This window comes from Vidua chalybeata, chromosome 25, assembly GCF_026979565.1.
Source record: "Vidua chalybeata isolate OUT-0048 chromosome 25, bVidCha1 merged haplotype, whole genome shotgun sequence".
NCBI lineage: Eukaryota > Metazoa > Chordata > Aves > Passeriformes > Viduidae > Vidua > Vidua chalybeata.
In genome coordinates, this window is record NC_071554.1 from 6772520 (window position 1) to 7039380 (window position 266861).

At 49.9% G+C, this 266861-nt stretch overlaps 10 protein-coding genes and 5 non-coding genes across 55 annotated transcripts; 11 read left to right on the forward strand and 4 right to left on the reverse strand.

Annotated features, from left to right (window-relative positions):
- Window positions 1-20069: 20069 nt before the first annotated feature.
- TMEM200B (transmembrane protein 200B) lies at window positions 20070-28981 on the forward strand. Its single transcript, XM_053964878.1, has 2 exons — window positions 20070-20189; window positions 27217-28981. Exon 2 carries the CDS (start codon window positions 27240-27242, stop codon window positions 28530-28532), a length of 1293 nt encoding a protein of 430 aa, XP_053820853.1. The 5' UTR covers window positions 20070-20189; window positions 27217-27239; the 3' UTR covers window positions 28533-28981.
- A 5705-nt stretch (window positions 28982-34686) lies between these two features.
- On the reverse strand, window positions 34687-129646 carry EPB41 (erythrocyte membrane protein band 4.1). Of its 33 annotated transcripts, XM_053964408.1 has the most exons (24): window positions 84552-85011; window positions 81694-81924; window positions 79230-79334; window positions 76176-76218; window positions 74152-74227; window positions 73471-73689; window positions 71215-71302; window positions 70527-70679; window positions 69641-69738; window positions 69134-69306; window positions 67491-67607; window positions 66110-66238; window positions 64779-64889; window positions 63087-63292; window positions 61260-61316; window positions 61107-61151; window positions 60290-60352; window positions 57175-57354; window positions 43690-44151; window positions 42361-42489; window positions 41166-41267; window positions 40629-40709; window positions 39044-39151; window positions 34687-38152 (listed from the first exon to the last, which is right to left on the reverse strand). In XM_053964408.1, the coding sequence occupies exons 1-23, from the start codon at window positions 85002-85004 to the stop codon at window positions 39053-39055; spliced, it is 3420 nt and encodes a 1139-aa protein (XP_053820383.1). In that variant the 5' UTR covers window positions 85005-85011; the 3' UTR covers window positions 34687-38152; window positions 39044-39052. The 33 variants fall into 33 exon arrangements, with proteins under 33 accessions (XP_053820383.1, XP_053820365.1, XP_053820375.1 ...); XM_053964390.1 differs by lacking the exon at window positions 43690-44151; XM_053964383.1 differs by lacking the exons at window positions 34687-38152; window positions 39044-39151; window positions 40629-40709; window positions 41166-41267; window positions 42361-42489 and adding exons at window positions 113494-113714; window positions 120316-120403; window positions 120486-120595 and having other exon boundaries at window positions 42497-44151.
- Window positions 129647-130693: 1047 nt separating this feature from the next.
- On the reverse strand, window positions 130694-143768 carry LOC128799751 (CCN family member 2-like). Of its 2 annotated transcripts, XM_053964414.1 has the most exons (5): window positions 143510-143768; window positions 138133-138346; window positions 134050-134301; window positions 132876-133084; window positions 130694-132667 (listed from the first exon to the last, which is right to left on the reverse strand). In XM_053964414.1, exons 1-5 carry the CDS (start codon window positions 143570-143572, stop codon window positions 132356-132358), a joined length of 1050 nt encoding a protein of 349 aa, XP_053820389.1. In that variant the 5' UTR covers window positions 143573-143768; the 3' UTR covers window positions 130694-132355. The 2 variants fall into 2 exon arrangements, with proteins under 2 accessions (XP_053820389.1, XP_053820388.1); XM_053964413.1 differs by lacking the exon at window positions 143510-143768 and having other exon boundaries at window positions 138133-138855.
- An 8560-nt stretch (window positions 143769-152328) lies between these two features.
- TRNAU1AP (tRNA selenocysteine 1 associated protein 1) lies at window positions 152329-168642 on the forward strand. Of its 3 annotated transcripts, none has more exons than XM_053964688.1 (10): window positions 152352-152442; window positions 155183-155265; window positions 155373-155470; window positions 156203-156302; window positions 158819-158871; window positions 159482-159613; window positions 162432-162551; window positions 164005-164167; window positions 165033-165066; window positions 167255-168642. In XM_053964688.1, the coding sequence occupies exons 3-10, from the start codon at window positions 155385-155387 to the stop codon at window positions 167389-167391; spliced, it is 825 nt and encodes a 274-aa protein (XP_053820663.1). In that variant the 5' UTR covers window positions 152352-152442; window positions 155183-155265; window positions 155373-155384; the 3' UTR covers window positions 167392-168642. The 3 variants fall into 3 exon arrangements, with proteins under 3 accessions (XP_053820661.1, XP_053820663.1, XP_053820662.1); XM_053964687.1 differs by having other exon boundaries at window positions 155183-155259; XM_053964686.1 differs by lacking the exon at window positions 155183-155265 and having other exon boundaries at window positions 152329-152442.
- Window positions 168643-173063: 4421 nt separating this feature from the next.
- On the forward strand, window positions 173064-173206 carry LOC128800001 (small nucleolar RNA SNORA16B/SNORA16A family). The gene has a single exon (XR_008434901.1). It is a non-coding gene; the product is annotated as a small nucleolar RNA SNORA16B/SNORA16A family (small nucleolar RNA).
- A 592-nt stretch (window positions 173207-173798) lies between these two features.
- LOC128800002 (small nucleolar RNA SNORA44) lies at window positions 173799-173929 on the forward strand. Its single transcript, XR_008434902.1, has one exon. It is a non-coding gene; the product is annotated as a small nucleolar RNA SNORA44 (small nucleolar RNA).
- A 168-nt stretch (window positions 173930-174097) lies between these two features.
- On the forward strand, window positions 174098-178112 carry LOC128799690 (ras-related protein Rab-42-like). Its single transcript, XM_053964273.1, has 5 exons — window positions 174098-174225; window positions 174457-174558; window positions 175186-175389; window positions 176802-177007; window positions 177698-178112. Exons 3-5 carry the CDS (start codon window positions 175309-175311, stop codon window positions 178110-178112), a joined length of 702 nt encoding a protein of 233 aa, XP_053820248.1. The 5' UTR covers window positions 174098-174225; window positions 174457-174558; window positions 175186-175308.
- LOC128799991 (small nucleolar RNA SNORA61) lies at window positions 174130-174246 on the forward strand. The gene has a single exon (XR_008434892.1). It is a non-coding gene; the product is annotated as a small nucleolar RNA SNORA61 (small nucleolar RNA).
- Window positions 174987-175057, forward strand: LOC128799998 (small nucleolar RNA SNORD99). Its single transcript, XR_008434898.1, has one exon. It is a non-coding gene; the product is annotated as a small nucleolar RNA SNORD99 (small nucleolar RNA).
- Window positions 178113-178563: 451 nt separating the features above from the next.
- On the forward strand, window positions 178564-180342 carry LOC128799860 (ras-related protein Rab-39B-like). The gene is made up of 2 exons (XM_053964680.1): window positions 178564-178793; window positions 179612-180342. The coding sequence occupies exons 1-2, from the start codon at window positions 178579-178581 to the stop codon at window positions 180042-180044; spliced, it is 648 nt and encodes a 215-aa protein (XP_053820655.1). The 5' UTR covers window positions 178564-178578; the 3' UTR covers window positions 180045-180342.
- Window positions 180343-181497: 1155 nt separating this feature from the next.
- TAF12 (TATA-box binding protein associated factor 12) lies at window positions 181498-188111 on the reverse strand. The gene is made up of 6 exons (XM_053964368.1): window positions 188043-188111; window positions 185032-185283; window positions 183778-183855; window positions 182903-183017; window positions 182636-182724; window positions 181498-181960 (listed from the first exon to the last, which is right to left on the reverse strand). Exons 2-6 carry the CDS (start codon window positions 185197-185199, stop codon window positions 181925-181927), a joined length of 486 nt encoding a protein of 161 aa, XP_053820343.1. The 5' UTR covers window positions 185200-185283; window positions 188043-188111; the 3' UTR covers window positions 181498-181924.
- Window positions 188112-188489: 378 nt separating this feature from the next.
- Window positions 188490-188619, forward strand: LOC128799995 (U11 spliceosomal RNA). The gene has a single exon (XR_008434896.1). It is a non-coding gene; the product is annotated as a U11 spliceosomal RNA (small nuclear RNA).
- Window positions 188620-188856: 237 nt separating this feature from the next.
- LOC128799738 (discoidin, CUB and LCCL domain-containing protein 1-like) lies at window positions 188857-199348 on the reverse strand. Its single transcript, XM_053964364.1, is given in 17 exon segments — window positions 188857-189369; window positions 189819-189935; window positions 190102-190139; window positions 190332-190422; window positions 190617-190709; window positions 190826-190994; window positions 191078-191199; window positions 191900-192094; window positions 192213-192250; window positions 192396-192529; window positions 192692-192764; window positions 192950-193001; window positions 193443-193580; window positions 195778-195999; window positions 198954-199106; window positions 199109-199256; window positions 199258-199348. Coding segments are annotated over 17 exon segments (2214 nt in total). The 5' UTR covers window positions 199300-199348; the 3' UTR covers window positions 188857-188980.
- On the forward strand, window positions 199078-210109 carry GMEB1 (glucocorticoid modulatory element binding protein 1). 3 transcript variants are annotated; one of them, XM_053964367.1, is made up of 10 exons: window positions 199078-199140; window positions 200775-200935; window positions 201852-201934; window positions 202886-203010; window positions 203817-203920; window positions 204325-204479; window positions 205599-205727; window positions 206429-206566; window positions 207629-207751; window positions 208809-210109. In XM_053964367.1, exons 2-10 carry the CDS (start codon window positions 200808-200810, stop codon window positions 209513-209515), a joined length of 1692 nt encoding a protein of 563 aa, XP_053820342.1. In that variant the 5' UTR covers window positions 199078-199140; window positions 200775-200807; the 3' UTR covers window positions 209516-210109. The 3 variants fall into 3 exon arrangements, with proteins under 3 accessions (XP_053820342.1, XP_053820341.1, XP_053820340.1); XM_053964366.1 differs by lacking the exon at window positions 199078-199140 and adding an exon at window positions 199317-199385; XM_053964365.1 differs by lacking the exon at window positions 199078-199140 and adding an exon at window positions 199749-200024.
- A 1820-nt stretch (window positions 210110-211929) lies between these two features.
- Window positions 211930-233566, forward strand: YTHDF2 (YTH N6-methyladenosine RNA binding protein F2). 4 transcript variants are annotated; one of them, XM_053964520.1, is made up of 6 exons: window positions 211930-212192; window positions 212561-212585; window positions 212895-212974; window positions 216890-218455; window positions 224675-224739; window positions 225206-225681. In XM_053964520.1, the coding sequence occupies exons 1-6, from the start codon at window positions 212166-212168 to the stop codon at window positions 225528-225530; spliced, it is 2088 nt and encodes a 695-aa protein (XP_053820495.1). In that variant the 5' UTR covers window positions 211930-212165; the 3' UTR covers window positions 225531-225681. The 4 variants fall into 4 exon arrangements, with proteins under 4 accessions (XP_053820495.1, XP_053820496.1, XP_053820497.1 ...); XM_053964522.1 differs by having other exon boundaries at window positions 211938-212192; window positions 224675-224750; window positions 225206-225325; XM_053964521.1 differs by lacking the exon at window positions 225206-225681 and having other exon boundaries at window positions 211933-212192; window positions 224675-225131.
- The last annotated feature ends 33295 nt before the right edge of the window (window positions 233567-266861 follow it).

The window sequence follows — 266861 nt, forward strand, 5'->3', positions numbered from 1 at the left end:
ACTCTCCTCTGCTGCTGCCAGGTTTTAATCATAGAATCCTGGGATGATTTGGGATGGAAGGGACCTTAAAGACCATCCAGAGATGGAGTAGCTACAGCTGCTCTGGGCAATCTGTGCCAGGGCCTCCCCACCCTCCCAGGGAACAATTGTTCTCAATATCCCATCTATCCCTGCCCTCTGGCAGTGGGAAGCCCTTCCTTGTGTCCTGTCCCTCCAGTCCGTTGTCCAAAGTCCCTCTCTGGCTCTCCCAGAGACCCTGTAGGCACTGGAAGGCTTGTGGTTTCCTCTTGAATTCCTTAATCCCTCGTGGTTTCCTATCACAAACAATCCCAGAACTTAATATTCTTAAAAAACAGCTCCCAAAGTTGGGTTTTTAACTAAAACTAGCAAGAACTTGTCAGTATGAATCCATGTTAAAACTCTGTATTTTGGGGTCTGTTTTCCCTTTCCTTAATGCCTCCTGAGCTTCTTCACTGTGTGTCCATAACCATGATAATTACCTTACCTGTTTCTGCTCTAATCATAATTAGCTGGTACATTGCATGCCATTCTCTGATGTGCCCCAAAATGAGGCATGGAACCTTTCCTCCTGCTGCTCCCCAGGGCTGTCTGGAGCTGCACCTGCAGCAGGTCACGGGTCCAAGGGCAGAGGGGCCAGGGCCACATTGGCAGAGGAGGTTTGCAAACCTTCTGAAACTAAAAGTATTGGAGAGTTGGCTCCCAGCCATGATTTCTAAACTGTCCCGTCCTCGGGGTAAACATTTGCTCTCATTGGTTTTTCCCTTCCAACGTTTTTGCTTCTATTTAAACCGTGGTTTGTTTGCTTTTGTTACCGTGATCGGATTCCCGGTCTGGGGAGCTGGGCCGCTTGGAGCAGGCTCGGGAACATCAAATGCTGCTCTGTACTCTTGTTAGTTCCCTCAGGGCTGTGCTGGGTTTTGTGGCTGTGTCCTTTGCACTTTGGAGATCTGAGTTTCTCCTCAGCGGCGATTTTTTTTTCCCCCACAACTTTGATGGAGAAGTTTGAGCAGAGCAAGGAGCATCAATCACACAAATGGCTGATTGCATTTGCAGATTATTCTGCTCAGGCAAACATGGGATTTTTTTGTCCAAGTCATATTTCTCCTTTGGCAGGGAAAAACTGTGGCTGATCTTTTTGCCTACTCAAATTACTCTTTCAGCCCTGACCATGCTCTGTGGGACTGGTTTGTCCCTTGTGCCAAGACCCATCACATGATGCTCAGTGGGGTTTGCAAACGCCCTGGAGGGACTGGAGGGGTCTCTCATTTTATCAGGTAAACTGCTGTTAGCTGTGGGTGTCCAAGGAGGGGGGTACAGACCCCAACTCTCACCTTCTCACACTGTCTGGATCCTGCACCACCCTGGTTTCCACAACAAAGCTCACCTGATAACCTAAAATTCTCAAATCCTACAACTTTCTGTAAAGGAGTTGGAAGTGTAAAGACAAACCACTGCAACTCCCCTGACAGGCCAACCCAGTGGGAAGAAGGATGTGGGGATGGATGGAGAGGGAACCTGCTGTCTCCATCCTGCACTCTGCAGCTGACGGTCAAATTCCAGCTTCAGGAGAAAAAGAGAGCAGTGGCATTAGAGAAAAATGGAGTGTTGGAGTGTTCAAGAGAGCTGTTGTGCTCTGCCCAGCCAGCTGCAGAAGTGCCAGACCTTTCCCAAATACCACTCCATTATTTATTGACTTTGCCTGTCACTTCCCCTAATATTTTCTTCTCCTTGCCACCATGTACAGCCTCAGCTTATTAATTGCCCCATGACACTTTCTCCTCTCTACATTATTCACCATCCAGACACTTCTAATATAAGCAAGATATTTTTTGGAGTCAGATACATTTGCTGCTGGAACACTTCCAGCTGCTTCTTCAAGAAATGTGCTGAAGGCCTTTGCAGAAGGGTATCAGTGCCTGAGCCCCCAGAGATGCTGGTTTTCCCCCAGGAAATCGCTTCCCACCCACTCCATCCTGGACCAGGGCACTGGTGACTTCAATTGTTTCTTCTCAAAAAAAGGGTTATGGCTTCACCATCATTCAACCTGGTGCCCTCACATGTCATCAGCAGTGGGTCTTTTTGGGCCATAGAGTGGCCCAAATGCTGGTCAAAGGAGCTTTTTAAACCAGAGTATTGCCCATGTCCCTTTCAGCACTTGAGTCAACTCAAATTCCCCGGGTGTTCAGAAATGCTTCCAAAAGGTTGCTCCAAACTGAGGTGGTTTCCATGGTTGGGGTCGTGGCTGTTCTGGAATCCAGCAGCTCTGTGGGTCACAGTTGCCAAAACAACTCCACTTTGTGCACCCTCCTAAAACTCCAGAGGGGATTTTCCACTCGTGGCTCAGGTGCCCAGAGCCCGTGGCTCCAGGGTTTGTTATCCCTGGCAGGACCGGAGCAGGGGAGGCTGTGCTATGTCTCTGCTGCTCAAAGTGGGACCACACAACTATTCAGTGAGTCTCCAGATGGTTTTCACAATGTCTTGAACTCATCTCTCTCATGGGTGGCATTGAAAAATTCCAGAGAAGAGGCTCAGATATAAATTTCCCCATTCCCAAGCATGTCTGTGCTGCTGGTTGATGGCTGGGGAAGGTAATGCTCTTCATTTCAGAAGAAACACAACAGTTGAAATGTTGATTTTTGTTTTCTTCCCCACAAATAGGTATTTTCCTCCCCCTTGTGCTTTGCCAGAACACCACATGCTGAAAGAATTAACCTGATTAAGTCTTCAGAGCTCAGTAGCACCATCTCCCTTTTTCTCCTTGTTTTTTTTTTTTCCCTCTCTCTGGCTGTGCCTGTGGGATTTCCCTGCCCTGTGATGCTTCTTCCTCACCAATCAATTCTTCATGCAATCAGTTAATTCTGCCACTATCCCACCATCAGTCCCTTTCCTTTTCATGAATGCAGCACACACGTGACCCCACGAGCATCCCCTTCTCTTTACCACCATCCCTCCTTCCCAACACCATCCACTCCCCAAATGTCCCTAACCCTGTGTCATCCCAGAGCTGGTGGGATGAGCACCAGACCGTGGGGTGTCCCTTGGGCCTGGCGGGGTAAAGGCAGATCCATGCATTTCCCTCCAGCTCCTCCAAATCCTGTCACAAAACAGCAGGAAGATGCTCCTGGGCAGCAGCAGCGCAGCCCCAGCAGCATCTCAGCCTCCCCTGCTCCCACCAAGCCAGGTGCAGACCCTTGCCATGGTAGAAAGCCCAGGGTAAGCCAGAGCAGCAGCACTGGATCCACCCAGCCCAGCTGGAGGCAGGAGCCCCGTCTGTGCACCCACCACCACAGCCAGGCCAGGGTGACCCAAAGCGAGTGGGAATGCCATGGAGCCCCGAGGGGAGAGGCTCCAGCGATGACGTGGGATCCTGTTGGGATCCCTGTGCCCCCATGGTGCTCCCCAGCTGGAGATCAGGCTGGGCCAGAAGCAGAAAGGAGCCTTGGAGCTGTGATGGGTGCGGGCGGGAGCGATGCCGGCGGCTGCAGCATGAGCTGCACTGCTCATCTTGCTGCAGCAACAAGTCTCCAGCAAAGGCAGCTCTGGGAACGCTTTCACTAGGGATGGGAGCCCCCATCCCACTCTCCATAAATCAGACAGCAGCGTTTCTGTGTCTTCCTTGCTTTGCTGCTTTCCCTCTTTCCCAGGATTTTGCAAAACTCTGGGCTGAGCAACCTATTTGGAAGGAAACTGCCCTAAACAAGCCCTTAAACGGGCAGTTGATAAAGGAACCGTTTACATTTCAAATGAATAAAACGTTTTTGGGGTTTGGATCAAAACCAAGTTGAGTTCAGTGTTACCAGTTTCAGTGAGTCATTTCTTTTTATACCCAGGCAGTTTCTCTTATAAAATGTGCATGAGCACTCACTGTAAGCAGGGCAAGAAGCAGACTGTGGGGTTTTTTACTATTGCACGATGTTTTCCCAGGACAGAGCCACCAAAGCTTTTCTCTTGCCTTCAAGCTGGTGCTTGTTTATGTCTGTTTACAGGCAAATTCCATTAAGAACCAGGAGTGATGCTGTGGATGGCTCTATTATATGTTAGCACTGTATTTCCAGCTGGATGTTGCAAGTAACGGTATCCATTACAAATGGAAAACCTTTATAAACTTGAATTGGAGCTTCTGATCGTGGAGCCAAGGAACTTTCTTGCAGGCAGAATAAAAATACAGGATTTGCCCCTGTAAACTGCAAAGGGAAGGACTGGACATGAGCACAGACAAAATAGCCCCTGTGCACTTGGAAGCACTAAGAGCTTGTGGTGATAACCAGGAGGAGAATAACATATTCATGTCCCACCAAAATCAATATCCAGCCCAGCTGGAGACTTGCCATGGCTCAACCATGAGCTTTGGCTCTCACCCACACTCGAGAGGTGCTTAATAGCACCAAAGACACCAGGGGTTCACAGTCTTCGTGGTGAGGTGACGGAGGTCAGTGCTGCAGCCCAGGTCCTCCTCAGGAGCATTCTGTCAGCCACGTGAGATGGATGTGATCTTCCTGCGTGAGCTTTGCCAGTGGGAAGAGCTGGTAATATATGTTTAAGTCCTGTTTATATATGTTAAAATATATGTTTAAGACTGTTAGAAAGCAGGTAACTCATCTTTGAAGAGGAATATGAGGTATTAAAGTGAATTCTCCAAGTGCTGTTTGATCTTATATCCTAGAAAGCATCCAAAAGAGGCTACAAGGCTGCTGAAGGATCAGGAGGGACCACAAGAGGAGCAGCTGAGGGCACTCGGTGTGTTCAGCTGGAGCAGAGGACACTGAGGTCAAAGCTCAGTGGGGTCTGCAGCTCCTCCCAAGGGGCAGCTCTGATCTCTGCTCCCTGTGGTAGAGGAGGTTTAGGCTGGAGCTCAGGGAAAGGTTCTTCCCCCAGAGGGTGCTGGCACTGCCCAGGCTCCCCAGGGAATGGGCACGGCCCCGAGGCTGCCAGAGCTCCAGGGGTGCCCAGGGTGGGGTTGCTGGGGGGTCTGGGCAGGGACAGGGTTGGACTGGATGATCCTTGTGGGTCCCTTCCAGCTCAGGACATTCTGGGATTCCATGACCTTCCAGGGTGCTCAGCCAGAGCAGTAGCATCTGCATGCCTTTAAGAAGATGTGTCTGGTCAAGATCATCCACAACATCTCCTGAAACAAGATTTAAAATAGGAGACCTCCCCTTCAAAGAGTCAGCTTTGTTTAGCAGTAAAATTGATTAATTGGAAGGGATAAAGAAAGCAAAGTCTTCTGTTGATCCCATGGGGTCAGGCTCGCTCTGTCAGAGACGCCCTGCGAGCACCGGGCGCTTTCACCTTCCCTTGCCCTGCTCCCCTGTGCTGCTCTTTGCTTTGGACCCTGAGGGACCATCCCGTTGCCTGAGAGAGAGGAGCATCACCCCGACGGTGCAGGGACTGCAGCAGCCACCACAGGGAGTGTCAGCTGCTCAGCACGAGGGCAAACGAGGACAGGAGCTCCAGCCTGCGCCTGCTCCTGCTGCGCGTGAGCGCTGCCGCCTCTCGTCCCTTCTCCCTGGCACGCGAAGGAGAGCTGGGAATGAGACAGGACAGCTTTGATGGCATCTGGGGTGGTCCAGAGACCTGCTGGGCACCGTCAAAAGTCTGCTTTCGTTTCAAGTGGTATCAGCCTTCACAAAGCTGAAAATGTTGTCTGAGGTACCTCAGCTCCGGTGCTGGGCACAGGAGGAATCATCATCTGATGAAATGAAGGAATCCCCTTCTCCTTACACAGCTCTTTTGGGATTAGATGTGTGGAAATGCTGACTTTCTCCTTTAACCCTCAGAAGAGCCCAGGGGACGGCTGATTTTCAGCTGGCTGAGATCAGGCATGGTGAATTCCCTCAGTCAGGATGTATGGAATGCTTTCCTGAGTATTTATTGTGTGTTTTATTATAATAACATGGCAAGATTTTTATTCCTCTCTCTTTCCTCATGCCTGCCTCCCAGGCTCTGAGCATGATTAACCTAGAAAAGCTCCTTGCAATGTTCAGCAAATGCTGGATAACTTTAGGAAAGCAGCAACTGGGAGGCATCCCCAGCTGAAGGGGTGTAGAGGTGAGGTGTGGTGGGGCTCTGTTCTCACAGGACAAGAGGGTCCCATAATCCACTGCTGCTCAGGCAGCTCAGTTAAATCCATAGATGGAAAAATTCAGTAGCTGTATGTGAGATCCTGAAATAGTCCCAAAAGAGTGAAAAAACCACACCCTGATATTCCTACGGGAGCTCAAATTCATCAAGACTCATAAAATCACCACTTGAGCTGTGGCAGAGTGTTAACTGTTTTCTTGCCTATTACAGCCATGTGTGTAATTGCTCCAGTCCCCACTAATAGGGTTAGCAAAGTGTTCTCCCAAATGGCACCTCCTTTTTTTCCCTGGATTTCATCCAGACACAGTCACTTGGAGACTGGATCCTACTCTTCTACTTAACATAGTGTCAAAAATCATTGCTCGTCAGATGATTCCTTTCCCCTGGGCCACTAATGCCAAAAGAGTTTGCACCGTTGTCTTGGGAGAACTCCAGGATTTGTGAGCTGATCTGTTTCCCTTTTCTCCAGAAAAACACCCCAAATTTCATATCATCTCTAAGAAGATTAAGCAGCATTTTGACAGCTGAGCTCCCTCTTGGTTCAGGATTCCCAGGAATTGCTTCCCTCTGGATGAGATCCAAGGCCAGGGCTGTTCTTCAGTTGCTGTTTAATTAGTTTCTAAGTTCTTCTAGTGCCAGAGTAGATCTACATAAATTAAGTACAATAATCTCTATAAGCACTTCTGTAAGGAATAGAGCTTTGGAAGGCCACATGGCACAGATTCCACCCCCTCCCTTTAGAGGATGTCTCCTCCCCTCCCTGTTTCTTCCCCTTTTCTACCCTGTTTTTAGCTCCAACTCCTTTTTTCTCGCTCTGTCTGGGTCAAGATCTCCAGCCAAACACCCCATGGCACGCGGGCTGGGAACAGATGGGGTAGGTGTCTTGGGCCCTTGTGGGCGGCTCAGAGCTCTCAGGGTCGCTCTGCCACCACCCATCTGTGCTGAGTTCAACCACGAGCCTCTGTGGAAAGGAAAAATGCTGCTTTTGTTCCCTCTGCAGCCCCCGGAGAGGCTCTAGTGCTTGAACTTGACTCCTTGACAGTCTTCAGCTGCTAATCACACCCAAAAGTGCCTGCAAACATAACCAGTGGTAAACGCACAGATCTAATCACGCCAGGGAAGGGGAGAGGTGCCATTTAGCAGCTCTAGAAAAGAATCAGTTTTCTTCAGACTAACGGTCCTTGGGGAACGATAGCACATGCAATATTCAGTGGGACATGGAAAGCAACACAGAAGGAGCCAGAAATACCTCTAGGAAAAACCTGATGGAGATGATGAAGCTGAAGAGGATCAGAGGGCTGGAAAGCCTCCACCAGAGCCACTGTGTCTTGAGACCTTCACTAACTCTCTCCAGCTCGCACTCAGAGTGGGAGAAACCCAGAGCCTTTCCCCACCACATGACGGTGTTTTGCACATCAGGAGGCTTCCCAAATCCTGGAATTTCTGCGGAGAGCAGGGGAGGATGGAGGGGAGTGGACACATGGGGCAGGTTGTGCGTGTTGCCTCTCTGCTCTCTGGAGGAGCCTAGCACAGCCCTAATCTCATTACAGCATTTTCCATAATACTACAACATGGACATAATTATTACATGATTTTCCCAGTCTGTAATTGAAAACTTACTGGGAGAAATAGTGTCAGGTTCCCTAAACAAAAGTTATCCCTTTTTGTCCCAAAAAAACTCCAGTTTGTTGTTACTTCCACTCATTCCCTCATGCGTCCTTTTGCTGGTGTCTGGTCTCTTGCTCAGTTCTTAGGTTGCCATAAAGTGTCTTCGTTTCTGCATTCAGCATGGCTTAATCCTCTCCAGAGGGATTATGAAGAGCTTTTTTCATGGTTGCTGCTGCCTCTGCAGCGGGGGCAGAGGCCGTGACCGTGCTGGGACTGGCGCTGGGGCCATTATGGATGCAGAGCATGGATTGGGATGGGCTGCAGGAGGCTTTGTGTTTCCGAGGTAAAACTTCTGAGTGGTAACTGGTGTAACTTCCCCTGCTGAATTCCATCCAGCACCCAGCCTCCTCAGCTCTGCTCCACACCATCAGCCAGTCCTTTCCAGAAACCTCTTGGACAGGAGGGGTGAAAACTCACCCGGTGCCAAGGAACTCTGGCCAAGGGCTTTGAAGGTTGCTGTGGTTCAGGGGTGAGAAGCAGTCTTGTTCTGGAAAGGGGTGGGCTGTTTAATTGCAAACAGCATTACTGGCTTCGCTCATAAATGCCTGTGTGCTCAGCCACCCCCTCCAAAGCTGTCCTGAGCGAGCAGGAGCTCACAGCGCTTGCTGCCAGGGTCTAGAGTGGCAGCTTTTGGATGTTTCTCCCCAAGAGCCGAAGCCCAGGATGGGGTGCAGGGAAAGGCTGAGCTGTCCTGTGTCTGTGGCGGGCTCCTTTCAGCAAGTTGGGCCCAAAGCCCACACAGGCAGCGCTGCGGGGAAGCGCTGTTGGCCTCGCTCGGCGTCTCGTTAGAATGTGGGGTTGATTAAGCACCAGGATGAGTCGGGGGCTTCGGGGAGGGGGGGGGGCTGTGTGTGTGTCTCCCTGTGTCTCTGTGTGCCTCTGTGTGTGTCTCTGTGTCTCTGTGTGTCTCTGTGTGTCTCTGTGTCTCCCTGTGTCTCCCCGTGTCTCCCTGTGTCTCTGTGTCTGTGTGTGTGTCTGTGTCTCTGTCTCTGTGTGTCTCTGTGTGTCTCTGTGTGTCTCTGTGTGTCTCTGTGTCTCCCTGTGTCTCCCTGTGTCTCTGTTTCTGTGTGTGTGTCTGTGTCTCTGTCTGTGTCTCTGTGTGCCTCTGTGTCTCTGTGTCTCCCTGTGTCTCTGTGTGTGTGTCTGTGTCTCTGTCTCCCTGTGTCTCTGTGTCTCTGTGTGTGTGTGTCTGTGTGTCTGTGTCTCTGTGTGTCTCTGTGTGTGTCTGTGTCTGTCTCTGTGTCTCTGTGTGTGTCTGTGTCTCTGTGTCTCTGTGTCTCCCTGTGTCTCTCTGTGTCTCTCTGTCTGTGTCTCTGTGTGTGTCTGTGTCTCTGTGTCTCTGTGTGTGTCTGTGTCTCTGTGTGTCTCTGTGTGTGTCTGTGTCTCTGTGTCTCCCTGTGTCTCTGTGTGTGTGTCTGTGTCTCTGTCTCCCTGTGTCTCTGTGTCTCCCTGTGTCTCTGTGTCTCTGTGTCTGTGAGTCTGTGTCTCTGTCTCTGTCTCTGTGTCTGTGTGTGTGTCTGTGTCTCTGTCTCCCTGTGTCTCTGTGTCTCCCTGTGTCTCCCTGTGTCTCTGTGTCTGTGTGTGAGTCTGTGTCTGTGTCTCTGTCTCTGTGTCTGTGTGTGTGTCTGTGTCTCTGTCTGTGTCTCTGTGTGTGTCTGTGTCTCTGTCTGTGTCTCTGTGTGTGTCTGTGTCTCTGTGTCTCTGTCTCTGTGTCTCTGTGTGTGTCTGTGTCTCTGTCTGTGTCTCTGTGTGTGTCTGTGTCTCTGTGTGTCTCTGTGTCTCTGTGTGTGTCTGTGTCTCTGTCTCCCTGTGTCTCTGTGTCTGTGTGTGTGTCTGAGTCTCTGTGTCTCTGTGTGTGTCTGTGTCTCTGTCTCCCTGTGTCTCTGTGTCTCCCTGTGTCTCCCTGTGTCTCTGTGTCTGTGAGTCTGTGTCTGTGTCTCTGTCTCTGTGTCTCTGTGTGTGTGTTCATGGTGCAAACCTCTCTGCTTGCCAGCAGTAATAGCTGCCATATGGAGCCCGGCACAGAGGATGCTCGGCCGGCAGCGGGCACAGCCTGGTTCTCAGGATCAGTTCAAGCTGCAGAATGTTCTTTGTGAGCCCATTTCCCTGCAGAGCAGCCGTCTGGGGCATGCTCACACACTGGAGGTGTTGCCAGTGTCGGGAAATGAAACCTCCTGACACTGCTGGGTTTGTGCCCCATCCCCAGTGCCCAGAGTGGTGCTGGGGACGCCAGGATGCCTCTTGTACATCTTGTGGGGTATTTACAGCACAAGTCTGATGAAGAATGGTTGAGGGAGCTGGGAAAGGGGCTCGGCCTGGAGGGTCAGGGAGGACCTTGTGGCCCTGCACAGCTCCTGCCAGGAGGGGACAGCCGGGGGGGTCGGGCTCTGCTCCAGGGAACAGGGACAGGAGGAGAGGGAACGGCCTCAGGCTGGGCCAGGGCAGGCTCAGGGTGGATATTACAAAATATTTCTTCACTGAAAGTGTGATCCAGCCCTGGCGCAGGCTGCCCAGGGCAGTGGTGGATTCCCCATCCCTGGAAGGATTTAAGAAATGTGCAGATGTCTCACTTGGGGACATGGTCAATGGTAGCCTTGGCAGTGCTGGGGAACAGTTGGACTCAATGATCTCAGAGGGTTTTTCCAACCTGAACAATTCTGTGATTCCCCTGATTTAAGCCATCTCCCCAGATCACAGAATCCCAGAATGATTTGTCTTGGAAGAGACCATAAAGCTCATCCCATTCCACCCCTGTGCTATGGGCAGGGAGTTCCACTAGACCAAGCCTCATTCAACCTGGCCTTGAACCCTTCCAGGGATGGGGCAACCACAACTTCTCTGGGCAACCCGTGCAAGGGTTCACTACCCTCAGAGGGAAGGATTCCTTCCCAATGTTCCACCTATCCCTGCCTCTGGCAGTGGGAAGTCATTCTCCCTTGTCTTGTGCCTCCAAGCCCTTGTCCAAAATCTCTCTTCAGCTCTCCTGGAACCCCTTTAGGCCCTGGAAGGGACTCTCAAGTCTTCCTGGACCCTTCCCTTCTCCAGGCTGGACACCCTCAGCTCTCCCAGCCTGGCTGGGGATCCTGCCCAGCACCACAGGGAGATCCCAGCTCCCCTTCTTGCCCTGTTTCCAAAGCCTCTGCACACCCACACAAGGAAAGACCTCACAGTGTCAGGTCCAGAACTGTTCTGCCCTGTCCCCAGAGCCTCTGCCTCAGGCAGTTTCTCCTGACTAAGCTCAAGCTGGCAGTTCCATTTATCTGGCTGCATTAAGTGCCTGGCAGGTTGCATTATTCTTTAAGTACGTGAGGCTTTTCCAAACCTCATCTTCTCCCAGTAGTTCCCGCAGGCTGGCACTGAGGAAATCTTGCAGCATCCCAGCCCATGGTTCCCAGTTACCTTCCCCATCCAAAGGTCACTGGTGTGGGGGGCTGGAACTCCTACATCCTGCTTTTTTTCTGATAAATAAGGAAAAATGGGGTTACAGCTTAACCATTTGGGCTTTTTTTTTTTTTTTAATTTCCAGTCAGCTGTGGATCTGACTATTTTCATTCAGAAAATAATGTACTGATATATATATATATATATAATATATCCATATATATAAAACAAATACCTGTAGTTATTTCAACTGAGATCAAAGTACAGTCCCTCATTTCATCTGGGGGATGGAGGGGTGCAATTAAAAATTATCTATTCTGCCAATAATAATTAAATAAGTGGTTTTATTAACCAGGGCAACACCCTTTTTTATTAGCATCAGTGGGACCCGAGGATAACAAGCAAGATGTTGCAGTATCCTGCATTAATGGTTCAATATCCTGCTCTGGGACTTCTGGGATAAAAAACTGAGATGCCCCAAGGATGTATTACCAGCTGGGGGGAAGGAATGGAAACTGGAATTTTTATATCTCAGAACCCACAGGGCATTAGCAAAAGGAGGTGTGACCTGCACCGTGTGCCCTCTGGGAGCCACAGCCAAATCCAGTCTGCTGTCAGCTCCTGGTGCTTGGAAATGGAGATCCCTGGCCCCCAGCCATTGTTCTCCATCCCCTCTGGCTCTGTCCCCAGTCCATTCCACTCCTGGTCCCAGTGCTCAGCGTCCAGCCCCACTCACAGCCCGAGTGGGACCCTCCCCAGCACCAGCCCAGGGCAGGGGAGATGCCTCCAAATTTTCTGCATGGCAGGAGAGGACATCAAAGGCACCAAAGTGCTGCCTCATCTGTGCCCTGCCTTGGCCTCTCTCCCCTTCTCCCAGTTTGCATCATGGAAAATGATGTCCACGGGGTGCAGCCAAGGCTGCTGGCTCAGCTCCACATGCCCAGGGCCAGCTGAGACACAAACACGGCTCCTATTCTGTCCTGGGAGGGGGCATTTGTCCCCTCCCTCCTCGGTCCTGCATCTCTTCCCCTCTTCTGGAATAGTTACAGCTGCTCAGAAAACACCAGGGAAAGCCAGCAAAAGAAACTGCTGTGTTTCCCTTCTTCCTTCTTATCCACCAGCCAGAACCAATTAAACTCACAGGAGCTCAGCTCTTCCCTCATTCCTTTTTAATTTCAGACCCTCTGGTAAGAGGAGACATGATAAAATGTAAGATTAAATGTCTAATGCCTTGGATTTGGGATTACTGGGGCCAGACTGGATGGCTGGAGGTAGAAGGATTTGTCTGGTTACAGGGAGGAATCGGGCTGGTGGTGCTTCTCCTCATCTTGTCTCTCATCTGTGGCATCGAAAGGGCGGGGAAGTGTGAAACCCCTGCACAGATCCAGCCCAGAGCTGTTCCAAAGGGAAAGGCTTCACTCTATGATGATCAGTTGTGGCTTTGGGAGGGGATTTCTGTTCAGTGCTGGGGGTGAGGTCCAAAATCCCCCACGGCAGCAGGGTGGGGATCTGTGGGGCCAAGTCTCTTGGGTTGGTAGGTAACAGCATCTGATAACCCCTGTCATAAACCAAACATCACCCTTCCTCCCATCTGCTCTTCGCTCCATATGGGAGAGTTTCAGGCTTTGATGGTTGGGAAGATGCTGCTGATTTATTCATGGCCACTTCCCACCCATTAGCGTTAATAGCTCTTCTTACTCTGTCTGTGGAGCCTCTCAGTGACCTGGGAAGGTCAAGCACAGTGAGATGCTGTAGCCCAAATAATTTCCTGGAAATCACTGGTGTGGTGCGTTTCCATCCTCAACATCTGAGCTTTCCAGCAGGGAAGGAAAAGGATACCTGCAAATGTCCCCTCTTTTCTTTTCCCCTTTTTTCCCCTCCCTGCTTCTTCTTCCTCTTGATCTTCTCACTTTAGAGAAGAAATTGCAAAGGTGAAATTGTGGAAGCTCTCCACAGCCTTCCTCCCAGCTACTCCTGGCTGCACCATATGACAGACAGGCTCTGCTCCAGCTTGCTTTGGGTAGGAGAGTGCCCTTTGGGTGGAAATGTGTCCTTTGGATGAATCCCAGCCCTATATAAGCCCCACGGCTTTTGATGAGGTCGCCACATCTCAACCATTGAGCAGCCAAGGGGTTTCCAGGACCTTCCCAGGGGAGAGAAAATAATTTGTCCAAGACAAACCCAGTGTCTGAGCTGACCAGAGAGAAATGAGTTCCCTGAAAGTTGCTGTTTAATGCCTGGGTGTTCCTGCCTTTTGGGTCCCACAGCTCCAAACCCATCAGGTTAATTTGGCCAGCATCACCTTGAACACAACCAGGGCACAGCTCCAGCCCAGCTTCTAGGCTAGTGTCCCTGGGAAGTAAGGGAGGAAGGATTTGCAAGGGTCATGCTGAGGTTCTGGTGTTCTATGGCTGAGATCCCCTAAAGCCTCGGGGGCTGCCCTGCTGTGAGGTGTGGGGGAGCATTCTACATCCTCCCATGCTCCAGAATGTGGGAGAAGCTCTTGTGTGCAGTGGTTCCATGTCTGTGAGGTGATGTGCGTGAGGGGATCCAAATCTGCCAAGGAAAGGGCTGCAGAGGACAATGCATCCTGGGATGAAACAGAATATTCCAAACAAGAAAGCTTTGTGGCTGAGATTGGGCTCACCTCCCTTTCCAGAGGATCTCGCCCAAGTCCTCTCCCCTCCTGAGGTCTCAGCTTCCTGATGTTATTTGAAACAGAGACATGGATAAATGCAATAATGTTCCAGAATTGCTGAGATGCAGCTGATGGGCTGAGGAGCAGATAAATGTGTTAGTGCTGAGGCACTGCACAGGCTCCTCCTGCTCCTGCCTGACCTCAGCAGCCAACTTTAAAGCACAAGAAAGGCTGTGTATATTGCACAGAGTGATTTTTTTTTTATTCTGGTTTGGGTTGTTTGTATTTTTTTTTTAATTTACTAATCCTTTAGCAGCTTGGTAGCAGAACCAGAGCCTTCTCTAGGGCTGCTGGAAGACCTGGTGCTCAGGCACAGCAAGAGACACCATTTCAGTGAGGATGTTTGCTGTATTTTGGGAACTCTGGGCTCCGGTATCTGAATTGCCAATAACGGCCATTTGATGTTCTGAGCCAAGGCGTGTCCTCAGCCTGTGAATCAAGGCAGACAAAGGGACATTTTTGTCTTATGGGTGCCCAAGCACCCAAGTCGTGCAGTTTTCCTTGTGCGATGGACCGGGGGTGCTCAGCTCTTGCATCACCAAAGCAGATATTGAAGCGTTTTGGGAAGGGGCTTTTGGTACAGGATGGCTCCATGTCCCACTGTGGGAACAAGGAGCAGAGACGCTGCCAGACCCTGTGGTTTCACATTTCCTTCAGGGCACAGCACCTTCCCCCTGCATGCTGCTAATGAAGGCCTGGTGCTAACGAGCGTGTGATTTAATGAGGGAAGGAAAAAGGAACGGGAGGGTTTTCAGATGTGGATCTTGGCATGGGTCAGGATGGATGGAGGACGATTCTTCCCTGGTGTGCTCCATCCCTTCAGAGCAGCAATGCCCTGAGGGCTTCTGCAGTGCAGGCGTCATCCCGCCATCCCATCGACCACGTTTGTTAGCTGACGATGAAGCTCTTTCCCCTCAACTGCAGTTTGCCCCTTCTGAACTTGTTCCTGAGCTCCTGCAGTGACAAGTTCAGCAATTTGATTAAATAGGGTCTAAAGTGCATTTTTCTCAGTGACTGTTCAAATTTGGCCCTGATGGGTTCATTAGATTCCCATGGGATTTCTCCTGTAGGATGAGACATCAGGATGATCCCCCAACCTCTGCCCCAAGCCACCAGGGTTTCACACAGCTGCTGACAGTGAGAGCCCAGCCTGTCTCAAATCTTTCCCTGCCTGCTCTGGCAAAGCAAGAAAGGGTTGAAAATCCAAATTTCCTCCCTCCACCAAGAGGCATGTGGAGCTGGAAATATTATGGCTCATTTTGAAATGAAAAGGCAATCTCAGAATATTGCATTTCTGTAAAATATCTCATCCCAGCTTTAGCTGAAGTACTTCAGCTTTTATTTCTGTTACTTCAACATTAGCAAGCACTAATGCTTAGTAATTTAGGATATAACTGAAATGACAAACCAAAACACTTTGATGCAAGAAACTCTCTGAAAGCTGGTGAAGAGATAGAAGGATGAGCCTTTTGGAGCATTTTGGAATAATCTTTAGAGACAGTCCACCCTTCCCATCAGGATGTGGATCTTGATCCTTTATGTGACGAAGAAAAGCAAGTGATGACCAGATGCAGCTCCTCCAGAGCAAAAGCCCCTCTCCTGAGTGCTTCTGGCTGCTTAAAATTCATTCTGGCTGCACTAACCCCAGCCTGAGCCACCCTCTGAGTGCTGGGTATGTGTACACGAGATCGAGCACCTTCCCTGCAGCTCTCTGCTCTCAGTGTGTGTTAGAGACATAGGGTGACATTAAACCCACTTCAGTGCAGATCTCCTACCCAGCCTGTGCTAACACTGCACCATCCAAGCTGGAAATGCAATGGCCCAGTAGTTTCTGGCAAGTGCTGCCCCCAGGTCTGCAGCCTCTCTCTTCCTGCTCCTCCTCCTCCTTTTCCTCCTCCTCCTCTTGCTCTTCCTCTCCCCAGGTGGCTGCTGGAGCATCAGGAATGTAAATGCAGCAGGCAATGACATTTTCCCAAATATTTTCAGTCAAGCATGTATGTATTTCTGTGGACTTTCAGTTGCATAAAACTTTGGCTTGAAGTGGTCGACTTGATGTTCCTTTCAACTGGAAAACATTTGGGTTTGGCTGTTTGGAAAGAGGAATTTGTTACACGGAGCTCTGCACCCATGAGCCCAGTCAGGCAAGGAAGGATTGCTTTACATGGCAGTGGAGGACAGATCTGTAAATCAGATCCCATCTTATGTCCACTGGCTAGAAAATTAAACACAGCACCACAGGATGCGTCCAATGTTTGTGTCCAAAGTTTGCGAAACACTTTCATAAATCCCTGGGAAGAGAAGAGGCATTTAACTTACAGCTTTGGAGATGTAGTAAATCTCACTTATTTTGTACATTCTATTAACTTGCATTAATATGTGAAAATATGCAGCTTTTCTTCTACATGGAGATGGATGACATTTCCAGAACTCAACTCTTTAGGTTTTTCCAAGTTCTTATTGAAAAGCTGGAGATAAGTACTTTTCCAGATAATGACTTCACATTTACAGAGCATGATTAATTACAAGTCTGTTTGTATTTACAGTTGTTTCACTTAGCCCAGTAGTGGGGCCACCTCCGAAGCAGCCTATGGAGCATTTAGCCCACGGCACCAGGAATCTGGTTTTTGTATGATGCCTGGATGGCATTTTGTATGATGCTTTTAGCCCATGGCACCAGGAATCTGGTGCTGTGGCTATTTCCAGGCATCATACAAAAACCATCTCTCTGAAAGTGACTTTGGGGAGGTGCTGGCTCACCCTTCTGCTCCTAATGCCCTGCCCAAATCTCCTTCTCTGCCTGCCCCGGCTCCAGTGGATGTGGGGGACTGTTTTTCCCCCTCAGCCCTGTGGCAGCCTTGGGAATTCTGGGGAAGCTGCTGCAGCACCTTCTGATGGATGGAAGTTGGATGGAAGCTGGATAGAAGCTGGATGGAAGCTCTGGTGCCCTACAACCATCAGCTGCCAGCAGCCCAGGAGGGATGGTGGTCTGACTCCTCAGGCAGAAATCACTTCCAGGCCCCATCCACCTCTCCCAGCACGAGGAGGCCGTGACCATGGGCCAAGGAGCCCACAGGCAGCATACTCTGCTCCATGCCTTGGTTCCCCTGTCACTAGGTAAGGGGGTAATGTCTGCTTCATGCTTTGTCCTTCACAGCTGACCTGGCCAGCCCCATCCCAGCCCCACTGCTCTGACTCTCCTTCTCCAAGGCAGTGTCATGGAGAGTAGCCCTGGCACTCAGGATACACATCCCTCAGCCAGAGGGGATCTCACTACTGAGCACTTTCTGCTGCCCAAAATACCTCTCCAGGCCATGACCCCACTTCAGCAGGCAGCATTCTCTGCCCGTCACCTCCAGCACAGGTCGACAGCTGCCTCTGCCAGGTCAGAGCCGAGCCAGCATGGAGGCTCCTCTTTCCCTCTCTGGTAATGGGGGAGGCTCCTCAGCCCCGCGAGCCGGTGCCAAATCCCGCTCCAACAGCTGTATGTTCTCCAGCATGACTCATCCCCACCCCGAGCTTTCAGCCTCTCCATAACAACATTCCTTCTCTCTGCTCTCAGATCCTGGCTGTGATCACTCCCTGCCTGGTCCTCCTTCCTCCATCCACATGGTCCCTCCTGCCCAGATTCAGTCCCCAGCCGAAGCAGCAGAGAGCAGAGAAGGCTTTGCCAGGATTACCAGATCTTCAAACAAGGATTCAGGTTCCCTCCCTCCCCTAAAATCAAGAGGAGGTGGCCAGTTATAATGAGATCTAATTTTTCTCTCTTTAAAGAGAGACAGTGATGTTGGTTCTTTTTCATATTGTTTCTTGTTGTTCTTCCCCATCCCAGATGTGTCTGTAAGAGCCACCACTGCCACCCTCTCCCAGGGCATAGGGAAAAGCTCTGAGCTTTTGGCCCTGCACATCTCCTGCCCTGCCATGGGCTCTTCTCCAAAAGCTCCTCCCTGAGCCCCCTCTTCTCTCCCTGCTGGCACTTTTGTCCCCAGTGGGTTCTTTTCTTCTCTTCACCCCTCTGCTCCTCTGGAGAGAGGTGGTCCCACTATCTGCAAGGACACAGGAGGAACCCACATCCCCATCCCAGCAGCTTCCATCTCAGGAAGGGTGGAAAATCCAGGCTGAGCTCTTCTTGTCCTGCACAGTCCAACTTTAACCCCAGGGAACCACAGGCAGCTCCCCTCTCCCCCAGTCCTGCCTCCAGCATCTCTCCCCACATTAACAGTTGACCCCTGGGGGAGACCAGCCCACTCAGTGCATCACTGGTGACCTGTGACTGGAAAACTACTGTGGAGACAGAGCCTGTGCAGGGAGGGGCTCTACTGGAGCATGGTGGCCTCTGCCAGCCCCATGCTGCCAGCCCCCTGCCCTGCCCATGCTGCCAAACCGCCAAGCCCTGCTCCAAAAGCTGCCAGCACTGAGCTCCCACCACTTCCCGCTCTGGCTCTTTGGCCAGCACTGCCTGGCACAGGTACAGCCTCTGAATAGAAATCAAATTTTGCTCAAAAGCACTAATTTCTTCTGGATCATGGGGTACCCAGATGGGTTCCAGTGGTGGCAAAGGGACACTTTGAATGTGTTGCTTGAACAGCATGAAAAGCTATAGTCAAATCCTATTCTTCCCTGGGCAGTGGTGTTCCTTGTCTGGAAGGCTTGGATGAGTGAGGCATTGCTACACTCCGGCAACGCAGCTGGCACCTTGGACCCACAGCCATAATCCCTTCCCTGAAGAAACTCCAAAGATTCACAGAAGTTGTTTTAATTGAGCTCGGCAAGGAGGCGAAGAATCAACCCTGTGCAGCAGTCCCCCAGAACTGGGGACTAACTTCCCTCATCATCAGCCCTCTGGATGATGCTCCCTGCCAGAGACAGGTGAGGAACCTGGTGTCCTGCACCTCATTTTTAAGCTTTATCCCTAAAAACCTTTCCTAGGAAGTGCTCCCTGCCACAGAGACATTCAGCTGGATCCTGTATCTGCTTCTGGACTGTGGGGCGTCAGTGGCAAAGTTACACAGGGCATTGCTGAGTTGTTTTGTGGCTTCCTAGGGAGAGCAGGGATCTGGGGAATATGACCTTGGCACACTTTTAATTAAAGGCTGAGAAAGAGCCTCTGCCTGCAGAACATCTGAGGCTCTGGGGGAGATGGAGTCCCCACAGCACTTGCTGGAGTGTGGGGGTGTGGTGCTGGGGTGGAAATACGCTGGTGAAGGCTTGGATTGCCAGTTTTGGTGTGTCAGGATGTGCCCTGTGGGATTCTGTTCATTGCCCTGTGGGGATGTGGGCACGGGGAGGAGGAAATGGGGATGAGCATGTGGGGATGGAGATGAGGATGAGGATGCTGGAATGGTGGTGCTGTGCCATAATCCCTGGGGATGACAGAGAGATGTACTGTGTCTTTGGCAAGTTCAGAGGAGGGGGAACAATGCCCTGCACTCTGAGCAGCTCCTTGCAGAGGGTCCTTACACTGTGCCTGCCTGGAGGAGAAAGTGCCTCTGGAACCTGTGTTAGCACCGTCTGGGGGGGCTGCAGCAAACGCCTCCAGCTGCCAGGATTGACGTGGGATAATGCTTCATCCCAGCTGCCGAATTCCCTGTGCTGAAAGGGAGGGGGTCCACTGCAGCCCCAGCCCCAGCACAGGCTGGCCTTCTCAGAGAACTGAGATCTTCTGGTGCACTGCAGGCTGGGGCCCTGGGGGCCTTTGCTGGTGGGGTGGAGAAGGGTCTCTGAGCTCTGAGTATTTCATAGGATCACAGAATCATGGGATAGTCTGTCTGGGAAGGGTCCTTAAAGACCATCCAGTTTCATCCCTTCCCCTGGCGTGGGCAGGGACACCTTCCACTGGAGCATCCCCCGGCGAGGCAGGGCCCGTCCCGCGGGAGGGCCCGGGGTCGCGGCTGGCCGAGGGGAGCCGGGAGCGGGGCGGAGGAAGGATCCCAGCCCGGCCCCTTCCATCCCCCGCCGCTGCCGGCCCCGCTCGGAGCCAGGAAAATCCCAAATCCCATCGATCCCGCACCGCGATCGCAACTTTCCCACGGCCGGGAAGCGGCCGCCGGCCCCGCCGGAGCCCGCCCCGGGAGGGGCACCGGGGGGTCCCGTCCCGGCCGCGTCCCCCCCGCCCGACCCCGCCGCGCTCCGCCCCCCGCGGGGCCGGGGCGGGACCCGGGGCCGGGCGGAACCCGCCGCCCCCCCTGCCCGCGCCCAGACGTCCCGGCGGCGGCGAGCGGGGAGCCGGGAGCCGGGATCCCACCGCCCCATGGCCCCGGCCGCGGCGGCGGAGCCCAGCGCCCGCCGCCCCCGGGGCACCGGCCCTGGCCCCGGCGGGAGGCGCACGGCTCGGCGGCCGCCGGTGAGTGCGGGCACGGGGGGACGGCGGGGGGGACACGGGCACGGACACGCGGCACCGGCCGTGCGCATCCACATCCACATCCACATCCACATCCACATCCACATCCACATCCACCTCGGGCACACGGAACCCGGGCGGGATGCGCGGGACGCTGAGCACCCCCGGACGCCCGTGGGCAGGCACCGGGCACCCACAGGCAGGCACTGAGCACCCCCGGACACCCGTGGGCAGACACCGGGCACCCACAGGCAGGCACTGAGCACCCCCGGACACCCGTGGGCAGGCACCGGGCACCCACAGGCTCTGCGCACTGGGGGGCACCAGGCACCCACGGACACGATGTACCCACAGGTACACATCTGCTCCCACAGACACCGAGCGCGCACAGGGACACCCAGACACGCACACGGACACGCACCACACACGCACAGCCAGCTGTGCACAGATGTGCACGCACACTCTTGTGCAAGCACACACAGAGGCACACACATCTTCACACAGCCAAAACCCGGGAGCTGAGCAGATCTGCCCAATCCCAGCACTTTTTGCAATTCCCGAGGCTCCTGGCAGAGGATTGGGGTGAGGAGTAGCCCCGCAGCTGATCCCCACGCAGGGTTTGAAGTAGACACTCGAGAGAGAAGTGGGTGGAAATTATCCCAGTAGGTCCTGGAGTTTGGGATCGAGAGGGCCTGTGTGCACAAGGGGCTGAGCTTTATAGCATGGAGGGGTCAGAGACCGCAGCCAGACCCACTCTGTCTCACCTCTAGGTGGGTTTGGATCCTTGCTCATGAAATCAGCGAGATGTGTCTTTTGCAGGGTAAAGAGCAGGGGAGATGGGGGTTAAAAAGCTGGGAGTTAAGAGTGATACCAGCTGGGAAAACAGCTGGGAACTTCATTGCTCGCAGGCCGAGTGGGATGTGGGCCTGTGGAGCGGGAGATGGGATCTGTGTGTCTGTACCCCCTGGATAACTTGGGGAGCAGGGAGGTAGCCTCTGGACTCCATCCTTCCATCCCATCCCCTCCCTCCATGCTGGCAGGGATTTTTTCAAAGAAGCAGCAGAAGGCAGAATTTCTGCCAAATTCAGAAAGAGTTTGGTCCTAATTCCCTGGAAATCTCAGCCTATGGATTTTTCTTTTACTCTCCTTCCTTTTCTCTTGGCTGTGAGGATTTGCAAGGTGCTTGGCCACAGCCTGCATCCTTGGGTGCCCTGCCACCCCATACCACTTCCCAGAGGCAAGAATTCTCCCAGGAAATCCCCCTGAGCCCCTCACTCTTCCCCCTCCTCCAAGTGAGCAAAGAGCTCTCTCCATTTAAATTTAGTCTGCATTATCTTGAATTTGGATTTATTAATTATTTGCATCTGGTCCCTATCAAAAAAGTTGAGCAATGCAGATGTCCTGATTTCAGCACTGACTTGAGGGAGAAACACCAAATTTGTGGATTTTCATTGTCTCCTTAAACAATGGCCTGTCAGAAGCAGCCAGGAATTACAATCACGCTCCCATCGCAGGGGTCTGACATGTCAGAGTTAAGCAACATCCAAGTTGCGTGAGCTCCTCGCCATGGATGACTGCGGCTCATTTCCCAGCCGTGGAGATTAGTCTAATTAGCAGAGCAAATCTGGGTAAGGCAAGCTCTGATAATTAGTAATCAGTGGGATGTTTCCACACACTTTCTTTTGCCTGAGGGTTAGAGAGGCGTTCAGAGCATGGCCCCATTTTTTAGGAGCAGGGAGGAGTTTGGGGAAGTCAAGGTGAATGGAGCTGGAGCTACTGGTGGTACTGATGCCTCTCACTCCTCACGTCCCATTTGCCCATCAGGACCCTTCTGCCCGGGGTCAAGCACAGGGCGGAAAGCAAAAGGAGAGACCCGTGTGTCCCCAGATCACCCCAGCGCCATCTTCCCCTGGATCATACTGCAGGTGACAGTAGTGGCCTTGGTGGCTCCTGACCGCTGTCTGGGACGTGTGACCTGATGATGGGAGGCAGGCACGCTGCTTCTCCACAGCCCGGCCAGGTGTGGGGGTGATGCCCCTGTTGATAGTTGCTTGGTGCAGGTGGTTTTGTGTTAAACCCTCCTGATCCCATCCTTCCCCTGGGAAAACCAAGGTCTTCGTGTTGCGGAGAGGGGAATCGGGGGCACTTCTGACCTTTGGGTTGTCAATCCCAGGGTCTTCAGTGCTGCAGCAAAGGTGAAAATCTGTCACAACCCCAGTGAGACTCCCTGTCCGGGACCAGAAGGTGACTCCTGCTGGGAAGGGGATAATCCTTCCCATGCTGTGGTAATTAGCATTACTGAGTTTATGTGGAAGTTTCAATGAGGGAACTTAATTAATTGCGGTTGATTAATGTGTGTCCCCAGCTGGAGCCATGGATTTTGTCACCGCATTGGGAACGCTTGTGTCAGGTTCACACAGGGAGGTTTTATTCCTTGGGAATGAGCCCAGGGGAGGCTGGACTGGGAGCTGCCAGTGGATGCTGGGATGGTGACAGTTTGCTCCTGCTGGGAAACCCCCAGAAATGTCTGGCAGATTTTTCTCCTGTTCCCTCTCTCTGGAGCCCTTTATGTGTAGCCAAGGAGGGGAACTTGAGGTGAACTCAGAGAATTAGGGAAGGAGGAGGCACTGCACAGGTGGGATATGAGGGCTCAGACCACCCCGAGTAGCCAGCATGAGGGGTGCAGCATGCACTGGGATCACTGCTGCTCCCCTGCGGGCCTTGGCTTCAGTCTCCAGCAGCCAGGATGGGAGTGGGACAGGGAGGGAGCTGGTGCCTGGGTACTGCTCCTGTGGTCGCCTCCTGCCCCGTGCCGGGGGCGGCGTTGGAGGTTGGGCTGAAAAGGAGTTATTTTTAAGCAGCACATCTCAGTGCAGACTGTCATTCCCATTCTCCATACCTTCCCTGTGGGTGGGAGAACCGGGGGGGCTCCGGCAGCTCGACACAGCCTCATACCCAGAAGGTCTTGGCTGCCTGGATCCCCTTTCCTTGTGGAGAGGGATTTGGGGGGGAGCTCAGCCACCACGGGCTTGGGTGTCATAGGCTCCCCAGGGCTTGGATGAGGCAGAGGGGGCTGGGCTGTGCTCCCTGGTTTGGGGTCTCACCCATCACTGTGGCCTTTAGACACACTGCAGGCTTTGCTGGCTGATTCAGCAGCAAATTGCAAAATCAGTTTATTCCCAAAATGAGGAGAGCATCTTTAAAGTCACAGTACTTTAGGAAAAGAAAAAGAAAACAGAGGTGGTTTCTGTTTGTTGGGCATTTCTTGGGTGTTCATTACAGCCAGGGGTGCTCCTGTGCCAGCTCCCGGGGTGATGCCCTGCACAGGACCTACAGGATCCTGCATCCAGGGTGGGATCCTGGGTGCAGAATGGGATCATGCCCCGTGGTTGGGGAGCACAGCCTGGGATGAGGCATGGCAGCAATGGGAACACTCTCCCTAGGGAGATGCTGGATTCCCTTCTGTGTGGTGGATGCTGTCCTGCAGTGAAGCCCTTTCCAGGTGTGAGCCAAGGAAAAGAAAAAAGCTCCTGGAAGGATAACTGGCAAGAGGGATAAACCTCGAGGGGAAGGCCCTCAGAGCTGCCTGCACTTGGCCCTTCTCCATATGGCATTTCTGCATCTCCAGCCCATCACTGAGCTGGGTGGCACCTCCTGTGGCACAGGACTGGAGTGGCACTTCCAGACACCATTACAGCCTCTCTTCCCTCAGCCAGAGGGAGATTTGGAGGCCATTTCTGCTTCTTGATAGCCTTTGATGTTGGAAATTCAAGCTGGCAGTGTGGTCGTGGTAGGGGCAGAGCATCCCAGGGACACCCAGGGGCTGTGAGGATCTGCCTGCAGGAGGGACCCTTCCCAAATTCTGCTTTACCACCACCCAGCTCTGCTGCTGTCAGATGCATTGGGATTTAGTGTCAAATTTTAGGAGAATCAATCTGCGAAGGCGGCCAGAGAGGATTGAGGTGGGAGGGTGGAGCCAGCAATGTGCCTTCGTGATGGGAGGGATTAGAGAAATATTTGGGTTTATTTTAATGTCAGGCTTATTGCGAGGATTGGGAGCTTAACCTGGCAGCAGAGCAGCGCTGATCCCGCTCCAGTACGACATTTACAGTTCCATGCTGTCATTCCTTCCCGCCGGGAATGGAAACCTCAGAGCTGGTCCTGGTGAGCCACAAATGCCTCCGGGCTGGACGGAGGTGGCCAGGAATGCCGAGCCACTGCCTGTCCCCAGCATGGGACCGGGCTGTCCCCGAGCCCCGTTCCTGTGCTCTGAGCTGTGTCTGACGCCGCTGCTCTAACGTGGGATTCATCCATTCTCGGGAGCATCAGCGGCTGCAGGGTGCAGGAGGGAATGGTGGTGCTGGGTCTTGTATTTTTTTAATTTATTTTTTCTAAAAGGGTTATATAACCTTGGGGATTCTATTAATAAAAATAATGGTTTTGAACTCTGGGAACAGCCAGCCAGCAATGAGCAAGGAAATGCTCCAAGTTCAGAACACGGCAGCGGGCACATTAGGGACAGGCACTCTGGGCAGGAATAGTGGCCAAGGCTACAGAGGGTATTCCCCACCTGCAGCCAGATGGGTGGCATCTGCCTGTCCCTCCTGCCAGCACCTCTGTCCCTGTGCCCAGGGAAAAGGAGAGGAGGTGGGAAGGGGATTGTTCCAGCCCCAGTGTGGTCTGGACCCTGTGGATGTGGGGTGGGTGGGCACCTCTCATCCTCCTGTACCCATTCCCAAGCAGCCTGAGATGAATCCCAGACTGTATCCAGAGCAAAAGTGTGGCAAGAGCAGCCTGGTGCAGCCCAGGTGAACATCACCTAGACCCAAAGCATGGTCCTGGGTGGGATCCAAAGGATGCCTGGTCCTCACAGGCAGGATTTGGGAGGTGCTCACGGTCCTCACAGGCATGACCCCAGTGAAGCTTGTTCTCCCCATGAGATGCTCTTTGTCCCCACAGGTGGGACACCAGGGATGCTCCTGGTCCCTGTGGACATTGGTCTTGATTCCACAGCGGGGGTTAGAGAGGAACTGGGGTTAAGGAGGCATGGCTGAGGCTCCAGAATAAAACAGGAGGTGCGTGGTGTGTGTCCAGTGTGAGCTTGGGGTCGTGAGCTGTGGGGGTCATGTTCCCCCCAGTCAGTGTCCAAGAGCTTTCTCTTGCAATGTAGAGGGTCGTTCTCTTCTGAATCCCTAAGTAGCCAGCAAGGCATTTAAAGGGTTTGCTATAAAAATTAAGAGAGTTTGAAGCAAAGATGGCAATTAGAGAAAATTGAGACATAACTTTAATCAGGGCATTTGGAGGCAAAAAGCCCACAGTCTTTGGGATGTGTTCAAGTGTTCAGTAGTTTCCCTTTAATACCAAAATATTTAAAGCCTCATTTTTCAGGATGAACATTACCTTGGGTTTATTGTGTTTCTCCCTTTGCCATGTGGGATTATCAACTTATTTTTCAGAAAGCCTTAACACTCCACTCAGCAGTGGCCTGGGGTTTGGTCTAGTTTGTTTGGGACTTTATTTCTTTTCCCCTTTAAATCTCCCTTACTCGAGTTGTCACAGCTTGACAGCCTTGTGCCAGGAACAAGCTGTCATCCTGGATCTCGTATCTTTAATTCCTTCCCTCTGATGCTAATAACACCTTTAAGATGATTAACCGGGGGGAAAAAAAGTAATATTTTTCTGCTGTTTGGATGCTGGTCACTGGATCTCAGCACTTCATTCATCTTGGGGAGTGAAATTGTAGTGATCACCCCTCTCCTCCTGCAGGGCTCTCCCTGCATTTTGTTTCTGGATTTGATTTGCTGAATATCCATGATTGTGTTGTCCAAATGCTTTTCTTGGCAGTTTAAGATGCTGTGGGGTAACAAGCTCCCTCCCACAGCATCCCTTGGCTGGGGGCCAGCCTGCAGCTCTCCCTGCTCACATCCCCTTTGGGAAGGGCCTGGGCAGCATTTCCATGCTGGCAGTGCTGGGAGACACAGGAGAGTGCACGGACACCCCATCCTGCCCCAGCCCCGCTGCCAGCCATGGCTGGGCACGCAGCACCACTCTGTGAGGACATGGATTCCTGTCAGCATGAGCTTATTTATGTTTTTAAAGATGATTTTGGTCTGGGACTTGTTCAAGGCCTGTTTTAGCTTCCCAGGGTTCCACTTATCCCAGGCACAATGGTGCCTGCCCAGCTGATGCTTCCTGCCAGTCTGGTCACCCGCTGTGTTGGGCAGCAGCTTCCACACCTTTTTGCTCATCTAGGAAATAAAGTTCTGGATAAAATGACACACCATGCACTGTAAATCCCTAGATGTGGAGTTTTATGTCGGTGTGTGTGAGGGTAGGATCCTGGGGATGCACTGAGCAGGTCAGAAGAAATAAGAGACAGCAGAAAATTGGGGAAAACACCTCTTTTAGCTTAAATTCTCCATGGATTGGTGGGTCCTGCCGTCTAGAGAGTGCCTTGATGTTGGTTTAGGTTTTTAGGTCCTGCTTGGATCATCACTCACAGGGCTCTAGGTGGTGTGGCTATGTCAGACCTTTCATTTGAGTTTCCAGGTGCCTCAGTTTCCCCAGCAGATGAATAAATAGCCCCTTCCCTCACTGCTGTTGTGGTAGACTGGGGGTGGCACCTTCTGCAGGTGTTGCAGGACTGAGGCGACCCAGGACAGGTCCCTTAGGCTGCGATGCCAGCGATGGCTCTGTGCTGGGTGTGGCACAGCAGGGTCCCAGCTGTCCTCGCTTCCTGCGCAGCTCAGGGGTTTTAGAGGGGTGAGTTTGGGAGCTTTGGGAGCGTGGTTGGAAGGGGTGCCTCAGCCCTTCACTCCTGAGTGGGGAGAGAGAAGTGACTTGAGGAAAGAGGGGAGCAGTTGGGCAGAGCGAAGCTGCTTGTCCCTGCCTGGTGTAGCCTGTGGGCTCGGTGTCCTTGTGCCCCGGCATCCCCGTGCTCTCAGTGTCCCTGTGGAGCCCACGCTCCAGCATCCTGGGCACAAGGATCCCCAGTGATGCCTGCTCACCTTTTTCTCCTCCCATCGTGCAGGAATTGCGGCTGAGCCAGAGACGATGACTGCAGAGAGCACCGAATCCAACGTGCCTATGCGGGAACCCGAGCACGGAGGGCCCAAGGTGCCCGTGCCCCTCATCCCAGCGCGGCGCCAGGGCCGGCGCCTGCGGCGCAAGCCCCCGGCGGAGCCCTCGCCCAAAGGGCAGCTCCGCATGCGCTCGCCCGCGGGGGCCTTCGTTATGGTGGGCATCTCGGTGGTCCTGGTGGGCATGACCATTGCCGTGGTGGGCTACTGGCCTTACCGGGGATATGGGGGCACCGGGGCCAGCGCGGGGAACAGCAGTGCGGTGGGGGACACGAGGAGGGAGGTGGCGGCTGGGCGCCACATGCCCCACAGTGAGAAGCTGAAGCTGATCGGCCCTGTCATCATGGGCATTGGGCTCTTCATCTTCATCTGCGCCAACACGATGCTGTACGAGAACAGGGACATGGAGACCCGGCAGCTGATGCAGAAGGGGCTCTACAGCCTGGCAGTGGGCCTGCCCGAGGGGACCGGCCCCGAGGATGGGCACTGCCAGCATGGGGACAGCCAGCCCTTCCCCAAGGCCAATGCTGAGTGTTTGGAGGGCTGTTACCAGGTGGACCTGTCCTGTCAGCCCTGCCCCAGCCCTGGCAGCAAGTGGTCTGACTGCTACGGCCCCGGCCGGCTCCAGGCCATGGCCGAGTTCCTGCAGCACCCGGCGGCTTCCCCTGCGACCTCTCTCCGCAGCCTCCGCTCCACCGAGGTCAACCTGAGCCTCCCGTGCCACGCTGGAGCCGAGTCCCTCCTGTCCTCGGCTGTGGGGGCCTTGACGCTGCCCATAATCAAGCTCAACAACTGCTTGCTGGATGGGGCAGCACGGGGGGCCGATGGGAGGGCAGAGAGGGGCTCTGCTGAGCATCCCCCCAAAACACCACAGCTCTCCCGGGCTCCGCTTTCCATTGGTGACAGCACTGCACTCTGCAGCCAGGGTGGCCGTGGTGGTGGTGGCCACGTTGTCATCAGCGTGGATACCAGCTGTCCCGGTGCAGAGCCGCTGGTGGAGCTCAGCTCCGACGTGCACCTCCACACCCCGGGACACTCCAAATCCCTGGACCTTGGCCGGCCGGGGGTGCTGCTGGTGGCCCCCATCAAGGACCGTAAGAACCGGAGCTGGCCTCGGCTGGACCACGTCAGCCTTGTGGGCTACGCCAAACTGGAAAGTACTGGCGAGTCCTCAGACCAGCTGCTGGAGCCCAGCGAGCCCCCAAGCCGGGGCGAGCCCCTGCCCAGCTCCTGGGTGGTGGGGATGGAGCAGGGCACACGGGTCTGATGTTCCCAGCACCTTTGGGGACCGTAACATCCCAGTCCCTCATCCTGGCCCCCAGCACCCACCAGCAACCCCAAAACCCCACATCCAGGAGGGGTTTGGGGGCGGCATTTTTAAGCCAATGCCAAGAGGAAGGTCCTGACCCTCCGCTCCTGGGTGAGGACTCGCATAGGTGGGATGTCCTGCCGGCTGGATGCCCTTGGCCTTACAAGCCCTTCTCCTGGTGGCTTTTCCAGAGGAGTCCTCGCTTTGAGACCCCACACAAATGGTGGGATAGGGACATGGGGGCAGGTGAAGCCCCACCAGGCCCCACAGCACTTTATCTCAGCAGGGTTGGGGTGGGGAGATGCTTTGGGGGGTGATGTCCTCTTATCCAGCCTCAACCCACCAGAAAATTTGCTTAGCCAGAGCACGTCAGCCCAACGGGGCTATTAAATATTATCTGGATGCCATGTGGTGCTGCCTTGCCTCCTCCTCTGGCCTGGGATGCTTGGGAGGGGCAGTGCCTGCAGCAGTCTGTCCAGAGGGGCTGTGAGGCCTTGTGCCCCCACCCAGACTCCACTGAAGAAGGAATGCTCCATAACCAGCTGCTCAGCATTCATAGGATGAGGTGATAAGTACAAGGTTTGGGGTTTTTATGGAGAGAAGGGATGTAGAAGGTGCCCAGGGAGTTGCAGGCAGCGAGCCAGGTGCTGCTGCCCACCTGGGGTGCAGCAATTCTGCGAGCCTCTCAGTGGATCTGGGTTTGTTTGTGCTGGTTTTTGGTGGGATGGAGGATGCAGGTGGTGGGAGGAAGGATGTGAAGGGGCAGAGAGGTAGGGGAGTGTCAGTGCTGTTTTTGCCAGGTGCTGTTTGGTGCTGTTCTGTTACTTTGTGCCTGTTGGATGCAGAACAGGAGCTGTATGGGATGAGGCCAGAGAGGCAGCCTCAGCACTGGGATAGATTTCTGGAGAAAAGGGAGCTGGGGGTTCATCCCATCCCTTCTTACTCCCTCCAGCTCTCCCTTGGGCAGGAGGAGACCCGGGGTGCCAGGGCATGTGGAAGGATGGATTGGAGCGATGGGACAAGGACAGCTCTGCTCTCCAGCAACTCGGGAGGCTTTAAAATGGCTGTGGCAGCCTAGATGAGATCTTTGCCTTTTGCCTTTCCAAAACTGGGGCCTGTTGGGTGGCTGAAATCTCTTATCTGTATGAAGTGTTTGCGGGAGGGGTTATTCCTGTCTCTGCTTCTCCTTCTCTGGTCTGAAGTTAACACAGGGTGTCAGACCTTGCAAACTTTGGGAACCACATCCTTCTCCAGATCAAATTGTCTTTTCTTCCCCAGCCCCACCTTCTCCCAAAAAACTTCTCCCAAAGCACTCCCCACAGTGCTTTGATGGGGGGTGTTCTGCTTTACAGGGAAAAGCTGTCTGTTTCCAGTGCCAACCCTCCCAGAGAGCTTGGATGCAGCTTCCTCCGTGCAGGGACCGGAGATGGGACAGACAGCTGCGGTTTGGGCCCAGTTGCATCCCAAAGGATTCTCTGGGAGTGATACCAGCCCAAGCTCAGCTATTTATTTGGCTGCTTAATCTCAACATTATTCAGGCACTGATTCAATGCAATAAACAACAAGAAAAAGTCACCATTGGGGTCTGCCCTGGAGCAGCATCCCAGGGGAAGTGCCAGAAGGTTTTTGTCCAAAAATAACTTTTTACTTGGGCTTAACCATCTGCAGCCAGAGCTAATGCTGGGCCCTGAGCCATGCTTTGGGAACTGGCAGCAAGAAACTGAAGCCCAAAATGCCACAAGGAGCTGCACGAGAAGCTGCTGGGGGTGTTTTTTTTTAAATTTTTCCCCTTCAGTTTCTGGCTGAGGCTCAGTCTAACTGTGGGAAATGGCTGGATCACAGGGCAACCTGCCTGGACCATGTGCCTGCACCAGCATCATCCTCCTGCCCCATCCTCCTCCTGCCCTATCCTCCTTCCCAGCTCAGCAGCATCATCCAGGAGAGGCATTTCTGAGTCACACAGGGATCATTTCAAAACGCAAAGCAGCTTGATTAATTAATCTGGCAGGGTGAGAAGCCCTGTGCCTTCTCCAGGGAAGAGCAGCATCTGTGCATCCCTCATCTTCAGCTCCGTCTGTGGACACTGTTCCCAGAGTATTTGTGGGATATTAGCAGTGCTGGTTTCAGGGGATGGATGCCATGTATGCTGTCCTCACGGTGTTCTGGGAATGAACTGGGCAGGGTGAGGCGGGTTAGAAACAGAAATTAAAAGATCCTGTTGACTGCTTGGCTGCAGAGCTGTGAAGTGGAACAATCCTGGAAGCCCTGGAGATGTCACACTGCACAGCCTGTGAAGGGCAGTGCTTGGTAGTACCTTCTGTCCTACTCAGGAACAGGCTGGACACACTATGGACTAAATATCCAGCTGTCGTCACCCCCATGGTATCCCACCCCAGGAGGTGGCCACTGCAGGAGGAGATTCCTATCAACAGAAGGGGTATTTCATCATAAGCATCAGCAAAGAAAATCGGGGGTTTGTCCCCAACACCAACATGTCCAGGCTGAGGAGGGCTGAGCCCGGGGGTCCCTTGGACCAGAGGATGGAGGCCGGAGAGACCAAAGGCAATTGCAGTTATCCCCCACCAGCAAGAGACCTCTCAGCCGGTGCATGGCTACAGGACAGCTTAGTTTGGGCCAAGAATGGATAAAATTGGCAAAATGGATTGAGGGAACCACTACCACAGGCTGTGTGTGGGAGATATGCCCTGGGGAGGTGCAGACCCTGCCAGTGGTTGTGAGAGGGTCTCTCATGCCCAGGGACAGCCCAGTAGTGCCAGTGGGTCTCCAGATTTGCTGCTGGGACACCTCTGTCCCCAGAGAGCACAACACCCACAGCTGGGGACAATCACTCCCTGATATTGCTCAGCCGTTGGCTGGTTTGCAGCTCTTTCTCCTCTTCTTCCTCCACCTCCTCCTCCTCTCCCCACAGTGGGGAAGGTCACAGCCATGAATCTGCTTGGCTGGAGTGCCCTTCCTTAAGATTTAAGGTCTGTGGGAAGGCGAGGGCTCTGCTCCCAGTGTGCACTTGCAGTACAGCCAGGAGCGAGTGATCCCGGCTATAAATCTCCTGCCGAGGTGTCGGGAAGATGACGCGTAGGGGACAGTGTGACCTGTGCTGGGTGAGTGTGGCTTTTTTCCTCCATGGCTAAAGAGGACCGGTGGGATGGGTGCAGGTGTGCTCCCCAGGTCTGTAACACCCTGGCCCTTTTGGCAGGGGGCTCATTTCTGTTGCTTTATTTTAAAAAAGGGCAAGAGTGTGATACAAAATGCCTCTCTGAATGAATGAGCCAGCACTGAGCCAAAGGCACCCATCCTAGTGCTTCCCGGTACCCAGGGGAGCTGGAACGGGGCTGGAGCTGGGGTGGGGTTGGGAGTAGTTGCTTAATTTTTTTTTTTTTTTTTTCTGTGGGTTTGGGAGCATCCTGTATAGGTTTGCTGCCACCCAAGGCTCTGCACGTTAATCCTACTGTAGAAATGTGCTGAGCAATGTGGGATGATTGCCCTGGGGCTGGTCCTGAGTCAAAAGCCAGAGTTTCCTCAGTGTTGTCAGCGTCCACAGGATGTGTCCTGACAGCTGAGCACTGGCATGGGGCTGGAGCCCAAATCTCTGGGGCTTTGGCTTGGAGCCCATCAGGGACCACTGCCCATGCTGGGGGCAAAAAACAAAAGATACCCATGAATCTGCAGGAGTCTGCACTGGTGCTTCCCTGGGTGGTTGGGGACGGAGCAGGGGTGAATCTAAGGCCATTGACCCAGCTGCTGCAGGACCTGAGGTGATTCCCCACCTGGTTTTGGCTATTCTTTTGTGCCTCAGTTTCCCCAGTGATGGAACTCAGAGCTGAGCTCAGTGTGTCCAACCTGGCCCATTGCCAACATAATTCCTCCCCTTTCAATCCTGTTTATCTCAGACCCTTGTCTCTCCCAGCTGGAAGGGATGGAGTCACCCCGCTGCTGCCTGGCTCCCGCAGCAATTCCCCCTGGAGCCCTGAGGGCAGCCCTGATACTCCAGGAACACGACTGGCTGCTGAGCCCCAAAACCAGGAGGAACAGCCTAAAAATAGCCTGGGCTGGAATAAGCTGTGACTTAGTGGGAACTTCTCCTGATGTGACAGCTGCTTCTCCAGGTTGAGTTCTGAGATGGAGACATGAGGAAGGACCAGGGATGGGTGATGAAGGAAAGCAGCTTTTGTGGTTTCTTGCCACAGGATGGGACCTCCAAGACAGTCATTGCCTTTGGTGTGGAATCTGGGGCCTGGGGTGGGAGTAGGGCCACCCAGGAGCGCAGACTTGGCCCGCTGGGAGCTGCTGCTTCCTGCGCAGCTGGGACAAGGGCTTGGGGTATTGATTTATTTGCATCTGGATTGCCATGGTATTTGTTTGCCTATTTTCCCAAGCTGGTAGCCAGGCAAAACGCCACAAGCAACATTACCACACCCCCTCCTGCTCTTGCTGTGAGGTGGATAAAGGCACCCTGAGCTTGGGACACTCACCCAGAGGGGCTTTGGGGAGCTTTAAGGAAAAGCCTTTCCAGTCTCCTGGGACGGCCCCAGACTGCTGAGCATTGAGGTGGGTGTTTGCTGTCTCTGTGCTTGTACCCTGGGAAAATAAGATGAGGACACTTTTTCCCTGGGCATTGTGGGTGGGGTTCCAGCGTCCCCTGTGCTGGAGTGTCCCTTCACTAGCAATGGCAACACTCCTGCCCAGCAAAGCACCATGGTTTGGGTGGATGGGCAATGTGGGACCATATCCCTGGTGCCACTGACGTCCCTGCAGTGTCCAGGACAGAGATGTGGAACCACATCCTTTGGGAACCATCAGCCCCATGTCCCCTCCTGCGGGAGTCTCAAGGCTGATGATGGTGGTTCTGCCAGGACACACTGGGACCCACAGGAGCTTGACAGAGCTTGGAGCTGCTCCCCAGGTGATGCTCAATAGGACCAAAAGTGGGAGCAGGTGATGATGTCTTGGCTGTTGAGCAGGGGACTGACATCCCAAAGTGCAGCTAAGCAAAGGGACTAAGCCATTTCTTGGCTGGCTGTCCGCAGACGTGATGTTTTTGGGGCTGTGCTTTGTAGCCAGCCATGCCCCCTCACACCAGTGCGGTCTGAAGGTGCTGGGACCTCCCCAAGCCCCAGCTCCCTGGAACAGGGCTGTTTTCAGCATGACCCTGCCAGGCTGGGGGCAGAAGCCTGGGAGGTAACAGGACCTGGCTCTGCTGCAGAGCTGAGTGAGTCATGCTGCTGTGACACTTACGGGAAAGCAGCTCCAGTGGTGGCAGGTTCCCAACTCTCCAGGGTCAGGTTCTGAGGCTCCTTGGTAATTTTGGCTTTACAGGACACTGAGATTTAGTACTTGGAAGCAAACTGTCCAGGGTCAGGGTGGAAGCAGTGATGGCTGTCTGGAGCAATGGGAATTCACATGCCACGTGCCACCCTTCTCTTTCTGCCTGTTAGGGAAACCGAGGCACAGGGAGGTACCACACCAGCCCCTGGGCTGCCCCTGCCCCCAGAGAAGCTCTTCCCAGCCGATTTCCAGTTAGCTGCCCTAACTGGGCTAGCTGCCCTAGCAGTTAGCTGCCCTAACTGGGCCATCTGGTTCTTGTTCTCTGTCAGGCCTACAGCCAAGATGCCCTGTCAGCTTTTTATGCCTTATTCCTGTCCCTCCTAAAGCTGCTGCAGCCAGAAAAAAAATTAGAAATTAGGACCAAAATATCGATGGATTTCACTCCAGTTGAGTCACACTTACTTAGAGTTGGGCAGCAGCTGCTGAGCACACGCCTCACCTGGGCTCACCACAAATTCTACAACTCAAAGGAAGGTTTTATATCAACTGATGCTTCTTTGGGGCAAACTGGAACTCTGGGAATTGCTTCTGGCCCTTCTGGGGGCTTTGGTCCCTCATGTGACCACAATGGGAACTGTTTAAAGGGTCTGAAGGCACCAAGAGTGCAGGGAAATGTTGGCCCAGGGCTGGGAGAGCTTTGGCACCATTGTAGCTACATTTAGGGGCTTTGGTTTAGGCTAGTAAAACCAAGTCACCACAAAGCCAGGCTAAGGAGAGAGACCTGGAGGAAGGTGAGAAGGAGGAAGAGAATTCAGTGCCAGGGAGAGAGTTTTGTTTGAAGATTTATTGAAAAATGCAATACAAGAAGCAATACTGAACACTTAGGTCTGCCTAAACACTATGGGAACTTTCCCTTTGATTCACTATGAAAATCCAAAATAACAGCTCCCATTACTAGTTGATCTAGAAAGTTTTGCCAACTTTAAAAGTTCCTATTTTTATAAAGAGTGTAAATGCCTAACCTAGACAATTCACAATTGCCTTAAAAAATTTACAAAGCTCCTTCATCTTCTCAACTAAATAATTTATTTTTTTGTTTTTACAAGTTTCATCTCTAAGGCTGGGATGCTACCACCTCTTAAGGTAATTGTACAATTAGGAAAATCAGCAAACCACAGTTTATTAAAACCAGAAATCAGTCAGTCCTTTGCTAACACATCTCTGTTGGTCAGGGATTGCTACTGGGCAACCGGACCTGCCATTCCAGTTTAATGGAGAAGAACAAGAGCTCCTTGCCTTCCTTTCTATAAAAACATTCATTCATATATAAATAGCTTCCATATAATGCATATTATACAATCAAGACAGTCTCTGGGTGAATTTGTGGAGTGGGAAGAGCTGGGAACATTCATATAAATAGACCTTACTTAGCTGGTTTGTCCCTAGAGCTGACACAGCACGCTCAGAGCCAAGGATTTTAAATCCCACCAGAGGTGGAAGGGGAGTGGGCAGCTCCACCACGGCCTTGGCTGAGGGTGAGAGAAGCTTCTTCTGCTTTTAACTTTTATCTTCTTCCCAGGCTCCTGTCCAGCTCCTGGGCTCGGGCACCATGTTGGCAGGAGTGGGGCTGGAAACCCCTGAGGTCAGACAGCAGGCAGTGGCAAAGGGCACATGAGGCCATGACTTGTTTGAATTACTCCAGGAGAAGCATGAACTCAGCGGGGGCAAGTGTGAAAATGGACAACCTGGAAACAGCCACCCAAAATCAAAGGAAAAAAATAAAAATAGGGTTGTTCTAGTCTACAGGCCCTTTAACAAGGGACATCTGCAGCGACAGTGACCATATCCTTTTGGAAAGGAACAACCTCTCCTGCCAGCAGGTTTCTCACCCCAGAAATCCCCTGCGGTGTTTTGTCCCACTCACCGTGCTCAGGGCATGGGATGCCCCAAGGGAACACCCAGGGACCACAGTCCACTAAATTCTCCTGACAGCCAAGTGCCTTTGAGTGCTGTGCAGAAACTTAATTTATCACACTGGCTCTGCCTGGTAAAGCCCAGAAATCCCCTCAGCCACTGCTTCATGTGCCCCTTCACTCCTCAGGTGTCTGTTGCAAGAGAGAAGGAAGGACAGAGTGGCAAAGAACTCAATTCCCAGAAAAAGGTCAGTGACAGAGAATGCTCAGCATGGTGAGTGTTTAAGGCAAGCATTACCCAACTAAGCTGAGGACAGCAGAGACACAGACCTCTTCCAGAGCCTGCGTGGCAGAATAAGGAAGGAATGGGCTTTTCAGACATGGATAGGAAGACTTCATCTCTGCACTGTAGCCCAGGACTCCCTAAATCCCCAGAGCACGATGCCCTGAGGGAGGCAGAACATCTCAGGCACCAGAGCAGCCCAGAGGCAGCTGCTGGCACGGGAAGGCTGGAGGCTGAGCAGGACCCAGGGCCAGCAAGGTTCAAACAGAGCCAAAATCCAGCAGCTCCAGCAGTGTCTCCAACCAATACTGGCAACTTAATTAAAATTGCACCTGAAGCTGAGAAGCTGCACCAGCCCCAGTGTAGTTCCAGGGCTGGTTGCAGCTAAACAGTGAAGTCATTGCAGCCTGAGCTAAATCCAGTGACTTCTGAAATACATGATTTAAATTTAAAACTGGAGAGCTTTTATCTTTATTGCCATTTTTTTCCCATCCTCACCTGAGGAGCAGAGCACTCCCTGCCCTCAGCTACCACTGTGACACACTGTATATATATATATATTTATACATGAAAAAAAAAAATCACAACCTCAAGTGGACTATAGTGTTCACAAGTGTCTGGGCAGACTCTTTACAGAGCTTGGTTGATTTTTTGCTTCTTGAATTTAAATGGTAGAAGGACAAACCAGGCAAGAACATTCCCATGAAGCTTAGAGAGCAGCAGTGGGAGCACATCCAGCCCCTGAAATCATGTTTTTCCATCACCCCCTCTGTGCTGGAGATGGCCCTGGGGGGTCTGTAAGCTCAGCCTCAAGATTTAGACGATCACCCTGATATTTCATTCCAGCAAGGGGGTCATGAAGCCAAATCCAGCCCCACAGGCCAGCGTGGAAGAGAGAATGTCAACACCTCCCATGTGGTTTGGTTCTATCACAACCAGCAACACCTGACACCTCCTAAAATTCCTTGTTCGGCCTCTCCAAATACAGCTTGCAGGCCTAGGAAGGATTGTCTAAAGGAGTTTAAATTAAATGATAGTAGGATACACACTATGGGAAATGAGTAACGTGTTCAGCTTTAAATAGCACTGTGAGGGGAGGAAAAAAACCCAACCCATGACTTACAAAAAAACCAAAAACCCCTCCCTAGTTTAAAAATCATGAACACATACAAGTAAAAAACTATGACATCGAAAAGCTCAGTTCCTGTGAATGCTGCACAAGCCTACCTTAATAGCATCCCGAGTCCAAACACCTTAAACACACACTTCTAAGGGCTTTTTAATTTAATGGCACCTAGAAAACACAAACGGGGGGGGGAGCACACGGCAGAGACACACGGGAAGAAGGCGAGATGCTATCACAGTCCTCTTAAAGCTCTAAAATTCACAGTATAAGATACTTGAAGCAACTTCCAGTATTCCTTAAATCTAGTCAACTATTCAGATGTGTGCATAGGCTACACCACAAAACCCTACTGTGATCACACGTCAGGGCTGGAACCCAGTCGGGAGGGAGCTCGGAGCAGCCCAGGGGTCGCAGCGGGGCTGGAGCTCTCCAGAGCTACAAAAATAAGCTAGAGGCAATGGGAAATGCTGCATGAAGTCTGACTCTTTAAACTGACTCTCCTGGAAGAAGGACCCATGGCTTTGTGAAGGCGCACACAGATCCCACACTGGGAATATGCATGGAACAGCTCCGTTATCCCTGACGAGGCAGAGGGAATACAAGTTAAAACAGGGAGCCCTGGAGCCCTGTGAGGTGGGATTCTGTGTCTGAAGAGGCTTTGTGTGAGAGGGAATGCAAAACTGAAAACCTGTAAAAAATATTAGAAATATTTTAGAAGTTAGAAATATGGCATATCTCTGTCGCAATAGATATAAAAAAAGAAACCAACAAAACAAAACAAAACCCTATATCCAATAGGATCTAGTGGACTCTGGAAAAATCCCAAGTAAAATGTCAAAGCGCAACTCTTAATAAATGATATTCATGTCTCTGAGTGTCAAGTCTGAAATCCGAGGTCTTTGTGCTCCAGGTAGTTTCTTGGTAGTTTTGCTGGGTTTCTTTTTCCTGGTGGTGTAGCGGGCAGGAACATTTCCTAGCAAGAGAGGAAGATGATAAGTTGCACCTACCAACAGCAGCATCCTGGAGGAGACAGGAATCTGCCTCCCTGAAGTGGATGGGAACTGAATTCAGGTGAGTTACCACCAGTAGCAGGTGGGAGGTGCCTAAAGGGGACCTAGGAGAGTGACTTTGCACAGGGGTCTGGAGCAACAGGACAAGAATGTCAGAGGGCAGGGCTGGATGGGATATTGGGAAGGAATTTTTCCCTGGGAGGGTGGTAAGACCCTGGCACAGGGTGCCCAGAGAAGCTGTGGCTGCCCCTGGATCCCTGGAAGTGTCCAAGGCCAGGCTGGACAGGGTTTGGAGCATCCTGGGATAGTAGAAGATGTCCCTGCCCATGTCAGGGGTGGGACTGGATGAACTTCATGGTCCCATCCAACCCAAACCATTCCAGGATTTTGTGATCAGTGGTATGGGGCAGAATGGCCTTTAAAGCACTGAGGCACAGCCAGAGCTCCAGGATTCCTTTAGCAGCTCCTTCCCAAACTTAAAAAAATGCAGGAAACAGGATTTCCAGGCAAGCTTGGGGTCCAGCTCGGGGGTTACTGGGCACTAATGTGGGCAGGGGTCTATGCAGCACCTACAGCTGCTCCATGTGCTCCCAGCACATCATGGATATTTAGGAAGGCAAAGTAGCTTCATGGCAGGAGCTGTGTAGCTTTTAAACCATTTGGGCTCATTTCCACAGGATTAGTCTGTCTGTGACTGCCTCATCAGCCTCCACGGATCTAAGAGGAACAGCCTGAGCAGGACTCGGCAGAGAACAATGATCATTTTACTTCACCTCTGACCCTATTTACCCAAATCTCCTGTGCACTGAGATCAGTCACCCCCTGCCCCCATCCGAGGTGGTCTCTTTACTCACACAGCCCAACTACTCCTCTGCAATCTCGGTCTCCTGGTGCACAACCACTTTGGTCACCGACATGTCTGGGTGCTGCTCCTTGGCAGCCTTGATCGCCTGTGCCAGGACCTGAGGGACAGCATGGGAGAGCACAGGTTAGAGCATGTCAGAGTGTCAGAGCATGGCATCCACCATCCCCAGGGGCACAAGAACCTTCTTCTAACTCCAGGGTGTAAAAAGGAAAAACAGATGCACTTGATAGAATTTCAGGAAAATTACAGTCACAAGTTGGGAGGGACCCACAGGGATCACCCAGTCCAGTCCAGGCCCTGCCCAGACCCCAAACAACCCCACCCTGGGCATCCCTGGCAGCGCTGTCCAAAGGCTCCTGGAGCTCTGGCAGCCTCGGGGCCGTGCCCATTCCCTGGGGAGCCTGGGCAGTGCCAGCACCCTCTGGGGGAAGAACCTTTCCCTGAGCTCCAGCCTAAACCTCCTCTACCATAGGGAGCAGAGATCAGAGCTGCCCCTCGGGAGGAGCTGCAGACCCCACTGAGCTTTGCCCTCAGTGTCCTCTGCTCCAGCTGAACACACAGAGTGCCCTCAGCCACCCCCTCTACGGCCCCTCCTGATCCTTCCCCATCTTCAGAGCTTCCTTTGGAATCTCTCTAATTGTTTTAGGTCTTAAATTGTGGTGGCCAACACTGCCCCAAGGACATCAGCCACGCACTTTGGTGACTTTTAGTGCTATTACATTATCTCTGAAAGGGAAAGCACTATTTGAAGAATACCCCCACTTCTCCACTGCCCCATGGCAGAAGATGGATGAGAGCAATTAAGCATAACCTGCTTATTCTTCCAGCAAGTGTGATAGGCACATCTCAGACATTTTCTGTTGGAGTTAATAAACTAGATCTTGTCATAAGAATATTTTCCACCCCCATGATACTTGTGACTAAATTTAAATTCAAAGTATAATTCCCTGATGACAAAATCATCACTTCCAACACATGCAAGAGGCCAATGAGGCTGAGTCATCAGAAAGGTTTCATATAAAGCCAAAGAGATGTAACGCAGGTGCTGAGTGCTCTGAAACTACTTCTGGCACTACAGTATAGCAATAGTGCTTCAAAGTTATGGGAAAAGGAATGCAGATCAGCCAGATGTCAAAGAAAACTTTTATTTCACATTTTTATGGATTTTTAAAAAAAGCCTACAACTGTCTGAAACAATTCTGCAATCAAAACTTTGCTGCTCATCATAGAATTCAGCTTTCCTGGCTCAGCTGCTTAATGTCAAAAAGGAATTTATTACTGATAGAATCATGGAATGGCTTGGTTGGAAATGGACCTAAATCCTCATCCCATTCCACCCCCTGCTATGGGCAGGGACACCTTCCACTAGACCAGGTTGCTTTAAGCCCTGTCCAACGTGGCCTTGAACATTTACAGGGATGAAGCAGCCACAATTTTTAAAAATATGAACTTTTATCTCTACCCCAGTAAAGTTTCCCTGGTTCATTTTTTGTTGACACTGTCTTTGGACGGGCAGCCTGACTGATTTTTGCCAGCTCTGGGAAACTCTTTTGGATCATTATCCATACTCCTACCTGGTCATGGTCTACATCTGCATCTCCTGTGATGACAATCCTCTTCTCAATCCGTGTCTCTGAGATGCCACCTTTCACAGTCTAGAACAGAAGGAAAAGCTGCTGTTAGTGTAAAAGTACAGAGGCGTTTGAGCTCACGGGGGCTGCCTGTCTAAAGATGGTATCCAAAAATAGCATCACCAAATAGTGCTGTTGTACCCAGCATTAGAGTCACAGGGGAAACTGCTGCTGCTCAAGGAAAAACTGTCAAAGAGTTATTTTTTATAGCTGAGCCAGGGAAGAGCTTCTCCTCACAGTACAGCTCTTCCTGCTGCCCCACAGGACAGTCAGAGTCTATGTCCAGACTGTGCTGCAATTAATGCACAATCCACAGATTTAACACAGGCGAAAATGAACCCTTTGTGCTTTGCTCCAGGTACTAATCATGTGTTTGAAAGGACCTTCCAAAAACTTTTTTTTTTCCTCTCTTTCATCCCTGCCCATCTCTCCATCAGGCTGTTGGTTGAATTGGTGTTTTGTGGTGCTCCCTGGTGTTACCTTGGTGATCTGGGTGGTGGTGGTGCTGCTGGTGGTTTCTGAAGTGATGGTCTGGGCAGTCAGCAGGATGCCAGGGTCTAAATCCCCGTTGCCACCATCTGTCTGTGGGACACAAGAACAGGCCATCAGTCCCTGAGCAGTGGGGACAGAAGCAAAGGCTCCACATGACCAGAGCCAGACAAAGGACAATCTGAGGACAGCAGCTCCATCGTGGACAAGACACAAGTCAACCTGTGCCTAAGTGCACAAGAGCTGGGCAGGTCTCTGAAAGCTCAAAGTCCCTATGCTTTAAGGCTGAAAAAGCACAGATCCTTCAGGGAGGACCTGTGACACCCCTCAGACCGGGGGCACTGGGATGTACCCAAATCTGAGCATGCTGCTGGCCCTGCAGTGCTGGTCATACAATCCATGCCTGAACCATGACAGGAGACCAACACAGACACCGATCCCAAATTCCACCTGCCTGCATCTGTGGAGATCAACAAAGCCAAGAGCACAATCTTATTCAGAAGGTAATTGTCACCCTTCCTCCTTCCTGACAACACCTTGTACATCCCTCACTTCATGCTCTGCAGAAGCAAAGAACGTCCACACATTTGCTGAAACAGGAATAACTTTTAGAGCTAGTTCTTGGATTTCAAGACTCAATCACTCAAGGTCTGCCAAAAATCCCAAACTAAGTCACCCTGGCCATGCTGTCCATGTCCCCACTGGACAGCGTCCTTGCTCAGCACTGGGACAATATCTGGAATTACCACAAGGTGGGACCATTTTCCACAGTCTGCAAGAGATCTTATGGCACATCACATCCTGTGCACACATGGCTGACAGATCCCAGCCCTGGAGATCACTTTTCCTTTCCATTTTCCAGTTAGAGCAAAACAGAAAAAAAGGCCAGCTCAGGTTAACTTTGTACAGAGAGAGCCACATCCTGACGCCACCACTAGCTGAAGATAAATTCTGTTTGCAAGCACATCTTGAAAAAATAATTACTCTTCAGGGATCGCAAAACCACTGCTCCTCTAAAAATATTTGATGCACCTGGAAATAGTGTCCACAGCATCAGTTAACGCCTGTGCTGCACCCAGACATGCAGAGACAGACAGATGCTGCTGTCTCATCCTGAGGATTCGGAAACAAAACGTTTACTTGGGTTTAATTAAGCCCCTAGGAAATTTATCAGAACACACCTTACCTGTGCAGCTTCATAGGTGATGGTCTTTGTCTCTGTGTGGACAATAGGGACTTCCTTTGTGGGAATTTCACTTTTGATGGCGCTGGACACATCAGAGATGGTGACCGTCTGTGTCTTCACTAGCGGGGGCTGTGAGACAGGGTTAAAAACATCTTGTAAACAGCCAGTTCCCATCTCCACATCCTGACTGGGCTGCTGGCAAGTGTTCTGACACTGATCTGATAAAAGTACTGTGGGAACCAAGGTCAGCCTGGAAATCTTTGGGTTTAAGTCTCTGGAACAACACACTGCTCTGAGGGCAGCAATGAGGCGTGAGGATTAGACAGGCAGCAAAATCCTCCAGCCCTTCCCCACACTGTGGACTCTGGTCAGCCCAAACCAGGCATTAAGGGTTTAACGGATGTGTCACAACACCACAGACGCTGTCTCCACTGATTCTTAACTTTCTAATTGCCAGAAGCTCATTGCCAGTTGCCAGGAGAAGATGACCCTCACCTGCTGATGCCAGCGTCAGGATTAACACCAACCCTGGGCACACAAAGACTTTATCACAGTTGAGCAGCTTTATCCTGACCTCAAGAGTAATACTGTGTTATGAAAAATCCTCATCAAATCTTTAACTTTTATTAAATCAATGTCAGATAAAACAGGAAGAAAAATAAGGGTGGAGAGAAATCAGTTGTTCCAACACCTGATGATTATCCAGAGGAAGACAGAGTGAGTTCAGAGCCAGTGCTTTCCCAGAGAGCTCAGTTTCTGCCACCATCCCCAACCCTGCCAGATGCCACTGCGATCATCAGGGAGAAACAGGCATCTATTGAACCAAAAGCAACATCAACACTGGAGCAGGCAAAAATCCCTCCCACAGTGGGGAGCACAAAGGGACACACTGGACAGCACCTCAAATTTGCTCTGCTGTGCTGAGAGTCAGCTGCCAGTCCAGCTGGAGCCAGCACTCCTTAAGGAGCTAAAATTACATTATTTTTGAGCCTAAATATTGCCTTTTCATGGGAATGACACAAGATGCTTCAATCCAAGAAGAGCAAAGGGCATTGCACTGTGGCAACTGTATTTCATGCAAAGATAAATTGAGAGGGACTCGTATTTAATGCAAAGACAAATTGACAGTGGCTCATATTTAATTCAAAGATAAATTGAGAGGGGCTTATTGCACTGACTGTGGGAGATTCACCAGCTCATTAGCTCCAAGCACGAGTTCAAGCCAAGCAAACCCAACTCCTATGCGTGTCTGGCGCCTGCTTGCTGCAGTGTTTGGGTTCCCACTCCAAAGGAAACCGGGGTGTGGGGTGCAGGAGCTGGGCTCACTACCTGGAAGCAGCGAATGAGCTCCAGCAGCCTGTTAGGAGCATCTGGGTTGGGACATTCGCCATGTGGCTTTCTAAATGCAAAGCTGTCTTCACCATCCTCTGCCACCTCCTCCTCTCCTCCCCAGGGCTGCAGGGGAAGTGTGGCAGGGCTGGGTGGGGGCTCCAGCTCAGAGAGCTCCGAGTCCTTCTCCACATCCACACAAACCCCCTTTCCACATGTCAGGTCCTCCTCGCTGGCGGATCGGCTGGGAACCGCCTCCTCCTGCTCCTTCTCCTCCTCCTCCTCGCTGCTTAGGGAGGAAGCACCAAAGTGCCAGCTGGCAGAAGGCTGTGAGGCGGGTGGCACTGGAGTCTCACTAAAAACTACTGACTGCCTTGAGCCCTCCCACGCAAAGCCAGTGTTAAAACTGCTCCACTCTGCCACTGCAGCCACATCCTCTTGGGAGAGAAAGTCACTCATTTTCTAAAAAGAAATGGATAGACAAAAAAGGCCAGAGAGAGAGAGAGAGAGAAAGAGAGCAGGGAGTTAAGGAGAGCAGGAGGTCAGATGGTATCAAGGCAAAACATCAGGTTCTTATCATATATCACATCTCCAGTAACACATGCAACAGTGGGGCTGGACACTGGAAAACCTCTGTGCTGTACCCAGTGCATTTACTGATACATTAATAATCCACTCTCCTAAATTCTAAGGAAGTAATACGAAAACAACTCTCTGCACCTAGAGGAAGAGCCACCACTAAGTGCTTTTTGCTCAGTTTGGAATAATTTCAGTGTATCAATCAGTGACTTGCGCACATACAAAACTTCCACGGGCAACAAAACCCACCAAAACCATCCCAATTCTGCTTTTAACTCCTTGAAACTGTTGCCTCACTTTCTAACAAGATTCCCTGGGCAACCAAAAAACTGTAATTTGTGTTTAAAATGTGAGGCCTGAAGCCTGTGAGTTATTTGGTATGATTAATTTTTTATACCCCAGAGGCTTTCACTTCAACTGACCTCCTCTCACGGCACAGCTCAATGGTAGGATAAAAGCAGGAGCCGCTTTATGTAGGAACAAATAGATGTTTTTTAAAGTATAATTTCAAGAAATTACTCTTCCCCCATTTCTCATGGTATTTTTCAGTTCTCTGCTTCTTTATGTTGCAGACAGGTTGGCTGTAAGCTTTCCATTTATTAGAATTTCCAGCCTCTTGTACTTGTCTTAGGTTGTTGGGATATTGCTTAGCAAAATGCATTTAATAGAAATGGAGGGAGAACAATCAGCACTGAGATGGGCAGGTCAGACTGTGTTCACAGGGAAAGGCTATTTCTGATCCAAACCCACTTCCACATGTTTCTCCAAACATGGAGAAACTTGGAGACCTCAAGGCAGCGTGCAGCTTCCTCCTGAGAGGCAGCTCCCATCTCTGCTCTGGGACAGGGACAGCAGCCAGGGCACGGCTGGAGCTGGGCCAGGGCAGCTCAGGCTGCAGCTCAGGGAAAGGTTCTTCCCCCAGAGGGTGCTGGCACTGCCCAGGGTGGGGTTGTTGGGGTGTCTAGGCAGGGCCAGGGGCTGGACTGGGTGATCCCTGCAGGTCCCTTCCCACTCAGGATATTCTATAATACCATATCCAGATCCCACCCTCATTTCCTAATGCAGCACTCTACATTGTAATAAAACAGAACATGAATGTGGTTGTCAGCTGTGTACAGCCATGTCTTGTTGGTTTAAAACTTGAATTTATATACTGCCAATATGCTGACCTTCCCTTAATTATAGATGCTAAACCTTGCAAATTATTCATGGGACCTTGAGAAGACACAACTCATCTTCTGGGGTTTAATGGAACATGCCTTAGGAGTGAGATTTCCTTATGTAAGAGTTGGAGCACTACTCAGCCAACAGAAGAGTCACAGAGAAAACAAAGAAGATTAAGCAGCTACACAAACACTGATGTATTTAAAAGGCAAAAATCTGTATATAGTCAAAACAACCTCCCAGTTCCCTTTCACAGACAGATAAAATAATTTGCATTTTGGAAGCATCTTGTATGACAGATGCAAAAAGGAAGGGAGAGCTGGAATGAAGCCTGTGCCACATGTATTCTCATCACCAGTAGAGCCAAGTGCAGCAGCAAACATGCAAGCTGGAAAGACAGAATAAAATCCTGATAAGATCAACTGATCAGAAACACTTTTTGCCTTGCCTTCCTATTCCACTTATTATTATTAAGAAGATAAAATAATGGGAAGGTATTTGTTTCTAAATAAAGTAATGTATGTAAAATTCCCCCATAGAAATTTCAGCATCAGTTACAAATTCTGATCTTATCAAGATTTGTTTTAAATTGCAAATGCCAAAGCATACCTATGTTTAGGGCTCAGATTTGCAGAGTTCAAAGCTCACCTTGAGACCCAGGCAACCTGAGAGGTGCCTGGACTGCCAACTACTCATTTCCAGGGACATAGCCCCAAACCAGTGAGGCCTAAATCAAGCACAAAGCAGTCAAACACACAGTAAATTAAATACAGGAGAGGATGCAATGCCCCAGAAGAAACAAACTGACCCAGACATGAATGCAACTAAAGCGTCACCCTTCAAAATACAAATCTTTGTGCCTCTGAAGATACAGCTGAAGCATTGCAATGAAGTGACACACAATAATTCAGACTGGGGATAAATTAATAACAGGCTTAATTTCATGTTTGACACCAGTGGCCAAGAGGATTTATTTTTCTCAAAAAGTGGTTTTGTACAAATTGGTTTGCTTGCATTTTTTCAAGACTCTGCTGTTTTGGATCAGGATCTATTTGTATGATTCAGCTGCCCTGTGTTGTCAGAGTGGATGTTTTTTTTCATGCTGCTGCCTCTCTCTGTTGAATATTCCATTATTCCCATCCCAAATCAGACTACTATCCTGCAGAAAACTTAAGGAGTGCTAAACTTATGTCAACTGCCAGTTACCATTAAATAAAAATTGCTAAAACCATGAAGCTGTAGTGCACAGTAACTGCCTACAACCACCACATGAAATGCTAGGAATCCCAGCTGGTTAATACTTCCCAGTCTTGTTCTTTTCCAGCATGGCAACGGAATTGTTGACGCTGTTATTAGGTTATCCCCAAACAAGGATCCACAGAAGCTCACAGGCTCAGAGTGACTGTCTAGGGATGCAAAAGGAGATTATGTTGCTTTGCAGCAAACCACACTCACCAGAGAGCGCTCCCAGATCAACTGATGCTCAATCTCACAGCTGGCAAAGCACTTGGGTAAAAAGTATTATAAAGCAGAAAACAAGAGATCCTTATTTTACAGTACCCGCCACTGCCTTACCAAACTGCTTTGCCTTAAGGTAAAAGTTAAAAATGTTCAGAAGCTGTTCAAAACACCCTGGCAATGAAATTTGTGTTTTTCAGTGGATTTTCTCACTGCCATTGATCTGATCACAACATCCTGACCAGCCTACTCAGATGATAGACAGATAAAAGAGATTTTGACCAGAAGTAAAAGTAATGCTAGAAAACACACAGTGTGCCCAAACCTTCAAAAGACTAAATTCTGTCATGAACAAGAATCCAATATATTACACAACACACAGCAATCACCTCCAATCACTACATCGATGTCTTGGCAACACGAAACAATCTCAAGATCAAGACTTAAATTATCAAAATGAGGTTGTTGGGCAATATGATTCCTCTGCCCACCCCCACTGGTCTCCTTTCCCATCTCTTTTGCGGGACAGGTACTCTCGCATGAAGGGCTCTTTATTCCAAAACCCCTCTGCAGAGAACAAAGTAGTGACATTGCAAGAGCTGCCTCAGTGCAGCAGCAGCAGGTGAAAAGAGGGGATAAAGTCAGTGTTTATAAATGTCATCAATTTTGTGCTGCTCATTCCACTTCCCTCACTCCATAAATGAAGTGTCTTAGGTTGCAAGATGTGGATGGGGATGTGTATTCTATTGCCATCTGTTAGAGGTGGGGCAGTTATCTTCTGTTCATTGGGCAGTTTTCTTTATCTCTTCATAGGACCAATCCTCTCTCCGGAGAAACATCTTCTGTCCATGGCCACTGAGTGTCCCTGCATGGCTGAGAAAATTCCAGCATCCCATGGGCAGAGGCTGCGCCCAGGGGGAGCAGCCAAGCATTCCTACCTGGATACAATCTGCCCTTGGAACAGCACAGCAGCCTTTGTCCACTGCATTCCCAGAGGAGCAGCTTTCTTCCCCACTGCATTCCCAGAGGGAGCCCAGGCCCATCTCCAGCAGCCCTGGAGCTCCAGAGGAAAACTCCAGCCTTGTGCAGGATCCTGCTCCAGCAGAAGCACAGCTGGCACTGCAGGAGGGCTGAGCCCCCATGGAATGGCACTGCTGCCAGCACCCTGCCCCACAGCCTGCCAGGGCCTGCTCTGACCCTGGCAGTGTTGTTTTGTATTACTGCATTTTTACCTTTATTTTTTAATATATATTTTTTCCTAATAAAGAACTGTTATTCCTACTCCCATATCTTTGCCTGAGAGCCCCTTAATTTCAAAATTGTAATAATTCGGAGGGAAGGGGTTTACATTTTTCATTTCAAGGGATGCTTCTGCCTTTCTTAACAGACACCTGTCTTTTCAAACCAAGACATGAAGTCACACAAAGCTCAGCCTTGGTGCCACACTCACCTCGGGAACTAGCATTATGAGCAGCCAGATCTGCCTTCCTGTAATCTCAAAAAACTTGGGACTTAAAATTGACTCTTGACACAACCTCAAAACAACCTGAGCTTCAACCAGAAAAAAACCACCAGAAGCTCATGTTGTATCACTGAGCTGAGGAGCAGTGGTTCATTAGGAATGTGGTTTCTTCACCTACAAAACCCAAAAGGAGCATTTTTGTCCCCATATTAACACACCAGAGGCTCTTGTAGCTGAGCTCTGCAGGACCTGGCTCACTTATGCTCTCAAAACAACTTTCTGCAATTGATTTTTCCTACCACACAGTCTCCAAAGTGAGGTGGGAGAAGGTGCTAGAGTGACATTAAGCACTTGGTAGAGGACTCCTGCAAACAAAGCCTGTCTTAAACCAAGCTGGATTTAATCCTCAATTGAATTATTCTGGTCAGTTTGATATCTTAGAGCTGCAACCTTGTATACTCCCTCTCCCCAGGAGCACCCAATCCACACCCAAGAGTGTCCAACAGACCCTACACTTCGAATGCCATCCAGCAATGACTCAAGAGTCTGATGGCTCCTGCTTTGAGAAAGGAATACTGAAGGTTAGTCCAAGAAGTCATTAACACAGATCATATATAGCTTTTTTTTGTTAATAAGCAGTGGAAAGAAAGATCTGATTTGCAATAACATTTATTAATGGATAAATGTACATATTTACAAAGAAAATCTGAGAAAAAATACAAAACCAAAAAAGTGTTCCAAAAGAGAGCATTTTAGGTAAAAAAGAAAGTGTTTCTAGTCCTCACAGGACTAGTCTAACAGGACTGTCTACCAATGCTAAAAGATCCCAAAGGGGCTCAAACCAAGGCCCATCCTTCCCTCCAGCCCCACAAACCACAAAAGATGCAGAGACACAAGAGGAATCACCTCTGTCAGGTTCTCCAGTGTCACCGATTAATAAGTACAGACCAAGGAGTTTCTGCATGAATCCATAACCCTTTCTCGGGCTGAATTTATCCAGAAAGCTTCCTCCCTCATCCTGTAGGTCAGAACAGGCACCATCAACTCATGACAAGGAAAAAAGAAAACCCAGTAAACCAGTGAAACAATTCGCAGAGTGACAAATTACTAACACTGATGTGAAGTGAAAGACTTTGCCCATAATCATTAGGATCTGGACTTGATGATCCTTGAGGGTCCCTTCCAACTCAGGGTATTTCATGATTCTATGATAACCTTCCCAGGGGCCGGTGGTACAGCCAAGCCTCATTCCTCCAAACACAAACTACTTCCCTTGGTGCTGAGGAAATCCACCTCTACTGATTATTTCAGGACAGGAGGGAGATATGGAATACCTACTCTTTAGAGTCATCACTAGTTACTGGACAAACACAAGAGAGGGCAGCCAGTCTTGGCTGAACACTGCCCTGACTGAGCTGCCCATAGAGAGTCCTCAGCTCACCTTCCATCACTGCTCGAGTGAGGCAGAAGGTGGGAAGAGATGCAGCCAACACCCTCATTTATCTGCTCCCTTTTAGCAGTCGAAAAAGAAAAAGGGATGTTGTTTTACAGCAATGAAGACCTCAAGTATCATCACACACAGAGCCCCACACCCAGCACAGCCTCGGAACTGAATCAGAGTTCCAAGCTATTGCCTCTGGCACATCTGCTGCTTCAAAATACGGGCTTCCACTTTTTCCTAAAGCAAGAAAGCACAAGAAACTCCTGTGTGTTTTAGGTGGTGTCCAAAAGAGCTGGAATCTGGGTAAGGAGATTCAGGAAGTGAGTGTGGAGCCAACCCTCGATATCGTGACAGGAAGCACTGAACCCTCTACAGCTCCCAGCGGGATCCTACACACAGCATCAAAGTGACCACACCACAAAGCACTGGGCAAAACTGCAGGCAGACTCATCCTGCCTATGTCACCAGCGTGCCAGTCACCAGAATGCCCTTTTCTGCAGCAGGAAAACCAGGATTTCTCATGCCAACCTGGATGAGGTTACATGCTGCAGACATTTCCAGCTTCTCTGCAGGAGGGATAACTCAGCTTTCCATCGCTCATAGCCTGGCACTGCACCAGCCAGGCTGAACAAGGTGTGTGAATCTCTGTGTCAATGGGTGCCAGTGTCAGGGCAGGCAGAGAGGAGCTGCTGGTGTTCCCAGCAAGTTCATTCCTGAGGAAAATAGGAGTGAAGTTCATGTATTGGTTCCTTTATAGATCCCCTGAGATCTCAGCCTTTTAACAGCAGTAGAGCCAATCAGCTCTCCCTGTGCACAGGGATGACAGCAGGACTCACAAAATCCTCCTCTTGGTGCGGCATCCTGTGCTGACATCACAGGAAAAAGGGGAAACCAGAGCACCAAGGTGTAAAAGATATGGAATGTGCACAAACGGGATACAGAATGTGCAGGAATCCTTACGTGGATTGCCATGGACTGTCACTCCCTTTGCATCACAAGCAAACAGGGAAAAAAGCAGAGGAGTTACTAGGAAAGGGGCTCTAGCCCAGCGGGCACATCCCTGGGACTTTGGGCAGATGAGGCTTCTGTTCCTGCTAAATTACAGGTTTTCTCTGTCAGGAGGGATCATATCTACCTGGAGGAATATGGATAACTGGCACCTAAACTGCCAGAGACACAGAAAGCATTTGTTCAATTTCTTTATACTCTGCAGTGATAACTGGTATATAAATCCCAAAAATGTTCCTGAGCGTTCTCAGAGTGTAAAGTTTCCAAGGTTTTTTGCTGATGACAACCAGCCTTATCTCAAGATTAAAAAAGAGAGAAAGAGACCACTTGAATTAAAGAGTTACAGAATTGAGGAGAGGTGACAGAGCCCATCTCTTATCCCGCTGGGATGAGACACCCCGAGCACTCCGGCCTAAGGTTGCTCTGGTCAAAAAGTTTTAGAATTCAGGTCCTTTGAAAATGGATGACAGAGCTATAGAAACCATGGCTTTGCCAAAGCCACCAGTGTGGCTTCCAGGCTCTTGTCACTGGATCAGAAATGCAGTAAACTCAGCAGTGCTCACTGCAGCATCCCAAGCAGTGATCCTGAGCAGTGGCTTTGGAAAGGAAGCACCTGTGTGTTCAAATTCCACGAAATATGAACAGAAAATGGACAGAGAGATCCAAACAACTCCTGTTTCTTCCCTCTTCACGCCAGGTTGGGGAGAACAAACAATCCCTGTTCTTCATCACAACTGTTACTATTTTGGAAAGGAGATGCAGGCAGGGAATGCCAGCCACAAGTATCCCCTGACTTCTTCCACCCTGCATTTTCTGCACAGAATATGGCATCCCAGCATCCTCCCTCACCTCTCCTCTCCAGGGCCCACCTCCATCTTCCTAAACTCCACGCCAGATGTGCTGGAGTCCAAGTGCATTCCAAGGGATGCTCCACTGCCAACACCCTCCTTCAAACCAGACTACACCTGGACAACAACCCTCAGACTTCTACACTTCCGAGTGCCAAAGGAGGAAGACTGTGTATTAAAGGCAGTGTATTAAAAAGGGAAGAATATTTTTCAATGAAAAATCAGCATCCTCACAAAACAAAGTCCTAAAGGCACAAACTGGTGAACTAATCGGAGCAGGTTACAAGAGGAATTGGAAAGATTCCTGTGGGATTAAAACAAAGGGTTTCACTAGCAATCTAAGTTTCTGAGACAGCATTTAGAACCTCAACCTGTACCTCAAGAGCGAGAGGTGGCTCGAGTGGCCCATGATAACCCATGGACCCTCAGACCAGACAGCATATGACATGTTTGCCTTATTCCTTCAAGTTTATCTGCTAGCTTCCTAAATAATACTGTTCACACAGATACAGATCTAGAAAGGCTTATAAATACTGGTATTTATATATATTCACACATTTTAGTCCATGTAATAAAGGTCTGCTCCTTTCTCTTCCATGCTGCTGGAGCAGCTGCCACCACTGGTGACACTGGGGGGTGTTCTCAGAGTGACTGTGTCCAGCCCAGTCCTCCAGTGGACACAGGAGAACATGGATTAGTGCTGAAAGGAGAAATGGGGGGCTCAGCTCAGCCCCATCATTACTATTTACAGAAAAGAAACCCCTTAGACACAAAGTCTCACATTCCCTCCGTTCACAAACCAGCTCTGCTCAGTCCAGCTGGGCTGGAGCCTGCACAGCTCAGCCAGGATAACTTGGATAAATGGGAGCATCATCCAGACACTTACATTGTAGGCAGTGAAAAACAACTGGCATGCAACAGTTTGGTTAAAGAAGTCAAAAACGATTGAAGGCTTTAACATTAGAATTGTGTCCTGATGTGGCTAAGCCAACATGCCAACAGAGGGAATGCTCAAACAACAGGTAACTCCATCTCTGTGACCAAAGCAAACATGCCTCAGTTAGTTTCACACAAATTAAATAAAATACATCCCAAGTGCACCAAGACCTTCAGATTTTAAAAAAAAATATTAATCTATGTTTACAATAAATATTTCCTTGGAATGGGTTTTCTCCTGTAACACTATGTATTTTCTTGGATGTGAGAACAGGGGTGGAGAGGGAAGCTGGGATACTTTGTCACAGGCTTCCCCCACTAGAAAATGAAAAGCAGACCCTGTCCCTAAGTTATTGCCAAGAGGAGCAGTGAGCACTTTTTATTTAAATGCCAATCTGAGTTTCTTAGAAATTTCGTGTTTATGGATTAGATTCCAATGTTCTTCCTAGAGAGTCAACCTCTTGTTGTCCACAGAGGCTGTGGATTCCCATGCCTGGAATTGTTCAAGGCCAGGTTGAATGGGACTTGGAACAACCTGGTCCAGGGGAAGGTTCCCTGCCCATAGCAGAGGGGGAACAAGATGATCTTTATGGGCCCTTCCAACCCCAAACCATTCCAGGATTCTGTGATTCAGCAGATTCCTGTAAAGCACGTTTGAGATCAGTGTCAAATGTTCTTCAGGTTGTGAATATCTTACATTTAAAACAACAAGCTTAAAAGCAATTCTCCAGCAATTCCTTATGGGAAGTCTTCAGGGGCTTGGGAAACCACTCTCTTCTCAGGATTTCCTCTCCTCATCTGCCCTCCCACAGCAGCTGGGAACACAATTCAAGGAATTTGCTTTTGCACCATAGGAAACTTCAGAATGGACCTGGCAATCCACAACCACTCCTGCCAGGTCCCATCACAGCCACACAAGGACATACAGCAGGATTAACACGACAGTCACAGGGTGTCCCCCGCAGGGACAGCGAACTACAGAGATCAAAGACCAGGACAAGAAGATGCAGCAGAGACTACAGCCCAGAAATTCAGGAGCTTTGGTCTTGAGGTTTCAACATGACCCTGTTGCCACTCAGAGAAAGAGCAGCCACCAAACAGTCAGTGCTATGACCAGGAGAAAGGACATCATAAAGGGAATACGAGGAGAAGGAAAAATGCTAGAGTACAGCTGACACTTTTTGAGTGATTTCTGCTCTTCAGGGATTGTAATAGAAACCTTTGGAAGAGTTGCTTCACTTGCTGGCCGGGGAAAGGCTGTCTCAGTAGGTATCTCCTGCTCTTTTAGTTTGTCTTCATTCTGTACTAACAGAGGCCGTTCCTGTGTCTGCTTTCGTGGTAGAAGATCAAGAAAGACAGAGAGAGATGAACAAAAATGACAGATGGAAAGTGCCCAAAATGACACTTGGAGATGTGCAAAGCATTATGGCAGCTCTTCTCAACATAAAATAAACTGCCCTGGGGAGCAGAGCTGCTGGTGGCCTGGGTCACACCAGCCCTGGAGCTACAGAACCATGTTCTCTCTGCAGAGCTCATCAACATCTGCATCAGGATCATGGGTGTTTGGTGACTGTCCTCCCAGAAAAGTGGATGCCCAAAATCCTCCAGAGTGTTTTGGAATTTGAATGGTGAGAAAAATGTTTGAAGCATTGAAAACAGGAATGGTGCAGTACAAAATGTAGTCTCTGACACCTTCCTAATCTACAGTGCCCTTAAAACCCAGCGTTTGGAAAACCCCATGGAACAGCCAGACTGCAGAGCAGATACAAAACACTTTTCCAAAGTTCTGATCAGAGTATCAAAATTTCAAAATTTCAATTGGTTTGAAAATTCTATTGAACAAGTGAAAAACTGTAAATCTTAGAAATCCCACGCATGGAACGGGCAGGGTGGCAGTAGGAGCAGCGCAAACTCCTGGAATTTTGCTCCGTGTTTTAGCATTTTTGTTTCTGGAGTCTAAAGAATGATAAAAACCCAGAATGAGTAAATCAGCACACAGGACCATGCAAGGGCTTCAGCACTTCTGCTGAAGAAAGGAAAGATTGTGGGAATGTTGCTGTTCAGTAACTCTACATCCCTTTAGTTTGCCAGCCCTGGTCAAACCCAAGTGTACTTAGGAGAGGAAAAACTTGGCTCTAAGCTCCCTCAGCTGAGCCAACCTCCGCTGGTCAGTGCGGTATTTTGGGACTGGTTCTTTGCACACCCCTAAGTGGTGAGAATTTGGGAGAAAGTAGCTGGGAGACTGGGCAGCGAAAAAAAATATAAAATGCAAGAGTAACATGATCATTAAAACAACAACAACAAAAAAAAAAAAAAAAAGAGAAGGAAAGAAAGACAACATAAAAAGAACAGGGAACAGTTAAATTTTCAGAATTGCTTTTGTCTCCGAATACACGGTTATATTGGTCATGCAGCTTTTTCAAACCAGCCATGCACCAAAATAAGCAAAAACTGAAAGCTGCAAAAGCTGCAGCAGTGCCAAAGTCCTCTGGGTGTGAGTTATGAAACTACTTCATGTAGCAAAAAAAAAAAAAAAAAAAACATTATCCAGCAGCTGCTGTTGAACTTTTGCTCAGTGCCATTGCAATAGCAAGTCTGGTTCAGAAGCACAGATCAGAGCAGCAGCTTTGCCTCAAGCCCACCAACCTGTCTCTCAGAAGATGGGACAGTGACTTTCTTGACCTGGACACACAAAGCGTGTTACGGTTCAGTTGTCTCGTAATAAAACATAGAGGAATAGCAGAGAAGTGGCCCCTGGCAAAAAACCCTTTGGCCACTAAGGCAGGGTGAAGGTACCATCATGAACAGGAGCGATGGCTTTGCACCATGATTTACAATCCTTAATTACCATCTGATTTATGACCCTTCAGTACATGCAGGTGAGGGAAAACTTTCTCCCCAGTCAGTGCCTGGACAAGATGCATTTCTGGAAGTTCAAAGCAGGATGTAGCAACCTCAGAGTGAGATCATTTCAAAGAGGACCAGATTAAGAAGAAACTTCCAGAAATGCAAATCTAGGGCTGACACCAATTCTGCAGTGCTGCAGATCCACTGCAGCCTTAGGTGGGACAAGCCCACACCATCCAGTTATGGTGACCAGCAGCCCTCCAAGGTCTCAGTGTGGTCACCTTGCAAGAAATTCTTCTTAAACACCAAGAATAACATTCTTGAACTGCAGTTGTAGAGCTTGAGAGCCTCTGCTCTGTCCCACCCACTGGGCACTGTGAGCAGAGCTCTGCTGCCCACACTCCTGAGGAATCTAGGCTGAGGCTCAGCCACAGAGGGTGAAGTCTGTCCATGTGTTCAACAGGGTAATCCCAATGATAGGCTGCCCGCAAAAGCAGTGGCTGCCCCTGGATCCCTGGAAGGTCAGGCTGGATGGGGCTTGGAGGAACCCAGGACAGGGGAAGGTGCCCCAGCCCATGGCAGGGGCGGGACTGGAAGGGCTTTAAGTTCCCTTCCAGTCTAAACCATCCTGAGATTCTGTAACAACCAACCCTGATTTAGTTCATTTTGGAGATTTCGTTTTTCCAGTAGGCAAAAAAAGCCCTTTAGCTGTCCTGGCTTTACTCCAAGCTTTGAGGAGCCTGTAGTCAACTTGGTGTTAAACCCCTTGTACATGTTACAATTACCCTCCATCCACTGAAAGATTATTTCCTGATTAATAAGTATCTGCCTTGTTTGAACATAAAATACTAGTTCATCTGCAGGGCTGTGGGAAGGAAGGGGAAAACTGGCCTTTCTACCAAGAGAGTCTTCAATTGCCACTACTTGCAGTCAGGATGCAATTTTTCTGTTGCAATAAAAAATTGCATTTACCACTTAAAAGACTGATTATCACAGGCACTAACTACAGTTTTACTCACAGACTCCAAATCTGAGCCAGTTAGCACCAGCATTACACAGAGGTGTCTGCTAGCCAAGAAGAAACCAGTTGGTGAATGTTTTTTCCTTGAAAAATTACCTTTTTAAGCAAATTAGCAGAGAAACTGTGAGTGTATGTGGTTACTAACACACAGTTCCTGGAAGGAGGGAGAGTCTCATCATGTTTGAACAGCCCTGCTGTGGCCACCCAAGTAGTCTTCTCAAAGCCTCCACAGTAGATCAGCACCTGGCATTCCTAATGCAAGTCTAAACCCAATAACATACCAGATTAACTGGAGAACAAAGTGATTTTGGAAAAATCATCCCATCCCAGTCCTTCTCCACTGGGTTATCTGTAATGTTATTTCTGAAGTAATAATTTCAGTATTTGGATATTGGGTTTGTCAGGGTTTTTTCTACATTTTGGGGAGATCCAGGAATGAGCCATTCCCCAGACCTGCCATGGGAAGTGCTCTCTAGCATCCGACACTGACAGCAACGCTAGGAAAAGTAGTATCAGTAGCAGTTAAGGAATTCTTACATCCTTCTTACCAAAAAATCACATTTTTATGATACTATGACTAAAGCTTCGATTCTCTCAGAGAACATTCTACATGTCACAAGTCAATACTAACTGTTAAAACTGAAAATAAGCAGAAGCTAAGGGGAGCTGAACCCCACACTGCAAGGCTGCCCCTTGCAACAGCCCGTGCCGAGGTACTCACTCCATCCGCTCCCGTGGGAATCTGCCCGTTGACGTTGAGGCTGCGGAAAGGGGAGTGGGTGGACAAACGTTTGTCCCACTCACTCGGCCGAGGCTCTGGGACGGATTCCATGAAGTTTTTCTTCAACTCACTGATGTTGGCATGGTGCTTCTTTATTTCTTCCTGGGTCTTATCTAGGTCCTATCAGCAAAAGGACAGGATAAGTGAAGGGACACGGAGAGACTCGGGACTGCCTAAGCTGTGTTTAGCAAAGCTGCACTTAGCAGAGCTACTGACAACTTCCCAACCTGTGCTCACACTGCAAACACACAAAGGGAGCATCCTCTCTCCTCCTCTTTGATTAATTGAGATAAACTACAACCCCAGAACAGGGTCTCCTCCAGCAGCAGGACATGCCATTGATTCATCTCAAGCCACACCAAACCAGATGACAGCTGAGCTGGAATAGAATGGATTTTCCCCCAACAGGATTTTTTATATTTGCCAGACTACGTTTCTTTGGCTTATTATATTTAACATCTTTAAATTTTGTGGGTTTGCTTTCTTTACCCTCTGCTAGCCTGAGTATTTCCAGGTATTAATACAATTGATGATAAAGAAAATGTTTTCTCAATTTTATTTACTTGCTTCATACCTTTTTTTGTTTCTCTTTTTTCCTAGCAGAAATTATCTTTGCTTCCAGAATATCCTCATTACCATTTTTTTCCCTCCCTCTCATCTCATCCCTCCAGGAGCTATCATAGGCAGTTTTAGACTTCAGAAACAAAGATGAGATTTTTTTTTTTGGAAGAAAATCAAACTGAAAATTTACTTTATGCTGGATCAATCAAGAAACTCCTGCTAAAATTTTTCATCTGGAAAAAGTCAGATTTTTACTGTGTGATGCCAGTTTACAGCATAAACACACATACTTCAAGGCATGTCAACCTGTTAAAAATAGTTCTTCCTTGTAAGCAAACCAGAGGCTGTAGAAAAGAAAGCTTTTTCAGAATGCAAACAACTTTTCAGGACAAGGCCAAAAAGCAGCAAGAAAGGGGAAAATCAAGGTCAGTAAAAGCATCACCAGGAAATTTCACTCTTTTTGTGCTTTTAGGTGTTACTCAGCCCATCAATTTTAGATGGGACAGCAAATGCATCCCTAAAGGAGGGCCCTCCCAAAAATCTCCATTCCTGCAGCTCACTGAGGACACACTGCCCTCCCTCCAGAGGGCTAAACCCTAAATGCCTCTTTAACAATATTTACTTTTTTTGGCACAGTTCTGGGGGGAAAAATAACAATTTTTGGCTTCTATCCTAGATGAAAGTATAAGGCAAGTGCCTGTTAGGTAGGAAAAAAAAGTAGAAATGAGTCTGCTGTGGACTCTGGGGTAAATCCCTGCCTGATCCAAGAAACTTATAGCTGCTCCTGGCTTAGAGAAGAGAGAAGGACCACCTTGGCTTTCCAGCACTGCCCAGAAGCAGGGCCTGGGAGGGTTGGCAGAGGAGCCAAAGCCACGAGGAGCTACATGGAGCCAGGGAAACACCTTGAGGAACCAGCTTGCTCAGTGTCACCCTTTTCCTCCTGTTTTGCCCTTTCTGCAGGAAGCCAGTGCACGTGGAGTGTTAAAAGGCTTTCAGCAAAATCACTAGGCAGTTTCAGGAGTGTGAGGTCTGCCAGGAAAATACCTGATCTGCCAAGTGCATGGATTAAAAAAATAAAGGGAATAAAGGGGGTGAGCTGCTGGGTCAGCCCTATTGTAGGGGAAGGCTGGAGTACCTGCAACAGAACTGTGGGAAGAGGAGTGGAAAGGGAAAGGGCTTGGAGGCAAGTATTGCACTGATGAGAAAAAAAAAGGTTAGAAGCAATGACAAAGCTCTGTTTGGGGTTGGGGAATTGGAGCTCTTTAAATTGGGTGAAAAAGCAACAGGCAAGGTCTTCAGAGTGCTCCGACGTGGCCAAACTCTGCTTGTCATGTGCAGTCCCTTCACTTGAGACTCAAAGCTCTATGTTGTAGTAAAAAAAAAAAAAAAAACAAAAAAAACACCACCAAAAAACAACAAACCCCAAGAAACCCACACAGAAGCTGCAAAACTTTGAACATTCTGATGAGAAGGCAGTTAGTACACTCCATTTTCAAGGGATACCACTAGGGGAAACCCTACGAGCTGCTGGTGCTGCAAGTCTGAGTAGGAACACGTAACACAGGACCAGAGTATCAGAAGCCACAAAACATCTCCCATAACAGAGTGTATTAAAGAAAATAAAATATATGATTGGCATGGTCTGTTCTGAGACTGAGTTTAGGTGAAAACAAGTGGAAAGGGCTCCCAAATCCAAAGAGAGGAGCTGTAATGTGGAAGGATAAGCCACCTGTGACCACTGAGCCTCTCTATCAGTTCCAGAGGGACATGGCACTGAGGCAGGATGGGGCCCAGGGGTGGTGAGGTGCTGCAAGGCCAAAAAGGGCTGGGAAGAGGATGGAAAAGCTGCAACCACCACTGCATCATTCAAAATGATCATTCCTGCCTGAAGCAACATGGACATTGTGATGGCCTGGACACCACAGAGGTGACAATTTCACATAATCCTGGAATGGTTTGGATTGGAAGGGAACTTGAAGTCTCCATTCTCCCCCTGCCCTGGAGAGGGACACCTTCCACTATCCCAGGATGCTCCAAACCCCATCCAACCTGGCCTTGGGACACTTCCAGGGATCCAGGGGCAGCCACAGCTGCTCTGGGCAATCTGCCCCAACTTCACCAGCAGCTTATCCTGAATTTTATATTCTTACAGACTGGCTTTTACCCCAGAAAAAGAATTTGTTTCAAGCTGTGAAAAAGCCCAGCACTACAATCCATGACCCTCTGAGCAGCCAGCAGTCCCAGAGCAGATCCGAGCACTGCCAATCATGTATTTTGGGGAGGTATGAGAGAATGAAAGTCAGAAGAGGAAGAAGGCCTGCACATCATCATGTTTACTGTCACCATGCAGAAGCATAATTAAAATATCAAATCAAATGGTCTTTCATGCAAGAGCATGCAAAAACAAGGGCAGCAGCAGAAGAGGAAGAAGTTCAGCGCAGATACAGAAGTTTTAGCAAATGCAACTCAAAAAAAGCTTCAAGTTCATACAAACCTCCAACATTAAATTGCTATGCCTGATATAAATGTTTTCACCATCTAGCCTCTTTGATCTCTTCTGTGAAAATGAAAGAAAAGGGGAAAACAAAACAAAACAAAAAAAAGCACAAAAAATTAAAACGTTGGTCTTGTGGGATTGATAAATCGGCAAATTAAAAAGTTAACTCAGCGTTGGGAGTGCAGCACTGTGGCAGCATGAGGTGGGAATTCCCGCTGGGAATGGGGGTCTGGCTCATGGCAGATGGGAGATGCAATGAGTCCTTTAAAGAGACAGCTCCCGGGGGGCCTTGGTTCTGGCCACAAAGAGACAATTCCTGGTTTTCTGTGGAAGCACAGTCACCACACCACATTCCTGAGAGATGCAGGCCCACCCCTGAGTTCGAGGCTGCACTGCCTGGGGGGACTTTTACAAGGTCCCAACGTGCACAGCAACTGCACCTGAGCCACTTTCCCATCTTGGATGTTTCCCTATTACTTAATCAATACCAAAGAAGCTTTCTCCTGATTTTTGTTTTGCATTTCTGACAATGCAGGCTACATTTAGTTTCTAGCTAAATTTGTTACAGAGAAGAAATTTCATAAATCAAAACACATGTGTTCCTTTTGAACATTCAACATGCATAATTTCAGCAATGAGGTTGTCTATGGGACAAAAGGCTATTAATTTTCAAATCAAGTATTTGATAGTTTAAAAGAAAACCAACACCCCAACCCAAAACCCATACAGAAATTGGAGCACTGTCTTTTTAAACAGGTTACAGATGCATGAATGATATGGCAAATTTGGCTGGTGAAAGGGTAAAATGGCTAACCTTCCTCATTCTTATCAGCTCTTCCTCTTTTTCTGCAGGCTGCTGCTGTTGGGCAGTGATAAAAAAAAAAAAAGAGTTGTTGGTTCATTTAACTACGTTGAACCTTGGAAAAAAAAAAGTGTGAGCAACCTAAACTGAATTATTAGCACAAACCTGGGGATGGGCACCATTCGTGGTGGGGACTGTGACCTCAATGTGTGTTTTCCTCACCTACATTTAAGAAATAAATTGGCAAAAACATTTCTTGTTAGTAGATTTGTTTTAAGAAACCATTTAGTTTCTGAACACAGCTGCATAAAGTTGGTTTTGAAGTGCTGGGGGAACATGCAAAAACCAACATGCAGCCCTGGGCAGGGGTTAATGACATGGCAGCTCCCCAGCACTTTGTTAGTCAATAGCATGTTAAATAATTCCTCCAGCTTGAGAATTATTTGTATTTGAAACCAGTGCTCTCCAGTGCTTCTGAAGAAGGGCATCCCACTTGCATTAGCTTGGTTAGGCAATGTTTTCAAATGGCATTTGCAGCTGGATCTCCCAGTGAAAATCCAAACAAAGCAACATGCTCAAATTAACACAGATCTTCTCAAAACCAGAAATTATTGGTTGCATCACAGGTATTATGCTGGAGGAGGCAGTAAGAAGAGGCATAGCTACAAAACCAAGCCTAACATCACAAAATAGGTTCTTTCCTGTCCATAAGTAGAAAGCCAAGATTGTCTTAACACTTTAAAGGAAGTATTTTAGGGAAACTAGACTGACAAGTACTCTGAAGGCAAAAGCATCAGTGGGTGTTAAAAGAAGCGATGCAGCTCCATTGGAGAAACAGTAAATTTAGTTCAAATACACATTTTCCTCCCACAACTATATTTAAAGGAGAAAAAATCTAATGTTTAAGCATTTACGAAAAAACCTGTAATAAGTAAGATGGGATAAGTAAAATTTCCTTGTTCTCAGTGTAACATGATGTGGGGAGCAGCTGAGCAGGAATAGGAGGGCAGGATCTCTGTGCTCTAATTCCCACCCCACAGTGCCAGCCTGAAGCTCTCTTCAGCAGTTTCATTTAAAAATCACTGTTCACGTGGGCCATGGAATTTTTTGAAGCAACTGCCCTTTCTTCGCCTCCATCTCCAAACCTTAATTAATAGGAATCTTCCCTGGAGATGCTCACACAAGACCCACTGTGTGATATGTTTAGTATTATGTGGTTCCAGCAATGCTGATAACAGCTAAATTTTGGAGTAATGTGAAAACTGTGTCTCAAGGCAAACACTTCTGTTGCACCACTGCAAGGTTTCAATACGTTGGTAATATCTGCTGAATATTAAGGACACTGTAATATCAGCAATAATTTTGCACATTATTTTGACTTATTAGAACAGCACACACGTATCAACCCCAGCAAAGAACTCAGACATTTGTAGAAAGATCAAATGACCATTAAAAGTATGGAATTTAAACAATAATCTCCCCAAGGTCTCACCAGTGCCATTTTCAAGTTTCAAGTTTTAAACTAACTAAAGTTTTAGTCCAGTTTGCAGGCACTGTATTACCAGCTCTCCCAGCAAAAGCCTATCACGGTGAAAAACATTCCGGCGCCGGGCTGCAGATCAGATCCATTATCACTGATTTCACTGGAATTCCCTCCTGCTGTCATACCAGGAATCAGGGGGCACAGTCTGGCCATGGGTGAGCTCTGAACTCTACTTCCATGATCACATGCAGCTCTTGACAGTGTTTTTAACCATCTATCAGCAGGCTGCACTTGCTTTGACTACAACCACCAATACTCAACTGCCCTGTAGCTCTTTCTTCCACCTGGAATGTCACAGCTGGGATTTCCCTGGCACCCAGACCCCTATGCCTGCTCCCACCTGACACTGAGGGATGAGGGATAAACCCCTCATCTCCCAGGACAGAGCTGCTGCTTTGGGGTGACTTTCTTGAGCGATGCTCTTCCCAAGAGACTCCGCTCTGACCTACCTTTGAGGCATCCACTGGCTCCTCAGGTTTCTCCAGTGGATATTCTTCACGTCTCCCATCAGATTTTCCTGTTTCCTTCCCTACTTTAGATGTGGCCATGTCCTTCACGTTGGACTTAGCTGAGGCTGGCTCTGCAGGGTGGCTCTGAGCGATGGCTGGGGCTGAAGTGGGCCGGGGACTCCGCTCTGGGGTTATCACAGCCACTGCTGAGGATGGGGGACAGACAGGGACACGGTTCAGAGCAGGTAACTTTTCAAAGGACTGCGCAAAGTCTTTCCAAATTACAGTGCTGTCATTTAAAAGAAAGGGAGAAGGAGGAGGAGGATAAAAAAAAGGGAAAATAAATAAAGATGTTGAGCAAAGCAGCTTGTGCATTTAATACAGGAGAGTTGAGATTATTTTCCTTATGGTTTAAAATAAAATCAAATAAAACCCCATACCAGATGGTTTACAAAAAGCAAGCTTGCACTCTGCAGAGAAGCCACACCAGAAAGGCAAATCTATTTTTGACATTGTGCCATGAATTTCTGGGTCCTTCACACACAACTGACATGGACTCCATTCCAATGCAACTAGAAAAGACACAGCATGAGGAGTTCTGTACCTATGGGCATCTCCTCACGCAGAAACAGGTGGCTTCTGGAAGAAAAACACAGGCTTTCACCCCCCTCAAAAAAATAATCAACAAGCATTGCTCTAGCAAACTTCTCAGCAACTTCCCGGTGGGTTTCAAGGCAGGCTGGGGCTGTGTGTCTGAGTTGGGTATCTTCAAGGCAGCACCATGGGAAGATACCCAGCACCTCCAGGCCAGTGACAGTGCAGAAATGAATAGCATGCTGCCAAAAATCATCTTTTCAGAGGATCACCGTTGTACGTGCAAACACTGGGTGAACACAAAATCAACTGCCCACTCCTCTCCTTCAATTCCTGATTTGCCAGGTAGTTGCCCGACCCCAAGGAAATAGTCAAGCCAAAGCTGTGTGACAAAGTAAGCCCAAATTAATTTCCTGTGTGCACCTAGGTATATAATAAGCTATTTGGTTCTCCTGATGTTGGTTTTTAGGGATGTTTCACTAAAAAGATACTGTCACATAAAGAATATCTTTGACATGGTCTCACATTCCCGAAATCACAGTTTGCAGCAGGACCATACTGTGTATCATATTCCAGCCAACATGAGGTCACTCATGTCCAGCCAGTCACTCACAGAAAATTTGCTGTTAAAATAAAAATTGTAATTTCAAGCAACTCCTTAGTAAGAATTCCTGTTGCACTGAAAAGGTAACAACATCTCATCTGTGTCTTAATAAAACAGAGAAAATAAAGTATCCATGAGGCCAAAATTGTACAAGGTGGAGGCAAAAAACCAATTTTTTTTTAACTTCTGAATTTGCAGAGATTGGAATGACACTTTCAAGACAAACTCCTGGACATCACATCCTGTTGTAAACAACCTTAAAACCCACCCCACCACTGCCAGCTCCATTCTCTCCCTGCTCCTCGGCACAGCAGTTCATTTCTGTGACCCAGACAGTGTGTTATCCTCTTCAAAGGACAATAAGTGCAGTGTCCCAGTGTATTCATGTCACAGAAGCAGTGACAGCTGCTGGGAAGGCTGTACAGAGGTGAGATGGCAGGGATGGCCAGGATGAGGAGGATGCTGGGAGTGCAAAGCTGTCACTGCAGTGGTACCTGACTCCTTCGGCAATGGCTCTAGTTCTCTCACCACCATCATTTTCTCTTCCTCCTCCTCCTCCTCCTCTTCAATTGGGCTTATCTCAATACTGCCAAGATCACGTTTGGCTAAAAAAGTTATGGATGTGTTAAAATGCCACCTTAAAGAGGAAGCAGCAAAGGAAATATTGCCACCAGTACATCTGCAGGGCCATCTCTCTTGCTGCTCTCCCAGAGTATCAAGACATGCAGGAAAAATGGTAACAGACACCAAGCTTCTCCTGTGCCATCCAACAATGAGTTCTGGGCTGCCAGAACTGTATTTTAGTTACATTTTCATGATAGCCTTTGGCTATTTTGACACATGATTTAAACACAGTAAAAAGCACTGAGATATAAAACATAGGTTGGAACTGGGTGATTTTTAAGGTCCCTTGCAACCCAAACCATTCCAGAATTCTGTGACTGATCACCATCACCATGGCTATCACCTCACCAACAGTCAGTCCCTACTGGGAGCAGAAAAGACAGGATGAGGGAAAGTGCAGGAGATGGATGAGAAGGGGCAGCTGCAGCAAGAGAGCCTTGGATATGCTCAGGTCTGACACCAGCTGATGTCCGATCTGCTGCCACACATCTCGTGGAATACAGAATCACAGAATCTGCTGAGGTGGAAGACACCCACAGGGATCATCAAGTCCAATTCCTGGTCCTGCACAGAACATCTCAACAATCCCACCCAGTGCCTGAAAGCATTGTCCAAATATTCCTGGAACTCTGGCAGCCTTGGGGCCATGACTGTTCTCCAGTGGTTTTCATAGCAACCAAGGAAACATGTGATGTTCCCAGTTACCTCCCTCTATGGCTTCAATCTCCTCTTCCTGCAACAAATAATCAACTCTCCTTTTAATTGTGATTAATATGGATCTGTCTGCAGCAGCGATGTTGCTTTGACATCCTTCCCCAACTAGGCAAGTAGCAGTTCCTTAGTGAAGCAATAAAGTGGAATATAGGTGACCTCCAGCAGTCCCAGATCTCATAACCTGATTCCCAGGCACTGTACGCTCCTGCAGCTCAGGGGAACAAACTTCACAAGAAGGGACAGTATGGGAGGAGCTTTAAGAGGCCACTGCACACTCATTTCCACACACAGCCAGGGCATGGCACCCCCTCACTGCACCCAGAGCACACCTGAAAAGCAGCACACGGCAAAGCCAGGAGTGATTTTAGTGCCAACAAACACCACCACAACCAGTGTAACCTCTGTCCTACAGCACTGCATCACTTCACCTCAGCAGCAACAGCACAGGAGCCTCTGCCACTGCCACCAAACACCACTGCAGCTGTACCTGATCGCGGCTGCACCAGCTCCACTGACTTTGGCTTGACAACAGGAACCTTAACGACCTCTACCTTTTCCTCCTCCTCTTCCTCCTCTGCAATGGGTTTCATTTCAAAAGTTTCAAGAGTGTGTTTGGCTAGAAAGAGGTTTGCAGGTGTTAATGGGGGTTGGGGACCCACACAAACACACGATGGTCACCACAGCAAGGAGTGAGGAGATCCTTGTCAGTAGCTGGGAACAGCAAGGAGGTTTGCAGGCAGCTCAATAGTCATTTTCCACCACGGAACTGTGTGTCAGTCCTTTTAGTGCTGTCAGACCCAACAGTGTATTGGATGAGAGGAGGAAAGAACACAAAAATAAGCTTTATGGGCTCCTTGCCCAGGAAAGGAGACGTGGGACACATGAACAGTTCTCGAGTGTGGAACTAGGAAGTGCTCTGCCTGCAAAGTCTGGAGGGAGGCAGGTGCTGGCTGGCAAAATCCAGGAAAAACACATCCAGTCAAAAAAGCTATCCAAAACCTAGCAGCTTTAATTAAATGTACTTGAGTAATCAACTTCAAATCTACTCTGGTGTCTGAAATTCCCCACCTTCTGCTTTTACAGCATCGGCTTTCCCCGCCAGGAGATGATGATTACTGAGGATTCAAGGAATGCCCATGGAGAGGAAGTTTGCCACATTTCATGAAAATTTGATCTATATACTAGAAAAGCAGTCATACAGTCAAAAGCAGTAATGCAGTCAAAAAATTCTGAGTGGTAGAATACCCAAAGCATTTGTATATGAATTATCTCCAGCCCAAACAAACCACAGGTGGTCACTATCCAAGTGATGAAGACTGTAAATATTTGCAACACTGCTGCTGTGATACACTTATGAGTTTTCAAATGTGCTGTTGTACCTACACACCTCTCAAGGACATTCATATTTATTAACACTACCTATTCTAAGAGAAATATAAGCCCCACAGAGCAAAATGGGTAGCATTTCTCAAACACCAAAAAAAAACAACCCAAAATAGCAAGGAGGCTCTGGGATGAAGAATTTCAGAAACTTCATGACAAGTTTCAAGATCAAAACTTGAAAACTTTAAAGTTTTCAAATCCATATATACAAAACTACCCACATTTAACAAGAGAGTTCTAAAGTGCCAGCACATCCTAATCTTTTCCCCACCTCCCCAAGGAATTGCAGTCTAATGAGGTGCAAGATGGAAATTTAAGGAGTCTTCTAGAGCTGGGCTGTGTCTCCTCTCACTGGGAAACTCTTCTTGCAAAAAAATGAAGAGAGAAAGCCATCAGATTTGGTGAAAATTGGAAATTGTGAGGAACGAGCGTGTACAGGATAGGAAAGGCACTGCAGAGAGTTTTAGCCACCACCACAGCTATACCTGGCTTCTCTCGGATCTGATCCGCAGGTTTTGGTTCAGGAACCTCAACCACCACCACCTCCTTCTGCTTCTCTTCTTCTATGGCTCTGAACTCAACCTTTTGAGTCGCACGTTTAGCTGAAGAAACGGGGCACATGTTAACAACCGCCCGTGTGGCAAAGGCACAGATGTCAAGGGGGCAGGAATGCCACATTCCCAGGCTGCTCTTCTCCCAGCTCTGACATCCAGGTGTAGCACTGCAGCTGCAATTTCTCTGCTCATCTGGAGTCATAATGGCATGGTCAATGGGCTGCTTTGCACCGTGCCTGAGGAATCTCGTGTGCCCAGACTCCAGGGAACCTGGAATTGGCTTTGCTGCCTTATGGAGCTTGAACCATCCCTTCCCTCCAGCTCCACGACATAAAAGCCAGGCTCAGGAGGTCATTGAGCCCAGAAGCAGGGACAACCTGGCTGCTGCTGGCCATGGGGTGCTGAGCAGCCCTGGTCCCCCCAGGCTGCAGCACAAACTGAGGGATCAAAGCAACACGGTCCCTGCTCCATCAGGCAGGTGTCTGTGGTGCACAGGGATGCCCCTCTTTCACGGGATCCTCACAGTGCACAGGGATGCTCCTCTTTCACGGGATCTTAATACCCTGTGATACAGATGACCAAACTTAGGCACTCCCTTTTCCATGCCTCACCTCCTCTGCTGCTATCAATTTCTTTTAAAAATCTCAAAGATGAGCCCATCTCAACTCCAACCTGAGCATCGCCTTTAGGAGACACTGAAAAAGTTTCTATCAAAAAATCTCCCCCTCACGTAAAACTACAGAATTTAAGAACTCATATTAAACAAAACGAACAGAATGGCTGCATTTCTGATTTTCTAAAGGAAAATGCTTTGAGATCAAATGAAGAAATATCTTTACAAGCAGAACTTAGCCATAAGCCTTCAGCACCTACCTCAATTCTTTTCATCAGTCAGTTCTGCTGGGACCAGCCTTGGTTTGCATTTTTGCATTGGGTCTGGCTGAGATGGAGTTCATTTGCCCATAACAGCCCTCACAGTGCTGTGATACTGAGATAAGGATAAAAACTGGGAGTGGTATTGGGCAAAAATACTGAACAATGTTAGAGAGCAGAATGATCATGGGGAATTCTTGTTGTAATTGTGGTGAAGGAAAAAGGGGTGGATTAGGTGCAAATTGTCCACTTTTATTCTGTGTTGGGGGAATTTCTGGTTTGGTTGGGTGGTTTTGTTGATGTGAATGAAGGTTGTGTGATGTATCAGAATTTTCTGAGTTGGAAGGGACCCACAAGGATCATCAAGTCCAACTCAGAATCAGAGAATCACAGAATACTCTGAGTTGGAAGGGATCCACGAGGATCATAGAGTCTAACTCTTAAGTGAATGGCCAATATGGGGAACAAACCCATTCCTGTGGTGTTACCAGCACCCTGCTCTAACCAACTGAGCACCAATTCAGTCTCACTACAGGCACATCATTCCCAAACACGTAAGGGGAGGAACAAGGTCTTGTACTACACTGACAAGTTACACCTGCATTTTTGTACATCAGGGAATCCAGGTGTTCCTTAAGGAGTACTTCAGCATCCTGGGGACTCCAGAAGGGAGAGAGAAGACGCAGCAGGGACTGACTCACCTCCATCGAGGCTCCTGGACACTCTCTTGCTGGCCGTGCGCTCGAACTGGGGCGCGGGTCGGTCGATCAGGGCGCTCGCCTGCCGCGTCTGCGCCTGCGTCCGGCCACTGTAGCGGAATTTGGAGCCCAGCGCCAGGAACCTGCTCTTCGGGATGGCCTCAGTGGAAGTCAGCCTGAAAGACACACACATTTAAAAATCACACCTCCAAAGCCAGGAAGGGGCATGTGAAGAAGAATTAAAATATAAATTAAAGGAGTCTCTTGCATCCACTTGGCCAAGGAAATGTACATACTAATGATGTCTCACATCTACATGACCCAAAGATCTCGGACTTATGGGTCTTACAAAGCAGAACTTGCTTAAAAATTTTCTGCAAAATAAACAGCTACTGTCCCTGAAACCATTTCTCTCCCATTTTTCCGAAAAGCTAAGGAACAATGTTCATTTTCAACACTTAATTCAAGCACTAAGTTACTCAGGGTGAGGCTACTGTTCAGAAAACCCACCTGAAGAAGGTGTGATGTTCAACACATACTTTCCAGAGCTTCTTTGCTGCCCGGTAACTTGGTAGCTTGAACCCAATTGTACTTTCATACTGCTCTTGCTGTGGAAAGCATAAGTTATTTAGGTATAGCAGGAAATAAATGTGGTAGGAGCCAAGTCCCCAGCCCACCACCCTGGTCTGCTGTGGCACAAACTGCTGAACTCACCCCACAATGTGCAGCAGGACCTCAGGTCAGAGGAAAGAGAGGGCTTGGCCACTAGCCTGGGCATCCCTCAGGATGCACAGGGATTTGCAGAGCAACATGCCGTAGGTTTATCCCCCCTGTCATCCTGCCCAGCTGTGGGCTGAGGTCAAACACTGACCCCCCTGCAAGGCTGGGTCATGGCAGTCAAAGCAGGAGAAGGAGGAAGAAGAGGAAAGAGGTGGATCCCCATTGTAGCCTCTCTCCCTGATGTAACCAGGCTGCCTCCAGGGATTTCCCCATTCATGGGAGGCAGCACCAATGCATCCATTCCCTGCTTCTTGCACTTAGGTGAAAAGCTAATTCTAATTTTTAATTATTTTCTTTGAATGCATGCAAGATAAAGAACCATTGTCTTGCCCCGTTTCCAAAAAACGAGTTAGTTCTGTCCCAGTTTCATCTGTCAACCTCCCACGCCTTTCCCTGGATGCTGGGAATACCCAGCGATGCCAGGAGGTGGTGCTGGATGACACGTTGTTACACTGTCACCAGCTGGCTTGGAGCTTCAGCTGGGACCAGACACCCCGATGTCAAACGTTTCTGCAGAGAAAAGCCTGACCCCGCCCCGCTCCATTCCAGGGACACACACACAGTGACCATCCCAAGGAAACAGAGGATGACAGGAGCCCACAGGAGCCAGTCCTACCTCCCCTGGCCGAATCTTTATGAAGAAGCTGCTGCGTTTGTAGGAAATCTTCAGAACTTTGGGCCATGGGAAGCGATTGATTCTCAGTTTATCCTTGTAAACAAGAAGGCCACTGGAACAGACTCCCAGAGTGATATCCACTCCTTCCAAGTCCTAGGAATGCAGATGAGGATTTAAGCAGTGTCAGGTTTATGAGCTTCATGTCAACAGCTGCCTTCCAAATTATCCCTCTGGTCTTCCCATAAATTCATCTCCTCACCACCCAGATTCCAGCTCCCAGCTCCATGGCCACTCTTCCTTTTCTTTCATGCTTTTCCTGACAACCTCCTCCCTCCTCCTGATCTCTCCTGTTCTGATGGTTGCCCAAAGGGCTCATCAAGAGCCCATCCTGCATTTCCTGGAGCACAGAGGCTCATGTGGCAGGGAATACATATTTATTCTAAGTTACTCGGAGCAAAGACCCGTCTATACAAGGAGCTGCGGAAAGTTTCCTGTGACATATAAATAATAAGCAACCACAAACTATCACTTCTCTTGCAGGAATGCCTGAGGCATTCCTGGTGTATGTCTGTATTTCCATACTTCTCTTTCCAAAGGAGCTTCCCAAAACAGGTAAACTTGCTCCTGCAAGGGAAGGATAATCAAATTACAAAATCCACAGGTAGGTGCACACATGCTGGGCTCTCACCTTGGCTTGGTGAAGGTCGACTCCATACATAGACAGCTTTTTTGCATTCTCCAGAAATTCCAGGTCTGCTTGGGCTGGAGTCATGGATCTGCAGAAAAAGAAAGGTATTGGTATTCTCAAAACTGTTGCTTTTAAGAGGAGACAGATCAGACTTCATGAAATCCATTAGATTTTCTTTTGCTTTCAACACAAACAAATCTGTGTCCAGATAATGAGTTATGAAATCACTCTCACTGCCCAAATCTGTGCTTTGAGACATCCCAATAACACGGCTGCACTTTATTCCTGTGAAGCTGTAAAGGCACTAGAGAAGGAAGGGGGGAAGAGCAGTGAGGGGACAAAACTTGATTCAGCAGAAGAAACCCAACTAAGCAAAAGATGATAGGTCCTATTCCCCGCAGACTGGCTGCCTCGAGACCTCCCCAAACCCAGCTATTGTTCTCCAACCAAACACACAGACAGCTGAAACCACTCAGCAGAGATTCCAACCAGGGGACCAGATGAATGAGGGTTTTCTGGGAACAGATGGTGCCCTGTCTGCAGGAGGGGCACAATTTAACAAAGACATCCTGATAATGGAGTCCATTATCAACGTTATTGAAGGGTCCCTGTTAGTACATTTCTGGTGTATGAGGTACATTAACAGCTCTGCTGGGAGAGGATTCAGCTGCATACATTTCATTTTCTAGCCTCCTTTGATGTCTTCCTTACTGAGCGCTCACATACATCTTGTGAGTGATGTAAATAGAGGTTTGAGCGGTGGGAGACAGGGCAAAGTCCACTATAAGAACAATCTTGTAGGAAAGCCCCAGGAGCAGTCACTATCTTGATATGTGCCTTGCTTTGCAAATAGAGTAGCAAGAGCCAGAGCACAGTTTAGCAGAGATTTCCCTGGAAATGCCCAAAGAACACATGGATGTTAAACCTGGGGACATAGTTTAGTGGTGGGCTTGGCAGTGCTGGGTAATGGCTGGACTCAATGGTCTTCAAGGTCTTTTATAACCTAAACAATTCCATGATTCTATGATTCCCACTGAAAACCCTCTGAAATTTAATGTTCACAAAATATAGACCAGAAATTAAATGGGGACGTGTTGCTTTCTCCTGCACATGCAGAAAGATTAAATATAACTGCATCTTATACATTAAAGTCTCCTTCTGATGAGGGCATGAATAATTCCGCTCTGTGATCCACCACTTCTAGCACAGCAAACGGCCTTTGACTCCAAGTCATGAAGCTTGTCAGAGGTCCAGTACTTATTTTCCCACATTTCCTCTCCTCTCAGTGTAAATGGAGGGGAATCAATTTAAAATATTGATTTGCAGGCTTGAGTGAGGTGTTGCGTGGTCACAGCCACAGCCCATATCCACCCTTCCCAATGTGCTCCAGTTTTTTGCCCCCATCTGCCTGTCAGAAAGTCTTGTCTTTGCTCCATGTTTTCCTTTCTAGGAAGATATGTCCAAAATAGAATGAGGACGAGGTTTACCCTTGAATCTGCTACCAGGGAGAGTCCCAGGAGTTGTTCAACCCTACCTGAACCAGACACACCTACCCAGGTCATGGCTGCACTAGGAAACACTTACTGCAGGTTTGTAATTCCTGGATCACCTGGAATCCTTCCACATTAGAAAATGAATGTTACTCACTAAATGTGGTAAAAGAATGCCCCAAATAGGCTGTAGGCTATAGTGTGTAAACAAAGAAACAAGATCAAACTACAATCCAAAATTACATAAATCCCAAAGAAATATATTTTAAAAAGGCAAAGGGCGAGGTTAAAACAAGTAAATTTTGCATTTGCACATGAACTAAACTCCACTTCCATGACTATTCTGTGGGGGAAAAAAAAACCACTTGTTACTAAATAATTGCAAGACTTCCCATTTGCTTTCTAGAAACATAATTTCTTCTTCATGCAGGAAAAAATAGTTCCTGCTTCTAGAAAGATTTTGTCCAAAGTATTAGATTTTTTGTTAAAAGTTAATGTTCACAGAGTCATCATAAAATCACAGAATGGTCTGGACTGGAGGAGCCCTCAAAGATCATCTCATTCCACCCCCTGCCATAAGCAGGGACATCTTCCACTATCCCAGGTTGCTCCAAGCCCCATCCAACATAGCCTTGAACACTTCCAGCAATGGGACATCCACATGTTTTCTGTATCTTACAGAGGTGGGGAAAACACCAGAAAATCCCATTATTTCCCTTATTCGTGCTGCTGTGCACAAACAAGTCTTCCAGCCACCATGCCTTACCTATATGTTTTATGAAGCTCCACAACTTTTTCTTCAAGCTCTTTTGTCTGGTTTGGGGCCAGTTTGAATTCACTGATGTAATCTGGGCCATGGAGATCAGGATCATAATCTCCCAACTCTGACTGGACCGTGTAGGAACCCAGCAGAGCCAAGGTGGCAAAGGAGCAGGGCAGCCGCCCTGTAAGGATGTCCTGTCTAAGCTGCAGGCACAGGTAATACCTGAGGGCAGAAAGGAAAATACTATTCACAGGGAACAGAGAGAAATTTATTAACTTGAGGATCACAGTCTCTTTTTTTATGCCACGGATGAACATATGACAATGCTTGTTTCCAATTTTTACTTATTCCCAAGGTAAACAGCATGGAGGAATGGGGGATTCAAGGTCACTTCCACTCTGCAAAGGGAGTAAAGGACACTATGACCAGAAAATCTTAGCTTTAGGTAAGAATTTTAGTTTTCTATATGAACACGCACATGGCAGAGTTAGAAATGACACTGCTTTACACATGGACTCCAGTGGAGTGTGGGAGAATCCTCACATCCACTAAAAGCAAACCAAACCCCCTCCAAATGGTGAAGGCATCTGATCTCCTTCCCAAAGGAGGGAAAATCACCCAAATATGAAACATTTCTATTCCATATCCAGGAGAACATGGCAGTAGGATTCCCGGATAACTCACCTGGTGATGTCCTCTGTTAGCTGGGCAGGATCTGGCGGATAAAACTTGACATTGAAGGTAAAATCCCAGGGGCCTCCTGCAATGACAAGAGAGAGCTTGAGAAAAATAAACACACTGCGACAACTTTGTGATGGTCAGTTGGTATAAAAAAGAGCTGAGAATAGCCAATCTGATCTTCAGAGTTTAGCAGATGCAAGACTGATTCGATACTGCTTGCTCTCACAGCTGGCTGCAGCTTAACACCTGTGTAAGTGTAAGATGTGATTTCATTTACAGCAGGTAAGAAAAGCAGGAGAAAAAAGCAAGGCCGGGAAAATCACCTGGATTAACCACAACTTGTGGCAAAAATTAAATTAATTGCTAAGAAGCTCAATGACTGACATGTTTTTCCATTGACTGAAAAGGGATTCATGAAGATAAGTCAGGCATAGGCTATAAATTAATGAATTGGTTGGTTGACCAATTGAATGGATTGGTTTACTGCTTAACCCAAATTTCAAAGTTCAAGGAAGGCGGTGGTAAGTCACTCCTCAGCCTAATGCACTGGGATCAGGTGCTCAGACACAGCTTAAACTTAGCCCAACACAAGCATCAACCTCTGGATGAAGACAGAAAGCACTAGGATAGGAAGAACTTTTCAGGTCCAGACCTAATTGCTTAAATACACCTTGTTGCAAACCTTGTATAGCACCAGTACAGGCATTAACTAAGTCAGAATTCACATAAACACACATAGAATTGGCATGATATGTGGTATGGACAGCCTAGATGACACAGCTAAAGAGGTAGCTCTCTCTTTTCCTTGAAAAGAATCCCATTTCCTGGTAGAAGCTAGTCCTGAGTGATTTCCATAGTTACATCTCCCCTTGCTGTGCCCTTTAACACTAGTTCAAAATAAGATTTATTTCAGAAAGAGAAGGTCTATCCCTGCACTTAACTCACTCGGAGATTTATCCCAATCTCACACAGGGAACAGGAGGAATGGAGCATTCCTGGATTTACTTCTTATGCAATGCCATAACTGGGATTAAACACAAGGCATGTTGTTTTCACCACACACAGTTCAAAACAAGTGATTCCAAGGTGACAATGAAGGGAGCAGAGGTTACCTAAACCACCACACACTGGTGTCCACACATTCGTATGTACATGCAAAATACCTTCACTTCAAGTAAAATCAAGTAATTTAACCCATCCCCAGGGGACCAGATTTCACAGCAGGCTGCTGCCATTCATTACATTCACTGGATGAATTTTATGGATGGAGCAGCTCCTGCCCTTCACATGCACCCTGCTACTGATTCCAAGAGAAGATGGTAAGACCAGGAGCTTTCCCTACTCCACAGCCTTGCTGGCCCCCCAAATCTGCATTTAATGACACACTTGGTCCTCAGCCTCCCACCAAAAGGATCCAAAACCAGTATTTGCCTTCCCAAAACTTCTAAAGCAGTCAGATTTGCTCCCAAGAGAAAACAAAAGCCTCTAAAACATATTTAATTTTGACACTGCCCTCATCTTGAACTAATTCGGTGCTAGCAGACCTTAAAACACAACTTGGGAGAACATCCGGTATTTGAGCTGGTATTTCTCAAGCCATTTATCATTCCAGTGCCCCTGTTTGGACCCCAAAACAGCCTCAGAGTCCATAAACCTTGTTCCACCATAAAATTCTGCCCGGGGTCTCCCAATCTCCTTTGGGATTTCAGTGGTTCCCACTGACACCCATTTTCCCATCCTCCAGCAAGGAGCACATCCCCATTTCAGCACTGCATTGACAGTGTGCCTTTCCTTCAGGCAAACACACCTCAAGCTGTTCTGCCAAGGAAATGACATTTTTTCCTAAATCTACATTAAGAAGATCTTAAGAAGGCCAGAAAGAATGCACAGACTGCTTGAACTTGTGCTGATCCCTGTCAGCCACTCTCACTTGACCTCTCTCCATCCCTGGGCTCCCTGGATAGCTCACCAAAGCCACACTGGGAGAAACCACACCCCCCTACAAATGATAAATTAAATCTACTTACCATGAACCTGTTTTTTTATTTCTTTGGCAGGATCCAGCCATGTCTGTAAGAGGATAAAAACATTCACAGTTTACCAGACATTCCAGAAACACCACAGAAAGCTGAAAATTGCTAAAAATACAGGAAGAAAAAAAAAAAAAAAAAAAAAAGGACAGTATTTGACACAAAGGCAACCATGGAAACTGATGAGATGGTGCATTCTTCACTACTTTCACTCCAGGCTGTGGTCTCCGTGGGTGTGTTTCCAACCATTCACCTGCCAGGGACTCATAAGGGAGGCAGAAGTAACAAGAGGGAAGAACACCAAAAAAGCAGATTATTTAGAGCTGCAAGAACAGAGTAACAGACATGGCCACAGCCACATCCAGCTACCAGGGGCACTTGTACAACACCTTTTTTATTCTCCAGAACCCTTAAAATAGGTAAATAGGACAGATACATTAATTTTAAGAGCCCTGTCTCCTTACTTACCCTATTCAGATCAAAGATCACCAAGACTTTCTATTATTAGCTATAGTTTTCAATGACCTAATTGCTGAAATACGAGTAAAAACACCCAGTTCCTGAGTAAGGCTGGAATTTTTTACAGGAGTGTGACATAAACTTCATGTCTTTTAACTATGACTCAAGTTTCTAGTATTATCTCTGATACAAATTTAGAAATATATCTTTTTCCCCCCTCCTCTGTAATTTGGGGTTTTGTGGGATGGTGGTGCAATTTAAACCTCAAAACACAATTCCTACTTTTTCCATGGTCTAAGCCTTTCCCTTTGCAGGAGTCAGGGCCTGTCCTGCTGCAGGTGCTGGCATTGGGCTAGCAACCCTCCTGGAGAGGTTACATTTAACCACCTCTTCATTTTCACCAGCTCGGAATAGGATTTGGACATCCAGGTCTCCTGAGGTGAAGGAATTAACTCACTGAATCCCCCAAGCTAATCCCTCCTGACCAGAAGGACACGTAACTTCATGGCAGGGAGACAGCAATACTTACATTTAATCTCCTCTTTTTATATGCCTACTCTGACATATAAAAGTGGGGATACAAAATCCATTTGAAAGGAAGATTTGCTGCCTTTTTAGGGCCACAGCTTGGAGCACAGCATCTCCATGGCTAAGCTGGTGCCACAACTGCTCGTTACTGGGGTGAGCCCAGGGTGCAGTCATGCATCCCACCCTGCCTGATCCAGCAGACAATGATGGGAACAGCAATTAACAGCACTTTTATCCCACTGGGTCATGAATCAGTGGGAAACAAGCCTCCCTTTCAGGGCAATGAGCTCCTTGCTGCTCCATGGTGCCCAGCTGCTCCAGCCACTGTCACAACCTCCTAATCCCACTGACACCCTCTGCTATGCCCATGTGGGTAATTACTGATCCTCAGAAAGTTTATTCCCTGAATATCAAGGTGGAAAATGTCACATACAACCCTTCCCTATCCAGGAATATACATGTGTATCTCCACCTGCTCTACACAACTGCAGGTGAGGTGCAATAGGTCATCCTTGGATCCTGTTAACACCATTTTACCTGTGAATCAGTAACTCTGGGGAGATGGTGCTGGAAATTACAGCAGGAGAGCTTCAGATTTCAAAGTTCAATGAAACATAACCAGAAAGATTAAAAAAAAAAATAATGGTGTTTTCACCCATCAGAGCAAACCAAACCAGCTTGCTCCACACTGGAGCTGAACAACACTGATGGAGAGTGGCCTCATCTGCCCCAGCTTCCAGCTCTGGGACACAGATCTGACAAAACAATCTGTTTTCAGTCCCTACAGTTAAAAAGCTGCACAACCGTTCAGCCCTTGTTGGTTTGGAGGAGAAGGTACATGCTTGTGCTTCCAGAAGAATGCCTAAAGCCTGGACATGAGAAGAGCAAGTCCGAGGGTCTGGGAGACCACAGAATCATTTAGGAAAAGCCCTCTAAGATCATCAAATCCAGTCATTACTCCAGCACTGCCAAGGTTAGCACTGTACAGTGTCTGCAAGTGCCACATCTATAAGCTTTTTGATCCAGGGACATTCCATCACTTCCTAGGGCGGCCTGTGCCAAGGGCTTGACAACCCCTTCCAGGAAGGAATTTTTCCTAATATCCAAATGCAGCAGTGAGCTGCCCACTGCACACACAGAAGAAGCTGCGCTGCTCCAGCTACACTCTTTTTGCTCTTAATTTGATCTAAAAGTACACCTACCCCTCCCTCTGCAAAACAAACTCTGATTAAAAAAAATCCTCTGATATAAAAAATATCCAGGTTATATACATGGAAACACATTTCTCATCCAAGAAAACTGGAAGACACCAGAGACTGTAAAACAAAGTAGGAGTTCTGCGTGTCTCAAATAGTGTTATTTTTGGTTGCTATTTTGCCTGTGTATAAAACAATATAAAGTATTCAATGACAGACATCTGTCAGTCAGTAACCTGGCCACAGGGGATTGTTGAAGGTGAAGCAGAGGAACAGTCAGAATATGGACCAACATAACTGGTCTAAAGGACACAGAATTGGGCCCTTCATTTCAATTACCTCACTTTTGGCTTTATAGACCAAAAACAGACCTTGAGTAATTTTTGAGTTAGAAGGTAACCAAGGTCTCAAAAGATAAGATTTGCTTGAGTCAAATCAAACAAAGACCTTAAATTGAAACTGTGAATAGAAGCTTTGGTATAGAGTCACATCTGTTTTTCTGCAGGGCAAAGGCTCAACTCCAAATCCTCTGGATGGCTCCAACCAAACCTTCCCAATGCTGACACCAGTGCCAGGGTAGCCTGACTCCTCAGCTTTTTAACTTAATGACATCATTTTGCAGTAAACTAAGAGAATGACTTTTCTCCAGGTAAAGACCCAAGTTCACTAGGATTCATTCCATGATTCACGAGACGAAAATCCACACTCCTGTAGTCATTTATTCACCATTTCTTCCTGTGTCATGACCTGCAATCCATATTAAGGGAGGACACCAAAAGAAGTTTGCAGAGGAGCTTCTGCTCCACTTTCTGCCTTGGGGAGATGATGCAGAAAGAGCTGAATCCCCTTGGGACCAGCAGCTGCTTACCCTGGAGGTTGGTGTGTCCCACGTGGCCAAACCAAAGTAGTCTTCTTCCAGCAGATTGAGGTGGTCACAGACTTTTTTAAGTAGATCCTGTCCCTTGGCATGTTTCTGCAAACAGACAAAGAAATCGTGTAGGACAGGGCTGGGTTTTGCCTGTCTTTGTTCACAGGAGAGGGGAAGAAGGGAATAGGATCAAACCACACCATGCACTATCAGTAAGTGGGAAAAGGGTCCTGAGTAGCTCCAAATCTTATCTCCTGACTGTTTCAGAGCAAGGACTCCTTACGGGAAAGGGCATAACAATTCCAGAGGCAACCAGACATAAAAATTCCATGGAGGCAACAAGAACCACAGTGGGTCTCTCTCCTCCCACCAGCTCCATGTCTGAAAATCCCCCAAAGACGGACTTTCCAACACAGCTTAATAGACACTAAGGATCTGTACAGGTTTTCCCTCCCAAGGTACATCTACAGTGCTGGTATCTCCCAGATTCAGGTGTGGATCGAGAGACGAAATTGCTGCTACAACCTATTCATTTCAGAGGCAACCTGACTTTTCTTAGGTTCAGAAAAAACCAAAGCCCATGATTTCCATGGCCTTTCCATCACCCTGCTCTGCTGATGAAAACCAGCTTCTCCCATCTGCCTCATGTGCCCAAAGCTGCTCAGCACACAGCTTCCTACCTCCAGAAATTCACTTTGAGCATTCCTATTTCCTCTTTTTCTCTTCCCCAAATCCTGCAGAAGTGAACTGGCCAAGGAACAAACATCCTTTTAGTCCAAAAGCATGAAGGAAAACATCCCTGAGGCATAAAACTATGGCAACCAGAAGCAGCTCATTCCATTGGCGGCTTTGCTAGAAGAAAGTGCAGTTCCAGTGACGCAAAATCAGCTTCACTAAAGCCCGCAGCTCTCCTGTCAGGCATCTCTGCATGGTAACTGCTCCAAGACCCCTGCCTTGTTTTATTCCTTGGCTTTACTTCAGCCTTTCAGCTGTCAGGTCCTTTGTGCACACATTGTGACTCTATAGGTAACATAATGTATGTGTTAGCCTGAGTGTCCTCAAGGAATTGGCACTGATACAGGAACGAGAAAGCTTCCAGGGCTGTCAGTCGGAAAGGATGCCTGAAAACACTAATTCTCCTTGAATAAAGGCATTTGTGCTGCTCTTTGCCTACACCTTTGCAATTCTTCCCAATTAAATCTTAATAAACTCTCAAACCACCAGAGCAGAATTACACTGGCATGATGTAAAAGCCAAGGGTGCTTCTCGAGTTAAGAGTTTCACTGACACAGTGGCCCCCCTAAACCCTCTGCAGTGTCCATCACAACAGTCTAGACCTAGAGAGAGACATTTCTCATGTCCTGCTCAAGTCAGGCTCTCCCTGAATCTCCATGGCTCTCCCTGACTCTCCATGGCTCTCCCTCCAACAGTATCCATGACAGTATCCAAAGGCTTCACTGCAGCAAACTAAGGCACAAAGCCATAGCAAGCTGTCACTGGGATTGGGGAAGAGGTTCCTTGGGGCTGCACACAGTCTCCCTGGCCAAGGGGAAGGTGATGGGGGCAGTGATGCTCTGAGCTGATCCCAGGCAGCAGCAGCACCATTACACAAACACTCAGCACTGACCTACTTACCCAGGATCACCCAAGGTGATTGTTCCCACAAGGAGCCCTGTGCCCACATATCCTCTCCTGCCCCATTTACCAGCAGGACTGAGGGAAAACAAGCTGGTGGAAGTATGTTCCAATAGTAAGTACGAGATTATTAGTATTCCAGACAAGTATTTTGATACCAAAATAGGGATTTCTGCTCGCTTTTTATTGCCCTGACAGCACCACAGCCCTGTGAGAGAATACACAAAATAAAGGAGGAAAAAAGCTCTCGAATAAAGAGGGTTGCAGTGCTCTAAGTCAACGTAATTTTAAATTGTTTACTGGAATTATATTCAACTGCAGGCTAAATACAGTGTGTTTTGCTTTACATCCAAGCACCAGGAGCTAAGTGAACCAGCAGCCTGAGAGGTAAAGGTACCCTGGGGGACTAGAAAAGCACAAATCAATTTTATACAACACATTTTATTCAAAGCCAAGTAGGCAAAAGTTATTTAGACAATTGCAACCTACCCCAAAAACTCTAGCCTGGGATACAAATAAGAGAGATCATCAACAACAAGTAATATAAAGTTTGGGTTTGTTTTTTTTTTTTAAACTTCCCCCACCTTTATAAAGTAAGGCACCCTGGAATTGTAGAACAATAAAATAAAGATTCCTAGTACCCAGGGGTTTTTACAACACAGTAAATAAGTTGTTATAGCTTACAGCAGGCTTGTTCTGCAGTAAAACCTGTCATGCAATTCCCTGGCAGCACATTAGGCCCCTATTAAATCGTGCTTGTGGTGATTTTTCAAGAGAAGCAGAAGGGAGAAGGAAGAGAGAAGCAGAACCAAACCCCCAAAGTACTTACATCCACAGAACACTCAAAAATGGTGTCATCCAGCAAGACAACTTTGCAGTACATGTTTCTGTGTCTTTTCACTGCTTTTTGGGCAGCTTTCAAATCCTTGTCTGCTTTCGTCTCCAGAGACTCTGGCTTCGGTTCTGGCTTGGCACCCTCCTCCTTTGCTTCCCCTTCTTCCCTGTCCTCGAGGTCTCTTCCCTCTGGCTCCTGGTCGTCCCTCCTCTCCTCCTGAGCAGGCTGAAACCCCCAATTTAGAGGTGTCAAACAAACAAAGCATCACATGGAACAAGCACTGCAGGGCTGGGATCTCACTCAGAATTCATTATCCCACTTTAACCTGTAACCCAGGATCTGGAGCAGCAACTGGGGTGACCAAGGGAATGGTATTAATTTTTAAAACTCTTCCAAGTATTTTCAAGTTTTCATTTTGTAAATGATGTAATAAAAAAGAAGTAAGGGTTGATTAGAGAAATCAGGGCAGATTACATCATGCATTCATGGTGTTAGTGACAGCATCTTCTGGACTTGGAAGGTTTTTTTCCCTCCCAGGCAGGACCCCCAGTGCTCCCGCTGCCACTCTGGCATAGCTGTTATTCCAGTGCACTGGCTTTGGCATGGCAAGGGAGAACTGTTTTAAATTGACAGAGGCTAGATGGGATATTGGGAAGAAATTCTTCCCGTGAGGGTGGTGAGGCCCTGGCACAAGTTGCCCAGAGAAGCTGTGACTGCCCTTGGATCTCTGGAAGTGTCCAAGGCCAGGCTGGATGGGGCTTGGAGCACCCTGGAATAGTGGAAGGTGTCCCTGCCCATGGCAGGGGGTGGGATGACACAGGCTTTAAGGTCCCTCCCAAATTGTGGGATTTTATGGTAGCAGTGGCACTAAAAGGAGGGTCAGGGCTGAGGCTTCATGGCCATTGGAGCTGACCAAGCAGCTCTCTGCCACCAAAAAGGGAAGGCAGCCTCCACACCACCGTCCCCTTTGCCTACAGAAGCAACTTTGCAATCAAGTTTAATCCACTAAATAGCAGAAAGAGATGCAGTTTGGGGACAGGAGGAGGAAGGAAGCTGTTTATTTTTTTTTTTCCTCTGCCACTTCAGCAGGTTAAACGAGTTCACGACAGGCAGTGATGATGCTGGAAGGGGCTGGATGCAGCAGGAGCAAAGAGCTGCAGCAGAGGAAGAGCAAAACCTTGTCTGTTCAGCCCATCACATCTCATGAAATCACACCCAAGCACAAGTGCACAGAGGTATTTAAAAACTAAATAATGTCCACAAGCTGCTGACTTCTGTTCCAGCAGAACTGGGACAATTGGGAGCAGGGAATCAGTCAAAGCTCCTAATGCCCATCGGTCAGCATTTATCAAACTGCAGCACCTCACAAATGCTTTCATAGCAGAAATATCTGCCGAGTGTCACAGTTCAGAAAGGCACTGACAGTGATCTAAAATAAGAACTAAAAAAGACACAAATGTGTCGTCTAAAATGAATGACCCATGAAGAAAGGCTGGGGTGCAAATTCACATGGGCTCAGGACCAGCAAATCAGAGACAAATAGAGAAAGACATCATGCATTAAAAAAATCAGAATGGTTTGGGTTGGAAGGGACCTTAAAGCCCATCTCACTAGACCATGTTGCTCCAACATCCATGCAGCCTGGCCTTAAACACTTCCAAGAACAAGTTCCTCTTGAAAATACAATTTCTGGGCTGAAACTGCCTGAAGATCTCCACCTCTTCCCCATCCTGCTAATCCCAACCCTCAGAGGTATAAAACAAGAGCAGAGATCATCCCGTGGTCTTCACAGGCTCAGAAATTTGGGAAAAGAAAGGAAAAGCTGTTATCTACTACCCTCTCTACAACTTTGTAATTTTAAGGAGGTGGATTTACAATTATTGCCTACTGGCAATGCTTGAATTTGTAAAGCATTGCTCCAAAACGGAGCATTTGTGGGTATCTGCAGTCACTGTGAACTTAAGGCAGTGGGTAAGAAATCCAGATTTCACCCTGTCTGGCTTCAGCAATACACAGCTTGGTTGGGATGTAAGAAATTCCCAGCTGAGGAGAAGGAATACTCACCTTTTTCCACTTCAGGTTCAAGTAATAGTAGAGCTGTAACTACCCAAGAAGGAAGAGAGGGCACCCAGCACCCCCAAATCAATAACCAGCCACAGCTCAGTGAATGTTCCCTGGGGTGTCTCTGCCTCAATTGCTACTTTAGATTTTTAAACTTTAAATTTTGCATGAAAAATTACCCTGGCTGGAAAGAGCAGACATCAGACACATCCCAGGAGCTGGGTTCAGTGCATGTGCCATGCAGAAATCGCTGTCTACATGATGCATAAGCAGAAAATATTTATATTTGGCAGGCTCAGCACTAGCCCAGACCGAGCAGATGACCAAGTCCTAAAATGCCGTGCTTGTGCTCCTTGAAGTTGAAAAAACCCATTCCCAAATCCAAATACTCTTGCAATGTCCACCTGGGGCCAGTGACTTGCCTTGATCCTGCTCACACCAAGGACATCCTGATGATCAACCCTGGTTTTGGACTCAATGAATGTGAACCCTCTGTGTTCTGAAGTGACATTCCAAGCCTCTGCAGAGCAATGATTCAGCACGGGGCACTTTAAATTATGCTGTGGAGTGTGACTCTAATTCCCGGAACAGGTACTTTGCAGGTCTGATGCAGGGATGCAAGAGTGGGAGGTACACAATGAAGCACAGGGAGCTAACAAGAACCTTTTTGGCATCTCATGACCTTTTCTGGTCAAGCTCACCAGCCTGGGATATGACATTGTTATAGTTCTGGCTACAAAGACACATTTTAACGTAGCAGGGAGCATGCCCCATGGAATGGCGTGCTTTACCTGGGTTTCTGCACTGCTCAAGGAATGGAGATCCAGCGATGGGTCAGTTTTAAGCTCGGGCTCAGGAGCTGCAATCGGGGCTTTCACCAGGATATCTTCATCAGGGCTGGCTCCTAATCCTGCATCTTTCTGGTCACCTCCCACCTCTTTAGGAGCATCAGTGTCTTTGTCCTCTCCAGATACCTGAGACTTGGGCCTCCTGAGGAAGGAGGAGAAGAGGCGGGAGAGACCTCGGCCCTCAGAGGTGCGACGTTCTTTTTTGCCCTGCTCCTCGTGTGTGGGGGTGTCTCCGTTGGAGGCCTTCTGCCTCTGGGGCTGCCTCTCCGGTGTTGGCTGAGCCCCTTCCTCTAGGGAAGCCTCTTGCTTCTTTGTTTCAGCAGCTCCTTCCTCCTCCTTGGCTTGCTGCTGTTCTGAGTTGTCAGCATTGGCTGCTGGGCTCTTTTCTGTTGTCATGATGATGCTGTATGAGAGGAGCAAAAGGGCTCAATCAAGAGGTTTCCAATACCCATGTCTGACTGAGCTATTCAAACCAACCACGAGCACAGACACGCCATGTTCACCAGCCACACCACCCTGTCACAGAACCAGAGTGGAAGGGACCCACAGGGATAACCAAGTCCAACTCTGAAGCAAATGGCCTGTAAGGGGATGAAACCCTGGCTGACTCCAGCTTACTAGATCAGCAAAATAAAAGTCATTCCTTTTGCTAAAGTTTGCTTTGTAGATAGTCTTTAAGGTCCCTTCCAACCTAAACCATTCTAGGACTCTATGATCTAAAACACGCCAAGCCACACTGCTGGCAACAGCACCCATTCAGTGTTGAGAAATTACACTGTTCTGTACCAGGCAAATCCAGTGGAGCCCAGCAGACTTTGGATTCATAGGATATTTGCACTGCACACTAGAAAAATGTCAAATGAAAAGGTTTCCAAACAACATCCATAATGGGGAGCAGATTTCCTCAGAGCTTGTGCTATTAAGCTGATGCAATGTTTATTTCAACTTTAGCCTGGGCTGTTGACACAAAAAGATGGAAATCACATGAGAAGAATATCTATTTAAGGTATAAAGAGGACCCAAAATAATCATGCTGTAGAGGGGATAGAAATAATCTTTGCGCACCATATCACATGTATCTGCAGCAATAAATTGCCACTGCTTACACTGAGCAAATAGCATATAATCCAATATGCCTCAACCCCCCAGCCTGAGCCTCAGTGTATAAACGTTTGCTCAAAATATACACTTAAAATTAAGAAACATTTCAAGATGTCATCATCCTACATATTATTGCATTAATCAACTTTAATTTAACTCATTCTGACTGCTAAAAGAACCAAAGTGCTTGAAGGAGAAAAGCTCTCCCAGCTCTTCAAAGGACTTTCCCCTTGCATTTAACGCAAATATTTCATATTATGTCTAACGCCATAGTAAAATCAGCACAGCACCACAGACCCTCCCTGAATTTGTTTCTCCAGTGACACAAATTTGCTGAGGTCACAGGATTTGGTTTGGGGTTTTTGTTGGGTTTTTTCACTTGGACTCAGCCCCAACAGCCAGTCTTGGGGACAAGCTGCAGGGCTCATTTTAGCATGGTCTCCTCCAGAAGCAGAAGACAGAATTACTCTCCACTCACCATCTCCCCTCTGTGAGCTGCTCTGGGTATTTCCAAACCCAATGGAGTGGCAGAGACCACTGAAACAGCAGCTTCCAACTTGCACTGAAGAAACAGGCACCCAAACAGAGAACCTGCATCATGAGCACCCAGTGGACCAGGGATTCTACAAGGCAGAGAGGGTACCCAAACCCAGATGTGCCCAGATGTGTTTGCAATCAGTTTGCAGATGGCAGCATATGTGTGACTTGTCCTTGCAGCTCTTACTTCTGCTCCCCTTCCTCCTGCAATCCTTTGCCACAGATGCTGCAGGCCCATTAGCAACCCATGGGTCCTACTGCAGAGAACCCCAGCCACCATGCAGCCAATTTCTGCTCTCGTCAGCTCTCCAAGAACGCCTGGAGATGCTACAAGGCAGTGAAGAGGCCAAGGACTCTGTTCAACCAAACACCCATCACCCCAAACCCACTATGCCAACAGCCAGGGCAAAGCTCCCAATGCCCCAGCACACACAGAATGAAAGGGATGTTCTGCAAGCCTGTCCCACCACAATCACACACCAGCAGCCAGCTCCCTCAGGCACCAGCTGTTGGAGCAGCCTGCTTTGTAGTTGCTTCCCACTGTGTTTGTTTTGAATAAATACATTTGTAGGAATCGTTATCAAAACGCATAATAACATTGGACGAGTTGCTCTTCAAACCAAAAAGGCAGAACCAAAGCTTTAGAGATGACGTTGGTGGGGAGGGCACAGCTGAGGAGCAGCTCTTATCGGCCGCAGGAAGCCCCAGGGACAGTCCACAAAGGAACATTTCCTCTGCATGTACTTTTCTCTCTTTAAACACCAACAACTTGGAACAAAATTTGTTGGCTTGTTTACATTTCAAAGCCGGAGTCATGGACCTTTCCCAGCGCAGGAAGGTGGGTCTGGCTGGCGATGAGCAAACATCTCCTTGTCTTTCCTCCCTCCCCCGAGAAATATGCTGCAGCTCAGCCAGATCCCCTCGGCAGTGCTGGGGATGCAGAGGAGACCTTCTTTTCTCAATAAACATTTCATAGCAGCCAGCACTAATAACTCACTGGGTACAGCAAACATCTTGCTGCGAGACCCAAGTGCACTGCTCCAATGCATGGACTCCTGGCTGGCTCCCTCCCTTGGAAGTTTTATGCTCAGAAATTATTTTCCCTACATTCATTATCAAAAGCAAAAAGATTTTTAAGTAACATAACTGAGAGGTTGTCCATGGCAAGGGGGTGGAACGAGATGGTGTTTAAACTTTCCAACCCAAGCCAGTCTGTGATTCTGTGATTATACACAGAAGAAAAGGGCCTCTCCTGCAAGGAGATGGGTGCCAAGTGGTGTTTTGTTTCCAACTCAGCCCACAGCAGAGCAGACACAAAGAGCGAGGCTCCCACTGCTCTTCAACCCATCCCTTGGAGAAGGCACTGCCCACAGCCAAACCGCAAGCAGGTTTTTATTTAAATTAAATTTTCTTCCCTTGCTATTCCATAACGCAATTCTGCTGAGCCTGCAGGTGCCTCCAGAGCTCCCTGGATGCTGGAGGAAGATGCTCTGCTATTGTATGAGCACCCAAGCAGTGCTGTTAACCTTCTGCTCTGAACGGCCACATTGTAAATACTTCATTTGGAGGGGATTTCTTTGGTACAGGCTGAAGGTTTGATGTCAGACAGCCTGTAAAAGGCAGGCTCTTCACAAGTCTGGAGTGGAGAAGGTGTTAAACACTATGGAACTACAACAAAACTCAGATACGATCCCAGAGAGAGATTTCGGAGTAACAATCTCATCAGAAAGGAGTACAGTATGTATTTGTATCTAAGGATTTTTAATCTGAAGAACACCCTCCAGATAAGGCAGTTTTGGCAACTGGAAGCAACCTGAAGAGAAAGGCGTTAAATACTTCCACAGCAGAAAACAGGCTGAGCACATCTGCACCATGGGGTGACCTCCCACCGGCAACATCCCGCCTCATCTGAACTGGAGCAGCCCCCGGGGGTGGACCTGGACCTCCTCAGGAATGTTGGTGCTTTGGTGATGAAGAGGGAGCTCCACAGATCTTCTCTCAAAAGGCATCAGCAACTCTGAACACCAAATGTCAAAGCAAAACAGTGCAGGGACACCTCCTGAACCTGCTGTACCTGCAAGGACTCTACAGCCCCCCAATACTCGAGTCCCCAACCTCAGTGCTTATCCTTCTTTCGGGCCAAGGGCACAGTTGTAGAGAACACACAATATCTCCCTGGGCTTGGTGTAATTCATACATACTCATCCCTCTTTCCTGCATCAAAATCCTCGAAACAAAACAGACTTAAAAGGTGCGCAAGTGCTCATTGCTCAGCCTGCTCCCAACATATATGTTTCAATGATAAAATCATGGAATGCTTTGGGTTGAAGAGACCTTAAACTCATCTCATTCCAACCCCTTGGCATTGGCAGGGACACCCTCCACTAGACCAGATCACTCCAAGCCCCATCCACCCTGCACTAATTATCTGGTGAGCAGATGATGGCCAAACTCAGTTTCATCCCCACATGGCTCCATGGGTTCTGCTCTTGCAGACATCAGAAGACAACCCCAATCTAAGCCAAACCATCCTCATTTTCCATGCTGCACACACACACAGAGACTTATCTAAAAGATTTTAGAGTAGCTCAACACACTGCAACAGTTCCCTGTTGAGAAAGCCTTCAATCCTCAAGAGAACACTAAATCCCTCCCCCTCATGGCACTTGTGCTCTGGAAGGTTCTCATTAAGAGGTGGCACCTGAGTTTCCTGGAAATGACAGTGCTGCTCATTTGGGCTGTTCCATGATGAGCTACAGAGGCTCAATGAAGGTAAGTTTAGATATATCTGTCACCCTCTCCTACCTCTCAGCCTACTTCAGTCTCTCTTATTTAGGCACCCAGTAAGTTTAGTGACAGTAAACCGAACCTACAAGGACGGAAGGAAGGACGGGAAGGAAGGACGGGAGGAAGGAAGGACGGGAGGAAGGACGGGAGGAAGGAAGGACGGGAGGAAGGACGGGAGGAAGGACGGGAGGAAGGACGGAAGGAAGGAAGGAAGGACGGAAGGAAGGACGGAAGGAAGGACGGAAGGAAGGAAGGAAGGAAGGAAGGAAGGAAGGAAGGAAGGAAGGAAGGAAGGAAGGAAGGAAGGAAGGAAGGAAGGAAGGAAGGAAGGAAGGAAGGAAGGGAAGGAAGGAAGGAAGGAAGGAAGGAAGGAGGAAGGAAGGAAGGAAGGGAAGGAAGGAAGGAAGGAAGGAGGAAGGAAGGAAGGAAGGAAGGAAGGAAGGGAAGGAAGGAAGGAAGGAAGGGAAGGAAGGAAGGAAGGAAGGAAGGAAGGGAAGGAAGGAAAGGAAGGAAGGAAGGAAGGAAGGAAGGAAGGAAGGAAGGAAGGAAGGAAGGGTTAATTAGAAAACAGGAAGAAAGTCTTGCCTGTGAGGGTGGTAAGGCCCTGGCCCAGTTGCCCAGAGAAGCTGTGGCTGCCCCTGGATCCCTGGAAATGTCCAAGGCCAGGCTGGATGGGGCTTGGAGTACCCTGGGATAGTGGAAGGTGTCCCTGCCCATGGCAGGGGGTGGGATGACATGAGCTTTAAGGTTCCTTCCAACTCAAACCAGCCTGCGATTCTGTGAAAAATCTAACTTATGCCTGTTTCCAAGCCTGCAAAAATGATTTATGGGTTATGTCATAACTTACTTAATTTCCAGTGGCTTAGTCTTTCAGAGAAAGAAGAAAAAGGACTGTCCATGTGGAAGGTTCAGTTCTTGGAAACACAAACTGTCTTGCAGAGATGCCTAACACCAGATAATGGGTGGGACAAACTGTCTTGACCTTCCTACGCAAAAATGTGTGGCTTCACTGAACACTGCTGCTCCAGCAAGAGCTGGAGATAATGATAAGACAGAAATTTCTGCTAAAAATAGTCAATAGCAACAGTGTGGTGGGTTTTTTTAAAATGCGTTCCTTCTCATTTCATAATGTGTGTGAAAAGCACATAATTCACCAGGGAAACAGAACGCTGCTTGAAATAGAGAGCACAGCCCGAAAATTCAGTTTTGTCAAGACCTGGTGCACGTGCAACAAACCTGTGGGCGGGAGAGGAGGAAACTGCAGCTGCCACCAGCACGACTCACTCCACGTGTGTGTTATGTGTCCTACATGTGATTTTTACTACAGTAAAGAAAACACTGGATAGAGCTTGAAGCAACTTCATCTAGTGGAAGGTGTCTCTGGCCATGGCAGAGGGGTGGAATGTGATGGACTTTAAGGTCTCTACCAAACCAAACCAGTCTGGGATTCTATGACCATAGCAGGGAGCTGTCTGCTTGGGGGTTTCAAACAAGGTAAGAAATTCAAATGCAATAAAATAAGCCTCTCAACAGAAATTCAAACAACTTTAAAATAATCTAAAGACTCAGAACCTTCCAGAATTAATTTAATACATTTCATAGAGGAATAATTAGTGCTGACATTTTATAACCCCTCTTTCTATTAACATGCCTCATTTTTCTGTGCTGGTACTTTGGATCATGAACATAAAGGATGTCATCACTCAGCCTGACCTGGAAGGTAACAGGAGACTTCAGGAGCCTCACTGAACGGGGCAAAAATAAACCACCCAACACAACACAGATGGCACATTACAGCTGCCCGGATTTAATTCTCACCAGACCAGCCCTGGTAATCTACTGCATGTCGGCAGCACCGTGCCCCTCTCCCATCTCCTGCTATCGTACAGCTTTCCTGTTTAAATGAGGGCAAAAATAGTAGCTCACCATCTGCTGAAAGCAAATCATTTATGTCAAATTGAAGACTGGGCTTATAAAATGACCTGACTAAATGGAGCAGTAAGTGCATTATAAACAACCAAAGGGAGCCGAGCGCTCCTCCTCCGTATCCTCAAAAATCCTCCTGGATGGTACAGAATTCCTTACATAGAAATTAACGGGCTTTGCTCATTTGTGAAGTGCTGAAATTTAAATGAAAACATGTACTTGTCACTGGGGCCTTGTCTACAACAATGGGTTTGGAAAGGCTGCCTGTGTGGGACCTGTCTGGAAAACTCACTTGAACTTGGAGCAGTTGGATCCAGAACAGAGACATGGAGAAGGCACGTGCACCAGACTGCCAGCAAAATCAAGCTGCTCATAGACTATCCCTCCTCCCATGGCAATGTAGTAGTTGGCTAAGAAGACTAAGAAAAGCATCAGTTTAATACAAGTGCTGTTTCCTATTCAGTAGCAAGCAGTAACTCTTGGGGCTCCCGTCCCCTCTGCAGCAGAGGCCAGAGCAGAAACAACATGGTTTCATCTCAAACACACAGTGCCTGATGGGGCTGCTTCTTCAGAAACAAGTCTCCAAACCCTCCTGGAGGACACAGGCGGCTCAGCCTGGCAGGCAGCAGTCACTCCAAAACCATCCTTTGCCGAAAGAGCCGTATCTGCCCAACCTGGCGGAGGGAGGGATCCATCCAAGCCCACCCTACGAGCAGCTCAGCCCCTGCGTAGTGCAGATAACATCCTGGGGCTGCTCCCTTCACCAGCCTCCCATGGAAACAGGGAGCACGGGCACTCGGCAGGCACCAGAAATCTGTGCAAAGAAAAGCAGTGGGAACGGTGCTTACAAAAGCACCATGAGCGAGCCATTCCGTCACAGGGAGGCAGTGGCAAGGACCTGCTCCATCCAAGCAGGTCACCCCATCACAGCCACTCCTGACTCCACACCAAAGGAATACCCGCAGTGGCGATGACAGCACAGCAGAGATGACAATGCCACCGCTGCGTGTGACGATGGCTCTCCCTGCAGCTGCATTCCATCTTGTTAAAGCAACAGTTCAACAGAAATAAGCAATAGCTCTCAATCAGCTGAACAGGAGGATTTTTTCCATGAATTATTCATAACATGGTTTTTTCCCTGACTGAACACAGATGTGTTTACTTACACTGTGCCTCATTTACACTCAAGGTTTAACAAAACAGGGCTCATATTCTTTCCTTACAGTTTACCAAGAACGTGAGTAAAGCGCTTTTTGCTTTTGTTGCTCTCCCTTTGGTTGCTTCCAAACCAAAGCTATAATTAGAAGCCCTGAGGGCCCCGCACGCTCCTTTGATAAAGAGCTGCCTGTTAGATAAATACAACCCCTATACACACACACACACACACACACACACACAGAGGCACCTACCAGGATGAACTGCTGCTGCACCAAGAGCCACAAGGATGTTTGATGCTAAAACCTCTTAACAGGCTCCATCACTGACTGTCCCAGTTCACACACCCCTGCGTGCCAGGGACATTGCACTTAAGCGCTTCATTTGTTACTTCACAACTGTAATGCAATTTGCATTCACCCAAGTGCCTCAAATATATCTGCCGCACCCTGGTACAACACCCCAAATTCATTAAAAATAACCATGATCACGCAGTTATTCGGATGCTATTAGCACACGTGAAATGCACAATATTTGAACTGAGGGAACCACTTACAGGAAGGGCTGGGAGAACAAGCACTGGGCTTGTTCTCTCTTACTCGTTACTCTTCCTGCCACAGGCAGAGACAACTTCCACTATCCCAGGGTGCTCCAAGCCCCATCCAGCCTGGCCTTGGACACTCCCAGGGATCCAGGGGCAGCCACAGCTTCTCTGGACAACCTGTGCCAGGGCCTCCTCACCCTCACAGGCAAAGAATTTTTCCTCACCATCCCACCTAATCCTGCCCTGAAGTCATTCCTCTATTCTCTCACTATCTGCCTGTGTAAAAAAGTCAATCTCCCTCCTTTTTATAAACTCCTTTAGGCACTGGAAGGGGCTCTAAGGTCTCCCTGGAGCTTTCTCTTCTCAAGGCTGAATACCCACAACTCCCTCAGCTTATTAAGGACACTTAAGTTAGTCACTACAGTACCCTAAGCTGATTTCAAGACCTTTTCTTCTGACAGCAACACTCCAAACATATTTAATGCAGCAGAAACATCATTCTCCCCCACAAGAGCCTGCAGTGAGGTAAACTCCATGGTACCTGGGTCTGCCCAGGGGCGTAGCTCTCCCAAGGGAGAGCAACAAAAGTGGTTTTGTGCTGTTTTAATCAGTTTTAAGAAGTTGTACCAGCTGCCAGGCTGAGTTTATCTACCTGGTTTGCTCTCACATGCTCACTGCTACCATCAAGCAGTGAAACGAGGTTGCAAGGTAACTAAAATTACCATTACAGTAATTATCAGCCTCAACATTGCACTTTTAAAGATTAATGACCCTTACCTAGGAGTGCAGGAAGGCGCTGGCCAGCTGCAGATTATTTACTAAATTCCTCAATTATTGGGTTTCTGGCCAAGCCCCAGCCACTTACATCTTCAGAGCAACACGGGATGAAGAAGCTGGAGATCTCCTCAGCATCCACCAGCATGGAACGAGCCAGATCCAGCACAGACATGGATGCCAGCTATGGAGACACAACTGGGACAGCAAAAGCTCCGAGGAGCCCAAGGGAATGAGTCAGCGAAGCAGGGGGGTTGTGAAGCCTTGTTTCGCTGGGTGGGTACAAACACCAAAGGTATCAGCACGCAGCAGCCTGTGCTGCTGCTGAGCTGGGGGAAGGCTTTGTTTCAGGAAGCCCCACTTTTCTGAAGTCTCCTCTTCTTTCAGGGCTCAGCATCGCATGCAACAGCACAGAGAAGGAGAAGAAATCCATTCTCACCACAAACCTCAAGCTGCAAACTCCCAACCTTCAACAACTTGGAAATCACAAGATCAGACAGCTTGGTTTTAGAGCCCACCCAAAGCTAACTGAGGTCCCCTATCCAAAGCAGCAGCAAAAGCCCCACTCCAAGCTGGCTGCAGCTCCCCAAGGCACATAGCAATGAGGAATGCAAACTGGGATGCTGCTGATCTTTCCTCAAGACTGAGAACAGCAAAGCATCTTCTCTGGGCACTACGCACAGGAGGGAGGTGAGGAGACACCTCCTCCAGAAAGCTGCCCTCTTCTTTTTTTTCCCTCTTTTTTAAAAAATATTGCAGGTGATGGTTAAATTCTGCACCACTCCCAGGAAAAAAAACCCATGGGGACGATCCTACTGCGCATCTGCAGGCTCCTCTCTATGCCCAAGAAGAGCAGGCAAACATCTACATCCTGGGTGTAACCATGTTCCCAACAGACCAGGCAACAGGCAGAAAACCAGTCACCCAGCTGCTCCCCCAAACACTCAGAGCCCGGAAACAGAAGCTGTTTGTAAAGCCTCAAGGGACTGACTCTGTTTGATTGGGACAAACTCCAGTGCCACCAGAGACCCAGAAGGATGTTGCCCCAATGAATGCAGCACCAGAAGAGCACTGCATGTCCCAGGAACATGCTCGAACACGTCACACCACCTCCACAGGGTGGTTTTCTTCCCAGCTTTCCTGCTCGTGATGCTCAGTGACCATAAAGTCACCCTTGACCCTGAGGTCGTTCCACAAGCCAGGTAGCAAAGGAGAAGATGGTTCCTGGAAAATCACTGCACATTTTGTAACAACTCCCACACAGAGGATGTTCTCCAGAATCCCCCTAGGGATCCTGCACCACAGGGCAGGTGATGCCCACCCTGAGTTAAAAAACCAATGGGATATCAGTGCTTGGATTAATGAGACATCCTCGTTGGCAGTCCTCATCCCATAACAAAGTCATTCTCCTCTTAGCAAGGCTAGGGAGAAGCCCTCAGTGAGCACACCTTCCTAATATTTCCATTGCACAATGTTCTTTGTCCTCTATTGGCACAATTTGGCTTGTTTCACGCATGCAGAAAGCACCTCACAATGCCAGGAGGTTCTGCCCTGTGTCCTCACACACATCCCGCTTCTGCTTCAACACAACAAGATCCCACAGCACCATCCAGAACAGCCAAATAGTTGGGGATGGGTACCAAGATGGTAGGAGACACCAGGACACCAAACTAACCTGGGGGGACACAACTGTCAGCTTCCCAAGGCTGCATCCCAGCATGGCTGGCAGGGATGAAAATCCTCCCATCCCCACCAGGAACAGGAACCAAACAGAAAGGGAGTGTGAAGCAACAATTAAATAGCATCATGTACAGTCAGCAGTCAGTTATGGCACGTAGCTGAGCAGCTAAGTCCTGTCACCTCCCAGAGCTGCTCCTTTCGTGAGCGCAGGGACTGCAGCAGAACCCCTCTCACCCCCTCAAGATTCGGCTTCCAGCCATTTCCACCAGTCTGTTTTCTTCCATCCAGCAGTGGAATCAGGCAGCTTTAGTTTTTAATTCTCTTAATTAGGGGTGTGCAGCAGTCTTCATTCCTTAATTACATTCATTGACATATCTGATGCAACAGATTTACAAACAACCATTTTCACTGAAGGTGGCTTTGAATCAAAATTGCCGTTGAATTCCCACACTGGCTGTGCAGTGTCACCAATGGGGAGAAGACATAACATGGCGTTCTGGATGCTTTAACAAGACACACAGCTTGGAAATGCCATTTTCATTAAACAATCACCTCTTTCTTTGGCAGAGCAGATAGACCACTGGCAGTCGGAATGGGAGCGCAGCTCTCAGAAGTTTACAGCAAAAAAGTGACCACTTCAAGCAATCCTCTCCAGTACTGACCCACGGGATGGAGGAACAGCATTTCAGTGCCTATCCTGATGATTTTGGTCCATTACCATTCAGTAGCTCAGTTAAAGGCAGACAATGGGGATGCTCCATTTCAGCTGCTCAGCTGTCAGGAATCCCTTTGATCCTCTGGGACAGCAAACACTCAGTGAGCACTTTATCACCCCCACTTCTGCTGCAGCATGAAAATAACGATGCTGACACCTTCTGCCTGCCCACAGAGCCATGGCAGCATTATCCCACAGGGAGCCTGTGCTCACTCCTGCTTTGAATTACTGCCCCAGATCCCATCCTGATGCACTAATGGCTCACCAGGGCACAGCAGCTGAGCTCCAGCCAGCAGCCTGGCCTATAAGCAGTAGGAAACAGTGAACAGGATATTAAACACCACCATGGGGGGAAGGGAGAGCACTGATTTAAAGAATGAGATGAATGATAAGATGGTATTGTGAGGGTTTTTTAACCACTAGAGACCCAAGTAAGGATCCATGCTGGTTCCGGCAGCACGCTCTGCTCAGCTCCAGCATCAGCCCAGGGTCGCTGCAATTATTTGCATGGAGGAAATGTAAACAAACATCGCTTTCTTCAGACTACAGAAAGGAAAAGGAAGTTGTGTTCACCCTCAATACAGCAGGGAGGGGTCAGAAATACACTTTGCACCCACATTCAGGGGCTGTTTGCTCATATTTTTGGTCGCCGCCCTCCTTTCTGTGCTGGATGGGTTGGTGTGGGAGGCTGTCGCAGGTTGTGATTTCACTGAACAAACACCAGCACAGCCACATTCCACCAGCTCTCAAGAGGAATTTTCTACCTCTTCAATGCCCACCTTTGCCTCCCAGCACACCATAGCAGGGTTAGTGTTGAGTATCACACTGGTGCTCCTGGATGGCCCTTCTGCTTCTGAACAAAACACCACAGCACTTTCCCCTCCAGCCACACTTAATCCTGCTGATCCAAACAACACTGCTCCATCCAGGAGCTCCATGGACAACATGTACTAAAAGGATCTCTCCTACTCTCCTGTCTGGCTGCACCAGACCTGCTCTTTCTTCCATCACGCCTGCTCTTTCTTCCACCACCCCCTGATTCCCTCCAACCTTCCCCCCACTTCCAGGAGCTGTCCAGGATCCCCTTCCCCACCAACTCACACTTTTCTCCCCAGTCCTCTCCCTTTTATCTTGTATTACACACCACACTGGGAGAAGCTTAACACCCCTAAGGGCATTAAAGGGAGTGTGGTTATGAAGTCAGGTGGGCATGTGCACTGGGGAAACTGGGGCAGCACTTGGAAGTTGTAAACCAGCTTTCTCCACTCCCACCAGTGCCAGTGCAACCTGCCATGGCACAGCCAGGACACTGCTGGCCACCAACCAGCTGAGAAGACAACAATAAACAGCTTCCAACTCTTTTAACATTGCAATATTTTAAAATAAATGAAGAGCCAATACAGACAAAATAATTCTTTAGTAGAGATAAAGCATATGCAGAAAACAGTAGCTGGTTTAAATTTCTCCCTAATAAAATAAATTGTACATGGGGCTGGTGGTGCTTTATGGATAAGATACAGCCCTATAAACACAATTCAGCATTTAAACTTATTTTATGAGTTAGGTCTCAAAATAATCCTTATTCTATTCAAAGTGTGTGCTTGTGCATATACACACAAGCCCCCAACAATATAATGGTGGTAGGAACAATCACGTGGTTTTTCTTTGAGAAGCTTTGCTTATTTTCCTCTTTTTTATATTTAAATCCTTGTTGTGCAATTGCTTCATGCACAACTGAAGTTGCACTGAGCCCTAGAGTGCTTCATCCAGCTGAAAGCTCCACAGGGTGCTCACAGGGACTCAGCGCAGCTCAGGTATTTATCAAGTATCAAAAGCAACAGCAAATTAAGAATAAACCATATTATTCTCAGTATTTCTGATCCAAAATCAATTGGTCTTGCCCAGTACTGAGGAATAAATGGAGAGCCTCAGCTAAAATTATGCTGCTAAAATGCTGCGAATCCCACAGTCACAATTCCAGACAAGTGAGCCACTCTTTTCACTGTGCTGCTGACAGCAGGAGCCACACAACAATATTGCCGAAATCCACATTCATGCAGCACAAGGGAATAAAATACCACACAGATCCTCTTTTCTGCAGGCTCTGGTGATACCATTGTTCAGGTTAAAACTGCCATGAGAAGACCCTTCAAACGAGGCCAGGGTAAAAGAGTGGAGAGAGCAAAAAGCATCGGTGAGCTCACCCAGGTGCCCCAGCCAAACTCCCTCTTTGGTCCTCCAATAAATCCTAAACCACCTCCTTTGCACTTCCTTCAGGTTTTCTTTCTATACATACAATCTGAAGATAAACAGTCACCTGTTCCTCTCTAAGATGAAAACAATGAACATACAAACGAGGTCTGAGCAGGTTGAGCTAGCTGGGAGGCACCTCCTCACCAGTGTAAGCTGTAAGCAGGGCAATACAGAAAATAAAAGTAGAGAAATGGGAGCTCTTGCAGTGGCAAGAAGTGTAGTTTAAGAGTAAACAGCATAAACAAGACAGAAACAAATACAATGGGCTGGTCTCTGGAGAGGACATCGGTGCACAGCCTGAGCTCACTCCAGCTCAGGCTCTTTCCAGCTAAACAAGCCGCAAAAACTCTTTAGAAGTGAACTAGAACTCAACAACATGAACATTTCATTCTCTTATTCCTAAGCATGGGAGATGTTTAAAAAGTATCTGCCTATCCAGGCTGTGTCCCCTGTTCAGCACCCAGGGAAGGAGAAGAGGACCTGCCCTGCAGGCTTTGGTTCGCTGCCTGGGCTTCGAAGTGCCTGCGTTGAGCACGGATCTCACTGGCGTCACCACCATGTGGACTTGCTGTTTCCCAGGCGTTTTACCTGCTGACATTACAGCTGCAAGCCTGTTTGTTTTATTAAACCATGCTCCTACTCTTAAGCTACCATCCAATTACTGCTCCCAATTACTCGGCGCTCAAGAGCCAACATTAATTACAGAGTACCCTGCGAACAAGGCTGCTGCCTGCTGAACTGCACAGAGCTGAAGCATCCAGGACCAGGATCTCTCCTCAGGGAGAAGAAACAGAGATCCCTCATCTCAGAGGTGGATTAACAGTCCTGAGCATGAAGGGCAGGTTTGGTGAAACAGACCATGAGCATCACAGCCTCAATGCCCAGATTTCAGCAGCCCTTTGGACCCCCCAAGTAGCCGCAGCAATAAATATCCATTTTTCCCTATGGGATTCAACAAAACAGAGCACCAGTTCAAGCTTGGGGTTGTTAACCCAGAAATCTCCGGGATAAAGGGCAGCAGCAGCAGCCAGTGCCGTGTAAATGCCCATGAGTTTTAAGTGCCTTGGCAAAGCACTCAAAACCAGGAGGATGAAGAACCCAAACTCTATGGGAGAAATGCCTGTGTACCGTGGCCCTTCAAGCACAGGTACTTTTATGCCAAGAACTGAGCTGTTCAGGCATTAGTAACAGACCTGTGAGGTTAAGACCCAAAACAACTCCCTGTGCAGAGCCCAGGGACACAGGAGTACAGCCTGAGCCTTCGGGAAGAGCACAGAATGCCTGTTTGCCTTCACACAGTGGCCTCTGCAGACAGCAGCATAACAAGCTATTTTGCAACTCACATTGCTCAAATTTAATAATCCCCCTAAATTCTGGCCTCTTTTTTTGCTTTCCACAAATAGATCTTTATTGCACAATGCACTGATGCGGTGCCATTTGCATGAAACAGCGATATGCCATAAGGAAACAGTACTTTGTCACTATTATCTACTTATTTTTAAGTTGAATATTAGATTTTTTTCTCAAAAATGTGTTTCCCTTTGCATGTTGCAGTGCACTTTCAAAGTGTTTCACCAATAGCACTGCAGAACTCAGTCTTGACAACAACAGGGAAGATCAGTGCTAGACATCTAAATACAAGAGAAAAAATAAAAAGGTGAATAACTGAATAACTCTTCTCTGAGCTTCACTTCTGCTCCCAGACCTTGCCAAGCACAGCTTTTGAGAAAAATCCATGTTGTAGCACTGGGGCAGGAAACACCAGGGTGGCTTGAACTGCTCACACCAGGGACATGCCTACCTGGGGACGCAGGGAACACACCCCACATCTGGGACAGCACTGGTCGAGTACTGTGGAGCAGCAGAACATTCTCCCATAACCCACTACATATTTCATATTAAGAGCAGTAATTAAATCAATTAGTGGTTACCCAGCGAACTGCTACTTTACAGAAGTTCATTTTAAGCAGCAAAACCAACTTCCAGCACAGCTTAAAATAAGATGGTGCCACACAAGCACACACATGTTCATGCCATTGGGAAATGGGGAATGGCTGCATAAGTTTCTGCTGCAGATGGTTTATACCAAACACTTCCCTAGTACCAGATGGGTGGATCTCAGATTCCAAATGAAACATACACATCCCCATTTACAGTGATTCAATACAAAAAAGCCAGTCCTCCAACTAAAATGCAAGTGGCCACATCCATTTTTCTCCACAGTAAGAGCAGATCATATATATGATCACTGCAAAAGTCAGAAGGGACTGTGCTGGATACCACACTGGCTAATTACTTGTGTGCCAAATTATCAACTTAAAATTCAAATAACTGCATAGCTCCAAGCTGAATTTTTTTTCCATTTTGCAACTTTTTTTCCAATTCACATTAAAAAAAAAATATAATTCACAGCTTGGAGCACCAAAGACACTTCTTTTTTTAAACACAGCAACAAATTTCAAGCCTATTTCTCAAGGCATATCAAAAGAGCTCATCACTGCCGATACCAAGAGGTCTGGATCTTTTCGTGTCTGGGATCAACTCCTAATTTTAAGTTTTCACAAAGCCTGTTTTCTTGGTTTTCAAGAAACTTGCCCCATCCTGAGCTCTAGTGACTCATCCCCAGACATCTCTGACTTGCAGCACCTAAACTGACTGCACCCATGAAACACCTTGTGACTAGGCAAAACCACAGTCCATGGGTGGGAAAGCAGGGCAAGGAGACTAACTCGGAAAAACAAAAAAAACCAGCACGCTCCCTGTTTCTTCTGGAGATGTGGAACTGACCAACTGCTAGGCCTGGCTGACATAGGGACGTTGAGATGATGCTCAATCTCATGAGGTGCAGCTGGCTGCGTGTCTGTCCTATTTCCCTAAATCCCAAATGCTCTTGCTCCAATAGCAAAGCTCTGACAATCCTTTACAACAGAGAGGCTTGTGCTTTTCTCTCTCCCCTTGCTTTTTGTTTTAAAGAAATGGCTCAAAATATTTTCTCAGGGAGTGTTTCTGCTGAAGGGAATTGGGGAAAAACATAAGCAGACACTTGAGGTAGACAGGAACCACCCACTCACAAACCTCCTGTTTCAGAGGTGCATTTTTATGCAGCTGCAGCTCCAGTTCTCTCCCCTCAAGTCTAGAAAATTTTTTAGAACAAGTGTTTTAGTGAAAAAACGAATGTTCTTCACCAATCCTACAGTTTTTCTAGTGGTGAAGCTGAAGTGCTATGAGAGTTACAATTAATCAAACCTCAGTTTCAGTATAACTCATCACTCCTTGGTTTTCTGCCAGAGTCAGAAGTTTCAGAAGGTTAACTAACCTGTTTCCAAAACAAGCAGAATCTATCAACAAATTTTCAGCTGATTTTGTAGTTAATACATCAAAAGGGCAGAGTTCTTTATTTCCTTACATTTCTGTTTTCAAAGGCCAGGCAGGAGGTGGTACCTCTGCACAGCAAAAGCAGGGCTGAGCGCTTTTTGCAGCTGCTCCTACCACAAGAGTGATTTACAACTGTTTGTGCTGAGAAATCATGAGAAATGGTTAACGTACAACCACTTCCCCAGCAGCATCAGCCCAGCAAACAGAGCCAGCCCTGTAACCAGGTTAGCACCTCACTGAGACACCAATGAGCTCCGTGCACACCTTCCAACCTCCTGAACCTGTGTGTGATGGAGCTGCCGGCACAGGGTGCTGTCACCTCTCCTCTACCTGTGCCTGCAGAGAACCTTATCATTGGCACGGATGCAGCTGTGCATCTACCTCAAAAAAAGAGGAGAAAAAAGTTTAATTCCACTGTATTTGCATATGCTGTGTATAATATAATGTATTTTATTGCCAGCCTTTGCTGTGATTAGCACTGTGCAGGTCAAACCCACCAGTGCAATAGTCAAGCAATGCTCATGCTGCAGAGTGCAGCTCAATTATAAAAAAAATAAACCTGCAAGAATAGCATCACAGTAAAATACCAAATTTCTCTGTAATTGCAAGCCTCCTTGCTTTATGAATTCATCTCTCATGTCCACTATCTACTCCCATTCCTGCCTCAGGAGGCACACAGGCAAGTAACGCTAATAGATTCAGTTTCCCCGAGCGCTCCCTCTCAATTCATCATGCAACAGAGACTCTTTTTTTAATAAACCACATCTTTGCAAAAGGAATATCCCCATACATCATCATCAGGATAGATGAAGAGAGTCAATCATCATTTTAAAATAAGCCAAGAGCAGCAGCTGCAAAACATGAAGCCACTAACACTGTTGGTGCCCCTGATGGTTTCCCCACAGGCATCTGATGGGTGGTTGCAGGTGGGAGAAATAGCACCTGAACCAAGAAGAGAAATGCTTTCTGCATTGGTGCCCCAAAACTGAGGAGATGGGGAGACACTAGCTAATCAAAGCATCTTGCTTCGGAACAAAACAAAATAAAAAAACTTGCTTCAGTCTGTAAACAAAGGAAAAAAGGTAATTTTTTGAGACAAACTTGCTTGGACAAGAAGACCAAGTCCAAGTCCCTTGGGTTCTCGTTATCAACGGAATGAAGTGTCCCAAACCTCACTGAAGAGATGGGCAGGGATGGGGCCCTGCACTGGGATGGGCACAACAGCTGCTCTGACCTCATCAACCAATCCCAGCTTTATTCCACCATTTCCTGGAGGAGCGAAGGAAAGAGCAGAGATGGGTGGGAGCAAACAAACTGATACTGCCACCCATAAACAAAGGAAGTGTTTTTTGAAGGCAGCATCTAGGTAGATCTGATGGAAGTAATAGAAGCAGGAGTTACAACAACAGAAGTCTGAAGAAACTATAGCACTCACTAGAAGCAGTATCAGAGGAATTCAGCATGTGGCCATTTTCCCCCACTATCACCAGCATACCCTTCCCATGTTGATGCAGTTGCTCCCACTGCAGATAAACTCCCTTCTTCAGGGCCATCCTGACAATATTAAATTTTTCAGAAAGCCCTGAAGAATGAAGCCAGCTCATGTGTGTGAGTCAGCAAACTCACATGTCTGCAAGACCCCTTTTTCATCGTGTTTAAACAACTGGGGGAGCCTGGCTGCACATGAAAATCCATGGAAAAGCAATATATATGCACCCTACATTCTTCCCCTTCCAAAATAGTTTCTCTTGCTAGTTGCTCCCCCTCTTTGAGAAAGTGTGGGGATCCTTAAACCCTTTTGACTAGAAACAGCTGAAAACTCGCATTTTCTCTGCAACTGAACTCTTCTCCAGGCCCCAAAAGCTTCCAGTTTTTCCTGTGAAAAGGAGAAAAAGTGATGAAAGTTATTCCCGCAGCTGGACCAGGCAGCCCACACTGAGTTTATCTTGTTGCTACTTCATGTGCATATTCACCAAGACTCTCATGAGCTTCTCACACACACACTCAACTTTCAAGTTGGCAGTTGGAGATAAAAAAGCAGCTATATCAGCATCAGCCACCAGCACCAATCCCAGGAGGAATGGAGGGACATGGGAGCAGTGCTGGTACTTCCCAGGAGGAGGGATGGAGGGACACCAGGGAAGTGCCTGATTGATACTCATCCCACCTGGTTTCTCCCTGTTCAAATTGTAATACGAGCTACCAAGGGTCATAAAAATGCTGTTTTCTTGCATGGAACGCGGCCCCTTCCTCCTCCAAGCCATAGGGGTCTGCCTTCTGTCTGTGTCAGGGTATGTTCACATGACAAATGGCCTTTTTACTGCCTCTGTACGCTTACATGCATTCATGCAGGAGAAAGAGGGATACTGGTTAGGTGACTGGTTAGGTGACTTCTTTTGACTCCAGACCAACAACTATCCCCACAATTTAAGTACATAATTTCCATCTTGCCTGTCAATTCACTGCCACCCAATAGTTGCAAAACAGGTATTTAGGGCAGAAAATTTTGGCTTAATGCTGGATTTCAAGATTTTTCAAACCAAATGAACAGCTGAGATTTCATGGTACATGAAAGACAGGAGGACTCCCTTGTAACAGGAGGATGACAGCTCACCACTGCTCTTCTCCAAAGGGCTGCATCCCTGGAGGGTCCCATTGGCTGTGTCTGACATGCGTGTCAAAATGACACTGCCAGGATATGTGTCTTTGCCAACAGGACTAATACACTATGCACACACAGAATCCAGTATTTAAAGGACAGACCAGCAGTTTTTGTTTGGGGATTTAAAAGAGTTTTTTGTCAGTCTGCAAAATGTTACCCTGAGCTGTCTCTGCACTGACTAAAATTTGCATTTTCCCATAAAGCCCCAGGGCATCCTCCTCTCCTCTGGCCCTCATGTTAAGAGGGGAAATAAGGAATATACATTTAGGTGGCATACCAGGAGAAGTTTCTTTTCCCAGAGGGTGGTCAAGCACTGACCAGACTCCCCAGGGAATGGTCAGAGCCCCAAAGCTGCCAGAGCTGCAGGAATGTTTGGACAATGGACAACCCTCTCAAGGATGCACAGGATAGGATTGTTAGGGTGTCCTATGCAGGGCCAGGAGTTGGACTTGATGATCCTTGTGGGTCCCTTCCAACTCAAGAGGGCCCTATAACCAATGTCATAGAATCTCCTATCCATTGGTTCAGGAACTGGAAGGCAGCATGCAAGGCAAGGCTTCAGGAGGAAAAATATGTGCTGGTTAGGGCAGCTGAAGCTGGACCTGAAAGATTTTTATCCTTCCACAAACCAGCCCCTGCCCAATGACAAAAGACTCCTAAAACTCCCCAGGAATGGTTACCAGCTGCATGTTTCTCATTTTCCAAGTGCCTGGCTCAAGGCATTGCAGGCAGCTCAGAGGCAGAAACCAGGGCTGGAACATAAAATGTTCCATCAAGCTCCATGTCAATGGGATAAAACCAAACCACCCTTCAAGCCATCCTGGAGCATCCAGACCATCTCATGAGTGAATTTCAAAGACCAGATCATGCTTTTGATTCATTTGTACACAGGCATTGCAGACGAATTTGGGTGGTAATTATTAATCCTGTCTTTGGATGCAGAGTTTGAATAACAGGGAATAAATACAGCCTGGAGCCCTGGACACAATGGGATGGGACTGTCCCCACTTACACCCTGCTTGCTCTCATATTCAGTGACACACAGGCCCTAGGGGTGAAAATTCCATATGGAATTATGCTCCAAAGCCACACCAACATGGGAAGGCAAGGAGATGCTCTGGCACCAGCAGCAGCACATGCCATCTTCCACCTCCAAGGCTTTGGCTCTGCAATTCTACTATAAAGCCATGTGAGCAGCTTAGTTATTTATTTAACTAAAAGCTTTTAATTATCTCTCTCACACACACACATTCCATGGGGTGGGGAAGGAGCAGAATAATCAGCCTACCTCCAGTGACCAGAAGGTTCGAAGGAATTGTGGTTTTCATAGAAATAGCTAACTAGGCCAATTCTTCTTCCACTGCTTGCAGAGCATACTCCCATACCCAGGCTCCAGCCATGGCATGTTTTGCTGTGGCTACATCTCAGGCTGAGCTGATCCTGTAAGGACCCAATTTTGACAGAGCAAAGGATCCTCCACAGGTCTGAGCTCCAGGTTTCCTACCGCAGCCACAGAGAGTTATTCCATCGTGTGACCCAGTCTGAAAGCCATGGCACTCACCCTCACCAGCTGATGGACTGGCCTGCTCCCCAGAAATACACATGTGGGAGGGAAGCACCCAACACTGTGGCTGTGGCCATGCAACCAGGCAGCCATGGAGCTCTCCCACTGCCTGCAAGACGAAACGCTCCCCTGAGCTTCTCATCTTCCTACATCTTTTAGGCTCTGCACTGAGATCAGGGAGATACAAAATTCTCAGTCCCCTCCAAAAGCACCAGAGTTCAAGCGCAGTAAGACTTTATAAATTATAAATTACAAACCACAGCTATCAACATTTGCTCTGAGCTCAGCAGCTAAAGCAAGCTGGCATGGGAATTTGTTTAAAAATCCCAGATCAGAAATGCAGCAGGGTCTGGAGGAGCATGCCCTGGAAGAGTACAATTGCTTGAACACATCCCTGAAGCCCATGCAATTTCCCTCTCTGTGGAGCTGCTTCATTTAAAAAAAGAAAAAAGAGAAAGATTTAGTCCATCTACACAATCTACATGGACAAATTAAAAGCACTGGCTTTTAATACACAATGTGAGCGGCATTACACAAGTAAAAATTCACATAAACAGAAAACAAGCGTAAACAACTGACTGAACGTAAGGAAACTAATAATATTAATCTGGATTAAGTACAAGCCATAAACATTCCTACCTAATCCATCCGATGGACAAAGATAAATCCCTGCTATGCCGCATCTACAGCTCTTTGCAACTTAAGAAACCACAATACTGATCAAAACAGTAGTAGATAAGACATACAAAGGGAAATCTTTACGCATCGTTGTCTGCTTAATCTACACAAGATTACAGCAAAAACCAAGCACCAAGAAAGAATAATCATTGCAAAAGATCCCCAAACCCAGACTGCAACTTCTACTACTGATGCAAAGCTTTATATTGAACTTCCCCGGAGAAATACACAACAGCAAGAAACACAGCTCCAAGCCTGAACAGCCTGAATGTCTGCTATTCCTTAACACTCTAGGAAAACTGCACAGAAGTTAGAGGGAAGCCGACAGATCTGCAGTGGAGCTTGAAAGTACAAAGTAAGGTTTATGAGGGGAAATTATTTGCATACATAGAGGCGCTGCAGTGACCCTCACACTGTCCTATTAAAGCCCTTAGATTCATCACAGCTTCCCAGCATCACACAGTAATGTAAAAGCAGCTCCAGCAAGTTCAGACACTGACCCAGTGCGGCACACAGTACAGCTCAGCTCTACCTCCCCACTGCAGCCTCACCCACACATGCCTCCATCCACAGAGGGGTGGAAAGCTCACACTAGAAGCAGGGATCCCTAGCCTGGATAGGTGGGGAGAGCCCAGAGCTTTCCCACCCGGCATGGACACAAGATCTCTGAGCATTACCAATTTCCAGGGCTTTTTCCAAGAAACGGGTGAAATATGGGAGTAAGGGGCTGAAGAAAAATCCACCTGCAGTGACACAGGTACTGTCACGGTTCCCCCAAATGAAGAGGCTCTCAGCATATACCCCTCATTTGGGAACACAAGGAAAGATGTTTGAGAAGAAACTACTAATCAGATGCTGTGGATACTCAGCCAACACTTCCACTGAACACCCAAGGATGAAGAGCCTGAGGTTCACCTGCTGACCCCAAAAATCCAGGATTCCTTTGAGATGCCAAGTAACTGCTGGTGAAAACCTAGTACAGAGTCACTGCCTTCCATCAGCAACCCTTCTGTATACACAACTTTATTCAAGCATGTTACATGCCACATTCACAACGTCATTATCATCGTCATCCACCTATCAATGTATCAAAGCACATGGAGCATCCCAACACCCCAGCAAGCTACCCCGGTAGAGCAACACTTTGATCTTTAATAAATGAATTTGTGGAGGTGGTTGCTCACTAGATAAGCCACATCCTTGCCAGCCTATGTCCCATTCATTCAAATATCTGCTCAACAAGCAGTAAATGGGGCAGTAGGAGAGACATTGTTTTACCACTTTCCAAAAATCAAAGGATGTCAGATGAAAAACACCGTGGATGCTCATGCAGAGCGTATAGCACTTGGCAGGGAGATAGACTTGGAGTCAGGAGCTGTAGGTTTGGAGTATCATTGCCTGAAGCATTTATGGGCTTTAGGAACATACAATGTTTGGAAACAGGCCAAGAGGAGTCCTTACCCCTCAGGATTGCTGCTTTCCCATTAAATGCTTTGCTTTTTATAAGATTATTTGTTTTAACTTGCAATTGTGAGATCAGGTGAAAACACAGGTAATTCCTGTTCTTGTCATCTAAATTGATATAGGAAATAATGAATGTGTTTATATTAGGAAAAAAAAATCATCCTTCTCTCTGTTTCATAAGGCTCTAATTCAGTTTTCAAGGTAAGGAGTGCGCACTATAATTATCCTGATATTTATCTTCCGCAGTAGATTATGTTTGTCCATGAGAACCCTATAAAATCCTCACCTTCTTTAAGGCCATGATAGCAGAGATATGCACTGCCTTTTAGATCCCACCCAATGCTCAAAATTGCCCTAGAAGTGCAACTGAAGATGCAAGATTATGTAAAATATAAACATCAAGAGTATCAGCATCACTGACATGCGACACACAACCCTTACCAACCACCACAATGCTGCAGGAAAACCTCCAATTCATTAAAAATATTGCTGGACCATCCATTAAAAAAGAAAAACAGCCTACTTTGGATCTCCACAAAGCAACCTTTGAAGCAAAGGGAGCAGATCCTGGGGCAGCAACACAAGAGTTAGCCAGCTGTGAAAGGAATTGCACTCCATGGCATCACAGCAGTAGCAGCAGCCAGGGCAGAGCCCCTCCGTATCCCTCCTGCAGACCCAGCATATTCTCTGCCCCTGACATCTTACAGAGATTATTTTTACATATCTCAACTGTAAATAAGAATCACTAATTCAAAGACCATCCCTCGAGATTTAGCAAACTAAGGCAAGCAAAATCCAGCATGTTTGAAAAGCCTTCAAATCCTAACTGGAAAGAGCAAGGAAAGGCAAAAACAGGGTTTGTGGTACTGTTCAAAAATTAGATTTTCAAGGAATAGTTTGGATTGGAAGGGACCTATTTTGCTTTGCTTGTCCAGTATCTTAATTAAATTAACACAAAAAATTACAACTGAACCAGCATAGCACGTACTCCAGAAATTGGACAATCTCTGAGAAATTTTCCCTTCATCATGCAATTCTTGAATTACCATTTACACAGCCACAGAGGGAAAAGCTGCCAGACCCTGCCCAAAACCAGCTTCCTCAAACCAGTGCAGCAAGGGTGAACAAGTTCCTTTTCCCCAAAAGACAGGGAAGTGAGAACTTGGGACACTTGCAGCTGCAGCACTCAGAGATGGTCAAGGTGGATTTTAACTCATTCCAGACCTTCTGGAGTAATTTTCATCACAAACAGCGCCTCACTGGAGATAGGAAATAAAAATACGCCTTGGTGGAAAATCCAGTAAGAGCAACACTTCCCAGTGGGCCAAGGTGTTTTCTTGAGCTAGAATTCACATGAAAGGAGGGTGCCTGGACAGGAAAGAGTCCTTGCCTGACTGATACCAGACCACAGAATTCACATTTGTCCCACGGGTGGGTGAAAAGGCATCGCCCTGTGGAGCCCTAAGCCCTTCCCCGCCATATCTCCTTCCTCCTCCCGCACAATGGACTCCGGGCACAGCTGGGGATCCCAGCTCGGCCAGGGCAGGCCGGGCAACCCCACCCCAGCAAAGGGGGACACTGGGTGCCAGCTCCCCTGAACTGTGAGTCCCTATCCTGCTATCCCCATTTCTTGCCTCCTGCAGAACCTGTCTCGGGCTGAGCCTCAGCCTTTTGACTCCCAGTACTCCATGTCACACACAGCCCCACGGAGCGGTGGCACACGAGCCGCGCACACACACGCACTGGATTCGGTCACTGCAAACCCACTGTATACACACAGATACCCTGTGCACGCACACAGGGCAAACGCAGACACGCACAGTACATACACACGCATGGAGCACACTCACCTGCTGCGCAGAGACACACGGTGCACACACATGCACAGCTCGCACATGCACTGCGTGTACACGCAGTGCTCACAGCAGTCACACCACACACCCCCGCTACAAACTACACACACAAAGTGCTCGTGCAGACCACGCGTGCCCACTCCACCACCCCACGCACCCTTTACACGCACAGGCACACCAACCGCACACACTCGCTGTGCAGATGCACCTTGCGCAGACGAGCACACGCACTCACACACGGTGCACAACCGCACACGCGCACATACACGTGCCCACCCGCACAGAGTCCGCGGGCGCGCACCGACCCGCCGTTTGCGGACGCGAACTGGGACCCGGACACGGACACGGACACGGACACGGACACGGACCCGCCGCGCAAAGGCCGCGCGCACGCTCCCGCGCGCACTTACCCGGCCGCCCCCGCGCGTGGCGCCCGCCGGCCTCACGCCGGGCCCCGCAGAGCCCCCGGTGCGGTGCGGCACCCCGGGGCCGCGCCGTGCCCGGCCAGGCGCTCCGTCCCCGCTCCTCCCCGCTCCGCGCCCGCCGCTCCGCGCCAGCTGCCGCCCGCCCGCGGCTCTGCCCCCCCCGCCCGCCTCCTCCCCCCACAACACTGTAGTAAGTTCTCATTGGCCGAGGGCGAGGGGCGGGACGCCAGCGCCGCCTCGCCATTGGCTACGGGGAAACCGCGGCCGGCGGCGCGGGCGGGGGAGCGTGCGCCCCCTCCTGGCTCCCCCCGTGCCGTTCCCTCACGTTCCCTCCCGCGGGCGGCCCGGAGGGAGCGCCCGGAGCGCCTTCCTGAGCCCGCCACAACAGCACCGCGGGAGGCTGAAGTGACGGGATTACCGCCCGTTCCTGCCACCACCACACCCTCCCCCGCTAAAGTGATGGTGGCGGGGGGGCGATAATTTGGCGCCGCACGGCCCCAGTAGGAAGGGGATGGGAAGGGTCCTGCCCGCCGGTACCGCGGGCGGCAGCGCCGCTCCCCCTCCCTCCGTGACCTAAATTTTAAATACCGTTCGCTGCCTCCCAGAGAAAGTCGTGGCGCAGCTCTGAAGGGAAACCCAGGGTGAAGAAGCAAGGAGGAGTGTATGAAGAAAGATAGGGGAGGCGTTGGGGTTTTTTTATGCTGTTATTATAGTCTTCATTTTTTTAAGCATAAGGCCATTCGTAATCGAACAGGTACTGCCTCAGTCTGTGGCAAGCCAAAAAAGCGACAATTGAGGTGTCTTGGTCAACAAGAAACGCCCCCAGGAGCCTAGCACAGCCCCACCGAGGCGCCCGCCCTGCCCCTGCTCTGGAATCCCGCACCTCCAGCACGGACTGCATTTTCCTCGCTTACAGCCAAATTAGAATCAGTTATTTTTATCAAGCAGAGCTGTCTAGCTCTCCCTGCTTTGTACATCAGAGCAAAACACGCTGCCCAGTGCCTCTTGAGCACTTCCAAAGGTTCCAGCAAAGCTGCTGCCAGCCTGCCCAGCTCAGGAACCAAATCCCCCTCATATATTTGCACAATTCCAAAATACGCCTGGCACTAAGGCGTCTCCGTTTGTCTCCCATAGAGAATTAAGGTCTCAGGCACATTATTCTGCTTGGATTAAGAGCAACCGCCCTGCCTCTTCATCAGCAGATAATACCCAGTGCTGGGTCCCAGGCTGGGATCGCTCCATCACTGGTACCGACCTAGCAAGGGCCACTCACACACTGAGGGCATTTGTGCTATATGAAGCTAAAAATACCCAGATTTTTAGAAAAAAAAAACAAAAAAAAAAAAAAAAAAAAAAAAAAAAAAAAAAAAACCATGCTTCTCACAGCTATTTACCCCTTCTCCTTTATGTGTCTATGACAGCGCTGCCAAGAAGAACAGAGCAGCTCCCCTGTGTCTCAGTGTTGAGACCACTTGCAAAAAGCTCCTTAATGAGAGGGAAGACAGATATTTTTTGCCTTAAATCTGGACAGCTTGGTGGTTTCCTTGGACTTAGATGAGCACATCTAATTAAAAAAAGATAGGCTGGGAAAGTTCTGGCAGCTCTAAATCACTGCTCCTACATTAGGGACAGGTAGTTCCTTTGAATCATGTCCTGAAGCTCTGACTTCAGTCCCCAGTGCAAAAAAATAGCACATTTTAACAGCCTGGGCAGGGCATGGAGGAGCATCAGATGTTCAGTGCTGACCCACTACAACTGCTGCCTTTGCTACTGCTCACCCATGGGTGAGCTTAAAACACTGCCAGAAGAGAAATACCAGTCCAAAGGGCTTTGAGGAGAAAACCATGGAGCAAAGAAACCACAAGTTTTGGTTGGCAACAGCTTCTTGCAACTAAGAAAAACAAGCAAACAAACCCACACTGCTTCATTGTATACTACACATGGCAGATTACATGGAGGAGAGACCAGGGCAACAAAAATTTCACATCAAAGTGGTGATTTAACACTACACAGCGCATCATCCACTGCGCTCCCATCACCAGATGATCCCCAACTCCATCTGCCAGCAGCTGAGAACAGAAGCAGCAGCTCCTGCATTTTGTATTCCCAGGTGAAGCATTTATCCACGGGGAGCATTTATCCACTTGTGCGTAAGGGCAACGGATGCTGTCACCTCTTCAGACCCCAAACAAATGGCTGAGAGCTTGATTGGCTAAAAAGCTAAAGGAAGAGAAACTAAAAAGTTGAATTATCAAGTACAAAAAGAGGCACTTGGTCTACGGCATGAGAGCCTGAAAAACATTCTTCTGGGGCAAGGGGATCTAAGCCTACATAAAGCAATATTTTATAGGGAGCAGAAAATATGTGAAAAAAAAAAAAAGGGAAAAAGAAACCCAAAACCACCACTCTTATGCACATGGAAATAAACCCATCACCACCACATTTCTGGAATTGACTGGCTTAGCTTCGAACTTTTTCCTTCCTACACAGCCCCAAACTGACCTCTGAAATCCCATAAGAAGTAATGGAAATTTCTTAAATTCTTCACTATAAGAACAGTTTGCCCTGTGCCAAGCCTGGATTGCAACTATTTAAAGAACTCTCCCAGTTACAGCTGGTTAAAGTCACTTTATGGGAGTCATTTAGAGACTGAGAATTATTTTATTAAGTCAGGATTTCTTGGTATTTGCCTGCTGGATATAGGAATAAAGACAGGAATTATATTCATTTTAGGCATGCGTTTGGGGTCGCTAAGGCAGAGGTTGTTCCTTGCAAGGTGAAAGGCCACTGGGAGCACTCAGATCCTGGTGGACTCAGTCAGTGCAAACCAACTGGGTCATGGAGGACAAAGCCAAACCCTGCCCTCTGCCTGGGTAACGTGCAGGCACTTTCAAGCAGCTCAGCAGGGCACACTGCAGTGTCCTAGGAGCATCCAGATAACAGATTAAATCTAGCTCAAGTTAAGTTCTTCATAGAACAGATCTTTGTAAGGTGATCCAGCACTCTGTAGGCCCCACAAGATACACTCCTGGTAGGATTTGTTGCAAAACAGGGCTCCCAGTTTACACCAGTGCTGGAAAACACTGACCAGAGCATTACTGGCACAACAATAAAAGGCACAGAGCTCTCCTCTTTGCCCTGAGGAGCTTCTCCAGTGAGGAATTCCCAGTCTAAACAAAGCAGTTGTGCATCACACTGGTGCTGTGCTCCCTTCCCCAAAGCAAGCAGGATTTAAAGTGAAGAGAAATACTTGGAATTACACCGAGGTCTAGGAAAAGAAAAAAATTAGGCTGGTCAGATGAATCCTCTATGTATCCTGCTCTAAATGAGCTGCATTACGCACACATACGTGAACACACAACAGGCACACTGTTTCCCTTTCTCACACTCACTTTGCAAACAAGTGACAGTCTCCTTGCAGCAGCAGCCATTTCACAAGAGCAAACAAGGTGGGAGGAGAGCAGGTGGCTCAATTTTGTCAGTTCCTGGCCCTCTGCCCTTGGCTCCTCTTCCAGCTTTGCTGTCACCATCAGCAGTGCTGATTTGGCTGTGAGCAGAAGACAAGAATGAGGAGGAAAGGAAGCCTCCTTTTGACTTTTCAAGCTTTGTCTTCCTGTAAAATGGTGATCTAGAATTAAGATATTGCAGGTAAATGATTCACCTGGAAGGAAAGAGTGCTTCAACTAATGCTGCATTTCTCCCTTGCCCACCCTCATTCCAGCACAGAATTCACTGCTGAAAAAGCCTCTGACAGGCTGAACTGCAAATTCAAGGAATTTTCAGTAAGGTCTAGAACACTTGCACTGATTTGCTACAACTCATAGTGTGCACAGTGAAGGCAACCTGGAACATCTACACTCACCTGGCTCTGTTTCAAGTATTTAACCAAAGATTAAATCTAGTCCAGCCCATCATAATACTCTCCAAAACCAACCATTGATTCATTGCTGAGATAGTTATTAAAGGGCCAAGAAGCACCCTCCATTAGCTAAAGAGACTGAGTGATTTAGGTATTGGAATCATACTTGGCATCAGGGCAGTTGACCTCCAATTTTGCTAAATCCAAACAGCTTCTGCCATCCTTTTCTTTGTGGTTTCCTTCTGGAGAATTTTCTTTTGTTGGCTGTAATTTGTAGCCTTTAAAAGCTGCTGTTGCTAAACTACAACCATGTATTCTCCCATGGGCAGAAAAATCCCATTTTTTAGCCATTAGATCTTTTTGGTACTGGGCTGGCTCATATGGATCCCTTTTGGGCAGATGGGGAAAGCAGAGGGGGTGGCTGGGAGCTGAGTCTGTACACCCAGGAATTCCCATCCCACCTGCAATCTGGTTAATTGATTCCAAAAGCTCCCGTCATGAGTTTCACTGATTTGTATGAAGCTGATGTTCATTTGAGGCAGTGTCTTGCAGCACAGCAGACAAACTCCAAGTAGAAAGAGGAATAAAACAGAAGAGGAGCTTCAGTTCTCTCCAGGCTATGTGCCAGTGCAGGGAAGAACAGCTCCTGGAGAGTCAGCTTTGTTTAGACTTAGAGCTTAGAGTCAGCATGTAAAGCACATTTCTGCCAAGATGCACCATTAAAGATTAGAGGAGGTCAGCTGCAGCCTGCAGGGTTGGGTGTGTTAATGTGGTGAATGTTTCTACATTGACAGAGAAATACTTTTCCTCTCAAGTATGAGTAGGAAGTATTAAACACACAAGTGGCTGCACTGAAATGATCTATAAAAAGCTTAACAAATCCTGGAAAACGGATTACAGGTGATGCTGTGAATTCAAGCAGGCTCAGGAAAAGGCAGAGTCAGTGTGGCATGAGCCTGAACTCCAAAAACAACCTAAGAAACTGACTGAACCACGGAAAGAACCATCACAGGAGCCTCAGACTGTCCTACAGCACACTCATCTCCATCACCTCGAGAGCTCACCCTCCTTCCAAGCATTTACTAGGATTTCATTTCCCAGCAGTCGCAGTAAAAAACTAAAACCAGAGGAGTGTGCTCACAGACAGCACTTGACTCCCTATCCCTCTTTCAGGAATGCTGCTGGCAACTCCTATGTTTGGGCAGCAGGAAGAAGTTCAAGCCCTTGTGTCAGCCTCCTAAGAGAAGCAGGACCAGCCAGCCTGGCCAGAGAGGCAGCTGTCCCTTCAGCGGGGGACAAGCTCAGCTATGCAGCCTTTCTTGAAATGCACCCAAAAAATAACAGTGAGTGCCACCTAGAGACCAGAGCTCCAGCCGGGAGGCAGCCAGGCTGCACTACAAACAAAAGATGTCAGGGGCTGATTTACTCCTTGCATGGATGAGGAGTCAAACTGTCGCCAAGAGAAGCTCTGGCTTCTTTAAATAACACCAGGTAGGTGCGTTTTCAACTGCAGCTTCTCCCCAGAAAGGCACCAGTTCAGTGAAGGAGATTTGACTCCATGCTGTTATGCTCTTGTTGGGCAAAGAGCACCCCTTGGCTTCAAAATGCTTAGAGCTCTTTGGTATGGGGAAGGACAGTTTCAAGATCAGGGTTTATTTAGGACTATTTAAGACTATTTAACTTTACCTAGCAGTAAGTTTGAGGCAGGTACTTGGCAGAGAGCGTTTGAGTCTGCACTAACATATTCCATGTAATTCAAAGGCCAGGCAGCAAATTCACGCAAACCATGAACCCAGCTCTAGTCAACAGACAGCAAGTCTGTTGGCAACTGAGGGCTAGACCTGTGCATCAGTGAGGGACACCTGGCAAAACCTAACATTTATTTAAATTAAACTTTACCTGTGGAGAACAAATACAACTTCTAACCATTATTTTTTCCACAAATAAGAGCCAAAGCTCTGCACCACCTTGGTCAGCACTGCGTCCCCTGCCTGACATGCCCTTGGACCTCGCAGGGTTTGTCCCGAGCTACTAAACTGGATCAGACTCGTCACTCTGAGTCCTGCCTATTGATGTTCCCAGAACCTGATAGAGCACAGCCGAAGTCTGCCCAGAGGCATTTCTGCAGGTGCACAATGATTAATTGGTGCACATTTCCATATCACAAATTAAAAATACCTCAGCTTGCTTGAAATGCAGTATATTAACCTCTGAAACTGGCAGTCATGGATACCAGCTTCAAAAAGATGAATATCAATAAGAATCCCAGAGGATAGCATCCCACTGCTGCCAGATTTTCTGGAGCTCAAAATAAGGCACTTTGAGGCTTTTTTAAGGTAGTAACTTGACAAGCTTATTTTATTAAGAAAACCCAAAGTGGTTCATAGTAATAGACAGAATCCAAGAAACTGAGGAGGGTGAGGGGCATAAGGTTGCCAAGGAAAGCTGTGGGCATGGATGAAGAGACAGGAAGCTGAGGGCAGGAAGCATACTGCCATTGTCACAGTTAATTGCCAAGAGTCTGAAAAGGTTGGTCACTAAAATAAATAACTCTGTTAGTTCGGGGTGTTCTGCAGGTCCACTGAGACTGCACAGTAACAGTGCACACAGTAAATCTCTAGAGCAGGAGATGCAACAGCAGCTTGGAGACGCCAGTCTCACCCTGCGCTCACTGCAAGCTGCATCAGAAAAGCTAATAATCATTAAGCTGCCATCTTTTATTTCTAATTATTTGTCTCCACAGCAGGGTTTCTCCAACCATCAAGCAAAAGGGAAGCAAGTCTCAAAGGCGTAACTGTTTTGAAGTGGGCTCACAGCTGCCACGGCATGAATGCCTCTCCAAGAACAGTAGCAACTGCTCTGCATGGCCCACGGAGCCGGGAGGGAAAGCATCTCTGTTTAGGCTGGTTTTCAATGTCGGTTTTTAGGTCAACCAAAACAGCTTTCCTTATGCAACAGAAAGCTCACTTGTTTTGGAGTTTTTGCTTTCATTTAATTAGATGGTAATTCAGAGGGCAGCGCTGCTATTCTGAACGCCACAATGAGAACTGTTTTCACTGCTTTACTAAGCAACAAAGTGAAAACACTGAGCTAAGCTGTCTCTAGAACTTGACACCATATTAGGGACCACGGTCTCCTCTGACAGGGTGGGACAAGTGAAAGAGATACCTTGCTGCCACATTTCCATAGAATCATGGAATCATTTAGGTCAGAAAAGCCCTTCAAGATCAAAGAGGCTAACCATTAACTCACTACTCTCAAGCCCACCACTAACCCATGCCCCTAAGTGCCACATCTACACAGATTTTAAACCCCTCCAGGGATGGGGACTCCATCATTGCTCTGGGCAGCCTGTGACAGTGTTTGATGACCTTTTCCATGAAGAAGTTTTTCCCTAATATCCAACTTAAACCTCCCTGGCACAGCTTGAGGCCATTTCCTCTTGCCCTGTCCCTTGTTCCCTGACCGATCCCTCTCAGGCTGCCCCCTTCTATTAAGGAGTTGTGGAGACAGAAGGTCCCCCCAAGCCTCCTTTTCTCCAGGGTGAGCCACCCTAGCTCCCCCAGTTGCTCCTGCTGCTCCAGCCCCTTCTCCAGCTCTGTTCCTTTCCCTGGATACGCTCCAGCCCCTCAATGTCTTTCTTGTTATGAGGGGCCCAAAACGGACCCCAGGATTCAAGGTTTGGCCTCACCAGTGACCAGCACAGGGGGACTGCCCTAGTCCTGCTGGCCACACTAGTGCTTGTACAGACCATGTGTCATTTGCCTTCTTGCCCACCTGGGCTTATGTTCAGGCACTGTCAACCAACAGGAGAGGTTAAAGAAGAAAATCTCACTGAATGGTGCTGGAAACCTCATTTGTTCTTCCTCTTTGGGCTATGTGTAAACAAGAACTAAGGGGAGACCCAAATTCACAACACAACAAGCTGTTCGAGGGCTCTGCAAAGCAGTGCCCTTCTCCAGGTCACCCATGAATTCTGGGATAGAAAGAAACAACATATATAAATAAAAATAACAGCACGCGGCTTCCAGCATCACCAGTGCCACCGTATGGAAAGACAGAGCCCAAACACAGCCCATGAATGGACACTCTGCACTTACCACCACAGACACAGCTCTGAACAATTTTTCAGCAGTAGCCTCACCTTGGATTTCTTGACAGGCTTTAAATAATGGCAACATATGTAAATCTCAGCTTGAAGGTCAAGAGCAAAATCCCCAACAGAGGCTCCTCTAGCATTTTCAGCATTTTTCCCTCATGGTTTCTGCCCCGCAGCTACTCCCAGCTTCTCTCCATGGAAGCTGTTGGTGTGTTACTTTGCCCAACACTTACCAGCTCAGGAGAGGAGATTATATTACTATATTTAATATAAATATATTACTAAAACTCCTATGCATTTTATGTTTACCTATGAGATAAGCTAGGCTTAAAGATGGAGAGGCAATCTGAGCCTGCTGTTTTCTCTGCTGAGTGAAGGTCAGAGCTGTCCCTGAGTCAGTGATACTGTACCACACCCCCTTTATCTTTGCTATCCCTAACAAGGTACCAGGTGGCTTTCTTGTTTGCTGACAAAGAGTGACACCAATTATTCAGCAAGCAGTAAATTTCACCTCATATCAGGATCAAAACCTCCACAGCCTGTAACAAGCAGGACCACCAAAATGCAATTCTCTCCCCTCTGTGCAATACATGCAAGAAAACTGACAAAAGTAACATGGAGACTGCTCTGGGGAGAGAAAACCAGGGATGGTCCAGGTTATCAGTGTTTCCCAAGGGGGAAATTCACCCTTGACCAGAGACTTGTCATACAGAGACAGCCAGATGAGTGACCGTCCTGAGGGTCTGCTCAAGCACTGAGCAGGAACACTCTCTGGCCAAAGATTTGCTCCAGGCTACCCTGGCACAGCTGCAGCTGCTGTGCTGGTACAGCTTTGCCTCTCACTAACCCATTCCAACGATCATGCAAGTGAGCACTTGTATCTTGCTCCACATCCAAGCTCACAGCAGCTTCCAGCTGTACCTTCCGCGCGGAGGAGTTTTATTCTGCATTCAAATGGCTGCTGGGTGTTTGGTGGGGTTGGAGCTCAGCACCTCTGACCAAGGCAGGTTTTCTAGTCAATTAACAATCCTGATTTTGGAGATTTGGTAGCAAAGCTCATTCAGATCAGGAGGCAGCTGCTCATCTTCCAAATATAGTGCTCACTTTGAGTAAGAACAACAGGTTTATGCTTGGATTTGATTCATCTCTCCTGCCATGCAACGAGGCATTGTATAATGATGTTGAGTTTAAGAATAAAGCAATCCGTTCCCAGCACCTTTCTCTGCTTTCCCTTCAAGTCTTTCATCAATGACTGGCAGCACATTAAATACTCAGGCACAGAGCAGAGCTGCTCTAAATGTGCTCAGCCCTTTCCCTTACTAGGAGAGGAGAGGGTGTTACTGGGGAAGAGGAGTGATGGAGAGGGGAAAACTTAGCAGGAGGATAGTTTGAATTTTAAAAAAGAAACAAAGTAAATTTAAACTTACTGAAGTTTCCAGAGAACACAACCTCGATGCAAAGGCACCACTGCATCCAGAGAAAAAACTTCACCAAGCAGATCCCTTCCTTCCCTCCACCCTGAGAACACACACCTTGTCCTCAGAGGCTTTAATATACAAACACCGCCTCACAGCCAAGTTCATGGCAGGCACCAAACCCCTGCAGGGAAACAATCAGAATCCACCCCACCAGGGCAGTTTTTCCCCCATGCAAAGCAGGCTCTCCATGAACACAAACTGAAATTATCAGTGCCTGATGCTCTTCTCCAAGCTCTACATGCATTTCCCCTCCTCTCCTGCCAGAAGGACCTCAGCCTCCTCTCCATGCCCTGCAAAGCCCCAAACATCCATGGTTTGCAAAGGGCAAGGTGGTCCAGTGCCATCAGAGAGCCCCTTTCACAACCACAGTGCTGACTTGCCACCAACAGATGCCAGGAGACATCCTGGGAAGAACAGGAAGCATTGCTTTCCATTCGCAAATATACTTTCCCTGCCATTTGCTCACTTGCTGGCACTTAGGTGTGTTTTTACCCCCAGGTCAGTGCTCCACAGCCTAGGCTGGTAGGAAAAACTACTACTGGGGGCTTCTTCATATTATAAAATACAGCACTTTCCAGGCCAACTAAGTGCTTTTCAATATCCAAAATCTTGACACACACACATGGACAATAAATCATGGTGTTTGACAACAACCAATGCTTCAGAGTTTAAGACAGAATAAACAGGCTGGTTCATTATTTAAATAAGTCCAATCATTAAGTCAAAGCAACTTGTTTCAACTATTTCTGCCCACTGATCTAACAAAGCAGGTACTTACCCAGAGATGAGAGAGCCAGGCCAACCACACAGGCGAAGCACCAAAATCCGTCGTGGGGCAATGGATAGAAGAGAAAGGAGAAGAGACACTGGTTAAAACGCAGTTACAGCTAAACACGAAAAACCCATGCACCCACCAAAAAAACCCAAGCCACAAAGCCAAAAGCTCACATTTCTACCCACATGAGCAAGGCAACAGAGCAAAACTTCAGTATCTGACTCTTCCAGAAGTGAAGGTGGAACCGGATGTTCACGGTCAGCCACTTCTTAGAAATGTAAACACCAAGTGGAGAAAAAAAAAAAAAAAAAAAAAAAAAAAAAAAAAAACCAACCAACAAAAAAAAAAACCCAGAAACACCAGCTCGGCATTGCCCAACGCTGATTATACCGTGAGCAGTGACGTAGGCCCCCCATGCCTGCCAGCCTCCCGTGAGCACGGGCCAGCCTCTGCCGAGCTCCGGCCACAGCCGGGCCGCGGGAGCTGCGGGAGCTGCGGGCTGGCCCCGTGCAACTTCTGCGCCTGTCCAGCTCCTCTACACTTACATAACTTCTCGTGCAAACTTCTGCAGGGCTGGACACAGCCCAGCGCCGCCGGTCCGGGCTCCACAGGGCTCCAACTGAGCCCTCTAGTGGGCTTCAAAAATTCCACAAAACACCAGAGCCTTAATTTAATTAACACTCGGCCAGAGGCCTCTAAACCTTAATCCTCTCAACAAAAGGATCATTAACTAAATGAAGAGATTCAAGAGAGCAACGGTGCTCCCAGCCGCGGCAAGGCTGGCTGTGTGCTCCAGTGGGCACACAGCAGGGCCTGAAATTCAGCCACATCCTCGGCCCATGCAACAGCCCCGCTGAGGGTACAGGGACCTGCCTCACATAAGCACACAGTCGAGCACTCAACAGTCATGCCAGAGCCATGCCAGAGAATCATGGAATGGTTCATGTTGGAAGAGACCTTAAAGCTCATCTCATTCCATCCCACTGCCACGGGCAGGGACACCTTCCACTAGACCAGGTAGAAATATGGGCACAAGCCCATACCCATCCTTTTGGATGCACCATGATGCCAACAGTCCTGGTGCCATCATCTCCATCAAGACTGAAAACCCAAACTACTGAACCAGGAGAGCAGCTGGAACACCATTTATTTTTTAAGTGTTATTATCCAGCCTGGATGCAGGTAGAGAGCAGCTCTCCTCTCAAGAGGCAGACTCAGACCCTCAGCTGAAAGCTGGGAAAACACCTCTATCTTGTCCAGCCTTGCAAGCATGAGCAGCAGGAAGGGCTCTCCTCACCAAGAAGCTAGGGTGTACCTTGGCAGAAGAATTCACAGCACACAGGGTGTAGTCAGAGAAAAGCCTTCACAGTCAAAGATTCCTGGCCCACATACCTCACCCCAACGTGACAGGAATGGAGAACTTGCCCTTTGCAGGTGGCTCTCTTGGAAAGTCACCTCCAGCTTCAGAGCCACACAGAGGATCCAGAGTAGCTGTGAGGAGCACATCCATGAAACAGCTCATTAGTGTTGTGAACGGGAGCAGAAGAGCTTAATTACAGGGCAGGAGTTGTTCCCTCTGGGTTTGGATGCCCGCAGCAGCCTCAGCAGGGGCGTGCTGCCCCACACAACAGGCATTCCTCAAAAGCACCCACAGCCAATGTCACCTCTGCCCATGGTGAGCAGCATCCCAGCTGGGGCTGCAAATGGTCTGCAGGAGCAGGCTCCAAATGTGAGAAAATAAAATGAGGAAGAATTCAGGTGTTGCTTGCAGAAAAACTTCTCTGCCAGCAGCAGACTGCACAGGTCTGGAGATGCTAGTGCAGCTCTGTATAGGCACTGGTCCCCTTATTTTGGTGCTGTGTGTGCCCCAGTTTCCAAAGCAGCTTTTAAGGCTCAAATCAAGCAGTTCACCAGGACAGACACAGCAGTAGCTGCTGGTGGGGTACACCCCAGAGGCTGCCAAAACCTGGCAGGGTTTTTTGGATGGCCAGGAGATGCTTCAGAGTACTATCTCTCCTCAGACCTGGAACCTCAGTCCTCTAGGGTGCCAGCCAAACTGGTCACAGACCCTCCATGTTTGGGACTGAATGCTGGACAGCATTCACAGAGTCACATTTTTAGCCTTTGCCCCCATCTCCTCCCTGCATCTCCTCGGGATATGCCTTCAGGACAGAGCCGACACGTCAATGCCTCCTTGCCCAAAGATGCAGAACAACTGCTCCCAGAGCTAATGAGGATGTCCTGCTCTGACCCTGGGCAGTTTTCAGCATACACAGAATAAGCAGTCCTCTCTGTGTTCACCTCCTGGGAAAATCCGAAGGGCTCCCATCTCCCTAGCCTGGGAAAGAACACAGATGGTCACAGAGATTAAAGCATACAGAGAATTAACCACGCTATGCAAATGAGCTTCTTCATCCAGCCCAGCACTGCCAGGTGGCTCGAGGTCCAGCACTTGGATGTGATCATCATGGCTTGCTGAGCTCCAATAACAGCCTTGTATTGACTAGGACAGGGGTCAGGAAGCTGAGCAGGATGAAGACAGTTTGTAGGGAAGGCAGGATGCAAACTGCCAGAGCCAGGCAGCTGCCGAAATCACATTCACCTCATGCTACAGCAGAAGAAAAAGCTGCAGCATCAGAAACAACCCTGGTCAGCAGCACAGATCAATTCTGCACTTGCATATCTTGTATGTTCCCACTCAAAGGCAGCTCGGATGAAGCAAGCAGCGCTGCAACTCTGGACGCTGCTCGCACAGCTCCAGGCACCCACGGGATGGCAGAAGAAAACCCATACTGGCTCCTGCTGCCTTTCCTAGAAGGCTGAAGTCTTGGCACGCAGCTGAGGTATGGGATCTGTCAGCACAGCACAGTGGGATGGGGCCACATAAACTTCCCCAGAAAGGCAGGGTTCCTCCAGGCTACCTTCCAGAGAGGAGCTGCACCTCAAACCCACCAGCAACAGGTTTAAGTCTTATTTAATTTTTACTCAAAACCATTTTACTTTACTTTAACACTTAAAAAAAAATTCCAACCGGCAGAGACATCTTGCTCAGCAAGTGCCCAGCTGCCAGTGGATCCTTAGGGCCAAGTTTCAGGCCATGTCATGATGCAGATGACTGCTATTAAAAGCCTCCACTCTGCACCCAAGGAAATTCTCAAGCAGTGCTGACCCCGTCTGCCAGCCTGTGAGCCTCTGAGCAGCCACGGATTGGCCGAGGCCAATCCTGGCCATATGGGAGGGGTTCACCTCTACATCAGACACGGCACCTCCAGCACAACATCAACACAGACGCACAAAGTCACGTTACAGCTCAACGTGGCTCTGTGCTGGGCTAACATCTGCCCTCCCTCGTTCCCACACTCAACGTTTGAGTTCACCTGGGGGCAGGGAGGCAACATGTGCTGTCCTGTCCAATATGTACCCTCAGCACAGACAAAGAGCTTCCCCTCAAGTTCTGAAGTGCCTACAAGCAGCTTATCCATCTCCAAGGGGTTTTGGAGAGTGGATATAGAAATACAAGCTGGTACTATCCAGTGAGCACCTAAACCACCATAGCAATCAGAGGGATCAGGTCACGGAGGTCACATACAGCATGATACACAGCTGCCTTAACACCCTGGTGATGCTTTGAGGCATCAGTCCACCCCACTCCCCCCCACAAAGCTGAGGTCAGTGCCAACACCAAGTTTTCCAGGCCCTAAGGCTCAGAGCTTCTCCATAGCTGCCCTGCACTGCCTTGTTAGCAACACCTACCAGATTGCTGTAATGCCACTGCAGTCAACTCCAAAGGCTCCCAGCATGTGCCAAGCCTTATGTTCCCCTCCTTAAATCCAGCTCTGGTCAACTGTGGCCAGATGTAATTACCTAAATGAAAGGCACTCAAAGCCACCTCTAATAAGAGGATATATTCATGCAGTTAGGCTGAGGTTCCTCCTCATCTGCTGCTTTCCAGGGCTCAAAAATTTGCCTCACAGTAAGTGGACCAGCAAGAACTTCACCTCATTCCTCGTTACAAAACCTGCCTTTCCCAGGAATGGAAGGAAAAGTCGAGTTTCTCGGTCATTTATCCACAAACATTTTAACAGGATTTCTTCATTTAATTGAATAGCACACGGAGGCTTTATTTGTATTGGCGAAGGGCTTTGGGGTGAGCAAATGGAGGAGCAAGGGCAGGCCCCATGCCCCAAAACACTTCTCAGGGGCCAGGAAACACATCCAGGTTGAGCCCGCAGCCTTACACAGGCTGGGATGGGCCTGGGGTGGCTCCCACAGCCTCAGCATCCTCCCAGAGGGGTTCCTAGCTGCTCCAAATCACCGGGAAGTCACCAACCAGGGTTGACACAGCACAACAAGACACCTCAAGTTCCCATCAAGCCTCTTCTCCTAAAATCTGCCAATGAGTGGCAGTTTTGGAGCCTTCCCAGAGCCTCAGGGTCTGACTTAAGGGGGTTGAAACAGTAAAAAGCTGTTCCAACACGGCATTTGTGTCCTGACACAGGCTCCGAGCCGGGAGCCCAGATGGTGGTTGTGTGAGCCCTGCCCATGGCGCCCCATCCTCATCTGGTGGTTCAGGCTTTTCTCGGGGGGGCATCAGGAAGGGACTAGACACAAACCATACTAATTGGATAGACAGAGAGTCCTGCAGCCCTACAAAGCTGTGAGCAGCTGCTCAGAACCTCTTGTGAATCACAAAAATAGTTTCATCTACAGAGAATGGATTAAACACCACAAATACCCTTTTCTTCCCTCTGTGCAAATAGCATTTTCCCCCACTGTGGTCCCAAAACAAAATCCAGCCCTGCAGATCAAAACAGGAAATTTAGCAAACTTTGAGCATGAACAATAGCAGGAGGATTTTCCAGACCTTCAAGCTTGTTTGGCAAGTCGCAGATTATGTAAAGCACTGCTCTGCCATTGTCGGGGAAGCCGTGCCCTGTGCCAGAGCCAGCTGGCACCACACTGCCCACCCAGCACTGCCTGCACCAACAAGGACACTGGGGCTTGTGCAACTCCACAGATTCCTTCCCAGGCAGTTCCACAGCAGCAGCCACTGCCTTTCATTTTACACCTCATTGTTTTAACCATGATTAACCATCTTTCCAGGGTCTTGGTTTTCCAGCCCATCCTGCCCGGGTGTTTGGTGCCTTGGACTAAGAGTCTCCTTTGTGTCTACAGGGTGGCTTTACCATGGCTGTGCCCAGAGGTGAAGGATCCTTTCCATGGCTTAACTAATCCTTGGCTTTTCTGACAATTGAGCCATGCCAGAGGGCTGAAGCTCTTATCACTGTGCACACATCCTCTGGGAAAACAATACAAGAGCCTGAACTCATTCCACATTCAGCACCCAGCTGGAAAAACCCCTGAGGCAGGCAGGACGGTAGCCGGCATCCCGGGTACACAGCTCCACGCATGATCCATGTCCCTTGGCAATGGCCTCGCACATGGTGCTGGTGCATTTACCTAATTAAGACTTAATGAAGTAGGGAGATCTATTGTGAGCCTGGCAGGGGAGCAGATGTGCCCCCCGAACCCAGCCATTGCCAAAGAAAGCGCACTGCTGTCTCCAAGGTGAATCAGCAGGAAAAGCTCAGGCCGGGATGCTCAGCCCTGCAAATTCCAGACCCCAGTGCTTTCTCAGAGCAGGGATGGAAAATGCTCTGGTCATCAGCAGCCTCTAGTGGGGAGAGATGGGCAGCCGTGGTGGCTGCTTTGGCCAGACCCCAGAGCCCCAGCCAGCCCACCCTGGCTGTTCCCACCAGCTCAGAAGGGGATGGCATGACAAACTCCCAATATCACGGTATGAGGGACCCAAACCGTCATGGCCTCATTGCGATAACTGCTGCGTGAGACTGCTCGTCCCCCGGGTGCTGGTCCCAGGCTAAATAGGGACAACCAACTGCAGCCCCTCCTGAGGAATCCCAGCTCAGAGCTCACAAATCACTGCACGAGGCAAAACTCATAAAAAGGACAACCAAGACATCCCCCTGCTTCCTGGGCAGCTCAGTGAGAGACACGTCCAGGCTAATGATGGGCAAGTCTGCCCCCTTCCCAAATCACACCTCCAAACACAGCATCCAGCGTGGCCAAGAGGCAATTATGACCCTAAACTTCCAGCTACCACAGCCTCAAGCCTTTTCCTGCAGCTGTGAACACAAAGGTGAAACACTGCTTAGCAGAGACAGGACAATTCCTGCCCTCTGGGACAGGGACCACCTGCAACCTGCCTTCCCCTCCAGGGAATAGGTGGGGAGGGAGCTCAGAAAAACCTTGCTATATATTAAATCAGTGACATAAGTCCAAAATGCCCTCCTCGGAAAACAGCTGATGTTTGCCTTTTCTCTGAGAAATCCCTTCCCCGCCATTGGCTCTGAAAGGACCCTGCCAGCCAGGGGGAACACGCGGTGCGGAGCGATGCGGCTGCAGGCAATTCCAGCAGCTGCCAGGCTGCGCGTCAGGAAGAGGGAGCCTCATCCATCCCAGCAGCACCGCTGCAGATGAGAAGGCACTTTCACTGCTCAGCAGGTTTCAAGCCCTCTCGGAAAGGCCTGAAGTTGTTCCTATGCACAAGGAAAAGCGAAGTGAAGGGACAGGAGTGGCCCACGTCTACAGAAGATGTTGAGCACAACCATGGGAAGCAGTTTGATGCACAGATCAACTTTTTGCTTCTGCTGATTCACCGTTACCATCACCACAGACAGAAGCAGCATGAGCCCCACTTTGTCAGAGAAACTGAGGGGCTGCCAGCACCGTGAGCTGGAGGAGACCCACGTCTTCATAGGCGCCGGAACTGGGAGAGGAACTGTACTCGTGGGGGGACGCAAATTGTTCCGCAAGTTTCAGCTGCCTCCTCTCAGAGACAGGCATGGTGCAGCTGTACCACCACAGGCACAGTGGCCATGAGCAGGGCAATGGCTCAGAGGAAGGATTAAGCCAAACATGGAGCCTCAGTGCCAACTCTGGTGCAAGTTACTCCCATGGACTAACCACGTTACTCTGGCAGAAACAGGACTCAAAAGAGACCTGAGACTGGCTCTCTCCTACAGGTGCATCTGTAGGAGATGCTTCCACTAAGCCTCAGGAAGGGAGCACAGGAATGGGAACATTCTGGGATGCACCTTGCAAGAACCCAACTTGCTCCCATGCTCCAGGGCAACTTCTCTCCCAGGAGGCAGAAGAGATTCCCTGCACCATCAACCTTTCCCATGCTGGCTGTTTGCTCCAGCTCAGCTGTTCCCACTGCCAGGCAGTGGCAGAGCATGTGTGACACATGACAATGCCGAGGGCTGACAGTGCACCCCAAACCTCGGCCCTGCACACCTCACACAGCCTGACCTCATGCAGGGCATGTGTGACTGACACCAGCCCCCATACTGTCCGACCCCTGGCTCAGCCTCACAGCCCCATCATCACAGCCCCTGCTGCTCACACAGACCGCAGAGCAAGTGTTGATTTTCCTCATGCGGGAGCCTCGGCGTAAGTCAATCCTCGGGCGAGGAGGCGGCTGCCGGCAGTGCCGAGCCAAGGCACACCCCTCCATTGCAACACAACCCTAAAGATAGTCACTGTCCCCCGCTGTCCCCTGCCATCCCACCAGCCGCTCGGACCCGCCGCCGGCACAGCCAACGGCACGGACTAACGAGCACGTCCACCAGAGCAGGTTCACCAGCCTCTCGCCCCAGAACGACTGCAGGAGGGCGAAAGTCAGGAGAGGAAGAGATTGCAGGAACCGCCGGGCACGCCGCACACGCCTGTGGTTGCGTAAAGTGTCCCCGTCGAGGAGGGGACGTGAAGACATCGACCCCCCCCCCCGGGTGTGGGGAAGTCGATGGGAGGGTTCAGCGCGGCCCCGACCGGCGCCGGGACAGGGATCGACGGCAGGAGCAGCCCCCGCCGCCCCGCAGCTCGGCCACCGCCGCTGGCTTTGGGAACCGAACCGGCGGGCACAGACGGTGTCTCGGGAAGAGATCGCCCCGAAGCCACAGGCTGAGCTGCTGCATCTCTGGCACAGCCCCAGCAACACCGAATGCTCCAAAAACCAGAGCCGGACCCAAATGCCAAAGCAGGAGCTGCCACCTCCCAGGAACGGACACCAGTGCTGCCGCCGTGACTGTGGGGTGCAGGGGGGACCCCACTCCCCGAGGCTGCACCTGCCCTTTCCCCTCCACTGCATCAGAGGAAACAACAGTATGGGGGGAAACATCCGAGTCCCAGGGCTGGCCACTCCCCGTGAGGCAGGGCCCCATCCACCTCCTGAGTATGAACCCACTGTGGGTGGCCCTCCACCCCACATCCTCCCCTGCAGCCCCAACTTAGAGTCTCTAGGACAGCCCTAGTGCACCCCATTCCCCGCACACCCAGCCTGACCCTACTAGGGATCTCCCCACTCCAGAGCACCTCACTTCCCTTCTGCCCCATAGGCTTCCTGACAGCGCTGCAGGTGCTTCCCTAGTCTCCCCCAGCCCCCGAACATCCCCCATTTCTCCATAACCCCCTGCTTCACACCTCAGTCACCGTGGGTCCCCCACACCTAGACTGACATCCCCACCCCCACCCCCCAAACCCTTGAGCACCCTAAACCACCTCACATGCAGCTCGACCTCTACGGGTGCCCCTGGTTCCCACAGCCCCAGATCACCCCACATCCAGCCTGACCCCACCAGAGATCCCCTGCTTCATAGCATCCCATGTCCCCTGGCAACCCCTCCACTCTATAACCAGCCTGAGCCCCCATGCGCCCCCGCAGCACCACAGCTCTTCCTACAACCCTGCAGCCCATGACCAGACTGACCCACTATGGGTCCCTCTAGGGAGCCCCAAATCCTCCAGAACCTACCTGACCCCTGTACCCCCCAAAGCACCCCAGGACCCCCACAGCACCCCCGCAACCGGCTTGACCCCTACAGCCCTCACCCTCCCCTCAAAAGCCCTCTCGCCCCAAACAGGCCCGACACGAGGAACTTCACCTGCCCCCGCTCACCGGGGCCGCCACTCCGCTCCGCGCTGTCTCCACCTGCACCGCCGGCCCCGCCCCCGCCCCTTTACGTCACCACACGAGCCCCCTTGGCCACGCCCACCGGCTGCCGCCCCCGCCCGTCACAGCGCGGAGGGGGCGGGGCCGGCGCGCGCCGCTGCAGTGGGCGGGGCCCGCAGGTGCCGGGCGGGGGGCGGGGCCAGGAGATTCCTCCCAGCGCTCCCGTGACGTCATAGGCCCATATAAGGAGAAGGTGCCCCCACGGGTTCCCCCGCGCCAAGGCAGAGGCCCAAAGCCCACCCAAACCGGCAGAATCAGGGCTTTTGCAGACCTTTTTGGTTATTTTCACTATTTTCCGAAGCTTTCTTAGGGAAAACCCCTTGCTATGGGCTGGAGGAGCCGGCGGTGTCCCCGTCCTGGGCCCACCGCAGGAGGCGGCGGCGCGGCCGGAGCCGGTAAGGGCGTCAGGGTCACCGAAGCTGCCCCCACATCCGACCCCATCCCCGGGGCCACGCCCGGGTTATCGGTGCCGCGCAGGCGGCGGCTGCGGAGATAAGGCGGAATGGGGCCCCCGCGAGGACGGGGCTGGAGGCGGCGGCAGGATGGAACTCGGCCCCGGCACCGAGGGCCTCGCTGCCGTCTCCGCTGGCTTGGCGGTGGTGGCCTTGCGGTGGCGCTGGGTGCCGGGACTGGGCTGGAGCGCCCAGCGGGCGCTCCTGGCGGGTGCTACCCGGGGTCACGCTCCGCAGCCGAGTCCCCCCAGCACCGCAGGGGCCCCGCACTCCCCTGTACCCTGCCCTGGGGACGGGGTGTCCCCATGGGGGGGTTCCTGCTGGCATCCGGTGGTCACCGCCCTGGGGGCGCTGGCGAGGACCGTCACTGCGCGTCCCCCGCTGCCTCTCCCAGGGCCTCTGCAGCCGCCAGAGGTGCGCGGGCCGGATCCTGCCCTGAGCTCAGAACCTCAACGCGACGCAGCTCCAGCGTGGCAGGGTGTTTGTTCCCCCCCCATCCGCCCCTCCCGGGAAGCCCTAAGCCTTCCCCGGTGAGGATGAAGGTTTGGGGGCAGGAAGAACCTCTAGGCCCTGCGGAGTGGGAGAGGGGGGAGTCCCCGCTAATGTGATGAGAGGGGGATGAATCCATAAGCTGTTAAGCCACTGCAAAGCCCCTTGCATTCTGGCCCTGTTATCACCGACTTCTGCTCACATCTGCTCCCGGGGTTATTTTTAATCTGGTATTAAGGACTTGTGGGTCCTTCAGCAGGCAGAGGAGGGCTCTGCTTGTCCCCCCCTCCAAGCCGTGGAGGGAGGAGCTGTGTTTTGTGGGCTGCAGAGGTGTCTGTGAAACACTAAGATCAATCCTGCTGCTATTTGGGAACATGAAAAGAAACCCCTGTCACCCCCTCCCCTCCAGCACCCAGCCATCAACTCTCCAGAGGGTCCCAGCACTGGGGAAAGATCAGCGGGGGAACCAGGCAGGAGCCTCACACAAAGGGATGAGTTCAGAGATCTAAAAAATAGAGATATTTATTAGCATTGAGTAAAGTGCAACCTCAGGATGGTTTGAGACTCAGCAACTGTATGAATGGCAGGAGAGAAGCTCAGAGAGGGGTTAAAAGCCTGAGCAGGGCTGTGCCAACAGGATCTCAGGATTGCACAAAGGCCTTAAGAACAGAAACATCATCAGATAAATTATTTACAGTTCAAATTGATGACAGGAGGGTGAAGACTCACGAGCTGCTGCAGGCTGAGAGAAAGAACAGAAGCTGGGATGGAATATGGGCCCTGAGCTGGTGTGTCAGCAGTCTGGAAATTCAGGGCAGCAGTTGGGGACAGCTGGGAATGTTCCTTGGCATCAGGCTCTAATTTGGCGCAGGAAGATACAGTGAGGTGAAGCCTTGGGGCTGCTGCTCCTGCCTGGCTGGAACAGAAATGCTCCATGATTTCCAATGGTGATAGGCAAGGATGACTTAAAAACCAGCATCAGGTCCTGTACCTGGATGTTTCTGCTAAAACTCAGAAGATTTTTCCACACTTGAAAAGACCTTAGCAGTCCCACAAAGCTGCCAACGTGCTGTGGGACATACAACTGGCACTGGCTGCTGGTGGCCTTTCCTGGCACTATGGACTGGCAATGGGGTCCTCTCTGCCAGGTCTGTGGCCAGGAGGAAATTCCACTGCTGGAGACACCAGTGCCAACAGCTCCCCATGGCACTGCCCCAGAAATTCCAGATGGGATCTGCTCCATATACAAATAGGAGAATTTCTCTTGCCAGTACCTTAAACTCTCCACGGAGACTGGAGCTGAACAGTGCTCCTCCTACTTACAAACATCCAGAGCAAAGACTGCAGAGCTGAAACAGCTGCAGCCTCACTGTGCATGTGTGGGGTGGGAGAGGGACTGGACCCACAAGCTCAGAGCCATTTCTGACAAGATTAGGAAGAAGTTCCTTCCTGTGAGGCTGGTGAGGCCCTGGCACAGGTTGCCCAGAGAAGCTGTGGCTGCTCCATCCCCAACCCTGGAAGTGTCTAAGGCCAGGTTGGATGGGGCTTGGGGCAGCCAGGGCTAGTGGAAAGTGTCCCTGTCCATGAGAGAGGGTTCAAACTAGATGAGCTTTAAAGTGCCTTCCAACCCAAACCACTCCATGGTTCTATGAAATGCTCGTCAAGGCACCAAAAGCTGCCCAGAGCAGCACCTTCAGGGGACACAGCCTGGTCCACCCCCAGTTCATGCTGGAAGAATTCTCGGGATCTGAATCAGGAATTGTGCTCTGGGCTGGAGACAGGCAGGACCACATGACTTTGATCCACTCTCCCTTCCGGCCAGCAGGAATACGAATCAAGTTTGCAGCTCAAGCTTGTTTCTGGTTTCTTCACTGACCTTTGCACCACTGTGGGTGGAGGTCAGAGGCTCCTCCCTTGGCTCATTGGGAAAACCACAGGGACCACTGGTGTGAACGGTGCTGCTGTGGAAAGCACAGCCCCTCACAGAAGGGGAAGAGGCTGCGTTGGCCAGGACACAGCCACAAAAGCATTGCAGAGCCCTCCTGCACGCCTCAGATCCAGCAAGACAGGGCTACTGCTGTTCAATCTTGACATGGTCTCCGATCATCCAACGGTGATATGTGGCCAGGAAGATGTCATTGTCTCGGGGGCAGTCATAGTGGCAGGAGCACATCTTGATGAACATCATCTTCCTCTGGAAGAAGTCCCCCTCAGGGCAGTGGAACTCCACATCCATGGTGCTGGTCAGGAACGGGGTGCAGCAGCGCCCGTCTGAGCAGCTGCCGCAGAACCGGGGCCGGTAGGAGCGGCTGCTGGTGCATCCTGAAAACTCAAAGTGGAGGCTCTGCCGCTGCTTTGGGGTCTGCACACACTTCTTTCCCTTCTAGGGAGAGAGCAGATGGATTACCACGGACATGACAGGAAAGATGCACTGAGGCCTGTGCTCTGACCCCATCACTGGGCTATGGGACACATTGGACAGAGGAAGTGGAAGCACAGAGCAAACCCTGTGAGCCAGGATCATTCCCAAGGCTGTCCCCAGCATTTGGGGTGCCATGTCCCCTCCCTTCCAGCACTGTACCTCACCGTACCTTGGTTTTCTCCGTGGAGAAGTCGCAGGGCCGGACCATGCAGAGCCGGGTCTCCTTCTCCAGGCGGCACTGGGGGTTGTTGTTGGTCACACGGGTGGAGATGCCCATTCCACAGCTCCGGGAGCACGTGCTCCACTCTGTGGTCTGCACCAAGCAGTTCTCCTGCAGGATGTTCAGCTCCGGCTTATGAGCTGGATCCTCCCTGAAAACTGAGCCATGAGGAAGAGACACAGGGCAAGGCTCAGGGCTTTGGACAAAGAGTGGCAGCTCCATGGCTGCTCCCAACTCAGTTTAACACTTCAGGAACATTAGCAAAGGTCTGGCCCATCCCATGAGATGCTTGGTCTCTCAGCAGAAAGGGGATGCATGTGAGCAGGGGCCATTTCCTACATAGCCCAGCTCCAGACAGGTCTGCTGTGACACTTCAGGACACAGGAGATTTCCCTTAGCATCACTGAGGTTTCACTTTGTATTGGGTCTGGCTGAGCTGGAGTTGAGCAGCCGTTCCAGTGCTGTGCTCTGCAGTGGGAGTTGGAAAGGTGTTGGTAACACACCAGTGTTTTTGGCTACTGCTGGGCAGGGTTGGCACAGCATCACCAATGTCTCTCCAACATTCTCCCCTGATGAAGGGGCTGGGAGTGGGCAAGATCCTGGGAGTGGACACAGCCAAGACAGCTGACCCAAATTTACCACAGGGATATTCCAGACCGTGTCCTGTCAGCTCAGATATAAAAGCTAAGGAAAGGAGGAGGAAGAGAGGGGAGGGGGAATTTGCTATTCACAATATTTGCCTTCTGGTGCAACTGCTCCATGTGCTGAAGCCCTGCTTCCCAGGAAGTGGCTGGGCACCACTTGATGACAAGAAGTAAAGAATAAATCTATTTTTTTTTCTCTCTGCTTGTGCACATGCAAACTTTCCCTTTTGCTTTAGTAAACTACCTTATCTCAACCTGCAAGTCACTTTCCATTTATTTTCTCCCCCTTGTCCAGCTGGGAAGAGGAGTGATAGAGCACCTGGGTGGGCTGGCGTTTAGCTCTGGAACACAACACTTGGTATTCACCCCCATCATGATGATGCACAAAGCCACCACCAGCCCCAAACCAGTCAGTGCCCCAAATCCACCCCTCTTCCCCAGCAAACAGCTCCCAGCCCCATCCCACGTGCCCCACTGACCTGCCATGGCTGTTCCAAAGCGGTTATCCTCGCCGCCCTCCTCACACACCCACTCCTCGCAGCACTTGTTGTGGAACTTCACCCTCCGGGGGTTGGGGCACTCTGGGGACGGCAGGCGCAGGTCATCGGAGCAGAGCGGGGTGCAGCCGATGGCCCCGGCCATGCAGATGCACTGCAGTTTGCATGTGGGCTGGAAGCTCTCCCCGTTGAGGTAGATCTTGCCCAGCAGGTCACATGTTGCACCCGCATGAGCTGGGGGAGGAAGAGGAGGAGAAGGAGGAGTAAGGGGAAGGCAGAAGCCCTGTCTTGGGGACACAGAGCTCCTGAGGAGGGACAGAGCCCATCCTCCTCTGCTCTGCCATACCAGTGCTGAATATATCCTATTTGCCTCCCTGGACCCAAGGCTATTTCTGACACTGATTTTTCCGAAGTGCTGGTCCTCCCAAAATTCTCTAAAAAAAATTATTTTCCATTTGGATGAGCTACTAAGTATGATTTTGTGTTTGGTGCCTGTAAAGAGCCTGTTTCTCTGTCAGAGTTCTTCCCAACCACCTCAAAGTGACCGGTCAGTGGTGCTGTGCAAGACATATTCCTGATATGGCATGTGAGCATGGCCTTGCTCCTCAGTACTCCTGGGATACCAACAGGCAACACTCTTCTAAGAATGGCTGGTTCCCCCATGCAAATGGTACCTACAAATGAAAAGGATACTTTGAGATGGTGACCTTTTTGGCCCCTCTGTGATGTACAAATCTCTTCCTCCTCCTTCCAGCCCCAATTTTTTTCCAGTTCTCACCCTTCTGATCTCTGGATCTCTCATCTCCAGACCTCCTACCAATCTCTGCCTCCTTTCCAATAAAACTTAAATGGGCAAAAAAAAGGAAACTCAACAATATCTGACATAGAGCAGCAACCTTTACTCTGCAAGCACGACAATGTTCCCAAGTTCTTACGAGTGCATTAGCCAGAACTTTCCCAGTGAAGCTTTCCAGCAGAAATCTCTTACCTGATTAAGATCAAGAATGTTTTCAAGAAGAACCAACTGAACCATTTGATATGAAAGATTTCCTTTATGCTCAACCAAAATACTCATGGGATAGTATCCATAGAGGGAAGCATTTTACTCATTAATTATTTTGATACTATAAAGATCAAGATAAAATATTTGGATAGAATGGAAAGGGAAAGTTTTGACACAGCCAAATGAGTATTCTAAATAAGTCATGGAAAGTTTTGAGTTTTTTTTTTTTTTAAATACTTTTTTATATATGTATCTTTAATGTATTTTTTTTTCTCGCAGCTTGAAATTCAATGTTGAAATCTCAGAGTTTTCACAGAGCAGAAATCTTGATTTTGGACAGTTTTCAGCAGCTGCTGTTTTCTGCAATCCTGAACCTTAAAAAAAAAAATAAAAATCCATGCAAACCTCTATGGGGAAGTTACCAAAAGGAAGGATTTTTGACTGCTTGGGGAGGCTTCCCAGGGAACCTGATCTGTTTTTCCCTAAGTCCTGCTCGCCCGGGGGACACTGTTTCAGGCAGAAAGCATTTGAATCAAACAAGGAGTAAGAATCTCTTTCCATCCCATCTCTGTCCCTTGAAGGGACACAAATCCTTCTGTCCTTCTGGTGCAAGACCTGCATCTCATCTTTACAATGTCACTGGGATAAAAATACTCCTGTGCTTCAACTTTGACACTTCAAAATCCTCACTTTTTCCATCAAAGTGGAAGCCATCCATCCACCATCCCTCTATACAACCATTCAAACTTATTTTTAAACACTCTCTCCCATCCCAGTGAGTGGATCATGCTGTTCCCTCTCCTCCCTCCCTTCCCAAAGAACAGCAGCCCGCTCCAGGGGTTGACTGTGTTTTCCAAACTCAATCGCTCTGTTGTGCCCTTCATTACCCTCCATGATCTCCCTTTCCCACTGGCCTGATCGCATTAAGGCTCCGAAAAGACAGCACCTGTTAAGTGATCCAGCTCTTTATTCCCTGGCTCTGCCTGGCACCAACCACGCCCAAACACCAAGTCCAGCCAAGGCTTTTGCCCTTTTCCTCAGGGGATACGGCACTGCTGAAAGAGCTGCTCCATAAAGCTCTACCAGCTCCCTGCAGCCCCTATCACCCGTAGGACCCCTACTTTAGAGTTACTACAGGATCCTCTCTACCTTTCTGATACTCTGAGGTCTCCGCAGGAAGGAAAGGATTCCTCTGAAATATGTGGAATGTGCTAATATTACACAAATATAAAATAAGTTTCCCTCTGATGGTTCCCTTCCCATCTCTCCCAGTACAGCCTACAGACTGGTCTCAACTGAGACACTTTTCCCATGATACTTGAGCACGATACTTTTCCAATGATACCTCAGCTCCTTTTCTCCTTCCAGCACATCTGCTTATTTGGATAAATTTAAGTCAAAACATTGATCTTTCCTTTCCTCTGATTCACTCCTCCAGCTTCCTTCACTGCCTCTAAAATCCCCCATCTTCCAACAGATCCATGTGGATGTCATAAAAACATCACCCAAGGGTGTTATGGCCCAAATCCTCAGCCCATTTTAGAAATAAATCCTGGCCCCTGGTCACTACAGTTTTTGCTGTGAAAAGACTAATTTCTCATTTAAAATCAGGAAGGACGATTGTGTCTGCAATTCTGATTTCCTCTACAGCAGAATCACTTCAAATGTTTGGATCAAGCCTGGATGTCTGCTGAATACAAAGCACCTTTATTAGAAGGATTTCAAGGCTTCACAGAGGGATTTTGAAATGGTGACTCCCACACTCCTGAGGAAATTGTTCCTGTGGTTTTGCTACCTTCCCTCCACAAACAGACACCGCATTCCCATTTGGAATGAGGCAGCATGCAGCTCACATCTGCTGGATGGCATCACACCTGTGTTTGCCTTATTAAGCTTCAATCCTCAGCTCTCAGGTGTCTCAATGTCTGCGGAAAGTACCAGGAGCTCACATGCCTTCCAAAAATCCCCAAAATTGGGGAATGAAAATGAAGCAACTTGTAAAAACTTCTTGAAGGAGCAAACACCAACAAGTTAGACTCATTTAGACAAGGGCTAGGGATAAATGGGATATTAAGAAATTCTTCCCTGTGAGGCTGTTGAGGCCCTGGCATAGGGTGCCCAGAGAAGTTGTGGCTGCCCCATTCCTGGAAGTGTCTAAGGCCAGGCTGGATGAGACTGAGCAAACTGGGATAGTGGAAGGTGTCCCCACCCATGGCAGGGGGTGGCTCAAGAAGAGCTTTAAGATCCTTTCCAAGGTAAACCATTCCATGATACTATGATTCTGTGTCAGGTTGGTGCTGGATCATTTCCAGAGACATCCAGTGCTGTGGCCAAACATTTCCCTAAGTACTCACACCAAACTGCCAACTCTTAGGTCTTCCTGATTATTTTGAAATTTAAGAAAAAAATGTCAGCTCCTCTCAGAGATGGGGCAGAGGAGTCTTGTTTTTAAACAAAGACCAGGAGGTTGCAGAAACACTTATTTTCCTCTAGACCAAAATAATTTCTGCTTGTTTCAGAAGGAACTACTAAAAAATACATTAAATTTTTTTTTTCTTTTCTAGCTGAAAAGGGGTGTCAGGAGATAAAGCAGTTTCTGCATTTGCATTACCTGGCTCAGGAATTCTCATGTTCCACTCAGACACAATATGGTGAAGGAGATGTTCAGCTCTTCCCACATGCTATGGCCAGAAATACATTTTGCCTCTTGCATAGGAGCAGCCAAGTGCAGAATACCCATGCATGGCACAAGGCAGAGGGATTTGGGGTAGGATATTTCAAGGAAAAGTACTTTCAGTAAGAGCTCAGACTGCTGATATTTGCCCAAAGGGTAGAGGATGTCCCCTGAGGATGTCACAGGACACAGGAGAGTCCCACAGCCCCACTCATGCCCCACTGGAGCTGTGAGAAGCCAGCTGTGTGTGTGCCAGGGGATCTGCTCTTCCCGGGGCTGGCACTGATCTCCCAGCATGACACTGGATGAAGCTCCAAGGAAATTCTAATGGGTGTTCTGGGGAGGCACCACAGAAAAACCACACAAGGACAGAACCCACAGCTCTCACCTAAGCAGATCCCACTGCCTCTGTGGATTTTGGAGAAGTCACAGTAGAGTCCCTTGTGATGGTCACAGGGCCTGTGCAAGGAGCAGAGCTCACCCAGCTGCTGGGCACACACCTTGCAGCAGCCACAGGCATCCCACACATGGCTGGTACCCGCAGGGCACTGCAGAGGCTGGGAGGGACACTGGCATGGGAACGTGCAGGCCTGTGGTTCTACCTGGAAGGCAAAAAGCCATGGAGAGAATGAGTCTATTGCAAGGCAGCTGGACAGGGAGAGGAAAAACACGGCTCTGCTGAAAGCACAGATACCACAGAAGAGAGGGGGAACAGCCCTGCTGCAGAGGGGTGTCTGCAGCTCCCAAGGACTCATAGGACTCATGTTTTCCTCATCCCTACTTCATCTGGAGCTCAAGATTAAAAAAAAAAGATGCCTCTTGGAAGCAGATCGAAACCAAACGGGACAAGCGATAGCTCAGAGTCCCCTGCACAGCTCACCCTCCCTGGAAGCAATAAAGTAGTAATCACTAACAGCAAGGAATGCCAGCTTCTACACAGGACAACCATCAAAGTCTCTGCACCACCATCAGACACAGTGGAAGCTGAAAAAACAATGTGCACAGCAACAGGGCTTGCCCAAAGACAGGCAGTGGGACTGTGGGGATGCTGAAAACCAACCCAGAAGCTCGCAAGTTTCATTTTGTCCCCTGCATCTCACACTTTCTTCCTTATTACATGTGCCCTCTCCTTTCCATTTTCCAAGGAACGCAGCATAGCCAGCCTTCCTGGGGACTTTGTGAGTGCCCTGATGCCCCCCTTTGGCAGCACTTCACTGGACAGCCCTTGAAACCCACCCTTGGCTTCATGACACTTCAGACACCAAACAGAGACCAGGCTACAGCTGAAGCAGGATTACCTGCTCTGGAAAACCCAGATGGGTCCAGCATCCCAGTCACTGAGTGTGTGCCATCCCTGTTCTGCATCAGCTCAGAGCAGGAGCACCAGCTCAGCTCTGGCTGTGCCCAGATTTGGGCAAGATGCAACACCCTGACTGTGAACAGAGCAGAACATGTGGCCTCTAGAGATCCTCTGAAACCTCCTCAGAAACATCAGTGCCAGCTCCAGCCTGGTTTACTGTTCAGATCCTGCCCATCCAAATTCCCCCTTGCCCCATTCCATGCACCACTCCACTATTCTTGACACAGCTCAGCTCACACCCAGAGCTGACACAACCCTGGCACATGGAGGATGCCACCAAAACACTCCGGGATCCCGCACTGCTATGAGCAGGGTGGAGAGGGAAGCATCCAATGGGGCAGACTCCTCACAGCTCTGCTGTCACCCCAGGAGAGCAGCAGCTGAGCTGGTAACAGCCTTGAGGGCAGCAGGGAGGGGGACACACACCTGGAACAGGTCAAAAAATGTATCTTGTTATGGCTCTGTTTGCACTTGTCAGATTCCATCCAGCCCTCACTTGTGAAACAGCTTCCTTGGATATTGTGTCTGTCACCAACCAGAGTAGGAAAACTTCCAGCTGTTTGGACTGTTCCTCTGACTTCAGTTCGTGTGGGGTCAGAATGTGCCAGCTTCTTTGTACAGCTGTGTCACCAACACAGCACTTGTGGGACTGGGATTGGGCTAAATATTCCCTCAAAGTCATGGAATGTCCAAGTCGGGAGGGACCCACAAGGATCATGGAGTACCACCCCTGTCCCTGCACAGACACCCCAACAATCCCACCCTGTGCCTGAGAGCGTTGTCCAAATGCTGCTGGAGCTCTGGCAGCCTCGGGGACATGACCATTCCCTGGGGAGCCTGAGCAGTGCCAGCACCCTCTGGGAGAAGAACCTTTTCCTAATATCCATCTAAACTACTCCTGAAACAGCTCCAGCCATTCCCTCAGGTAGTCCCAAGTGGTGAATCCTTCCAGAGTCTCCCTCCTCAGCAGGAATCGGCATAATTCTCCTGGATAACTCCTAGCACTAAGTATTTTGGAAACAAGCCTCTCCAGCCTGCAGCCCAGCTGTTCCCAGTCCTGGAGCCACTCACCAGAACCTGGCTTGTCCCAAGAATCAATTCCCAACTCCTGAAGTGCATTAAAAGAACTAAAAATACAGAAATCTTCCCTACTTTTTTCCAGCTCCAGCTGCTGGAGCTGCCAAGGAATGTGTTATTCAGTCCTAGATGAGTTGGGGGGGGGGGGTGCATGAGATCACACAAGAAACAAAGCATTCCTAACATGGGGTCTATATCAAGGTGTAATCCATGCACTTAATAAAAAATAATAACAAGCATTTTCCAATGCAGTGTCAGCCACAGGCCATAGAAAGAAACAGTCCCAAAATAGCTCTCCTGCTGAAATGCAAACCAAACCAAGCTCTTTGGGGATAAGAGAATGCAACAGCTTTAAACCCAGCTGAGTCATCTCACCCCTGGAGATGTCCAAGACCAGGCTGGAGAGGGCTTGGAGCAACCTGGTCTAGTGGAAGATGCCCCTGCCCATGACAGGTGGATGGAAGTGGATGATATTCAAGATCCCTTCCAACCCAAACTATTCCATGATTTTACAATTCTGTGTTTTTTTCTTTCACACCCTCATTAATCATGGCTGGCACTAGTTATTTCCTTAATAACTCACCCACATAAACCAGCCCACCTGGTTTTACCTTCTGTTCACAGCAGCTTTACTTCCTCATTGTATCACAACTGCTTTTCAGCAGGAGAACATCTGGATTCAGATCTCTGTTGTATCAGAGACCAGCTGGTGACCATGCACCCACCTATGCTGTACCTCAGCTCCCCCAGCCATCAGCTCAAAAGCCCAATTCAATCATGATTTTCAGGACCCTTCTAAATACTCCCAGATGCTCCCAGTCGGCTCAGATGTGTCTCCTTCCATTGCTCAGGAGGTGCTGGGGCTCCTGTTTGCTGGTTTTATTGCTGAGCAAAGTCAGCCCAAGCTATTTATAATTCCTGCTGCTCTCCTAGGCCTGGTAGAGGAGGGAATGAGCTGGAATGGGGTTTGGCTCATACACACCCAAACAGCCAGAGCATTGAAAAACTGCCTGGCCAGGGAGGCTCTCCAGTGGGGAATAGCTGGGAAAAAGTCAATGTTCAACCAACTTCCTTGATCCCTCCATTACAAAATTTTCTTTCAGAGAGGCTGAATAGTGGATTATATTGGTTCACCCTGCATTCTTTCCAAGGGCTGCTTCTGGTTCTTCTGCCCAAAGAACTGCCTTAAAAACTGCCCCAAAGAACTCCACAAACTGTTCCCAAGAGCTGCCAGGATTGGAATTCAGGGCTTTGTTGCACACCTAAAGGTAACACAAAGCCCAGCTCTTACCAATAACCTGACACTGACCTGGGTCCAGAGGGATTCAACTCAGAGATCAAGGCCATGGATCTAAGAAGGTTCTAAAGCCCGGAATGTTGGCTCTCCCTGCTCCTGGCTTTTCTGACAGCTCTTGCATCCATCACAAACACTGTGTGTGAAGCTGTGGGACTCCCAGGACCCCTGAGTGATGGCCAAGCCACGCCAGAAGTGCCAACACTCAGACCAGAGGATTCCCCTGCTCTGTTCCACTCCATTGTGTTCTCTACCTCTGGCTCCCCAGAGCTGTCTGCTCAGCTGACAAGCCAGAACAAGCTCCCTCCCAAACTGCCAGAACCAAACCCAGTTACCTGCAGGCAAGAAAAATTGAGAATGTTCTTCCTGCTTCATATTTACATAAAACCTCTTCCCCTGCACCCTTAGGAGGGCACAAGTGGTGCAACATGAGCTCCCACCACTGCAGCAGGTCCATGGCACTTCTGGATTTCTCATTCCTGACCAATGTCCACAGGAGCCCAGGGAACCAGCTAAGGGAGCCAAAACAAAGAGGATTTTTAAAATGTTCTTGGGCTCATGACTGCACTCAGAGGGCAGGAAAAGGTGAATTTTGAGCTGAGCTGGGTGATTGCAAAGAGCTTTGGGAGCCAGGGGTTAATGCTGCAAGGCAGAGGTGATATAATAAACACTCAGCTGGTTCTTTTAGTGCTCCAAAAACTAAGCAGCCAAAACACAGCTATTCATCCTTCAAACTCCAAATACTTTGGATAACCCCTGCTCTCTGTCCATCTCAGGCTCAAAAGACGCCTTCCTACAGCTGCTGCAGCACATTGTACAACAGCTCCTTTGGAGAGACAAGAGCCAGTGACCCCTTTCACAGACAGAGCACGGGGATACAGACACCTGCCCAGGATGAGCCTAAACACAACTCGCACTAATTCTGGAGCTACTCTCACCTCTGAGCAACACAGGAGAAATATTCAGGAGTAACAGCTCTCATTTCCTGTCTTAATGCACAAAGCATCACAGAATCATTAAGGTTGGAAAAGACCTCAAAGGTCACTGAATTCAACCTAATGCTCAAAGAAAGTCAAAAGTCACATTTCTGAGGCATTTGGCATTGAGGTTTAGAGGAAATCACCTGTCTCAGAGTGGTAATCAAGGGTCACAGTGGTGGGATTGCTTGTTATTGTTTATATGAGCCACAAGTTGCTGCCACAGCTGAGCCAGAGTAAGAATCAAGATGCCCACCCTAAATGGCAGCAGTTTCCCTTAGACTGCAGCCCAGTTCACATTCTTGGCAGGAAAGGGGCTGGCACACACTAAGTACTGCCAGGAACAACCCGACAGACCTCACCAACCAGGAGCTGATTGCCTCCTTCACCACAACAAGCCCTGCAAGGGGCTCTGTGAACCCAGTTTCACTGAGCCAAAAAGCACTTACAGCAATTAAAGGATGGCAGTGACGTTCCTGATACTGCTGAAATGAGAACAGCACTCAAATGTCCTAAGAGGAATCAGCTGCTCTCTCAAGAACTTGTATTAACAGGAAAACAGGCGCAAATCCTGCCCTGGAGATGATGCAGTCTAATTTTCCCCTCGGGATCACTGCTTTTGGGAGCACATGGCTGGACTCAGTGACAGCTGGGGAAGGATGGTGATAGTAAGGAACTGGGATATGAGACTGTTTCTCTTTGTAATGACAAACTCACTGACTTCCCCTCTCTCTCTGCTCTCTTCTCCCGCTTCTAGATCAGGGCGAATTTCTGGCTTCCAGGAGCAGGAGGAAACAAAACCCATTCCCGTGTGCCAGGAGCTCTGAGACCCGTGAATGACACACGTTACACGGGGCAGCCCCCGGGGGCGGAGGGGCTGAACAATCCATTGTCCAAGTTACCCAGGACATTTACATCACTCTGCCCCCAGCCCAGCTTCCCTCAGAAACTCGGGAGCAGGTGGCAGCCGGGAAGAGTCTCTCAACCCAAAGCCCTCGCATGCATCGAAGCAAGAAGCTGCAGTGCCCAGGCAGAGCTGCTGCAGGGCCGTACGTACCCAGCCAGGGGCGAGGAGGAGCAGGAACAGGGTCCGGGTCACTGTCCCCAAGTTGCCAGGCATCCCGGGTACTGCGAAGGGCAGGGATCCAGGCTGCCGGCCACTCCCTCCCGCTCCTTCGGAGCTTCCCACCTCTTTGGAGCAAGCAGTACATCATCTTCTCCCTAAATACCCTCTGCAAGGGGCGGGCCCCGCGCTGAGTGACGGGCTGGAACCGAGCCCCAAAGGGTGCAACAAAAAACGCCCAAATTCCAGGGAACACGAGTGAATTCCTGCGGCTCCGGCGGTTACGGGGCTGCCAGCGCTGCCTGCAGCTTGGTTACTTTCCAGGTGGGTAAATCAAGCCCCAGTAAAAGCAGGATAATTATTTTTTAATTTTTCCTCTTTCTACCTCCGAATATGAAGCTTGTCACAGCTTTCCCTGACACAGACCCCCTTTCCCTACCTACAACCGTTCCTTTTCGGCTGCAAGAGCTGAGGAGTGATTAAACAGAGATTTGTGGTGTTCAGAGTCTGAGCAGGAGGGAGGGATGGGTAGTTCGGTGCTGTCAGGTATCACGTCTGGCTGTGCATCACCTGTCAGCTCCGGGGAATGAAAGTTTCATAATTAGAGCTCCTGCATGAGGAGCTGCGTATTTTACAAGGCAATGAAAAGCTCCTGGATGAAAGTTTTTCATAAAGGACAGCAGTTCCCCAAAGTGCTTTGGAATTGATGCAGGATCACACACATCTTTATTTCGAGTCATCATCCTTTCTGTTTGCTGCTGAAATACAGCACCAGGCTTGTGCACAGCCAGAACGGCAGAATTTTCGAGCATGAAAGAGTTGGGTTTTGCGTTAAAGAGTCGTTTTGTTTATTCCCGAAGAGGAATCAGAGCGCTGCCACGGAAGGAGTGCAGCAGAGGGCACTCTTAGTCCTCGCTGGCCAGGGTGGGACAGAGCAGTTGGGTATTGGACAGGAGCCTCTGGACATATGGAGTGACTTGAGAAAGATGGAGCCGTTCCTTAGGGTCAGGAAGCTTTCCCGGGGAGAAGTGGTGCAAGGGATGGTGCCTTCTTTGAGCCACTACAAAGCCGGGCCGGAAGCCCAGGCACTGTGCAGTGCAGCCCCAGCATGTCCCCCTCCCAGCTGAGTGCTGGGAAACAAGAAGATGGAAAAGAAGATGGAAAAAAACACAGGGAGTATGTAGGGGGTTATTTAAATTCAGCCTCCTTCCTTCCTGCCTCCAAGGTAGGGCAGTTTAGCTGGGAATCAAGCCCTGCAATTCATCCCTGTCCTTTCAGGTTCCTGTGCAACACCAGATCAGCCTCCACACTCCCTGTGTGTCCACTACTGGAAACAGAAAACTCGGATTCTTAATTAATTAGCATTTGGAAATCCCCTTGGGTTTGGGGCTGGAGAGCATTAGCACCGTGCAAACCACCCCAAATGCACCTTCTTCTCCTCTTCCATGAGATGGGGGATTTCACAATCACGTCCGTGACAGCCACCTCTGCTCGTGGCACACCAGACGATTATGTCTGCACACAAAATATTTCAGGTTCTGGAGATGCCATAAACATCCACTGTCCTCAGGCAGTTCAGAGCTCCAGGCAGTCTGGCTGGAGATACATTCCTTCTCCTTTTGGAGGGCCTGAACTATTTGTCACCTAAAATTAGCTGCTCACATTTCCCAGGACATTCTCCTGCTGCCTGTAAATAAGACAGGGATAAAGTGCTGCAAACTTCTGCTCTCATTTTCTCACACAGCAAGAATATAAACCCCTTTATATAAATATAAAGCTGAATTCTGACCCCTCCAGGGCCTCTGAAGATGGGAAGATAGCATATTTATGGCTTTTTAAAAGGACAGTATGTAATGTGTTGCTCAATCCATTCCTCCTTCTGCTAGAATAAGACATCCTCCTTTGTGCATCGATAGGACAAGGAGGAATAGCTTTAAGCTGTAAGAGGACAGGTTTAGATTAGATATTAGGAAGAAATCCTTCCCTGTGAGGCTGGTGGGGCCTTGGCACAGGTTGCCCAGAGAAGCTATGGTTGCTCTATCCCTGGAAGTGTCCAAGACCAGGTTGGACGGGGCTTGGAGCACACTGGGATGGTGGAAGGTGTCCCTGCCCATGGCAGAAAGTGGCACTGGATGAGCACAAACCATTCCATGATTCTGTGATTCAATAAGAAGCAGCAGCTGCACCTCGAACTGTGATCTTCCAAATTCTGTTTTAACATAAACCTGCTGTGTGACCTCGGATGATCTGTTCAGCCAAAATCCCAACATCACTCACTTGTCAGGAGTTCCGTGGGGAATATTCAGACTAAGCCAGCATTATGACGGCTGATTAAGTTTTCAGCCTACAACAAATGTAAAGAATAATTTGATTATAAACCCTCCTTTCCAAGCTTCTCATCATCATGATCATCCACCTGAATGCTTCCACCATCCCAGGGCAGTAAAATGTAACTGCACTCTGCGGTTACAGGGAAGATGTTCCCCATCCAGCTCGCTCCCCGAGCCCGGTGTGCAGTCACGAGAGGGGCCGCACTCCGATCTCTGCTGAGCTCCCCCGGCTGGCGGTGCGCGCAGGGCTCGCAGCTCCCTGCCGCACACGGCTGCGGCGTGGGTGACACAGCAGCAGCACAGCGCGAGAAACCGAGGCAAAGGAAGAGAGAGGGATCACTTGTTTGAGTTCCAAGGAAGTTTTGTTCCCCAGAGGATTCAGGGACAAGTGACAATAACTGAGGGCAAAAACCAGCTTTTAAGGAGAGGTGGGAATAAGGGGAGGACACAACCTTTTACCAGTAGGAAGGCATTAGGGGAGCAGTGCAGGGTAAGGGCTATCCAATAGAAGCCAGCAAGGGAAAGGAGCAATCCCTGCGCCCCAATCTTGCTTCGAGGAGGGGATGAAGGACAGGGAATATTCCAGAAGGGAACAAAGGAGGCACAAGGAGACTGACAGACACTTGGCAGGAAAATCTTGGGGCAAACCACTCAGGACCGAACCATTAGGGAAGGCAAATGGGGTACATGGAATGAACCATTACAAACTTATAACAAGGAATATGTAAAACCCTCCTACAGAAGGACAAACTGTAAAATAACAGACTACCACAGTAAAACACACCAAGTTCCATCCTATTCATCCTTCAAGCCACCTCTTGGATTATAGAAGCAGGATGTGAAGAAGTATCAGCTGGAAATCCCTTGATTTTGGGAGGTCGCTCCACCCATTGTCCAAGATTTCATAGGGCCCTGGGACAACCAAAACTACCCCTCATGGTAGAACTGAGCTGCTAACCCCGCTGGACATGCCAAGAGGTAAAAGAAGAACATGATGGTTGAGTGACTCAGAATGATCAAAGGCAGGAAACACCCAAGTTAGCACCAATTTTTATTTCTTCCTTTTGCCTGAGCTGCCTCAAGTGAAGGGATAAAGATGGCATCCCTGCTTAAAATCTTCCCCAAGTAAAGAATAGTGGGTTTAATACATGTTGTTACATTCTTCTGGGCTCAGTCACCATGCCCAACCAACAGCTTCTCTGGATTTATAGTTATTTGAAAAGCAGATATTTAAATAATTGCTAAAAATCATGTCAGGCCAAAGAATAAGATGAAGGCAAGCGCACACACAGTTTTTTGGCTCAGCAGGATCTCTCCCCATGTCCCTCTGTCTGCAGAAGCCAAAATATAAGCTGTTACAAGCAGTGTGGTACAGAGAATTGTGCTCACCCAGTCCTCTGTGACTTCAGAACTCTCCTGTCCCAAAGCTGCTTGGTCACCCCCATAACACACTGGTGGCCTCTGGAGCCTTGCAGCAGGTTTGTGTTCTCACAGCTGGTCAGTTCTGGCAAAAGTTACCTCTGGAGTGGATGACAGGCTCTCATTCCCATTTGGGACTCCTTTGACCTGATGATATAAAACTCTTTTAACCGGATGACACCAAACACAAACTTGGCCCAGCAGAGATGGCGAGATCCATCCAACTCAATGGTCAGAAACACAGGGGTTATATTTCCTTGGTCATTACCCAGCCACTGCTGCCTGCTTGATGCATCCTGCTCCCACACTCAGTCTGGTCACAAGTGCCAGATCCAGGGCCATGGAGGAGTTCTTTCCCTGCTTTTTGATCCACTCTGAGGATGCAATGCAATTTTTAAGTTGGGCTAGGCCCTTTCACTTCTCTCCTGCTGGTACAGGGCTACGGGACTCAAGTGCCACTGGTGGTTTCTCCATCTGTGGTTTATTACTTGTAACAGAATAAAACCCACCAATGTCTCTCAAGGGTCTGTGTTTGCTGCAAGGCTGGGAAGGAGTTCTGCTGGTCTCTGTGTCTTGGGCCAAGACAGATAAACAGCCCTGGATATTTTTTTGGGCTCAACATGGTTCCCAGAGAATTAACAGCTGAGAAGGGCTCTTCCAGACCTGAGTTTGAGTTCAAGTTAGCACTCAGTGTGTCTAGAAAGATATTTAGGGTCAGATTCATGCTGTCTAATTGATAGAAAATTAATTAAGGCATCTCCATTTGTAGCCTAATCTTTCTAGGCTCCCTTTAATAAGTGGAGAAGAGCTGGGGCTCCTGAACAGCCTTCTAAGATTGCTGGCTCTGTTGTCCAAGTGCATCAGCTGTGGCACCACAGTAGTGGCTGTAAATTGTCAAAAGTAAGTGTCACAGAAATGCAGCACCAGAGTTCAGAAAAGGCTCAGTGCTTCACCTTGTCTAACTCCAACCTGGGTGCAAAGGTTTCCCTTCCCTATGGATGGAAAGGGCAGGAAAACAACCCCCTCCTCACTCCAGCACAGCCCTGCAATGAACTGCTGACTGCAGGGAAACACCTGCTGGCTCCAGCAGAGCTGGATTCCCTCTGCCTAGCTTGCCAGATACACAGCCCCAAGACCACACTGCTGTGCCCACAACATAAGGGATGTCAGGCAGGGGGCATATTTTGTCCATGGTTGCAGAGTTGACTTGTGAAATCCACAGTTATATTAGTTCCAGGAGGAACTATTGTATTTGAGGATTTATTGTGACATTGAAGTTTATCAAGGGGTGTGACACTTGGGATGGGTGAGGTGGCTGCTGATGTCCTTGTAAATATATATATATATATATATATATAAACAATCTTAACATCATAAGTTCAGAAAGAGATGGTGCTCTGACACAGCTGGCCAGCAAAAGCACATGCTCTCTTCTAGGAAAAAATAAATGCCACTCTGAAGCCTGATCTTGGCAGGATGCAAACCTCAGTTCTGCAGTACCAGAGTTATAGGCCAGAGCACCCAGGGGAAAGACACCAAACCCTATTTATCAAAACATGGGATCCTTGTTTCAGAATAGGTGAACAGTGAGAAACTCAGCACTTCCAAGGACATCCATACAAGAATGAGGTGTCAGCAAGTGATCCCCTGAGACAACTTTGGATGTTTAGCTAGAAGTGTGAGTCACCATCATGGCCAGGAGCATTTGTGCCAAGGCACGGGCTTGCACAGAACTGCAGTAGAACAAGTCCTGGGAGGAAACAGCTGCACCCACCTGTGAAACAGATGCTTCCTCAGGTTTTTCCACTTCTTAACTTACTGAATGCTTAATTATCCCGAAGGAAAACTGCAGGGAGGGAGGGCATGTTTAAGGTGGACTTGGACAGGATCATTTAAGGAGGCTGCCAGTGCCACAGGACTCCTCTGGAGCACAGCTCTGGTGTCTGTGACCACCCTGTGTCTTGGGGGGTTTGGTCCTCAACACCTGCACAGGTAAGGCACAGCAGGGTGTGCTGGAGGTAACATTGCTTGGGAAAAAGAAGGGACAAAGGGACATCTCTCCCGTTACGGGCTATGAAATAACATTACTGGTTCTGCCTACAAATGCTACTTTTTCTCATTCCATTTTATGAACACTGGGATCTGCCACCTCCTGAAGGAGCTGCAGCTCTGCCACAAGGACCAGGAGCCTCCTCTAGTGCCTGTGTCTACACAGCTCTATCCAAAAGGGTACAAGGGGAAATTCTCTTCTGGATCCCATCTCTCCAAGGACCTCTAGCATCACCTAAGATCTCAGCCCTAAAATCCAGGACTCAGACAAAACAGCTCTGACAATTCAAATTAAAATCTCCCAGGCCAGATTCTCAAGATCAAAACCATTAATTTTAAAAGTTGAAAGCAGTCAGGGCCTCCTCCCAGGAGGTACTGAGTGACCCTTAACACCAATCAAAGTTACCAAGAGTTGAAAGAGCTCTAAAGCCTCCAGGATTGGGGCCTCCAACAGGCTACAGCTCCCAGAGACCAGGTAAAAGTGGGCTCAGGGATCACCCCCGCAGTGGATTCCAGTAAACACTAGTTAGAATTTAGTCAGCAATTTTCAGGACCAAGTTCCTAGATCCAGAAATACCTGCTGTCCCAGCAAAGGGAACAAGGGACACGTATGTATTGGCTGCTAACTGCTGACACTCAGGACAGAGGAACATCCACATCTTCTTTTCATGGCTTCTTTGCCAGTTCATAAATTTTTAAAGGGGAATAAACACTTTTTTCACGTAACAGCATGCTCCTGGCACTGTTTTTACTCTGTCACAAGTTTAAGTGCATAAACAGCAGTTACTTCAGATATAACTGTATAACTGTATTTAAACTTGTCTTCTCCTGGTCCAACACAATCACATCCTTCTGCATTTTCATTGTCCAAAATCCATGTCTATGGATTATCCTAGGAAAAGCAAGTTTCATGTTACTCAGTTGGAAGGAAAAAGCTAGAAGAGGATTATTAAAGACACCGGACTCACTTCATCAAATGACAAAAAACTACTGGCTTTTGTAAGTAATAACAGAGAATGAGTGACAACTTTGTGGGCTCTGCAGAGTGGAGCTCCAAGTTAACCAGTGGATAAATTGCCATGTTGGGAACATAAAACCATTCTGGGAGATGTCATCTGAAAGGCAGACACAGCAGGGGCTTCAAAGGGGGTGAATTTGCAAGAGACCAGGTTGCCAGTGACACCAAGGCACAAAAAGTGCAACTTGACAACCCAAAGTCCTCGTTCAACTGAGTTATCAACTGTAGGTCTTGCTGCCTTTCTGATTTCATGCTAGATTTTAGATTTTAGTTAGGGAGGAACTTGGAGAAAAATGATCTGAGGGTGCTCTAAGGACTCAGAAGTCAGAAAACACATAAACTGTTAATCTCATGTCTTGTATCCCCCAAGACTTGATATTCTAGAGCAGCCGATACTGGCCGTGCTTCAGCATGATGAGAGATGCAGATCCTGCTCAGAATGAGGATGAAGGATTCTCACTGTCTCCTGCAGGAATGTAGGAAGGATCAAACGTGCCCTGCTCTGTCCGCAGGAAAAAGCAGAACAAAGAATTCTCCACTCCCCTCCCGGTGGGTTTCCGGCCTTAGTCATGGAAGAGGGATGTTGCGGGGCAAGATTTGAGCGAGCGCTAACACAGCGCTTAGGAAGGAGTTCCAGAATTGGCTCCGTCACACGAAGCTACCCAATGCCAGCACCGGGAAACCTCCACCCGACACCGGCGGGCTCTTGCTGCCCTCTCCCGGGACACGACCGGCGGAGGCACCGCCCGGCTCGCCCGGAGACCGAACAACCGCGGCGAAAATAGCGCGGAGGCTTTGAAGTGTCCCTGTCGCCGGGAGCTGGATTTATGGCCTGCGGCAGCGCCTGCACAACCACAGCCAGGGATTCAGCCCATGCCTGGTGTTCCGTAACAGGGCACAGGGCTCACCCGTGACGGGAGATGCTGAAATTCCAACCGGCTCTCGGGATGCCGAAAATACCAACCAGTTCTCAGGCTCACTCGTCTCTGCTCCGTCGGTATGAGGGGGTTCATCTTCTCCAGGAATTGCCATCCTCGCTGTCGAAGGCCTGCGGAAGTAAACAAGAGAAGAGGATCACACCGTACCCAGTCCAACCCCGCGTCCCGGGCTGATGATCCCGAGGATGGATCTCCTATCTGTATGAAGAGGCAGTGGTCTAAGCTCAGAGCCCCAGTTTGGCTGGGATTTGAAGCTTCTGATGCACCCCATTGGGTGGAGGGGAGCCGGGATCGTGGCCTCTCACAAACCTCTCTACCAGAAAAAAACCCCCACAAGTCTTTGGCCTTCCAACATTGTCAAACACTGTCCGACTTTGTAAACCCTGTGCCAGCTCTGACAGCAGTGGTGCCTTGAAGAGATGACCAAAGTGCTTGTCACAGCATGAAGCTCTGTCAAGGGAGGGTTAGGTTGGATATCAGAAAAAGGTTCTTCTCCCAGAGGGTGCTGGGACACTGAGCAGGCTCCACAGGCAGTGGTCATAACCGCAAGGCTGTCAGAGCTCCAGGAGCGTTTGGACAATGCTCTCAGGCACAGGATGGGATTGTTCGAATGTCCTGTGCAGGGCTAAGTGTTGGTCTCGATGATCCCGGTGTGCCCCTCCCAACACAGCATATTCTATGATTTTTTTTCCCTGATATCTGAATCTCCTGTCTCAGCTTAAGGCCATTTCCTCTTGCCCTCTCACTGCTTGCCCTTCTCACTCTAGAAGAGACCGTTCCCCCCCTCACTCCAGTCGCCTTCCAGGTAGCTACAGTTGCCCCAAAGTCTCCTGAAGTTGCCCCAAACCCCGCCCGCTGCCCCCGGCTCCCTCCCGCGGCTGTCGCTCCTCCTGACGCCAGGGGGCGCTGCGGCGGCAGGGGCGCCGCTCTCTCCGCCCGCCGGGGCCGCGGAGGAGGCGGCGGGGCCGGCCCGGGCGGCGGCGGGAGGGACCGGGGGAGGGACCGAGGGACCGGGGCACCGGGGGTGGGACGGAAGGAGGGGCGGCGGCGGCGGCGGGGCCGGGCCGGGCCGGGCCGGGCCGGGCCGGGCCGGGAGGTGGAACAGCGCGGCCCCGCTGAACCCGCCGCGGGGCCTGCGGGAGCAGCATGGCCGCCAGCCTGTGGATGGGGGACGTGAGTGTCCGGCCGGGACCGCGCGGCTGTGTGCGGGGGGCGGCGGGGCCACGGCGGTACGCGGCCGGGCCGGGGCGGGGCGCGGGAGGCACTGACCGTCTGATCCCGTCACTGACCGGCAGCCGCACAGTGACGCTCTCCCACCGACCGACTGACGCCCTCTCATTGACTCTGGCACTGACTGACACTCTCACACCAATTGATGCCCTCACTCTGGCACCGTCACACCGACTGTCTGACACCATTACAACAACTGACAGCCTTACTCTGACTGACTGACACTCTCGCTCTGACACCCACACAACAACCGACAGACTGACGTCCTCACAGTTCTGACACCGTCACTGTGACTGCCATCTGACACCGGCTGACCCTCTCCCTGACTGACTGACCCCTTCACACCCCTGACACCCCCACACTGACACAGCCTCAGGGCCCCTTACACATTCAGATACACCTAAGCTCCCCAGGTGACATTCACGTCATACACTCCTGTGCATGCTGACATGCTCACACAGGCTGACACACACACTCAGACATAAACCCCAGCCTGACAGGCACATCTGTGAGCAGTTACACACACACCCCAGAGTGACCCTCATTGCCTGCCTGCAGCCAAGTCACAGCTACACTTACACCAGTGTCCCTGGTGGTCAGACACATGCATGGGCACCAAAAAGTCTCACACTTCCATACTCTTAAGAGGCACTTACTCCCATACTCACAGCGTGTACACTTGCATGCTTTGAGGATTTATCTGCTGTTTTACCTGCTCAGCTGCTATAGGCATTTACATGCTTACATTGTGCAAGGCAATTTACACACACTCGTGGTTGTGCTGCTAATTGTGCTCACACTTGGAGGCACATTTGCATGCACTTTTCCAAGATTATCCCTCACAACCTGCCCCCTATATGCACACCTTTGGGTGCACTTACACCCTCATAGGGATTTTGACTGTCCTACGTGCACGCACGTTCGCAAGCACTTACACTTCCTGCTAGGTCCCTCATTCCTGCCTCTGTGTGTACCTGGCAGGAAGAGCACCCGTGTGAAGCACACTCACAGGTGCTTCTTCACCCAAGGGTGTCTTGCTGCCCACTCCCGTGCACACTGTAGGCACACTGACAGTGATACACAGCCCACAGTGTTCCTTGTGTGCCCTTCACACACCCTCACTCTTGTGCCCTTGTGTCCTTCACACTCACTGCTGAACACACACTTTCACACACGTGTACTCACCCCAGCATGTTGTAGTGCCCTGCCACCCAGCCACACTGCATGTGTGTGTGTGCTCAGTGTGTTGTGGTGCCTGCATTGCTGCCAGTGTGGTACACTGTGACACACACATGTGGTCCCACTGCTGCCTATAGTGTCTTTGCTGTCTGTCACACATTTGTACACACCTGTGCGCCGCACTCCACTATGCGTATACGTGTCACAACTTCCCCACCACCTGTTTCTTGGACGCACATCTTCCTTCAGCCCCTTTCTTGCAGCTCACACCAGCACAGTCCTGCTTGCATGTAGTGTTCCTCATCTCTCACGTGTGTGTGTACACACAGCCCAGCACATCCCTGAGAATCCCACTGGGTACTTCTCTCCCACACACACACTCGGCACACTCAGTTTGCCACATTATCAAGGTGTCCTCTACTGCCTTTACTCCGTGGAGTCTGTTCTCCCTTTTCCACACACAGAGGGTTTTCTGTCACCTCTCTACCATAAAGCCTATCTTCTTTTTCATCACTACTCTCACAAGCAGGCCATGGCTCTTTGAGCCGTACAGACATATCCAAGCAACTGGTTGTCTTTACAAATACAGCTTTCCTGTACACACACACAGCCAGGATCACCCTGCGTGGCGCGTCTGTGCAGGGTGGTGCTGCTTCTGCTCCTGGGACAAGTCAGTTCCGCTTCACACTCACCTCCACAGGGCATCTGCTGCCTTTTACACGTGCAAGTGCAGTATGGTCACCTACTTTCACATACTGCACAATCTGTCACACACACAAGTGGTGGAGCCACCTGGAACCTGACAGACAAACAAATACTTGAGGGCTGTAGGTTACTGTGAGCCACCTGTCTTACACAGGTAAATACATGGAGCTATATATATTTTATACATACATTTTTCAGCTCCATGTTACCTGTCGCACACACTGCTCCCCATTTTCATTTTGGCTAGTTCCCTCCTCCAGTTTCTGTTATACACAGAGGTGCCCTGTTCACCCAGGCTCTTCATAGTATATTTGATCCAAATTCCAGCACCATCTCCTACTTGTCAGTCCCTTACACCACGCAGACACCTGCTCTCCAGCATGTTCACATGCACCCTTACCTGCACAGTGCGGTCCTTCTCTGTGACATGAACACGGTCAGTGCTACCATGGGCAGGATGAAGCGTAGAGCTGCTGTGGGACGCGATTCCAGGGCTTCCCCCAAGTGCTGCCCTGGTATCTCCGGGGTTGTGCGAGGCAGACAAAGCTCTGCAGACCCCTACCGCAGGTCCACGGGGTAGTGTCACCTGCCACGTGCCACCTGGGGTCGTGCCACACCTGTGTATCCACAACGTTGGCCCAGCCTTCGCTTGCACCTGGAGAAGGAGCCTGCCACCTTCTCCCCTGCTCCCTGTAGCGAATGCTCAGTTTGTTGCTGTATGTTTCTGAGTGGCTTTTGTCCTTCTGTGAAGCTCCCTGTTCTCTGAAATTCATGCTGTCTCTTGGGTTCCACTTTGCAGACTGTTGAGCCTGGTTCATGCATGCCTGCTGGTTTTGAGTGGCATCGACCCTCTTAAATGAGTCTTCTTTTTGAAGTGTAAGGGTAAAATCCTTCTCAATAATGTTTTAACTGCTTAGAGGGATATTGACACATATTCTCTTTTTTGTAGATGCTCTGATCTAACTTTCTTTCTTTTTTTGCTTTTATAGCTGGAGCCCTATATGGATGAAAACTTTGTTTCAAGAGCCTTTGCCACCATGGGAGAGCTTGTACTGAGTGTAAAAATCATTCGAAACAGGTTGACAGGGTAACTGTTTCTGTTTGTTCTCCGAGTGGATTTGGACTGAAGCATTGCTGTGGTCCTTCCATATCCGAGTGAATTTTCCCTTTGAGTTTCTCACCATTGCTGCCACCAATATGGGAATATTGATGAGAGCAATGGAGAGGGCACTGCTGGCTCTTCAGCCTTCCCTCAACAAACAAGGTTTGGTCCTCATCCTGCAGTGCTCCAGCACTCAGTCAGAGCGATGTATGTATCTCATTCCGTCTCTCTGGGAATTACACCTCCCCAGGCTTTGGTCACTAGTCTGTAGTGCAGCTATGTGATGCTAACAGAGGTGGGAAGTCTGACTTCATTTGAAATAAAATGAGTGATATATGCAGAATAAAGTAGTTTCATTCTTATCCATTATTCTTTTAAGTGTTGTAATTTCAGTTTTCAGTAGTTTAAACTTGGGCGGGCAAATTGATGGTCAGTGAAAGTAGGAAGTAAACTGTAAGCTAAACCATTTTCTGTGTGCTTATGTTGACCTGACTTATGGTAAGTAGGGGCTATCCCTTGAGATCCAGCTTCTCTTTGGTAGCTAATATTTATATTTCTTTATTTCTTTATTTATATTTATATTTCTTTAAAAAGAAACTGTTCTATGTATTGCAACTATAGCAAATTTCCTACCAGTTATCTAAAATACAGCTTTCCTCATCAAATGTGTTTTAAGTTTATAACTTTTGTCTCTTCTCTTCTGTGTTATGTGTTCAGAATTCCAGCAGGCTATTGCTTTGTAGAATTTGCAGATCTAGCTACTGCAGAGAAATGTTTACACAAAATCAATGGAAAACCACTTCCTGGTGCTACACCGGTGAGTAAATGGGATCAGCCAGTTTAGAACCAAAACTTGGAAGGAACAGATAGTGTAGAATGTGTATTTTTAATGATTACAGATAAATTCAATAGTTAGCAAACTGGGATTCTTCTTTGCTTTAGAACTGAAGTTATGACTATAAAACTGTTAATGTTCTTGCTCAGAAAATTGTTGAGAAAAACCACTGATTTCTTTGTGACTGTCTAGATAAAATTCAGGTGTACAAGTGTTGTGGGGTGTGATGTTTTTTATATCTGACCATTGCTGCTGTTACCAAAGTTGGACTAATCAGAAACCTGAGAAGAACAAGGAAGAAATTAGACTGAGTATAGTATATGTCTGCCACAATTCTTCCATCCTCTCTCCTTTTGTACAGTCATGGAGCCACAGAGTGGTTTGGGTTGGAAGGGACCTTAAAGCTTATCATATTTCATCTCCTACCACGGGTAGGGACACCTTCTACTAGACCAAATTGCTCCAAGCCCCATCCAACCAGGCTTTGAACACTTTCAGGGATGAGGCAACCTGAGAATTTAGCTGTGTGTGTTGTTACATGTGTACAGGATGAACTTGCAAGTTCACACGGTCTTTTGAGTAACATTGATTGGCAAGAGAAACATGACTATTAATCTTGCATTGTTCTTGGCCCTTAGCAAACAGAAGTTACTCAAACCTCTTTACAGTGGAGAACAAGACAGAGTATTGAATAATTGCAATGCATAACTAACATCTCCTCTACATAAAAGCTGGGTAGTTAGGGAGAAGAGGAGGAATAGGCAGAGAGGCTAATTTTAGGATGTTGACTCAAATATGTGGTAGATTAAAATGAGACGGCTGACACAGCTGTCTGTTATACCCACAGGAGTTAGCTGCATTAGCTGGGGTGACTGATTCATAAAGCAGCTCTAGAATCACCTCAGTTACGGTGTGATATACAAGGTAAATGGGTTCCTATTTCAGAGTAGTTAATACCCGGAGTAGGAGACTGGGAAGTTCAGATTGAGCTATTTAGTCAACGTTCCTGACAGGGTGACGTACCCCATTAAAAGGAGTTGATGAGAGGCCTGGAGATATCTGTTTCACGTGTTTGCTCATGATTAAGGCAAGCTGATCATCCTGGATGCCTTCTATAGTCACTGGAGAGACAAAGAGCAGCTCTTGCAAGGAGTAAGATAATAATGGAAGTTTGGTGTTGGGAATACCCATCTTGCTTCACAGTTTTGTTCAAAACACAGTGCTGTGTGGAGGGATGATTTGCACAACACATGGAGAGAATTACAGATGTCAGGCAGAAATCCAAAGCAGCCCAGATCAGTGCACTCAGCAGGCAACTGCCCAGCTCATCCTTTGCATTTAGAGAATTTTGTTTACAGAAAACTTGAGTATGGGTCATGCTTTTATTTATTTTTAAATACTGAATCAGTCAAAGGAATAACAGACAGCCATGGTGCTGGCGCTGTCTCTCTTTTCCAAGCATTGGTGTTCCCAGTTCCCATCTGAGTGGAAGTACTCTCAGGTGTCTTGTTGATTTTAAAGCCAGAATATTGCAGTGAAGAGTGAGATCCAAAAAAAAGAAAAAAAAAAAAAAAAAAAAAAAAAAAAAAAAAAGAGATCTAAGTGCTTCAAAGTGGAATCTGAATTTTATGTTAGCTTGTAAATGATCCACAGAAAGTTGTGTAGTAACAGGATTATAGCCTAGAGTTAAGTCTGTGCTCTGTTTCCCAAGAATTATTTACCTGTTTTTGAGGGAAGGAAATCCATCATACAAGGTCCAGGAATACACTAGGCTCTTCACTGTACTGAACAAGTACTGTGATCTCTAGGGCATTTCTGATTGTGATCAGAAATCCTGATTTTAGGATCTGAAATCCTGATCCTGAGATTAGCCCATGATCTCGAAGAGCTGATTCAAAGATCTTGGTCTCCTTAGATCTTGGTCTAAACTGAGATATAAGTTGGGTAAAAGTTGCTAAAAGTATGGTAGGCTGGGGACAGAGAGTTCTAGATGTGCCAGAGGGCACAAATCTGGGTTGCTGGGAAACTTGTTTCAAAAAGAAATTCAGATGCAAAATTTAAAGAGGGCTGCAGTGTCCAATGTAGTTATTTCAGAACCTTTTAATTTTGAATCTTACTAAATGTCTAGAGCCAAGTATTTAGCCACACTTCCAGACTCAGGTTGATTCCATTTTCCAGTGTGTTGGATTCTGGTATGCTAGTGTTTGTGTTAAATCACAAAAGTCCAGTAGTGGTACTGTCATTTCATTTTAAGACCTTAAAATTGGAAGAAATTTAACATTTGTTATTACTACCTCTGTTCACATTTTGATTTTCATTATTATATCTGTACTGATGCTAAATAAAAATGTGCTTGTTACCTTAACTGACTGGTCTGAAAGCATTGAACATGTGTCAGCATTAAGTTGTATTAAATCAGCTTATTGTATTTTTTCCCTAATTGCTTGAATTCACATGACAACATTTGAATGTATGGATTCATTTTTGCCTTGTTTCAGGCGAAGCGATTTAAATTGAATTATGCAACATATGGAAAGCAGCCTGATAACAGGTAAGTGCTCAATATTTAAATATTAATTTTGCCTGCTTAATGTCTCTCTATTAATTGCCTTGCAAAAATTATTCAAAATATGTACACCCAAAGTTCATCACTGCCAGTCTTTAGTAGAGGGAAGAGAACTTAGACTGCCAGTTTTGTGCTTTGCCCTGTGTGTGGCACAGCAGATTTATCCAGTGTCCTTTAAGGTATTTAAACTTTGTAGCATCAAAGTATCTAATTCATATATGATAATTTAAGATCTGTGTATTATAATTTGAGGTCTATGTATTGGAAATAGCATATCTATAAATGAGTTATTTTTTCTTACCATTTTAGAAATCAGAGGTATCCTGAGTAATAAGCATTGAAATAATCTTTAAATAAAAAGCAGTATTAAGTTGGTTGGTTGTGTGCTTGAATTAACTTGAAGAAGCAGTGTCAATCAAAATTTTAGTTAAGCAGCTTAACTGGTGGCACTTTAACGTCTCCATTAAATGGTCTTTTACTATCACTCTTCTCTGAGTTCAAATATTTAGGCTAAATGGTAACTGTCACTCAGCATGTCCTTTTTTTTTAATTTTTTTTTGATTGTATTTAAGACGTTTTCTTTTGATTTCTTTAGTCCAGAATATTCCCTTTTTGTGGGAGACCTGACTCCTGAGGTGGATGATGGGATGTTATATGAATTTTTTGTTAAAGTTTATCCATCATGTAGAGGTGGAAAAGTTGTTTTGGACCAGGCAGGAGTATCCAAGTAAGTTGTCTTTTATTCACTTTTTTTTTTTTTTTTTTTTACTTCACATATGGCAATAGAGAAGATAGAATGCAGCAAGGGGGAAAAATTTATTTTGGCTTAGATTTTAGTAATCTTAAAATATAGTGGGTTTGGCCATTTGCAGTTTGCTTGAGTTTTGATAGTCACTATGGGTATTGTCACTCTGTCAGGTGAGGCCCTTTGTGTGTTATTGCACTTCTTAAAATGCTAAAAAATATCTTAAGTAATCTTGAAACACTCTCTTCCTGGACTCTTGGATGGAATTGTGCTTTATAAACTTTAGGTTATTGAATGTATATTCCTGTGAGAGCTGTGCAGGTTTTCTTTCAAACAGGGTAGGGCACACAAAGCTGTGATTCACTGTCGGGTTCTCAATAGCTGCCTTGTTTGTCTTTCCTGAAAATGTCTTGCCAAAAACAGGTATCAAAAAGTTGGATTTCTTAATGTAATTAAAACATTTTCTAAATAGCATGAAATTAAGCTGTATTTTCCAGAGGAAGGAGCAGTTGGTGAGCATCCTTGTTTTCAAAGCAGAGCATGGCTTCAGTGAAGCACAATTTTCTAATATAACACCTGTGAGAATGTTGGGATAAGATATAGGCTATGGCTATATCTTACTCTTAGACAGGTTGGTTTGAAGGAATCTCTGGAGGTCTCTGGTCCAGCTCCTAACAGGACTGTAGCCAACACTAGATCATATCATCCATGAATGGTGTAGCCTGGAAAACCTCCCAGGATGGTGTTAACTCAATCTATCTGGGCAGCCTGTTCCAGAGCTGCACTCCTCCCCTGTCATGAAGTTCCTCTTCATGTGCATCTTGAACTTCTTGCAGTGCTACTCAGTCTCTCTGGCTGTTGGGTCCTCATGCTGTCATTGCCACCTCCCCTGGGACTGACACTGCTCGATTGGGCTCTGCGTGCCTTCTGCTCCTTCTCAGTGTAAACCCCACAGTTCCTGTTGTGCTGCACCTGCTTCAGTCTCTGTCTGTAGAACAGGTGTTCGTGCTGCAGGTTGGACTATTAGCTGGGTTTTGGGAACTGTGCATATGTGCAGACCTCAAGGAAAGGGAATCTGTGGTAGCTTGGGAAGTGGGGAAGGAGCAGGGACTTAAGAGTCCTGTTTCTGGGAAGAGCAAAGCTGTCTCCCCTGGCAGTGCCAGAGTGTTGGTGCCAGGGGCTTTGTTGGGACTTGTGCAATTGCTGAAAGCTGAGGCATCTGCAGGTGTCAGTGTGATGTGAGAGAGGAGCTTAGGGCTTGTGGACATGCCCAGTGAAGCCCTGGCCCTTCTAGCCAAGGCTAGTGGATCAGGAAGGCCTCCTCCCAGCACCTCTTGTCCAGACAGGAGAGGAGCTTGGAGCGTGGTGCTGTGGTGTTGTGCCTACTTCTCTGCTTTCTGCTGAGGGTACAGGTGCTGGGGCTTTTCCAAACTTCAGGGCAGGACAGAAGGTCTGTAGGGAGGTCCTGGCCAGGAAGAAATTATTTCTTTCCTCACCAATGGTTTAGCCATTGGTGTGGAACAGCTAAATGTCTGGAAGAGTTGGAAGAATCAGTGTCTGGAAGACTTGGAAGAATCACTGTCTCCCTTGCAGCACCCAGTATCTATTCCTGTACACTGCATCCATCTCTATTTGTGTCTATTTTGGAACTGCCAGTCTTCCCATTTTCTCTTTCACACTCCTGGTCCCATCTGAAAATCTGCTGGAGTCTTTTGGCACTTAGAAACTTAGTTGCGTTTGTGTGTGTACACCTTAAACTGACTTAGAAGTTGACTTGCACTGGATTAATTTGCCATAATCCTTTGGCAGAGGGCAAGTTAAATGAATGTGGGTCTGTGTAGAGTTTTGCTTGTGTTTAATAATCTAGTTTGTATGTAGAAACATACCTGTATATATATATATAAATAAGATATTTGGACTTGTTGTGTGTGGAGCTTGCTGTGCAAGGTACTACATTTTCTGGGGCATGAACTGCTCTGAAATACCTGCCACTGGAGACCTCCCATGAGTAGTAGGTAATGCTGCTTTCAAAATAGCACATTACTTGGTGCTTAGCAGTTCCCACAGAATAGATAATGCACTGTAAATTTACACCCTTGCTTACGGCTCGTTCCTTTCCCCAGGTAGACAAGCCCTTCCCTCCCAAACTTCTTCCTTTGCTTAGATGGATTCCTCTTACCCTCCCACACCTAAGTCTTTGATCTTTCTGCTGCGTTAGGCAGCCCATCCCATGATGGGATCCTGGCACTGCCCTCTTGGATGCTGTTGCATTGCTTCTGACTCACTACAGCATCAAAATCCCACGCAAAGGACCGTTGGGGTTGGAGGGAGTTGGAATTTTCTGTCTGGCTGACGTGCAGTTCTGACACATCACAGTGAAGGCTTGTTGCAGAGTCCAGGGGTTCTGGATGTACTGTCCCTGTTCCAGCTGCGCTCTTGAGAATATCAGTATCCTCCCAGCAGAGATCTGGGGCTTTACCATGTGTCAGTTCACGCATTTCAACATGGCTTGTGTCAGCTCACTTCCAGTTCCCCAGAATCCACTGGCACAAGAGCTACTTTGCCTTGACAAGCCCTTGAAAGTACTGCCAGAGCTTGGACATGTGGCTTCAGGCATTCTGGAAAAGCAGCTGGAAGGCAGAATAATTTCATCTCTCCCAAGAGCAGGAACAACAACCCTAATGAACAATTTTGTTCACTGTGTTTCCCAAACCAAATCAAACTTCACTGTAACTAATTTTTATAACATGGCATTGCTCTTTGGGGTTGGTTTCATGTGAGTTTTTCTGTGTCTCTGCAGAGGTTACGGGTTTGTGAAATTCACGGATGAACTGGAACAGAAGAGAGCACTGACCGAGTGTCAGGGAGCTGTGGGGTTGGGCTCTAAACCTGTACGCTTGAGTGTGGCTATACCAAAAGCGTGAGTAGAAGAACAGCTGGACATTTATGTGAAAAATCACATCTGGTTTTAAATGCCTTTTAGTGCTTTGGATACATGTCCTGGATGTCTCCATCACAAAATGAAAGAATACCGATGAATATGGGGAGTATCAGAATGCCCAGGAGTTCAAAGAAATTATAACATTAGCTCAATACTAAGCATTTTACACTGTTTTGAATTGTATACATTGTTAAATCCCTACACATGCGCACACACTGTAGTTAAATATGATTGTATTTAAAATGTATGTTCCTTTGCACTATATTGAAGTTGTTTAAATCTTCCTAATGATGTCTGGATAGCAAAGCTCAACTACCTTGCTAATTCTGTTATGATATCTACTACATATAAGACTTTTGGGGCAAGGATTAACTTTTTTTTCTGTGTTTGTTCAGAACCTGATACAATGAGATCCTGGTCTGACTTGGGGCTCGTAGCACTAGGGTAATACGAATCATAGTAATTGCTCCCTATTTGAATAATACTTAGATTTTCAGTGACCTCATAAGTCTTGGGGGGGAAAAGGAAGAGAAAAGCAGAAAAAATGGGTGCATCATGGTGAGAAGATTGATGTTTCCTTCTTCCTGCTTCTCACTAATTTCATCATTAGTAAAAATAGCTTTATGTGTGCCATATTTTCATTTCTAAACAATATTTGTCATCTCATTATTTCAAATCTTGATAGTTAGGTGGAATGGTGTTCTTTTGAATGCTGCCACTTCCTGAAGTGGCAAGGAATAGGAATTTTAGTCAGTTTTCAGAGTATTTATTTTTTGATTACTGGTAGTTCTTATTTCATTAACTTTTTTCCAGTCTGTGCATTGAAGACCACCTGGTTCAGAGAGAAAGGAGACAAGTCCTTGCTTAGGTTTCTCTTTGACAGTGGCAGAAGGGAGAGCTTTTTCCATTTTACAAAAGAAAACTCAAGGTTTTTTGCCAGGCTTTAAGTCTTTAACTCTTCACGTAAAGCAAGACTCAGTATTTTCTCTCAGAAAGCTGCAGATCATTTAAGTTCATCCTCTTTACCAGATGGAAGAAGGGACTCCAGTATCTGGACTGTGGTTCAGGATTGTTCTAAACTGAACCTCATAGTCCTGAACTCTTCTCTTCCCGGAGCCAGGAAGTGATACTCAATTAGCTCATAAAGAATGAAAGTAATGTTTATTAATGAAGAGGAATATGAGTACAGGAAAGGGTATTAAATTTAAACCACTTCTTTCTTTATGCAAATGTATGCAAATAATAAATATTGCTGCAGTAAATAATGAATATATTTTAAAGATAGAAATTTGCTTGTTAGACTAAGCCTTGTCTCTTTACCACATTGTATCTTAAGCTATTTCACTACTTTTTTCATACTTGTTCTGCTCTATTTTATTGCTATTTTAAAAAACGGTTTATTGCTATTTTTATCCTGTTTTATTTTTTGAAGCAATCGTGTGAAACCAATGGAGTACAATCAGATGTACAACTATAATTACAACCAGTATTACCAACAGTATCACAACTACTACGCTCAGTGGGGGTACGACCAAAACACGGGCAGTTACAGCTACAGCTACCCCCAGTATGGCTACACGCAGAGCACCATGCAGGTATGGTGGGATGGGAACATGTCATCTTCAGCTCTGAGAATCACTGAATGTCCTGAGCTGGAAGGGACCCACAGGAATAGAGTCCAGCTCCTGGCCCTGCCCAGGACACCCCAACAATCCCACCCTGTGCCTGAGAGCTCCTGGAGCTGAGGCAGCCTTGCAACCATGAGCATTCCCTGGGGAGCCTGTTCAGTGCCCAAGCTCCCTCTAGGGGAAGAATCTTTTCCTGATATCCAGCCTGACCCTCTCCTGACACAGCTCCAGCCGTTCCCTCAGGTCCTGTCCCTGGTCATGGAGATCATGGAAAGCAGAGATCGGAGCTGTCCCTCGGGAGGAGCTGCAGACCCTAATGAGCTCTGCCCTCAGTCTGCTCTGCTCCAAACTGAACACACCAAGAGATCTTAGTATATACCTCTTCATAATGAGGTCTTAATATAGCTACTATTTAGTGTTTAGCCCCTGGTGTTTCCTGTTGCTTTATGGAGAGTATATTGCCGAGGTAAAAAAATGTCTGGAGGACACAAAGGGTCTCTTAGTACAGTTGTGATGGTAGAAGAGTTCTCTTGGTACAGGCAGTGCTCAGAGTCCGTTTGGGATCCTTCATAAACTTTGTTATAAAGGATAGAACACATCAGAACAGTCACCCCACTTCAACCATGGAATTTCAAGAACTGCCTCTGTTAGAGGTTTAGTGTAGGATCTTGCCCATGGAGTGTTAGGAATGGAACAGAGGCTTATGTGTGAAGGATTCTGTTGTAATAACTCCTGTATAAAAGTCAGTCTCTGACAGTACTAATCAACAAGCGATGTTTGCAAAAGAAAAGATAATTATCCACTGTCCTAAGGGGTTTGTTTTTCCTTGCAGACATATGAAGAAGTTGGTGAGGATGCATTGGAAGGTATATTTCTCAAATTCTGTATTGAAGTTGTCTGTATGTTCTGCACTGCTTGGAGATAGACTTTCTCAATTTGGCCCTAATTTCAATTTATGATATACCTTTATCTTCGAGTAAATCTGAGAAAATGTGTGGGTCACTATTGCCTAGAACAGTTGCATCCTGGTTTTACTGTTGCTGCTCCTAGTCTGAACCTGGTGAGGACTGAACATGTTTGACTTCCCCAGCACTGAGATTTTAATCTTCTGTAGTACTGAAATTTTTATCCTTTTTTACTAGGTTTTTTTTTTTTTTCTGATATGCTACCAAGAAAAAAGTAGATGTTCTGTCTTTCTGTAAAATCTTGACATTTAGAGCCCAGAATACTTCATTGTGCTTTTAGTTTACAAGTCAAAGGGAATAATATTAGTCACCACACTGAAAAAATATTTCAAGCAGTTGTTGCTTGAAATGGGTCACTAAACCAGATTGGGGTTTTAGATACCTGTACAAGTAGCTTTCACTTATTGATGCAAGAAACTATCATTTCATGCCAGCCATTTCAGATTTCTGTCTTAAGTGCAATACGCACTATGCACTATATCTTACTCTAGTCCTAAAAAAAAAAAAAAAAAAAAAAATTACATAGTAACAGATCTACAGGATCCACAGGTATGAGTAATGATGTGTGTGGAAGCTGTTAATGGCTCTTAAAAGCATTCTAGGAGAGCTTTCCTTTTGCTGAACCAAACATACCAGGACTAGGATTGGGATATCTCTGGATATTTCTTTTTCTGGTTGATTAAATGAAAGATTCCTACCTTTGTAGGAAACTCAATTCATGTATTGTCACTGTATCATTCCTTTTCCTTAAATCTCTTCTCCTGTAATGTGTTACAACATGAAGTAGCTAAAACCAAACATAGAATCCTGGAATGGTTTGGGTGGGAAGGAACTTCCAAACCCATCTTTATCCACCCACTACCATGGGCAGGGACACCTTCCACTTCACCAGGTCACTCCAAACCTGGCCTTGGACACTTGAAGAAATGGGGCAACCACAGCTTCCCTGGGCAGCCTGTGCCAGGGCCTCACCTTCCTCACAGGGAAGTTGCATGTTTAAAAACATTTTATTCCTGATGTGTTTTAGAGTCTTTCCATTCATTCAGCTTTGTTTTGAGAGTCATTCACTGACCTTTGTGATTGTGCTACTCTGATAACCTGAGCTTTGGGTTGCTGGTGTTGTTAGGTGAGCTTTACACCCTACAGGGGTTTGGGGAGTCCATCACTGTGCATTCAGAGCAGCAGGATTGGACCTGCACACTTGTTGTCCAGCTCCAAAATGCTTTCCAAACATTTCTTCCACATGTAAAATAGGGCTATGCTCACCATGATGCTGTGGTGCCACTGACACTCCCTTCATTCCTAACTGTGACTCCAGCTGTAGCTCCAGCTTGAGCTGCTGGAGGCTTTGGCAGATGAGTTCTGGTGACTGCTTGCAGCAGCACAGGATGCTCCCATCCATCTGTCCATCCATCATTTGTGACCTCACAGTGGAGGGAGCAGAAGGGAATGGGTGCCTCTGCCTCTGCTTCTACCCTTTCCATCAGGGCAAGCCCCTTCTGGCAGTGCAGGTGGCTGCACTGGGCTGTGAGGTGCAGGTGGGTGTTCCCTCCACTGGCTGTCCTGTGGGGCAATCACTGTTGTGAAAAGGGACATGTTTGGATGTAGTTATTCCTTATCTCATTGCAGAGAGATTGAGTAGGACTGATCTGGTCAGGTTTGTGACTGGGCAAGTGCTGGGAATGTTTGGTGACTCACAGAATCACAGATACTTGGGGTTGGAAGGACCTCTGGAGATCATTCAGTCCAATTCCCTGCTAATGCAGGCTTACCTGGAGTATGGGACACAGGAACACATCTAGGTAGGTTTGGAATGTCTCCAGAGAGGGAGACTTCACACCCTCCCTGGGCAGCTGCTCCAGTGCTCTGACACCCTCCATGAAAATAACTTCTTCTTCATATTGAGGTGGTTGCTCCTTGTCCTGTCAGTGGGCACCACTGAACAGAGTCTGGCACTATCCTCTGACACCTGCCCTGGAAATATTGAAACTCCCCCCATGTTTGTTTTAATATACCAACTTGTTTACAGGGTGGGTTTTTTCTGAACACCTTTGATGTGTGACCTACTTGTCTGTCTTTCCTCGCATAGATCCCACACCTCAGTTAGATGTTCACGAAGCAAACAAGCAGTTTATGGAACAGAGTGAAGAGCTCTACGATGCCTTGATGGACTGTCATTGGCAGCCTTTGGACACTGTCTCATCAGAGATCCCAGCCGTGTTATAGCCTCGTTGCTGAGGCATTGTGTCTGTGAGACATCCTCCCAGTGCGCTCCGGACTGTTATGCTGCCCCTGGATCCTGCAGTTGTGTGGGGTGGTCCTTTCCCCACCCAGGTCAGGTACTCAGAGTACAGGAGGACTGTGGCCTTTCCTGTAGAGAATAAGTATTGTAGGAGCATCACGGTAACCTTTATTCGTGGTGAAAATTAGAACTGCAACAGTTTTATTCCTTTTGTCTTGAAATGAACTCTTCATACTTACTGAGAATTGTAATTTATAAACTTTCAACAAGATGGCACAGGAGAAAGACTCTACTCCATCGTACAATAAAAAAGTTGGTCTTTTAAGTAAAATTACCCTTTGCATTTTGGTTCCTGCCCATCTTTCTGCTTTGCTGCCCATTCAGCTGTCTTAAGTCATTTGACCCAACGCTCATGAATGTGTTATTTCAAAAACGATCATTGTTGGACACCGCTAAAATGTCTCAAAATCTTTCCAGTGACTGGGTAAGGTTGCTGTAACTTGAGCATGGGATGAAAACTTATGTTGTGGTTAACTTAAGCTGTGATCTTGAGCTTGCAAGTTTGATATTCTTAAGCAATCAACCCAAAGAGCACTTTGGAGAGCAAAGACAGAAAGGAGTGTTATAAAGCTTTTACCTGGAGATATCTTGCACACCTGGCCTGCTTCTCTACCTGTGTTTGAGGAAATAATTCCCCATGAACCAGCAGTTTAAAACACTTTTTCCAGCAACCATATTTAAATATTATTCTGTGTATCATGCATTTATTGTTTTTTACTGTGGACACACCTTGATGGTCTCTTTGAGATGTTGAGCTTTTGTAGTGTCTTCCACTGTCCAGTCAGAGTGAAACTGAAGATCTGACAGAAAAAATAGGTCAGAACAATTGCATTGATATATTGTGCAACAAATGGTTGTTAACCTGGAGAGCGGTTTTCTCCTGGATGTTGTATAAGTTGGATGGACAAGCAATATATTTAAGCTGATATGTTGCATTAGAGGTGAAAGTGAAAATAATAGCACTTATATACCTGTTATAAGCCCTTTTTCAGGCTTTTGTGCCTTAAACTCTTGGAGAAATAGGAACAGAGAAACTACCTGTAATAAATGTCTATCCAAGGAATAGTTTGGTAACTGAAATTGCTACTGCAGAGCATTTCGTTGCCTCCCTGCCCATGTTGATACAGAGATTTGCCACAAAATTTAAATACTTTGATAAAGCTACTTCTACTACACCTTTGTTTGTGTCCATAATTATGACCTATTTGTCAGTCTGTGGTCTTTTTTATCAACTGGAAGTGGGATGTGAGGGGAATGGTGATGTGACTGGAGTTGGGTTATTCCTAACAAGTGAGCTAGGGGACTGCTGGACTCCTGCGTTCTCATCTGCTGTAATTTTCCTCGTGCTGTACCCCTGACTGTGCTGCTGTCTCACCTTCAGCTGCTCTGAATGTAAGGAAAGGAATGTTCCTTGTGCATGCCAGGAGTTTCAGAAGCAGCAGAAGTGGCAGAGAGCAGAGCTTTATATCCTCTGATGTGGCCGCTCAGCTCAAGACACCCCCTCTTCTTGGGAAGTTCAGCAGAGTGGCATTGCAGAAGTGATGTAAAGAAGGGCATTTAAAACACCTCCTAGGTCATTCTGTTACTGTGCTGCCCTGTGTGCCTGCTCTTCTTCTATTTTGGAGTTGTCTTTTCCTACCCCCATGAATTTTGGCTTTTACAATGTGGCCATCCCAGTTTGCTCCAGGGGGTGAAGCCACATTTACTTATCAATATAAATTTATTCAACTGTTCTCATCTGCCCAGCATTGCTGTCTGTGGAGTATTCCCTAATGCCTGGATAAACTACCTCTGTACAAGTCTGTCTCTAGAGGAGAGAGGACCAGGTTATCAGGGAACAGACAGCAGCCCTGTGGGAAAATCCTTTTGTGCTCTGCTTTTGTTTCGTGGTGGAAGGAAAAATTGTAAATATTAATCCAACCCATCCTAACCCCTAATTCCTGGGAGAGCTGGGCATGGACAGACCCTTGTGAGGAATAATTTGGGAGTGCAGAAGCCAGCAGAGATGAGCTGCTGACTCCTGTTTACTGGTGCTGCAGAGCTTGAAATAGCTCCAGCTTTTGTTTCACGAGAGAGGTTGATGTGAGGCTCTGGGCCTCATTCCCTGGAAGTATGAGCCAGGCTTTTAGGGTTATTTGGGAGAATGTCAGCCAAGATTGTGTGGAGCTGTTAAATCTCTGCATTGTTTGTTGTTTTTTGTTTTGTTTTTTTTTTAATATCACTTACTCATCTTAATGTTCATTTTCAGCTCCCGGCCATTATTGCTGTGTCTGAAGCACAGGAGAGACTTTTAGATGGAGCTACAAAACAGCCACCTCCTGGGATTTGTAAAGTTTGCCTTTTGGAATCCCAGTTAAATAGAGTGTGGGATTTTGTTTCTCCTGGATGGCTACAGGAAAAACCCATATTAATTACCATTTAGTGTTACACAGGATGAAAGACAAGGACTCCATGTAGTAAGGTAAATTCTGCTTTTATCTCTATGTGCTAAAGGCAAGAAGTTCAAGGCAGGTGATATCACAGCTCCCTGGGATGATGTAATTCCTGAAAATTGCATCCATATCAGCAACAGAGATCAAGAAGCACTCTGCCCTTCAGCAGGCAGGGTTTATAGCAATTCTAAAAACAACTCAAATATTCTTATTGTATTATTTGATGAAGATGCGATCATCCAATTTAGGTGAAATTGTAGGGACTCTGACTCCCATTTGAGTTACACAGACTGGGAATGTTCGGCAGAGCTGGAGGGACATGGGTGTTTTAAGGCACAGAGTGGGGATTTCCAAAGGCTGAGCTCTTTGGAAGGGGCCTCTTGCCATTAGCCTGTGTTTAATTAAAAGCTTGACAATACACATTGGGGTGGCCTATTGGTGATCCTGACCCTCTTCCAAAGGGATGAGGAGTCTGGAAGCATTTCTTTAGCAAACGATAAGAGGGCTGAAAGGGGCTGATAGTGATTTTTTTTTTTTTTTTCCCATGTGAGTCTGACTAGAGAAAATTCCTGTTACTTGGATCAGTTTCTGGAGACAGGTTCATATCCCACACACTGAGACATACACAACACCCTTAGGAATTTCTCTAAATCCCTTTTGAGGAACAGAGATAAATATTTGACTCTAATCTTCCTGTACTGGGTATCTTTACTGGCTTGTTAATCTTCAGCTTTTGCTAAACAAGATCCGAGAGAAATTTTTACCTTCCAGCCTTGCTCCCAGTGATCTTGTAAAGCATACTGGATACACCCATTTCTGGATTTAACTTGGGATTTGCTTAACCATCAAACTAATTCAGTGGCAGGATGGGGTATGAATTTGAAATGCAGTATCAGGAACTGATAGAGCTGCTTTGGGAAATGTCACTGACAGAGCTCACTTTCCTTTTTTTGCTGGTTAGAGCATTTTTTCAGAAAATATCTCTTTTTTTTTCTTCCTTAGTAATTATTTCAAGTCAAAATGTTTTTTCCAAGTGCAGTCAGTTTTTTAAGAAGGTGTTTGGGATCCTGCTCAGCACACACTCATTTTTCCCTGCCACATGGTGGGATTCTTGGGGTGTTCTGTGCAGTTCTGTTGGATTTGATGATCCACGTGGGTCCTTTCCAAATCAGGATGTCGCATGATTCTACCATTCAAAGATCATGCTGCCTCTGCTGTAAAATTTCCAGGGGAAAAGCAATGGTGGGTAACACAGTTGGTAGAGATTGAGAGCTGACCATGGCCAAGACTTGCTTTGGCCCCTTGATGTGTCCCAGGAAGCCATAGGCACAACAATCCACCTGGCTCACTAATGCACACCTGCTTTTCCTTACTGATAGTTTTCACATCCCTGTGCATTGTCTGCTCCCATCTGTCAGGTGGTGGGAACTGCAGCCTCTTCCAGCATGTGCTCCCTGTCCTGTGCTGTGGAAGAGGCTGGTGAGAGATTCTCAGGAGGTTTCATCAGGGCTTCGCTGACCGTGGACATGCAGTGGGATTTTCTCTGCCCCTCTTGGATCTCCATCCATCTTGTCATGGCAGGCTGAGGTCTGCTAGGCATCCAGTGCTTTTCATTGCTGCTCTTTGGGGATTCTCCCAGTTCAGCATTTGGAAGAGTCTCTTCCCAAGCAATGTTTGCCAAGGTTTGAATTTTTGGGGAAGGTAGATGTTTCTTCCTACAGTAATCTCCCAGGCTTTACTCTGCCCTAGGATTTGACATGATTTTTAGGCTCATGTTGTATCAGTGGCTGTGCCAAGGAGACTCCAGGGATTGCCTTGTGACTTGGCGGAGCAGCTGTGAGATCCATGAAGGAAGAGAATGGGAGCAGCTGCTTGTACCTTGTCCCTGACAGCTTTGGCAAGGGCTGTCTTGTGGAGGATTTGGCCACACAAAGTTTGGGGCTCATTCCCAGACTTAACCTTAAATGGCTGAAGGTTTATTTTGTTGCTGATCTGATGTGTTTGGAGGGAATTACCAGCTCAAAAGGCCATTACTGAACACTGGGAAATTTTTCATCTGTCCATTTGCTCAGAACAGATTAAAACATGACCATCCTTTTTGCCCTTTCTCCAGGACTTGGACAGGAAGCAGTCTCAGGCTTTTCCACCTGATTTCCCACTATGGCTGTGCCTTCAGCATCAGCACCAGCAGCTGTTCCAGCACTCCCTTCCAGCCCATTGACAGGTGCTGCCATTTTAAATCCTTTCCACAGTTTATGAATCATGAGCCAGGAGCCTTACAGAGGTATTGTGTTGGCAAAGAGACTTCTGTTTCCAAGATCCTTTTCTTCTATTCTCCGAGGGTGGAGTGTTGTTCCCCCCACCCCCCGCACCCCCCCCCCCCCCCCCCCCCCCCCCCCGTTCCAAAAGGGAGGAAGGAGTAGGGGAAATGCAGCTGCTGTTTTCAGCTTTTCAAAGAGCAACTCCTGGTGTGGACTTTGCATGGAGAAGGAGAGAGAAACTGTACTTGTCCCACCCGGACTGGGGAGTCATTTAGGTGGCGTGGGGTTGTGCAGCTGCTCCCAGTGCTAGTGGGAGTTGTGAATCATGGGATCATGAAATAGTTTGGGTTGGGAGAGGGCTGAAAACGGATCTCATTCCACCCGCTGCCATGAGCAGGAACAGCTGGCACTACAGCAGGCTGTTCGGGAGTCTCGTTCATCCTTCGGGATGGGGTGAGTGGGACGCCGGAAGCGGGACAGGCAGGAACGATGGCTGGGACTGTAGGCAGCGCGACCTACAACTCCCAGAAGCCTCTGCGCGAGGGCCCGGCACCAGCAGCCAATCGGAGCCCGCTCTATCGCACTATAAAAGATGGCCGCGGAGCAGTTTCCGTCTCTTTCGGCCATGGCGGCGAGCTGGGGAGGCCTTACGGCGACCGTCGGGGACCATCCGCCGCCATCCTTCGTCGCTGGGGCCCTCCTGCCCCTCGGCTCCGCCGCATCGGCGCCCTGTGAGCATCGCGTCCGGCGGCCGCGCTTCGAAGGCTGCGAAGGGCAGCGCGGCCTTGCCCCCGCCCTCCTCCTCAGGCCGGGCCCGGCCCCGGGTAAGTGAGGGACCCCCGAGGCTGAGCTAATGCCCTGTCCCGGGACAGACGGCCGCGGGCGGAAGAGCCCCCCGGACCCGCCCGGCCCTATCGAAGCTGCGTCTGTCGGTGCTGTGGTAGATGCAGTCAAAAAGGAGCCGAGAGCAAAGAGATTTTCCTCGACGGTCGCCGCTCAGTTGGAGCCCTAGTAACTGTCCGGCAACATTTCGGGAAAGTACATGGCCCGCCATGGGCTAAGGGGGTGTTACTGGTGCTGGAAGTAGGCGGCTGCCCCAAATCCCTGCCCCTGGGGTCCAGATTGATGCACGGGGGGGGAAGGGTTATATCCCGGCATGCTGTAGTTTGTTTTAACTTACTTCTCTTGCAATTTACTTAAAGCTCAAGACACTCTTCTTCCCCAGCAGCCTCCTGGTGTAGAAGGTGGTCCTGGGGCATGGGATGGCTGGTGACGGCCTCAGCTTTGGGCAGGTGAGATGGCTGACCCAGGTTCTGGAGTCCTCCGTTGAGAGGCTGAGAATTGGTTGGTTTTGTGGCCTCCCTGGACCCAGAGTAGGAGCCAGCAGCGTTTCCTGCCCCTCTGCTATTGGGCAGTGCCAGCACGTGCTGTTCCGAGGCTATGCATCCTCCATAGGGCTTGTCCTTGGGGCTGGGCCCTGCAAACTCCCTTAGTTCTTGCCCCATCCAGATCATGTATGGGTGAAATAAGGGCAATTTCTCTCTGGGGCTCGCTGGAAGCAGAACTGGGAGTCAACCCTGATACCAGAGCCAGTCAATCACTCTATCACAGGCTTTACCAGATAAACTCTGTGTTTACTTGCATGTTTATCCAAGACCTGTGGGTCCACACAGTAGCTGCAGGTCTCCAACAACATGCCAGAGCAATGGGAAGGTCTTTGACTGCTGGGCCTCTTCTGCCTGTGACTGTCACTCACCCCTCCAATACATTTTTGGGAATTAGGCTGTTCCTTGGTTGGGGTTCCGGGGTGGAATGAGTCAAAGGTATGTCCACAAAAGTCTGCAGCCCACTGCTGATACTGGGGGTATGTTGTGATGTCTTCCAGGGGTCCTGGGTGTTCCAGAGCTCACCCATCTGATGGATAAACCCAGGTGAGAGGGTAGTACCCTTGCTGGATCTCCACAGCCCATCCCTCCAAATCCCTTTCCCATCAGATCTGAATACCGATCTTGTGGTCGAAAAAGGAGGAAGAGTAACATTCATGCTGGTCTTGGGCTCTCTGCAGGTGTGTCCTGTGCAGAGAGGGGCCACTAGGAAGACAGGCTGCACCAGCCTCACTATTTTGGGAATTTGTTGGGAAGGAAACTCCTAGTCAGGAGACGGGATAAACGTTGGGCACAGGGCGCAGACGTGCCATGAGGGTTGGGGGGTTGGAATTTGTCCGGGAATATCTGAGCTATAGATTTACAGTGACCCATTGGCTTCAGGCACTAAACTCTGGCTGCTGTCTTTTCAGCAATAACTCTGTGGAAAAAGGTGAAAACCTGTGAGCCCTGTCCCAAGGGCTTCAGCTTCCCATAGGACCTGAGTTGTGGGAAAGCTGCAGTGTGTGGAACATGTGAGTGTCCTCTGGGGAACTCCGGTGTTGGGTTGGGCAGTAAGTGTAAACTAGGTACTGGGAGGATATTCTTGGCTGTGAGGGTGATGAGGCCCTGGTTACCCAGAGAAGCTGTGGTTGCAACCATCCAGGGCCAGGTTGGATGGGGCTTAGGCCACCCTGGTCTGGTGGACGGTATCCCTGCCCATGGCAGGGTGTGGAATGGGGTGAGCTTTTAAGGTGCCTTCTAACCCAAACCATTCTGGGATTGTATGATCTGGAGTGGGGTCTGGAGGACAAGGGACAGTTCAAGCTGACTGTGCTGGAAGTGGCCAGTTTTTCACCTGGACTATGCAGGTGGGAATGATCAACCTTGTTTCAGAGGCTTTTAATTGGCAAAGAGTTGTGATCTGCAGTGCAGGGTGTGGGTGAGATCAGTGTCAGTGCAGCCTGGTCCATGATGATTCCCAAGTCTGGAGACTGTTGGATGAGTCCTGCGGATATGGGGCTGAGGCCAGGCATGAGCTACCCAAAACCACAGGGCAGGGAGGGGACATCCAGGAGTTCTGGTATGTGGATGGAATCTGACACAGCACAGAGCCTGACTGCTCATCACTCAGCTGGATTCTTTTTTATCTCTTTTTTCAGGTCTAAGCAGAGGCTGAACCATCCCTGAGGGACTTGGTGCTGCAGTTCCAAACTGTTCTTTCCCAGTCCTCTCCTCCAGAAGTGGGAGCTCTGCAGAGCCAGATCCTGGCTCCTTCCTGAGCTATGAGCTCCACCAAGTGGGACCAGCTGCTTCTGGGCTCCACTTACCTGCAGTGGAGGGAGATGGAACTGGTTTGGCTCCAGGTGTTGCTGAAGCTCCCGTTCAGATGCTCCACATGGAAGAACAGTCTGTTCCATGGAGTTTTCTCAGGAGAGGGTCTGGATATTAAATACTTGATTAGAGCAGGGAGCCAGTAATGCCTAGTTGGTGTGTTTGATCCCTGTATGGGTCATTCACTTAAGAGCTGGACTCAGTGATCCACGTGGGTCCCTTCCAACTTGGAATATTCTGTGTGTGTGATAAGTGTTTGAATAAATGCAATTATTTCAAATCCTTGTGGTGTCTCCTGTGTTTGAGTTGCATTGGGATAGGATGAGGCTGGGCTGGCTCTGACCCATGGAGGCTGAGCATCCCCTTCCAGTGGAGTTCACCAGTGCTCAGAAGCGAGTTCCTGTGCTTGCTGCAGCACCTGCCAGTGGGGTATGCCCCACAGCCCTTGGCAGGGGTCCCTGGAATGCAGAAACACCTGGGCCTTCATGGGGGTGCTAAAGCAGCTCCTTGCAACCTTGGGATGTTCCAACACCCGGAGCTGGAGCCTTGGTGACTGTGGTTGCCTGTTTTCTCACCATGGAGAAAAATGGGTTGTGGGTAGCCACAGCCTCTTGAGTTGGAGCCACTCTTTATTTCTGTCCCTGGATTGCTGGGCTGTGGCAAAATCCCTCAGCCTGAGGTAAATTTTTGTCCTGGAATATTGAGCTGGTGCCTCTGACTCAGTTCTAAGTCTCCTACCTGCAGGTCTTGAGAGCCCCTCCCTGTGGAGCATATCCCACTTCTCCCAGGATCTTGGCTTCTGGGGGACACCAGTGAGTCTCTGCACTCACTGCCTGACTGTCCCTGTTGTCACCAAAGCCAGGCAGCAGAGACGTGAGGGGCTGCTAGTAGAGGTAGACATGCGGAGCTGGCATGTGGCAACACTAAACAACATTCTGGTGACAGCAAATGAAGACTAAATGCCAGTGTGATTAGAGCTGAACCTGTGTTGCTGAAGTTTGAAATGCTGGGCTGTTGCTAGGGTTTGTGTTTTGGAGTTTGGTGGTTGGGAAACAGGTAAATGGACAAAAATAGTTTTAAAAACAGAATTGAAAAGGCAAGTAAATGAATTCAGTGATTTTCTTGAGTAGTTAAAAGAGCTATGCAGCAGCTCCTAACCCTTTTTTGGATGTACACCTGGGAAGAACACTTAAATTTTCCTCAGTGTTACTGGGAAGGATGAGGACGGCGCTAGCAGCTGCTCCCTCCCAAACTGTTTGTTTGTCTGCCCGGGTGACTGCGGGGCCAGAGCCGGCCCTGTCCTCCGGTGGGGTGGGGACAAGGGTGGAGACCTGTCCTGTCGCTGCTAGCACAGCAGGAACGCAGTGGTCGGGATCTGGTCAGCTCAGCCATGGAGACAGTGACAGATTCCCCCCAGGATCCTGACCCCGAGGGACACTTGCAGTTCCGTGTCATCGTGCTGGGGGACACAGCTGTGGGCAAGTCCTCACTGCTGCGCTGCTTCACTGACGGGCCAGGTGGGGGTCCTGGTGGGGCAGCCACCCCCAGCCCCACCGTCGGCGTCGAGTTCTACAGCCGGACTATCCTGGTGCCACCCATCGGCAAGGCCAAGCTGCAGCTCTGGGACACGGCCGGCCAGGAGCGGTTCAGGTGAGGTGGGTGTGCGGGCCCCAGCACCGCACCGCGTCATCCTCCCATCCTGGCGTGTTCGTAAATCCCCAGCTGGGTGTGCAGGGACAGGCAGCAATGGCTCGCTGGGATGGTGATACCTAGGGGCCAGTGACACCTTGTGCTGAGCTTGCAGTGATACTGGAGCTGTTCAGGGGAGCAGTCAAGGGAGCAGGGCCGGGTGCTCGTTCCTGAGTGCTGGCGGGCTGGGGCTGGGTGGTTTCTTTCCTGATTGCATCAGGCTGAAGCCAGGAGCACCTGGGAGTGTGAGACAGGTTCAAATGGGGCACGAAGGGCTGAAGACCAAAGTGCTGTGGCTGGAGCTGGGCTCCCAGGCCCTCCCCATCCCTGGGAACCTTTTGGGGACCCCAAGGTTGGCTCTGGTGGTGCCATATTTCTGTCCAGTGCTGCCCCATCCCCACTGCATCTGGGGCTAGTGCGGGGATAAACAGTACCACAGAGTCCCTGAAAACCCCAAAGGTCTCCTCTAGAGCCCCCCAGTCTGGGGAGAGGGATGCTGAACAGAAAACGGTGATGTAAATGGCCAAGAGAGGTCTCCCTTTTCCACTCCTGAGGTCCGACCTGTCAACTAAAAATCTCCCAAGCCCCATCCTAGGGTTGTCAGTGTTAGAGCTTCCCAATATCCTTTGAAAACCTGCTGGGTATGCACAGATCCATCACCAGGTCCTTCTATCGGAGTGCGGCGGGGGTGCTGCTGGTGTTTGACCTCACCAACCGGGAGTCTTTTGAGCACGTTCCTGAGTGGTATCACCAGGCTGCGGGGGACCAGCTGCCTGCCTTTGTCCTGGTGGGACACAAATGTGACCTGGTGGCTGAACGAGCCGTGTCAGCAGAGGAAGCTGGACACCTCGCCACCACTCTGGGCATGGCCTTTGTGGAGACCTCAGCCCTCAGCAACCTTAACGTGGAGTTGGCCTTCCAGACGCTGGCTGGAGGTATCCAGCAGGCACTGGGCCGGGGGATCCTTGCCCCACACCAGGGATGTGATGGCATCAGGCTCATCCCCAGCCAGAGTCGCTGCCAGCCCTTGGCAGGGAGGGAGCCCCGGGAGCGCTGCCAGTGCTGATGGGGATAGGGGGACGTGGGATCCCAAATTGTGGGGATGCTTCTCTCTACACCCAGCACCTGCAGCCCTTGGGTGATTATGGGGTTGGGTCTCCCACCTGTTTTTAATAAACCTATGGCTTTTCCACACTAAATAAAGGCTGTGCCAAGCACTGCATCCCAGGCAGGGGCACAGCACTCAATCCATTGCATGGGGGATCCTCTGCTTTGGGGGGCATCACTGGTGGAGCAACAGCTCCCCTTGTCTGGGACACTTTTCAGGGTGTCCCGTCCATAGGAAAATGGGAGCAGGCACCCCTCAGTGCTTCCAGCTGGATGGAGCCAAAATAAAGGGGACAAAGGGGCTCCAAAGGGGCTACACAGCACCGACGGTACTGGGAACGCCTCCTGGGTGGAGGAGCTCCCTGCCTGCCTGAACACGCTCCTGGTGCGGGGGTGGCAGGTCCTGGCAGCCAGCAGAGGCACCGATGGAGCCACGGTGGCAGTACCAGTTCCGGGTAATCATGCTGGGGGACTCGACAGTGGGGAAATCCTCGCTGTTGCGGTGCTACACCGAGGGTGTCTTCCTGGACGCAGTCAACCAGACGGTGGGGGTGGACTTCTACGTCCAATTCGTGGAGCTGGAGCCGGGGCTGCAAGTGAAGCTGCAGTTCTGGGACACAGCTGGGCAGGAGAGGTTCAGGTGGGTCCATTGTGTCGGGAGGGGTGGTGGAGATGGGTGTCCCCCTCCAGATTTGGGGTGGAGTGTTGTGATTCCAAGCCCAAGGAGTTTGTTGATGTGGCTGTGTTCCCACTTGTCCCTTTGGGTGAGGAACCACCATGTCAAAAGCCAAGGGAAAGGAGCCCCTGGGACTGCCTTGTAAGCCCTTGCTCCAGCTCTAAAGGGGGTATAGTGCTCCCCCAAGAACCCCCCTGCCACACCAGCTGCAGAGGGGCTGGGAAACAGCTGGGAGCCCACTGAGTGCTGGGCAAAACATCTTCCTCAGCTCAGTTGCTAGGAGCCTTCACCCCTCACTGTGGGGCTGCCGCCACCAGCCAGGCAGCTCCTGGGGACAGGAAAGCTTAAGAGATGTGGCTGCAGGGGATGGGAGAGTGGCAGATCTGGGTTTGCAGGAATGGGAAAGTTCCAGGACTTCTGCAGCAGAGATGGGAAAGTACTGGGGACATGGCAGCAGGGACAGAAGAGTTCCAGGACCATGACAGCAGGGATGGTGGAGCCCTGGGGACATGGCTGCAGACACAGGGGCACTAGGGGGTTGTGGCTGCAGGAGAGAGATGAGCTTTGGTGGCTGAGCACGGACAGAGCTGCCCCTGGAGCTCTCATTGACACTGCAATAGGCTGATCTCATGGTGCTTTGAACACAAGGTGCTGCTTGCAGGAGCAGGAGCAGGTCCTAGCCAGGGTCACTCTGTGGGCAGGGAACATGCTGCTCGAGGTGGCACAGGAAACCCCAGGGGCCACTCACTCTCACTCCCCTGCTCTTGGTGCCCCCACCCCAGGTCTGTGACTCGCGCCTATTACCGCAACTCTGCCGGGGGGATGCTGCTTTTCGACATCACCAACCGCACGTCCTTTGAGAACATCCGGCGATGGCACCAGGAGGTGACTGACACGATTCAGCCCTTCCGCATGGTCTTCCTGCTGGTGGGGCACAAGAGTGACCTGGCTGGGCAGCGCCGGGTGGGCCAGAGGGAGGCGGAGAAGTTGGCGGCCTCACTGGGTGTCCAGTACGTGGAGACGTCAGCCAAAGATGCTTCCAATGTGGTCCAGGCCTTCCAGATGCTGACAGTGGCCATTTACCAAGCGCTGCAGACGGGGCGGTTGGTGGCCAGCGAGGCGTGGGATGGGGTGAAAAGCAGCATCCCACTGCCGGTGCTGCCCAAGGCTCAGGCACTGGAGAAGGAGGAGAAGCGGAAGAGATGCTCATGCTAGAGCTGAGGACACTGGCAAGGCAGGGACATGCTGGGCTCAGGAAGGGAAGTGGATATGGAACAGCCAGGCACAGGCAGAGGCGGCATGGCCATATTAAATACCTCTGGTCACCCTCTGCCTGCGTTTTCCTGGGAAAAAGGAAGCGTGTTGGAAGGGTGAAGTCCCCCGGTGGAACCCCACAGGCCTGCAGAGGTCAATGTTACCCCTTCCCCTATTCTCTCTTGTACTGACTGAGATTCCAGTCATAAAGCCCTAAATCTTTAAATCTTTCCAAATAGAATTAAAACTGACAAATTTATCATGGAACTCAGATGATGTATCTACCACTCTGGCTGAGTACATGCCTAGTTGAGTCCAAAGCAAAAATAACCACATACCATTCTAAGGAAATGCCCACTTTCCCTTTCAGATTAATCTTCATACAATATAATTAAAAAAAAAAAAAAAAAAAAAAAAAAATTTCTCTACAAGGCTGCAGAAAGGAGCTCTCCAGGCTCCTCATCCCACAGTGACATGAGGAGTGAGCCCCGGATGGTCATGGAATCACTTCACCTACCCTGGGTTTCCCTGCAGGTATTGGGAGCCTCCAGAGAACTGGACAAGGAGGATGAGTCCAGCTCTGCCTTAGGGCTGCAGGAGCCTTCCTGTCGTGCAGGGGTTTGCAGTGCTGTCAACTCCTGCATCCCCACAACAGCCCTCACAGCTTCCCTGAGGTCTGAGCAGAGCAGCAGGAACAGTCAGGGGCATGTGGTCTTTTCAATGTCCAGGCACAGACAGAATCTGGGGGACTCTGACTTCCTGCTCTGTCACAACATCCCCCTCCCAGCAGTCCAAATATCCTAGCAATAGGTTGGAGGTCAGGAGGGAAGTGACTGACCTGGTCATCCTGACTGGCAAGTGAGGGACTGGCCAAATCCTTGTGGTCTAGAAGAGTCTGGAGGGGAGGAAAGCTCTGGAAGAGCAGCTGAGGGTACTTGGTTTTTTCACCCTGGAGGAAATAGGGGAGATCACCAGCATCTGCAGCTCCTCATAAGGGACACCTCCAGTCTCTGCTCCCTGTGACCAGAGACAGGACTCGAGGGAACAGCTGAAGCTGTGTCAAGGGAGGGAGAGATTGCGTATTAGGAAACAGCTCTTCCCTCAAGGGTGCTCGGGCAATGGCCAGGCTCTCCAGGGAATAGGCACAGCCCCAAGGCTGCCACAGCTCCAAAGAGCGCTGGACAGTGCTCTCAGGCATAGGGTGGGATTGGTGGGGTGTCCTGGGCAGACCAGGGGCTGGGCTCAATAATCTTTGGGGATCTTTTCCAGCTCAGGATATTCCACGATTCTGCTTCCTGTAAACTCTCAGGAGATCTCCCACAGAACAGCACCACACACAGAGCCGAGGTGACAGGTACCTTGCCATGCCACCCTGTACAATACTGCCTAAAGAGCACAAGCCTGTGCCAGCAGCTTAGAATAATTTCTTTATTCATGTAAAACAAACGCAAGTATTTATATAAACACTGACATTACAAAGTACTGGAACAGGTAGGGGCAGGAAGGAGGAAACAAAAACCTCTACAGATGCTTCTAATACTGTCCCACACACGATCAAATGCTCTGTCCCTTGGATAATCACTTGTACAATAAACCACTTTCAAGTCACAAATATAAGTCTGTTTGAGATATGTCGCAGTCTGAGGAGGAACGAGAACAGGGCGTAGAATGTTTTTGGCAGGTCTCCTCATCAAGGCAAGATATTGCTGCACCATTAATAAAAAATAGATGCTTCTCTGTAAAGCATTAAAAAAATATCCCACAGGTGACATCATGGAGGCTTCAGTGGAGCAGTAGGTATCCCAAACTGCACTGGTGGTGTCTCCGGCTCTGTCCAGGGGCTATTTCTTGGTAGTTTTGCGGATCAGTGCCATTCTCTGCAACAAGAGAGGGAAAACCACAGGAAGCTGAGCAGCTCAGAGCAGGTGACTGCACAACCACCCACAGCAGAAACAAGGCATCCCAGGTGCTCCCAGGACGCTGCCTGACTTGCTTCCACACAGGTCTTTCAGGTCTGTTTGAATCTTAATGGGGTTCCAGGCTGAAGAGGAGAAGGAAGTATCTGTGCTGCTCCACTTGGCAACCTGGGCCAGTGGAATCAAAGCCCATCTCAAGGTTCCCCCCTCTGCCCAGTGGGAGCTGCAGCATCACCCATGAACCCACTGCAGGGCAGCTCCTTCTAGGCTCTGACCATGGCTTAAAAACCAATGGTCCAATGCAGTTTAAAAGCAAAATTAAGGGTGTTTTCATTCCCTTTGCACAGAGATGGAGTTGCCAGAGGCAGCCGAGAAGTGCCTGTGTGCAGCTCCTAGTTGATTTTAACCCTCCCAAGCTCCTCAGCACCAAGAGCTGCTGCTTCTCTTAGGGCAAAGCCAACATAGCTGAGGAGACACAGCAACCTCAACCCGCTGCACAAACGGATCAGGAGGCTCTGAAAGTCTTTTCCGGTCTGAATGACTTGGAAGAGACCACTAATTCAGTGCCAGGAGGCTATGACCACCATCCTCATACCAGCCTTCCATGTGATTCCTGGTGTTGGGAGGGCTCCTTACCTGTTTGTGAGCTTCTGTAGTGCAGGCTTTTTTGTAGGGCCTGATTTCTTCAGAACCAAAGCCTGGGATCCACATGTTCCACTGGCGCTCTGGAATTCACAGAATGGTTTCAGTTGGAAGAGACATTAAAGCTCATCCACTTCCAAACCCTTGCCACGGGCAGGGATGCATTATCTACTCACAGGCTTCCACCACAGCTATGCCCTGGCTCCAGGAGGAGCTGAGAGCTGGGGGTAGAAGTGAAAAAAACAGAGAAGAGTCACTCACCAAGGTGCAACTGGACATCTTTGACTTCCAGAGTGTTGGACTTGCGGTGCCGTGCAAGCTGGCAGGCGGCTGTCACCACACTCTCAATGAAGTCATCGGCGATCTGTAGCAGCATCTATGGTGGAACAAGGGCAACGACCACTCTGGTCAGCACCGAGCAGTTGAAATTATGTGTGAAGATGAAAACAAGCCCTGGTATTTAGAAATACAGACTGTCCTGAATTGAGAGGGACCTGCAAGGATCATCCAGGCCAGCTCCTGGCCCTGCACAGGACACCCCAGCAATCCCCATTCTGTGCCTGAGAGTGTTGTCCAAATGCTCCTTGAGTCTGGCCGCCTGGGGAGCTGGCATTGCCTGGGGAGCCTGGTCAGTCCCCAGCACCCTCTGGGGGAAGAACCCTTCCCTGATCTCCAGCCTGATGCTGCTCCAGTCATTCCCTGGCTCCTGTCCCTGTCACAGGCAGCAGAGATCGGAGCTGCCTCTTGGGAGGAGCTGCAGCCCCCATTGAGTTCTGCCCTCAATCTCCTCTGCTCCAGCTGAACACACCAAATGCCCTCAGTCGCTCCTCTTGTGGTCCCTCCTGATCCTTCCCCATCTTCAGAGTCTCCATTGGGAGCCCTGTAATAGCTTTAGATCTTGTATTGTGGTGTCCAAAATTCCACTCAAAGGAGTGGATTTCATAGGTGTTTGCTGCAATTGCTGTTTTAAAAGCCTTTTTTGGGACTGGGATGCAGAAAACCAGGGATGGCTGAAGGCTGCATGGGAAAATAAGTGTTACATGAACCAATGCTCCCTCCTTGGACAAAGGGCCACTGATCTGTGACAAATTACAAATTAACTCTGTCTGCAGTCCCTTCCACGGGTTGAAACCTACTTCTTCCACATCTTCATCCAGCTGCTCATTCGGATCCACCTCACGCACCAGGTCCTGCAATTTCTTCTTGGTTAAAACCTGAGTGTGTGAGAGGAGAGGAAGGATTTACTGCCCTGCTCCAGCAAAGAAGCTGCCCGTGGAGCGCAGCCACAATCACAACCACAACCACCTCCTCCCCCATGCCCCCAGGGCCGAGTCACACTGCTCAGGAATGGCAGAGATAAGAAATATCAGGTGTTAAGGAGTAATTTTCAAGCACCAGTGGTTGCTCTGGACAGCAACTGGAGTGCAGCAGCCAGAATAAATGTTTCCAGCAGAAAAATGCTGCTGGCAAGGAGTGAAAAGGCAAAACTACAAGTGTTAAGATGCAGACAGCAAGTGCAATCAGTGTATCAGTGACTAAAGTTGTGCCCAGGGCATGAGGGAAGCATTTCCACGGCTCTAGCACTTATCAGCTTTAGTGCTTCAGACGGAAAACAGAGTTGTGGGAGTGCTGGGTTATTCTAGGGCAGTCAGATGTGGCAGGAGCAGAAACCACACTGGGCTGAACAACAGGATGCCGAGTCTTAAAAGATATGGATGGAAGTTGTCAGCCTGGTCGGGTCAACCAGACACAGATGGGAAATTCCTGCCCTTCCTCATTCCTTCACTGCTGTGGCTGTTTTATGCTGGGTTTTAGTGCGCTTCCAAAGAGTCTGGGTGCCAGCAAAGCCATCAGAGAGCAATGCTGGGGCATTCCCTGGGCAGCAGTTTGTTTTATGCACATCAAAGGCTCCGTGCCAGGCTGAGTTGGAAGAGACCTTAAAGCTCACCCCATTCCACCCCCTGCCATGGGCAGGGACACCTTCCACTATCCCAGGCTGCTCCAAGCCCCATGCAGCCTGGCCTTGGACACTCTCAGGGATGGGGCAGCCACAGTTTCTCTGGGCAACCTGCACCTCACCACCCACTTCTCCCCATATTTTTCCCATCTAAACCCCATTTAAAAATAACTTCCCCTGTCACACCCCAATATACACTTTCCTAAGACTGGAAAAACCTCTACACCTACAGCATCCAAACCCCATCCAGCCAGGAAGCACCTGGGAGAGAGAAACTCTGTAAAGAAGTTTTGTTCACTTGGTAACTGATAATTTAATAAACATTATATTCCTGCTGGTGATTTAAAGGCAGCGAATGAAGCCACACGCAAGTCTGTGATAATTGTGATGCCTGAGCATCATCCCTATGGTCCCAAAGTTGGGATGGAATTACCTGGTTGCTTTCAGGACTGAGCCGCCCTCCTCCACTGGGCGTCCCTGGCATCTTTGCCACAGTGGTGCTGTTGGCCATGGAGCTCTGCGGGGGGGTGCTGGCTGGTTCTGGCTTGATTGAGGAGAAGTTGGAGAGGTTGATCAAGGCAGAAGGGCCAAACTGGTTCATAATCTGTTGGGCTTTAGCTTTTAGATCATAAAGCTTGTCTAGGTCCTGCTTCTTCTTGGGGTTGTGGGGATCCAAACCAATCAACTGGAAAGGGAGAGGAAAGCCACGGTTAGCAAATAGCAGGAATTCAGCAGGGTGAACAGGTCTTTGTCCAGAGAAAACTGCAGTGTTCTGACAGGCCCTGCAGCTTACAGATCAGGAATGTCTGCTCACAGCATGAAGGGAGAAGTGATGCTTAGTAGCAGAGAAAACCTTCCCTGGTGTACAGAAAATTAAGTTTTCCAGCATCACAGCGGCTGCATGCTGGTGACAGCAGCACTGACCCACCCACCCATTCATCCCATGAGCTGAACCCCTCCACATCCACCCCACATAGCCTTCCTGAACCCATTTCCCACAAAGAACAGACCACCCAGAGCAGATTTAACTGCAGGACACGGCTTGTTCCTGCTGCAGCAGCTTGGAATCCCTCACCCCCACAATCCAGAGCCCTGGAGAGAAAGCAGGACCCAGCCTCCCTGGGATCTCACTTTTGGCAGCATCACGCTCACAGCCCGGCCTGTAGTAACCTCTCCATGTGGGATTGACAACATTGGTTCATTTTGGGTTCTGAGAACATAATCTGGTGCTCAGAGGGGGAGGAACATGTGTGTGCCCACACTGGGCAATTGACAGCCACAGGAAATGGAGTGGGAGTTCACCCAGTGGTGAAGTACAAGTGGATTGTGCGGTTACACAGATCCTCCAGGTGCTGAAGTTACTCAGGTGTTGGTCATGGGGTGAACACTGACTGGCACCTCCTCTGTTCCTGCTCTAAGCCTCAGGCTCAATGAAGTTTTGCTCTCTCTTCACTGTTCCATGACAGGAAATTCATCCAAACCCTGCACCTTCCACTACCACAACCACCGTGGGCAGCATCGATGGGTCTGTCACAAGAAAGAGAGTTTAAGGAACGGTTTGATGGCAAAGCCTCTTGTGGTGGGGCCAGTGATGGCTGAGAAGCTAAGGTTGAACTCACAAAAAGAGTTTGTTCAACCAGCTTTACAGGATATTCACATACAGCGTCTGTGCCCTGATCTACAAATAGACATTTCCCTTCATCAAAGCAAGCCTGGTTAGTTTGGATTAATTAATTAATATCAAAACCCACACAAAAAAAGTACATGAGAGAATTTAGAAGCTTTAATGCTTCACTCCAATGCACACTCATGCACCTGCGGACACGGAGCCCTTTGAGGGGAATTTATGTCCCTGACACCCTTCTGCAGTGTCCTCGGCAAGTTTCCAGCTCCATTTAAGTTGAATTAACAATAGAAAATTATTATGCTCACACCCTAAACCCCTCAGCTGGCACTTCTGGCTGAGAAGTCCAGCACAAGACTGCGAGGGACCTTCAGTCTTGCCTTTAGCTGGGGTTCACCCCACGCCTCACTTCACAGATCCACAAAGCAGGAATTCCTACCCACTATGTAGGGAAAGAAACATCAAAATCCTCAGACACAAACCCCCAATATCCTTGGGCAGAAGCACTTTAGCAGCATAAAGTGATTTTCCTGGTTTATTCCAAGATATCACTGCACCTTTCACATGCCACTAAGATCCCTGAACACAAAACTTATGGGAGGAACAGATTCACAAGGTAAATCCCACATGCCAGCCCCATTTACTTACAGCTATCTGAGTGTCTAGATCTTTAATTACATCAGCAACTGCTGTGAGCCCAGTGAGTGGAGAAGCCATAGCCCACACCCTTCCCAGAATGTCACCAGTCAGCGTTACCTACTCTGGCATCCTCCTCTTCCACATAACTCTCATTCCTACAGAAACACCAGATATTTTTTGTATCACCCATTCTATATAAAATGGTTAGAGGAAACAGTTTCACAAATTGTCCACACTACAGTGCCACAGATTGCATTGTCAGAAAAGATCACACAGTTTCTGCTGCAGAGGACAAGAATCCCATAGGAATTGTGAAGAAAAATGTGGTCAAACTCCATTTTTCTGCCACGAAACAGAGCATCCTGGTACCTGCTGATGTACAGGTAAGCCCAGATCCTCACAGCAGCAGCTCCCTCCAGGGCAAGAGGAGGTTTGGGTGCTGCAATCAGCACCACAAATTGTTCAGTTCTGCAACAGCACAGCATTAGAGCTGTAACTAAAATCCATGTTAATGACAAACAACACATTCACTGGAGTGCTCAGGTGGCTCCCACTTCCATTGACCATAGTGATTTTTACTAAATATTTAAATACAATCATAGAATCTCAGAACGGTTTGGGTGGGAAGAAATTCTAACGTCATCTCATTCCATCCCCTGCCACGGGCAGGGACACTTTCCACCGTCCAAGGTGGCTACAAGCCCCGTCAAACCTGGCCTTGAGCACTTCCAGGGATGAAGCACCCACAGTCTCCCTGGGCAACCTGTGCCAGGGCGCCACCACCCTCACGGGCATTCCTTCCTAGTAACCGATCTATCCCTGCGCTCTGGCAGCGGGGAGCCATTCTCCTTGTCCTTTCCCTCCAGGTCCTTGTCCAAAGTTCCTCTTCAGCTCCCCAGGAGCCCCTTCGGCTGGAAGGGGCTCTAAGAATATCCCCGGGGCCTTCTCTTCTCCAGGCTGAACATCCCCAGCTTAAAGCGCTCACCCCACGGAGACTACCGGGATGGGAACGAATCCCCCTCCCAGTGCAAAACGTCCCCGCCGGGAGTCGCGGGGCAAAGCGAAGGTCACCGACCGCCACCGGGCCGGCTCGGCGCTCACTCTTGTGCTCCCTCCCGGATTTGCCACAGCCGGTGTGGAATCCCTAGGTGGTCCGCGCAGCCCCCTCGAGCCCCCCGTACCTCCCCATGACCCGCGGGCACTCCGAAGCCCCGCCGCCACGGCCGCGCTCCCTCCGCCGCCCGCCGACACTCGGCAGCGCTTCCGCTTCCGGCCGGGAGCGAGTCCCCTGCGCGCGCGCGCATCACCGCCAATCAGGAGCGAGTTCGCCTGTGCGCGCGTGCGCGCCATGGCGCTCCCGCCAAAAGCGCTCCCCCGCCCCGCGCCGCTTCAGGGAAGAGGTGTGCCCAGCATGCCCCGCGCGATTTGCATAACCCCGGCCGGCTAAAAAGCGGAGAAAACGGCGCTTTTTTGAGGGAAAGCTACAGAAATGGCGATAAGAAATGAGATGAGGAAGGATGAAAGAATAGATGTACCGAACGCCATGTTTAGTATCTGCGGCGTGTGTCGCCCTGTCCTGCCAGCACACCGGAGCTTTCCCCTTTTGGGTGGGGACAAACGCGAACTCCAAAAAGGGCTTCTGCCGTGCGTGGCACGGGGGGGGCTGCGCGCCGCCCCCGCGGAATCGACATCAAGAGATTTCGGAAGCACAATTTTTGTGAGGGAGGGCTGCTGGTAACCGCTCGTTCCGGCACCCCGGCACCGGTGAATGGCAGAGAAGGGGCGCGGAGCGGCGTCTGCCACTGCGAGCGGCACTGGGTGCTCCGGCTGCTGTGTTCTGTCCCAACGAGGGGTGCCGCGGCTGCGGGGGGGGTATGGGTTATGACGCCGCGGACGGCGGGAAAGGGGGGACAAGGACTGTAACACCCTGGCCCGGGCGGATTGGGCGCATCCCTGGCCAGCAGACGGTGCAGGGCACTCCACTCCACAGCTGTCTTTCTATATATAAAACATATATTTACATAGGATAAATTTAAAAAAGCCCACTGCGAGCGCAAGGAGGACGTCCCCCTTTACACGCATTCTCCCCGCCCAATACCACGCCGCTCTGCTCCCCTCCTCACAAAGCCTCATGGTACACGTGTGCGAGGGGACAGTGCCTAGGCCACCCACGGGACCCCTCAGAACAGGGGCTGCCAGTCCGCTCCACCCCAGCGGGCAGCTCCCCGGGCCGCAGGGCAGGGGTCTGGTACTGCACCGGGGGGCACCCGGCAGATCCTGCGACCATGCAAGTGCTGCAGCGCATCCCAGCGGGCTCCGGCTCACTGAATGGCATGGCGTACTCAGGCTCTGGCGGCAGCGGCTCCGCGTACTCATGGTGCTTCCCTGGGGTGTCATAGTGGTTCTGGACCAGTGGTAGAGTGTAGCCCTCTTCCAGGAGTGGCTTGAAGGTGGAGGGACCTGTCTGGCTGCTGGGGCTCACCTGCACCAGGTCTGGCTCAGTGTACTCTGAAACAGGGAGGCTGCCATGTCAGGAGGGTCATGGTGCTGCAGCAGAGGTGGGTCAGGTGGGTTGACTATCTGAGCATGTTTGGACTTTCAGGGACAGAAAAACTGCCAAAACCCATCCAACGCAGGGCACTCACCCATGGAGACCCCACATTCCTCTGCCACACCCCAGAGAGGGGCTCCTGCTGTCCCCAGCCACCCTCCAGTGTCAACAGCTGTAACTGACGTGGACTACTACTACTACTAAATAATGTGTGGTGCTATTACAATAAATTATAATAATAAATTATAATAATTAAATGGGCATGTCTAATTTATCAGGCCCTCCTTGTTGCACAGGACCACGATGCAGGAGGGGTAAGACCAGAATGGGGAAGGAGGTGCAATCGGGAAGAGTCGACTCCAGCTCTGGGCTGAGGGACCAGGCCCTGCCCTGATGTCCCTGTTACCTGGAGAATGGGTCCAGCTGAGATCCCCTGGTGTGGAGGCCATGGGGAAGGAGGCCAGGCTGGGGGCTGGCAGGCTCTGCAGGGAGCAGACCTGGCTTGACTCCAGCTTGGGGTACCCTGGGCAGGGAGAGGAAACCCTCGGTTGTCACAGACTGTCACCTGGATGTGCAGGTGTCCCTGGGGCGTGGGACAAGTCCAAGTTTGACAGCAGCACCAGTTAAACCAGCTACACCCCACAGCACACAGACCTCTGATTTTGGAGAGGAGTTGTGGACCCTTTTACCTTTTGTGATCCCGCAGTTCAGCTCCACTGCTGACTTCCTGCCAAGGGGAGAGGCAAGATGGGGCAAGAAGTCCCAGCTACCCTGTGCCCACCATCACTTATCTCCTCACACTCATTGCCTTAGGGGCAGCACCCCTTGGGACCCGGTGAGCAGCTAGATGAAGCTGCTGGAATTTGGAGAGGTGATGCTGAGTCCCCCAGGGCAAAGCAGGGGACAAGACAGGACCAACCTCTTCCTGTGGTAGAGGAAAGCCAGGAGCAGGAGGCAGGAGCAGAGAAGCACAAAGCCGCCAATAAGCAGCATCACCAGCAGTGTGGAGCCTGGGGAGGGAGGGCAGTGTCAGCACCCTGGGCCCCCATCCCACCCCTTTGCACCCATGAGTGCCAGAAGCCCACCTGGGGCCACTAGAACAGGAAAATCAATATGTTCCCATGGGGGGATGAAGCCCCAGTGGCACCTTGAACACCAAAAGACAATGCTGAACCCCAAGGACAGCCCCCCCCATGGCACCCACCTGCCTTCTCTGGGTCCAGGGCGATGCCAGGGATGGGGGTGTGGCTGGCTGGGTGGCTGGTGGGTTCAAGCACCTTCTTGGGGACACTGGGCACTACAGGACAGAGCAAGGACTGTGACTGTGGGACCACCACAAGGTGCACAGGGAGGTGAAGGCCCCAGGAGGATGTTTTGGACATGGGGGTGTGAGCCTTCTGTGGAGGGTCTCACCGTAGGGACGGGGCACGCGGACCCGTGCCAGCTGGCAGCCCACCAGGGCCACCTTCAGGGCCATGCGCTGGTGCCAGCTCTGCGGTGTGACACGGATGTAGCGGGCGATGATGGGGGGGATAAAGGTGTTAGAGACCTCCCCCTGGCTGTCAGCATTTCCTTCAAACACCTACAGAGAGGGTGAAGAGGCGTAAATGGCTAAATATACATGGGCGGGGGCTCTCAGCCCCGTGATATTCTCCCCATGCCCACCTTGTCCTCCTGACCACTGCTGCCTCTGTAGGGTCTCCAGTTCTTCCCGTCGCGGCTAGAGGAGACATGGTAGGACGTCACGTAGTAGTCATGCTGCTCGGAGGAGCCCTTTGTGATGATGCCTATGAATGCAGGAGGGTGTTCCCCACTGTCAGTCAGGGGTTGTGGGGCTGGGGAAGGGCTGCCCTCTACCCCACTGCCCTCTACTCCCAGCTGGAATATCCCCTATCTCTGGGATAGGACTAAGACCCAGGTGGGAAAGGACTAAGAGGACAGGATACGTCACCTGGCAGAGGGGGATCCTTCTAACCCTGGGAGGGGGTTTGGGTGGCAGATTCCAGTGTGGGACACTCTGCTCTGCCCCCATGAACTGACAACCTCCAGCCCCGGCTGTCAGCCCTGCATTCCCTCCTCCTCCAGCCTCTGGCCGGACAATGTTCCCATTTTCCTTGCTGCGGTTGCAAGCCACTGGCACACAAAGCCCCTGCTTTTGGCAGGCTCAGGCCGCACAAAAGACGCTCACTGGCACCAGATGCAAGAGCATAATATTAACTTGTTCATCCCAGAAATGGCTGCAGATGAGGGGGCCAAAGGGGCAAGGGAAGGACAGGAGCAGCCAGAGGGGCTGGTGTGCTCTGCATCCCAGTTTGCACCAGTAAAACCACAGCACAATGAACTCCAGTGAATCCTGGGAATTATGGGGGTGCAACTGCCCTGGGCAGTTTTGTGGGGATCAGTGAAGCTGGCACAGCAGGAGGACAGTGGTCAGGGTGGCATGGGGAGACAGGCAGCTGTTGTTCCCCTCTGATGGCCAACTCTCACCTGTGACATTCCTTCGGGTGCCCAGGTCCAGCTCCAGCCAGGCAGCCTCAGCACCGGGTTCAGCGGCCCAGGAGTGGCCGGTGGTGCTAAGTGCTGCCCGTTCAGCCACCCAGGCTCGGTCCTGGCCCAGCATGTCCACCTCGTGCCACCAGGACGAGGCATTGAAGGTGACCACCTCCAGCACATCATCACAGGCTGGGGACAGGAGACAGCACACTTGGAACCCGGAAACCCCAACCAGGCACAGGGGAGTGGCAGCAGGTCGAACAGCTAAAATCGTGCCTTAATTTCAGGGGAAATGGGAAAAAAATACCTTTGTGGAATACAAGTCGCTTCTCGGAGAGAGATCCCCTGTGTAGAAGAAAGGAGGGGGAGCATCAGATGGGGTGAACAAACCCTGGGGTCTCTGAAACTGAGGGGTGGCAGTTTCCCAGTGTCAGTGTGGGTGGGTCCTGCAGCTCCCTGTGGGGTGCAGCCCCAGCCACTCCTCACCCACCTTTTGGAGCGGAGCCCGTTGGCAAAGGCCGACTCATAGAGCGTGATCCCCTTCTCCCGGGACAGGGTGACCTGCCCGCCCAGCTCATCCGCAATCACCCCGGCATGCACAGCTGCCTTGCACAGCACTGATGTCTGCAGGGAGTGGGGAGTAAGGCAGCCCCCCACAGCAGGCCTGAGCACCCTGTGGGGCACCCCAAGGCCACACTCATCACCTCTGGGTTGCTGAGGGTGACAAGTGGCCACACGTGCTGTGGGGACCATCCCCGGTGGGTACACCATGGTGCCCAAACTTACATCCCGGTAGCCCTGGCTCGGGTTGCCCCAGATGTCCCCATGGATGTCCTTGCAGCCCGCAGGGCAGTACACACTGAAACACATGGTAAGGGGTGGGTCAGGGCTCCCTCCCATCCAAACCCTCTCTTCATACCCGCTCTGCTCCCCATCCCACCAGAGCTTTACGTCAGAAGAGGGATGGGGATGAAACCAGGGCTGATGGGGACCCCTGCAGCAGGGGACACCAAAATGGGACCATTCCCCGCTCTGACCACTCACCTGATGTGCTCCTGGGTGTAGTGGGTGCCTCGAACCAGGCAGGAGACCAGGTCTGCAAGGCAGGGACACCCCAGGGTGAGGGACCCCCACCTGCCCCGCAGCACACACTCACTTCTGCCTCAGTGCACTCCATTCCCAACTGAATCCTGCTCCTCACTGGGTTCTGCCCTTCACGCCCCCATGTCTGGAGGGGCAGGGAGGGATGGCCCCTTGGTCCCTGCAGCCATTGGCCCCACGGCACAATCTATGCTGCCTGTGGCTCTGCCTGATATTGGGGTGCCACTTCACTTGGGGGTTCAGGGTTCTCAAAGGGGTCCCAGCTGGCCTGCAGGTCTCCCATATTTGCCCCCAGCCAGGGAGAACATGGAAATTCAAGAGCTCAGGGTAATGGAAGCTCATCCTGGGGTCAGCAAGGAGCTTCCTTCACATCCCTGCATGGGTCAGGACACATCCCAGGGGTGTCTCTGCATCCCAGGGGATGCTGCCCCCATACCTGGGTGCTGTGAGGTGGCATAGGACACAAGCAGGCCTCGTCCCGAGCGGTGGCTGGTGCTGTTGAACAGGACAGTCACAGTGCTGGAGTTTGTCACCAGAAGTGGGGCAGAAGGGACGGAGTTCCTGCAGTAGGGCCCTGCCAGCAGGGATGGTACCAAGGAGAGGATTTGGGGTCCCTGGGGACACACTTGGACACCTGGACCCCAGGACTTCACCTCCCCCAGCTTGGCCCTTGCCAGGGCCAGAGGGGCTCAGGCATTTGGGCTGTGCTTAGGGTGGTCCCAGAGTTGTTCCACATCCAGGGTGGCCCATCCCCAAGGTAGTCTCAGCATCAGGGTGCTGAAGGGTGGTCCCATGAAGCATGACCCCATGCCAGGCTGGTCCCATCTTGAAGATGGTTCCATGTTTTGGGATGGTCCCATACCCAGGGTGGTCCCAGGCAGGGCAACCTTATGACAGGATGGTCCCATGCCCAGCGTGGCTCCATTGCCCTCACTGGGCACCTGCCACCACATCCCCCACTGCAGAGACTGGTACACACGGCATCACCCCATGGGACCCCAAAATGGGAGCTGTGTCCTTGTCTCCTCCCCGTGTCCCCTTTCATAGGTGCTGCTGAAGCTGCTTCCTAAACTGCCCCCTCCCCCCATTTAATCCACATTAATTTGCAATTCTATCTCCCTGATTAAAACTTCAGCTTAGCAGGCAGGCGGATTCCTTAGGGACATCTCTGGTTCCAGCTGGGGACAGAACATGGCCCTAATCCCTGGACTGCCATCATCCCCTGTCCCCCACATCGCTCTGCTCTGTATCATGCCTATCACTTGGGCCTCTGGGCACCCAGAGATGTTTTGAGCAAGTGCCATCGTTGTCCTGGCGACAGGGAACTATGTCTGTGTTCCCCTGGGGCTGCTGGTGACACCTCCCCCTGTGCCTCAGTTTCTCTACCCTCACCCACATCCTTATCCTGCCTGGGTCATGTTGAAGCAGGAGGTCAATCCCAGGGGACATGGGACACACGTGCACGCAGAGATCTCACATATGTGACAGAACTGATATCTGCACAGTATGCAGATGAGATGTAGATAAGCCACATGCAGATTTCCTTTCCACCGACTGCCAAATGGCAATGCTGCCCTGGGTCACTGGTGCCACTTCTGTATGGATCTCAGTAATACCCTGGGAGCTGGGGACCTCTCAGCTGAGCCCCAGAGGCTGCCACCCCCATGGGGACCCTGCCACATCCCAGCAGAATCAGGCCAGGGGCCAGACACCAGCTCTGAGTCAGGGAAAGAGCCCACAGCCTCTGCCTGCTCCAGCTGCTTCCCAGAAAACATCTGGGACTTCTCAAGGGCCAGCGTCAGCCACGGGAGAGGAAGCAGAACCCAAGCTCTGTGTCATGCTGGCATGGCTCTGGTGGCACCCAAAGGGGCTGTGGGTGCCCAGCCACCTCCCCTAGATTCCCAAGAGCATCATCTGGGAGTACCTTCCTTTCCCCTTTCCCACATTGCTGTATCTCAGCCTGGGGCCAGGATGTCTCTTAGCTTTGGGGACAGTTATGTCCCTGAGGCCACAGCAGAGGGGATGGGGACCAGGGACCTTGCGTGCTGTAACCCCTTTGGGGTCCAGCCCAGAAAGGGTGAAAGCCCTGAAGTACAGGGAAAACTCCCAGTCCCATGGATACAAGCTAGATCCTTTCGATTCTGCATTTCCCACTGCATCTCCTGTCCAGCCCCTGCCCCTCACCAGGGCTGCTCCTCCATCCCACCCCATCACTTGATGCTTCCCCCCACCCCCAAGATGTTTTCCTTAGCATTCGTCATGTTCCCAGTGCTGCCAAATCCCTCCAAGACCATTAAATCTGTCTGGGAAAATCCTGGAAGCATTTGGGCAGCAGCTGGGCCAACAAATTAATTATTCAGTGGCTTCATCTGGTCCCAGCTGGGCAGTTCCCCCCCCAGGCTTCGCAATAATCATCTCCTGGGGTACACACCTCCTCAGATATCCCGATTCGCAAATATTACTCTCCTTCGATATCCTCCTCCTTGGATATCAACCCTTCTATTTGGGTACCCCCACTCCTCGAGTATCCCCATTCTTGGATATTTCTCTTCTTTGGATAACCCACTCGTCAGATACTGGATACCCCTCATCCTCTGATATTCCCCTCCTTGAATACCCCTTTCCTTGGATACTGCCCCACTTGGTTACCCCCCTCCTTGGATATTCTCCCTCCCCATGATGAAATCAGCTAAAACCCCAGATTTTCCTGATATTCTCCCTATCCACAACATTGTATCACCCTTGCCTCAGTTCCCCCAGGACCCCCTTACCGTAGGCAGTGCCGGTCTGGGGGTCAGCCAGCAGCAAGGAGCTGTGGGCACAGTGCTCCGAGGACTCCAGATCCACATCCCCGAATGCCAGGAGTAGGGAGGTACCCGGGGGGGCTTGGAGCCTCCAGCAACACATGGTGTGGTTGGGATACGTGCCCGGATAGTTCTTGGAGCTCAGGGTGCCACTGTGGGGTGTCAGCAGTGTGTGGCCACAGCCATTTCCTGCAGAGACACCGGGGAGACTGCTCAGACAGGCTGTTCCCTGCCTCATTTTCCCCCCTAGGTGAGGCCCCCAGAACAACCCCTGGGCACATGCAGCCTCTTCAGATGTTTTGCTCATCTAAAGCACCATTTTCTGGTGGCTTTTCTGGATGCTCCTGGCACTGGGAACTGTCCACAGGGGGATCCAGGGATGAAGCTGCCCACAGCCACCCAGCATGACCCTCTACCTCCAGCTCCTCTACATCCTCCAGTCCAGGAGAACCTCACTTTGGGGGGGATATAAAAGGATTCAAGGAGAGAATATCCCTACTCCATGCAGCCGTACAGCACTAGGCAGCCCCTGGGACCCCCTAACTGCAGCCTTGACCTTGAGGATAACCTCGGGCAGCCGCATCCCCATTGCCTCCTTCCCAGGCAAGGGTGATACAATGTTGTGGATAGGGAGAATATGCCAGATGCCAGACTCACCACAAAAGGGGCTTTTCTCTGAGCTCACTGCCTCTGGGCATGAGGGAATATCCTGGAAATAAGCTGAAAGCACCAGGCATTGAGATCTGGCCATAATTTCTGAGCAGGATTGTGGTGCAGGGAAAGTGGGAAAGCACCACTCAGCCCCCACTGTGTGGGCCAGGCGTTTGTATGGGTCCAGTGCTCAACACCTCCTCCTCACATCCCCTAAAAGCTGTTGCTCCTGCCAAGCATCATCCTGGCACAGCCAGAAAGAAAAGGGATGGTGGGCATAGATTTGCCCAGCCTTGGCTCCCCTCACTGTCGCTGGGAGACAACACAAAGCACCAGCAAGGGAAAATCCTGCAGGGATAAAAACGGGGGGGCTGGCGGTGAAAGATGCCAGCCCCCGCACAGAGCTCCCTCCTCCCCAGCCTGTGGGAAGGGCTTGCATCCAAACTGGGGGGAGGTTTATCCTGTGGGACTGGGAAAAACTTTTCCCCTTTCTGGGCAGTGTCTGCTGACAGAGCAGAGCTGGGAAGGATCAGGCCCTCCAAGAGTGGGGGATGGGGGGGCAGCGGAGATCCCAGGGCTGCCAGGACAATAGCTCCCAGAAGGGGTGCTCTGCTGCAGGAGAGAAATTTGGGGTATTCAGGGGGAGTTTCTAGCACAGAAAGTTGAAGCCACTGGGATCTGTATGGAAAACCCTCTATGGCCAGGTCAGCTGGATATGTGAGCCCAGCTGGGGGGTCTTGGAAGGATCCCCCCAGCTCTATAACCATACTGGTGGTGCAGAAGAGCTGTGGGGACCCATTCCGGGAAAAACCCATCCAAGGAAAGGAAATCCTTGTTAAAAACATCCGGAGTGTGACCAGCGCGTGCCAGGAGGGAATGTCAGACATAAACTGAGAGCTGCAGGCACTCTTGGGAATTTGGCTCCAAAGATGGTACCGAGGGGCCAGGAATAGCCAAGACATAGCCACGGGGCACTTGCCCCCAGCCATGGAAACTTTACTCCCCTCCCAGAAAATGTGAAAACTGGATTTCCGGTGGGCGAGGGTGAACTCACAGCCGGGCCCCGCTGGGATCATTCCTGCCAGGGATTTGTTTGTTTTCTCACAGGATGCAAGAAAGACACAACAGGGCGATGCTCCGACAAAAGCCCGGCACACCCCTGCCTCTGTCTTGCTGCTGGCCCCGGGAAAACTCCCCCGCGTCCACCAGTGGGTTTGGGATACAGTGGAAACCCGTTGCATGATGTGCCCCAAATCACACTTTTTGACCGGGAACGTCCGGTCAACCGGGATTCTACCTCCAGTGATCCCAGCCTGTCTCCGTGCCTCAGTTTCCCCTCGGGGAAAATGCTTTGCTTGACCTGTCGTTGTTTCCTCGCTCTTGGATGAGTTGGGGACAAGTGACACCGGGAAACACGAACTTTGGGATCACGTTTGGGTGAACATTTCCTCGGGGTTGTCCTGGATCCCGCGACTACAAATCCCCCCGGGGAGTGGCATTCCCGGGATGGAGCCCACTGCCCGGCTCTGCATGTAAACTCCAGCGATCCTCTAAACCCGTGGATTAGGGGTTCCCCGGGAAAGCCCTGCAGGCGGGATGGAGCCGAACGCGGGACTCTCGGGACCCCAGGCGTAGTCGCCACCGGGGGCAGGGACAGAGAGAGCTGTGGGGGCTGCGGGGAAAATGGGCGGGTGCAGGACCGGCGTGATGTGGAGGTGGTGGGAGCAGGGACAGAGCTTGTCCCGTCCGGTACCGGAGCAGAGGGATACTGGGGACCCCGTCCTGGACCAGTACCAGGAGAGACAGACGGCGGGGACCCCGTCCAGTCCGGTACCGGGACAGAGGGATGGCGAGGATCCCATTTCCGGTCGGTACCGGAGCAAAGGGATGGCAGGGACCCTGTCCCGGGTCGGTACCGGGACAGAGGCGAGAGATGAAGAGATCACGTTCCGGAAAGGAACCGGGGCAGGCGCACCACGACGACCCTTTGCCGGTGTGGTCTGCTATGGTCACAGCAGGGAACCGTTCCCGGGAGCCCATCCTGATTCGATCCCAGTCCAGAGACAGCGAAGAGCCCGTCCCGGATCGTCCCGGGGCAGAGGCGAGCCCGTCCGGTCCCCCTTCCCAGTCCCCATACCGCACCAAGTTCCGGTCCCATCCCGGCGAACGAAGCAGAAGCTCCGGAGGTACTGGTGGGAGTAGGGCTCCCGGTGCCACGTCCCGGTGTGGGATGCCCCACCGCCGGTGCTCCGCAATCACCACTCACCATCCTGTGCGCCGGCCGAGCGCAGCCCCAAAGGGCCGAGCAGGAGGCAGCGGCGGAGCAGCGCCAGCGCCAGCGCCCCCGGGGCCGCCCCGCCGCCCGCCCGCATCCTCCTCCCGGCCGCCGCCGCCGCCCCGGCCCCGCCGCCGCTCCGCAGCGCTGTCGCCCCGGCCCCGCCTCCCTTCGCCCTGCCGCGCCCATTGGCTGTCGCCGCCCGACCCCGCGTTACCATTGGTCTGCCTCGTTGTCAGTCGACCGGCACGCTCGGCGGGGGCAGTGGGGGATTTGGCGGGCCGGCCGTGGGAGGTCCCGGTGGTCCCGCCGGGGCTGGCTTGGGGCGGGAGATGCCTGGAACCGCGTTCCACGACTCGCTGCTGTGACCGGGGGGAGCGAACCTCGCCGTGACACCCCCGCCGGTAACTCGTGGCTTGGGCTGGCGGGTGACACCACGAAGGCGATACTGCCGGCGGCCACCAGGGAGCAGCACAGCGCCGCGTGCTTCACCGGTCGGCCCCTTTAAGGCAGGCGGCGGGCCGGAAGTGCTGGCGGCCGAGGCCGCGGCGGGCACTGCGCATGCGTTGCTGCTGCCCGGCCCGCCTCCCCCCTCCCCATCCCCCCGTTCCCCCGTCCCACAGCCCCCGGTCTCGGCCGCTCGCCGACGGTAAGGCCCAGCCGGCGCCGCGCTATGGGGGCCGGGAGGGGCCATGCAGCGCGAAGGGGCGGGGCGGGAGGGGGCCTGGCCCCGCCGAGAGGGGAGGGAGGGGTCGCCGCCGTACGTGCCGCCGCCGCTGCCGCGAGGGCGGACGTCGCGCGCGCGCCGCTCGGGATGGGGGGGGCAGCGGGGGGGCAGCCAGCGCCGTGGGGAGGGGGGGCAGAGGCCACGCCCCCTCCCCGGGCAGGCCACGCCCCCCCCCGCGCCGTGCGCGCCGCGGGGTGGTCCCGCGGGTCCCGTGTCACGTGACCTCACCCCCCCCCCCCCACCCCCCCACCCCTCCCCCCCCCCTCAGCGCGGAGGAGGCCGCGACCCCCGAGCCGCGGCGCGGAGACCCCCGGGGCCGGGGCTTCCCCTGTGTACCTTCCCCCCTTCTCACTTAAGGCCTCGGCGTGATCGCCGCCGCTATTTGTCCGTGTCCTATTGACCCCCCACCCCGCGCCAGATATCCTGGCGAAGCTCTGCCGTCTCTCGAGGGGTCCTGGGTGGTTCTGTTCCCCGGAGCACCGGGATGAGGTGCGGGGAACCACGGGAGTCCCACGCCTGGAGCCGGGTGGGCGCGTGGTCCCTGTGTCGGCGGCTCCCCAGGTTTGTCCTGGTGTATCCCAACCACGGGATATAGAAACCCCTGGCACCCACCATGAGATCCTGACCTGAAATTCTCCCATCTGAGATTTAGATGGGATATTGAGAAGAAATTGTTCCCTGTGAGGGTAATCAGGCCCTGGCATAGGTTGCCCAGAGAAGCTGGCTGCCCCATCCCTGGAAGTGTCCAAGGCCAGGCAGGATGGGGCTTGGAATCAGCTGGTCAAGTGGAAGGTGTCCCTACCCATGGCAGGAGGTGGGAGGAGATGAGCTTTCAGGTTCCTTCTCACCTGAACCATTCCACCATTCTGAGACTGGCTTTCCCAGTAGACCTCAGGCTTGCAGGAATGACCTCCAGCTGCACACTGTAACCAAACCACCTCTGTGCCTCGTGCACAATCATAGGCACATCCCCTGGGAGTGCAGCTTCTCTGAGACGCCCTGTCAGGTCCTCCTGCGTTAGCAGCACACCTTGAGACCAGCTTCTACTGGGAAGGATCATCCACAGGCATGTTCCTGGTAGTGAGGGATCAGAGCATGCCAGGGGTGGCTGGAGGCACTCTGGCCAGGGCCAGTGAGAGAAGCTCTGTGTTGAAAACACACTCTTGCCAAAACCCACCAATGTGGGTCTGTTCCTTGGTGCCAGGTTGGGGGTTCAGAGCTGGAGAGAGCTGCTGGCTCGGGAAGTAATGAGTGGGATGATACCGGGGGGATCTGCCTCTGGGGTCTGTTCCTAGCTCTCGTGATCTACAGGGAGGAAAAAACCTTGCCGGGTTCATGTGAGAGATGGCGAATGCCGAGGTGAGCGTCCCTGTGGGTGATGTGGTGGTTGTACCAAGTGACGGGAACGAAGGGGAGAACCCGGAGGATACCAAAACCCAAGTGATCTTGCAGCTCCAGCCGGTGCAGCAAGGGTGAGTAGGATGGTACTACCTGGGAGGTGCAAGGTGGGATGGGGGGGAGCCCTGTGGGTTTTCGTGGGACTGAGCATCACTCTGTTCTCCAGGTCTGCGTCAGTTTTGTGCCAAGCAGGGGAGAGAGAAAATGCAACAGATTAAATCTTTTGTGTCTGTGGTTGTCATGAGGCCTCCATGGGCTGATATTCCCCTGCGAGGCTGTGTTGGTGCAGTGCTCTCGGATCATGGAAGGGTGCTGTCCCAGTCTCTCTTTTCCTTCTCCAGTCCCAGGGTTGGTTTTTGCCACACTATAGCTGCTGGATGTGGTGGTCTGTGTGTTCAAACCTTCATGTGCCAGCTCTTCCCTAAAATAATCCTCTTCTAAAATAAAGTGAGGCTGGGATGTGGAGGGAATTTTGTAGCTCCCTGGCAGCTGCTGCAGAGAGTGGCTTCATCTTCACTCTGGATCAATCAGAATAGAAAAAAAATGGCTCTAGTTTGATAATATTTGCAGGGCAGGGTGGCTGTGGGCCTGACAGTGACTTCTCTTTGTGGTCATCTGTATTGCAGTCTCACACAGGGCTGGAAGGGAAATCCTGGGACACTGGGCTCTGCTTCCTGTTGTCGAGGGTGACTGAAAGCAGAGGAAAAGGCACAGGGAAGCCTGCAGAGCTGCCTCATTGGCGCTGGCAGAGTGGAGGGTGGGATGACAACACTGGGAATGCCTCTGTGTCTGTCACCCCTTGGGATTACTAGTGTTTTGTTTTATTAGTGTTCGCCAAAAAATTCCTGGTGATTGAAACTGTATCAGACAAAATCAATGTCCCTTGAGGACAAGCAAAAAAAAATTTACTGAATTTTTTAATCCTGTGCTGTGAATCCTAATTTCTCATGATTTATATAGTTTGTTTATGGATGGCCACTTTCACCACAGGATTTACCAAGAGGGCTCCGAGGCCAGCGCTGCTGTGGTGGCCGTGGAAACCCACACCATCCACAAGCTGGAAGAAGGGATTGGTGAGTTCCCACTTGGCATGGATGAATCCCCTCCTGTGCAGGGCTGGTGTCTCCAGTTCGCTGGGCTTCCTTCTGGCTCTGCCCCTGCAGATGCTGATTCCCAGGCATGGATGTGGGTAAAGGGGCTGGGCATACTCTGGAATAAGAGTCTGCTGTTACTGCTTGGTCTCAAAATCCTGGAAGTGAGATCCTGGCTCTCCTTCAGTGAATGGTAAGGGTTCCCATGGGATCCAGGGGAGCCGGGATGTCACCCTAGTCCTAGTGTGCAGACACTGGCAGCAGGAATTATAGTGTTGAGGATGTGGTGGCTGAAGCATCAGGCTCTGGTTGTGGGGTCTTCGCTGAACCAGCCATCTGATGGTTTGGATTGGATGTTCATAAGAACAGAGCAGGTTGGTTCCAACTGCTCTCTCCCATCCTGAGCAGTGTGTGGGAAAAGGCTCCTATCACCAAATGCTGTCACTAGATCTTGATTAGAGTTCTGCTTCCTGTGTCGGTTTGGGTCTTTTGGCAGGATTAACAGAAACCCTGCACATGAAGAGAATATACTATCAGTAAATATCTGATATCACTGCTAAAGGGATACCAGGGCTGCAAGAATCTGAGAGATATCTGTGCTTCAAATTTTAAACCATTTTGTTGCCGCTAGGATTGTTCTCATTGACGCCTCCCCCCCTTACAGATGCATTTGATTTCTGATTTCATGTTTCCTTATAGATGAGCTTCATTTGGAGCATTGTTACACCAAAAAGCAAATGCCACTTGCTGTTAGAGTTAATCTGAACTAACTCTGAGAAGATGGAGAGGACTGATCCTGAACTGGGATCTGCCTTTTTTTTTTTTTTGGTTTCCCCAAGTGCAGGTCTCATAACCTATGAGCTTCCAGCTCCCGCCTTGTGGGATTGGAGCCTCTTGGGTGGAAAGTTTCACTTTGAGCTGTTCCTCCCTCAGACCCCAGCACCCTCGAAACGAGTGAGGAAATCGAGATCGCCTATCCCATCACCTGTGGGGAGAGCAAAGCCATCCTTCTCTGGAAGAAGTTTGTCTGTCCAGGAATTAATGTCAAGTGTGTGAAGGTAAAGGAGAAACTCCCAGTGGATTCCTTTCTGCTCTTCAGGTGTGCTGGTTGGCCTCCACAGGAATTCCTTAGTTTTTGTGTTTCATCCTAAGTCCTTGGATTGTTGGTGCCAAGTTGTTTTTTGATGGGGAGAAGCATGGAAAGAGTGGATTAAGGAGGGAAGGATATCACCCACTTTGTATTTCAGTGGTGTTGGCCCTTGAGGAAGGACTGAAGGCAGGCAAGAGATACATATTGAGGTCTGGCAGAGCTTTGCCTCCTCCCTTTTCCTCAGTGTCCTGGTACTCCACTCCTGTCACTTCCTTGGCAAGCAGGTTGCATTGAGAAGAGATATCTTGGTGTTACCTTTTCCCACCTGAGACCATGGCAGTGTGACAGCCAAGCCCCTTGTGCTCCTGCCCCTCAGCAGGAGCTACTTGAGTCGCTGGAGCAGGGCAGAATGGATGCTCAAGGGAAGACTTGTGTCAGCTGGATGCTCCTGGGCCATTGGATGTAACAGAAATCTCCTGTAATGATCTCCAAAATGACCGTACATGTTCATAGGAGATGATTTGGTTCATATAAAGTCTTCAGGGCTGTTTTTGGTTAGGGCTGTGAATGCCTATGATTGGCAGGTCATTCCCACAGACGTGCTTCCTGGAGCTGTGAGCATTGCTGTGCCCAGGGGATCAAAGCTGGGAGAGATCTGAGAAGCAGCTGCTCTCTCTGGGTGGAAGTGAGGGCTCAGATGAGCTGTGTTGGATGTCCCAATCCTCCCAAGTGATATTACCCTGTTTGCTGAGCCTTTGCTTGTCTCGTTACCAGTTCAATGACCAACTGATTAGCCCAAAGCACTTTGTTCACCTGGCTGGGAAGTCTACCCTGAAGGATTGGAAGAGAGCCATTCGCCTCGGAGGAATCATGCTAAGGTATTTGACCCCTGTCCAACTTCCTGCAGCTGCAGGACCCCCAGCAGGCATTTTGTCTGCCTTGCAGTCCCCAGGAGGCCTCTTGGAGGCCCACAGTACCTGGCCAGCAGCCTGCAGAGATCCTGGCTCCATGATGTGAGGGTCAGGATCCCTTACCCTGGACAGAAGTGGCATCGCCTGGGGAACCTGGGGTGGAACAGGACTAAAACAATGTGTGTGAAGCTGGGGGACTCTTGTGTTTGCCATTTGAAAGCCTTGCAGGAGATTTTTTGGGTGCAGAGTGGCCCTAGGATCTCCCTTTCTCTTTCCTTCCCATGACCATAGCATTCCCAGGTGGAATACTCCCTTTTGTCTCTAGGCTGAGATTTGAGCTGAGCCTGATTCTATCCCCACTCCCTGCACAGGAAGATGATGGATTCAGGGCAGATTGACTTCTACCAACATGACAAAGTTTGCACCAACACCTGTCGAAGCACCAAGTTTGATCTCCTGATCAGCAGTGCCAGAGCACCAGTGCCAGGGCAGCAGAGCGTGGTGCAGACTCCAACCTCAGCTGATGGTAGGAAACCAGTTACCAGTGCCCTGGGAACTTCCCTCTGATGCTCCTCTCCCTCCTACACATGCTTTACACCACCTTCCCAGGCACATCCGGGCAGTCCCACCAGGAATTTGCTCTGGTTTCTGGAAAGGAAAATGCTTCTCATGTCTGTTTGGAGAAGTCTTGGCAGCATTTGTCAGGGAGCTCTGCTCTGCAGGACTGTGAAGGTTGGAAAACAGCTGGCATCAAGAAGCTGCTTTCCAGAGAGGCAGCCTTCATAGCCAGAAGGATTGAGAGCCTTGTAGGGATCTTTGTTCTGGGATCATCATGAGAGCAAACACTTGTGAGAGCTTGCACAGCATTTTCTGATATATTTCCCATTTGGGAGTCTGTTATAAAGGCATGAGTTGGTCTCAGGAGTGAATTTAGAAATGCTATCCTCCTTCAGAACGTCCATGAACAGGATGTGGTGGTTGGACATGATTTGATTGTCATTCCAGCTGCAAGTTCTCAGTGATCCTGTGCTCCGGAGCAGATATTGATCTCTTTGCTGAGGTTAAGGGAGAAGACTATTCCCAACTGTACCACATCATTAAGCTGGGTGGGTTACATTTCTCTGAGCCACTGGGTGGGTGATATGGCAGAGCTGTCCATAGGCTAAGGAGAATCTCTTGGAAAGCACCATAGCCAACTTACAGTGGCTGCACATTAGTTAGTTCCAAATTTGATCCAGGAACTTAGAATTGCATCAGATCCATTTCCCTTTTATAAACCAGCTGGGACCCCAGCTCCATTTCATGAGGGATTAGGGGTGCAGAGCTTCCTGTGGATGATGCAAGGGGAGAAGGGTGGCTGGGCTGAGCCTTATGAGTTCCCTTCTTTATTCTGCTCCCTTTCTGCTCCCTTGAGCCGGGACTCCACTGTGCAAGGCACGTGGTTTTCCCTTCAGAAGCTCCAGAGCTTTTCACAGTCACTGTTCCAATGAGAAGCAGCAATATTTGCTTTTAACTGGTTTGGTTGAAAGAAGCCAAGCACAAACCTGACCCAAAGAGTGAAAGAGAGCCTGGGGAGAGCTGAGGGGTTGGGAAGCAAAGCAGGGATTCAGGCTACCAGAGGGAGCTGATGGGGGCTTTCTGGCAGGGAGCATCACCCAGATTGCGCTGTCAGAGGAGAGTATGGAGGAGGGGATAGAGTGGAATTCGGCTCTGACAGCTGCTGTCACCATGGCCACCGAGGAAGGCATGAAAAAGGACATGGATGAGATTTCAGGTAAGCTTAGGCTGCTTGTTGGGTGTTTTCTCCCCCTCTCCTCCCCTGTTACATTTTGGAAACCTAAATCTTGTAAATAAGTAAAGTCTGGGCAATGACAAAGCTGTCCCTCAGCCCCTTGGATCTCCAGCATTACCCAGGCATCCGGGCTTTCTGCCGGTGGAGCTCCTGATCACTGTAGGACTTCGGCCCTGGCCTCGTGGCTGATGGATAATCCCTCAGATCAGATGTTACTAGTTGCAGTAAGGGGCTTTTCTGTTTTATTCCAAGGATGTGAAACATATCTGCCAGCCTGGAACCAGGCTGGAACCAACAAAGAGCAGAGTCATGTTTGTTCCCTGTCAGCTCTCTGTTCTGTGTCTCTCTGGCCTTACATCCCCTTGTTATATCAGTATGGAAGCTTAGCTAGAATTTCCTCAAATAATTATTTTAAGCTCCGCACCTTGCAAAAATTTGAAATGTTGCCTTAGAAGCCATGGACTTGTTTAAAAACCTGTCCCTGATTTGCTGCCTGAGTCCATTTGGCTTGGTTTGGGGTTGGTTATTTTTTTCACATGTCCTGTCCACCCCAGTAGCCAAGCTACCTTGCAAAGGTAGTCATCTTGAAAAGATACACTTGCCTGAGAGGTTTAAGGTGGCCCTGTGGGAAAAATGCCAAATGCTTGTATATATTGACTTCTTTTCCTCCTCTTTTGTGCCAGAGGACACACTGATGTTCTGGAAAGGAATAGCTGATGTGGGGCTGATGGAAGAGGTAGTGTGCAACATCCAAAAGGAAATAGAAGAAGTCCTAAGAGGTGTGCAGCAGCGGTTGGGTCAGTCTCCCTTCCAGATGACAGGTAGGTTGAGAGGAAGAAGCCTCAAAAGGGCAGTTGCAGGCAAAAAAAAAAAAAAAAAAACAGTGCTAAGAGTCCATTCCACCATGTGAAGCTGGTGAGTCAGGATGGGGAGCGAGTTCCAATCGTTAGCTGAATTGTGGGAGCACAGTCTGTGTTCTCAGCCTGCCCAGCTGTGAAGTGTCTTTGCTTCAAAGCACAAGGATACACCATTCCATCCTGTTCCCTGAGCAAAGTGACCCTGGCAGCTTGCTCGGACCATCACATGACTGTCCACAGCTCCCAGCCCTGATGGAAGCTTTGACAGAGTCACTTCAACTGGAGTTACTCAAACACTTCTCTGTGACACTGCAGGCCTAAACAGGTCCTGCCCCCTCACTTCTTCTTCTGCTTTCACTGGTGCCAGAAAACCTGTTTTGGGGGCTGAACCAGATGAGGTAAATTATCTGGGTTAAAAATAAATCCCCTCCCCCTTTTAGGGTTATTTTTAACTGGTAACAGGCTCCCTAGTCTGGTTCGGCACATGCCCCTGTGAACAATTCTTGTTGATGCTCTTCCTGGGAGAACATCCATGTAGCCACAAACTTCATTTTACCCAGGTTATTTTTTTTTTTTAAATTTTCTAATTTATCTTTGGGCTGGCACATTTTTGTGTCTGGTAGGTGTCAAGTTTTGGGAACTGTGAGTGATTGAAGTCAGTGGATTATAACAGATATTTTGCACAGCTTTCCATGGAGCTTGGCATGTTAATGACACTGTCAGGAACATGGGGTGATGATTTGTAGGTGGAGAGCTCATTTGTAGCTCTGTGATTGCAAATTACACTTTCATTTGCAGCAATTAGGAGCTGCTTGAGTGACACAGCTCTGTCCAATTTGCTTTATCATGTGAATGGGATTATTTAATCCCGGGACATCAGAAGGATGAGGGGGTTGGGTTTCCTTTTTTTAGCTAGTCCTTGTGAAAGAACAGAGAGAGTTTTAAAAAGCAGTAGAAAATTTTTGGTGTAACAGGAGCATCTTTTGAGTGCCCAAGTCTTAACATCCCTGTGCTCTTTCCTTGGAGATGCTGCAGTCCTGAACAATGTCGCCCATACATTTGGCTTAATGGACACAGTCAAGAAGGTACTGGACAACAGGAAAAACCAGACAGAGCAAGGAGAGGAACAGTTTCTTTACACACTGGCAGGTAAAGTGCCTAACAAGAGTTCACATCCTGCTGCTGCTCTTGGGAATGGACATGACTTTCCTTTTCCCCAGTTAATTAGGGTTAGTGTTCAGTACAGGCTGCCCCAAAACAAGTGCATCCCAATCCCTTTCTGTCCTAGCGCTTGAGTGAAATTTCCTCTCTCCCCTGTCACACAGAGAGCAGTTACTCGGGACGTTGGACAGCCCAAAGTCTGTGCCCTTTGCTGCAGTTGGGGTGCTGCAGGCATGAGTCCAATTCCCTCAGGATTAGGGACAGGACCTGCCAGCTCAGTGATGTGCCATGGTCACCTGAGCTGTGGACAGTGTTGTGCTGTACCCAAGCTAATAAGCCTCTCTGAGTATGGGGTGCTGAGCTTCTGCTTGTCTTGGCTGTCAGGGCTCTGCTTGTCTTATGGTGCTATTGGGTGTCCTGCTCAGCTTCCCCTGAGCTGAAACCACTGACTGACCTGGGATCCCCAGAGCTGCTCACTGGATGTGTCTCCCTCCTCACCATGTACTGTAGGATCTGTTGTTATCTGAGATGTTCTAGTCCCCTACTGCCCTGGATAAATGAGGTCACTGTGCTACTTCTGGCTCACAGTGTTCCCACTGATAAGTGTTGAGGGAGATGTTTAATTGACCCAGGCATCTTGCTGGCTGTCCCCAGTGCAGGTGCTTGGCTCCTGGGGAGGTGACCCGGCCAAGCTCAGGAAGCAATTCAAACTGCCTGGGTAGGTTTATCCACTCTCCCTTGCAGGTGGATTTAGCTTGTGGGGAGCAGAAATGTCCATCTCCTTGTCAGTAGGAGTAGCCAACACGTATGGAATGTTACCTGTGTCTTACCCAGGTGCTGGCAGCTGGTACATTGACCCGGTCTATGTAGGTGGCAGGAGAACCTACCCTTTTCCTTCAGTGCCATTTGATCTTGAGGTAGAAGCCATGATCAGGCTCACTGGGTGGTTGGGTGACCTCCTGTCACAAACCTGGGAGTGATGGTTCTGGAGCCCCAGGAGCTCCTGCTCCTGGTGTGACATGTTGCTCAATCATTCCCTTTGCAGACCTGGAGCGGCAGTTGGAAGAACAGAAGAAACTTGCCAGGGACCAGAAGGCCAAGTCCCAAACGATCCAGAACGTGGTGCTGATGCCCATGAGCACTCCCAAGCCTCCGAAGAGACCCCGTCTGCAGCGCCCAGCCTCCGCTACCATCCTCAGCCCCTCCACCCCGATCCAGCAGCCTCAGTTCACTGTCATCTCCCCCATCACCATCGCACCTGTTGGACAACAGTTCTCTGTGGGCAATATCCCAGTGGCAACCCTCAGCCAAGGCTCCAGCCCGGTGACTGTTCATACCTTGCCATCTGGCTCCCAGCTCTTCCGATATGCCACCGTGGTTTCATCCTCCAAGACCAGCTCCTCGGACACCGTCACCCTGCACCCGTCCTCCAGCCTGGCACTGCTGAGCTCAGCAGCCATGCAGGACACCGGGGCCCTGGCCAATGTGGCAACCGTGGTCAACCCCGTGGAACTGGTGGCCATGGAGTCTGGCATCACTTCCACCATCCAAGCTGTGGAAGGCACCTCGGACAATGGGCAGACCATCATAGAGATCGACCCGGCGCCAGATCCTGAGGCGGACACAGACGAATCAGAGGGCAAAGCTGTGATCCTGGAGACAGAGCTGAGGACTGAGGAGAAAGTGGTGGGAGATGTGGAAGACCATCAGCACCAAGTCCATAATGTGGAGATTGTGGTCTTGGAAGACTAGTGGAGAACGCAAGCATCAGTTAGGGGAAGAGTTGGGAATTTGTTTTATTTCAGGCTTTTTTGTTAAGCATCTTTTCCAGCCACCCCATTTGTTACCATGGATGTTTTCATTGTACTGTATATTTTATATATATATATATATATATATATATATATATATATGTAAAGTTTGGTTTTTTTTTTAAAACAAAGCTGGAGAAACACGTGACACTTGGATAAGGCTCCGTGTCCGTGGAGCACTGAACAATACCGCCAGTGTGAAGGAGAGGCTGGATCTCTGCTGGACAACCCAACCAGAAGGAACTAGCCATGCCTCAGTGCTTCTGCTCCAGGGCTGCTCTGGCCCAGAGACTTTATTTGAGAGACAATAACACTTGAGTGTGGATGTGGCTGTGAGAAGGGGTGACAGACTTGGGGTGGAACAGGTACCTCATTTGTATTTTTATTTTCCCCAGGGAAAGGGAATTCTGTCGGACCCTTCACTGTCACCTCAAATGGAATTTTTTATTATTTTTCTTGCTTTGGGGAGGCTGACAGTACAATGAATTTACTGTCCATGTTCTCCTCCTCCACACAAATTGTTTTTATATCTCTATTTTTTTTGTATTTGTTTGCTCTCTCCCTTCCCTTGTCCACATCTCCCAGCTGCAAAGCCCTGGGACCTTCTCTCAGGGTCCCCTGTATCCCAATCCCCCTTCTCTTCCCATGGCACTTTTCCCCCATCCCTTTCCCTGCCTGGCAAGGCTTGGTGCTGCAAACGCCACTTGAAGACTCCGAGATCACTTCAGCCTTTTGTATAAGGCAAAAAATATCAACTCAAGCTCAAACCCAGATCCTCCCTCTTGGCTGCTCAGCACCACAGGGACCTTTCAGGGTGTACAAAGCATGTTGTGCTGTTGCCTTCTGGGAGAGCCAGTTTTCGGATCAGGGCAGCTTCTGTTTACACTGTGTGCTGAGGCTGCTCCGTGCTTGTCGCTACTTGTTTGGTGGTTTTATTTTTGTATTATTTTTTCTTCTTTCTTCCTATAATCTCTTGGCAGGGTTAGAACTGGCACATTGCTGAAATACAGTGCATCCCGCTGTTTTCCCACTTTCCCTCTTTTTTTTTGTGGTTGGAGATCCATATGGGCTTTGCCACACTGGGAAAGTGGAGGGGGAAAGCACGGGGTGGCTTCAGAGATGCAGAAGGCTGGGAGGGTGGGAGCTGCTTGGCTGGAAATATTAAGCTAAGGAAACACACTTGGGGAGGGTGAGGGGAGGGCAGGAAGATGTGTCTGCCTATTTTTTTGCATTAAAAGGAAAAATGGAGTTAAGCTCCAATGGATTTTTTTCATTGGAGAGGTGAAAGGCGGTGCCTCCATCACCTTGGCGACAGCAGGGGATGGGCAGGGATTCCTGAACCTTGATTTGTGAGGGGTGGTCGCTGCTGCTCTGATCTTGGCCTCTGGGGAGTGTTTCCTGGCTTGGGGTGGAGATGGGAACAGCTGTGGGAGCCAGATCCCACAGATCTGGAGAAGGTTCTGGGGAGACTCTTAGAGCCCCTTCCAGTGCCTAAAGGGGCTCCAAGAGAGCTGGAGGGGAACTTTGGACAAGGGCTGGGAGGGACAGGACAAGGAGGAACGGCTTCCCACTGCCAGTGGGCAGGGTTAGATGGGGTTATGGGAAAGAATTCTTACCTGTGAGGGTGGGGAGGCCCTGGCACAGGTTGCCCAGAGAAGCTGTGGCTGCCCCTGGATCCCTGGGAGTGTCCAAGACCAGGTTGGATGGGGCTTGGAGCAACCTGGAATAGTGGAAGGTGTCCCTGCCCATGGCAGAGAGTAGAACAAGATGAGCTTTCAGGTCTCTTCCAACCCGATCCAGTCTGGGATTCTGTGGTTTTGGATCAGGGATCCACCTCCTTCCATATCCGCTGGCTTCCTCAGGTCCTTGACTGAAGGGGAATGGGGATCTTTTGGGGACCCCCTTTCCCAATCCAGGCATACAGCAGATCCTGTCAGCTGGAGCTGTTCGTGTCTCCTGGCCAGAAAGTGGGGCGACTCTGGGCTCCCTGATCGCTGTACACCCACCCAACACCCAGGTAGCCCCTTTGAACTGTGTGGGGGTCCCAAAAGACTGCGATGTTCCCTGGGTCCTCTGTACCCTGGAGTGCTGGAGTGGGGACGGGGGGAGCTAAAATGTCGCGGCGCGACAGGATGAGGTTGGGCTGAGCCCGCAGCCGGGCACGAATTTGCCATTTTTTGCCTTAAAACCTCAGCGAGGCCACCTGGCCCTTTAAGAGGTCTCCCACTTCCAGCCGAATGGGGGCGCTGCTCCCCGGCCCGCTCCGGTCCTCCGCCGTCCCGGCATGCACTGCGCCCCTAACCCTAGCCACCCCACCACCCCCCGCCTCTTTTCCCCCATCATTTCCCGCCATTGTGCCTGGGCGCGCGCGGTGCCGCGTGACCGGGCGGGGGGAGCGCGAGGCGGCGGGCCCGGGCCATAGAGACGCGCGGCCGGGGGGGGGTGGGGTGGAGATGGTGGGATAGAGCGTCCCCCCGCCCCGCCGGCGGCCGCCCCGAGTCCGCCAGGGCCGCCCCGAGCCCGCCGGGCCCGGACAAAGCGCCGCCGCCTCCCGCCCCGCCCCGCCCCGCCTGCAGCCCCGCCGCGGAGCCATGTCGGCTAGCAGCCTCCTGGAGCAGGTAGGACTCCCCCCACCCCGCGCCGATACCGGCACGGCCCTGCTGGGCGCGGCCGCGGCTCTGGGCCTAATAGGGGTTGCGCCCCGGGCCGGGCCGGGCGGCGGCTGCGGCCTCGTTCCTCTCCCGTCGCAGGGCCGCGCTCCATTGTGATGCGGCCGGGCCGGGCCTGTCCCCTCGGGGCTCGACCCTGCCGGGCCGGGTCTATCCCTGCCGGGCCTTGGCTTCCCCCGCCGCGACGGGTCTGTTTACCCACCCCAGTTCTGTCCTCCCCTCTCTGGGCCGGGTCTGTATCCCCATGCGAGCCGGGTCTGTTCCTCTGACTCACCGCTTTCCCTTTTTCTCTTCCCACGTCGCTGCTGTCGCGCCAGAGACCCAAGGGCCAAGGCAACAAAGGTGAGATGCCGGGGGGCCGCGCGGGCCTGGCTGGGAGCGGGAGGATCCCGCAGCCGCGAGAGCGGGGGGTCTTCCTAAAACCTGCCGGGAGGGAAATAAACCCTGCGACCAGGCCTGGCTGCTGGGCTAGGGATAGTTTGCAGGTGATGCCTGTGCGGTGGGAAAGTGTCTGTGTGCCGTGGGCTGAGCGTGGTGTATTAGAATTGATAAAAGTTCATTACATTCTAGGGTTTGGCTTTAAATACTTTAAGCTGATAATAATGGGAGCTTATTGCATAAGTTTTTCTAACGTTACATATCTTTTCTCAGTGCAAAACGGCTCTGTGCACCAGAAAGATGGGTTGAATGATGATGATTTTGAGCCCTACCTGAGTCCCCAGGCCCGCCCGGTGAGTACTTGCTGCAGGCAGGAGCACCAAGAGCAGCAAAGTTTCCTGCTGCTCCAAGGGAGGGAAGTTTGGCCTCCTTGTATGTTCCCCATCTCTACTGATTGCATTTTGATGTTTGCTAGCTGCCTTATGTTCTATCCTATACCTGCATTTCTGCTGGTAGAAAGCATTGACTGCCCTTAGATTGTGGTGGGTGAGGTAGGAAGGTTTTTAGCAACTTTCTGAGGCTGTGAGAGCTTCCTAGAGTTGGTGTCCAGCTCTTTTTTTTCAACGTGACTGTCTCAAAGTCACCATTTCTGCTCTTTCAGTTTTAGCGTTCTGCCTATATTGGTTTCTGGTTCTTTACACTAGAGAAATGTGCTGAGTTGGGTTGTGAAGTTGCTTCACAGAAGACTATTGCTGACTTTTAGAGGATCAGATCAACCTTCTTACCTCAACACTAAGTCAAGTGATGATGCCAGTCAGGGGGGTTTCTCTTGTTTTTCACCAAAAAAAAAAAAAAAAAAAAAAAAAAAAGCAAAAAAAACCCAAACGAACCCAGAGCCCACATGTGATACAAGTGTTGAGACTTTCTGAGAACTTCAATTACAAGTTGAGCCATAGAGTTTTGGAGTTTTGTGACCAGATCCTGGAAGTCAAACTTGCAGCTACTTTTCCTCTTCACTTTCTCTTAGAGTAACACCACTGTTAACTGGTGTTTGTTTGTTTTCCTTAATGAGCTGCAGGGAATGACACAGAACAGATGGAGTTCAGCTGATGTACAACTGTTTATAGATAAACATCTGTAATAGCACTGGAGCAGTCAGGTATTCTCTTGGCTTCTCTTTCCAGTTGTGATCAGTAAAAATAAGCTGTTCTGGTTTCCCCTTATTGTATTTTTGCATATTTTTACTAGTCAGTACATTATTTATTTCATGTAAACACGATGCATGTTTTATTGGAACACAGGAACAGATTACTGTCTCAGTTAAATTTCAGCAAGCATTTTCCTAGTTTGTGCTAAAGATCTGAGGATAAGTATTCTTTGTCTGTCAGCTGTTCATAATCTTCAGAATTCAGCCTGTCCATCAAGACAACTCACTGCATTCAAACCCCTGAAAAGTTACAAGCCTAAATTGAGCCTTCATAGGGTGAGAGAACATTATTGCTTTCTCAAGTCTTGAATAAAAGCAGCTATTTTCCTAGTAGCTATCGTTCAATGCTGATTTTTTCTGTCTCAGCTATCAACATCCCTAATTCCCAGCTTCTTTCTGAATATGGATGTATTTCATACAAACTTGCAGTTTTATTTAAGTTTCCTAAACACAAAAAGGTTTACTATAATTTTGAAGCAACACAGTATTTTACATGTTTTGATGAAGCATTTCTGGATCTTTAATTTATTTCAGTGTGTCTCAGGCTGGTAAAAATTCATTTTAAAAATAAGGAAGTGGTTGAAATGTGCCCCAGGAGGCAGAAACTGAGCTGGAGCAAGGTGAAACCACCAAGTTAACTTGGAGTGGAACTTTTGAGTGACTCTCAGTTCCTTGTTGTGCTGTGTAGAGCCCAAAACCTCCAGAGCTCGGTCTGGAGGGAGGCAAAAATGCATAGGTATCCAAGGGTACCCCTCTTTGGTGGAGATGGGAAAGGGAGTAAGAGAAACTGCTCTGAATAATTGAATTAAATGAGTTTTGGAGTTGCTTCTTGAGCTCTCTATGCACCCGTGGGGTAACCATGTTGTAAAGTCTCACTGCTCCTTATTCCCCACCTGCTCTTTCAGGCGTGACTCTTACTTGTTAGTTCCCACGAGGTTACTGTGTATTTTAAAGCTCAGATACACAGTAAATGATTTTTTAACCCTTTAAAAACCAAATGCTCGACAGCAAGGCTCACTGAGAATCTTGGTCTGAGGTGAAGAGGAACAGTGAATTTGAGGAAATAACTGTGCAAAGAGTCTTAGTCATGGAGAGAATGAGAAGCTGCTAGAGTTTTATTTGCATGGTAATCAGCAAGTGTGTCAGTTGTGCGAGGGCAGGGGAGCAGAGCAAGATGCCATATTTGATAACAAAGCAGTGTTGGAGATGTTCATGTGGAGAACAGCAGTGACTGTGTCCCAAATCTGCTCTGAGCTTCTTGTGCTCAACTCTTGAACTGTTCTGCTCCCTTCTTACTACCTGTATGCAGGTGCTTAGTATTCTGCAGGTCATAACTTAATACACCTTGTGTTAGATATCTCAAAGCTGAACATAATTGACAAGTGGTAAAAGATTTTTGAGGTGACAAGCAGAAAGTTTTTTTTTTTTTAACTGGCAGTGATGTGCTTTGAGTGCTCCTGTGGAGAGAAAATGGCTCTGCCTCAGATTTAGGGATGGGCCAGCATGTTCCTGTTTCTTTAAAGCTGAGTTCAGGAGACAAAATGTTACTCTTACCATTGAGGCGATACACTTTTGAAGTGACTTTGCTGGCTCAAAATAGTAATAGGAAGTTTTAAGTTTCATTTGCCTTACAAGTTAGTGTCAGTGTTGGTGCTTTTGAATGTATTGAGTCCTGGGTTTAGCAGGATGGAGTTCCTCAGTTAGTAAAACCCTGGATGAGAGTGCGGTTTTTTTACTGATTTGCTTTTGGGAGACCTTTTTGAAATCAAAGGTTGAAGAGAGCATCTCTGAGTTTTCAGGCAGTCTCTGAACACATGGTGTTAAATAATTCCTATTAATTTCTGTAAAGCTGGGGCTTGGTTAGCCCCAAACCTGTTGCTTTCCTGTAAGTAGAAGGTAGAATGGCAAATCAGCTATTTCTGGAGAGTGCCAGAGCCATCTTGAGAGACTCTCTGGATTTCAGCATGGCATAAAATCCTCTGGGAGCTGCGCTTGGCACGTGAGTATGTGATTCAACGAAAAATGGAGCAGAGCCTGCTGCAAGCCAAGCTTTTAGTTGGGAACTGCACGTACCTTTGATCTCATCTGTACTGGGCTAGTTTGTTAGGGGCTGGGCAGCTCGAGGCCACTGCTCACAGGTTCAAATTACTCAGGATGATATCCATTAGCAGGACTGTAACCACTCCCCAGAGGGGACCTGGGTTTGAATGGGGAATGACAGATGTTTTTCATGTAAGCAAATCTTGGGGATGTGTGACTTCCCTAATTGTCAAATTAGGCATTTGTTTTTTGTAACCTAAAGACTACTTGGATGTTAAAAGGGAGATCAAGGCATGGAGATGGGTTTTTTTTTGACTTCTGGATTTGAAACCTGTTTGTGCTGGTGCTGTCACTGTGCTGCAAAAGGCTTCTGTTGATTATTTCCCATTTTCAGTGTGTGCCCACAGCACTGGAGGAGTTCGTGTTTTGAGAAGTAGGCTTTAAGTCCCTGTTTGTTTGCAATTGCTTGGAATATTGTGAAGTATGGAACTTTAAATTGTAGGAATAAAGCTGTTTTCATGGCTAGTAAGTTTAAGGAAAGCAATCAGGGACACTCGTGATTTTCACAGCGTGTTTCCACTGAATCCTTTTCTTTCTTATTCCCCATCTCTCTGCATTCTTTCCCCAGGTCCTCCCTGGAACACCCTAATAAGGGTTAAGTATGTTACACAAGCAGGAAAAACCCTTGCTGGAAGTAGCTACTAGCAGAAGATGATACTTGGATGCAAGATACTGGATTTATAGCCTGAGCAGTAAGCTCAGTGTCCAGTGTATGTCACAAACACCACACACTCCCCTCTTGGCATGGGAAGCTTTGTCTTTAACCTTTCTGGCAATGGAACAGGTTTTAGAGCCCTTCTGACAAAGGAGGTGTTCAAGGCTGGGCCTATTTATCTGCCCAGCCCTAAAGTAGGGAGGAGTAGGGCATGGGAAGTCTAAGCTGCTTTTACTCCTGGTCCCTTAAAATTGGTTCAACTCCTTCTAACAATTCAGTGCTTATGTTTTTGTGGTTTTCTTTCAGAATAATGCATACACTGCAATGTCTGATTCCTACTTACCAAGCTACTTCAGTCCCTCCATTGGATTCTCCTACTCCTTAGGCGAAGCTGCCTGGTCCACAGGGGGAGACCCCCCCATGCCCTACCTGACTTCATATGGACAGCTGAGCAACGGGGAGCCTCACTTCCTCCCCGATGCCATGTTCGGGCAGCCAGGGACCCTTGGCAGTACTCCATTCCTTGGGCAGCACGGCTTTAACTTCTTTCCAAGTGGAATTGACTTTTCGGCTTGGGGGAATAACAATTCTCAGGGACAATCCACTCAAAGCTCTGGCTACAGCAGCAACTACGCCTATGCTCCCAGCTCACTGGGAGGGGCCATGATTGATGGGCAGTCAGCCTTTGCCAACGAGACCCTGAACAAGGCTCCTGGCATGAATACCATTGACCAGGGCATGGCAGCCCTCAAGCTGGGCAGCACGGACGTGGTGAGCAGTGTCCCAAAAGTCGTGGGCTCAGCCGTGGGGAGCGGCTCTATCACCAGTAACATTGTGACGTCAAACAGTTTGCCTCCAGCGACGATTGCACCACCAAAGCCGACCTCTTGGGCTGACATTGCCAGCAAACCCGCCAAGCAGCAGCCCAAGCTGAAGACCAAGAATGGCGTTGCAGGGCCAAGTCTTCCACCTCCTCCCATAAAACATAATATGGATATTGGAACTTGGGATAACAAAGGGCCAGTGGCAAAAGCCCCTTCACAAGCCTTGGTCCAGAATCTTGCTCAGCAGCCACCACAGGTGTCTCCGCAGCCTGTGGGCCAGCAGATCAGTAGTAGCCCACCGGTGACCCAGGCTCCAAGTGGGCAGCAGCCGCAGGCACTGCCACTGCCAGCCCCACTGCCTGTGCCACCAGCGCAGCCCACCCGCTGGGTCGCCCCTCGGAATCGTGGCAACGGCTTCGGCCAAAATGGAGTGGATGGTAATGGAGTGGGACAGGCTCAGGCCAGTTCTGGTTCTCCTTCTGAGCCACACCCAGTCTTGGAGAAGTTGAGATCTGTCAACAATTACAACCCCAAGGATTTTGACTGGAACCCAAAGCATGGGCGGGTTTTCATCATTAAGAGTTACTCTGAGGACGATATCCACCGTTCCATTAAATACAACATCTGGTGCAGTACAGAGCATGGCAACAAGAGACTAGATGCAGCTTATCGCTCCATGAATGGGAAGGGCCCTGTATACTTACTGTTCAGTGTCAACGGTAGTGGTCACTTCTGCGGCGTAGCAGAAATGAAATCTGCTGTGGACTATAACACCTGTGCAGGTGTGTGGTCCCAGGACAAATGGAAGGGACGTTTTGATGTCAGGTGGATTTTTGTGAAGGACGTTCCCAACAGCCAGCTGCGACACATCCGCCTAGAGAACAACGAGAATAAACCAGTGACCAACTCCAGGGACACTCAGGAGGTGCCTCTGGAAAAGGCTAAGCAGGTGTTGAAAATTATTGCCACCTACAAGCACACCACCTCCATCTTTGATGACTTCTCACACTATGAGAAACGCCAAGAGGAGGAGGAAAATGTTAAAAAGGTAACATGTTTGTGTGTCTTGTCTGAGTTCTGCGGGGCAAGAGGTGGTGGGCACTGCCTTGCACTGGACAAACTCTGGGGTGTGGACTTACGGGCATTAGTCTGCCTTTTGGCTATCTGCCTCCTTGTACCTGGAACCCACACCCAACTAGTAGCCCATCTTTGGGGAGGAGTATGTCCAGAGAAGCCACCAAGGTGATTAGAGGGATTGAGCACCTCTCCTGTGAGGAAGGACTGAGAGAATTGGGATTGTTCAGCCAGGAGAAGAGAAGGCTTTGGAGTGACCTAATTGTGGCCTTCTAGTGCCTGATGGAAACCCACAGGAAAGATTAAGTGAGACTACTTACAAGGGCCTGGAGAGACAGGACAAGGGGGAATGGTTTTAAATTGACAGAATAGGTTTCGATTGGATAGTAGGAGAAGATTGTTCCCTGTGAGGGTAGTGAGGCCCTGGCACAGGTTGCCCAGAGAAGCTGTGGCTGCCCCTGGATCTCTGGAAGTGCCCAAGGCCAGGCTGGATGGGGCTTGGAGCTGCCTGGTCTAGCAGAAGGTGTCCCTGCCCATGGCAGGGAGTCAGAATTAGATGATCTTTAACACCCCTTCCAATCTAAACTCTTCCATGAGTCTATGAAATGGGTGCCAGCACTTGGCAGAGCAGGGTGAGAAGCCTTGCCCAGTCCCTGCCTGTGATTGACTGTGTGTTGGTTATGCTGAATCTCAGCCTTTGCCGAGTGCTGTGATGTAAACAAAATGCATTTCTCTACCATTATCAGCTCTTGGATCGGAGCAGTTTGAAGTTGGAGACTAGCAAGGCATTTGGGAAGTTGTTAGAAACCCAAGCCGGGTCTTAGAATGGCTGCTAATCCACCCCCTGGCCACAGTGGGGTGAGCATGACAATGTCTCCCTCCACTTGTAAAACCTCCAGAAACAACAGTTCCTGTCCCTCTCCAGGCAATCTAGCCCTCTCCTTAATTATCCTTTCTGTAAGGAGGCTTTGTCTAATGCCCAACCTAAATCTCCCTCACTGCGATTGAAGTCTGTGACTGCTTGTCCTATGGACACGATCGCTGTGTTTCTCGTTGCTCTGTTCGGGGCCGTGGTGGGCTGTCACCTGCATGGCACTGCCAGCAGTGTGGTACATGAGCTGAGCTCCCAACTTACCTTGCAGCTGCTCTCAAATCTTCCTGTCATCATCTACTCCTTAGCAATGCATTAATTGAAAATCCTGCCCCAAATTCAGGAACCAGTGGGCTTTGACTCTTACTTGGGTTCAGCTGTAGTAAAGTCAACAGGGGCTGCCCTTCCCCTCAGTGTGGGTCTGGCTTATGTTTGATCAAAATTATAATTATAAAAATTAGCATTAGCACAGCTGGCTGGGAGTTTGCCAAGTTTCCTGATGATCTCTTTAGTTTGAGCAATGTTGAATTTTTCACCTAAGACTTGAAGAACAGAATCAGGAGCTGCAGCTGCTCACTGTGACAGTGAATGCAGTTTTTAAATTTCTTAAATATATTTTACACGGAGCAACGTATAAATTATAACACTTAAGCACAAATGTGGTCACTTGCAGTCCTTGGAGAAAGTCTATAAGGGAGGAATAATAAATGGCAAGGTGTGAAGGTGTAAACTGGTATTTTGTGAGGACCTGATTGTTTTGTGTGATTTCACCTCCTAGAATTGTTTCACTTGTTGTCCAGCCTTTATCTTCCCTGTGAGGGTGAGTAGGCTCTGGTACAGGTTGGCCCTGAGAAGCTGTGGCTGCCCCATCCGTGGAAGTGTTCAAGACCAGGTTGGATGGGGCTTGGAGCTGCCTGGTCTAGTGGAAGGTGTGCTTGCCCATGGCAAGGGGTGGAGCGGGATCGTTTGTAAGGTGCTTTCCAACTGAAATCATTATGGGATTCTGTGATACCCTCCAGACCTGACTTCAGGGAGCAACAGTTAGCATTGTTAGAGAGTCAGATCTTGGCATAGTGGGAGAAGGCAGGGGAAGGGGGAAGATGCTCCTTAAGGACAGGTTAGGGATGGATGGTTGAAAAGAGTTAATACTAGGTATGGGTAAGCAGAAGGAGGAGGAAAAGAGAGAAGGCTTTGGGAAAAGCAGACAGAACGATGGGCTCTTCTGGAAGGCTGCTATGTTTGCTGCGTAAAGTCTAAAAATCAGGAATATACTAGAAATGAGGCTTAGCAGTTTTCTTAAAGCTGTAAACTGTCTTTATTCATCTTCCCAGTTGCATTTTGAAGTCTCCTCCCCTGCTTCTTGAGACGTGCTGGTGTGGAGAGTCAAAAGCAGCAGCGATCGTCTGAGTGCCAGTGCTGCCTTTCTGAACCATGTTCTAGCGGATGCAGCAGCAGTTGATTAGGAAAGCGCTCTTTCTCTGCAAAGGAACTTAGTCATAGGTCTTTGGAATTCACAGAGGAGAAAAGGGAGTTGTGTAAACACAGTCGATGTTTGCTCTTTTGCTATTTACTCACCCTGTGTTTCATGCTCCGGGCCCCTGTAACATCCAGCACAGAGGAGGTGACTCTCTGGGCCTTGGTCATTCTTACAGCAGCAGTTTGACCTCCTCAATCACTCACTGACACAGCCTGGAATGTGGTTAAGGTTTCTGTAACTTCTCTTTCATGGTTTCATTGGAGGAACAGTTATTTTTGCAGAAGGAAGGTTTTCTTTTTTCTTGGAGTGATTCCTGCCATGGCAGTAGAGGTGCCAAAAAACCCAAACCATGCTCTGTCTGCTTGAAGCATCTCAAGTAATCACCTGAATTTAAAAAAGATATGAGGAACCAGAACTGAAGCACTGGAAGGTTAAAACGCTGCTCTGCCTGCTTTTTGTTCTGGGGAAATTTCATTGCTCCCAGCTCTTTTATTTCTCCTACAGTGTGAGATGTTGATGCTCTGCAGTTGGTGTTCCTTGAAGCTTAAATGTTTCAAGATTTGGCTTGTTTCAAACTTCTCCCAAGCTGCAGTTTTTTCACTCAGCTTCAACTTGCCCAAATCTTTGTCTCATTTGCAGTTTGATTCCAGCTTGCTGCCTGAGCAGATGGATGATCTCTTGTGAAAGTCTGGAAACTCTTGAATATTCTTATATACTTCTCACTGTTAGTCATTTTTTCAGAATCCACTAAAGCAGCTCCAAGATGTTATATGAAAAATGTATAGTGTTTATGCTGTTTCCATTGTCCAGTGAAGGGAGAGGGGTGGGTAGTTAAGTTCAGTGTTGAAAACACTGAAATAATCCTCTTTCTTTTCCTTTCCTGTTGCCTGTGCCCATCCTCTAAAGCTAATCCCCATTCCTTTTCCATGTGTTGCTTTGCTCTACTAATCCAGTGTTTTAAAAGGTTTGAATAGTCTCCTGACCCAAAATGGTGAAGCCACTCGCAGTGCAATCCTGCCCAGAGCCGTCTTGAAACCCAGAATAGCTGCTTTTATGGTAGAGCTTGTCATTGGCTTCTTCCCTGTAAGAATTATTTTATCTTTGCTTTAAACAACCAAAACAACACCACAAATCCCTGTCCCATGGCCATGCACTTGGATTTCTAGGAATGCTGCGGTGACCTTGGTGTAGAGGTCTCCCATCATGATCGCTTGGTGTGAAAGGTTGACAGCGTGTGTTTTGTGGAAACGCAATCAGTGGAAAACTCCCAAGGGAAGTTTATTTTGATTCTTTCTGCCTGCCCAGGCTTGAGATATTTGGCTATCCCTGGTTCCAGGGATTTTAGGAAGGTTATCTCATGAAAACCAGTGCTGTGTAGAGTACAGGACTTAGTGGTCAGGTTTGCAGCTGAAAAGAGACACTTTGCGCTGGGACTTTAAGTGTTGAGTCAGACTGAGCTGTGCAGAATGGGAAGGGCTTTGGTGGGGTTTGTCATGATGAGGATCAGCCTCAAAGCACAGAGGTGGGATTGGCCAGATTGGCTCTGTTATTTCTGAAATTGTGCTGCTTTGTGCCTCAGCTGATGGTGTCTGCTGGTTAAAGGAATACTGGCAAGTGTCACTCACTGCCTCCTTAAAACATGTGATTTAAGGGAAAACTGAGGGGTGTTGTATGAGCCTGTTTGAAATGGGCAGGCTACTTCACAGTCACTGGAATACATGAATGCTTTCTGATGGATTTTACAAAGCTCTTTTTTTCTTCTTCCCAATTTGTAATCTCAGAGGGGAGGAAGAGAATATTCCCTATAGGGTGGACCAGCACTCTTACCTCCTGCTGTTAGAGTTGTCCTGGAGAATACTGCATTTGCTTTGGCTTTAGCATGTTCCACAGGACAATATTTCTGACTTGAAGATTCAATTCCTGGATATTCCATATCAAGGCAAAGCCATCTGTTCTCTGTGGCAGCAAGGGAACACTCCTTCCACTCACACAGTTCCTTTCATTCGGTGATCCCAGGACTATTTGCTGTTTTCTGCTCCAAATCGTGACCATAGTGAAATCAATTGATTGATACACCAAGTCAGAATTTCTGCTGTGCTGTTCAGCAATGCACATGGTTTCAGTTTATTTCCAGGCTGTTTAAATCCTGTAGGACTGTGTCCATGTTTGTATGTTTGCCCAGGAATGGAGGAAACAAACCATCCTGCTTATTCCAGTGGCTTGGCGCTGGCTGTTTGTAAGGAATATTTTGTGCTTACGATAATTTTAAGCCAGCCTTTAACAACACTCACAGATATTTTTGCTTGTATTCTAGCTGTGTCTACAGACAGGAGAAAACTGGAGGGAAGACTTAGATCTGTCTGATGCTCTAGTGGGTGTTTTCTGCTGTGAGACTGGGAGCTGTGTTTCCTCAACCCTAAAACAGGAGCCTTTTCACTGCAACTGAAGTGGAATCAGAGCAGTGGAAGAGCAAACCACTTGCACTTGCCTTGTAGTCCTGTCTCTCACTTACTAGTGTTGTGTTAGAAGTCTTTAAAGTAATATTTTAATGTAATGTTAATATTAAAAAAGAATATTTAAAGTTGACTTGTTGATGTTAGTTTAAGGGCCTGATGAGATGCACTGTTTAAATTTTTTCAGTTGTTTTATCCCTGTTCATGGCAGAGGGTTGGAACTAGAAGATTTATAAGGTCCTTTCCAACCCAGGCCATTCTAGGATTCAAGGACTGTGATTGGTGTTGGGCCAGTCAGAGAGTGCAGGCCATCTGCAATGGGGTTTCACACCTCTTAGAGGTATGGCGTCAGCCATGGGGAGTTTATTCCACACCCTATTCTTGTGAAGTTGTTCCCAGCCTACTTCTTGCCCTCTTGGTGTGGGCAAAGCTTCATGTTCCCTCACTCCAGATTATCTTGGCTGCATGATTTCAGCTCTGAGCTGCAGAATACCCTGAATTAATTGTTCTTATAAATATGTTAATTGAATTGATTATGAACATATTAATGACTTCAAATTAATGTTTCAAAATTAAAAAAAAAAAAAAAAAAACACAAACATTTTTTTTCCCTTCAGCAGATGAATTAAGATGAGGGAATGACCTTAAACTGAAGTAGGGTAGATTTAGATTAGATATTAAGGAGGAAATAATTTCTGTAAGGGTGTTGAGGTCCTGACAGGGGTTACCCAGAGCAGCTGTGGCTGCCTGGATCCCTGGAAGTGCCCAAGGCCAGGCTGGACAGGGCTTGGAGTTGCCTGGTCTAGTGGAAGGTGTTCCTGTCCATGGCAGGGGGTGGAATGGGGTGGGCTTTCATGTCCTTTCCAACCCAAACCAGTCTGTGATTCTGTGATAAATTGTATGTGTATCGCTGGCAAATTGCCTAGAAGCACTGTGGAGGGCTTGGAATGTAGAAAGGAGTGTGTAAGGTGTCAACAGCAGGGGTTGCTTTGGTTTTTTTTTTTTTGCTCCAAGAGTTCTGGATAACTTGCTGGCACCAAGGTTAAGAGCTACTTAGACAGGTATGTGTTTCAGGTTATTCTATTAGCAGCTGCTTCCCCAGGAAAAGTTCTTATGTTCCAAGCAAAACTCTTTGCCATCTGCTTCATTCAGTGAAACCACCAGGGCATGGTCTAGTTCAGCTCCCTGGATTTTTCCCTAGTGCAGAAGTACAGTGGGTCACAAGACATTGCTGAAAACCGATTAGGATCCCAAGAAAACAGTTGAAGTGCATTATTCTGTGGGCAGTCCATCAAGAATTGCTCCATGCACAGTGTTCCTTCCTTGTTCTTATTGAAACTGTAATTCTGCACCAGCTTTTTGCCTGAAAGAAGCTGTTTTCTTCTGTTTCAGATTCATGAAGCTCCTTGGTTTGTGCTCTCACCACAATTAGTCCTCTCATTTTCCTGCAGGTTCTGGTTTGTACCTGGTAGTAATTGTCCTCTCTTACGGCTTTGTGAGTTAATAATTAGTTCTTTAGTGGTACAAACCACTGGAGGCTTGGCAGCCAGAACAGTGCCAGCACTCTGCTCTACCACAGCAGTTCCTAGGGAAGTTAAACAAGGATGGTCATTACCCAAACTGATGGCTAGGATAGAGAGTTTTGTAGCTCCTTCCAGTGACTAGTGCCCAGTATAAGCCTTTTTAATTGACATATAAGTCATATAACAGAGTGTTTAAGCAGTTAATAATGAACCACTTGGGGTTTGTGCAAGAACTTGGAAATTCCTGATTCTTTATAATTAGTATTTATTTTTTTCTTAAAAGAACAATGCTGAATTGCTTTTTTGTGTGGTTAACTGCAGAGCTATTGTAATGTAATCCCAGTTTGGAAGATTTAGATAAAATCTACCTAAAACTCTTTTCTTTTGTTTCTAATCTTAGGGGGAAAGGAAACCACACTCTTCAGTTTCCTTCTTTGTATCTATGCACGGTGAGGAAAGGCTCTGCTCTCTCTATCTCAGCTCTGTTATTTGTGGTACCATCTGTAAAATACCTTCAGAGAATTTCCAAATTCCAAATCATCATCTCAAAATTAAGGAAATCAAGAAATATTGGTCATCAGCCTTTTAGCTGTTGCAGCCTGATTTGGAGTTCAGCTGATTCCAGAGCCATGTTCTTGATACACTCATATGAGAGAAAAAAAAAAAAAATACAAAACTCTATTCCAGTGAATGTGGCTGTTCCCTTTCAAGTGGCTGTAAAATGACAGGACACGCTATAGGGAGTGTTGTCTCTTCTACGTGAGCTTGTGAATTCAGCTCTTCCTGGCTCACAGAAGCAGGCAAATAGCCTCTTGTCCCCTCACAGTACAGAATATTCTCAATAAAGAATATTGTTGTGTCTTTTTCTTAGCATCTTTTCTTAGTGGTGGTAGCATGAAGTGTCTCTTCTGTCTTACTTGGGATGGAGGTGGTGTTTAAGCCTCAAATACCAGGACAGCTGCAGTGGGTCAGATCAAAGTCTGTATAAGTGCATCACGTGGCTGCAGGAGCTGCATGTCCGCTGGGCACAGCGGCACACGTTGCTTGGGTATCCCTGCTGTTTCCACTTAGAAAAAGTCCTGTGTGCAGCTGGCAATAACAGTTGAGACCAACACCTGTGAGGACAGTACAGGCACATATTCATCTCTGAAGGTTTTCTTTCCCTTGAACACTATGTTGGCTTTGGAATTTACATAACCCCAAGGATGTATCTTTGTCTTTATCAGTTAATGATTTTTCTGTCCAAGAGCTCAATGAACTCCTTTGCATCCACAGGATCAACAGTTCTTCAGCTAATTTATGTGTTGTGTGAGGAAATGCGTCATTTTGATTTGCTTTGAGTCTGCCTCGTGATTCCCCCTTTTCCTTGTGTAAGAAAAGGTGGTGAGCAATTATTTCATGGTTTCCTCTGTGCCTACTCTGCCTTTCCCGTCATCTGTCTTCCAGGCCAGAGAATTAGAGCACAGTGGCTCTGCAGATGGAAATGCTTCTGTCTCTTGCTCATCCCTATTTTTCTTTGGCCCTTTTCCCGTTCTGCTCCATGCCTGTGGAGGTGGAGAGGAGCAAAGCTACACTCTGCTCAGGATAAATCCTGTCTGGGTTTGTATAACAGCACAGTGGTATGTTTTGTTCAGGGTGATATTTACTTTTCTTCAGAGTAGGCAATTTCCTGGAGTTACAGATTGTGTTTCTGATGGTTAATGGTCAGTTTGGAACCTGTAATCTTGGAATTAGGGCAGGGATTTTCTGCACACGCATTGTTTAATTTTTCTCAACCAGGTAGACCAAGTGTACCTGTAAAGTTCAGCAGCTTTTTCTGACTAAGTTGTCTGCTTAGTCAACTGCTGTTTTTATTACTCTGAATAGCTTAATATAATCCGTAAACTTGGTCAGTCCTCTTTCTAGATGTTTTATGAGTATGTGGAGCCACAAATTCCACTGAAGCTCTGTGGGTTTTCAGTCCTTGGCATTACACCTGCATGGTGTGACAGAGGGTACTGCCAAGGCTTTAACTCTACAGCAGTGAAGATTTTGAAACATTAAAGTGGAGTTCCTTCCTTTTCTGAAGAGTTTTGTGGCACTTGTGGTAAGACTTCTTGCCTGAGTGATTGCTTAAGGTAACCAAAGTAATGAAATGCATTTCCTTTGTAGTGATGGGGAAGAGTAAAGATCTCCCTAGTTGTTGAAGTGCAGGAGAATTTTCTTTCTTCCTAATGACTGGAAAGGACTTGTGTTATTTTGCTTGTGCTCCAAAGTCAGCCAGTCCCGTTCCAGACTGTGTTGTGAGCCAAGTTGTCCTCCCATGGAATGCCACTGGGAATCCTCCCAGCTTGCTCTGTCTCCTTTGCTCTAAATATTCATGCATGTTCTCAGCTTTTCACCATTCTGTTTCCTGCCCTGTGGGACAAGAGTCCCTATGTGAGAGTAATTATAAATGTTTATGGGAATTGGGCTGCTTTATTCAGGCAATTAAATGTGATGTTTAAGCAGGAGGAGGTTTGTTATTGCAATTGATTATATCAGTTTTAAAAGGTGCCTGGAAAGATTCTGGGGAACAGCAGTGTGCCTGAGGATATCCAATAGCTCGGACCACCTTGTGTAAACTCTCCTGTAGAGGAAAAGCCTTGGCTGTCTTCATGCCCTTCTTGTCCCAGACTGGTTGCTCTGACATGGAAATTAGGTGTCCAAGGCCTTGTATTTCTTCTTGGCTCCTGCTTGTTCAGTGATGTGAGTTTGCCCTGTTTAGAGTTCTGTGGATATTTGGGTTTGCTGTGTTAGATTTTGATCTGTAGAACAAAAGGCCTGTCCTGCTATGACAAAGAATCACTTTTATTTGCATTATCTCCTGTCTTCCTCAGTGCTGAGCCCCATTAAGTGAATGGGAGGTAGGATGAAGGTGTCAGGCTATAACAAGATCACTACCTGATTTTTATCCCCTTTTCTATACTAGGATGTAGCTTTTTTTTCTAACCCTGATGGCTTTCTAATGCTGTCAACAGAAAAAGTCATGTTTGGTTTGTAAACACTGGGACTTGAGACTGCTTGTGGAGCATAATATACAAGTGATGGATTATCCATCATTTGTGCTGTGTCTTCCTTGAGCAGATCCTGCTGGGAGGGCCTCGGGCTGCAGTAACTCCTGATTTCTAAGACAATGATCTAAGATGTCTGCCTTGGAGACACAGGCATATGGAAATCCCGCTGGGTTGTTTGGCTGGGATTGCATCAAACAGCAAAGTGCAACACCACAGGCTGAGTGGGGCTGTTGAGGTGCTTGATCAGTGAGTGAGTGTGTGTGTGTACACCAAGGCCAGAGTTTGATTACAGGCTCTCCAGGAATGGTCACAGGCCCCAAGGCTGCCAGAGCTCCAGAAGCATTTGGACAATGCTCTCTAACACAGGGTGGGGTTGTTGCGGTGTCCTGTGCAGGGCCAGGAGCTGGACTTGATGATCCTTGTGGGTCCAGCTCAGTATTTTCTGATTGGGTGTCTTAGCCTTTTGCGGAATGATACTGGGAGTTCCAGTGCTCCAATGAAGGAATCGCCTGCTCTTTCCTCTGTGGGCCGGCACTGGGTGAGTGATGCCTTTTGCTTTGAGGACTTTCTCAGGCCGAACTTAGACTGTGCCTGGCCTGGTCTGCCCAAGGGCTTTGGGCTGTGCTGCAGCTCAGGCAGGTCCCAACAAACTAGGGTTTGTGTGCTGCGCAGCTGGGAGCTGTGCCCTGGCTTCTTCTCCAGGTCCTCCTTTGGCTTAGTGTGCTGTTTCCCTCTGTGGTGTAACAATAAAATCCTTACCTTTGCTGGGAGTGTTAATGCTGAACCTTGGTTGTCAATCAAGGTAAGAGCCTCTGAACAAATGGGCAGTGTTGTCTCTCATTGTCATTTTGTCAGGTACAAACACTTGATCCTTTTGTTGTTGGCTCCCCTGCAGTGTGAATATATAAGGTGATCTCATATTGCTCAGTTGCTGTTAACAGGACCTGGCTTGTGACATGGCTGCAGCCCCTGCGGACAGTAGTGACAGGACTGAAGTCGCTTTGAGTGGTATGATCAGAGAGAGCTCCTGTTTGCATACTTGCCCTATGTGAGCTTGGTGTCAGCACAGGATTTGAGCTGTGGCACGTATCAGCCATTCCCATGCCATGCTGCTCTTGCCCTTCCTGTTCCTGGAGGGGTTTGATGGATGCGGATGAGTCTGAGCAGGTGTCCTTCTTGCTTCTCCCATATGGATCAATAAGATATGACCCAAGTTTAATGAAAGTGCAGCCAAAGGGCATAAAACACTTCCTGATGGAATCCCTTTGATCTCCAGGGATTGTATCCCAGAGTAAAGCTCAGTGTGTGCATGCAGATGCTACTTTGTCTTCTGGAACTGTCACGTAGCTGGGGGGGCTGTGACACACTGTTACATAGCCTGTGGATTTGGACGAGGATGAGCCAGGAAGGACAAATGTTTGCAATGTGGTTGAGCCTTGCTGTGTGTTCTGGTAGATCTGGCTGGTGGTTGAATGCTCACTGTAACACCCCAAGGACAAGATGTCTTGGATCCCTCTGCTCCACTCAGATGACATCTTGCATGTAGTGCTGCATTCAGCTCTGGGGATTCCAGTATCAGAAGGATGTGGAGCTGCTGGAGAAAGTCCAGAGGAGGCCACAGAGATGCTCTGAGGGCTGGAGCCAGGCTGGGAGAGCTGTGGGTGTTCACCTGGAGAAGAGAAGGCTCTAGAGGGACCTCAGAGGCCCTTCTAATGCCCAAAGAGGCTCCAAGACAGCTGAAGAGGGACTTTGGACAAGGAATGGAGGGACAGGACACAGGGAATGGCTTCCCACTGCCAGATGGGATATTGGGAAGTGATTGTTCCCCGGGGAGTGTGGTGAGCCTCTGGCACAGGATGCCCAGAGAAACTGTGGCTGCCCCATCCAGATTAGACAGGGCCTGGAAGAAACTGGTCTAGTGGAAAGTGTGCCTGCCCATGGCAAGATGAGATTTCAGCTCTCTTCTAATCCAAACCAGTTGGATTCTGTGGTTTTGGATCAGGGATCCACCTCCTTCCATATCCAGCCACCTTTCCTCCGTTCCCCTCTGTCTTGTTCCTTGAGGCAGCCTCTTGACTGAAGGGGAATGGAGACCTTTGGAAACCCCCTTCCCCAATCCTGGTTTACAGCAGGTCTGAAGCAAAGATGTTCACTTTGATCCCCTCTCTTAGCTTGGCGACATGGGGGGACATCTGCTCTAGCCTCCGTTCTGACACACTGGTATTTAAGGGGGGATTTTCCCTGGGGTTGGCTCCTTATTAGCTGCACACAGGCCTTGGGAGCAGCATCATCTTCTCAGCAAGAAGAGGTGATTGCTTGGGGTCCAGCTGCTCAGCTAACAGGGTGATGTGTGCAGCAGGAACCTTGGCCACTGTCCCAGCCCAAGACCTGGCCCTGGAGATGCACAGGGCATGATTGAACATGGCAGCCAGTTTATCCCATGTCTGCATTTGCGAAGTGGTGACATTAGCTTAAGCAGTTGCAGCTGCTTCCCAAAGGGATATGTGACATTGCCATCTGTCCCTGTGTATCGTAACATGCTGGCTGCTGAACCAGGAGCAGGGCTTGGCACCTTCCTTTGGATTTGTGGCTCTCCCTGCGGTGCTTCTTGTGCTCTGTGTTCAGGCCTGGCTCCGCTTCCCACCCTGGCAGTTGGATTTTGCTGTGCTGTAGTGGTGTTTTGGCAATGAAAGCACCTGCAACAGACTTGGGCAGACTTACAGGAAAAGGGGAATTAAATTGACTTATTTGGGTAACTGTTCTTGATGAGAATGTGTGCCTTCATCTGATTCCTGTCCCCAGAAGACAGCAGAGGATCATGCTGGCCTTGCTCTGCGTCCTGCAGAGGAATTGGAGGTGAAGCCTCCTTGGGTGTGTGGCTGAGAGGCCAAAGCCAGTAGTAGTGTTCTGAGCTGGAGGCCAGGCCTCCCTTTTTGGGAAGGTTTCTAAGGATAGATGGCTGCACATGCTGTTGTCCCAGGATTGAAACTGTTTGGGGATGGGCTCTCCCTACATTCAGCAGTGGCAAAGGATGGGGTTTCCTGTAGCAGCCTGTGTGCTTGTTGCAGAGGTTGTGTGAGCTGCCAAGATGGGAAGGTACCTCCCATCAGCACGTTAGTTAGCATGGGACCATGGGAAGCAGGCAGGGGACTCTGTTGCTGCCCTTATTTCAGGTGATACAACTCCGGGCAGAGCAGCTGACATGCACGGAAACATCCTGAGCTGAACCAAAGCACTGGGTTCAGAGCCCTGACAGCATCTCTTCTCTGAGTGAAGAGGGAAAACCTGCTGTACCTGTGGGTACCTGCTGCAGGTACGGCTTTGCTGTGAAAGTGGGATGGACTTGGCACCTCTCGGACTGGCTGGGTGGTGATGGACTCACTCTGCAGGAGCCGGAGCCCTGGAGTGCATGTCATGCCTAGGCTACAAGGGACCTGCCTGTCTTCAGGGAAGAGGCAGAGCCAGGGAGAAGCATCAGCTCAGGGCCCTCTGGCCGCTGACAGGTTTCATTTCTGAGCTGGTGTCTTATGATCTGGGAATGACACTTCAAACACCTCATAACCCTTTGGGGAAGCCTGGACCTGCTTCTGTGAGAGCTTCTCCGTTAAACCCAAACAGAAGTCAGAAGAGATGGGTACGGAGTGCTGAGAACAGCAGAGAGGGGTGGCAGCCTTTGGTGTCTGGGGGTATTTGGTGCTGTGCTGCCTCTTTGTTCTGGTGTTTGGACAGGGTGTTTCCGCAGTGCTGGAGGAATACCTGGGGTGATAGCAGCAGTCAGTGGGAACTTCCTGTCAAGTTCTTGTTTTTTGAGCGAGATACCATCAAGTTGTGTCAGGGGTATCAGGGAGGTTTTATGCTGGGGGCTGGGACTGTTTCAGTCCCTGCAGACCAAGGCTGATGTCAGTGCTGCCGGGGTTTGAGCTCCAGCCTACTTTGATGCCTACGTGGGAGTTCAAGTGGTGTTTTTCCATAGAATCATGGAATGGTTTGGGTTGGAAGGGACCTTAAAGACCATCTCATTCCAATGCAGATACACTTTCTTCTAGACCAGGCTGCTCCAAGCCCTGTCCAACCTGGCCTTGGACACTTACAAGGATAAGGCAGCCACAGCTTCTCTGGGCACCCTGTGCTAGAGCCTCACCAGCCTCACAGGGAAGAATTTCTTCCCAAGATCGCACCTAACCCTGCCCTCTGGCAGTGGGAAGCTATTCCTCCTTGTTCTGTCCCTCCAGGCTCTTGTTCAAAGTCCCTCTCTAGCTTTCTTGGAGCCCCGTTAGGCACCAGAAGGGGCCTCAGAGGTCTCCCTGGATGAACACCCCCAGCCTATCTCCAGAGCAGAGGGGTTCCAGCCCACAGATTTCTGTTTCTGTGGTCTCCTCTGGACTTCCTCCAGCAGCTCCACATCCTTCTGATGTTGGAATCCCCAGAGCTTGATGCAGCTCTGTAGGTGGTGAATCAACTGAGATGAGAAAAAAAGGAGAATGAGGAGCTGTTTGACCTCAGCAATGTCACATCTCTGCAATAACTGGATGCAGTGGCAGCACTTCTTTTGACAAGAACAATGCTCTTTTCCTGACTTTGCTGGCTATGGGACAGGCTCCATGGGAGAACCATATCTTGGAATGCTGATGTGTAACAGTGGTGAATAAAACTGCTCTCAGTTAATATGATCTGTTTTTTTTGTTTGTTTGTTTGTTTGTTTGTGGTTTTTTTTGTTTTTGGTTTTTTTGTTTTTGTTTGGTTTTTTGTTTGTTTTTTTTGTTTTTGTTTTTGTTTTTTTTGCAGGAACGCCAAGGCCGTGTCAAGTAAAAGGCCATTCCTCCGGCACAGATTGCAGCAGAGATTGCATCCCAGCTGTCTTTCAGAGAGAGAAAAGGAGCAAGAGTATCCCAGAGAGAATTAGGACTTTTTTTTCTTAATTCCTTTGACTTCAAAAAGACTTTTACAAACTTCCAATTAAAAAAAAAAAGTATTGGAATATCACAAGGACTAAAAAAACCAAAAACAACAACAAAAAAATCCCTTCTAGGTAGAGTAGAGGTAAAACCTGTCCCCTTTCTTTTGGCTTTGGTTGTGATTTCAGAGCGTACACTTTGGTTTTGTCTTTTTACTATGGTTTTGGATTTTCAAGTCCTTAAGTGGCATATGCATTTTTTTTTTCTCTAATTTTTAAATCCCACTGTTTCTCCTCCTTCCACCCTAATGGGCCTCCTTCCCAGGTTTCGATATTTGCACTTGGAACACTGAATTATAACATCCACCATGCAGAGTGGAGTAACTTTATTTTTTTTTTTTCTTTCCCTGGACCAGAAGAGGAGGAATTCTATGAGGAAGTCGGGGTTTTGGCCTAAGAAGAATTGAAAAGAAAACTGTCCACGAGGTTATGTCTTAAAGGTGGTTCATTTTTCTCTGACCCTTTGTTACTCAAAAGTCAAGTACTAGGAGTCCTAAGAAATGTTCTGTTCTTGTGCATTATATAGATTTAAAGATTAGGTCTGGATGAATTTGATTTTTTGAAAGCTGAGAACAGTGGTAAAAACTTGTCTTGTTTACAGGAAAATGAATTTTGGACAATAAAAAGCCCAAAACAAACCAAGGAAGAAAAATTGTAAAATGTGTAGTGACTATGTTTCAGTTTCTTGTTAAGCGAATGAGGACTGGGCATTGCCTTTCTTTTCACCATTAATCACTTCTCAGTAATAAATGTGAGATCCTGTTGAGCATCATTGTTGTCTCCTGCTCCCTTCCCTGTGCTGTCAGCTCCTTGGATAACAACTGTTGGAAAGGTACCTGAAAAGGAGTTTGAAGTAGGGTGCTCTCACCTTGGCATCCCCAGCTCAATCCTGGGGCTGTTCCAAGCCCTTTGGGATTGTTGTGGCTCCCTAGTGTCACCTGGCTCCAGATGTGAGGGGCAGTGCCCACCTGGCCTTGCTCCCAGGATTCCTTCCCATGTCATGGGTAAGTTGGGGATGATCCAAGCTCCTTCCAGGTGTGGGAAATGCAGACATCTCACAGCCCAAATCATCTTCCCTGGGAGGAACAGTCATCGTGAAGAAAATAATAAAAAAATCCTCCCACTTCCTCTTCTCTCATCAAGGACCCTGCTGCTCAATTTTGGTGGACTCCACCTCTTTCCAGCAGCCCGTTGCTCCAGGAGCTGATCGGTTGACCAGTCTGACAAGCATTGCTATGGAACAATGTCAGGTGTCCTGAGGGCATGGCCAGTGTCAGGGCTCCCAAATGCCAACAGACTTGCTGAAGGAACTGGGTACATGAATGATGGACTAAACCCTTACTGGCCGCCTTTCCCCTCCCTTTGCACTGGGGAAGGGGCTGTGAGGGAGCCCATGCTAGGAGGTGATGCGGAGATGGTAATTTGGGGCAGCCCAATGCCACTGGGAGAGTGCAGATGCAGTGGAGGAGAAGGTGAGTAGATTATAAGAGTGGTTAGGTGGGGTCCTCCCAAAAAAGGGAGGTTACAGCCCTTTTGGGGCTGTAAGTCCCAAAATTGCCTGGAAGTTTAGGGGGTGTTTGTGCAAAAAATAGAAAGAACTGTAGCATTTCTTTTTATGTATGTAAAAATAATGATTCTTGTTAAAATTGATTTAGATACCTTGTATCTACTGTATTATGTACAGGATCTTGGAGTATAAGAAATTCTAAACATAAATATGTAGGGTTTAAAAACGCAACTACAGCTTTTGTGTTTATAAATTAAACAATAAAGGGCTTGAAAATGGAAGAAGATATCTCTATGAAGGCAATAGAAATAGCTCTGACTATTCAGAGTTTTTTTCTGTCTCGGTGTAAAAACAGTCAGATCGTGGCTGGGACTGAAGTCACTGCTGCCACTCGGTGATAAGTACCACACATGGCAGCTGCCCGGCAAGGAAATGCCACACTCAAAATGGCATTTAAATTTTAATTTAAATTAGAGACCCCTGGAAAAGCAAAGGTGAGGTGGATTACCTGAAACCTCAGGGGACCGAGGTGAAGGGGATGAAGAAGCAGAAAGCAAACAGATCCCACTGCTCACTCCAGCAAGGGAAACTGCCCTGGAATTCATGTCCAGCATCTCTTCCAAGCCCCTCAGGCGAACAAACAGGTAACCCAATACTGATATCCTTTGTACTTACAGGAGCGCAGACCCACCAGGAGGACCTGCAGTTCAAGGACACGTGTCAGCAACTGTTTTCTCACTTGCCACTCTCAACATTTTCCCTTTCCAGTGGGATGCAGGTGCCACCCCCCAGAGGCAGGAAAACTGCCTTGCAATCCAGTACAAAACCTGCCTGGTAAGCTCAGGACACCAGGAGCCAGCAGCCATTTCTCCTGGATTTCCTGCTCACAGGCAGGCATTTTAAGCCTGCTTTGCCTCAAAGGTGCTTTTCTGCCAAGGACATTCCCATCTCTTTTTAGCCTGATTCAAGTTTTGGAGAGCTAAGTTTCATGAGAACTTGTTCATACTTTGTCTGTGACAGTTGGCAGCATCCGTGTTCTCTCACTCTTCCATTCAGGAGAAGAAAGACAGCACAACCCTTAGATACCTAGTGTGTAATCCATCAAGGGAAAACTACCTCACTCTGGGAAGAAATGTAATGCCCAGTTTTGGCCAAGACTGAAAAAAAAACAAATGGCAGTGCTGGAAACATTTCCAGGTATGGAGCCTTCCAGCTCCCAAAATGCAGCTCACAGGCTTCTTCCTACAGAAACCTCAAAAATGCCCCTGGCTGTGCTCAGGGATAAAACCCTGCCTGTTCCACCAGCCTGGCATGGAACATATTCCATGGACACCCCAGGAAGATGTCCCTGACCATGATAGGGGGTTGGAATGTGGTGATCTATAAAGTCCTTTCCAACCCAGACCATTTCAGGAATTTAAGGCAAATTTGAGCTATTTTTCAGCTCACAATTCTTACCCAAGCCTCATCCTCTAGGCTGTCGTTCCCATACCTTGCTGGAAAGGGAAGCAGTGGTTCCTCTCCCTACTGCAAATTGCTGAGCCTTGCCCAAAAACCACGAGGTAACATAAATGGGTGATCCACTGTCTTGTCTGTTTTCCATAATCCAATGCTTCAAAGATGTCAGAATCAAGCAATCAGGATCAATCCCAGGTTATAGGTATGGTTACGATGGAATAATCCCCAACACTCACTGCCAAGTGCTGCTGGAGGAAAAAAAGTTGTGCCCAGTTCAGATGATATTTAGTAGGGTCCCTGTCTAGCTTCCTGGGATGTATAGGAAGCTGCTAGTGACAGACTGGGACTCAGGAGAACTTAAGTAGTTAACTGAAAGCTTCTAAAACAGGGACTTTTTCCCAACTCCAAGGCAGCTGAAATGCTAGGGCTCCCTAGGCTTCCTAATAAAGCGCGGCATAAGTGTGTCGTGTGTGGGAACCTTCCTTTAACCCAGTTTCAGGGAAGAGTTGCCTAAGATTCCAGTTAAAATTTAAATCAGCTTGTAAGACATCAGACAGAAAAAAAATACCCAGACGCTCCCTTTTCCCAGCTGAAACTTACTGGGATATTGAGAGCTTATTTGGAAAGAAACCCCTCTGAAGGATATTATATCAAATATCATGGAAATTCTGAGGGATAGAAAAGCAAATAGAGCATTTCCAGCACAAACACCCTCAGAAGTGTCATTTGGTGGCTCAAATCCTGTATGGCCAGACCTGACACTTTGGCTGATGTGGGAAACAGATGGAAAGTGGCAGAACAAAGTTCAGTCCTTCCTTAAAGCAATTCCCAGGGAGTTGATGACCCTCCAATGAAACTCTGGCTTGGGATAAGGCCTTCCTGCCTGTGGCATTGATCTGGTTGAGCACAAATGCTCTGGCTGGGAGCGACAGTGTCGCTGAAATGATGGGAAAAGCAAAAATTCTCCAAAAACATTTTTTAGTGTTAAAGAATTAAGGCATTGCTTTATTTTGTCCAGGATGTTGTTCTGGCCAGGATGTGCAACAGAAATAATTTCTTTCACATATTGCCTGGGTTGTGCAGAGAAAATCCTTCCATCACACATGATTTTTACTAGATTTTTCACATACAGTCAAAATTCAGATAAATTCATTGGTTCAATGTTCATTGGTCCCAAGTTACACAGTTCTTAGAATTTGGTTTCCTATTGGTTATTGGTCCCTTTGCCTTTGATGCTAATTGGGTTCTCATTCTTTGTTCTCTTACCTACGTTTTCTCAGACCAGGTGTCTCTGACCATGCCAGGAGTGATGTTTGGAGTTGATGTTTGTTAATGGTCATTATCTTTTGTGTATTTTCTGTGCTACTGCCAGTGTGCAGAGATGTTGAACTTGTCAGGCCTTGAGTGCTGAAATGGTCCTTTAAAAAGAAACTTCAATTTCTTTCCCCCTGGGCAAAGATGAACAGAACTCCAGACTGAAGTTATACTAAAATTTTTTTAAACTTTGTGTCATTTCCAACAAATGGAATCCTGGAGGTTTGGTGCGGCTGCAGCTTGTCGCAGTTTCAGAGACAGACAAGCAACAAGAACACACCGAGATCATGCAGCAACAGGCAAAGTTTATTGCTGGGCAGCCCCTTTTATAGGGGCTTCAAATTTCCCACACTTACATATCTGAGTGGATAAGGGTCTCAACTCTGCCCAGCTCACTGGCCAATGGTATGGGTGCATTCAAAGAGACTGGCCGGGGTCCCCTGTTGGAGTTTGAATCTGACCTATCAGTAACATGCCTGGGGACTTCTTTGCTTCTATTTTTCTAACGAGCTCGGCTGGTCGAGTAAGTGTCTCGTGGCCAAATTATCTGTGCAGCTGTAGACCAGCTACAGCTGGCACAGTTCCCCCTTTTCTGTATAAAAACACAAAATATTCTTTGTCATCTTCTGCGGAGCTCCTTGCAGATCACATCACAAAGACAGCTTGATGATACAGATGATTCTCCCTAGCTCGACAACCCTAGCCTCTCTCAGCCAGTGATGCGTCCCATGTATCACTGAAGTTGTAACATTCATTCCCAGCAACTGTCAGATGGGATTACCAACAATACAAGTTCTCAAAATGCTCATTACTTGGAAGTTACAAACTTAAAACTTAACTATATAAACAGGAAACATTTCAACGTTTAGAACTGTGAGAAAGCCAACCAACAGGGAAAATTAATGTTTTAGTCCGACAATCCGCCTTAGTTCAGGTCTGTGAACCATACCTTAAATAGATAAAAACTTCAAGTCCTCATCTATTTAAATATATAAAATTCTTCTAATAGTGTCAAGTGATTTAGGGTGTAGATAGCACCAGGCATTCCCCCCTTTTCTGTTTAAAAAGAATACATTTTAAAGTGCCATGTAGAGGGTAGCAGTGGTGTACTACACTCCAGAGCTGTAGGAATCATTCTGTGTTTAGTGATGTATGCAACTGCTTTGGAAAGTAGCATTTATCAAACCAATTTAAAATTATTAAAGGAAACATCTTAGTTAGGTTTTACAGGTGACATCCTGGTATATGATTAAAAATTACACATCCTTGTGTTTATAATATAATTACATCCTTGTGTTACAATGTAATTCTCAAGGTATTTTCTGGAAGTTAGAAGAATCGATATTGATTTAACATAATCTTTGCTATTTGCACAGCCGGTGAGCACAATGCTGGCTTAATTAAATATGGACAATAATATCTGGTGGTAAGGGTCTCAGATATCAGATTTAGTTTACCTTAATTGGTTAGAGGCAGGGTTTTTATTTAAAAAAATATGAATATACATTTTATTTTGATATAATTCTAAATATAGAAATAGATAATCAATGTATAAAGATAGATATAAAAATATAAAGTGTAAATAAAAATAAGCAATAGGAAGAGATAGAATATAAATAACACCATACATCAATCTACATTTAAAATGCAAATTTCAATATAAATGCGAAAAACATAGATAAATTTAAACACCGTTTAAAAGAAAGGGTTTTTTTTAGGTTTTGACTTGGGTAGAGGCAGGGGTTTTTTTATAAACAATATGAACCTTTTAGAAATATCAATCTAAATATAGAAATATGTAATCAATACCTTAAGATATGTATAAAGATATAAAATAAAATAAATTTTAAGTAATAGGAATGAATGTAAGAAATTATAAAATTATAATTATACATCAATATAAATTATAAATCAAAATGTGAATATAAATATGAAAAATATAAGAATAAAATAGACTGAAATATAGTTTCAAAGAAAAGGTTTTTTATTTTGGTTCTTACTGGGTTAAAGGCAGGGTTTTTTTTTTTTTTGGTCGGTGTTTTTCGGTTTCGTGCGGGATGTTTAGGGGCATTTATTGCAGAGGATGTTTTGAAGGGGGTCGCGCCTGTTCTTCTTTCCGCGCCTTCCCCGCCTGCAGCCCCAGGGCGGGCGGCAGTGCCGCCGCCTTGTGGCCAGAGTGCAGTACTGCAGCCCTCTCCCGAGGTCCTCCCGCGGCCGCCACCTTGGGAGTGGGTTGTCGCGGACTCGCTTGACCTTCCCAATATGGCGGCAAAAAGGGCGGGAAAAACGAGGACCACGGTCTGTCTACCGCACTGCCTGCACGCCGCCCTGACGCCGGCGCCGCCCCCGCGGGGTTTTTAAAGCTCTTTCCCGTGCTCTGAACACGGGCTGTGGGCTCAGCGGCTCCGCGGGCGGTCCGGTTTTGAGCGGGCGCCGACAGGCATCGGCAAAAAACGCCTCTCCCTTCCGAGGGCCTCACGCGGCCGCCATCTTGGAAGTGTCGCGGCGGCCGGGACACTCTTGACCTTCTCAATATGGCGAACAGGGGGGGGGGGGGGGGAAAAAAAAAAAAAAAAAAAAAGGCGGGAAATTCGAGGCGCGTGGTCCGCGTGCTGCACTGTCCGCGCGCCACGCAGGCGCCGCCCCGCCGGGATTTCCCGCGGCCTTGCCAGTACTGCGGACACGGGCTGTTGCCACAGTTGCGCCGCGGGCGGGTGGGTTTCAGGCAGCATTTTTATTTTAAATAATAGATAGTTAATATTAATATCATAGAGATAGAATTTGGTTACAGGTAGGGCTTTTATTTTAGATAATAGAACTATTTTTGGAATATAAATATAGAAATGTACAATGTATATATCTAGATATATAAAAAGATAAAATATAAATAAATAGAAGTAATAGGAATATATTTAATATAGAATCGAAGTAGCATCATGCATCAATATACATGATAAATGGGAATGTGAAAAGTATAAATATGAAAGACAGTTATGGAGAGTTTAAAAGAAAAGGATTTTGGAGGGGTTTTACTGGGTTAGAGGCAGTGTGTTTTAGTTTGTGTGCGGGTGTTTTTGGGCCATTTATTTTTGACGATTTTTCCAAGGGGATCGCCCCTGTTCTTTTCTGCCTCCCTTCCCTCCGGGCCAGCGGCAGCCCCCGGCTGTGGCCGGCGGCGGTGCTGCCGCCTTGTGGACAGAGAGCGGTACTGCAGCCCCCCCCCAGCCAGCGCCCTGCCCCTCGCCGCTGGGTGCCGGCTGAGGGGGGAAGGACGGCTGCCGAGCGTGGGAAGGGCGAGGCGCGGGAGCGAGCGGCGAGCGGGGCGGTGTCTGTAAATAGAGCGGGGTGGGGGGGGGGGGGGGGGAAGGAGATTCAGGGGAGCAAAGGGACGCGATGACTGAGAAGAATGGCAGCGGCGAGGGCGGCCCGGCGGGGCCGGTTTCGGCAGGCGGCGGAGGCGCGGTCGCAGCGCTCACGGGCCGGGGGCGGCGGGCGGGGGGCGAGCGGCGTCGGAACAGGGCTGCACTCCCCTTTCCCGATCCCCGCGCGCGTCCCTCTCTAGACGCTGGAAGCGACCGCGTGCCGGAAAATGCCGCCAGGGCGGGGCGCAGGCGGCGGAGCGGGGCCCCGGCTTTCCCCGCCCTTTCTGCCGGCATCTGTGGAAGGTCAAGCGAGTCGTCCACGTCCCGCCGCTTCCCCATGCTTCCCTGCCGTCTCCACTCTGACACAAACCGCCCCCCTCCCGGCCCCCCTCCGGTGCAGGGAAATGCAGGAGAACGCGAAAGCATCGGGGCAGAGCAGCCGCTGGAGGTGCCCGAGCCGTCTCCCCCTTGCCCGCAGGGCCGGAGTTGCCCACCGCCGGCAGCTGACAGCTACGCTGACAGCACGGGCGGCTCCGGCACGCTTTGCCTCGCTGTGTTCCGGTGCCGTGCTGCTGCGGGAGGACGGGGCCAGCGCTCCAAAGGCCAAAGCAGAGCGCTGGGGAATGGGAGGCGAGGAAGGCTTGGGCTAAGGATGGATTGCAACCGGGCTGCCTGTAAGTGCGCAGAGAGACCTTTGTCATCCACGCTGCCAAAAGGAGCACCTGGCACACCCTCGGTGTGCCTTGTGTTTCACGTGTTTTCATTTCCTGTTTGTGTCATCCCAAAAAGCAGGGACGGAGCAAATGGGACTGGTTCCCACTATTGCTGTGTGAAGGCTTTTTACAGGCTGCTGCATTGATGTCTTTTTTTTTTCACTCCAAGCTTGGCTTTTCCCATCCTTTTCCCGTGGCTGCTGCATTGGGTGTCCCCAGGAGGGCTGGGTTCCTCAGCAGGGGTCTTAGGAGTTGCTATGGATTCTGATTTTTCTGAAGCTGTATGGAAGCGTGCTATCGAATCAGCTCTTTTCTCTCCTGAAAAGCTTTCCATCTATGTCCACCCGTGCGTCTCTGTGTTTTAATCACATAGCCGGATGCACTGAGGTTTTTACTTTCTAGGCCAAAAGCTGAGGCAGATGAGTGTTTGCTTTGTGTGTGTGAGAAGGGGCATTTGTGCTGGAGAGATGCGGTTGGGAAGAAAAGATGGACTAAAGGTGCTCTGGGGACGGGCACGAGAGGAAACACTTGCACAGAAAGGCAAGGCAGTGATGATTGCGGAGGGGAAATGAGAGGTGGTTGCTTCCGATCCGTGGGGGGGACTTTCCTTTGGAATGATCAATCAGAGAGCGTATGGAAGCAGAGAGCATCTTCTGGCTGTTGCTGCTCTGTAAACTTCTCCCTGGCTTCACAGGTCCGTGCTGGAGAGTGGGAGAAGGGTCCCTGCTGGTTGCCGTGTCCTGGGTGGGCACAGAGCTCTGACCTTGGCCAGATAGGCTGGTGAGTATTGAATCAATCCCTGCCTCCTTGTGAACAAGTTGTTTGAAGGAGTTGTTGGCAGGGACGGCTTTTAGCCGGCTGCAGTTCGGTTTCTTTCTCACAGGTTTCCGGGTGTTTTGATCCTGACGTCACCAAACCCTCAGATTTGCTGAATTGGGGCTCTTACCTGTGTGACCCGTGAAATGTCCCGGAAGCTGATCGATGTCTTCCTGCTCCCGCTGTGTTCATTTGGGCTGTGCTTCAGGCTCTCTCCCTGGGCCCTTGCCATTGCTGTATCTCTTGGATGCCGTGCAGAACGGAATCAGGCAGACAAGCCTCAGCTTCACCTCCTCCCTGACCCTCTGCGCTGCTCGTGTGGCACAGCAGATACTGAAGCCAGGTACTGGAATGTGCTGCGTGTGTCACTGCTGGGGTGAAAAACACAAACCTGGGGAGTGTTTTCACTTGAAAGGAAAAGTGGCCAGCCCAGGTTCCTGATGTCAGTTTGTAGGGTTCCCTTGGGACTGTCAGGGCAGCACAGGTTTGAGGTGGGGGCAGCTTGGGTCTGCGACACATCCTCAATCGTTTGGATTTTTGGAGGTCTCCAGCCACTCAGGGCCACAGGCACCTGGAGACAAAGATCAGCCTTTTTCCTGGGAAAGAAAAGTGGCCAGCCCGGGTTCCTGATGTCAGTTTGCAGGTGGTGTTTGGCTTTGCCCTGTCCACTAAAATTGTATTTTGCTGCAGCTTTGGTCTGGGATATGTGGACTGCCCCCTCCAAATGTCCCTCTTCCCTCTGCCCTGTTCTGCTCTGTCCCCATCTCCACCCCTCACCCCTACATGTACTTCCAGCCCACCCCTTCTCCAGTCTCTCTCCACCCTTCACCCCTCCCCATCCCGCCCCTGCCCCATCCCTCACTCCTCCCATCCCCCAGGTGTGACTCCCTGCAGCAGGACATGGGAGCCCGGACTCGTGGGGATAGTGCGGCCCTCGCAGCAGGACAACACCCAAAGAAAACAGGCAGGGACGGCGTCTGTGGGCTGCGCGGTGTCACAAAGGCACCTGGGGCTGAGGGGAGGGGGCTGGAGGGTGACACAGAACATGGGGGCAGCTGAGAGGCAGAAGGGGTCTTTAGGAGTTAAAAAGGGGGGCTCCAGGGTGGCACAGAGACGCTGAGAGGCTGCAGTGGGAACCTGAGGGTGACACAAGGAGGCTGAGAGGCAGGGGCTGTCCTGAGGGACAAAGTGGGGGGTGCCTGAGGGTGACAGGTGAACCAGCCCTCACAGCACCCTTAACCTCACCCTTAAAACCACCCCTACAAGGGTGGAAAGTGCACGGTGGAGGTTAGGGGGCCACAGGACAGTGTCGGGGGGCTTGGGGTGACACACAGGCATTGCGGGCTGAGGGGCAAAAATGGGGGGACTTGACAGGTGGAGAGCTGACCCTGAGGGTTAGGGGTACAAAGGACAGGGCACGGGGTACCAGGAAGGGTTAGGGTACAGCAGCAGCCCTCACCCCAACCCTAAGCTCACCCTAAACACACCCCTAGAACACCAGTGTTCCTCAACAGCAGCTGCAGGCAGTGACCCTAATGCTGGGACAGCCCCAGAACCCTCCCAGCAGCTGCAGGCAGTGACCCTAATGAAAAGGTAGGGATGATGTTTGCTGGCTAGAGAGTGACTGGTAGAGGTTGGGGACTGAGCACTTTTTTAGGGGTTTTTTAGGGCTTTAAAAAGATATTTTAGTGTTTTTTTCACAGGAGCTTTTTAGGAATTTTCTGTGACTATTTAGGATACTTTTAGGACTTTTTTAGGGCTTTTAAAAGTTTTTTTTTAGGGTATTTTCATGGCTTTCTTACTACTAATTAGAATTTTTATGGTTTTTTTTGGGGTGTTCTTGGGGCTTTTTTAGGTCTATTGAGGGTATGTGGAGGACTCTTAGGACTAGGGTATTTTTAGGTCTTTTGAGGGAACTTTTAGGGTTTTTTAGGGTCTTATCAGGGCATTTTAAGTATTTTTGGGGTATTTTTAGAGCTCTTTTAGGAATATTGAGGGATTTCTTAAAGGTTTTTTAGGGATATTTAGGTGTGTTTTAGGGTTTTTTTAAAAGTAGGGTATTTTTCTTGTATTTTAAGGGTATTCTGAGGCTATTTTTATGTTTTTGTGGGGCTTTTAGAACATTTTGAAGATGAGGGGTTTTTAGGGAAATTTTATGTTTTTTCATGGCACAGCACATAGAGGCTGAGGGGCATTGTGGGGGCTTGAGGGTGACAGAGGCTGGGAGCTGAGGGAGGCACAGGGAGAGGGGACAGTGGGTGACAGAGAGATGCTGAGGGGGGCAGGGGCAGCTGGAGGGTGCCTCAGAGAAGCTGGGGGCTGAGGGGCAAAGGAGAGGGATTAAGGGTGACGCACAGGAGCTGAGGGGCAGCTGAGAGGGGGCTTGAGGGGCAAAGGGGGGGCTCGAGGGTGACACACAGAGCCTGAGGGCTGGGGGGCAGAGGGAGAGGTTGAGGGGTAAAGGGCGAGGGCTTGAGGGCTGGCCAGTGCAGTGGAGATCAGGGCTACAGGGTACAGCTTAGGAGGCAAGTTAGGGTACAGGAGCACCACCTCTCCCCCCAGCCCTAACCTCAGCCTAAGCAGCCCCCCTAACAAGAGCCTTTTCCCTTTTCAGCCCTGCCAGCAGCAGCACCACACAGCAACCCTAACAGCGATAGCACACCGGAACCCTCCCGCTAGGACAAGGCAGTGACCCTCACACCAGGACAACGACAGAACCCTCAGAGGACAACGGGACCCCCTGGAGAAAGGTAGGGATGACATCTGTGGGCTAGAGAGCACCAGGAAGGGTTTGGAGGCTGAGCAGGTTTCCTTGAGTGTTTTTGCAGGACTATTAGGAATATTTAGGGGATTTTGGAAGGCTTCTTAGGACTTGTCTGGTGCCTTTTAGGGCATTGTTACACCTTCCTAAGGGCTGTTTTAAAATTCCTTAGTCCATTTTAAGGGTCAGGATGAGGGTCAGACAGGCTGAACCACTGGAAATGCAGAGTATTACTGGAATGTAGTAAAACGCTTTGGAAAGGTGCCAGTGGAGGGCACATCCTTGCTTGTTGGGATTTTTTGGAGGTGTCCGGCCACTCAGGGCCACAGGCCCCTGTAGACACAGACCGGTCCTTTTCCCTGGGAAAGAAAAGTGGCCAGCCCAGGTTCCTGATGTCAGTTTGTAGGGTTCCCTTGGGACTGTCAGGGCAGCACAGGTTTGAGGTGGGGGCAGCTTGGGTCTGCGACACATCCTCGATCGTTTCGATTTTTGGAGGTGTCCGGCCACTTCAGGGCCACAGGCCCCTGGCGACAAAGATCAGCCTTTTTCCTTGGGAAAGAAAAGTGGCCAGCCCAGGTTCCTGATGTCAGTTTGTAGGGTTCCCTTGGGACTGTCAGGGCAGCACAGGTTTGAGGTGGGGGCAGCTTGGGTCTGCGACACATCCTCGATCGTTTGGATTTTTGGAGGTGTCCGGCCACTTCAGGGGCACAGGCCCCTGGCGACAAAGATCACCCTTTTTCCTTGGGAAAGAAAAGTGGCCAGCCCAGGTTCCTGATGTCAGTTTGTAGGGTTCCCTTGGGACTGTCAGGGCAGCACAGGTTTGAGGTGGGGGCAGCTTGGGTCTGCGACACATCTTCGATCGTTTGGATTTTTGGAGGTGTCCGGCCAGTCAGGGCCACAGGCCCCTGGAGGCAAAGATCAGCCTTTTTCCTTGGGAAAGAAAAGTGGCCAGCCCAGGTTCCTGATGTCAGTTTGTAGGGTTCCCTTGGGACTGTCAGGGCAGCACAGGTTTCAGCTGGGGGCAGCTTGGGTCTGCGACACATCCTCGATCGTTTGGATTTTTGGAGGCGTCCGGCCACTTCAGGGCCACAGGCCCCTGGAGACACAGACCGGTCCTTTTCCCTGGGAAAGAAAAGTGGCCAGCCCAGGTTCCTGATGTCAGTTTGTAGGGTTCCCTTGGGACTGTCAGGGCAGCACAGGTTTGAGGTGGGGGCAGCTTGGGTCTGCGACACATCCTCGATCGTTTGGATTTTTGGAGGTGTCCGGCCACTTCAGGGCCACAGGCCCCTGGCGACAAAGATCACCCTTTTTCCTTGGGAAAGAAAAGTGGCCAGCCCAGGTTCCTGATGTCAGTTTGTAGGGTTCCCTTGGGACTGTCAGGGCAGCACAGGTTTGAGGTGGGGGCAGCTTGGGTCTGCGACACATCCTCGATCGTTTGGATTTTTGGAGGTGTCCGGCCACTTCAGGGCCACAGGCCCTTGGAGGCAAAGATCAGCCTTTTTCCTTGGGAAAGAAAAGTTGCCAGCCCAGGTTCCTGATGTCAGTTTGTAGGGTTCCCTTGGGACTGTCAGGGCAGCACAGGTTTGAGGTGGGGGCAGCTTGGGTCTGCGACACATCTTCGATCGTTTGGATTTTTGGAGGTGTCCGGCCACTCAGGGCCACAGGCCCCTGGAGACACAGACCGGTCCTTTTCCCTGGGAAAGAAAAGTGGCCAGCCCAGGTTCCTGATGTCAGTTTGTAGGGTTCCCTTGGGACTGTCAGGGCAGCACAGGTTTGAGGTGGGGGCAGCTTGGGTCTGCGACACATCTTCGATCGTTTGGATTTTTGGAGGTGTCCGGCCACTCAGGGCACAGGCCCCTGGAGACAAAGACCGGTCCTTTTCCTGGGAAAGAAAAGTGGCCAGCCCAGGTTCCTGATGTCAGTTTGTAGGGTTCCCTTGGGACTGTCAGGGCAGCACAGGTTTGAGGTGGGGGCAGCTTGGGTCTGCGACACATCTTTGATCGTTTGGATTTTTGGAGGTGTCCGGCCACTTCAGGGCCACAGGCCCCTGGAGGCAAAGATCAGCCTTTTTCCTTGGGAAAGAAAAGTGGCCAGCCCAGGTTCCTGATGTCAGTTTGTAGGGTTCCCTTGTGACTGTCAGGGCAGCACAGGTTTGAGGTGGGGGCAGCTTGGGTCTGCGACATATCCTCGATCGTTTGGATTTTTGGAGGTGTCCGGCCACTTCAGGGGCACAGGCCCCTGGCGACAAAGATCACCCTTTTTCCCTGGGAAAGAAAAGTGGCCAGCCCAGGTTCCTGATGTCAGTTTGTAGGGTTCCCTTGGGACTGTCAGGGCAGCACAGGTTTGAGGTGGGGGCAGCTTGGGTCTGCGACACATCTTCGATCGTTTGGATTTTTGGAGGTGTCCGGCCACTTCAGGGCCACAGGCCCTTGGAGGCAAAGATCAGCCTTTTTCCTTGGGAAAGAAAAGTGGCCAGCCCAGGTTCCTGATGTCAGTTTGTAGGGTTCCCTTGGGACTGTCAGGGCAGCACAGGTTTGAGGTGGGGGCAGCTTGGGTCTGCGACACATCCTCGATCGTTTGGATTTTTGGAGTTGTCCGGCCACTTCAGGGTCACAGGCCCCTGGAGGCAAAGATCAGCCTTTTCCCTGGGAAAGAAAAGTGGCCAGCCCAGGTTCCTGATGTCAGTTTGTAGGGTTCCCTTGGGACTGTCAGGGCAGCACAGGTTTGAGGTGGGGGCAGCTTGGGTCTGCGACACATCCTCGATCGTTTGGATTTTTGGAGGCGTTCGGCCACTTCAGGGCCACAGGCCCCTGGAGGCAAAGACCGGTCCTTTTCCCTGGGAAAGAAAAGTGGCCAGCCCAGGTTCCTGATGTCAGTTTGTAGGGTTCCCTTGGGACTGTCAGGGCAGCACAGGTTTGAGGTGGGGGCAGCTTGGGTCTGCGACACATCCTCGATCATTTGGATTTTTGGAGGTGTCCGGCCACTTCAGGGCCACAGGCCCCTGGAGACACAGACCGGTCCTTTTCCCTGTGAAAGAAAAGTGGCCAGCCCAGGTTCCTGATGTCAGTTTGTAGGGTTCCCTTGGGACTGTCAGGGCAGCACAGGTTTGAGGTGGGGGCAGCTTGGGTCTGCGACACATCCTTCGATCGTTTGGATTTTTGGAGGTGTCCGGCCACTTCAGGGCCACAGGCCCCTGGAGACACAGACCGGTCCTTTTCCCTGGGAAAGAAAAGTGGCCAGCCCAGGTTCCTGATGTCAGTTTGTAGGGTTCCCTTGGGACTGTCAGGGCAGCACAGGTTTGAGGTGGGGGCAGCTTGGGTCTGCGACACATCTTCGATCGTTTGGATTTTTGGAGGTGTCCGGCCACTTCAGGGCCGCAGGCCCCTGGAGACAAAGATCAGTCCTTTTCCCTGGGAAAGAAAAGTGGCCAGCCCAGGTTCCTGATGTCAGTTTGTAGGGTTCCCTTGGGACTGTCAGGGCAGCACAGGTTTGAGGTGGGGGCAGCTTGGGTCTGCGACACATCTTCGATCGTTTGGATTTTTGGAGGCGTCCGGCCACTTCAGGGCCACAGGCCCCTGGAGGCAAAGATCAGCCTTTTTCCTTGGGAAAGAAAAGTGGCCAGCCCAGGTTCCTGATGTCAGTTTGTAGGGTTCCCTTGGGACTGTCAGGGCAGCACAGGTTTGAGGTGGGGGCAGCTTGGGTCTGCGACACATCTTCGATCGTTTGGATTTTTGGAGGTGTCCGGCCACTCAGGCCACAGGCCCCTGGAGACAAAGATCAGCCTTTTCCCTGGGAAAGAAAAGTGGCCAGCCCAGGTTCCTGATGTCAGTTTGTAGGGTTCCCTTGGGACTGTCAGGGCAGCACAGGTTTGAGGTGGGGGCAGCTTGGGTCTGCGACACATCTCGATCGTTTGGATTTTTGGAGGTGTCCGGCCACTCAGGGCCACAGGCCCCTGGAGACAAAGACCGGTCCTTTTCCCTGGGAAAGAAAAGTGGCCAGCCCAGGTTCCTGATGTCAGTTTGTAGGGTTCCCTTGGGACTGTCAGGGCAGCACAGGTTTGAGGTGGGGGCAGCTTGGGTCTGCGACACATCCTCGATCGTTTGGATTTTTGGAGGTGTCCGGCCACTTCAGGGCCACAGGCTCCTGGAGACAAAGACCGGTCCTTTTCCCTGGGAAAGAGAAGTGGCCAGCCCAGGTTCCTGATGTCAGTTTGTAGGGTTCCCTTGGGACTGTCAGGGCAGCACAGGTTTGCGGTGGGGGCAGCTTGGGTCTGCGACACATCTTCGATCGTTTGGATTTTTGGAGGTGTCCGGCCACTTCAGGGCCACAGGTCCCTGGAGGCAAAGATCAGCCATTTTCCTTGGGAAAGAAAAGTGGCCAGCCCAGGTTCCTGATGTCAGTTTGTAGGGTTCCCTTGGGACTGTCAGGGCAGCACAGGTTTGAGGTGGGGGCAGCTTGGGTCTGCAACACATCTTCGATCGTTTGGATTTTTGGAGGTGTCCGGCCACTTCAGGGCCACAGGCCCCTGGAGGCAAAGATCAGCTCTTTTCCTTGGGAAAGAAAAGTGGCCAGCCCAGGTTCCTGATGTCAGTTTGTAGGGTTCCCTTGGGACTGTCAGGGCAGCACAGGTTTGAGGTGGGGGCAGCTTGGGTCTGCGACACATCCTCGATCGTTTGGATTTTTGGAGGTGTCCGGCCACTTCAGGGCCACAGGCCCCTGGAGACAAAGATCGGTCCTTTTCCCTGGGAAAGAAAAGTGGCCAGCCCAGGTTCCTGATGTCAGTTTGTAGGGTTCCCTTGGGACTGTCAGGGCAGCACAGGTTTGAGGTGGGGGCAGCTTGGGTCTGCGACACATCTTCGATCGTTTCGATTTTTGGAGGTGTAACGGCCACTCAGGGCCACAGGCCCCTGGAGGCAAAGATCAGCCATTTTCCCTGGGAAAGAAAAGTGGCCAGCCCAGGTTCCTGATGTCAGTTTGTAGGGTTCCCTTGGGACTGTCAGGGCAGCACAGGTTTGAGGTGGGGGCAGCTTGGGTCTGCGACACATCTTCGATCGTTTCGATTTTTGGAGGTGTCCGGCCACTCAGGGCCACAGGTCCCTGGAGGCAAAGATCAGCCATTTTCCTTGGGAAAGAAAAGTGGCCAGCCCAGGTTCCTGATGTCAGTTTGTAGGGTTCCCTTGGGACTGTCAGGGCAGCACAGGTTTGAGGTGGGGGCAGCTTGGGTCTGCGACACATCTTCGATCGTTTGGATTTTTGGAGGTGTCTGGCCACTTCAGGGCCACAGGCCCCTGGAGACAAATACCGGTCCTTTTCCCTGGGAAAGAAAAGTGGCCAGCCCAGGTTCCTGATGTCAGTTTGTAGGGTTCCCTTGGGACTGTCAGGGCAGCACAGGTTTGAGGTGGGGGCAGCTTGGGTCTGCGACACATCTTCGATCGTTTGGATTTTTGGAGGTGTCTGGCCACTTCAGGGCCACAGGCCCCTGGAGACACAGACCGGTCCTTTTCCCTGGGAAAGAAAAGTGGCCAGCCCAGGTTCCTGATGTCAGTTTGTAGGGTTCCCTTGGGACTGTCAGGGCAGCACAGGTTTGAGGTGGGGGCAGCTTGGGTCTGCGACACATCTTCGATCGTTTGGATTTTTGGAGGTGTCCGGCCACTCAGGGCCACAGGCCCCTGGAGACAGAGACCGGTCCTTTTCCCTGTGAAAGAAAAGTGGCCAGCCCAGGTTCCTGATGTCAGTTTGTAGGGTTCCCTTGGGACTGTCAGGGCAGCACAGGTTTGAGGTGGGGGCAGCTTGAGTCTGCGACACATCCTCGATCATTTGGATTTTTGGAGGTGTCCGGCCACTCAGGGCCACAGACCCCTGGAGGCAAAGATCAGCCTTTTCCCTGGGAAAGAAAAGTGGCCAGCCCAGGTTCCTGATGTCAGTTTGTAGGGTTCCCTTGGGACTGTCAGGGCAGCACAGGTTTGAGGTGGGGGCAGCTTGGGTCTGCGACACATCCTCGATCGTTTCGATTTTTGGAGGTGTCCGGCCACTTCAGGGCCACAGGCCCCTGGAGACAAAGACCGGTCCTTTTCCCTGGGAAAGAAAAGTGGCCAGCCCAGGTTCCTGATGTCAGTTTGTAGGGTTCCCTTGGGACTGTCAGGGCAGCACAGGTTTGAGGTGGGGGCAGCTTGGGTCTGCGACACATCTTTGATCGTTTGGATTTTTGGAGGTGTCCGGCCAGTCAGGGCCACAGGCCCCTGGAGACAAAACCGGTCCTTTTCCCTGGGAAAGAAAAGTGGCCAGCCCAGGTTCCTGATGTCAGTTTGTAGGGTTCCCTTGGGACTGTCAGGGCAGCACAGGTTTGAGGTGGGGGCAGCTTGGGTCTGCGACACATCCTCGATCGTTTGGATTTTTGGAGGTGTCCGGCCACTCAGGGCCACAGGCCCCTGGAGACAAAGACCGGTCCTTTTCCCTGGGAAAGAAAAGTGGCCAGCCCAGGTTCCTGATGTCAGTTTGTAGGGTTCCCTTGGGACTGTCAGGGCAGCACAGGTTTGAGGTGGGGGCAGCTTGGGTCTGCGACACATCTTCGATCGTTTGGATTTTTGGAGGTGTCCGGCCACTTCAGGGCCACAGGCCCCTGGAGACAAAGATCAGCCTTTTTCCTTGGGAAAGAAAAGTGGCCAGCCCAGGTTCCTGATGTCAGTTTGTAGGGTTCCCTTGGGACTGTCAGGGCAGCACAGGTTTGAGGTGGGGGCAGCTTGGGTCTGCGACACATCTTCGATCGTTTGGATTTTTGGAGGTGTCCGGCCACTTCAGGGCCACAGGCCCCTGGAGGCAAAGACCGGTCCTTTTCCCTGGGAAAGAAAAGTGGCCAGCCCAGGTTCCTGATGTCAGTTTGTAGGGTTCCCTTGGGACTGTCAGGGCAGCACAGGTTTGAGGTGGGGGCAGCTTGGGTCTGCGACACATCTTCGATCGTTTGGATTTTTGGAGGTGTCCGGCCACTCAGGGCCACAGGCCCCTGGAGGCAAAGATCAGCCTTTTTCCTGGGAAAGAAAAGTGGCCAGCCCAGGTTCCTGATGTCAGTTTGTAGGGTTCCCTTGGGACTGTCAGGGCAGCACAGGTTTGAGGTGGGGGCAGCTTGGGTCTGCGACACATCTTCGATCGTTTGGATTTTTGGAGGTGTCCGGCCACTTCAGGGCCACAGGCCCCTGGAGACAAAGACCGGTCCTTTTCCCTGGGAAAGAAAAGTGGCCAGCCCAGGTTCCTGATGTCAGTTTGTAGGGTTCCCTTGGGACTGTCAGGGCAGCACAGGTTTGAGGTGGGGGCAGCTTGGGTCTGCGACACATCTTCGATCGTTTGGATTTTTGGAGGTGTCCGGCCACTTCAGGGCCACAGGCCCCTGGAGACAAAGACCGGTCCTTTTCCCTGGGAAAGAAAAGTGGCCAGCCCAGGTTCCTGATGTCAGTTTGTAGGGTTCCCTTGGGACTGTCAGGGCAGCACAGGTTTGAGGTGGGGGCAGCTTGGGTCTGCGACACATCTCGATCGTTTGGATTTTTGGAGGTGTCCGGCCAGTCAGGGCCACAGGCCCCTGGAGACAAAGACCGGTCCTTTTCCCTGGGAAAGAAAAGTGGCCAGCCCAGGTTCCTGATGTCAGTTTGTAGGGTTCCCTTGGGACTGTCAGGGCAGCACAGGTTTGAGGTGGGGGCAGCTTGGGTCTGCGACACATCTTCGATCGTTTGGATTTTTGGAGGTGTCCGGCCACTTCAGGGCCACAGGCCCCTGGAGACAAAGATCGGTCCTTTTTCCTGGGAAAGAAAAGTGGCCAGCCCAGGTTCCTGATGTCAGTTTGTAGGGTTCCCTTGGGACTGTCAGGGCAGCACAGGTTTGAGGTGGGGGCAGCTTGGGTCTGCGACACATCTTCGATCGTTTGGATTTTTGGAGGTGTCCGGCCACTTCAGGGCCACAGGCCCTGGAGGCAAAGATCAGCCTTTTCCCTGGGAAAGAAAAGTGGCCAGCCCAGGTTCCTGATGTCAGTTTGTAGGGTTCCCTTGGGACTGTCAGGGCAGCACAGGTTTGAGGTGGGGGCAGCTTGGGTCTGCGACACATCTTCGATCGTTTGGATTTTTGGAGGTGTCCGGCCACTTCAGGGCCACAGGCCCCTGGAGGCAAAGATCAGTCCTTTTCCTTGGGAAAGAAAAGTGGCCAGCCCAGGTTCCTGATGTCAGTTTGTAGGGTTCCCTTGGGACTGTCAGGGCAGCACAGGTTTGAGGTGGGGGCAGCTTGGGTCTGCGACACATCTCGATCGTTTGGATTTTTGGAGGTGTCCGGCCACTTCAGGGCCACAGGCCCCTGGAGACAAAGATCAGCCTTTTCCCTGGGAAAGAAAAGTGGCCAGCCCAGGTTCCTGATGTCAGTTTGTAGGGTTCCCTTGGGACTGTCAGGGCAGCACAGGTTTGAGGTGGGGGCAGCTTGGGTCTGCGACACATCTTCGATCGTTTGGATTTTTGGAGGTGTCCGGCCACTCAGGGCCACAGGCCCCTGGAGACAAAGATCAGCCTTTTCCTTGGGAAAGAAAAGTGGCCAGCCCAGGTTCCTGATGTCAGTTTGTAGGGTTCCCTTGGGACTGTCAGGGCAGCACAGGTTTGAGGTGGGGGCAGCTTGGGTCTGCGACACATCTTCGATCGTTTGGATTTTTGGAGGTGTCCGGCCACTCAGGGCCACAGGCCCTGGAGGCAAAGATCAGTCCTTTTCCCTTGGGAAAGAAAAGTGGCCAGCCCAGGTTCCTGATGTCAGTTTGTAGGGTTCCCTTGGGACTGTCAGGGCAGCACAGGTTTGAGGTGGGGGCAGCTTGGGTCTGCGACACATCTTCGATCGTTTGGATTTTTGGAGGTGTCCGGCCACTCAGGGCCACAGGCCCCTGGAGACAAAGACCAGTCCTTTTCCCTGGGAAAGAAAAGTGGCCAGCCCAGGTTCCTGATGTCAGTTTGTAGGGTTCCCTTGGGACTGTCAGGGCAGCACAGGTTTGAGGTGGGGGCAGCTTGGGTCTGCGACACATCCTTCGATCGTTTGGATTTTTGGAGGTGTCCGGCCACTCAGGGCCACAGGCCCCTGGAGGCAAAGATCAGTCCTTTTCCCTGGGAAAGAAAAGTGGCCAGCCCAGGTTCCTGATGTCAGTTTGTAGGGTTCCCTTGGGACTGTCAGGGCAGCACAGGTTTGAGGTGGGGGCAGCTTGGGTCTGCGACACATCTTCGATCGTTTGGATTTTTGGAGGTGTCCGGCCACTCAGGGCCACAGGCCCCTGGAGACAAAGACAGGTCCTTTTCCCTGGGAAAGAAAAGTGGCCAGCCCAGGTTCCTGATGTCAGTTTGTAGGGTTCCCTTGGGACTGTCAGGGCAGCACAGGTTTGAGGTGGGGGCAGCTTGGGTCTGCGACACATCTTCGATCGTTTGGATTTTTGGAGGTGTCCGGCCACTCAGGGCCACAGGCCCTGGAGACAAAGATCAGCCTTTTCCCTGGGAAAGAAAAGTGGCCAGCCCAGGTTCCTGATGTCAGTTTGTAGGGTTCCCTTGGGACTGTCAGGGCAGCACAGGTTTGAGGTGGGGGCAGCTTGGGTCTGCGACACATCTTCGATCGTTTGGATTTTTGGAGGTGTCCGGCCACTTCAGGGCCACAGGTCCCTGGAGGCAAAGATCAGCCTTTTCCCTGGGAAAGAAAAGTGGCCAGCCCAGGTTCCTGATGTCAGTTTGTAGGGTTCCCTTGGGACTGTCAGGGCAGCACAGGTTTGAGGTGGGGGCAGCTTGGGTCTGCGACACATCTTCGATCGTTTGGATTTTTGGAGGTGTCCGGCCACTCAGGGCCACAGGCCCCTGGAGACAAAGATCGGTCCTTTTCCCTGGGAAAGAAAAGTGGCCAGCCCAGGTTCCTGATGTCAGTTTGTAGGGTTCCCTTGGGACTGTCAGGGCAGCACAGGTTTGAGGTGGGGGCAGCTTGGGTCTGCGACACATCTTCGATCGTTTGGATTTTTGGAGGTGTCCGGCCACTTCAGGGCCACAGGCCCCTGGAGACACAGACCGGTCCTTTTCCCTGGGAAAGAAAAGTGGCCAGCCCAGGTTCCTGATGTCAGTTTGTAGGGTTCCCTTGGGACTGTCAGGGCAGCACAGGTTTGAGGTGGGGGCAGCTTGGGTCTGCGACACATCTTCGATCGTTTGGATTTTTGGAGGTGTCCGGCCACTCAGGGCCACAGGCCCCTGGAGACAGAGACCGGTCCTTTTCCCTGGGAAAGAAAAGTGGCCAGCCCAGGTTCCTGATGTCAGTTTGTAGGGTTCCCTTGGGACTGTCAGGGCAGCACAGGTTTGAGGTGGGGGCAGCTTGGGTCTGCGACACATCTTCGATCGTTTGGATTTTTGGAGGTGTCCGGCCACTTCAGGTCCACAGGCCCCTGGAGACAAAGACCGGCCTTTTTCCCTGGGAAAGAAAAGTGGCCAGCCCAGGTTCCTGATGTCAGTTTGTAGGGTTCCCTTGGGACTGTCAGGGCAGCACAGGTTTGAGGTGGGGGCAGCTTGGGTCTGCAACACATCTTCGATCGTTTGGATTTTTGGAGGTGTCCGGCCACTCAGGGCCACAGGCCCCTGGAGGCAAAGATCAGCCTTTTTCCTTGGGAAAGAAAAGTGGCCAGCCCAGGTTCCTGATGTCAGTTTGTAGGGTTCCCTTGGGACTGTCAGGGCAGCACAGGTTTGAGGTGGGGGCAGCTTGGGTCTGCGACACATCTTCGATCGTTTGGATTTTTGGAGGTGTCCGGCCACTTCAGGGCCACAGGCCCCTGGAGACAAAGACCGGTCCTTTTCCCTGGGAAAGAAAAGTGGCCAGCCCAGGTTCCTGATGTCAGTTTGTAGGGTTCCCTTGGGACTGTCAGGGCAGCACAGGTTTGAGGTGGGGGCAGCTTGGGTCTGCGACACATCTTCGATCGTTTGGATTTTTGGAGGTGTCCGGCCACTTCAGGGCCACAGGCCCCTGGAGACAAAGATCAGCCTTTTCCCTGGGAAAGAAAAGTGGCCAGCCCAGGTTCCTGATGTCAGTTTGTAGGGTTCCCTTGGGACTGTCAGGGCAGCACAGGTTTGAGGTGGGGGCAGCTTGGGTCTGCGACACATCTTCGATCGTTTGGATTTTTGGAGGTGTCCGGCCACTCAGGGCCACAGGCCCCTGGAGCAAAGATCAGCCTTTTCCCTGGGAAAGAAAAGTGGCCAGCCCAGGTTCCTGATGTCAGTTTGTAGGGTTCCCTTGGGACTGTCAGGGCAGCACAGGTTTGAGGTGGGGGCAGCTTGGGTCTGCGACACATCTTCGATCGTTTGGATTTTTGGAGGTGTCCGGCCACTCAGGGCCACAGGCCCCTGGAGACAAAGATCAGCCTTTTCCTTGGGAAAGAAAAGTGGCCAGCCCAGGTTCCTGATGTCAGTTTGTAGGGTTCCCTTGGGACTGTCAGGGCAGCACAGGTTTGAGGTGGGGGCAGCTTGGGTCTGCGACACATCTTCGATCGTTTGGATTTTTGGAGGTGTCCGGCCACTTCAGGGCCTCAGGCCCCTGGAGACAAAGACCGGTCCTTTTCCCTGGGAAAGAAAAGTGGCCAGCCCAGGTTCCTGATGTCAGTTTGTAGGGTTCCCTTGGGACTGTCAGGGCAGCACAGGTTTGAGGTGGGGGCAGCTTGGGTCTGCGACACATCTTCGATCGTTTGGATTTTTGGAGGTGTCCGGCCACTCAGGGCCACAGGCCCCTGGAGACAAAGATCAGCCTTTTTCCTGGGAAAGAAAAGTGGCCAGCCCAGGTTCCTGATGTCAGTTTGTAGGGTTCCCTTGGGACTGTCAGGGCAGCACAGGTTTGAGGTGGGGGCAGCTTGGGTCTGCGACACATCTTCGATCGTTTGGATTTTTGGAGGTGTCCGGCCACTTCAGGGCCACAGGCCCCTGGAGACAAAGACCGGTCCTTTTCCCTGGGAAAGAAAAGTGGCCAGCCCAGGTTCCTGATGTCAGTTTGTAGGGTTCCCTTGGGACTGTCAGGGCAGCACAGGTTTGAGGTGGGGGCAGCTTGGGTCTGCGACACATCTTCGATCGTTTGGATTTTTGGAGGTGTCCGGCCACTTCAGGGCCACAGGCCCCTGGAGACAAAGACCGGTCCTTTTTCCCTGGGAAAGAAAAGTGGCCAGCCCAGGTTCCTGATGTCAGTTTGTAGGGTTCCCTTGGGACTGTCAGGGCAGCACAGGTTTGAGGTGGGGGCAGCTTGGGTCTGCGACACATCTTCGATCGTTTGGATTTTTGGAGGTGTCCGGCCACTCAGGGCCACAGGCCCCTGGAGGCAAAGATCAGCCTTTTTCCTTGGAAAGAAAAGTGGCCAGCCCAGGTTCCTGATGTCAGTTTGTAGGGTTCCCTTGGGACTGTCAGGGCAGCACAGCTTTGAGGTGGGGGCAGCTTGGGTCTGCGACACATCTTCGATCGTTTGGATTTTTGGAGGTGTCCGGCCACTCAGGGCCACAGGCCCCTGGAGACACAGACCGGTCCTTTTCCCTGGGAAAGAAAAGTGGCCAGCCCAGGTTCCTGATGTCAGTTTGTAGGGTTCCCTTGGGACTGTCAGGGCAGCACAGGTTTGAGGTGGGGGCAGCTTGGGTCTGCGACACATCTTCGATCGTTTGGATTTTTGGAGGTGTCCGGCCACTTCAGGGCCACAGGCCCCTGGAGACAAAATCGGTCCTTTTCCCTGGGAAAGAAAAGTGGCCAGCCCAGGTTCCTGATGTCAGTTTGTAGGGTTCCCTTGGGACTGTCAGGGCAGCACAGGTTTGAGGTGGGGGCAGCTTGGGTCTGCGACACATCTTCGATCGTTTGGATTTTTGGAGGTGTCCGGCCACTCAGGGCCACAGGCCCCTGGAGACAAAGACCGGTCCTTTTCCCTGGGAAAGAAAAGTGGCCAGCCCAGGTTCCTGATGTCAGTTTGTAGGGTTCCCTTGGGACTGTCAGGGCAGCACAGGTTTGAGGTGGGGGCAGCTTGGGTCTGCGACACATCTTCGATCGTTTGGATTTTTGGAGGTGTCCGGCCACTCAGGGCCACAGGCCCCTGGAGACACAGACCGGTCCTTTTTCCTTGGAAAGAAAAGTGGCCAGCCCAGGTTCCTGATGTCAGTTTGTAGGGTTCCCTTGGGACTGTCAGGGCAGCACAGGTTTGAGGTGGGGGCAGCTTGGGTCTGCGACACATCTTCGATCGTTTGGATTTTTGGAGGTGTCCGGCCACTCAGGGCCACAGGCCCCTGGAGACAAGACCGGTCCTTTTCCCTGGGAAAGAAAAGTGGCCAGCCCAGGTTCCTGATGTCAGTTTGTAGGGTTCCCTTGGGACTGTCAGGGCAGCACAGGTTTGAGGTGGGGGCAGCTTGGGTCTGCGACACATCTTCGATCGTTTGGATTTTTGGAGGTGTCCGGCCACTCAGGGCCACAGGCCCCTGGAGACAAAGATCAGCCTTTTTCCTTGGGAAAGAAAAGTGGCCAGCCCAGGTTCCTGATGTCAGTTTGTAGGGTTCCCTTGGGACTGTCAGGGCAGCACAGGTTTGAGGTGGGGGCAGCTTGGGTCTGCGACACATCTTCGATCGTTTGGATTTTTGGAGGTGTCCGGCCACTCAGGGCCACAGGCCCCTGGAGACAAAGACCGGTCCTTTTCCCTGGGAAAGAAAAGTGGCCAGCCCAGGTTCCTGATGTCAGTTTGTAGGGTTCCCTTGGGACTGTCAGGGCAGCACAGGTTTGAGGTGGGGGCAGCTTGGGTCTGCGACACATCTTCGATCGTTTGGATTTTTGGAGGTGTCCGGCCACTCAGGGCCACAGGCCCCTGGAGACAAAGATCAGCTATTTTTCTTGGGAAAGAAAAGTGGCCAGCCCAGGTTCCTGATGTCAGTTTGTAGGGTTCCCTTGGGACTGTCAGGGCAGCACAGGTTTGAGGTGGGGGCAGCTTGGGTCTGCGACACATCTTCGATCGTTTGGATTTTTGGAGGTGTCCGGCCACTTCAACCCACATGCCCCTGCACACAAAGACCGGTCCTTTTCCCGCGGAAAGAAAAGTGGCCAGCCCAGGTTCCTGATGTCAGTTTGTAGGGTTCCCTTGGGACTGTCAGGGCAGCACAGGTTTGAGGTGGGGGCAGCTTGGGTCTGCGACACATCTTCGATCGTTTGGATTTTTGGAGGTGTCCGGCCACTCAGGGCCACAGGCCCCTGGAGACAAAGATCAGCCTTTTTCCTGGGAAAGAAAAGTGGCCAGCCCAGGTTCCTGATGTCAGTTTGTAGGGTTCCCTTGGGACTGTCAGGGCAGCACAGGTTTGAGGTGGGGGCAGCTTGGGTCTGCGACACATCTTCGATCGTTTGGATTTTTGGAGGTGTCCGGCCACTCAGGGCCACAGGCCCCTGGAGAAAAAGACCGGTCCTTTTCCCTGGGAAAGAAAAGTGGCCAGCCCAGGTTCCTGATGTCAGTTTGTAGGGTTCCCTTGGGACTGTCAGGGCAGCACAGGTTTGAGGTGGGGGCAGCTTGGGTCTGCGACACATCTTCGATCGTTTGGATTTTTGGAGGTGTCCGGCCACTTCAGGGCCACAGGCCCCTGGAGACAAGACCGGTCCTTTTCCCTGGGAAAGAAAAGTGGCCAGCCCAGGTTCCTGATGTCAGTTTGTAGGGTTCCCTTGGGACTGTCAGGGCAGCACAGGTTTGAGGTGGGGGCAGCTTGGGTCTGCGACACATCTTCGATCGTTTGGATTTTTGGAGGTGTCCGGCCACTCAGGGCCACAGGCCCCTGGAGACAAAGATCGGCCTTTTTCCTGGGAAAGAAAAGTGGCCAGCCCAGGTTCCTGATGTCAGTTTGTAGGGTTCCCTTGGGACTGTCAGGGCAGCACAGGTTTGAGGTGGGGGCAGCTTGGGTCTGCGACACATCTTCGATCGTTTGGATTTTTGGAGGTGTCCGGCCACTTCAGGGCCACAGGACCCTGGAGACAAAGACCAGTCCTTTTCCCTGGGAAAGAAAAGTGGCCAGCCCAGGTTCCTGATGTCAGTTTGTAGGGTTCCCTTGGGACTGTCAGGGCAGCACAGGTTTGAGGTGGGGGCAGCTTGGGTCTGCGACACATCTTCGATCGTTTGGATTTTTGGAGGTGTCCGGCCACTCAGGGCCACAGGCCCCTGGAGACAAAGATCAGCCTTTTTCCTTGGGAAAGAAAAGTGGCCAGCCCAGGTTCCTGATGTCAGTTTGTAGGGTTCCCTTGGGACTGTCAGGGCAGCACAGGTTTGAGGTGGGGGCAGCTTGGGTCTGCGACACATCTTCGATCGTTTGGATTTTTGGAGGTGTCCGGCCACTCAGGGCCACAGGCCCCTGGAGACAAAGACCGTCCTTTTCCCTGGGAAAGAAAAGTGGCCAGCCCAGGTTCCTGATGTCAGTTTGTAGGGTTCCCTTGGGACTGTCAGGGCAGCACAGGTTTGAGGTGGGGGCAGCTTGGGTCTGCGACACATCTTCGATCGTTTGGATTTTTGGAGGTGTCCGGCCACTCAGGGCCACAGGCCCCTGGAGACAAGACCGGTCCTTTTCCCTGGGAAAGAAAAGTGGCCAGCCCAGGTTCCTGATGTCAGTTTGTAGGGTTCCCTTGGGACTGTCAGGGCAGCACAGGTTTGAGGTGGGGGCAGCTTGGGTCTGCGACACATCTTCGATCGTTTGGATTTTTGGAGGTGTCCGGCCACTTCAGGTCCACAGGCCCCTGGAGACACAGACCGGTCCTTTTCCCTGGGAAAGAAAAGTGGCCAGCCCAGGTTCCTGATGTCAGTTTGTAGGGTTCCCTTGGGACTGTCAGGGCAGCACAGGTTTGAGGTGGGGGCAGCTTGGGTCTGCGACACATCTTCGATCGTTCGGATTTTTGGAGGTGTCCGGCCACTCAGGGCCACAGGCCCCTGGAGACAAAGACCGGTCCTTTTCCCTGGGAAAGAAAAGTGGCCAGCCCAGGTTCCTGATGTCAGTTTGTAGGGTTCCCTTGGGACTGTCAGGGCAGCACAGGTTTGAGGTGGGGGCAGCTTGGGTCTGCGACACATCTTCGATCGTTTGGATTTTTGGAGGTGTCCGGCCACTCAGGGCCACAGGCCCCTGGAGACAAAGACCGGTCCTTTTCCCTGGGAAAGAAAAGTGGCCAGCCCAGGTTCCTGATGTCAGTTTGTAGGGTTCCCTTGGGACTGTCAGGGCAGCACAGGTTTGAGGTGGGGGCAGCTTGGGTCTGCGACACATCTTCGATCGTTTGGATTTTTGGAGGTGTCCGGCCACTCAGGGCCACAGGCCCCTGGAGACAAAGATCAGCCTTTTTCCTTGGGAAAGAAAAGTGGCCAGCCCAGGTTCCTGATGTCAGTTTGTAGGGTTCCCTTGGGACTGTCAGGGCAGCACAGGTTTGAGGTGGGGGCAGCTTGGGTCTGCGACACATCCTCGATCGTTTGGATTTTTGGAGGTGTCCGGCCACTTCAGGGCCACAGGCCCCTGGAGACAAAGATCATCCTTTTCCCTGGGAAAGAAAAGTGGCCAGCCCAGGTTCCTGATGTCAGTTTGTAGGGTTCCCTTGGGACTGTCAGGGCAGCACAGGTTTGAGGTGGGGGCAGCTTGGGTCTGCGACACATCTTCGATCGTTTGGATTTTTGGAGGTGTCCGGCCACTCAGGGCCACAGGCCCCTGGAGACAAAGATCGGCCTTTTTCCTGGGAAAGAAAAGTGGCCAGCCCAGGTTCCTGATGTCAGTTTGTAGGGTTCCCTTGGGACTGTCAGGGCAGCACAGGTTTGAGGTGGGGGCAGCTTGGGTCTGCGACACATCTTCGATCGTTTGGATTTTTGGAGGTGTCCGGCCACTCAGGGCCACAGGCCCCTGGAGGCAAAGATCAGCCTTTTTCCCTGGGAAAGAAAAGTGGCCAGCCCAGGTTCCTGATGTCAGTTTGTAGGGTTCCCTTGGGACTGTCAGGGCAGCACAGGTTTGAGGTGGGGGCAGCTTGGGTCTGCGACACATCCTCGATCGTTTGGATTTTTGGAGGTGTCCGGCCACTCAGGGCCACAGGCCCCTGGAGACAAAGACCGGTCTTTTTCCCTGGGAAAGAAAAGTGGCCAGCCCAGGTTCCTGATGTCAGTTTGTAGGGTTCCCTTGGGACTGTCAGGGCAGCACAGGTTTGAGGTGGGGGCAGCTTGGGTCTGCGACACATCCTCGATCGTTTGGATTTTTGGAGGTGTCCGGCCACTTCAGGGCCACAGGCCCCTGGAGACAAAGACCGGCCTTTTCCCTGGGAAAGAAAAGTGGCCAGCCCAGGTTCCTGATGTCAGTTTGTAGGGTTCCCTTGGGACTATCAGGGCAGCACAGGTTTGAGGTGGGGGCAGCTTGGGTCTGCGACACATCCTCGATCGTTTGGATTTTTGGAGGTGTCCGGCCACTCAGGGCCACAGGTACCTGGAGACAAGACCGGTCCTTTTTCCTTGGGAAAGAAAAGTGGCCAGCCCAGGTTCCTGATGTCAGTTTGTAGGGTTCCCTTGGGACTGTCAGGGCAGCACAGGTTTGAGGTGGGGGCAGCTTGGGTTTGCGACACATCTTCGATCGTTTGGATTTTTGGAGGTGTCCGGCCTCTCAGGGCCACAGGCCCCTGGAGACAAAGACCGGTCCTTTTCCCTGGGAAAGAAAAGTGGCCAGCCCAGGTTCCTGATGTCAGTTTGTAGGGTTCCCTTGGGACTGTCAGGGCAGCACAGGTTTGAGGTGGGGGCAGCTTGGGTCTGCGACACATCTTCGATCGTTTGGATTTTTGGAGGTGTCCGGCCACTTCAGGGCCACAGGCCCCTGGAGACAAAGATCAGCCTTTTTCCTGGGAAAGAAAAGTGGCCAGCCCAGGTTCCTGATGTCAGTTTGTAGGGTTCCCTTGGGACTGTCAGGGCAGCACAGGTTTGAGGTGGGGGCAGCTTGGGTCTGCGACACATCCTCGATCGTTTGGATTTTTGGAGGTGTCCGGCCACTTCAGGGCCACAGGCCCGTAGAGGACAAAAACGGTCCTTTTCCCTGGGAAAGAAAAGTGGCCAGCCCAGGTTCCTGATGTCAGTTTGTAGGGTTCCCTTGGGACTGTCAGGGCAGCACAGGTTTGAGGTGGGGACAGCTTGGGTCTGCGACACATCATCTGATCTTCGTCGTTTGGATTTTTGGAGGTGTCCGGCCACTCAGGCCACAGGCCCCTGGAGCAAAGATCAGCTTTTTCCTGGGAAAGAAAAGTGGCCAGCCCAGGTTCCTGATGTCAGTTTGTAGGGTTCCCTTGGGACTGTCAGGGCAGCACAGGTTTGAGGTGGGGGCAGCTTGGGTCTGCGACACATCTTCGATCGTTTGGATTTTTGGAGGTGTCCGGCCACTCAGGGCCACAGGCCCCTGGAGACAAAGACCGGTCCTTTTCCCTGGGAAAGAAAAGTGGCCAGCCCAGGTTCCTGATGTCAGTTTGTAGGGTTCCCTTGGGACTGTCAGGGCAGCACAGGTTTGAGGTGGGGGCAGCTTTGGTCTGCGACACATCTTCGATCATTTAGATTTTTGGAGGTGTCCGGCCACTCACGGCCACAGGACCCTGGAGAAAAAGACGGTCCATTTCCCTGGGAAAGAAAAGTGGCCAGCCCAGGTTCCTGATGTCAGTTTGTAGGGTTCCCTTGGGACTGTCAGGGCAGCACAGGTTTGAGGTGGGGGCAGCTTGGGTCTGCGACACATCTTCGATCGTTTGGATTTTTGGAGGTGTCCGGCACTCAGGGCCACAGGCCCCTGGAGACAAAGATCAGCCTTTTCCCCTGGGAAAGAAAAGTGGCCAGCCCAGGTTCCTGATGTCAGTTTGTAGGGTTCCCTTGGGACTGTCAGGGCAGCACAGGTTTGAGGTGGGGGCAGCTTGGGTCTGCGACACATCTTCGATCGTTTGGATTTTTGGAGGTGTCCGGCCACTCAGGGCCACAGGCCCCTGGAGGCAAAGATCAGCCTTTTCCCTGGGAAAGAAAAGTGGCCAGCCCAGGTTCCTGATATCAGTTTGTAGGGTTCCCTTGGGACTGTCAGGGCAGCACAGGTTTGAGGTGGGGGCAGCTTGGGTCTGCGACACATCTTCGATCGTTTGGATTTTTGGAGGTGTCCGGCCACTTCAGGGCCACAGGCCCCTGGAGACACAGAGCGGTCCTTTTCCCTGGGAAAGAAAAGTGGCCAGCCCAGGTTCCTGATGTCAGTTTGTAGGGTTCCCTTGGGACTGTCAGGGCAGCACAGGTTTGAGGTGGGGGCAGCTTGGGTCTGCGACACATCTTCGATCGTTTGGATTTTTGGAGGTGTCCGGCCACTTCAGGGCCACAGGCCCTGGAGGCAAGATCGCCTTTTTCCTGGGAAAGAAAAGTGGCCAGCCCAGGTTCCTGATGTCAGTTTGTAGGGTTCCCTTGGGACTGTCAGGGCAGCACAGGTTTGAGGTGGGGGCAGCTTGGGTCTGCGACACATCTTCGATCGTTTGGATTTTTGGAGGTGTCCGGCCACTCAGGGCCACAGGCCCCTGGAGACAAAGACCGGTCCTTTTCCCTGGGAAAGAAAAGTGGCCAGCCCAGGTTCCTGATGTCAGTTTGTAGGGTTCCCTTGGGACTGTCAGGGCAGCACAGGTTTGAGGTGGGGGCAGCTGGGGTCTGCGACACATCTTCGATCATTTGGATTTTTGGAGGTGTCCGGCCACTCAGGGCCACAGGCCCCTGGAGACAAAGACCGGTCCTTTTTCCTGGGAAAGAAAAGTGGCCAGCCCAGGTTCCTGATGTCAGTTTGTAGGGTTCCCTTGGGACTGTCAGGGCAGCACAGGTTTGAGGTGGGGGCAGCTTGGGTCTGCGACACATCTTCGATCGTTTGGATTTTTGGAGGTGTCCGGCCACTCAGGGCCACAGGCTCCTGGAGGCAAAGATCAGCCTTTTTCCTTGGGAAAGAAAAGTGGCCAGCCCAGGTTCCTGATGTCAGTTTGTAGGGTTCCCTTGGGACTGTCAGGGCAGCACAGGTTTGAGGTGGGGGCAGCTTGGGTCTGCGACACATCTTCGATCGTTTGGATTTTTGGAGGTGTCCGGCCACTTCAGGGCCACAGGCCCCTGGAGACACAGACCGGTCCTTTTCCCTGGGAAAGAAAAGTGGCCAGCCCAGGTTCCTGATGTCAGTTTGTAGGGTTCCCTTGGGACTGTCAGGGCAGCACAGGTTTGAGGTGGGGGCAGCTTGGGTCTGCGACACATCTTCGATCGTTTGGATTTTTGGAGGTGTCCGGCCACTCAGGGCCACAGGCCCCTGGAGACAAAGACCGGTCCTTTTCCCTGGGAAAGAAAAGTGGCCAGCCCAGATTCCTGATGTCAGTTTGTAGGGTTCCCTTGGGACTGTCAGGGCAGCACAGGTTTGAGGTGGGGGCAGCTTGGGTCTGCGACACATCTTCGATCGTTTGGATTTTTGGAGGTGTCCGGCCACTTCAGGGCCACAGGCCCCTGGAGACAAAGATCCGGTTTTCCCTGGGAAAGAAAAGTGGCCAGCCCAGGTTCCTGATGTCAGTTTGTAGGGTTCCCTTGGGACTGTCAGGGCAGCACAGGTTTGAGGTGGGGGCAGCTTGGGTCTGCGACACATCTTCGATCGTTTGGATTTTTGGAGGTGTCCGGCCACTTCAGGGCCACAGGCCCCTGGAGACAAAGACCGGTCCTTTTTCCCTGGGAAAGAAAAGTGGCCAGCCCAGGTTCCTGATGTCAGTTTGTAGGGTTCCCTTGGGACTGTCAGGGCAGCACAGGTTTGAGGTGGGGGCAGCTTGGGTCTGCGACACATCTTCGATCGTTTGGATTTTTGGAGGTGTCCGGCCACTCAGGGCCACAGGCACCTGGAGACAAAAACCAGTCCTTTTTCCTTGGGAAAGAAAAGTGGCCAGCCCAGGTTCCTGATGTCAGTTTGTAGGGTTCCCTTGGGACTGTCAGGGCAGCACAGGTTTGAGGTGGGGGCAGCTTGGGTCTGCGACACATCTTCGATCGTTTGGATTTTTGGAGGTGTCCGGCCACTTCAGGGCCACAGGCCCCTGGAGACAAAGATCAGCCTTTTTCCTTGGGAAAGAAAAGTGGCCAGCCCAGGTTCCTGATGTCAGTTTGTAGGGTTCCCTTGGGACTGTCAGGGCAGCACAGTTTGAGGTGGGGGCAGCTTGGGTCTGCGACACATCTTCGATCGTTTGGAGTTTTGGAGGTGTCCGGCCACTCAGGGCCACAGGTCCTTGCAGGCAAAGATCAGGTGTTTTCCCTGGGAAAGAAAAGTGGCCAGCCCAGGTTCCTGATGTCAGTTTGTAGGGTTCCCTTGGGACTGTCAGGGCAGCACAGGTTTGAGGTGGGGGCAGCTTGGGTCTGCGACACATCTTCGATCGTTTGGATTTTTGGAGGTGTCCGGCCACTTCAGGGCCACAGGCCCCTGGAGACAAAGCCGGTCCTTTTTCCCTGGGAAAGAAAAGTGGCCAGCCCAGGTTCCTGATGTCAGTTTGTAGGGTTCCCTTGGGACTGTCAGGGCAGCACAGGTTTGAGGTGGGGGCAGCTTGGGTCTGCGACACATCCTCGATCGTTTGGATTTTTGGAGGTGTCCGGCCACTTCAGGGCCACAGGCCCCTGGAGACACAGACCGGTCCTTTTTGCCTGGGAAAGAAAAGTGGCCAGCCCAGGTTCCTGATGTCAGTTTGTAGGGTTCCCTTGGGACTGTCAGGGCAGCACAGGTTTGAGGTGGGGGCAGCTTGGGTCTGCGACACATCTTCGATCGTTTGGATTTTTGGAGGTGTCCGGCCACTTCAGGGCCACAGGCCCCTGGAGACACAGACCGGTCCTTTTCCCTGGAAAGAAAAGTGGCCAGCCCAGGTTCCTGATGTCAGTTTGTAGGGTTCCCTTGGGACTGTCAGGGCAGCACAGGTTTGAGGTGGGGGCAGCTTGGGTCTGCGACACATCTTTGATCGTTTGGATTTTTGGAGGTGTCCGGCCACTCAGGGCCACAGGCCCCTGGAGACAAAGACCGGTCCTTTTCCCTGGGAAAGAAAAGTGGCCAGCCCAGGTTCCTGATGTCAGTTTGTAGGGTTCCCTTGGGACTGTCAGGGCAGCACAGGTTTGAGGTGGGGGCAGCTTGG

Bases quoted from the DNA above. Each gene is read 5' to 3' on its own strand.
- EPB41 (XM_053964408.1), bottom strand. From the start codon at position 85,004: ATGACAACAGAAAAGAGCCCAGCAGCCAATGCTGACAACTCAGAACAG. The intron at 69,739-70,526 runs GTAGGACTGGCT...TGCTTTCCACAG, and splicing joins TAAAGATTCGGCCAGGGGAG to CAAGAGCAGTATGAAAGTAC. The intron at 41,268-42,360 runs GTAAGGTGTGTT...TGTGTCCCACAG, and splicing joins TCACCTATGAAGCTGCACAG to ACAGATGGTGGCAACGGGGA.
- LOC128799860 (XM_053964680.1), top strand. From the start codon at position 178,579: ATGGAGCCACGGTGGCAGTACCAGTTCCGGGTAATCATGCTGGGGGAC. The intron at 178,794-179,611 runs GTGGGTCCATTG...CCCCCACCCCAG, and splicing joins GCTGGGCAGGAGAGGTTCAG to GTCTGTGACTCGCGCCTATT.
- GMEB1 (XM_053964367.1), top strand. From the start codon at position 200,808: ATGGCGAATGCCGAGGTGAGCGTCCCTGTGGGTGATGTGGTGGTTGTA. The intron at 201,935-202,885 runs GTGAGTTCCCAC...TTCCTCCCTCAG, and splicing joins CAAGCTGGAAGAAGGGATTG to ACCCCAGCACCCTCGAAACG. The intron at 204,480-205,598 runs GTAGGAAACCAG...GCTTTCTGGCAG, and splicing joins GACTCCAACCTCAGCTGATG to GGAGCATCACCCAGATTGCG.
- YTHDF2 (XM_053964520.1), top strand. From the start codon at position 212,166: ATGTCGGCTAGCAGCCTCCTGGAGCAG. The intron at 212,586-212,894 runs GTGAGATGCCGG...ATCTTTTCTCAG, and splicing joins CAAGGGCCAAGGCAACAAAG to TGCAAAACGGCTCTGTGCAC. The intron at 218,456-224,674 runs GTAACATGTTTG...CTTCTGTTTCAG, and splicing joins AGGAGGAAAATGTTAAAAAG to ATTCATGAAGCTCCTTGGTT.
- TMEM200B (XM_053964878.1), top strand. From the start codon at position 27,240: ATGACTGCAGAGAGCACCGAATCCAACGTGCCTATGCGGGAACCCGAG.
- LOC128799690 (XM_053964273.1), top strand. From the start codon at position 175,309: ATGAGCTCCACCAAGTGGGACCAGCTGCTTCTGGGCTCCACTTACCTG. The intron at 175,390-176,801 runs GTGTTGCTGAAG...GGACACTTGCAG, and splicing joins TGGAACTGGTTTGGCTCCAG to TTCCGTGTCATCGTGCTGGG. The intron at 177,008-177,697 runs GTGAGGTGGGTG...GGGTATGCACAG, and splicing joins GCCGGCCAGGAGCGGTTCAG to ATCCATCACCAGGTCCTTCT.
- TRNAU1AP (XM_053964686.1), top strand. From the start codon at position 152,416: ATGGCCGCCAGCCTGTGGATGGGGGAC. The intron at 155,471-156,202 runs GTAACTGTTTCT...TTATGTGTTCAG, and splicing joins ATTCGAAACAGGTTGACAGG to AATTCCAGCAGGCTATTGCT. The intron at 156,303-158,818 runs GTGAGTAAATGG...GCCTTGTTTCAG, and splicing joins CACTTCCTGGTGCTACACCG to GCGAAGCGATTTAAATTGAA.
- LOC128799751 (XM_053964413.1), bottom strand. From the start codon at position 138,508: ATGAGTCCTATGAGTCCTTGGGAGCTGCAGACACCCCTCTGCAGCAGG. The intron at 134,302-138,132 runs GTGAGAGCTGTG...TTCCTCCCCCAG, and splicing joins AGGCAGTGGGATCTGCTTAG to CTCATGCGGGTGCAACATGT. The intron at 133,085-134,049 runs GTCAGTGGGGCA...CTCATGGCTCAG, and splicing joins CTTTGGAACAGCCATGGCAG to TTTTCAGGGAGGATCCAGCT.
- TAF12 (XM_053964368.1), bottom strand. From the start codon at position 185,199: ATGAACCAGTTTGGCCCTTCTGCCTTGATCAACCTCTCCAACTTCTCC. The intron at 183,018-183,777 runs GTAGGTTTCAAC...GTTCCACCATAG, and splicing joins TGGATGAAGATGTGGAAGAA to ATGCTGCTACAGATCGCCGA. The intron at 181,961-182,635 runs GTAAGGAGCCCT...CTCTTGTTGCAG, and splicing joins CTACAGAAGCTCACAAACAG to AGAATGGCACTGATCCGCAA.